This window comes from Argiope bruennichi, chromosome 9 (genome assembly GCF_947563725.1).
Source record: "Argiope bruennichi chromosome 9, qqArgBrue1.1, whole genome shotgun sequence".
Taxonomy (NCBI): domain Eukaryota; kingdom Metazoa; phylum Arthropoda; class Arachnida; order Araneae; family Araneidae; genus Argiope; species Argiope bruennichi.
Genome location: NC_079159.1, coordinates 100,074,026 through 100,320,232, shown reverse-complemented (window position 1 = coordinate 100,320,232; position 246,207 = coordinate 100,074,026). Strand labels below are relative to the sequence as shown.

Here is a 246,207-nt window from a genome sequence, read left to right as displayed (position 1 = left end):
CCACTTTCTGTTTGTTATCAAATTTTTTAGCTCGCTTTCTGTATGTATGTAGCAATAAACTTCTATGTCATACATTCACTGATCGTGGCAGACGATAGCTAGAGTGCATCAATGCCGTGGCGTGCCCATTGTGGCACTCTAACGTTGATAGCTTGATTCTAAAGATTTTGCAAAATGATGTCCTTTTTACATTCATTCCCTATTAGCACAAAATATAGTACATCTTCCCGATGTTGCTCAATTTTCTAAATGCCAACCAATATCGTGAAAATATCATAACAATGCTATTGGACATGTTATGTTAATAGGGTTAAGTCTTCAAAGAAGCACTAAATGTTTTATGAGCATCAGTATAGTCTAATTCAAGGAATTAAAGAAAATTAAAAGTATTCTTTGTAAACTCAAATACATGTTGTCATGCAAATAATATTTTAATAAAATCTGGGGGAAACTGATAAAATAGATTCTGTGCTTCTATGACTGTCAGAGTTGTTATCAATATCACTCATATCTAATTACAGATCATACAAATTATAAATCTTTTACAAACATTTCATAGTATTGGTACTTGGAATGCCCACAAAGTATTTGATTTTTCCTTTAATTCCATAAATTTAAAATCCTTTTCCGTTTGTTTGCATTTTAATTCATTTAATATGTGTATTTCCAAATACGCAGAATTTTTGCCATAATGATAAGTAATCCCATACGTATTGTATTGACTTAGTAAGGTCAACTAGAATCAAGTCTGATTAAATACAGCGAATATAATTTGCTAATAGAACTACACAATCGTTTATTATTTCATTAACTCCCGCGTGCTTCACGGATACTATGGTATTGTGGCGAATGGGTAGCATAACCATTGCTTTTGCATAAACCATTATGCAAAAGCAATTGCTCGTGCAGCGTAGTTGTTAACTGGCTTATATGCTATTCACCACAGACTCTCCCTCCAGTGAGGCGAACGATATGGCTATTGAGAGATGATGTATTTATTAGCTGTTGTCTAATGGGCCTATACCCAGTTGAGTAGCGCCAAGCATTATGGCGAGCGTTTGTGGGTAAGTGGTTGATGCGTCAAGTGAGTCTGATAACTTTGGTTGCGGGTAGATGGCGCCACAACAGCTGTACGAAGGTTGTAGGTTCATCGTCCGAGGACACCAATTTTAGGGATTAAGATGCGCGAGGATAGAACCTGGGACCTTGTGGTTAGCAGTTCAGTTACTAAACCTTTATGCAAAAGCAATTGCTCGTGCAGCTTAGTTGTTAACTGACTTATATACTATTCACCACAGTATCATCGTAAGCCTGTCTGATACAATTCTGAAAATTTATTCTATCCTTCACAATTTTTGATGGCAGATTTTTAGCTTCCAATATTTTCAACTGTTCAATATATTAAAGTGAACGCTCCTATCGTATAGACAGCGCACATATATCGATAAATGTTCCTTTTTATTAAAATCATGTTCTCGTCTGCAAGAATGACAAAGCATTAAGCTGTCTGCATCTCTTCAAATATTTTATTTCGCACTTTATCAATAATTATATCTAGTAGGGCATTTTACACAAATAGTGTGAGTATTTTACATTTCCAGATCTGTGTCTATTTTTTTTAATCAATAACTTCCTAATTATTTTCTATTAAGGCTAAAAACCACAATACCGTTTGCTCGTGGGTAATCAAATAAAAGAGACCTGATCTGTCTTTTTTCCATTTATTATACATAAAACAGCTACTGACGAAGACATCTAAAGCACATTAACATAACATCACAAAAGCACGCGCACACACAGCAACAGGAGACACATCCGTTACATCTCTAATTAGGCATTACAAAATTCTGAATCACAAAGTAAAAAAAGAAGCGTATCAAGATTCAACAGAAACTGCGCATGCGCCGGTTTCCTGATGATTACAGCTGGAATAGGGGAAAGGCGTCTCTAAGACGGAACACCGTTCTTAATCAATACTTTTACTTTCGACATATGTAAAAAGCAGAGCTTTCTCTTTCTCTAACACCAGTATTTTTTCGAGATATTATCAATAAGATTTTGAATAATGTAACCATATAGCACCAATTTTCTTTAATAGGCATTTCTTGCTCCTTATTTATTTGCAAAATGATGAAGTCCTTTCCGAGGGTTGAATTATTTGAGCCATAATTTTTTACTGCATTACAATGAGAAAGATCAATTGATGCTTCAAAAGATGATTATCCTTTTCGCTTTACTCGTAGCAATTTTTCTAGTACTTAAATTTTTTACAATAAAGGCATCATATTTATAATTTGCAACACTATTATTTTTCTAGATAGTAACGACACTAGCAGCAAAAAATGAATATTGGAAAACGAAATATTCTAATTTCTTGAAATTATAGAATTTGTTATTTAACGGGCAAAATCTATCGCCATGTTAGAATTTTCGACCGAACTAAGTTGAAATTCCATGAAACGATACATCTGTATCTGAAGAGATTGATATGCATCCGGTACTTACAGCATTTTTTAAAATTGTCATCAGTCCCAGTTCCTACCGTATTAGCACAAGGTACGATATCTCAAAGCTGTTGCTGGATATTTTAAATAAGGGACAATATTATGAAGATATTGTAACAATATCCAACATTTAATGCTAATAAAGTTTAGTTTAGTTTATTAACGTTCCGTTTTAAAGCAACACTAGGGCTATTTTGGGACGGACCTAGTAATTTTGAACCGCGGTCAGCTGACGTGGACGACACCTGAGCTGGCAATCCCCTCTCCACACCACGTCACACCAGCGGGAGGACATTTGGCCCGGAAGGATTAAACGTGCTCCAAACCCGCTTACACGACGGTTTTTCAATGGAATCGGATCATGAACCTGTAACCCTCCGATTCTGAAGTCGAGACCTTACCACCAGGCCACCACGGCCCCTAGTGCTAATAAAGTAGGATGTTTCCTAACTCCACTCCTCATTAATGCAATCATCATTATAATTATCACCATCGTCAATATTTACAGGTTCACTCTCATTAGATAAGGTGTTTGAATGAAAAAAAGCAGCCGAAAATCTGTTTTTATCATAATTTGTCTCTTTTTCTTTTTCGAAGTTTAAATGCTTCTTGGCTAATAAAATTTGTAGCAATATTTGAACAAGATGACAGTTTTTTACTATCCGTGAGCATTTATCTAATTTATATTCTTTCAGAAAGTAGTACACTTTATTTAAACTTTTAGGAGCCTGAGAAAAAATTTACAGCTTGAAGAATATTGCTAACAACATTAAATTTGTTCAGTATATTTTGTACATAAAACTATCATATATACAGAATTAAATTTGAGAGTTTTTCTCAAAGATGTGGCTTGAATTTTTTTTTTTTTTTTTTTTTTTTTTTTTGTGGTGCTATCAGATATTTCAGAGAGGGTATCAAGAACATTTTCTAATCGAAATTTTAAAGGATTGTTGCATCTATCTGCCTGAACGAAAGTGTCAGACAAAAATTTCAATATTAAATTTGAAAAGACAAACATTGCACAAATTATTGTGATTGCAACAATCAGAAGTAGATGTAAAATAAGAAATTTGTACACCACGTATGTCCTCATATACACAGTGGCATGATGATAGAAACGTTCGAAGATAAGAATACTTTTGTTCAGACAAGCAAAGAGATGGATTGCTTGCTTTAAATGAGTATTAAATTTCATTATCATCATAAATATAATGAAAAGTAAATTTTTTAGGTTAAATATTATTGTTATTTTTTTAAAGGGGTAGAGTCTGATGCTTTACTGATTCGACGCTGTCGTGAATTGCACCACCTTGCATGTACTGACAAAGCGGACTGCCGCATTATATATATTTAAAGAACTGATACTTTAGAAACTTCAGAATGAAGATTTGAATGTATTTGAATGTAATTTACTTATGTAATTTACTGAACCTTGCTTAGCAAGTTTCTTAAATAAATATATTTAAAAAATTGCAAATGGAAAGTTATTCAGTTGCACTTAATGAAGATAATAATAGTATAACTAAACAAATGTTCAAATCTAATAAATGTAAAGAAACTTCTCATATTGAAGGCAATTTTTGTACCTCTGTTTTATAATGAATAGAATCCTCCTGGTTTTTATGTAAAATTAATAACAATTTCATAAAAAATAATTCTCGTAACATATATTATCATGAAAGTTAATATAAGAAAATTATTTTTTTAAATTAAAAACTCGTTCAGATTTTTCAAGATTTCTTATATGTATACGTCGATGAATTTTATTTTGGGGAAAATTTAAATAATTACTTATTCTTTATTAAGTATGGGAAACAATTTCAGATAATTCATAGATGTTATCATAGATTTAAAAATATAAACACAATATGCAAAATAAGCTATAAAATTAAAACTGACTTTTTCTTTTTGTCGATCTAACTTCTTCCATTGTTGTAACTTTCTAAAATTCTGAATATGTCAAAAAAATGTAGCATTAATGATTTCTCCTTGAATCATCGCAAATAATAATAATAATAATAATAAAAATAACAGATTTATTTTAGCTGATAATAATTGCATTCTTAATTAGAAATGAAATTGCGCTTGTGTGTCGATATGATTCTTGCGAATTATAGAAACTGAGTCTTTTCAAAAATGAGTCAAAAATTGCTACTAATTTGCGAGAGCAAAATTTACTGCAATTTCATATACTTTATGTCTACATTAAATTTACTCAGAATTCTTCAGTATCATCCCTTTGATATAATACTGAAGGATGAAAGTCAATGGCACGCAATTTTCCCCGTATGTAAAAGCGGCAAATTTTAGCAATTGGGTGCCATTGATTTGCATGCGAATTTAAGAGCAAACAAATTACATTCGAAATTAAAATAATACTTAATTTTAATTTGAACAACTTCCTTTGTAGACTTTGTATGGGGCTAATTCATTAGATTAAAGGCCAACCTTTGCTATTTAAAGATAGTCCTGTTTAATACTTCGTCTGAACGTATGTTTTCTTTATGGCCAACAAATTAAGGAGTCGCTAATTGATCAAAATATTTCACAGAATCTAGAATAGAGCTTAAATTAGTTATCATAATAAATCGCCGAAAACAAAATACAATAAAAGCTTATAAGAAGGAAGGGGGGGGGGAGAGAAATAGAATTCAGTTACGAATCTACTTATATCAAACTAATAATGGTTTCAAAAAAGAAAATTATAATAAATTTCTGCACAAAGATTTAAAAATATTTTATATATTTCAAAAATAAATCAATACATATTTTTCACAAAATAATACGCATATAATAATTATTTGTACATACATCAATAAATTGACTAGGTAAGGACCCTGTATAAATAAAAAAAAGGATGTGCCCACCGCATTTCCAAGAGAGAAAATTCTTGACCTTGTCTTTTCAACGCATTTAATGCACTTCATTTTTTTTTTTTTTAAGTAAGCTAAAACCTACATTACTTTCAACTCAATTCTTACAGTTTCGTATAAAATAAGTTTCTCAAACTAAACAGGGAAAAAAAAAAAAAAAAAATCGCGACCATGATATAAAGGTCTCTGAACTGTGGCTCGCGAGTCACTTGAGGGTATCTTGGGTAATAATTTTAAAATAAAACTGAAAATGGCAAAGTTATTACTTTCCTTTATAAAACATAACAAAAAATTACCACAAAAGTGATTCCATTTAGCATATAGTAGTTGTGAAACTATAGAATACTAACTTCGATTTCCCACTTTGCATTTTTGGTTTAGTTCATTTATTTTTATGTGTCATTTTGAAGCAATATGAGAGCTATATGGGGATGGCTCTTATAATTCTGAACCACAATCAGATGACGAAGGTGGTTTCCAATCGGGTACCGCTTCTCTAAACTTTCACACCGTACCAATGAGAGGACATAACTCTGACTGCTTGAACGTGCACCAGATTTACTTACATGATAGTTCTTTGATGTAAGCTTTTTGGCCCTGAAGTTGAGATCTTAACACGCCAGATCACTGCGACCTTTGCAGTTTTGATATAGGCCTCAAAAACGTGTCATTGCACTAGCAAAGGACAGCGCGATAGAAAAAAACTTAATCATCTGCATTCGCTATTTTTCTTTTTGGAAAACCCACATATTCTATTCTCAATAAGTGCCTTTTTACATACTTCAACAAGTAAGGACTATTTTCTTACATGTAATTAATTAAAAGCAAGTTAAGAACTTAAATTACTCAATAAAAATTATTGTGCTTAAATTGAAATTAATTAGTTAGAAACCGGGCATATAGCAATTTTCAAAAGCAGCCAAGAAACCTCAGAATGATTTAAAACAAATTATTTTAAGTCATTTTTCTTATTTTAGAATTCACACATAAGATTGTTTTAATTGTTTTTCTTTGCAACTAAGCACTTGATTATCGAATAATTAAAAATTTTTCGAGGGACAAATTTGTCGTATTCTCGATATCTGCCCAAGAAAAGAAAATTCAGGACCACAATTTGAGTTTCATGAGCGGTAGACACCTCATAGAATAAGCTTTTGCAATTCCGATCCAGTATTCCTGATATTCTACTGCTCCAACAGGATGCTTAAGTTCTCTATAGGCAAATGACTCGAAATTTCGGGATTTAGTTTCGTGCACAAATTTAGCACACCGTTTGGCATAACATAGGCGACTCCATAGGTTGTCGTTGGAAGGAAGCTCTTGAATCTATGATCGATGCAAATGCTTTCGTTGAAAACAACTAAAAACAAATGACAATAGGCTTTTCTCCAGTCGGTACACTCAACGAACTCAAGCACTTCACGAAACGCTTTTTCTTCCTGAAATTTCTAAAGAAGGGAGAATTATGGTATTAAAAAACAGAATTTAATCTAGAGATACATACAATTGTTTTTTTTTTAAAGATACTAGCTGTATTTAAAATATGAATCAAAATTATTATTTAATCTTTGGTTTATTGGGGAAATTACTGCTACATATACATTTAACCCTCAATGCAAATAAGTGTCTTTTTTAAAAATGTAATTTATATTAAAAATGCTGTAGAAGAAAAAAAAAAAAATATTGTATGAGGTTTAAACTGGTAGTTGGCACTCCGCTGTTTCATGTCATTTATGCTTGTTATACACTAAATGATAAAGTATGTATATTCAAAGTACAAAATAAGAAATCAGTGAAATTCATATAACTTCTCCAGCTCGATAAAAATTCAGCTGGCATCCATTTAATAAGAGCGAATTTTTGAATTTAAGATAATGAAATGGCGCCATTGGCATTCTGTACCATGTCACAGGTTATACACACCTAGAACCAACCTGCTTATCAATACTGAGTGCATTTAGCATACAAACTGGGCCTCCGTGATGAAAATATATTGAATTTAAAAGCAAAAAGAGCTTAAAAATCCGATATAAGTGATAGGTTACGTTGCTCTGCAGTAGGAAACTAACTCAACACAGTAGAAAGCTGAACCATCGGTTATTCGCGAACCGTAATGGCGGATAAAGTCGGCGTTCCAGGCTCACAAATCGATTTTATTGCTTTCTCGGAGACCCCGACACCAAGCCTTGAAATTGTATGAATAATATTGACAATTTTTGTTACCTTTGTATAGAATCGTGGAGAAGTATTTAACGAATGTGCAAGTCCCACTGAAGATGAACTCGATTTCATTAATAGTTGGAGTTCGATATATCAATTATTTTTAGTGCCTTCCCTTATAAAAAACATCAAGTTTTTAAAAAAATTTAGTAATGAAGATATGAGAAATAATTCTCAAGTTTTAAATGGAACTACTTTTTAGTGAACTGGATATTGTTTTTTTAGAGTGATTTTCTGGAGAACTAGTGTCAATTAAAGAAAAGTGAGTACGATTTTTAAAAAATTCTCCGAGAGTGAAGAATCTAATTAAGTTATGTATTAATTACCGGATGCCCAACTTAAGCAAGTTTCATTTTTCAGATTCTATATGGTCGGTCTACTTGACCTAGAAGAATAATGACAAGTAAATCCGTAAAGGCCAGACACCAATCAAACGCTAAATTCAGTAATGATCTTCGAAGAATGACTCCATCTCGACGGCATAAGTAGTTTAAGTAGAGGAAGGGGAAGCATAAAATCTTACCCATATATGATTGCTGTCATGAAAATCATATAGAACTTTCTCAGAGATGATGACAATAAATTTCTTCTTGCTCGTACAATATGGTCCAGTTCCAGAACAATCACAACTCAACATCTCAGAAATATATCTATTGGGTCGCTTCAAGTATTCAGGCAGGACATCCCTTAAAGTAACGACATTGAACTGTGCGTCTTCCTGAAGAAACTGCTTTAACCATAAAACTTTATCCGCTACGGGATCATCATCGCCAGGATGAAAAAGGTAGACAGTATCCACGACCAGTGGCAACAAAGGTATGCTTTCTCTCTCTTCTACTAAAAATAAAGGGGAAAAAACTATCAAAACAAAAATCTAAATTGAAATACAAAGATCATATATACAAATTTCAGATTTCGTAGATCATAGCAATGTGATTATCTTCCCAAAAAATAACAAAACTCTGAGTGTGTGCCTATTGTGTTGACGTTAAACAGGTCACACTATTTGACCTGGAACTATCAAATATGGCAGATAGACAGATAATGGCAGATAACTATCAAATATGGCAGATATGACCTTGGAGTGTGCACTTCTTTTTAAAACAAAATTTCAATTAATAAAACATTAACCTGCATTTCGGCATTTTTTCACAATAACTTACTTTTATTTATTTATTTTTTACAAAAATATAATTTTCATTGTTTTAAAATTAGGAAAAATGTCTTTTTAAATATATCATTTTAACAGTCACGTAAATTATACATAATTTTTGGCAATTTCTTAAAAACATACTTTTCTCCCCCTGATTTCTAACAATAGATTATGCTGTTGCCCTGAATTTCAAATGTTTTCACTTTCCATCAAAAATTTACATGATTTCCTCCCATTGTTGAAAACTAAAGAAAAAGAATTCTGTTCAATATTTGAATAGTTTAAATAATAATAATAATAATAAAAAAGTGAAATTTCAATACCAGAAAATTTGGAAGATAGATGAACAATACATTTACGTTTTTAATAGCGCTATGATAACACGAGACTAACTTCCATTAGAAGGATTCACGTACGCATTGCACAAAACATATGTAAGACAATTAAAATAATGCGTTTTTAATCCTGACAATTTGACAGAATCATGGACATGAAGTTATCTTTAAGCGATTTAACTGCAATGAAATATAATCAATAGCTCTGGAACATTAACTGAAATCAGAGCGACTAGCTTTAAATAAATGCAAAATAAACTACACTGAAAAATTTTGAAAACACACCTTTATTAGTTTCATTAAATGCAGATTTAAAAAAAAAAAAGAAAAAACATTTTTAATTTTTAAGCCTTTAATTTATAGACTCTTGAAATCAATTCTTTCTCAAATTCACTACTATGTAGTGCCATCGTATGGAATAAAAATTAGATTAAATAAATCGATTGTTTAATAATTAAGATCAGAAAATATTAAAACTATATAATGTCATCGAAAGCACACGAATGTACAAAATTTCATAAATATAGCATACTATAAAGTGTGTGGAAAATATTTCCATTTTTATAAACATAGAAACGTGATAAATAAGCATGTTTAAAAACTGGTACATTTCCATGGCAAGAAAAAATAAATTAATACCCAAGCAATAATATCCTTTCCCTAAGCTACATTTCATTTTTCTTTAAAAAGCGAAATAAATGCGTTAATTATTTTTCCAAATATTGTGATCTTTTCGGTTTTGCTCCATCATTCAAGCACCATTCATTTGATTGTTGAGATGTATTTGTGTCAAAAGCAAACATCAACATTTCATCACCAGTAATAATGCTTTTTAAAAAGGAATCACTTTGAGAAAGCATCTCTCAGACTACTTCAGCAAGTTATTGTTCTTGGTGCAACTTGAGAAGTGGTACATCGCAACTCTAACTGATCTTTTAAAATTGTTTAACAGGAACCAAATAATGTATAATAATTCTTCAATAATGTGTCTTATTGTCAAACGGCGATCCCTAAGCACCAATTCTCTGCCCTTATTGATATCTTTCTCATCTATCGAAGAGGACGGTCTACCAGATCGCGGGTCATCATTTTTAAACTTTTAAACTAATTAAATACTCTTCTTTTTGAAAAACAGTCATTCTTAAAAGCTTCTTACAACATTTCAAATGCTTTTGTAGCAGAAATTTCATTGCGAAACAAAATTTAATGCATGTTTTTTACTCAATAACATTTCTGATTTCGGGAAATCAACACAGTTTAGTCTATATCATTAAAAATAAGTTTATTTTCAGACGATAAAAAAAAAAAAAAATCCTGAATGCTGCCAGATGTTTCTAGAATTCGTAAAAGTGTTTGATGAAAGTTTGCAGATGATATCTACTATAACTATATTTTAAATAAAGAATTCCAGAAAGTTTTTGTTCACAGTAATAGAGCAAAAAGCCATTTTATCATTTTTTTTTGTTTAGTAATAATGCTTAATTTATTACTAGTTAAAAGTTTCGAAAGCAAGAGTATTACAAAAATATTTTTACTTATAGATGAAATTATGAAATATTTTTATTTCTTAAATCCAATTGTGAGTGAACAAATGAAAATAAAAAAGAAATGTAAAAAAAAGTAGCTTGATCCATAAAGATACAAATAAAAGAAATATGGGAAATATCGAAGACAAAATAAAACTCACTTTCATTACTTTTCTCAGGAACTTTATCGGTTTTTATTTTAGATCCTGAAAAACATAACAGGGATTAAATTAATATATACATATATATATATAAATTTACAATTTCTTCAAAAATAATTACATTATATGAAGCAAAGCTTTTACTTCTGATATGCTCGGAACAGGACCATAATGCAAAAACAGTAAAAAACAACAGAAAAGCAATTGCTACAATCACTTTGGAGGGAAATTTTGGATCATTCTCTCTTTGATCCACTTTTGTGTTGTTACTCGCAACAGTTTCTGTAAAAGACAAATTTTACACTAAAAATAAAATAAAAAAATGTATGCCTATTTCACTACATTCAATATAAAATAATGCTTTTAACTCCTTCCTCAGTAACTTTTAGATAACTTTAAGGATAAAAACGTCAAACTGTATCGATATTGAATCAAAATGCATTTTATTACACATACAATGATCGGGCGTAAGCATATACAAGATGAAGTAAATTCAAAATCTTAAACTATACTAAAAAATCTGATTTAGATAGGGAATGAATGCTCATGAAATACATTGCTACAATATTAAATTCCAAATTCATTCAATGAAATATAAACATATATTATATACAGTGGTGGCCAAAAGTGTGGACATTTTTTGAAAGTTTCATGTTTTTCAAATTTGCGTGCTTGTAGAATATATTAATTTTCACTTAAATACAAATGTTTATATATCAAATTGAAGGTAATTTAAAGTAGAATTTAATAACAAAAACAGTATTACAATATCTGTATTACAAAAAAAGTTACGCTTATTTTAGTAGAACAAACAAACACAAATCGTTTTCAATAATGACATGTTTTGTAATAAAAGCGTACTAGCCAATCACAAAACTGTTCTGAGGACCAATCAAATGTCTGTAACTATAGTTTAGATTATTTGGATGGTAAAAGAGTTATTGTTGTGGAAATATTTTGCGGAATGATGCATACTAGTACAATTAAATAGAGTACTGCTGTTTTTTTAATATTTTAAGTCCTTTTTTTTAATTAAACTAATTTTAAACAATGTCACCAACAAGAAGAACTGATTGGACATCTACAAAAAGAAGCCGAATTGTCATATTGAGAGAAAATGGCCTCTATTATGCTGAAATTGCAAGACAAGTTGGTGGTTCAGTGACTTGTTCTGGTGTACGAAAGTTCTGTTTACGTTACGAAAAAACGAAATCAGTAGGAAATAAGGCCAAATCAGGCCGAAAAAAATGCACAAGTGCTACTGCCGATAGAAAAATTAAACGGCTATGCCTTCAAGATAGAAAAATTTCCTCAGGTGCCATTAGATGTGAAATGAGTGCAGCGGGTATTGCAGTAAGTTCAAGAACAATAAGAAGAAGGTTATCAGGATTTGGACTACAAGCTAGAATTCTAAGGAAAAAACCATATTTAAATCAAAAGCAAAGCGAAAAACGAGTTAAATGGGCAAAAGAACACATTAAATGGTCAAAAAATCAATGGAAGCAAGTAATCTGGAGCGATGAGACTAAAATATCGCTCTTTGGTAGCGATGGTAGAAAATACGTGAGACGTAGAGTAGGTGAAGCGCTTCATCCTCATTGCATTGAAGCAACTATGAAAACAACAACAAATGCCATGATTTGGGCATGTAAGTCTGCAAATGGTGTGGGCTGAATTCAAGTGGTTGATGGCATTCTGAATGCCAAAAAATACATCGAAACTGTCCTGGAACCAAAATTGATACCTTCCATCAGGGATTTCTTCCCCAACAAAGCACCATTTATTTTTCAGCAGGATTCAGCTCCATGCCACACAGCAAAAGTATGCAAAGCATGGTTTCAAAATAAAGGCATATATGTATTACCATGGCCAGGAAACAATCCTGATCTCAATCCAATTGAAAATTTGTGGCGACGTTTGAAAATTCTTGTACGACAAAAACGTCCATCCAATAAAAGACAACTTATTGAATCTATAATTGATTCTTGGCACCATGTTATTCCGAAAGATGAACTCCAAACACTCGTTCACTCGATGAAAATACGCTGTGAAGCTGTCTTAAAAAATAAGGGTTATCCTACTAAGTATTGATTGTGTAAGTATCACTTTAAAAAAATGCAAATCTAAGATACATCTTACTAAAATTAGCGCAACTTTGTTTGTAATACAGATATTGTAATACTGTTTTTGTTATTAAATCCTACATTTAATTACCTTCAATTTGATATATAAACATTTGTATTTAAGTGAAAATTAATATATTCTACAAGCACGCAAAGTTGAAAAACATGAAACTTTCAAAAAATGTCCACACTTTTGGCCACCACTGTACATAATCAGCAAGAGCGCTTTTCCCTTTATTCTCACATATAATTCGGTAATAAGACGTGCTATGCTATTAGATTCACTATATAATAAAAGATATCAGGAATGTGTTTTGGATCTCTTCTTTTTATCTATCTGTGCCCAAAATTTGATTTAGATTTACATCATTTAGACCACACAGTGAATTTCATTTATTTTAGGTGCATTTTATGTTCATTTATTTTTCGAGTTATCGCTTACATGCATACGAAAAGACAGACAAGTAACCAGTCATATGGTTTATGGTTTAAATAAAAAATATAATTATATGCCTTCGCGCCACCACATATAGATCCAACACGTCTACAGAAATATCCGAGAAACATGGTCTGTCAACTTCAGTACGAATTTGCCTCTGTTAAAGATGCTGTGCGAAATGACGTGAAAATAATGCATATTTTTCCAAAGTATTTGAAAGATGTTGAATGGAATTTAAGTCCAAGTTTATCGGTGACCATTTCAATGGAAAATTTCTTGAACCAAAGGTCAACCAGACTGATTCTATGACTATAAAGTTTTCTGCTACCACATTCCATTTCCATAAAGTGAAAAGATGTAGGTCGTTGTTAAGCAAAAGTACATCCTTTGATAGGGACAGACCTTAGGTTCATAGATCCAAACGAAATTGTTTAAAGATGACACCATTGAGCCACAATAACTTCGCATAGTTCCAAATTGGCAAGTTAAGTCATATCACTGACTCTCCGACTCGCCCGAAGGCACACGGATAATAAATATTGAATGACCGGGCCGCCGCCACAACAACACTGGCGGGAATTGTGGTTAAGACCCATCACCGGCCACGGTACAATTCGTTCCGTCATCGATGGGAGGAGCCAGAACCCCACCTTTTCGTGTGCCCTCCAGGGTAGCGTGATCCAACCACCATGCCGGAAGCATCTCATCCTCATTTCGAGGTGCCCCCCAGGGAGTAAACTGGCAAGTTGAATCCTTCGTTCATCAACATGAAGCATGATGCTGTTTTCATCAAAACACATCATAACTTCATGGAACTTGCTTCCAAAGATTTGTTGTATAATGGTGAAATTTTCGGCTCAAACAAAATATTAAACGCAATAGCATAGGCTGAGAAGAGGTATTCTAGCTTGCCTTCAATTCTCGATACCTATAAAGCATAGGTTCCCAAGTGGTCCAGGTGGACCCCCAGGGGTCCATAGGAGACCATACGGGGGTCCACGTAGACATGAAAAGAAAACAGGGGTTCACAAGTTGTAAGTGTTTGTAATAATAAATGTTTATAATTTTGTATAACCACAAGTATTATTTTAATAAATAGGACACAAGAAAATGTGCTACTTTTTTTTTTCTTCTTAACACCCCCAATTTAGGGTGATATTTTTTAGGAGTTTTGGGAATACAGTAGAAATGTAGCAGCAGGGGTCTACCGAAAATAGTAAAACTTTGAAAGTGGTCCACGAGAAAAAAAAGTTTGGGAACCTCTGCTATAGAGAAACCAATACAGACAGTATAACAATCCGATATTTAATAATTAAATCACCAAATCGGTTTGATGATTTAATTATTAAGTTAAAAGATTTCGATGGCCAAAATATTCAAGAACAGCTTGTATTTGACAGAATAATTATTTTTTCTCTACATTCTTCTTTATTCACCATATTTTTCACGATAAAAAAGAAAAAAGAGAAACCGAAACATTCAAATATTTTTTTTAAAAAATTTAATTGAATTTTTAAAATAATTTAACTGAAATTACGTTTCCCCTGCTTTCGTATTTGAAAGTTCATTGGAACTATCTAAATTCAATTTATTCTGGCAAATCATTCTCTCTTACAATTAAATCTAAATAAAGATTGTAGAATCAAACATTGAACACTACAAAAAGGTTTAACTGATGTTCTGCGTATTTGAACTGACGCAATTCACATGTTGTGATTTGCCAATTTATACTTAATATAAATTACCGACATTCCATGGGTCTGTTCCGCCACCTTTGCACAATCAGGACTGGCAGAACTGAATCAGGAAGTAATATTGAATTAAGGGCAGACAATATTATGCAAATATCTTAGTATTCCTGTTTCCTTTTTAACTGTGAGCGTATTTTGCTGTTAAAGAGATAATTTATAATAAATATATAATAAATAGTAATGCATAACTAGATGTGTAGCCTTCCCTAAATAATGGTTAAGAACTACATGGGTGAAATTTGTCAATTAGATATTCCCTAAAAAGAATAAAAAATACAAGTGTTCGATCTTAAGAGAATCATTTATCATATAATTACAATATTTTATGCATACTTTAAAGATAATTAAAAAACAACAACACCGCTTTTTATATGCATTTTTCTAAGTTCTTTTAGAAAGATATATTTTCAAACTATTGAGGCAAAATTTTTTAAAGCTAACAACCCATCAAAGAAGAAACTTAAAATCAAAATGACTTTGATAATATGCTTATGCCAATTTTGAAAAAGAAATAACCATAAGATCAGAGAAATATTTATAGACCTTTTAGATAGGTTACAGTTATTATTATCTTTATTATAAATTGGAAGGGAAAAAATAATCACCAGAAACATTAAATGAACCAGAATCTCTTGTCCACTCAAATACTGGAGATCTATTTAAAAATGGCACAACCTGAAAAGAATGGATATCAATATTTATTTTTCATGAAATCCAAGGGAAATTATTAGAATACAGAGAGAAAATGAAAAAAAAATTACCAATATACAGTAGAAACAGATGTCAACATTTTTGTAAACTTTTAAAATTTCCTGAAAAAAAAAAAAAAAAAAAAGAAAGAATATATATATATATACTATTTATTATTAAATATTCTGAATATAGAATTACGATTTGTTGTTTTATTGTTATATTTTTTACACACATCAACAGTCCGTTTTTTTTTAGAAACAAAAATGGGCTTAGAAATTTTCTAATGATAATAAATTTTATTTGAATATTTCACATTCTCAAATCAAATAATTGCAGGCAATCCTTACACAAGCCAGCAGAGATGTAAAAGAAATTATTGGAATAAAAGTAGATAGGTATGCAGTAGATAAGGAATGCATAACATAATGTAATGAATGATAAAAAAAAATGTAGACACTTTTTGGAGATACATATAATTTCCAAAATCTGATACATAGCAATATAAATTTTTTTGAAAAATTATAACCTACAACTGTATGCCATTGGATAAACAATTTAATTATGAGTGTAGAAAAATTGCTGATAAAATTCATAAGAACAGTAATTATTAAGAAATGAAACATACAGAAAATTAACATATAAAATTTCTCACTGTGCCAGGACTGTCTTATCTCATAATACAATTAGGTTGCAAACCAAGAGTGCTATTTCCAAGGGCACCTAAACTATATTGATTTTAATTTTGAACTAAAAAAAATATTTGATTATAAGTTTAAATATGTTAAAAGTAAAAATACAATTTGGAGCTTGACAGACAGTCACCAAATTCACAAATACAAACATGTGTCTCAATTAAAAAAAATAATATTTTTTTAAAGAAAATCAGTTATATATGTAATAGAAGTTATCAATCTTACCTGAATAAAAATATTTAGATTCATATTTCTATAATATCTAATACGACAGAAGTGCATTAGATTCAGTTCTTCAATCACACTATAAAAAAGTTTTTTTTTTTTGTGTGTGTGTGTGTGTGTGTGTGTGTGTTATAGCTGTACAAATTCCTAGTTACAACAGCTACTTTAACTCAGAAAGCTCTAATTTGTTAAGAAAGCCCTGGAATGTGACTGTTTATCTGAATACAAACAAAGTAATTAGGTTAATACAAACTAGGGAAGTAAAGAGATTAGGAGCTACAATTCATTCTGATGAATTAGAGTTAGTATCATTTTAATTCTGCATATGTTATAATATTCAGATTCAGTTATATTTTCTTCAAAATATAATTTATTGCAAATATTCACAGATTTCTTCAATTGGTACTATAGATTTTTTTTAATATATTAAATTCTGACCTTTTCTTGAATTTTTTCTAACATTAAAATATATATATATATATTACTCATTTGCAATAACTGATATGAATATTAATTCTGCTCGAGGAAAAATATTTCATTATTTTAAAAAGAAATCAGAATGAAAGATTTTAATTTAGACTGGCAAACATCATTCGTGTGTTTTTTAACATTTATATTCCTGTTAAACAAGCAAATTTTCATTTTAAATACATCTAAATCATAAAAGCAATTGAATATTTGATTGTAAATGTAATGTTGTCAAAATGCCAATTTTCATAAATTTTTTGCCCTTACTACCAAAGAAGAGATTGTATTCAAAATATCGGCGTCCACTTGCTTTGCAGCACTTTTAGTTTCACCCCTTTCACCTTTCTTTGAGGAATAAAAGTAGATAATTTGTAAAATTATGAAGCTTAAATAATTCCTGCAACATATAAGAAACACCTCTCACAACTTTACACTGTATTGCTTTATATTTTCTTGTATACACATGAATGTTTTTTTTTTCCTTATAATCTTTGAAAATACAAAATTTAATTTTTTATATATATGGATGATAGAAGACCTCGGTGATTCATTTTGCAGTGAAAATTATGAATAATAATAATAATGCATGTATAACAATTATTAAGAAAGCACTTAATTACAAAAATTTTTATCATTCACAATTGCTGACATAAAAGGTCAAATTTATGTAAAACGATAGCCTGAACAAATATCCAGATTGTGCCTCGGCTTTTTTTAACGAGTTTCATACTTCCGCTCCATTCCAGAAACCTAACACTGGAGAATGTAAAATTAGAAATCGCAATTAAAGTTAAATAATAATGCATAAAAAGATTTCTGAGCTAATATCATTAGCACATCATAGATAACTAAACAGTCGATATTATATATGGCAACTCTTTCATTGAAAAAGTATAATAGCGACATTTCACAAAAATGTTCACAAAATAAATATGTTAGCAGAAAAATTTCTAATGAACTTAATAAAAGTTGAGTTTTGAACTAAGACTCATTCACTTTTAACAATATAAAACTGAAGTTATCCAAATTATTATTTAGAATGTCCTAGATACTCATAAATGAAATTTTTAAAAAATATATATAAGGAACTTAATATCCATAGTTTAAATACAGAATAATGCCTTCAATTTTTTAGTCTTTTTCTCATTTTAAATGTTTTAAATTTAACATACTTGGAAAAAACTCAAATCAAGTGTTAAGCAAATTTCAACTTTCTCCACATCATTTTATTTGAAATCAAAATTAAATAATATTTTAATTCTAAAATATTTACGAATGTACTAAAAATAAGAATTATATGCAACAAAAAAACAACTGTCATATTTAAATAATTAATTTAAGCGCTTTCATAATTTGGTAGTACAGGTAAATTGTAATGTGCTTGTAAGATTCATTGATGGTAATACTATATTGAAAACCCTTCAGTATGTACTGTAATACTCCTACATATCGATAGGAGGATATCTATCTCTATATTTTTTTTTTTGGAAATGTTGGATTTTTAATAGAAAAACAGTTTATATAAATCGAAAAATTTCTATAAATCGAACCAAAATTTTACTATAGTTAAAATGCGACGATTGATTTCATTCATTAAAAATAATATAAATTAAGAAAACTGCAATCGAAATTTCAGGAAGACCGAAAGCTGTGTATAAAAAAAAAACAATAAATGGGTAATCATATATTATTCTAAGCTCTGTTTTATAAATTCGTCCCTAAACTAGAATAAGAATTTTAAGTCCAAATAGTTTTTGCTCCTAAGTTCTTATATTGAGTATGGCCCTAAATGAAAACCTTTGAAATCTGAAAGAGAAATTCAGTTTAATAAAAAAGAAAATTGAGGGAAAAAAAATAAAGATACAGCAATAAAAAATTATGAACTATCATTTTATTAAATATGGTATCAACATTTTTGAAAAATCTTTATTAATTATCACATTTTTTTTAATCAAATTTCTCTGATAATAAACTATTTTGAAATTAAAAATTAACTATGCAAAATTGGTGTTAGTCAGAAAAATTCTCTCTATATGTTCTGTATATTGAATTTTTTTCCAAGTGACCTTCATACTTGAAATATAAAGGTTCGAAACTGCATGCATTTTTGCTAATTATATGAGGAATTGCTGGCATTTATATTGCTTTTAATGTCAATATGGACTGACAAATTTTACCTGCATGTATTTGCAAAGCTTTCGGCGATCATTTCTATCTTTCTCGCTGTATTTTTTATTTTGCGTTAGGCAGAACCATTGCATTTGGTGTTTTCGCAAAAAAATCTAAAATAAACCACGATCGAACTTTCAGCATACAAATTAAGCTAATACAAAAAAATTATTTCAAAAATTTAAAAAAAGCAATTTGAAAACAGAGAAACAGATATTGTCGATTTATTTCTGTCAAAATTGACTGCCATTATGCTATACAAAATAAGCATACATATTATTTCCTTTTTCTTTCGAACAGGGCAATGGTACAATGCATTTTACGATTTAAGAAAGGAATAACACTTTTTTTTATTAATTATTTGTCATGAATGCCAGAGCAAATTCAATGTCCAATCAATATGAATATGGAGACTATCTGACTTAATCTTTATGTTAAACTGTGAAAAATCCTGCAACCCCCAGTGGAATTAATCAAGATATTAAAGATAATTTAGATCTGAATCCTCCCACATCTTAAAACCCAAATATTAGAAAGGAAATCAGAAACAAACTTCTTTATTCACAGATGAGGCTTTTAGTCATCAAATTTTTGAAATATAATATTATTATTTATTATTTTATTTTGAAAAACCGGCTTCAGAAAGGCCATTTCTTCTTCCTCTTTTTCTTTCCTTCTATTCTTGATTAAAACGTTTTAATTTTTTAAAATCTGGAATGTAAAAGTTGTAAAATTGCCTTTTAATAAAACTAATCGATTTTTCGATTTTCAATCCCCCAGTTACATCTTTGTTACAGTACTTCTTCCTTCATTCTTGTTGCATCATCGCAAATAACATAATTGGGAACAGAGATATGGTTATTTTGGTTCATACATAAATAAAAAAATTTAAAAAAATGTGCAAAATCCTACTTTAAAAAAAATTACAACATAACATGCAAAAAAAAAAAAAAATTATTTGTTACAGAAATTAATGAAACAAACGATAATCTTAAGAAATCATGAATGAATTAACTAAATTACATGCTTATGTTTAAATTACATAATTTGCTAAATAAGAAAAGAAGACATCGACAGACAAATATTATATATATATATATAAAGGAGAATTCAACGTAAAAAACAATGAGAAGTGAATCACAAGTGAATGATATTATAAGTTGGAGAACCAAGACATTATGACTACCCTTATTCTCGAATTTGCGGAGCAACTTTCTGATATAAACAATATGTGTCAGTAGTGAGAATGTAAATAGCACATGTGCAACTATCCATCAAAATGTTCTTTGTTCTTATCATAAGCAAATGCTTAGATAGAGGTAAATTTGACATCACTGGCCCACCAAGATTCTACTTCTGATTCATCATTTGCTTGCAGTGAGCAACAGATCATCATCACTAAACTCCTTTCATAGAGGGAAAGTATTGTCTGATCAGAAAAGAAATTATTTCTCTTGCATCAAGATGTGAATTCAGGCTAGAAATAGAATCAGGCTAGGAAGGGACAACTAATAAACCAGAGCAATTCCAGCTGATGACAACCCAGTTACACAGTAAGGAATATTCACATGGCTAATTCTAGGATCTGTAGAATACTAGAAAAGTTGTGAATTGTGCAAACAGATGTCACTGTCAACTAACTAATTCTATGCATAATGTCAGGCCAATTAACATCTTACAACATAGTGCTAGGCACATGTTTGAAATTAGTAGAAACTCAATTCAACCAAATACAGTCACACTAGGAGCAATATAATTTTTTGCTTAGTTAAAATATTAACATATAAGGATTAAAGTAAAGGAAGTAAGGATTAAAGTAAAATTCTGAAATCTTGTAAATTTATTATAGACTAAACATGTAATACTTGATTCAGTGCCTCTAAAAGAAATATTGTAGCAAATTTACAGAAATACAGAATACTTTTTCAAAAAATATAATTATAATGTCCAGAATTGTTTTCACATTATCTAGTTCAGAGGCAAATAGAGAAAGAAGTTTCTTCAAGTCAAAATTACTTAATAATTATTGCAGATAAACCGAATCACAAACTGTTTCTTCAAGAAAATATCGCATTCCACATGGTTTCAGGAGCATGTAAAAAATCCCACTACCTGTACTGAATGTTAAATTTCCCAGATTTCCAACTCAGTATTTATGAAATATTATGAGACATCTCTGAAGTCATGTTCCATCACCTCACAAGTTAGAAATCTGAGATAAGCAATTTGTAGGGTAAGTAGTTTGTAATCTGAGATAAGTAATTTCATGAGGTTTCTGAAAGCACAAACTGACAGACAAACTTGGATTTGACTCAAAATTTGCAGATGTCTACACTATTAATGTTAAATATGTATGCCGAATTTTATCTATTTAACTCTCTCCGTTTTGAAATTATCAGGTTAATTTATATTCGAACAGCCAGAACAGATTTCAGAATTTACTCAAAATTTGATAGCAATATGAAAATTTGTTGTAAAGATCGTATACCACATTTCAATCGTCTAGCTCAAAGTGTTTTTGAGTTATCTTTGTCACAGACAGACAGACATTTTCCAAAAATAGGTTTTTTTGTACTCAAGAAGGTCTAAAATGTGGTGATTCATCAAGATCTCGAGTTCGAAATTTTTGACAATACTATACATCCTCTATATTTCTTATATGTGAAAATAAAAAAAAAAAGAAAAGAAAGAATACGCAGAGGGAAAGAAACAAAATGAATGTTACCTTATTATTGGGTCCTGCCTCAAATTTAAATGTTTTACACGTTTGATGTCCACAATCTGGATCACAAGTTGGGGAAGAAAATTTGTACAAATACATATAATAAGAACTAAAACACAATTCATATTCGGGCCAGAGAAATACTGTTGCAATTATATTTTTTCTGAAATAATAAAAAAAATACATTTAAAAATTAATTTGTTATGCAAAACAATAAAATTAAATCTAAACTCAACAGAAATGATTATTGATTTCCTTTTAATTCAAAAGTAAGTAATAAATGACAAGGATAAATCTTAAATTCAAAATACTTTGTGTTATGTTAATGCTCTTGACTAACATCACTTAATAAGAAGAAAAGTTAAAGAATCCAAAAATCGTCTATGTTTCTAATATCACCAAATAAGTTTGCTAAGGTTAGTAGGTTTACAAATTCTGTTTTATAATCCTAATACTAGTCGCATTAGCTCTTCACTCAGATCTAAATATTTAAAATAATTGGCAAAACTAAAAAAATAGACTTCGTCACAAAAACTACACCGATTTCTCTAATTTTTGTTTCATACAAAAGCAATTAACATATACGTCATTGATTATTATATATTCTACACCTTTGAGAGAAATCGCAAAAATATTACTTCGATTTGCATTTTTTATGAGGGAAACGACGAGGATTCTGTCTGAACCATTGCACAGATTTCACCAATTTTTATTTCACATGAAAATTTATGATGCCTAGTTAAGTTAATAAGGGTCATCTCTCTTTCTACCTTAATTTCTCAATTATATTGCAAAATTATATTTAAAAAAAACGAACTTTTAACTCAAGAATTGAGCTAATTTGACAATTTTCGTAGCCAGTTAATTTCTCTACTTTGTAAGTACATCTAACTAATAAGGAAGCTCTATCATTATTAAGCAATTGTAATTTAAAATAATCCATTTTTTATACGATGCATTTTAATAAAGTCAGTCTACATAATAGTGCGAATGGCATTAATATAACACCAAAGACGACTAATTTTAATCAGCTTAATATAATACCGCTAATGAATATTGAACAACATCTTATCACAGAAAAGATTTATTTTAAATTATGCTTGCACAATTATGACAGAACATTCTGACAGTACAATGCCACAGTGGCGAAATTAATTGGCGAAGAAAACTGGAGAAACTGATCCAACTGAGATTTTCATTACATGAAATATCTAATATAGTATCTGCAACAGGAAATGAATCTTTCATCCAGTTTTAAATATTCTAAATCATGAAAATATAAATGAATCTTGTGACATCCTATGCAGCGTTTTTCTGTATCTTCAGTTAACTGTACAGTAAAATAAAAGAAAAAAAATGTTGAGCAAGGAGGGAGGAGACTATTTTACAACAATTCTGAATATTTTTTTGCAAAAAAATTATATAATTAAAAAAATGTATACTATATCATTATACATGCATGTATCATAGTTTGAAAAACCTTGAAATATATCTATATTATAGAATATTACTAACTACAGAAATTTCATTTATTACTAGCCACCTTTGGCGACACAATTGTTCACTAAGATTATAGAATGGAGAAAAAAAATTCGCTCCTTGATATATTATTATCTTACAAAGTATATTTGCACAAAATCTGAAACCACTAATTGTCTATTCTGTAAAGCTTCAACACACTCATTATTTTCTGATATTATTAAGAAAGATAATTTAACATAATGGAAAAATGCTTTATTTAAAAACTATCCATCATTTGAGGCGGCATTGGACTGGAGGAAATATTAATTGAATTTAATATTCAATTAATATCGTATGTATAACTTGATATTCATGATTATCTATATAAAGGAGGAATATGCATGACAAAGACGAGCCCGGTGGCATTATAGCACCATTGAAAACCTATGTATTTGTGTAATCTATTGAAAACTACAAGTTGTCTTTTATGGTATAAGTAATTTCATTTTCAGATTTTTTCATGCAAATCATGCACATAATAAAATCTTCCTTCTTTAGCTTTCAACAATGGAAGAAAGAATCTCCATTAAATATTTCATATAATTATAAAAGTGATTTGAATATATATATATATATATAATTTTCAATCTTAAATGCTTAATTTTCAAAAAGTCTTTCCGAGCTTCACATTCAAAATATAACTATGGTGAATTGGTAACTCATTTTTTTTAATCTCTAGGTAATCTGTTTTGTAGAGCATTAAAACATATGCATTCTTCTTTATTACTAGTAAGTATTTTTCTTCATTATTAATAGAATTCGGTATTAAAATTTAAAAGAAAGTCATATGAAAAAGAAGTTAGAAATTATTATCATAAATATGTAAATCAGATATGTTCAACATGTCAGCACATATTAAAAGAATGAAAAAGTTGCATGCTGTTAAAAGAATATATACAAAGTTTATATTTTTTTTTATTTTTTATAAAAACTTTGTTTTTATGCTTTAGGTTAAAACAAAACAAACAAAATATTTTTTTACTCAATAACTTTAACATCAATGGTAAAATTCCACTTTTCACAATCATGTTCAGGAATAACAGTGTGAAATTCATCAGTATCCACTGCCATTGAAGTAGAAATTGTAGAAGAAATTGTTGTTGGCACTGTATCAGAAACTGCAGTAGGTACTGTAGAAGAAGTCATAGTATCAGTAAATAATTATAATAAGCAATGCAGAAGAAATTCAAATATTAATAATTAACTTCATTTTAAAAATATTTATGTTATACTCAATATGATACTCAGTCTCATATAATATATTACCGATATAAATGCAAACCATCAAATGAGAAAAATTGCATTTTTCTATTCTGCCCTTTAGAGCTTTCATCAGAAATGATGTGTATAGTAACAATGCTTAGAATTACAATTCTATTCAAACTAATGGAATAATAATTGCAATATATCGAAAACATAACAGAGGAATACCTGTAGATAGAACTTTTATTAAGTCTCTACAATTTTCAATTAAAGGAATGCAGCTTCTGTATATTGAATAAGTAATTATTTTTATATAAAAAATATGCATACTTATTGAAATCAAAATGCCTCCACTGATTTTGTTTATTAGAAGTAATACAAATTAAATTTTAAAAAATGCTTCACTGATTCTTACTGCAACATAAATTCTCAGAAGTCGTTTACGACTTGGAAGTCTAATTAATATTTGTAGTTCACTTGTATGTGACAATTAGTATCTTTTTTACAAATTCTTCTCCTAATTTGGAATGAGAATTTTTTAAAATTTTTAATCAAGCCTAGCTTTAGATTTCTGGTAGTGACTGTAGCACTTAAATGGAAATCTTAAAATGTGAAGGAAAAGTTCAGCTTATTCAAAAATGCAGAAATGGAATAAAAATTAAAAACGAAGCAAAAAAAGTTGAAAATTTCGACAAATAAGGTATCTGCCATTTTGAAAAAGCTATGACTCAAATATTAAAAGTTTTGAAAGTGTTTAGTAGGAAAAATAATAATAAAAATAAATCTTCCGAATTTGATAAAGTCGACGAAGAAATATTGAATTGTGTAAAATATAATAAGTTTTAGTAATAAAATAATAAAAATTTTATATTTCTGCATAAAAAAGGAAATATTTAACTAATAACTATTTCAAGACTGTTATTATTCTAAGCATTTTTTCATAATGTGCATATTAAATAATAATTAAAAATATGTATTTGCACAAAGATACTGAAATAAAAAATTAAATTTAAATAAATTTATTGACATATTGAATAAGTAACATAATGATAATAAGCATTAAAATTTCTTTCATATGATATTAATCAATCAGTTTTGCAATTAACTAAAATGAAAACACAAAAACATAGAAAAAAAACTGTTAACACCAGATTTTATAACTTTATAGTGAAGGTTTTCACATACTGACCCACCAAGAGATTGAAAGAGTTATAATAAAAAATGGAATTTCAATCAGTAGTAATTGAATAGCATAATAACAAAAATCTATTACCTACATATAAACAAATAACAATTTATTGAAGCAAAATTAAATCATAAGCAATACTTAAAATATTATATGTATGATAAATGAATATCAGCAATTAAAATTTTGAATACTTAAAATTAATATTTGATTTTTTGAATTTAAGTAAGCAACCTTATACACAATTTAATTATGCTTAATATGGAATTATTTATAGTTCGATTTATTTTGTTCAAAAGTGTCAGATAATGAAAAAAAAAGAGCCAAGTATAAGTTTTTTTTTATATATTAAGATAATAAAAAACTACATTTTACTAAAAATAAATTAAAGTAAGTCATCAAATGTGAAATATTTCTTCCAAAATTTACTATACATTGGATGAAAGCAACATCAATGAAATATTTTGGATGCAATGCTCCACATTGCTGACTTTTACTGAAAATAACCTAGAAAAGAAAATTTACAATAAGAATAAAGTATATTAGTTTTCAACAATTTTGACTTTGAATAAAACATTTTACCAAATAAAAAAAAAATGCATTAAATTGATCATAGAACAATAATCTAAATATTCTACAAAATATTTGAAATTCTTTCTTCAACTCTATTAAATTCATTTTCAATCACTAAATGTATCTTTAAGCAGAAGTCTAAACTAGTGCCTTTAAAGTTAGATTTCCACAAGTTGAAGAAGTTAAGATTGCCATTATAAATATCTAAAACATTTTTATTCATAAAACATAACAAATAAATAAGATTTAAGCTTGATTATTCATAAAACATAACAAATAAATAAGATTTAAGCTTGATTATTCATATTTATTTTGTTTCATTGTACAGCAGTTATTTTTAACCATTAATAATACAATTTCCTTTATGTAACATTGGTTAAATTACTCAATTGTATAGAACAAAAATAAATCTCTATTTCATTTTTGATACACTGCTAGAAGGTTCCCTTAAATTCAAACACTAAAACCATTTAGTTTTAGTTTATTAATACAAAGATTTAACTCTTTGCATTCAAAAAACATCTTTCAAGCATCTTCTATGCAGGTATCATTTTGTCATAACTTGATTTCGTTAATAATAAAAAAATTATAGAAAAATAAAAAGATATAAAAGAATTTTCGGCAAAAAAAAAAAAAAAAAAAAAAATCAATTTATACAATATTTTTTGAGTCACAAATAACTAAAGATATTTGTGTATTAATCGCATGCCACTGTGCAAACTTTTAACTTAATTATATGAAATATTAGCAAACTTTAAGTTTAACTGCATAATATTAGTGACTTTAAGGTTTAAGAGCATATCATTGGTGAATATAATCAATAGAATGTGACATTTTCGATTTGTGAGTGTGAGATTAATCACTGGGAAGCAGTTGATGTTCAAACACTATTATATCTCTTATATTCATATGAATAATAAAGTGTTTAATTAATTTTTTCAGCATAAAGAGTTAAAAAAATGAAGAACTTTTTTATTTTAAGAAAATAAGTTTTCCACTTGTGCTTACAATAAGAAAATTTGTACTGATAAAGTAAATTAATTTCTTGAAATATAAACAAAATTTTTAAATACAGAATTTCTAATAATTATATCATAAAATAGAAATTTTTTTAAGTCATAAAAATATTTTTATTTCGTCTGAAATGCAATATTAAGACTTTTTATGAAATATAATTAAAATATAAACATTTTACAAATGCATATTAATGAAATGAGAATGAATTTAATAACAGCATGCTATCATTCATGCCCGGCAGTACAGCTCAAAATATAGCAACAATAAATATATTTAGAAATTTTTTTGGAAAATAATGATGAAGTTTAGTTTATTGATATAGGATTTGGAAATATTTCAATTCATGTTTATATATATTTTATTTAATTTTTGTAATCGTATAATTTTAAAATAAACTCTGAAGTTTCACAAATTGATAAATTTGAAATGTTATGCATTTGCAAAAAATAAAGCCAGACTTTTCTAAAAAGGCATAATGAAAGGAAAGGAAAATTTTACTTACGTAGATGCAATATTTTTGACAAAGTGACAGAACCTCTCGGCTAATATTTAATCTGCCATCAGGCTGAAAAAATATATAATAAAAAGTTCATATAAAACTTTAAATACAAAAAAGTAATAAATAAAACAATGATGCCAGGATTGAAATCTAATTTAGAGTGGACCTTCATTTCACCAAGGATGCCAATAATGCGAAGATGCCAATCAAGATTCTCGACCAGATAAATAATATTGTAAAATAGTTATTGTCATCATCTTAATTTTTGACTTTGGTGACCTGGTACAGTTGGAATCTTTGTCGAAATGAAGGGGCACTCTAAACTAGATTTCATGTGCTGTGTCATTAAATCTACATCTTAGGAGGGAAAAAAATTGCTAGTAATCTATGAGATCATTTTAACATCATGAAATCTGCTTAATTTAGCAGAGACCAACGTTCTTATATGAATAACAAAATTACTTCGCAAAAAAAAAAAAAAAAAAAAAAACCCGGATATGGTACAATTTTAAGAATGACAATAATGACATTGTAACATTAAACCTAATAGGAAATTTTAAAAACAAAGGAAAAATTCACATTAGACAAATTTTTATTTTTAATATGTTGTTTTCTTAACTTTAATTTATGCCTTTGCGATTTTGATTTTAATAATATTCATCATGTCATAGGCAGTAGCGAATTTCAGATTATGCAGCTGCCTAGGGTCACATTGCTGCAAGGTCAATAAAAAAATAAAGTTGCCAAATAAATTCGTAAAAATAAAAGAATTCTATGAAATAAAAAATATAGGATTAATTCTGTAACCAAGAAAATGACATTGAAAATATTTTCATGTATTGTTTGAAGTATTCTTTGAACAAATCTTTGGAGCAAGTTCACGATCAATCACCCAAAAACTTCGTCTCTTAACATGTTGATCTGAAAAAAATATTTTTCAAAAGTGGTATCTACAAATTTTTCTCATTCAATTTCAATTCTTCATTTTTGATATCAATTAACTGCGACTCTCTGACAGTAAGGGATTACCGCATTTTCTGCTAAAAATCCCAAATCATTTCAATAATAAAAATAACAAAGGATTAAATGAATAGTTTTCCAAGTGTAATTGGCCAAATTCCTATTTGTTTTATTAAATGTTATTTAGATATTAAAATATTTCGATTGTTGTTGTCAAATATTTCGTTGGTTGTTGTCATGGTTAATCACACACGATACATTTCCAAATCAACTTGAATTGTCAGCGTTTTGGGAAACACGTTTTATAATCCTTGGGATAAATTCATTTTCTTTTTATGTAATAATTCCACAATATTTTTAATATATCGAGCACTTTTTGAACGAATTCGTTCATTTTATTGCTCAATTTCATTTCTCAGTGTTTAATATTTAGTACAATTAATTATTTATGAAGATCAGACTTTTTTCCCCCAACCCTGTGTCAGTCTGATTAGCAGATGATAGAATGACATTGATTATGTTTCTGATGAATGCCAGTTTCATGAAAAATGTTCGTCTATTTAACCGTGTAACATATCATAAGATTTATTAAGTGATGTTACGAAAAATATTTATACAACGTTAGTGATGTGTGCAAAAGAAAATTGTAGGAGGAGGAAAAGAGAGCTTCCACAAATAGAATTAAATAAGTCAAATTTTATATCAGCTACAGCTACTAGTAAATCTGAAATAGATGAAAAAAAAAAAAAAATAGTCGCTAAGTAGAATTTAGAGTGATATCTGAAATTAACAATAACATGACAATAAATCTAAAGTTTTTTTTAAAAACTCATTTAGAGGTAAGTGAATTAAATGCTGATAAATTCTCTGAAGAATCTAATATTAAACTAACTTATGCCGAAAGATCCTGGAACTTGGAGTCTGATAAACACTGAGGCTGTAGGTTAAATTATAAAGAGTATACCACAATAAATTAAAAAAATAATTTTTTACAGTCAAAAGTATTTACTATATTTATCCTAAATTTGCATATAAGCATATATTTTTCTGAACAAAAAAAAAAAAAAAAAAAAAAAAAAGATGAAAAAATGAGAATGGATGATATATTCAAACTAAAAAGGATATGCTTATTGCTTATCATGCAAATCATTTTGTGTGAAATTTTTTTTTTTTTTTTACTGATGGTTTTAGTGACTGGAAAAACAATTGGGAAATTGCAAAGCATGAAAATAGCATTATATACAGAAACAATAAAAAGAATTTTTATATTAAGAGATTACTCTTCAGGAAAAATTGATTCTACAATAATTCAAATGGAAATAAAAGAAGCAAAATATTCCAAATTTGATGAAAATTTGGGATTTTTGTAAATTTCTAAACATGGAAGATGACTAAATACGAGAAAAAAAAGTGACTTGCTTGTCCGAACATATCAAAATGACTTAGATAAAATAGATTAGTGAAGAATGCATTAATTTCAAACAGTTTGCATATGCACTTGAACAATTCTTAAAGCAAAATATCTTGTCTCTTTCCCAACTCCTAATGCATCTGGTGAAAGGTCTTATGGTATCCTTAAAAGAATGAAAAATTGCTTAAGAAGTTCTTCAACCAGGAAAAACCAGTGAGAGTGGTCTCAAAACTTTCTCGCATACTCTCTAATAAACTTGTCATCCAGAGAACACCTTGCATCTCTCTGTAATAATTACTAAATATTAACTTTTGGCGTGGACTCAGCATTTTTACAAAATCTATCATGTCATCCTTAGCGATTATTCACTGGCCTGAGTTTAATAGTATCCGAAAATAGAATTTGTGCTTTCTTCTCAAATGACTGAAACAAAGATTTGACTTAAAACAGCACTTGTAGTCACACGACCACATACCTAATTTGATATATTTAAGTCATTGCGTTTTTGAATTATCGCATATACATGTTTCTGAAAGTACAACCGATAGACATTCAACCTGTTACTGGTTTTGATTCAAAATTTGACAGGTGTCTACGCTATGGATATTAAAACTGTGGGCCGAATCTTATTTATCTAGATCTCTTCATTTTTTTAGTAATCATGTTAACTTATATTCGAACAGCCGAACTTCTTCTGAACAGATTTTATTCAAAATTAGGAGTGAAGACCGTATACCAATTTCATCCATCTAGCGCAAAGCGTTTTTTAGTTATCTTTGTCTTAGACAGATAGACCGACGGACATTTTCCAAAAATGTGTTTTTCGGAATGCAGGGAAGTCTAAAACGTGGAGATTCGTGAAAATTTCGAGTTCGAATTTTTGACGATTATTATACTTTTTCTATACTACATATATGAAAAAGAAAAAAGAAGACTACACTTGAAAGTCAGATTGTTCAAAATCCTGAGTTAGTGATGAAATTAAATATTTTGCTGCTTTAAAAACACATCAAGAAGAATTGCAAGTCTATAATTATTCATTTATAATATATTGGATCTTATTAATTAGTCATTTAAATGGTTATGTTCGCTTTCAATATTCAGATGCATGCTAAATTTAAGCATGCATCTGAACATGCAACAGCATACTAAATTTAATACTTTTATAGTACTACATAATTTCTAAATAGAAAATTTTATACATATGCAAACTTTATGGTCTATTTTTGGGTTAGATATATTTCTGGTTTGCTACATAAGCACGAAATTAAATAGGAAAAATTGATATAGATAAAATAAGATTCCAAGTAATCTCTATTCAGCAAAATATTAATAGTTAATTATTATCATTATTATTATTATTATATATTTAACTAAAAATAAAATGATTACTTGCCAGAACTGCAGTTGCGCAAAGAAATATATTTAGAGTTTAAAATGTTATTTTAATTTTATTTTCTTTATATTATGATATTAAACTATTTGATAAGGATGAATTTTTATGAAGCCAGAGTTTTATGCTAAGTCATCACAAATGATTTTGAATTCTATTAAAAAATATCCAATAAATACTCTTTTATACAAAAATTAAAGTTTAAATTAAAAATTCTTTCCATTCTGCCTTAAAATAACATTGGTATTACAGCAGAGAAAGACAATATTTACCGGTAGTGTTTTACTGTATATTGGAGCTTGTTTAATACTGCAAACATCATCTGGATATGATTTGTAAATAGCAATGCTATTATTAAATGGACATTTTAAATCCTGAACAGTATTCAGACAGAAATAAATTAATTCATCATCAAAGTCATAAGTAGCTTTGAACACACTGCCTCCAAGCCACTGACCATCAGTAATATCTAGAATATTAAAAAGGAATTTGATATACACATAAAAAACAGCAATAGTAATACAAATAATTTAGCATATGTTTGCAAATTATTAATACAGATAGTATGTGCATATGTTTATGCATGAATAATTTAAAAACAGTAAATAAATTTTATTCACAATCTAGCACACAATAAGACAAAAAAAAAAAAAAAAAAAAAAAACATCTTACACACTCAAGATCCAAATAAAAATGAATTCTAAAACTGATTAAATTCACACTAACACAGGTTGTGTCAACACAAAAGGGATTATTCAAATGTTATCGAATTTCAAATTAAAAGAATTTCTCATATCATAATTAAAACTATAATAATGATAGTTTAGTCAAAATTGCTTTGAATGAAGTTTACTCTGTGGGCTTTTCAAAAGTGACAAAATAATAAAGAAAGATTATAATACTTTCTTCATACTTTAATTAACATTAAAAAATAACAATAAAATTAATTACAGAAATAATTGAAATTAATTGTAAAATTATGCTTCTTCTAGGTTATGTTATAAGCCAAGTCACACAAATATGCAAATGTATTCTATTGTACTTGAGTATTTTAAATATTTTATATACTAAACAAAAGAAATTTTCCATTCACAACCCTATTCTGGTAGGGAAACATTTTTTTACCTCAATGTAAATAAAAAAAGATTGTTATAATTTCTAATTAAGAATATAAATAGAAAAAAATGGATATGTTGATAAACAAGAAATATAAAGAAATTCAAAGTATAATAGTTACTTTAAAGAAGATTATTTTTGTACTTATTTTTGCATATAAATATTAAAGAATTTTGAAGTACGTTTACAACTTTAGTTCTTTAGCACAATCTACAGTTTAGGAAATTTGCTTTCATCTTTTTTTAATCTAATATATAAAAATGAATTTTTGTTTGTCAGTACCGAATGCAATGAAACTTGGTCAATTTATTGCTTACACTTGAGCGAAGGTTATAGGCATAGTACAGTTATCATAATATACAAAAATAAATTTTTGTTTGTTCGTACCTTATGCTTTTCTATACCGTTCAACCAAATGCAATGAAATTTGGTTAATTTATAGCCTGCACTTAAGCGAAGGCTATCATATATAATATGTAAAAATGATTTTTGCTTGTTAGTATCTTATGCGCTACCGTACCGTTCCAGCGATTTCGATGAAATTTTACCAACTTATTGCTTGCATTTGCGCGAAGGTTACATTTTAAAATTGACAAATAATAAACAGCAAACAGCACGTGTCATTCAGAGTGAATCGCACATATGTCAAATACAATAAAATTATTATGATTGATGCCACTCAATGTGAGTGAAATGAATGTAGTGCAAGGGGTAATTTTTTTTCTTCTTATCAATGAATAGCCATCTACACAGGATGTTGTCATTCAGCGTGCACAATATTTTGTTTGCGGCAAAACCGCACATATTATTCAGAGTTTATCTCACACATACAAAATAGAATTATTATTATTGTGAATGCCGATTAAGTTAAGTTATATATAATGGAAATTTTCCAGTGCAAACAGTAATTTTTCTATTTATTCAATAAATCGACAAACGATATATCGGTTATACAAGCGTATATCGTGTTGATTGCTTTCGATAAATAATTTGTCCCCAAATGTTCGTCCCTTAATAGATCTACCAGCGCAGCACATAGAAATATGCCAATTCGAGCTTCTCAAACAAATGAGGAACGACAAGCGAGCAATAAAGTAGATCGTTTAAGAATTCCAAATTCACTTGCTTCAGAATCTCAAGATCAACCCGAGGCTAGAATCGAAAGACAAATGTGCGGCAAGAAACTATTCAACTATTCTTAACGGAGAATCGATTGGAGAAGATGTGCTCATTCCCATTATTCCCGCCGACATGGCTTTTGATTTTAAATTACTGCAGTTCTCCATTCGAATTGCGTTCTCGATGATTATCAACAAGGCGGTAGGTCAATCACTTCAAGTATGCAGATTGAACCAAGAAAATCTGTTTTTTATTGGATGTTTACGAGTCGGACAACCAAGAAATTCATTTGATTTTGCTGAAGATGGAACAACAAAAAGCATTGTCTACCCTAAAGCACTTGAGTAATAAAATCAGAACAATAGAATAAAAATTGTTTGTACTTCTCCTTTATAAATCATTGAATTTCAATGAAAGTATTCATTGCCGATAGGGAAATAAATAACATTCTTTCTATCATTCCTAATTAAATAAGACGGTTAATTTAAACGATATTTCTAAAATTATTTCTTCTGCAGCAGCAACGCGCCGAGTACCAGCTAGTTATAATATAAACATTAATAACAGTATTAATCCACTGTCATTATTCATTTGAATATTTTTGACTTCAATAATTAAAAAAAGCAGTTATCTAATATTAAAGAAAAAGTAATAAGAAAAGGTAATAATGGGCACAAAACAGTCATTCTTCACAATACATCATTTTTTTTCTATATTTGTATTAATATATAATATTTATACAACAGAGCATCTAAATTTATTTTTTAGATAAAAACAAAACTATAACCCTGGAGTGATAATACCAACTGCGTATTCCTTTATTGGAAATATTCAGTTAATTTGACCACTATTCTAAAATTACTCCACTTAGTTATTGAATTTAATCAAACAAGGATTAATTACATTTATTGCAATGCAATAAAGTACAATGAAATCATTTAGTTAAATGCAATGCAAATCAATTTTAAAATGTTATAAAAGAATGACATTTTAAATTATAAAACTGCAGATAAGGCACAAACCAGATAAAATATGTATTTTAAAAATAAAAGCAAATATATAATATATATTTAAAACAAAATCTAATATTATTATTTTAAATGTAAGTTTACAATAATTAAATATTGTAATTTTATTAGTGACAAAATAAAATTCAAAAATATTACAAATTAAATAAATTATTAAGGCTTCAAAATTTATTTTTTAAAAAAAAAGACAAAAAGTTTTCTTTAAAAAGCAGTTTTCAAAAAGATCTAACGTAAGTTAAAAGGGCAGTGAAGATGAATTATGCAAGTATCTATAAAAGATAATTTATTAAAAAGATAGCATTTAAACCAATTGAAAAAAAAAAGTTAAGAGTAAAATTATTATCAGAATTTCACTTTTATCATACTCAACTACTAAATTACAAAGGTCTCTCTCTCTCTCTCTCTTTTTTTTAACATTTTTTTTGATGAGAGAATTAAAACTATTTATAATGTGCATTACATCATTTTCCTAAAAAAAAATATAATCAGAAAAACACATAATTCTAAACAAAATGATAGCAAAGATTCAAAGATCACAGAATGGAGATAAGAAATCAAACTGACTGATTCCTCTTATATAATGTTAGATAGAATAAAGCAGCCAAAATGATTAGACATCTCCTACTACTACCACCAACAAACATGGTATGAATTTTATTCATATAGCATTTTGAAAACTATCAACTGAACTGGAGATATCTAATAATAAACATCTAGTTCTATTCTTAGTCTCTAGATAGCATGGTCAGAAGATGGAAACATCTTGAATTCAGTCTTGTGTAATATCGCATTATTGTGTAGTTCAACAATAATTCTTCCCTTTTATTAAAAAAAAAATTGGGAACTAACTAAAATAAGTTTCAGATAAGGAACTTCAGAGAAGAAAGCAGAATAAAAAAATGTTCTCTTATGTCCCTTTTCATAAGGTTTTATTAAAATGAGTAATTCATTAAAAAAATTAACAAAACTTACTATTTAATGAGTATTTCATGGCTTGAATTGAAATTACTTCATCAGTTTCACGATGGACAGAGAGGAAAAGTCTCAAATAGTTTCTCTGTAGCATCTGTATTCGAAAGCAAGGAAGTAAGATGTCCTAGAGATGAATTATTAAGGCATAATTAGTAAAAAATCAAGCAAATTTTTAATAGAAAAAAATCAATCAGACCAATCATGTTATAATCTTTAATAAAATATTTCATGTTTATACAACATTATCTATCAACAATATTTTGAGAAACATACAAAAACATCTTTACTCAAAATTGATAGGGATGCTAAGATTTGTGGTAATTTAGTGAAATAAATTTTGAGTTCAGAATAATAATATAGGTAAAAACATTCCTTTTTTTGTGGTCAGTTTGTATTCTGGATTTGAATTTGCCTTCTATCATGAATTTATCTTTTGTCTATGGTTCAAGACATTATGCCTATAATTTAAATATAATATAAGATTTTCAATATTCTTTACAATTCATTTCCTTTATTTTTCATTTTTATGTTCCTTTGATTTTGCATTGTAATGCATTTTCAATAGGCATAAAAGGAAAATAGAATTTGCTCAATTATTTGATATAGAAATTTTATTCATTGATTTAACAATTTATTTTGACATGTATTATTTGATTCATATATTTGTCTCCACATGACTCTAGTAATATTATTTAAAGCAATTTAGCATCTCTCCCACCCCCTTCTTGGATCCCTAGATTCTGCAGAAAGAATCAGTGTTTTTCTAAAAATATGAAGAATGCTACATTATCTACTTGCATTAGCACAAATTTAAAATGAATTTTTATGGTTTATGAACAACTAATGAAATTTAATGAATTAGTGATTCTGTTGTGAGACAATTGATATCATTAAACAAACACCTATTGTGAGTGCATACTTTCATTTATGTGCAATTGATATTTATGTCCCCCCCCTCCCTGAATTATTATGATTCTACTAAAAGAATTATTGCCTCTATAGCAATATAAAGAATGCTATTTATTTATATTTATGTATATATGTGTAGCACTTTTATTACTTTTCTATTGTATGTTGTGTGTTATTGCATTGAATAAAAAATAAGTAAGATTCTATTAAATAGATATTCGATTAAATTAATTCCTTGTAATATAAAAAATAATTCGATGCATAATCATAAGTGTAAACCATCTTATAATTTTCAAACAATGTTTTATGAATTGATTTGACTTAATGTACTTTTTTCTTTTTCAATTCAATAAAGTTTTTTTTTTTTTTTTTTTTTTTTTTTAGTGAATTGATATAAGATTCAAAACTAAATAAAACTCTCTTGAATTATGAAAAGAAATAAAATAAAATAAAATACAAGCTTTAATACGGTTAAATTAGATACATGAAAAGTCATTCAAAAAATATAAATTCTTGAAAAATATACAAAGGAGCATTTATAAAAGTAGTTAAAATATTATGATAAAGATGAGTTGTTACAATTTATTATGTTGTTATTCACGAGTTTCATGGATTTCATAATAAAAAAAGAAAATTTTAAAAAGTTTTTGTAGAAATAAAAAAAGTAAAGAAATAAATAATTCTTAACTTACCTTTGAAGATGTAAAAAAGAATAATGGTATTGAAAATTGATAACAGGTATGGCCTTCTTCAAATGAAAATTTTACAAATAAAGACTGATTTCCTAAAATATTAAAATAATTTGAAAATTAAAAATAATGAACTATTTTAATTTTTTAAAAATATCTGCTAAAATATTTTAAATAAAAAGGGATAAATTTTTTACATAACTGAAGTGTAAAGAAATAATGCAAATAATAGCATATGTTTTAATTTCATAACTGAGAAAATGAAATAAATGGAAATTTTGGTAAAATTTTATAAATATAAAATAATTTTATAAATATAAAATTTTGTCAAAATTCAGAATTAACTGCCATTTAATCCCAGTTAATCTGTAGTCACTTATTCCCGATCATTCTATTGTATTTTTCAGATAAAAATATATTTGAAAACTTGATGCAATTATATTAAATTTCTCACTTGTTACATTGGTAGATATAAAAATTCACCATCATTTTCAATACACAAAATTTTGCTTTTTCTGAATATGTAATAACAACTTCATTCCTACATAAAGATAATATCTATTAATGAAATTGAATTTTGTGGGGGATTGGATATAAAATTGTGAAAATAAATTTATAAACATTGAAAATGAATGGATAATGAAATTGAATTCAACATAATAACTGGTTCATGTTATTTGAAATAACTAAATTGGCATAGTAATTAAAAATAAATTTTTTCAAAAGATAGCAAACTTTGAAAGTAAATGCAATAATTATTGCATTAATTTTTAAGTAAATAATTAATTAATTTTATATTAAGTTGAAAACTATTTCTTACTAAAGCTTTAAATAAGAATAATATTATGCAGTTCAAATAAGAATATTATTATGCTGTAGTAAGACATAGTAAATAAATTTTCAACATGGAACATTTTGCTTTTACTAAAAGTGATTAATTATATACCAGCACAAATGTCATGTTTCTAGGATCAACTCCAACAACTAGATGCATAATAGCTCAAAATGACTTCTAAAGCAAACAGATATAAGCACAATTATTTCTTTGAATTTATATTCATCAGAAGCAGAAACTTTTTTTTCTATTTTTGTTTACTTTGACATTCTTTTCTAATATAGCAAAAAAATGTCAATTAAAATGAAATAATTTTTACAATCATATAGAATGAATAAAGAGATTGAGAAAATGATATACTATTAAACAAATCATATATAAGAATTGCTCAACACTGTATTTATAATTTTTTTTAGCATTTAAAATGCTATCAAAATTTAAAAAGAAAATAAATCAACTTTTTTATGATGTTTTCAAAGTCTAAAAGCTATCTTTATTTTTAAATTTAAAAAAAAAATATTAAAAATTTCCTCCAAAACTGAAAAAAAAAAATTGTCAATAAAATCTTATTATTATTCACAGTATAAATATTAATATATAGGGTTCAAAGAAAATAGATAAAGTATTAACACCATTCATTAAATGATATTTGAAATTGTCTAAAATTTTTAAATTATATGAATCTTCAAAATATATAAACTCAATAAAATCTAAGTCCTACCTTGTTTAATTAAATCATCATATGAAGTCAATTTTACTTGGATCCAATAATCATTCTTTTTCTGCTTAATACGGATGTCTTTCAGATGAATCTGAATTTTGCGGACTTTATTAACAGCACATGATAAATTATCTGGAGAAACAATTACAAATAGATGTTTAAAAGGTAGATAATATGATTAAACAGAAATACATTTACTATCAGTTTTTCTTAGAAAAATATTACATAGTTTAAATGTTCAAAAATCATCTAAAAACATATGATTACTAACAATTTTTATTTATTTTGAGTAATTACATTTACACTTAGTTACTAAATATCATTGCTTCATTACAATTTCTCACAAAGTCAAATATAAGATATTTTAATACTAAATTATCAAGTTATAATGTACACAACAAAACACCAATTTAGTTTCTTAAAAAAAACAAAGATCATTTAATTGCATTTATTGAATTTGAGAAACATTTTGACTGCTGTGACATTAAAAAAGAATATCAGAGGTATGCGTAAAAAACAAAAATATACAAAATCATTGTACATAGCATATATCATTCTTATATACAATATTTTTACATATAATTTAAAATAAAAAAAACAGTACCTAAAACAGGACAAGAGGTTTTTTTAATACACTTCAGAGCTGCTAATCTTATCACCTAGCAAAAAAAAAAAAAAAAAAAAAAAAAATTAAGAGGTAAATGAAAAAAATATAAAATTATTATAATTATAATGAATAACAAGATAAAATTTCATTACATTTAAAATCCAATATAATATATATTTTGATGTGTTTAATAATCATTTAAAAGTATTAATTTAATTAAGGAACGAAAAATTAATTTATGTAAGAAAAAATGAATTAAGGAATAAAGAATTAAACAAATAAGGCATGTAACTTAATTACGAACTGTAAAATAATTTCAAACAGTCAGGAACTATTTCCTACCGGAACTGAGATACTGTCATTCATACAGCGCAGAGATAAATCACAGTGATTTTCTCCGATTGTATTTGAACCAGTTTTCATAATTAAGGCAGCAATTGATGAAACAAAGCATATTAACAACATATTGTGGAGTTCCGAAAGACATAATTATTTTTTCTCGCCATGCACTTTTCAATTAAAAAAAAAGAAACGATGAACAACTATATATTGCACTCATTGAGCAACATCAACTGTTGTTGACACTCATGACGAATATTTGCGATAAAGTTTATTTACTAAATGAATGATTGATTGCTTGAAGTTTTAGATTGAAACTGGACTTTTTTTTTTTTTTTTCTCCTGATGAGAGCAACATGTTTACAAATAAAAATAACTACAAAAGAATCAATTGTGCACTGTTGCGAATTTTGCTTATGATTCAAAACCTTCTTTTGAGCAAAATTTGCTCGAAATTTATTCGACACGTGTTCTAAGTAAATATCAGAATGCGCGCGTTTTGAGAAAACGAAATACGGCCCTTCCATTGGCTAAAGCAAGATTTCCAAAACTGTGAGTCGCGACGCCAAGAACGAACAGAAAACTATTACGGGAGTTTTGAGCTCGCTCAACATTTGAAACAATAATAGTTTGAAAAAATCACAAAAAATTTCACTAAATATTTCTAAATAATTACTTTTTATGGAATTCGCTTTAATTATTTAAGCATTAGTAACATAGCATATCTTCAGAGGCAACGTTAGCAGGGAGAAAATCACCCCCTGTCCGCTACCGCTTCTCCCTCCCCCAGTCGGTGAGAGTGAGAGTTTCGTCGGCAAAGCTCTTCACCACTTCAGTATGGATGTGGAGAGGTGCACATTCTCGAATATAATTTAAAACCCTCTCGATTCCAGCGGGGCGGTTTGAGAATTTACCCTATAACATCCACGTGGGGCGGCTGTAAGCCGTTTTAGGGGTGATGGGTATTAAAAGAGGCTACTCTACAGAACACTCCAGGAGGTCCTCGTTATCTTTGACAATCGCGGCTTTTTCACAGTAGTTTCCCCTGTGCCTTAGGGAGGTAGGGGGTTGAGGAGGAATTCACTAAATGGGTTGTTGGCGTACATTTTGTATTTTGAAAGGGTTTTAGTTTCTGTTTTCACGTGTTGTTAGCTCAAAATTGGAAAGATTTTATGGCCATTTATAAAAGAAATTTTCCACTGAAGTTCTCTGGTAACGATGAATGATATATAAGGATACCGACACGTTGTTTATTTTTCGGACAAGCATCAGAAGCCCTTTTCAGTAGTAAGACTATTGTAATGATATAAAGACAAACAATTGCATTGTCAATGCGGCCTATTCACATCGCAGTTTTCTCACAAAATGGGTAGCGACAGTTGTTACTATGGAAGGAAGTCGTTTTACACTCCAAGCATCTTATTCTTTCATCAAAGGACTGTCGGAAATTCTGAGGCCGTGTACAAACTACCGCTTTTAAAATAGAATTAAAAAAAAAAAAAAGATTGGATGTATCGCCCTCTTCAAAGAATGAGATAAGTTATATAAATACTGAGTTCCTTTTTAGAATGCCATTCTGAAAATTTTTCTTCAGTTGTGAATTTCTGAATCTTTATTTTATGTACTGTGAATCGGGTGTTTGGATTATCAGAGTAATTTTTCTACGCTTATTATTTCTTCATTATGAGTAAAAGAAATCGTGAACACACTGAAGAAGAAATTAAAGCAATTTTACTTGATTCTGATGAAAGTGACAGTGATCTATCAACGAAGATGATGGTTGGCCAAAAAATGATACTTTAGCTGATTTCTCGTTTATTCTAAGCAAAGAAGCAGGAGATGAAACTAACGAGGGTCAGATGAACAAGAGAGATAGAGATGAGGAGTCAAAAAATGCTATATAATGTACATATTATCAAAAATTTGCAAATGATTCCCTCGTGTGGAAATTTGTGGAAATTTAATATGAAGCTTTCGTTCAAAAATTTATCTTGTCTTAACAATACTATAGAAAACATCACATAACATTTTAAAATCAGAAATTCAGCTTGAAAAATTCAACATGATAGTTCATACTAAAAATGTAATATTTATGATTAATGTAATTTTAAATGTGTTAAATCTTCATATTTAGTTTATGAAGAATGTAATGTTTTAGTAAAATGTTCAGGCTGAAAACTGAAGGAATGTATTTTCGAAATATATTTCGCTGAGTAATTTTTCTCCCGAATTTTATTTCATTATTAAATGAAGTTTTAAAAATATGTTATCTCATCTATCGAAACAATTCGATAGATGAGATATATAACGTTTGACGTAATATATTCCCTTGGTTAGAAAAAAAATTTAATAGTTATATTTTAAAAGATTAGTAAAAATGAGTGGCAAAATAAAGATATTTTTGGAATTTATATTTACCCTACATTCTTTTTCGATTATTTAATGTAAAAGCAAGAATCCGGAAGGTTTTGGGGAAAAAAAATGTGAAAACTTCTTTAAAAATTTAATTAAAGTTCTAAAACTTTTCTCTTAGTATCACTATCGAAAATGCAAAGTAATATTTTATATTTAAAAATTCAATAAAGATAATCGTTTATATTAAAAAAAAATGCTAAAGACAATAAAAAAAAAATCTTAGCTGAGTGTTGAAAGAACATATTATTTTCGAAACATCTTTCAAAAAGAGCAATAACATTTTTTTTATCCAACGATTGTTTTTATTTCGGTATTAAATGAAGATTTAAAACATTATCTTGTTTATCACTGGAAAGCATTGACATCTATACTATGTAAAAAAATGTACTAATTGCATTGATATATGTATAATGTATGTTTTACATTACTATGTAAAAATTTTTTACATGGTAATATATGACATATTATTTAATTTTGGCAATAAAAAGAGTGTAAAAGCCTATTGAGAATTAAATGGAACATAAAGATGTTTTTGAAATTGCTAGTAAAGCCAGTTTTTATTTAAATGGTTTGGAAGCCTAACAGGAAACTTACAAAAAAAAAAAAATTAATTATAGAATAAATTTCAAATTTTTTGTAAAAAAATATACCCCACAAAGATGATGAGCGAAACACTTCACACTAAAAAATATAAATACATTAGAATAAAACTCTTAAACTGATGGAAAATGAATCTCGTTGTCGAAAACCGCAAGGCAATTATTCAAGGTAGAGCGTCGACAGTTTTATTACTTCAGAGTGTGGGGGGTAACTGCCCCTCAGCTAGGAAGAGTCCATGTCTTTCAGAGACACGTTGAGAAAGTCTGGATGTTAAAGGGAGTGCCACTTGAAAAGTGCTTGGATGTTAAAGAGTTAAAAACCACCTTAAAGTTAATATGTTGTAAACAATTGAAATATCCATGTAATGGTTTAAGTAGCTTGACTATATTTAGCAAAATAATCGATAGGGGGCAGGTCAATAAGATGTCGCATTTTGTGGGCAATTTTTGATCGGCCAGGCTAACGCAATGCATGTCGAAGCAGTTAAATCCACAGATTCGCGATCTTATTTTTAGTCTTTTGAATGAAATAACGTTGCCGACAATTTCTGGGCGGCTGACTATGAATTAAATGCGATGGAAGTCCACAGATTTTTTAGACATCTGATCCAAATATCGTTCATTCAGTTCATAATTTTATTATGTTTTGCAATATAACCGATATGGTAAAAGTTGAGATATCGCATTTTGCCAAATTTTTTTGATCGGTCGACTAAGAACTCAATGCGATGGATGCCGACGATGTTAAGTCCGCAGATTTTTAGACATCTGATTTAAATATCGTTTATTCAGTTTATAATGTTCACTATATTTAGCAGAATAATCAATAAACGGACTAGTGAATAAGATGTCTCGTTTTTGCCGACTAATCTTTGTCTTTCGGCTTAGATTATCATAGATTAGGAGAAAAAATGGTTTTCATCGAGTATTTCGATTACCTGCAAGTGGAGTTATTAGGGAAATACACTTTTATACTATACATGAATAGGGTGATAGAATTGTTTTCTCCCTAATTCAGAATTCAATGAATAATAGTTCTAAACGTAATTTTTTTTTTAACTAATTGTTGCTTCCTCGGTAACGAACTGGTAAATTTATTTTATTTATTTCACTGTGAGAATCCTCCGACTAAAATCTATTTAATGGTTAGATTAAATTTAGTAAAACACTTTTTTTTTTGGACACTTTTGTACAATATGCATGCTAACACGAGTTATTTTGCTGTAGCAAAATTATTTTAATTCATTATAACTCACCGGAAAAAGTAAATTCTGTAAGTATGAATTAGGTTTATTTAAAATTAAAATATCTTTTTTTACAATCTAATTTACAGGCTGCAATTATTATACTAAAGAAATGTTACAGACTTCATCTGACGACAAAAAAAATAAATAAATAAATAAATAAAATAAAATAAAATAAATATATGTGGTATGGTATCTTTTCAGCTTTACTGACAGAGCTCATTGATGTACGCTCTAAACTTATTAAAAAAATTACTGCCCAAAGTTTTCAGATTTTGCATTTAGTATTGCAACTATGTTATCGGGAAATGCATTTTAAAAAATTCTCTTCGTCATTTTTTCTTTCAATGACTCTTTGCGACAACATCTATATAATTTCAGATGCTTCTAGATTTTTAATAGACTTTGGATAAAAATGTCTTAATAAAAAGATGATTAAAACAGTTTTCATAGAATATTCATATATAGCACATTAACTGCTTCACATACTAATTTATTTAACTTCTTAATTAGATGGCATATCTTATTCGGGACAATTATTATTATTTTAATCCCTAGAATAATATAAAGATAATTGAGGTAATGGTACGTTTTCTAGTGATTTTTTGCATTTTAAATTTTTTAATATTTTCCTTTAATTGCAGTTTAAATAGTTAGTAATTCAATGCGCGATTCGGACTCATCATTGTATGCGAAGGGGTTAAGAAAAACGGATGCATGCAACTGAGAGGATAAAATTCATTTTTTGAGAATAGTAATTTGCAATAGTTTCGAGGGAAAAAAGTATTTAACCATGTCTAAAAATGAAGATCGCGGAGTTCATATTTTAAGATCTAATTGTTTTTTTTTTTTTTAATAAAATGCACTGATTTTCACTTTCTCGTATACATAGTATAGAGAAAATATAGTAATAGTCAAAAAATTTTGAACTCGAGATATTGACGAATCTCCACGTTTTGGACCTCTCGGAGTGCAAAAAACATATTTCCAGAAAACATCCGTCTGTGACAAAGAAAACTGAAAAAACAGTTATCTTTGTCACAGACATAAGCACAGTTCAGCTGAATCGCTTTGAGCTAAATTGCTGAAATTTGTTCAATCAAATATTCAGATCTCTGTCAAATTTTAAATAAAATCTACTCGGAGAATGTTCCGTCTGCCCTACTGTTCGAATGTAAGTTAACACGATAATCACAAAACGAAGGGAGCTAAATCGGTAAAATTCGGTACACAAATTCAACATCTCTAGTATAAATTCCTGTCAAATTTTGAGCTAAATCCAACCACGAATCGACTGTCTGTCGATCTGTACTTTAAGAAATATGCAAACTCGATAATTCGAAAACACAATGACTTAAATATTATAATAGATTAATATATCAAATTTTCTATGTGATTTTGTGACTACACATGCAATTTTGTTTCAATCGGTTGAGAAAAACGTGCCTAAAACAAAAATTCAATTTTTTTGATACTATTAACACATTTCCGAGATTAATCGCCAAATAACTCGCCAATGGTGACACGGCAGATTCAGAAAAAATGCTAAATTCACGGTAAAGGTTAATATTTCGTAACTATTGTACATGAAGGAAATGTAAGGCGCTTTCTTGCATGACAAGTTTATTAGATAATGTGAGAGAGTTTTCGCGAAACCACTGGTTTTAATCCTAAATGTACAGCAGTATGTTCATTAAACACTTAAATTTAAATTTTCCACTTCTACTTTAGACTGAACACTTGGCACTCGATTTTGCGATAAATGGGTCTTTAGGGGAGGGTTTTAAAATAAAGCTTCTAAAAGTTCCAATTCTAAGTCGCGGTAATAAGGTAAAACGTTGCGAGATTTCACGAACTCAGGACAAAATTATGAGCTTCTAGATATAAATTTTAATTTTACCCTTGAAAATACTATTTTTTTCCCCTTCTTCTTTAAACATGGTATATTGAAATATTTTTAAGATTGAAATTGGCTCAAGAATTTTAGCTTACGAGTTAAATTTAATTTGATTAATTTGTTAACAAGAAAAAAAATCAAGTCGCGCCAATTTGTGCGAGATAAGGAACTGAGGCATCTAGGTTTCTTTCCTATTTAAAAGTTTGTCAAAACTCATACCAACCTATATAACTTCGTGTAAATATTGAAGAATTTGATGTTTAGCATACTTCCCCATGATCCTAGAAAGGGTTTAAAATAAAAAGGTCCATTGATCGAGTGGTTATTGTTAGAAAAATATTGTTAGAAATTTCATAGCTTCAATGAAGATTTTAAGTTCAGTGATTCGAGTCTCACAATTGTATGCGACAGGAGTGAACAAGTCGGAAACATGCGCACTATACAAGTAATTCGAATTCTTAGATTACAAAATAAAATTAATTCTTTCGTTTTCCTATTAAAATTCAACAGTTACGTGAAATTTAATTAACCCTGACAATAAAAAATTAAATCAAACAATTAAAAGATATAAATGATTTAAAAAAGGATAAATCTTAATTTCAGCGCTGCAACTGAATTAAAAGTTTAGGAGATCGTTATAGTTCGCCCTAACACAAATGTATAAAAACGATTGAGATTGCAATTAAGATTAAAAAAAAAATCCGAGGTTCAGATCATGAATCTCTTTGTAAGTGAATGCATCAGACGCTACACGGTACATTTATAATTAAATAAATGGCAACTGAACTTACACTTTAATAATTAAACCTAACTGCAATTAAATCTGATCTTGCAATAGTAGGGTTTGCTTAATATTAAAATTAACGACGTTTTAAATCATTAATAAAAAGGATTGATAGCTGTTTAGTTAAATTTATAAACTTCTCCTAAATTAAGAATCTTTGCTAAAAAATGTAAAAGTTTTATAAGGAAATTTGACAGGAAACAATCCTTTCAATGGAGAAAAATATTTGATACGTTTTGCAAGAGTAGGTGGAAGCAGAAGATGTTTACAGGATACAATAGTAAATAACAGCGAGTCTCTAAGTAATGTTCGCGTATGTAATGGGGAATAAAAGAACACAAACAAAGAACCTACTCGCATTGAAACCACACAGCAGTCGCATGCCAGCTCATAAAAACGGCGTCCGGATGCGAGAGATGTGGGGTCACGGGAGCCTTTGATTGGCCGCCAAAATGTCTCCTTTTTCTTTTGCAGGAGACTAGCGAAGTGTTTTTTTTTTTCTTTCAAAATTTAAATACAATGAAAATCAGTCTGATTTTGATAACAAAGAAAAAAAATACAAACACTTTAAAAAGAGTAGGGAATATTCTATGAGGTCCAAGTGTGTCGAATAAAATTCTGATAATGAGTTCATAAAAAAAGTCCAAATTCTTCACAAAACGTCCACAACAGAAGCCGAGAAAAAAACACCGAGTTTGTTCATTGAAGAGTAATAAACGAAGCAATCTGTCCTTTCAAATTTCTGGATTACAGCAAAGGCCAGGTCAGACCAGTCCATAGTAGAATGTCAGTTTTCCTTCCTTAAAGTTTTATCAAGCGATAGCAAGACATTCTATACGTATCGCAGAGGCCAGTATTCACATCCGTGCGGTAGCATGCTGGGAGAAGAGCATCCACCTCGCGGCATATGGAAAAGAAAAAGAAAATACTTCTTCTGTGTTAAATTCTCAATAAGAAATTTTTCTAAACTTTAATCACAATTTCAATTAATTCGCTTTCAATTTCTTTTTTCCCCTCAAAACTTTCGATCGTGAGCAAAACTTTCGTGAATTTTAAAATAATGTAAAAATTACATTTTTGGAGAACTGAAATTTATTTCCGTACGATCTTACTCTCTAATTAAAAAAAAAAAAAAAAAAACTTAAGCGTATTATATAAAAAAATAAGAATTATTTTACGGACTATCGAGTTATATTCTCGAGTTCTTTCTCTGTGCTAAAAATTAACAGACAGTAGAAAGTTGATTTTTAAAAAATTGTTCCATTTTGATTCACAAAAGCATTTCTATACAGTGATAAAATAGCCGCACCCCATTTTTGCACTATTTTTCTATCGCGTAAAAAAAACAACAAACAAACACACCAGATTTCTTAATTTTCACTTACTCATTTCTACTAAGGTCACATTCCAAAGCATTCAGAAGATACTTCAAAAATGGATTCTGCCATTATCGATAAGATTTATTATTAAAATGAATTCAAACAAGTTTAAACGAATGAATATTTTCTAATTTACAGCGCTGCATTTTAAGGTTATACAATACAAAAACACACTCGGATAGCAATTTATGGCAGGAGTATCTTGCGCAGCTTTATAATCTTAATTTTATTCAGATTTTTTTTTTGGGGGGGGGGAATTTAACCTCTATAATCAAGATCTCAAGGTCACATATTACATTTCAACTATTTATCTGGATTGTTAATTATCGTTTCTGCGTGCCCACAATTAGATTGACCAAAAGAAGAGGTGGAATGTGACAAAATTCTAACACAGGTAAATAACCGAATAGTTTGTCGCAAGAAAGGCTTCATTCTGAGGGAGAAAAGGATTACTCATAAAACCCAGAATTATCCTAAACAAAGGAAAAAGCTATATCCAAACATTAATGAGAATTCCCATAAGATTCAAGGATGAATCCACCTACTTTTGTAATTATGTTCGCATTTCGATTTAATAATTCAAAATGAATTAAATTTTAAATGTGGCACTTACATTAATTACATTTAATAAAAAAGATTTCCATAAAATCTTTTTTAAAAATTCATCGGTCAATAAGGCAGCCATCTGTTCATTCGTGTGTTTGCGAATGGGAGACATGAAAAACTCAAACAGCAATTTATTATACATATACACGCACACATATATAAAAGTTTTATCAGTAGAAGTTCTGTATCAAATTTTGGGCTAAATTTGTGAGTTGGTTGATCATCCATTCTGTATGTACAATTATGTGCATGTGAAAAAGATAGTTAAAAAGCCGGAATGATTTTGATAAATAAAATAAGATCTTATTGAAAACTTTCCCTTATATGTTTAACGAGTAAATTAAATTCTGAAATCAAATAAACATCTTTATTTAATCTGCATCTTTGTTCCTCCGAATATGAATACATCTTTTGAGTAATCTCAAAGTTGTATCTTGTGAAATAACAGTCTCCAGCCCCTCCTCTTCTTTTTATTTGGTACGTCTTTACTTAGTTTCTATGCAGTCAATTCATGCGATGCTGGAATCTAATTTCTGTTACAATGTCAAGTGATAATTTTCAACCAATTAATTACTTAACCCATTTGAAGCTTTTCATTCTTGGACAGGTATCAAAATTGGCAGGAACAAAGTTCTCGATTGGTATCGTGGTATCATTAGTTCCATTTCAGTTACCGTATTCATATACGGACAGACGTCTCCCAGAAGAACTGAAAGATTTCGGCACAGATCTAAACATTGACAATATACCAAATTGCATTCACCTAGATCGTTGCACTTTTGTGATGTGCACATACACTCATGCAAGTTTAAAACGCAGAAATTCAAAATGTCGGGGGAAAACTTTTTAATGATAATAAATGAATTTTCTTTCTATTCTCCATAAATAAAAATATGTAAATGAAACTCGAATACTGAATCTTTTGTACCTCGTAAAATTCAAATGACTGATTTTTAATACGGTTTTGTCACGAATGCTATTGGAATATAAGAAAGGATTTAGGACAATTAATACTAGAACGTTCGTCCGTGTGTATTGGACACCAGAGCCTGTTTAGTTGGTTCTCCTTTCCGCATTTTAGCAGAGAATTAAAAAAAAATTTCGTGGTTTTTAATCATTTTCCATGGTGATTACACAGAAAAAAGTTTTATGGTTCTAGGTTATTAGGTGAGATTTAACTACTAAATATACCTAGAACGGCCGCTGGAGTCGTTTCGACACCAAGACAATTAATCAATATAAATAGCTGTCGTTCAACAAACGATAATTCTAAAACAAACTTCCGAAAGTACTATCGCACATTTATTTGACCTTGATTCAGTTCAATGGATTGCGGAAAAGAATCAGTTATTCTAAAATTATTGTGTCCAAGTGTTTCGTTACACAGCATTTGCTTATCTGTTCATAAAAAAATCATTCGATCTTCGATTCTAAATTCAAAAGTGTAATGGAAATGCAATTAAAGAAATATGCGTCTCTTGCAAGAAAATGGTGTGCGGAAAATGTACAAGAAAAATTGAATATCACTGTATCCATTGCAAATGAGGTTGCGTACTAAACATTATGCGTATGATTGAGGTACAAAACATATGTAAAAACGGATGATTAAAAAACTTACGTTCTCACAAAAATTATGATTTTGCTTATTATACTAATATTTATGAATATTATTTTTTATTTCATTTTACAAGATTCACTGAATTTGTTTTGTTACAGTTTTTATGATATTAAGTCATAATACATAATTACATGAAATAATATTAAAAAGTCTTTAAAACCTACTATTAAAATAATATTAAAACCCTACTGTACAGTAGCCCCGCAATTATTTCGTTATTACAATTATTTTATATCGCGATGTCGAAACGACCAAAGCGGACGTTTAAGGGTAATCGAAATTCCGGACGTTCTAGTGTTAATGAATTAGTTTTTAGTTTAAAAAATAAACTATTCTTTGTCAACGGATTTTAAATCCCTCTGCTCTTTTGCACATGCGTTAGAATGGGTTTCATTCGGCAAGATATGGGTGAAAGGAAAGTGGAAAGGAGACATTCTTCCGCGTTTCACCCCTTAGTGAGATAGAACCGTCGGAAAGTGGTCGCTTCAGAATACTGAAACGAAGATTACGTATATGTTGTTTCCCCCACAGTACTGACCAAGAGAACAACATGGCGACATCTATGACAAGTTTCGGATTTCTAATGAAAGCAGCGACTTCTATTCCTTCCTTCCACCGAGGAAAACAAAAATGATATATTTTCCCCTGAACTGTGCCGAGGTAGATAGGTAGAGGTTCCAGATATACAAAAATGTCTTTATGGATAAATGGACTTCATTCTACTGAATTGTTATAACAAACTACCATGTTCTACCCTAGAAACCGAAGTGCCCTTTGTAAATGCGTTTTGTACTTCATAATATACAGAAAGAAAATTGATTTCAGCATTTTTTTTACACATTTTCTCGACTGATTGAAATCAGAATTTGACTACATTTTTAGAAAGATCAACAACTAAATTCCATTGATCTAAATTGTTTTGTTTAATTTATCTCATTTACGTGCATACAAATGTGCAGACAAACAATCGGCGAGTCTGTTGACGGATATGATTCAAAATTTGTTACAGATTTATAGTGTAGATGCTAAACTGTATTCTAGGTTTTAACATCTAAAATCTTACGTTTTTTATCATATTCATTTGTTCTCAGACAGATGACAAATAAAGTATTGTGAATAAATTTCCTTTAAAATTTACAAAAATCTACAAATTTGGTATTAAGATCACACACCAAATTTCATACTTATAGCTCAAAGATCTTTTTGTTTAGCTGTATGTTCATTGACAAATGTAATTCCAAAAATGCGTTTTTCGGACTAGGAAAGGTTTTAAATGCGGAGATTCGTGAAAACCTTGTGGTCGAATCTTTTGACAGTTACAATTCTTTGTAAATTCTCTGTACGAGAAAATAAAAAAGTAATTTTTTTTATCATGATTTTAATACTAGTTAAAGCACGCGACTGTACGAATAGACTTAATAATAAAATTAGGAATTAAAGAAAATGTTAAAAATCTTGATCGTTATATTAAATGCATTTTTACAAACTGCATAAAAAATATTTTAAAAAAAATGATTGAATTAAAATTGTTTTATTAAGAGTAAATTAAATTATACGGAAATAAAATTAGAATAATTAAAGATATTTTTTGAATTTTCAAAAAAATTAAAATCATTTTTATAAAATATTTTCAGGAGATAAATATTTATACACTAAAAATTCAACAATGGCCTACCTTTTTATTTTGAAGAACATGTGAGCCAAGTTTCATTAAGATCGGATAAAATCTTTAGATTTGCATTTCAAAAAACGTTCAAAAATGTTTATTTTTATATACATAGATTTTTTAAAATATCTCCTTTCGAGTGTATGTAAAATTGTGAAATTTAAACGAAGAATAGGTTTAACTGCAACGCCTAGAGTCTCAATTTAATAATTAATCAACTAAATTATTGAAAATTTTTAAAAAGTTGTTACATTTAATTTTTGCCAGACAGCAAGAAAAAAAAAAGGAATCTGATAGAAGAAAATAAACTCTTGAGAAATTCGAACTACAAACGAATACAAATATTAAGAGTAATAATTCTAGTTCTTTTATTATACATAGAAAGCGAAAATTACAAGTCAGCTGAATTCAAAAAACTGCATTTTGTCTATTTCTTAGATTTTTACTTAATGAAACCAGGAAAAATAAACAATTCCAGCAAGTCAGATTTACTTGTAAAACGGTAATGTTCAGTTTAATTAAGCATACATTTCTCTCTTTTTAATCTGAAATCTGATATCCTATTCTCGGGTCATAAAATACATATATCCCATAATAATTTCATATTTTTCAAAATGATAATCAGGGGCAAGAGAAACTTTTCGTTTTGGTATTCCAATGACGTACAGTGTAAGGAAAACGACATTATTGATTAACATTTTAGAATAGCTATCAAATAGAAAAGAACATGTTTTAATCAAACCTTAGTCCGACCAAACATTGAATGCCTCATAACTCAGAAATACCCGTTTTACACCCTCTTTGATTGATATTCGGAGTGATTTGGGGGGATGAAGACAAATCATCTCCCCAGAACGAACCTAACTCAGATTTTCCTGCTGATGAGAAACCCAACCATTTTGACAGAACGATCTTTATGGTCTAGTTAAAGGTCTAAGCTTTTCTAAATTTAAAGTAATCGCCGAAACACTCACCAAAGTTCACACGATAGATTCAGTAAAAATGCTAAATCCAAACCAAAGACTAATAATAATTTCATAACTATTGTACTCCAATGCCATACAAGGCGTTCTTTTAGTTAACGCATTCATTACAGAGTGTGCAAGGAATTTTTGGGGAACCTTTCTCACTTGTCTGTTATGATGTTCTAATACTTTTGACAAATGAGTTATCAGAGACACCTGATCACAGGTTCGTTTGAAAAAAGCGTCAAAGCAATCTTGCAGCATAACGGTAATACTTTAGGACACTCGATGCAGGTAGGTAACGAGTATAATGTTTTGTATATGACTCTTCAGCCAATTAACTATCGCTGGATGTTTTATGGGTACTTTAAAATACTAACCATGTTGTAGGGTCAGCAGGCAGGTTACACAAAAAATATCTAAATGGGAGAAAGCCAAAAAATTTTTATTGGTCTAAAACTGACGACCATTTCAAGGTGTCTTAGCACCTGGAAAAAAAAGCCATAATTACAGCCTGGAAATTATTTATTATCACCTCTTTATTTAAAGTTAGGGCTCATTAAGCTGTTTACAAAATCATCGTCTAAAGATGGGGATTGCTTCAAATATCTGTACTCAAAGTGACAAACCTGACAGAAGCCATATTGAGAAAGGTTATTTTTACGGGCCCAGACAGAGAAAAATTTGTAAGATTCCCTCTTTTCAGAAACAATAGAAGACAAAGAAAAAGAAATTTGAAAATTTTAAGGATTCAGTGGACAGATTTTTGGGGTTTCTCTGTACAACATCTCTACAAAATTATTTTATCACAAACAAAACGAAGTAAAAACATTGTACGATCTCCAACAAAAATAATGGGATGCATCTGAATCTTTGTTATTTATTATCGCATTTTCACAAAACTGGCGTCATTGGAAATAGCTCAAAAAGACATCTTAGTTTAGACATTTTAACTAATTATGCGAATTTTTCCATTACGCCTGCCAATGTTCTTCATTCAATCGATTATTTGAAATGAAATTAGCCGTCAATAATTTTTTTTCTTCTTCTGAACTTCTGATGAAAATTTCGAGAGTTAAAAAGTTTTGAAAAATGGCACCTTCAATATATTTATCTATACTAATATAAAGCTCAATGTGTGTGTGTGTGTGTGTGTGTGTGTGTGTGTGTGTGTGTGTGTGTGTGTGTGTGTGTGTGTGTGTGTGTGTGTGTGTGTGTGTGTGTTGGCGCTCTACAGGCCAGACCGCTTGACCTACAGTTACCAAATTTGATACATGTATACCTTGGAGGTCGGGAATGTGCACCTCGGGTCCCTTTTTTTGAATTTTGAATTAGAATTTTAATTATTAATTAAAAACTAACTTTCCCGCCAAAAAAAAACTTTTCATTTTCCCACCACCAAATGAGTAAGGCTTCAGTTTTTTCCCCCACACTAATGAGGCTTAGGCTTAACATTTTTCGGTCGATTATTTCAAACGATTCTGTTTATTTTCTTAATGTTTGATGCATTTAAAATTAAACATTATTAATTAATCGATCTTTCAGATTCATTCTGAAGTACTTTTGAATTAAAATAAAACAGAATAACGGAAATTTAAAATTTCTAATCTGTATAACGTTACCCCAACTGGCGTAGAAAAATTCACGCATTTGTGTTACCGTAACTGGAGTTGAAAATTCACGCAGGCGCATTGTGTTCCGATTGTTGACAACGGATTCAACAGATTCGGACGATTTAAATTATTTTTAGGTTAGTTGTGTGCTTTTGTAAGTAAATTGTATTTATGTTAGTTATATATTTTTTGTATATGCTTATAGTTTTAAGTATATCGTTTTTTAAGTAGTTTAACCTGTTTTCGACCGATTATTTTAAACGATTCTGCTTATTTTCTTAGTATTTGATGCATTTAAAATTAAACATTGTTAATTAATCGATCTGCTCATGATTCCTCATCTGAGGAAATTTTGTTGACAAATTCTTGAGATATTACATAAATTAAGATATATATATTCTTTAGGGCCCATAAAGTTTAAACGCTCAGTGACTCCGTTTTCAGTAATCATATTATAAAAAAATACTTTGTTTCAGTAAAAAATATTATTATATTAATTGCTGATTCATCCTTTTCACTTTAATTTAAAGCATAAATTCTATGGGAGCTAACAGAAACTTAGAGAGATACATATTACGTTATGACTGAAGGCCTTTATAATATTATGAGTGAATTGAAATTTGAAGTTTTAAAAAATATTTCAATGAAGAAGCTATTAAAGTAGGAATTACGTAAAATATTTAATTATTAAAATTTTAACGAACATTAGGATTGGCGAACCGGCTGGTCGCCAAAGGCGGCTAGCACTTATAATAAAGCTTAACGTGTGTGTGTGTGTGTGTGTGTGTGTGTGTGTGTGTGTGTGTGTGTGTGTGTGTGTGTGTTGGTGCTCTACAGGCCAGACTGTTTGACCTACAGTTACCAAATTTGGCACATATATATATTGCAGGTCATGAATGTGCACCTCGGAGCTATTTCTTAAAATTTTTAATTAGAATTTTGATTAATTGAAAATTAAGCAAAATGTTGGTGTTTTTTCAAGAGAATTCCAAAATTATCCCACAAAAGCAATTTTTACATCAAATTAAAGTTCAAAAAATTATCTTTTTAATGATATGTTTTAACCAGAAATGGAGTTTTTATTGCTAATGTATTTAAAAAAATATGTTTTAACCATATTTTTCAACAATTTATTTCGCGCAAAATAAAAATAAAATTTTATCTGCTTGGTCGCGATCATTTTAATCTGCATGGGAAAAAATTAACTTTTATCACCGTGTTGCCGTCACATTAACAAAATTTAAATTAAAAAAGAAACTTTCTTGGTTTGATTTTCAGTAATACTATTTTCAACATGTGTCTGTATAAAATGGATTAAATGTGAAATGTGATATTTTCTAAAAGAAATGAATGGGTGAAAGTTTTTTGCGACGTGTTAAAATAGATATATTATGAATTAAATATTTCAGTTTTATTTAAGGCACACATAATTTAATATGTACAGGATATGTACTCCAATCAGAGCCTAACAGCTAATTTGTAAATATTTAGTAACAGACATACATACATATGCTAAAAATGGTTTAAATGAAATAAAATATATTATGCAGTTTGAATCAATAAATGCTCTAATGAATCACAAATTTTAAATTTAGAATCCCTGTTCTGGGTGTCATTTAATAAAATATTCACTAATAAAGACTAAAATTCACTAAATAGATACTAATATTTTAAAATAAAAGTTCACTTTTTCAATTAAAACCGACTGAGTTATGAAAATTTGATTGTCACAATTCTATTTCTATAAAAACGTGCGATTTTAGACCTCTCCATCGACCGTCATTAAGAAAATAACTAATCAGCGCTTGGACTTTCCCTGAGGCAGATTGTCTAAAATAATGATATTATTTATTGTCCTAAAATAATCATATCCAAAGCTTTATAACTCGGTAAGGATAGCTTGCAAAAGATAGAAATGTTAGATTGTCAAGATAACTTTATTGATTATGATTTACAGGATCTAAGGACTATATAAAACTTAGTCTTCATAATTGTTTTCAAAAGAATATTTATTGATTGAAATAAAATAAAATATTATTTACCACATTTAAATCCTTTACAAAATAAAAAAAAATTTATGATGAATCGGAGAAATTTTTATAGAATAATTCTTTGATATATTGCATAAATTATGTGCACCACAAAGCATTTTGTTATAAGATTACAATGCTGTATTTTCTGTAGTTATATATATAATGTTTTTATCCAGGACTATAGCTTTATTATTTAAGTTTTATCTCTTCCATTTCAAATTCAAATTTAAATCTTACGGCAGCTGAGAGCAAATTAGAGATATAGAGTAAAATGAACAAAATATAGCGAGGTTTTTTATAATAATACGAGTTATGTGACTATCGAAATTTGAAGCATAAAAATATTTTGCAGAAGCAGCTATTAAGAGACCCAGGTACATAGTTATTTTAATTGAAAATCTTAGAATACATTACTCCTGGTAAACCAGCTGGTCACCAAAGATGCCTAGTCTTAAATGAAATGAATGAACTTTTGGAGATGTATAATACATAACAAATTGCATCTTTCTAAACTCAATTTTTGAGTTAGCATGGCAGCAGAGGGATGGATGCCATTTCAAATGTGCTTTTTCGGGCTCAGAATGTTCTCAAATGTGAAGATTTGCTAAAATCTAGTAGTTCATCTATTTAAGCAAAACAGCTCTTTGCGCAGTATAGTTCGCACTAGAACAAAAAAAAAAAAAGTTTTTTCCAAATATTGTTTCATTGCCATAAATATTACCCTCATGCATTTCTATAACCAGATAAGTGGAATTTTATTCCTCTAACTTTTACTTCCATACTATTTTTGTAAATGGAAATTTTATTATTATTATAAGTTAAATCTTCAATATTCAGCATTTGCTTACAGCATTGAAATCCACTTACTGTCCACATTATCCACAACAATATTGTTGAATTACGTAAAAAATTAATATTTTTGTAATAAAATAACCTTATTGCATTTAATAAATATTAACATTAATCCCATTAACAATCGCTTCTCTTGAAAATAAAATTCCCTGTTTTTAATTAACACAGATTAATGGTTAGAGTAACGCATTTCATTAGGCATAAAAATTAAGTTGCAGTAAATTTTTCATCGAGGTGTTAACTAAAAAAAAGGCAGAATGAATCACTAATTTAAAAAGTAATGGTAATACTTCAATTTCTACTTATAATAAAAAAAAATTCCTCTCGACAAGCTGATTTAACCAAAGGTAGATAGATCCCTTTTCATCCAAGTTAATATTTCATAAATTTAATTTCAAGCAAAATGAGGGCTAGAAAGTCACTCTTTAGCCCCCAACTTCTAAGAAATTGCAGTTATTAAAAAATCCTTAAACACAGAAGTTGTTCGTCTTAATGAGGCACTAATTTGGTTAATTAGATTTATTTTTCTATCATCAATAACAAGGTAACAATTACTTCAGTTAATCAGTTTATCTAAGTAAAGTACTAAAGAAGTACCTAGAATTAGTAATTAATTACTAAAGAAAACCTGCTCCTTTAAAACATTTTCAATGATAGCAATTTTGTGAAGATGCGATATTAAGTAACTAAGTTCCAGAAATGTTCATTTTTTTGACGCCAGTACTTGATCTAGAAGCTAAAAAATATAATTAAAAATATAATAATGCTAATGAGGAACCAATGCGGAATAATGAATAATATATTAATATTAATGAATAGAAAATTACTCCTGAAAACGCTTGCCAATTTTCGAGTTATGGAAAAATTTGACTTAACAAAATAGTCATTTGCCTTGCTGGGCTCTTTTGCACTTGTAAAGTTATTCCGAAGAAAGAAGAACTGGAATAGATACTAACACTTTCGAAAATTGGAACATTTTTTTTTTTTATCTCGGACCATGTAAAATAAAAGAAGCCTCTTGATGCAAGTGATCATTTTTATAAATGAGCTGTCCAAAATTAAAACCATCGACGAATTGACAAAATCGACGTTCCTGTGACTTGCCTATGTGTGAATTAACCTGCGATTTGCAATTACTAAAAAGGAATTAAATAGAACATTCGAAGTGGAAGCCGTTTGCTAAAAGATAAAACCACATCAATTATGTTCAAATAAATGATTTCGAACAAGATATAACTTTGCCTTTAAAATGAAAATAAATTATGAATGTTGCAGCGTAATTCAAAAGGGCACAAGGGCACAAAGAGTATGTTTATAAGAAAGAGCACCAAGAGCATTCAAAATGCTCTACATTCGGACGAGGCTAAATTGTGACCAAGAAGAATGAAATCAACCCTTTACTAGGACCAATAATTGTAATTGGTAGTTATTCACTGCATTAAAATAAGCGCTTTATTAGATGCTGTTTAAGATTCTAAATTGTCAAAGATATGTTATGAATTATATATTTATGAAAATCAGCTCTTTTCGGTTATAAAAGTTATAAAGCTATCATCAGATCGATGTCATTAAGAAATTTATTTCGTTACATAAATACTTTTCAATGTCAATTCTTACCAGCGGGAGTGGTCCCTCCAAAACTTTCTTGTATAAATAAATTGCTCATAAATTTGTCGTGCAAGATAGCGTTTTACACATTTGTGTGCAAGAGTTTATGTAATATTAACTTTCGGCATGAATTCAGCCTTTTTACTGGCTCTATCATGGGATAGTTGGTAAGTTTTTTCGCGATTAATCCCTGGCATTCGGTTAGACTCCAAAAAAAATTGAATTTGCGGTTTAGAGGCGTTCTTCCACACTGATTGAAACACAAGTTAAACACAAAACAACGATTGTACTCACCAAATCACATACTAAATTTGTTATATTTAAATCAGGGCATTCTTCAATCACCATGTTTACATGTTTCTAAAAGTACAGACCAACAGACGGTAAAGCCTTTTTGGATTCTGCTCAACATTTCACACATGTCTACACTATTGATGTTACCTCTCTGTACCGAATTTTATTCATCCAATTCTCTTCGTTTTGTAATTATCGTATTAACTTATATTCGAACAGCCGGACAGACAGTCCGGATCTTGCTAAAAATGTGATAAAAAATTTGGTGTAAAGATCGCATATCAAATTTCATTTTTATGGTATTGCTCCTTTGAATTACAGCGTTCACACGCACGCAGAAGTACAACCCCACGTCGGATTTGGTTCACAATTGGATGCGGATATTCACCTCAGATGCAAAAATTGCATACCAAATTTTATTCAGCTAGCTGTCTACATTTGCTAGTTAGAGAGTTCAGTTGTATTTAGATAACCAGACAGAGATAATTCCCTAAATTTGATGTCGGATTCAGAGGGGTCTGAAACGAAGATATTGATAAACGTCGAATACGATTTTTTTAACAATAAGAATATTTTCTCTCTCGATACTTAGTATATAACAAAGTAAAACAACTTTTTTTCGGGTGAAAATCGAAATCCAACGCCATGAATATACAGAATTTATTACCTGCAACGGGCAGTAAGAATGAGTAATTTTTTAACTCATTTATTAACTTCTTCGAATGTATTTAGACGACTCATTTACGCTATGCTAGAACTAATTTATGAGAATACGATCTCGTCAGAAAGTAAAAAGGGAGGACTCGAGAAAATGAAACGTTCATGTTGAAAACGGGTAATGATCTAAATTATAAAAACAGAATTGTCTGATAAGTATCGGTAAAAAAAAAAGATAAAATCCAAACTTCCCTTTATAAAACTTGAATTTCTCCCCAAAGATATATAAAACAAATTCAACCATTTTTAAGGCTCACGGAATAATTTCAATATACATCTCAGAATACGTAATCACTAAAATCGTAAGTGTTAGCGTATTATACTAGGTACAGAAATTTGGCTCGGATTAACAAGAAATACCAACTTTTTAAAGAAAATTGTCATAAAAATCTCTACAACATTTTAAAAATTAGAATTTATATTGGTGCAAAAGCCCGAGATTCAGATTCCTTTTGTTCATGAAATGCAATGACAAATATTTACATCTTATTAAGTACGTGATCAAAAGGACCCCCCCCCCCCCCTCCCTCTAGAAGACGTTGTAGTTATACTGCAAGTATTAACAATCGAATCTTAAAAAACTGAAAATTGTTAAGCTCAAAATTTAATATCACATTTTAGAGCGAGATTTTCCAAACCCAGAGAAACTGGTCTCCCCAAATGTTTCTTGCATATTTCATTATAAAGTCATTCCAGAAAACCCCTTTCATGGCACTGCCGTACAATAAATACTAAATATTGACCTTTGGCGTAAATTTAGCACTTTTACTGAATCGATCGTGTGATCTTTTGGCGAGTTTTTTTTCGCAGTCAATTCCTGGCATATGGTAAATAGCATTCGAAATCGAATTTGTTATATACGATCTTCAAAAAAGATTGAAACAAAAAAAACTGATTCAGAACAACACTTGTAGTCACAAAATCCTAAACCAAATTTGATATATTTAAGTCATTGCGTTTTTCTGTCCCCCACGCTTAGATGTTTCTGAAAGCACAGATTGACGACCCATTACAAATTGTACAGACTTCCTCTGGATGGAGTTTGCCCACAATTCGATAAATATATAAATTGTGTTTTTATTGCATATACCAAATTTCATGCATCTAGCTTGTAGCAGTTTTGAATTATCTTTGTCACAGACGACAAATGGAGAGACACCTATAATGCCAAAAATGAGTTTTTCGAAGTCATGGAAGTCCAATATTGAAACAAGACTTTGAAAACGACTGAAACAAGCACGTGACAACTATATTTGAAGCCACGAAATAAGATTTAACAATTAAATAGTTGCATAAATAGAATATTTGAAAATTAAATAGCTTATTTCTGAAACTAGTTTTCATTTTCGTGTTGACGTAAATTTCATTCCGAACAACGTTGGTATTTCAGTTTATTCTACGTACGAGTTGAGGAGTAGGTAACTAGATAAAAATGCAGGAATGTTCCACGTCTTGTTTATCGTCGTTTTGTTCCTTACTGATTTTCAGCTCATATAACAATTACTTCGAATTGGACTGATAACATTTCAAATGGCATTTCCACTTGACAATTGATGCACTCGAGAATTTATCCATTTAGAATTAGAAAGTTTTCCTGATCAAATTGTGATTTTAAAATTTTAAAGGATTATAATTCCAATAAGAGAAAACAAGTTTTACGAAATGATATATATAAATATTTTCAAACATTTCCGGTATAGGGGTTTCAGTCCCGGTAATGGAAACGCTACGAAATTGACCGCACTTTCGCTGTGTATTCGTAAACACCAATTAAGGAATGATCTGTTCCTAACTAAAAGGTTGCAAAGCATCAGCATATCGAAATTATTTTGAAAAATTATATCTATGTATTATAATTGAATTCCAACTTGCTTCGTTTCTTATTCACATTGAGAATTGGATAAACAACGTAAAATACCAACTGGAGTGGTCCCTCCAAAACTTCTTCGCATACCCTCTACAAAAAATTTTATCCCAGAGAGCGATAATATTTGCATGGCATTGGGGTATGATACTTACGGTGTGAATTATCATTATGTTTACTAAATCTATCCTGTAATCCTATAGTATCGTTGGCGAATTTTTTTGGCGATTATTACAACCCGAAAACCGAATTTGTGTTTTAAACCAGTTTTTCTCAACCGACTGAAACAAAATTTTGACACAGAATTACATTTGTAGTCACAAATTGAGTTCCAATTTGATATATTTGATTGCGTTCAGTGTCGCAGAATTTACATGTTTCTAGAATTACAGAATGACAGGCGGTTAACTGCTTGTTGAATTTGGCCCAAAACCTCTGTACCAAAATTCATTCATCTAGCTCTATTCGTTTCGCAGTTATCGTTTATATTAAAGCAACCGGATAGACAGACCTTTTGAACGGATTTTGTTTAACATTTGATAAAAATCAAAGAATTTGGTTGTAACGATCGTATGTCAAATTTCAACCGTCCAGCTCTACGCGTTTCCGAATTATCTTTGTCACAAACAATCGGATATAAGGCCAAAAATGTGTTTTCCGAACTCAGAAAAGTTAAAAATGTGGAGTTTCGTGAAAATGACGGGTTCCAATTTTTCGATGGTTACAATATTTTCTGTATTCTTAAAAAAAAAAAAAAAAACAATAACGATGACGCTTGCTAGAACTGCACTGTAACGGGCCAATAGCAACAAAATTTATTTCCCGCATTATAACGTAAAATTTATTTACTGCGCAGTAACAGACAGATTCCATCCATTGAGTTTAGCGTGGCTGAACTATTTTGATCCAAGTTTACCGTACGGACAACTGCATGAAGCCCCTTTTTTTACCCCCCCCCCTCTACATAAAAGGCTCGCTTTTGCTTTCCTTTTATTTTTTCGCTCTGTCATATGGTCTCGGTTTTTCAAATTGCTCCAATAGAAATTGATTCAATCAAATATGCATTCGTGTTTTGTTAAGAGGCGCTCAGCGTAGAAAGATACGGTAACTATTTTCTAAATTACAATTTAAAATCTTGGACTTTTTAGCGTTAAAGCTCTTTTTTTTTGAGAACTATATTAGATTTCTATTCTTGTGAAATATTTTTTGCAGTACTGCTCGTTTCTTAACGAAGTGCCACCCTTGATCGAATATTTCCACAGACAATCCACTTATTTTAAGTCAACAGCTATATGTGTTGCTTAGTAGCTAATTTCTAAAACAAATCGAAGTAATCATGCGTTCTATTGGAAGAAATTCTCCAATAATTTAGAGGATTATAGTACGAGAATTCAATAATGATATCACAGAAAAAATAAAATATTTGTTCTTTATGCGGTCCTATCAGCCACATTCAATAAATTATAATAGAGAAGCTAACAGTTTGAAAAAAAAATTTATTCGGTCAGTTTTATCAGAAGAGTAATTTTTGAATTTCATTATTTTAATCCTATTAACGGTTGTCTTGAGTTCTCCTTCAGGGGCCTTTAAATTCTTCCCCTAGGCAGCCGTTAAAATGGTAGCTTCATAAATTGATTGGTTCTCAGGTAGAATGAAATCATTTTCTTTAAAATATTACAGTATCACTAAGTATATATATTTTACAATTTTTAATGTAACAAGATTATTTTACAAAATATGACGAATCAAGCAAAGACTGTATAATATATATATATATATTTCAGCTGAACATTTGATTCGAAAATTATAAAAATAATTTATGTCATTTAGAATTTTTTCATTGGAAGTATATGATTGTCTAGTGATTTAGAAATGAACAATTTGGCTCGATAAGACTGGACACTCATTTTGCTCGGTCATCTATCTATTCGAAGCATCCTAACAAACTGAGAAGTAGTTTCAAACTTTTGTGACGAAATATCCGTTTCCCCATACAGATTTCAAAATTTTGATGTATTAAGAATTAAACGGAATTTAAGATCGCAAGAGCAAGAATTATTGGAGAATGATATTGTCAAACAAATGATGCAATCAGTATTTTAAAAAATACCTGTGTGCTTCTAAAGTATATTACTTACACAAGCTTCCAAATAAAACGGCATACATTGAAATGAACAGCATCTGTTATTAGTAACGACTGTACGAACACATGCCGATTTTGTAAAGAGTACAACCCATTAGTGAAATCTGCATTGAGACAAAGTATACAAAAGGACATTATTTAACTACCAAAAATTCAATTTCAAAATTTTGTTGATGAACTTCACATTTTCGATCTTTGCGATTTTGAAAGAAATAATTAAGAAATTATTATCCATCTGAATATGATGCTCATAAATGGAAACTTGGCATGTGTTTTTCATAGGCAAAATTTGATGTAAATTGAGATTACATCAAATTTTGAGCCTAATTAGTTTAAAGCACACTTTGGATATTCATAATACGATGACAAAAGATTAAAAAAAAAGCATTGATAGAATGAGAGTGTTAAAAGCGTGTAAAGGATTTAAAAACGCTTTTAATTTATGTTTACAAGATACACGTAGACATACGCATCCATTCAAAAATATTGTATATCCAGCAGTTATTGTTCATGTAGATGAAAACAATTCTTTTGAAAACTGAAATTGTTTAACTTTACTTAAGATATATATTGTTCTTTTAAAACTTGTTTTTTTTCAAAAGTTAATTTTTAAATCGTTAAAAATGAACACATAATTAGGGTGGGGTATGGATTTTCTAAATAATGCGATTGTATTTTTTGTTTTTGAATATATGTATTGCAGAAAATTACGAAATCTGAAATTTTAGAACAATCCCAATCCTTTTTGGTAACATATTCTTAACACACTAACGTTCCATTGTTTCCCAGGTAGAAACTGATCGAGTTTCGAAAGCTGGAATTTTTCTTTCTACTTCAGAATCTTTTAGATAATTGTTACAGTCAGCTCGATGAAAATTTACCAATCACTTTATTCGCTTGTTTCTCAGAAAGAGCAGATTATTTACATTCATAAACTAAGCAATGAAGTATTATGAACTATTTTTGCATCAAAACATTCAACATTACGAATCTAGTTTATTAAATTCTACGAAATGAAAACTTCTGCTGATTTCCTTTCGTGTTACAATAATAAATCTCGTCGGCCGCACTATTCTTTATTATACAGGGTGTCTCTAAAACCTTGACCGTGGCTTTTATTCCTTGAATATTGATCGTATACATATACTGTAAATTACAAAGTTGCGTAAAAAAAGGTATAAAATATTATGAAATCGATTAAAATTTTCAAGTGATTAAACTTTAAAAAATACAAAATTTAAATTTTTTTATTACGACTCCGTACAAAAAAAAATTCCCACTGAGTAAAATGTGCCCCATCTTCTAATAAGGTCATGTACAAAATTTCAGAATTTTATCATGAAAATTCTCAAAGATATGTTAAAACAAAGTTGGAGAAAGATCAATCACAAATTAAAATGCAAATGTTTACAGCTTCAATGCAGATGACGCGACGCAGGAATGCATCACAAGAAAATTAAATATGCTTCATATTTTTAGTTTTAAATGCAAATTTTAAAATCTCTGCTTCCTGAAAAATACTTTAAAATTTTATATCATGAATTACAGAATATAACTTAAAAATAGTACAGTCAGTAACTTGTAAAAAATCGTATGTAATCTTCCTTTAAAGTAATCTTTCCTTTAAGTTATTATTTCTATACATTTTTAATACTTTTGAACCAATAAATAGTAAAATTATTATTTATTCAATCATTATTTTCTTTGTTAATTTGTGTACTATCCCTAAGACACGAACATCCGACATGAGTTTTTCTCTTTGCTAATTCATATCCAGGCATCCAAAAGTGGTTTAAGTCAGCATTTATGTAGTTTCATATCTTTGAGACTTTTTGGGATAAAATGCTGAAATTTTGTACTTGACCTTATTAGAGGATGGGGCACATTTTACTCACTGGGAATTTTTTTGTACGGGGTCAGTATAAAAATTTAAATTTTGTATTTTTTAAAGTTAATCCCCTGAAAACTTTAATTGATTTCATAACAATTTGCGCCCTTTTTTACGCAACTTTTTTTATATACAGTATATGTCTACGATCAATATTTCAGAAAAAAGCCGCGGTCAAGGTTTTTGAGACACCTTGTATATATTCTATTACTACTGGAGATGCATGGAAAGATTTAAAATTTATGTCAAATCTGTTTAAAAGAAGGTAATGATATTATTAGAAATTAGTATAATAATGGTTTACATACAAAGGGTTAATTATTTCAAAATCGCAGAACCTGTTCAGTGTGCTTTTCATTGCTAATTATCCGTAAGAAATAATGCTAACTTCATCTCGACTTTGAAAGAACAATATTTTAAATCTATACTTATAATAAAGCTCAGCGCGCGCGCGCGCGCGCGTGTGTGTGTGTGTGTGTGTGTGTGTGTGTGTGTGTGTGTGTGTGTGTGTGTGTGTGTGTGTGTGTGTTGGCACTCTACTGGCCAGACTGTTAGTCTTACAACCTCTACCAAATTTGGCCCATATACACCTTGGAGGTCGAAAATGTGCACCAGCGAGTGATTTTTTAAAAAATGTTTAGTTAAAATTTTAATTAATTAAAAATTGGACAAAATTTCGACGTTTTTACGCGATAACTTCCGAAATTATGACAGCACAAAATTGATTCAATTACATCAAATTGAAGTTCAAAAAATAATCTTCTCAATATTACTAATGTTTTAGCGAACAAATTAAATTTCTGTTTTTAATGAATTTTTAAAAAATAATTTAATCTTGTTTTTTAACAATTTATTTCGTGCAAAATTAAAATAAAATTTATGCTGCACCAGCACGTTAATGGAAAAAAAATTAATTTTTATCAACGTGACAGAAGTTTAAATCAAAAGATAAGTTGACTATCATTGCAAATTAAACGTATAAAAGTAATTTTCAGCACGTGTCTGTATGAAATGAAATAAATATGAAGCATGATATTTTTTAAAAGCAAGTGATTTCTATTATCTTTTACAATACGTATATTATTAATTTGTTTAAACAGTTTTATTTAAGGCAAATATGGTTTATTATGTACAAGTTATCTATTCTAACCGGAGCAGAATTGCTAATTTGTAAACCTTTAGTAATCTGCTAACAAAATGATCTAAATAAAATTATATTTTATATAAATTAGTTCAATAAATGCTGATGAATTACGCCTTTTAAATATTTACATATATCATCTGCCCTGTGAATCATATTTAACAAAATATTCTTAAGACGCAAATAAAAAACCTTGCACTCCAATCAACGAAATCAATCACTAAAGCTGATCGATTTATGACAATTCAATATCACTATACTTTAAAAACGGGTGGTTTTAGATCACTTCATCAACCGCCTCAAAGAAGCCAATCATCTCCCAGAGTTTCTTAAGAGTGATTGGCCTAGATTATGAAAATGTTGATTGTTCTAATATTTTAATATTCAGAACTTAATAAATCGGTCAGATTTGAACGCAGCAGATAGAAAAGAATTTATTTATCAATTTAAAAGTTAAAATATCAAGAATATTTTGCTCTATATGATTCTCTAGGATAAAAAGGAATGTCTGAAATTTAAACTTCATAATTTTTTGAAGTATATTTATGAATAAAAAGAAATATTATTACAGACAGCATTTATATCCTTTTGAAAATAAAACTAAAAACTGAATGTTTCGTTGAATCAGTGAAATTCTTGTTTAATAATTCTTTGAGATATAAATTATAAAAATTATTCTGCAGTGCACATAAGACTTCAATGCTGAACGATTCTACTTTCAGTTCTCGTTTTTTTTTTAATAAGAAAGACGTGCTCGGATTTACTAAAATACGTTTTTATATTAATTGCAGTTTCATCATTTCCACTTTAATTTAAAATTGAACTTTACGGAAGCTAATAGAAAATTAGATGCGTAATAGAATGAACAGAACGGATTAAGGCCTACATAATAGTATTAGTGAATTACATGACTATCAAAATTTGAAGCTTAAGAATATTTTGCTGAAATATATATTATGAAAACAAATTACATAAAATATTTAATCGAACATTTTAGCGAATATTAATAGTGGAAACCGGCTGGTCGCCAAACGTGGCTAGTACTACGTCAAGAAGAAACCAAGTTTAAAATATTTTAATGAATTTGTTTTAAAATGCTTTCAGCGTATTTGTACATCATATCCGAAAAACTTGATCTCTTTTGTATTAAATATAATAAGTTCTTACATCGATCGCTCCTCCTTTTGAAATGAACTATAAAAGATTCGAGCAATTTATATAAAAAAATTTTGATAAGTTTATTCTCAAAAATTTGACGATACCCTTTGAAAATGCATAAAGAACGTAATACTTACTTAAAAAATTAAATCATGATAAAAAACATCAGCGACTTCTATACGAACATCACTTACCTTCAAAAGCAAAAACTTCAGCGTATTTGCTGAATTTCAATGCTGTAGTACAAAGGAAATTGAAATACACATATAGTTAAAAAGGAAATCTGAAATATACATGCGCAAATGCGAATTTTTAATGTAGTTACCGAACTGCACATGTGTAAGCATAAGGAATTCTCCCTCTAATCAATGTTCACGATCCTACTTGTGTGGCTCCAACGTTCTTCTCGTTTCATTGGAGGGACTCCCTCGAGGCGGCATTCTTCGGAAAGGGGCATGACGATCGCGCATTGTTGGCCAGGCAAGGATTCCTCTTTCTGCGACACTATTTACCGGGTGGGAAGGGATGAAAATATGATATTGCCCATAGACAGAAAAATTATATGCAGTATCTTTAATATGTGGCATATTTGTGATTTTTCGTCAGACAAACAGCTTGCTTTAGTGATCGACATTTATATATAAAAAAAAAAGTTACTGAACACCCATTAGCAACGTAGCCAAAATGATGGCAAGGTATAGAGGCATCTTCAAGGCCAGACACATTAAGCCCCGTTCCGACGGCCCGTGAGCATCTTCAGACAGATACAATTTGCCCTCTTTTCCCTCTCTTGTTTATTTCCCGGGTTCTTTGACGTATGTTCATTTTAGTGGGAGGCTCCCGGCCGACGTCCACAGACGGGAATAGTCTTACAATGAGTCATTTAGCAGATTTAACGCCCATATTCGTAAATGCATCAGGCCGTCGGAAAGGCTCTAGATATTCGCCCAGACATCATGCAACGTTTCGTCGCATTTCCCCTCCAGATATTAGCAATACGGAAGAGGAGGGGGGCATTTGGTTTCATTCGCCTCTGAGGAGTTAAAATCTTCATGGATGTCGATGCTTTTAACCACTTGCGGAGACAAGAAATTCACAAGTGCACGTACCAAAAGAGTCCACTGTAACTCTCAAAGTATCCGATACATTTATAGAGCTCGGGAAAAAAAAAAAAAAAAAAAAAAAATGTCTAAATGAAAAAATTTTAGACCCAAGACTGTGCTCCTATAAACTGTGTTCCGGCGAACAATCTCAGTCGAACGGTGGCGTGGAACATTTTTACTTCTGTGAAAGTTAATTACATGTTAACTTGTGCAACACGATTTTGTGCCAAAGGCATCTTCAAGTGTTTGGCATATCTATCCACCGCAAGTGGTTAAGTTGTGGGGGGGGGGAAGAAAGTAAAAAAAAACAACTTTTTTTTTTAAAATTTATTCTTTTAATTTTGTGGTAAAAAGATTTTCATGAAGATTAGCCACGCTGCTAATAGGTCTACGTTTGAACTTATCCGGAGGGGAAGAACTGATAGAAAAAATTCAAGGCAATATCGATAAAGTCACGGAGTTTAAATATAGTGACTTATTGCGATTGTTTTATCTAGGTTTTTATCAGTTCCTTTATTAAGCCCAAAAATATAATTTCTCGCATCCGTTCCGCTGTATTCCTGTCTATTTAAAAATGGGCTTGACCGCAAATAGTCAAAACCAACTGTGATTAGAAACAGACGAATTCAGCGACGGTGATCAGTTTATTGAAAATTACATTTTAAAGTATAAAGGGGTATAAAGGGGTATATATCAAAATTTTCGAAACTCCAGAAATATTAAACAAACGATATAAAAAGCATTATCCAGAGCTCACTTCTCTCAGTTTTGGCTCCCAATTCAAAATGATTTGAATAAAATAGTCATACCGATGTCAAAATGGAAGGTGACTAGAAAAGATTCTATGCACATTCAGTACATGGTGCGTGATGTTCTATGAATATTAACTGGAATGAAAGGTACCCGGACATCTGAAAGTTGGATAGTAATAATTGAATGTTATTGGTGTTGGTATAAATCCAAGACAATAAAAGAAACCAGGGTAATATTTTTCTTTCATAAACCAAGCTTTGTAAAAAATATTTTTCCCCTCAAAATTTTCATTTTATTTTCATGTCAGTAGAATAATTCTGAATTAATATAAAAAATTATTACTTTCAGCAAAAGAAATACTACATCATGTTAATGAAGAAATAGATAAATCTCTTCAGAAATTTTTTCACATTTCCAACGTTTACCGTATTTTCTTTGTTTTACAAAAAGATACTAATATTTCCTTTGTAACATTAGAAACCTGAATCTGAGCGTTAAACTGTTTTTGTGTTTATAAAGCAGCATTTCCGCTTACCTTTCAAACAAGTTTGTTTCTGAGCATAGAAATTTGAAAACACTTTCAATGCTCACTACAGAACTTTTTTGTATTATATAGATGCATTTACATTTTGAAATCGGACAGAATTTAATCTCTTTCTACTGGTAAAAGTGCCTGACATATAACATTTAAATCAACCAAGTAAATTTGCCGACACATCTAGAAGAGAAATGAAATACTGCTTTCGTTCGAATTTCAGGAATAAACAAGAGATTATTCCACAGGCTTTAAATAGAATAGATAGATTTATACCTATTCAATATGCCATAAAGTTCAGTTTTGAGAATACTACCAGAAAACTGAACAAATTTTGGTGAGTTGTCATACATCGTAACGGACTAGTGGTAATTCTTAAATGATATTGCTTGTTTCTAGAGTTTCAATTAAATTAGAACTAAAAGAAACAAAATAAATTTATAATTGTTTTTAAGTTTAAATTTAATTATTACAATAACTTGTTTGAAGAATTTAATTTCCACGAAAAGCTTTTATATTTTTGAAAGAAAAAAAAATGTAAACGTGACTGATATAGTATTCATTGGCCAGGAAAAGTTTAATCCTTTTGACGTGGAAAGTTAATTCCTTACATTAGAAGAAAAAGTATTATTTATGATGGAATTGTTGAAATTTACTTTAGTATGCTCCGAGTTCGGAATATGAGAACGCCAATATGGAAACTTGAACACACAGGCAGACTAGTTTTTCTTGCAAACCTGTTGCTGATTTCTTCACAAATGTTGGACGTCGTTGTGTTGCATTCCCACTACTTTTAAGCGTTTGATATTTTTGGCATCCTTGGCGACATGAAATGCCATATTAGATTTCAACTGATAGAGTAAAAATTCTCTCATTCAGAGATCTACATATGTAAATAATTAATTACTTCCTGAAGCAAGAAATATTTATTTAAAATGCTTTATAGTTTTGCGTAACTGAACATAGTGACACACAGAAACAAAAGAATCGCAAGGATTGCAAAATAAGAAAGCCTGTAGCTTTTTTCAAACCTCCATGAAAGTCAATGTACAATGATGAACTTAAAAGCGAAAAAAGAAACTCGAGAAAGTTTGTAATAAAAAGTGGTAAATTTTAATAATATATATATTCAAATTTAAATAACATTGCAGAAAAACTAAGAAACAAATCTTGAGCTCAAAAGAGTTTACTAACAGTCTCTATTCCACAAAATATCATTGAATAATGTTTTTTAAACCAATGGAATATTCTGAGCTTTACCCTCCCCTCCAACATTGAGACTTTATTTTTCAAAGTTCCAATAAAATCAATCAAATAAGCTGCCATAAAAATAGTAATATCTAAAAAAAATATGAGAGCTGTTGAAGATGGAAGAAGTTGTGTAATTTTCTCCACATTGGTGGAGACGTCACGATTGCCGAATGTCCAATGAGGCATGACATCTCAATGTGCAACGAAATTTAATAAAGGCATTAAGTGAGTGAAGAGAAATGAAAACATTATTCAATACAATATGAAGGGGATTACATTTTAATTAAATGCTACAAACGCTTTTCAATATTTCCAAATGTGCAAATATTTTCTTATGAAAAGCATGTTTTCTTTTAAATAAATTATTTAAAGCAAGGTAACAATGTTCTTTTAAAGTTTATAATTATAATTTTTATTTTTTATAATTGGAATTGATGTCTTTTTTTTCACGTTTTTATTTCTTCTATTTTTCTTAATAAGAAAGTTTTCCTGTTGAAAGACGAGATTATATTAAATAAAACCTAGACAGATAATGATTATAATGAAATGAATTTGCATAAACGCCTTCCTATGCATGGAAGTTTGCAATTCCGAACTTAACATTCGCCCTTTTTCATGCCAAAGATCTAATCAGCTCTTATACTCCACCAAATGAGTAATAATCTTTACAATATCTGAACTCGTGAAGATAAATGGAACTTATTTCGAAGAGCCTCAGCACCAAACGGAAGCCTCAGAATCGTTTTTCCTCGCTTAGCTGCAAGTTCATATGAAATTGAATATATATTTACGATTTTCTAAACCTTTTTTCTCCCATTTCTTGGAGGAATTGACCATAACTTCCAGAAGTAACAGCCTGTCTACAAATGAATTTGATGAATTTAATTAACGTTTTCTCGCAACAACTTTATGAAACGAGGTTCTAAAAATTGATAGTTTTACTATGTCCTTGAAATATCTTTTGCTTTTTAATGCTTTTATGACTAAATGTTTACAACTGTTGAGTTCTTAAAATTTGTGCCAAACAGTACTTTAATCAAAGTTTTTGTTGTGTGGAGTTTCTTAAATGCAGACTCTAAAAATAAATAAGCAATTTTCGTCCGAATACGATATGAGTACTGAAATGTAGTTTTATCTCGAATAGAATAATAATGACAAATCGAATAATAATAAGGTCTATTATTCTATTCTTCAAATAATAAGAGTAAATAATTGAAACAGCAAAGTTTACTTTGCTTTTAATGCAAAAATAAAAAGTTGCGTTAGAAATATTGCATAAAGGTATAATTTGTAAAAAGATCAAAAGAATCCATTAAAAATAAGAAACTGACTTGACAAATGTAAGTTATTTTGAAAAAAGAAATTATTTGGAAAGAATCCGGATCATTGAATTCAGATTAGTTTATGATTTTATGACCGTTTTCGTTCCGTTGTAGAAATTTAATGTTTTTTTTTTTTTCAAAATGTATTCGAATATCGTACTCATAGAACAAGAAATTTCTCTCAAAATGTTCTTCTGGGCCACATTTTGTGCAAATTTTTTAAATCTCCAAGAATGAAGAAGAGGAAGAATAAATAAAGGGGGAAAAATGCTAACAGTACACTTATAAAACTGAAAACGAATACGCCTTACTCACATTCACGGAGCTCTTAGTACAAAAACTATCCGCTTTCAGAATTTATGTTTTAACTAATTGTTCGAGTACCATTTTATTTTCAGGTCAAGAGCAAACAGTTTATTAGATTAGAAAATATTCATGTTACATATGTAACGGTTGGATGAAATCCTGCAGTACAAACTTATTTAGCTTCAGAGCAACCTGTCTTTCTGTTCTCGGGATTGAAATGAAAATGGGTAGTTCTTTTCGAGTAGTGGAATTTTCTTAAATCTACTAACACAAAAAAGTCATTTGGGTCGGCATAATTTCAAATTTAACGAAAAGCTTCTATATTTCCATGATTCTCTCAATTTTAATTATGGAAGAGATGATTGCTCCTTTGTTAAAACTCAAAGTTAGATTTGCTGTGGCAAAGCGAATAAAACTACAATGTGACATGTCCTTATCTTTTTTCCGTCTTTCTAAAAATTGATATGGATTTACTTTTAATATCACTGCATTTACGAATGATATTTCATTATGACCGGAAGCCAAACAGAATACGACTGCGAAAGAATGTAATTATTTACTTACTAGGACTTAACTAACTTGTTTTAAATATCTTCAAATAATTTTGGAAAATCCATTTAGTTGCCAAAAAATACTGCATTGTTAAACATTTAAACTAAATGAAATCTAATTCTCATTTTAATCCTGAGGTAAACAAGGTAATGATATGAAATGTTGCTAGATGCACGCGATTTGACAGATGATTACCGTTTCTGTCATAGAGAAACAAACATCTATTTCAATAGTCTCACAAATAGAGTCATTTATCAATAGGAAAAATTATTTTTCTGTCTCTCTCCCTATAAGGTAGGGCTTGTGGCCTAAGTGAAGATTAGTGTGCACCAGCCGATTGTCGCCAATATTGCAACCCATCGGATCCCTCTTATAGCAATCGTACTGATGTTTTGTTTATTACTTTTTTCAATGGTTGAATTGTACATAAACTACAATTACATTATGAAAAATGTTAAATTAAAAATATTAAAAAAAATATCGATTAAAGATTTTAATTTTGTTCTTTATTATAATTAAAATTTATTAAATAAAGAAATTTAAGCTTATAATTAAAAGTTATTCTTTTTTTAATGTGAATACGAACAGAAAATATTTATTCTTTTGCAATTTTTAATTGTCAGTGTGCGCTTTAAAAAAACCGTCTGCATTCTCACTTTCAAAGTCAGCTGCAAATGGAATTCTTCGCAGTTCTCGTAATTCTTTTGTGATTCAATGTGTATATTCAATGCGTAATTCAATGTGTTATAACGGTTGGTTCCATTCATAATTTGTTATGTCGGGATTATTTCGAACCTGTAGAATGGATGAAGGGCGAGTTAAATATGCATACATATATATTTTACGAGTTAATGAAATTAGGAAAGGATGCTTGTTTGAAATTTTGTATTGAGAATGGTTTGATATCGAACCGGCAGAATGGATGGAGGGTGAGTGGAATATATTTTTTTACAAGTTGATGAAGGTGGGGAAAGTATGTTTGTTTGAAATTTTGTACGGAGAATGTTCCGATTGCTTATTTCTCCGTTTTTTCTTTTCTCTTGGTTATGTACTGTTTCTGTTTTCCACACAGTCTTTATGTTCAATGTGCTAGCGAAGCTACTAGGTTCCCGCTCCCGCTGCTAGCGAAGCCGTAGGATGTTTTTTTTTTAAGTTAAAAAATTCTGCCCGGTGCCTTCGGCATCTGTAGAAGAGAATTTTTCTCTGAATTTTTAACTTAAACGAATAACATCTCAGAATTTTTAACTTAAAAAAACATCTGTAAAGGCATCTGTAGAAGGCACCGGGCAGTATGAAAAAAAATGCTTATCAGTAAAAAGTTCTAATTAGATGGCGGGAAATAGTAACCGTAACTGTTCCGTGGAAGTATTTGTTTATTTTGTCCGCCATCTTTATTGGCGACTTGGCATTGTTGGCGCAGCTGGGTGCACACTAAAATTCACTTTTACCGGGCTTGTCTATAAAACAGACATCTATATTTCTAATTCAAGCAATCTGCAATTAAAAATGCATAGAAGATAAATTTTCATAATTACGGCACGATTTAGACGAAATAAATTTGCGGCGCTTCAATCACAACCATCACATCCGACACTTTGAATATGAATTACACTATGTTAAATCAAGCGTTTATAATTGCACCGCGCCCATCTCTTCTTCCTTTTTGGATATCACAAGTATATATTCTCATCGCTGCTTCTAGATATGTTGAGTAGAATTTTTTTAAAAAATTATTTTTTAAAAATTCGATTACATGAATAACTTACCGATGTGTTACTTTGCAAAAAATTTTAACCTTAAAACAAAAACTGCATGAAAACTTTATATAAGATAAAAAAAATACTTTTAAAATGTACATGGTATATAGGATAAATAGTAGAAAAAAAATTTCCTTGACGCATTTGTAGTCTTAATTGCAGATATCTATAAAGTAAAATTCACCTACTTATTTTTAAAATAATAAGGAAGTTTTATTCCAAAGTTAGAGAAAAAGAACTTCACATTCAGAATTATTTTTAATCTGATTTAAATACATTCAATTTTATTATTGCTATAAAATATTAAAATAAATTTTCACTCTGACCAGAACATATGCTCAGATGTTTCAAATTCCTTTGTAAGAATTTCAAGCAGCTTTAAAGCGTATTATAAGAAACCACGAGATTTTCCGAAACCTAATGGCAGCGTAAAAGCTATCGTATACAACCCGTTCTTTATACAAAAGAAATCATTTTAAATCTCATTTAAAAAAAACTATCGCTTAGTCAAAATGACTCTAGAAATATAATTAATATTTGAGGGTACTCAGCATTTTCTTTCGGATTATGTCATTTCATCATTGGCCAACATACACACAAAATTTTTAATATGAAATTTAATTTGTTGAAAATAAAAATAATATATCAATAAATTATTCAATTAGAAACAGACTGAAAATTTTACATAAAAATTAATCAAAATTTCAATCCAATTAACGTAATGTTAGAATCATCTGCCAATAAATCGTGAAATTGTTTAACATAGTTTACAAGTAATTAATATTTAATACCAAGTTCGTTTTCATTGGTATAAAAGCAGGTCATTCTCGCGAAACTGTTTACGCAATAACTCTGAACAAGCTTTATATTGAAGACATAAAAAGTCTGAAACAGAAGCAATAAAATCGGACTCTATCAATATACAAAAGACATCTGACAATAAAAATGGATGAAATTACAACAGAACATTTCATTTTGTTAGCCATATGAATGGGGAAATATAAACAGCGCTATAAATAGACACAGCAAAATATCAAATTCGCAACAGATGAGCTTTCAAACGAAAAACTCAACAGTTCATTTTATCAAATTGTTTGTATGGAATGGAACTCTAATCAATTCTTTGAAAAAAATTCAAGATTTAATCAAAAACATTGAGCAATTATAACAAATGCATTCTTCTCCCTTTTTTTTGTGACTGGCCATAATTAATCTTTACTTCAGCTCAGTTTAAAATGGGATGAACAGAACTCATTGCTGTAAAGAACTGAAATTTTACACAACAAGCCAGTTTTGAATGCTGATTTAGTTTGGATAAATTATTATTGTGTTTAAAAACAGAATGTGAAAAGTACAAAAAGGCGAGGAGGTTATAGATATAAATTGTCTTTCCTTTACGTTGCATTTAACACTGAAAAATTTCGAATCAGATTTCTATAAAATTTTCTTGTTATTCCACGATCCTTCGTTGATAGAGATCCTTTAATTTTGACAAGATTCAGTTTTAAGATTTGACCAATCTTGTAGTGAACTGTATTTGAAATAGGAAGGAATCAAAGGATTTGGGAGAATATGATTTGTAAATGTTAATTAACAAGTCTACATTCATAGGATGTCTGATGTTTCTACATAAAAAAAGTTGTCAAAGTAAATTAAAAGATGAGAAAATCGTTCAAATTTCGGAAAGGTTTCTGTCATTATCACTACTTATCGATTCCAGATATTTTTCATTCGGAAAAGTTAAAGTTATGACTATAGCATTTTAGAAAATATGATATGATTTCAGCAAATGCTTCTTGTTCACAATTATTGGATGAAGAGCATACACAAAAATTAAACTAATTTAGAAAAAGATGAGGTTGCTCAAGTAGTCAGTTCTGACATTTAAAACTATAGATTATAATTATGAAGTAAATAAGTATTTTAGAAAATTTAATAATAGTTTAGTGTTACTAAATAATTCTTTTGTCCACTTAAATATAATATTCATAGTAAAAGAAATCATTTTTCGATTCAATCATTTCATTTTTTTTTAGAAATACTATAAATTTTATTTCATTCAACTTCATGTAACAAGCAATTGCATCTTTATTAATATAAAATAGCATTGAAAACTTTGTTTCTATTTTGTTGTTTAGAGAAAACTTTTTAAAATTTTTGATTGCATTAAATTTTTTAATGCAATCAAATAAGAATAGTATAATGACTATTTAAAATTTATCGTTATTTTCTTATTAATGAACTTTTAAATAAATATATTTTTTAAGTAAAAGTAAATGAAGATTCCAAAATTTTTTTTCAAAAGAAAAAAAAAATCGTCTGCCATTATACTAAAATCTAAGGGTGATGACATTTTGAAAATTATTAATTTCTTCAAGATATAGTGATAGTACATATCAGTATATTAAAATAGACACATTAAAAAAACTATAAATATAAGAACGTATATATTTATAGTTTCATCAATAAATAATATTGATGAATATAATTTGAGCCACATTTTTAATATGCAGCAGAAAAATATTACCCAACTATAGCAATGTATTCGTAATTTTTAACAAGGTTAGAAATGCAGTTTTTTTTTTTTTTTTTTTTTTTTTTTTTTCCTTTTAGCCATTATTTAGCTTGCTTGACTAGAAATTAAGGTAACTTAATACTTATTATGTTGTATCTTCGGGCATTTTGAAAATTTTTATGGCAGGCAATTTTTTTCTTTAACCTGTTAACCGGGTAATTAACTTATGTTCAATTCGTTTTGCATTGAAATATTTCGTCATACCCAGTTAACAAGTTAAGGAGTTTATGTATTTACATATATATTTAATAAAACATGTACATACACTTTTCTTTTTCTAATATAACACATCTCAACTATACAATTCAAAAATCACAAAGTTGATAAAGCATATCAATATTTACAAAAAATATATCACTTAAAGGGAGTACTTTAATTTTTTTTCCTTTTTTTTTCTTTTGTATTTTTTTTCTTTTTTTTCTGTTTCTTTTTTTTTATTTCTTTTTTTTATTTTTTTTTCTTTATTCTCTTTTTCTTTCTTTTTTTTTATTTTTCTTTATTTATTTTTTATATTTTTTTCTCCCATTATAGCAGACAAAACAATGACACTCTGAAGACAAAGCTTTAAAACAAAAATTTCTTTATATTTCTTTCTTTATATTATACTATGCTTATAGTAAATCAAATCACATAAAGACAGTTAATATCTTAATTTAAAATCACAACGAAAATACTTTAAACAGTTCAACAAGCAAAAATTAAAATTCTTACTAGAACTGCATGGGTTTCAGTTTTTAATTTGTCACATGCACAAAATGAGAATTCTATGTACAGTCGACAAATTTTACAATACCAAAAATATTTAAAATGAAATGTGAATTTAAGAATTTAAAATATACAATATTATAATCAAGATTATAAAGGTTGATAGACATAAGACATTCTATTAATTACTTTTATACAGAATGTTTCTTGATTGAGAGATTGTAGAATTTCGAAATGATATCCGAGCATGCCCAGAAGTTACTTTCAGAGCAGCTCGGCCCATGTATTCATATCACAGATTAAATTCAGGAATTCTTTTATTTATTAAGAATTCGAAAATATAATTACAGAACTGGGATACCAAAATGAAAAGCATTTCATTTAAACAAATTTGTAAACGTTTTAGTAAAAAAGTATCCTTAAATTTAAAAAAAGAAATAAGCTTTTTTTTTTTTTTTTTTTGAAATCAGAAATGCTTATTTTTTCTACTTTAGAATCGAATTACAAATTCAATTTAAAAAAAAAACGCTTTGATCTCTTGTGAGAGTAAATAAAATTTCAGTATTTCTATAGTTTTACAAAATAAAAATCAATATTAACATTTGAAACCGCTCACAAAAATTACACGAGTTCGTTTAAAAGTATACATATTATTAAATGAATTTTTTTGCGCCAATGTATGTTACAGTATTCAAATAGAAATGTTTACTACACATATGACTAAACCTGGAAAAGACGTTCCATGTTTAGGATAAACATTTTTGAATATTTTTTTCTTCCGCTCATTAGTTTATAAAAGTTAATATGTTACTAGATGGTAAACACTATATTCTGACAATCCAATTATTAATACTACCATTTTTGAAAACTGCATCACCAAAGTCTGTACAAAGAGAATATGTACACTGAAAATCTTTATGTATTCATATTGATAATTTCAGTATCTTCAAAACAATTTCCAATGTCAGTTGTTGGTCCTAACAGCAGGAGCCTGAAGGTTATTGATGCGTTTAAATAATAGCTTGTCATTATATGAAATGAATGGATATCTATGTGAAAGTTCCGATAAAAGTTTGTTTACATTAGTTGTAACATGGACTGAGAGGTGGTTGGTAAATAATTTGCAGACGAATGCACTGAAATATGAAGTATTTGTTGAGGTGGCAACAAGAAGTGTCACAGAAGGGTTTTTTTTTATTTTTTTTTTTAATATTATTTTGTTTCAAGAGTCTTGACGTGGCAAATATCTCTCTCTGCTGTCCATCATTTCGTACGTCATAAGTTCGAATGCTACTACATTCTACCCCCTCCTCCTTAGCCCACAGACACAAAGGGTGGGAGGAGGGGGTTCACTCGTTAATAGACCAAGTGCACCGTCAAAGATCAATGGTCTATCATAATCAAGCTAAGCACGTGACTTATTTATATCCAGCTAAATACATAAAAGCAGTCACAATGACCTCATCTCTATTTCCAACGACTATCAGAACTGCCTTTGCTATGCTCTCAAAGACAGGTAATAAAAGTCAGTGCTGAGTAGGTTACAGCTTGAAGAGACCATTCATTTCGATTGGCAGCATTGATTTTATTGGTTTATGAGTAGATCCGATATATTGAATGCAGATTGCTGGATAATACGGTCTTAACGCAGAAAGTGTCTTTGGCACAATATCTCTTTGTATATAAGGTTGAAGAGGTTCTGTGAGGACAGCAGAGTTTTGTTAAGGTGCAAATCCATGGTACATAGGTAGACAGATACCTTTATCCGAAATCGTCTCGTACTTTCCAGCAGCTTTTGCAACCATTGATGTTTCAGTTCAAGTATCATTAAAGCATTAAAGCTTCTTACATGTCTCACACATTTTCCAAGAAAGGTTGCTATTTGACACAAGCTACGCCATCATCAGAAAGAAGCATGTTGGCTTCATAGTCTGTCAATCGGTTGAGGCACGGTTTTTTTTTTTTTTTTTTCCCCCTCCCGTATCTAAAACACGAATCTTGGACTAAGGTATTACAAGGACATGTAGATAACCGGCAATAGGTTCTTTACACAGAAAAATGTCTTTGGCATAACATGTTGCTCTCTGTATTATGTTCAAAGAGGTCCTGTGAGAACAGGAGAGATTCTCCATGGCACACCTCCATAGATTCATTGGTAGGCAGATCTCTTTATAAAAGGCTTCAGCAATATATGCGACAGCCGAAGCCTCAGTTCAGAAAGTCTAAGAAACAGATCTATAGATATCCTTCTATATTCTGCAACCTTTCCGTGAAAGAGTGCTGCTTGATATTAGTAGCTATGCCGTCATTAGAAAGATGCCTATTGGTTTTATAGAACTTCACAGTTGGTTCAGGATTTTTTTTTTCCGTTTCCTGAACACGAATCTTGGACATAATATTCGTCACTAATGGGTTACGAAGGGCATTTTTTAGTCCAGGGCCTTATCTGCCAGTTGTTTCAGTTCGATTAGCACACCAAGTAAATCTCGATAAAAGGTTCTAGTAAAAAGTTTGAAGTGACAGTGTACACAGTATTAAGTCTTTTTAGTTCTTGAGCAGCAGGCATTCAGTTTTCAAATAGTTCCGACACTAATTACAAAGTATTTTAATACAGTGCATGGACTACATCAGCAGTCACTGTCCAGTGTATTTTGTAACATTTTTCAAGCCATCAAATAATTTATGATGTTGCAGTTTTCGAAAAAAAGTAGTATTCATATTTTAAATGCATCAAATTTTAAAATTATTGAAGATATATTTTGACAAACGCTAGTGTCAGCTAATGCAGATTTATTGCATTAATATATATATAATTTGTACTAAAAATTTTAAACAACAATTCAAAAGCTTTTAAAATTCAAAAAATATTTTAAAAATCATTTTTTAACATATTTACGTTTGTAATTGAAATGTATAATTAACATTTCAAATACTCTTAAAATATCTAAAGTATGTAAATGCGATACAAATGGAATATAGAAAGAAAATAGTCTTTAAACACAATGCATATCGTTCAATTTTAAAACATGATTTTGAGCGCAATGCTTTTTTTGAAGTAACACTTTAAAAATATTACAAAATGAATGCTTGCAGTAAATTTGAACGTTTCTGAAATATTTTAATGCAAATACTAAGCACAGCTTTTTTTTTTTTTAATTTCGAGCTCTCTAGCATTTTTTTTTTTAATTTCGAGCTCTCCAGCATTTTTTTTTTTTTTTTTAATTTCGAGCTCTCCAGCATTTTTTTTTTTAATTTCGAGCTCTCCAGCATTTTTTTTTTAATTTCGAGCTCTCCAGCATTTTTTTTTTTAATTTCGAGCTCTCCAGCATTTTTTTTTTTTAATTTCGAGCTTTCCAGCATTTTTTTTTTAATTTCGAGCTCTCTAGCATTTTTTTTTTAATTTCGAGCTCTCTAGCATTTTTTTTTTTAATTTCGAGCTCTCTAGCATTTTTTTTTTTAATTTCGAGCTTTCTAGCATTTTTTTTTTAATTTCGAGCTCTCTAGCATTTTTTTTTTTAATTTCGAGCTCTCTAGCATTTTTTTTTTTTAATTTCGAACTCTCTAGCATTTTTTTTTTTAATTTCGAGCTCTCTAGCATTTTTTTTTTTAATTTCGAGCTCTCTAGCATTTTTTTTTAATTTCGAGCTCTCCAGCATTTTTTTTTTTTTTTAATTTCAAGTTCTCTAGCATTTTTTTTTAATTTCGAGCTCTCCAGCATTTTTTTTTTTTTTTTAATTTCAAGTTCTCTAGCATTTTTTTTTTAATTTCGAGCTCTCTAGCATTTTTTTTAAATTTCGAGCTCTCTAGCATTTTTTTTAAATTTCGAGCTCTGCAGCTTTTTTAATTTTAAGCTTTTAACTACAAAGCTTGTTTTATTTTGTAAACGCCAAGCTTACCTTTCTATTTTAAAGAGTTTTTTTTAAGTTTAAATTCTTCAAATATATAATGCTATTTTTATAATTTCACAGAAACACTCAATTCACTGGCACAAAAGTTATACAAATGTAATAAGAAAATTTAAAAGATACATCGGGGCAAAAAATCAGATTCATTTTAAAAAATTCTATGTCTTACGTTTTGGTATCCCAACCTTTTTATGTAAATAATTACAATCGCATTATATTAATAACAATTTTTATAAAATTTTGGAATCACAACATCATAATTTTAAAATTTTGGAACATTTAAAAAAATTTTAAAACATTGTTTTGAGTTTCAATAAGTTTTATAAAATCTACTTAACTTTTTAATCTAGAATTTTAAATGATAAAGATGCAAAATAAATTATGCTTATTACACAAACATTTTCTTATTTGCTATTAAAAAAAGTCTAATTCTTAAAATGATAAAAATATAAAGTTAAGAAGGAAAAAAATAATGAAATTAAACACAAAACTATCTTTAGAATTATCAAAATGAACCTTATTAGCAGATTTGAAAATTTAAATGAACTTTTGCGAACTGATGCAAATGCGTAAATCTGAAGCAATGACCCACCATTTGCTTCACCTACGCCGTTGCAAAACTAAATGAGCAACCTAGTTGTGCATTTATTGTACAAAGTCGATCTTAATAATGATAATAGACGGTATAATTATGCCATTCGTGTTGTCACATGTTATGCAGTCCAATTTTCCAGTACTTTGCTAATACAGCCAGTCGCTTTTGAAAATGAAAGAATTCTTGCGTATTAGAATTCCGTTCCTATGACACTTGAATTACCAGTTCATAGACAACTACATCTTTTTAATAGATTCCATATATAAGAATAGGGAAGAGATATATTTTCATACAAATTTTTCAAAGTTTTATACAGGAAAAAGAAATTGCTATTTTTGAATTCAGCGATGTTATATCACTACATGATATATTGACATAATGATTAGCAATTTTAAAACCTAAAATTTGAAGTAAGGTTTTAATGCAATTAAAAAGTATTCTCTTGGTATTTGTTTGTTAATATTAATGAAGACATTTTTCTCCGAAAACAAAAGAATTAAAAAAGCAGTATCGCATTGAAGGAGTTTAAAAGAATAGATGTTCCCGGACAGGTGGAATATTAAGTGGATCTTCGTCCTGGGAAAAGTTTAGAATTTTCTTTAAAATATGGTTAAATTTAATTTTGAATCAAATACAGTTCACTGTAAAATTGTTGGAAGTATTATACAACATAAACAACGTAATTATTATTAAATTATCACGATATCGGTAAATCATATCTTTAGAACATAATAAAAATAAAAATTGTGTTCCAAGAAATTTTAAAATTTTTGAAAAACTGAAGTTTCAGTAATTTTTCAGAACAAGTTTAGTAACAACAGTTAAAGTTATTCCTAATTATCAACTTCATGATTCGTCCAATTGTGAAAATATGAATTCCTTTTGAATGAAGGGTTATATAAGGTTTAGATTCAAAAACTCGAATCTTAATGCAAAAAGCTTTATCTCAATTTCGATGTTGCCAGTGAATTAAAATTTTAATCTTTAACCATTTCCCCAGCAAACAAACAAAGTACTCATCATTTAGGTACATTCTGAATTGTGATCAAACAAAGCATCAAGAATTAATAGAAAATGCCCGCGTATTCTTGAAACAAGAATACGTGCTAATGACAGTCAATTACAATCTTTTTAATGCAGCAGATGCGACTTACAAAGTCATCAGATAAAGATCCGCCACAGCCGAATAATTCGAAAGAGAAGAATGCATCATTATCTGAAGATACCATTAATAATTTTTAAAATGTTTAATATCTTCTTTACATCAATGTAAAATAATTAGAACATCCTAAATGCATTGCAATAAACTTAAATTTGAGCTAAAAAATCAGAAATTTTAAAAAATCTTTTTTGATGAAATGTAATAACTGCTGATTCCCTTTCTTATTGGGTTATTAATGACAAACATTCTTCCGAGATTTCATTGTTGGAAGTCGCCGAAAATTAGGCAGCTTCTCTTTAAAGTCACACTAATAAATCTTGACTTTGCTTAAAAGGAAGTCCTAACTAAAATTTACAGAAATAAAAGCCTTTTCTTTTAAAATACAAAAGCAGTGAAAAGAAACTCCAATAATACCTTAAAAAATTAAGGCTTTTAAAATAATTAAAATCCATTGGCAGATGATTGATGGTTCCAAATTAACGCCATTTTTCCGATACTTGGGAGATAGTTTTATTGCATTTACAGATAAGAGATGTGTTAAGTCTTCTTTTAAATAAACTGTACAATATAAAAACTGTGCAGTTTTCTTAAAATTCAATTCTTATCGAATGCTTCAGGGGGAAAAAAACTCAAGAATTCCGAGAAAAGTAAAATAAAGTTTTAAGTATTGTAGTTATGATGGTAAATTGGACATTTCTATTATGTTCTGAATGTGAAGTATCCAAAAGGCATTACTTAAAAAAGGAAGACATATAGTTGATCAAAGGAATTTGAAACAGTTTTTATCCTATCTTATCTTCGCTAGATCAGAAGATGCTTCGTGCATTTGCTTTGATGAGTTAAAAAGTTGATGTTCTTTTATCTCTGCACTAAATTTCAAATTTAGATCAAGAATATTTTTTTCGAGTTGGAATGGGCATCGAAATTCCTCGCCAAAATGCAATATTTTCACATTACTTTTGTTGACGCATTTTTATTGCAAAAAATATGCTTATTATTAATTTTTGTTTTGTTTAAAAGATCCGAGTGCGTCAGCATTCTTGCATAGCTTTTAAATGCAAGATAAAACGCATTTGAATCTACAAATTCAAACATTCTTATCAAAACATAAGCAACACTCTTTTCTTAAGGATCACTTTTATTTAAATGGGTACAGGGTTTAACATTTTTTTTAAATTTTATTTCGAATATTAAAGCTCTACATTAAATTAAGATAAACTTGAATAGAAAATCCTAATCCGCTATTTTAGATTAATTTTCTTTAAAAAAAATTAAACTTTTATAGCTTTTCCATTATACTGTTAATTCTTGTGAACATTCATTATGAATACTTTTGTTTTAAATTTTACTAGCAGATTTAGAAAAATATAACAAAGCTGTGCCTGAACTTGTATTTAAATTTTTTTTACTCTGATTTACAATGAAGAAGGAAAATTTAGAAATAAAAATTGAGGTATATCGCTGTATCTAGAAAAATAAGCTAGAAGTCTTATTTAAGTGATAGTAATAATCATTTTATCATATACAAAGCAATAAATGCGTATAAAAATTTGAAAGCCGTATCTTGAATAAAAAAACTTCAGCAGTTGTAAAATAAATATGTAAAAAGGAAAAAAATTTAAATGGAGAGAAAAAAATTCCATTTCAGGTATCATTTGTAAATACCTTTCATTTATCATTATAAATAAAAATCTAACTTTTGAAATATTAAAAAGACATGTGTTTAAACATGAATAGAAATATGTAAAAAAAAAAAATCGTTATTTCAGAGTTTTCTTTTTCCTTCCAATATTGCGTTCCTTTAAATCTTTAACAGATGGTTTGAAGCTTATATTTAGGACAGTAATTGAGGGAGGCAATTTTTATAATTTTTTGGAAGCGCAATACAGCATAATGCAATGAAAAGGATCATGCAATATTTCAATGGAATATATGAATTTAAATTGGCAGAATACCAAACAGTTTACAAAGTCCCATATCAGAGAAATAAGAAAGAGCATCAGTATTTTATAAGAATTAAAACAGACGGATCTTTCAAAATTCGAGATTTAAAGTTCGCTGGCAGTCTTGCTTATTGCTACGCAAAACAAGGCTTTATATATATAAAAAAAAAAATCTGCATATTTTTACATCCAAATTTTCGGGTTCTCAGTTATTGTCTTATTTTCCTGTTTAAGTAAAAAGCTATTTTAGCAAATAAGTACATAATCTTAATTTCCTAGTTTTCATTAAGTATTCAAGATATCAAAATATGTTTTTGTTGAATGTTAAAAATTTAAAAAGAATCCCGTTGAATATACATTGCGGAACGTTTCACAAAAATCTATGATAACTATTAGATTACATCCATGACGCTTTTTAGATTAAAACTCAAGAAAGCTGAGCCGAATTCGAATCTCGTTGATTTCGGATAAAATATTCCACAATTTCGAGTATCGTACAGAAATGTGCGTATTGTTTATTCTGAACTTACTGAGGGCTGTATTAAATCAATAAATTGATTCTAACCCAAATCAAGATTCAATCGCGCTTTCATGTTAGTTTTAACAACATTTATTCAGTAGATTCAAAACTAATTTCAATAAAATATTCCACTACCCGAGAAGAAACATATCAATAGAAAAAAATTGCTTCGAATTGCTTTTTTTTTTTTTAATGTAATGAAAGACGCTTATTTTAGAAATCTATAAATCAGATAGTTGGATGTTGAGATAACATTTGGTAGACATACTTTTCAGTGGCAAAATATTTCATGGGGAACTTTGCGGAAAGAATACAAATACTATCTTGCCTATTCGCAAAATGCACCTTCTCTTAGTAGGAAGCAATATACACATAGGACATTTATTTTTTCATTTAAAAAATTTAATACAGATAAATTTTGCATAGATTTAACAAAAGATAGCAAAAGAATTTAGAGATATCACCCCGAACCTACCTTTCAACCTAAATCATTCGAGTCACTTTAATAGGTACTAAAGAATTCATTTTGGGAAGATCTGAAAGAAGTCTTTACTTTTAAGATAAACTTTCAATGTCACAAGGTTATTGCTTCAAGTTTAACATGCCATAATTTGCATAAAATATGATTTGCATCCGCTGAAATAAGATTCTTACTGCTATCAGAAAAGCAAAAAGTTCCTTTTGATTGATTGATTGGTTTTGGTCCTTCTTCTGAATACACAATCTTTCGTTAGTACGAACAAGGATTTTTGTGTGCCATGTAAACGTTTTACATATAGATTTTTATTCGATAAAGAGATTCCCCATTTTTATTTTTAAGCGACATATTTAAAAACAGTAAACGATTCTAGACAGTTAACATCCTCGATTAAAGGTAAAATAGAAAGAAATCTACTTTAGAGCTCAAGATTACACTTCTTGCAAAGCAATTAACAGCAAATGGAATAATAACAAATAAAAGCAAACAATAGCTAAATAAAACCATTTACGAATGACGATGCGTAAAAGTGATGCAAAAATGTAAAATGATAATCTATCGAATATCATACAGGAAACTTAGAAAAGATTAGTTTTCCTAGACTCCAAAAAAGTTGAATAAAATGGCAAAAGAAAGATTGAAAAAAAAAAAAAAAGTATAATCCAAAACATAAGATTTTAGAAACAAAACACCTAAAAGACAAAGCATGATTGACTATTCGATACTGATTGGATGTAGTACAGATAAAATTAGTTTAATTTCTACACATTCGACGGATAGTTTTAAAATATTTTCCATTTTGAATAAAATAATTGTGACTGTCAAAACCAATATATTGTGAATAAATCTATAGGTGTTATTAAATAAAGGCGAAACGTCTTTTCGCTCCTTCCATGTTGGTGGTTTGGCAATAGCCAAATATTGCTGGTTCACAAAAGAAAATACATTTCCCTATTGAGCTTCTAAATTTCATATATTATCAAATCAAACCAAATTTGCAAATCATCTGAAAAAATACATTAGAAGTTTTACCATATCATTAATGCAAATTGAATTATCGAAACAGATTAAGTGATCCGAAATAATTTTCCTGTTTTCAACTCGTTGTGTAAGTATTTCAATGTACCATGGACTTTTACAGTCCCTTATTTCTACCCTTCGACATCGACCTTCTACGAAAAACATTGGTAATAAATATTTTCTATAAATGTGGAAAAATACAGAATCTCAGGAAATATTTTCTATAGATGTTCAAGAATACAGTAGCCTAGAAAATAAATATTTTTCTAGTTATTTTCTTGAGTGTTTTAATATCGAAGCCATTTTAAACGGTAATACCAATTATTGTTAATCATTTGCCAACATGCATTTATTGTTGATACTAGATTTCGTCTTTCCTAATTTTTTTTTTTTTACAATTCAGTATTTGATGATTATAAATTCCATAATTTACCACAAATATTTTGTTTATATCTTAATCCGTTAAATTTTTCCAGGGCTTCTAATTGTCTATTAGATGAGAAGGGTATAATTAGATCTTGATCGGATAGTAGAAAAAGAGGAAACAAAATGTTTCCTGTTTCTGATCACTTTCTTACCCGTTTTCTTTTTCTTAAAAATAATTTAGTACTCCTTTTACATTCGAAATGTGAAAAAAGAAAAGTTAATTATGGATATTTTATGCATTTTTTTTTTTTTTTGTCACGAAATTTGAAAATTTAGACTTGTGCACTATTTGTTTGATCTTCAAAGACAAAAACCTTTAACTACCAAAATATTTTAGAAAATATGCAACCTTCTATAAAATTCGCAAAATTCCAAAGATTTTTCGGTCTAAAATTTCTGGAGCAGTTCACAATTCCGAGCATCATTTATTAGAGTAGCAAATAAATGCAAGGAATTAAGAACTTTTGGTGCGAAATTCCTGTGTGCGAAACAAAGTCAAAAAGGACAACTATACAATCACTAAAGCAAGCAGTATATGTGAACTACAGTCATGATCAGAATACAACTTTTATTATTGGTTCAAATAAATATTAAGCCTTCTAAAATTCTGGAAGAACGATAGGGCCAAAATTCGACATATTCCATTTATAGGGAATTCCAGAACCCCTTGGTCGAAACTTTATCAAAGTATTAAATATTGTTTATATAATTTTAAAATTATTACTAATTATTTTGACAGAGCGTCGTTATAATGCTCACTTATTTCTACTCTCACTTTCATAGTAAAAACAGCATTTTATTGAAGTCTTTTAATTTGCTAACTCTCTTTCTCTATAAAAAATACCAAGATTCATTTAAGCTCACAATAATATTAAGCGTTCCGAGACAATGATTGGTACAGATTCAGACAGAATTGTATGGTGTTATCTTAAGTGTTTAAAATTTCACATACAATGTGCCAGATATTTTCATAATTTGGAAAAGCGTCCATTTTGAATCTACGTTCACATGAAATTCACCAATTTAACAATTGCTACATTTTATGTGTGCTAAATTTGAGCTGGGTGATTAAATTACGCCGCAAGCGTGGATTCGAGAAGCTGAACTTTAATAACTAAAATAATATGTTTATTATTTTAATTTCTAAATGTGAAAAATTTGAGTTAGCGATTTTAATTTATTCTAAACCAAACATACATCTATAGACATTTGAATTAATTTCAAATTTAGTCGTATTCAATTCGTAGAATAACAGAAGAAAAATGCAAAGTTTCTAATATTTGAAAAATCAAGCAGCATTTAATTCTTGCTGCTAAATTGTTTGCAAAATGTACCGCTCTCCTGGTATAAAATGATTATGTTGACTCTCTAAACTGCTCGAGTTTGTGATAAGATAACAGCCATTACAGAGAGCTGCAGTCGAATTCAATTTTCGCTGAAGTACCAAACGTTCTATGTATCTTTAGTTTGCAATATAATCTTCGGAATGGGTGCTTTTGATTTTTAAACCAAAAGTATGCAGAATATGCTTTCAACCAGAAATAGAACAATTAAAAGTTTTTATAAATGAACAATATAATGACCATACCATTTTAATCAAACATGTATACGAAAAAAATTCAAATTTAACTCAACAACTGCCAATTATAAAAAAACAGAATTTTGTTATATTTTCACTTCTGTATTCCACGGCATTAGTGCGCAATTGTACAAGGCAATAATTAGACAAAAGGGCCATAGAACAAATGCTTTCGAAAAATAAATCTTATAATTTTATCATTAAAGTAGTCACTCAGCTTTACAATCTTTGTGTGGTGTGTTTCAATTTTTCAGAAAGAATTGCACGCCAAGATGAAATTCGTTATTAGATGGTTATTCCAAACTTAAAATGAAGTTCATATATTTTAATATATGTAGCTCTTAGAACCGGATACTTAACATAGTTTTCAATAGATGAGCATGCTGTAATAAGAAAGAAAATATTTTATTTCGAAAGGGGGGGGGGTAAAAAGATTTTCACTGTGATTACAGGTGCACTTGTCACGTCATTCACTTCCAGTTTATCTATGGTTTCTCACCTATGTGAGATTTCAAAGAAATAAGATAGGATTGAGAGCCGACTTCCTGATTTTATTCTAAGGCATGGTCCTGATTTCATTAAAATTTGCTGTTTGATATTGAAAAAAACAGACACCATATTTTCAATTAATAAATTTTTTTAAAGTTTCTAGTTTTTCAATAATAAATTTTATGTTGATTCCTCCAAATATGTAAATTTCCAGATGTAAGTTGCATTTCGCAGATACTGATAACAGCAGAAGCCATGCAAGCAAAAACTTCTCTCGCGAATATGAAATCTAATTCTGTATTTGGTTATATCAGTTGCTCATGGCTTAACTCTATGAAACTATATTCATTATTTAACCTTAAAATGAATTAGAAACGTCAAACATTGGTAATAACTTAAAAAAAGATTTGCATTTGCGTTGGAAAAATATAGTGCGTCTCTTATAAACTATAACCACCTCTAGCTCTTCTTTAATTATATTAAAGAGCATACTATTTTTTGTATAATAACTTTAATAAAATTTTTATATTTTAATATTTGTTATAAAATCTAAAAAGAACTAGCATTTTTGAGTTTTATTTTCAACAAATTTTAAATCAAGTTACGGCATTTATACTTTTTCCCTTCAAATTAATGTTTTTAAAGAAAATCTGCGGAGGAGCTTGAGCTATGTCTTAAATGAGGGACGTTTTGAATCCAAATTTTTTTTTAGATAAACTATTCATTTTAAACGAGGAACAGATTAACATATAAAATAAATAAGTTATAAGGAAATTACACTTTAACATGCCATTTTTTTTCAATAGGAAATTGAATTTATTGAAATCTATTGTAATAACTCATAATTATCTCCAATCCCACAAATGTTCACATTTTCAAGGCTGCGTATGCAAATCCGACTTTGGCAAAATTCAAGTTATACAAAAGGTACGCAGAACCCGTGACTTTCGAAATTTCACTTATGGTTTTTAAGCTGGAACGCAGTTATCATCGCTGGCAAATATTGAGTTAAAATTGATTTAACCTTTCGACTATGGATCTTAAGGAATGGGGGCACATATGCCCCATTTTTTTAGTTAAAATTCTGATCTAGGACTGTAGTTCAACGTCACTGTAAAGATATGCCTTTAAAATTTTCCCATCTTGTGAAATACCAAATTTTCATCCCCTCCCATCCGATAAACCGGGTTGCAAAAAGACGAATCCATACTTGGCCAACAATGCGCCATCGTCGTGCCCCTTTCCGAAGAATGTCGCGCCGAGGGTGTCCCCCCAACGAAACGAGAAGAACGGTGGAGAGACACAGGTAGGATGGTGACACTGACGAGAGGGAGAATTTCTTTATACTTACTCATGTGCAGTTAAGGAACTGCATTAAAATATTCGTATTTGTAATTTATACATTTTTTAATATATTATAGCAAATGTATATACACTTAATTACAATTGCATTATACACTTAATTACATTTACACATTAACCCTTTGCTTTCTGACGGCCACTTGATATAACGCGAATTGTTTAAAAGAGGTGCAAAGTTAAATGATTACCTTCTATTAAGAAAATTCTATACTTTTGGTCTTCGATGTAATGTGACTGATTTACAGTCACTCGATTGTTTCCATTCTTTTGTTACATTCGTTTTTTTTTTTTTTTTTTTAACCGAATCTGTCTTCTGAGTGTTATCTATTTTAATATTATTCAATTAATTTCTGAGTAGATTGTGTGTGTGTGTGTGTGTGTGTGTGTGTGTGTGTGTGTGTGTGTGTGTGTGTGTGTGTGGACATATTTTTTTAACTCTTTATTGCGCAATTGTTTTTATTTCCGATATAGCATTTACTTCTTGCCATATTACCTCATATTTTGAGTTTTACGGTGATGGTACACTTTCCTAGCGTTGACCGATGATTGTACCGATTTTTCCACTATTGTTACTTTTTCACCATAGCTAACCATACACGATATCACTTATATAAACTGGCTTCAGCCTTTAATTATGAAACAAACTCCTAGACTGAATCGTTTTGATGCGATAGCTAATTATTCTTTCATTTAAGCGATAAATATTTTAGGGATTACCATACTTTTTATGGGTTACACTGTTTTTTCTTAACGAAATTGTATGACCAAATTTTATCCTTGGTATAACGGACGTATCATTAAGTCATTTACTTCTTCTCTTTTTTCCCCTTAGCTAATTAGGGGAGATTTTTATTGCCTTCCAAGAATTTATTCTGAGTTACTAAACTGCTAGATAAGGGATTACTATATTTCAACAAATACAGGGTATCCTTGTATTCAAGAGCTAAACTTTTAAGAGTAGATAAAAGAGTAGTAAAAGAGATAAGAGTAGAAGCATTTTCTGTACATCAATATGGGGGATTAGGAATGAAAAGTTTAGGCGGAAAAAACAAGAAATGCTAAGGACTTAGCGGCCAGTATTCGGTTTCTTGACATGAAATGAGTCCCTCTGACAAAGCTGGTGTTGTAAATGCAGAAAAATTCTGTGATCCGGTACTGCCCTGTTGGGGAGATGTTCATGGTACAAACGTCAGTCTTCCGTTACAATTCTCAGCCCCGTACGTAAGAATGTTTATTTTCTCAGAGAATGTAAATAGAGTCAATTACATAAAAATATTCTTTAACAGCAAAGAATCGTTTGAAACTCGTGCGATGCCATTCAAACTCACTAAAATTAAATTGCACACATTCTGATAACGCAAACTAAATAAATCATAATTATTCATTTTTCTTCCCAAAATTTCATCTTTATTTGTTGGGTCACTAAATTTGTATGTCGTCTCCTCTAAAAAGATTATGTAAATAAAGAGTATTTTTTTTCGCCGTTTCCACAACATTTCTTGTTCACTAAAGCAATTCGAATCGTTAAAACTAATTAAAGAAAGTTTATTTGTAAAAAGTGAATATTTTATAATCGCAGAAGAATGCCTGTGGTAATTATAAAAAATAACTTATTCTAAATCATGAACATTCATTGATAAAAGAACTCTAGTAAACTGTATTAAGACGAATATTCATAAAATTTTCTAAAAAGAAAAAGTACATTGTGTTGTTGTCACTTATGGCACTTGCCACGGACAAGTCCGCTGTTCGAAGACAGCCGATTTAAGCCTAAGGGCCTCTTGTTTTTATCGTAGTGCCCAGAAGGGCCAAGAGTACGGCTTAACTACACACACGTCACAACCCTTTTTTACGGGGCGGACTTCATTCTCGCATTTCATTCACTCATCCACAGATCGTAATTTAGACCTGAATCAAGAGAACCATCACGCTTGATCCAGTACCCACAGTGGTATTACTCTCGACATGGAAGACTCGAAAAGACTTTGTGACCACGACAGATTTATACGCGCGTCAGCCACCAAGCACGCGGGGAATCTTCGGCCGATGGGGTTCGAACTCGCAACCAAAGGGACGCGAATCCAACGCTCTACCAACCAGGCTATCGCGGACATTACTTAATGCAGTTTATGCCAAAATATTTCAAAAAATTAAAGAAATATAGAATTTTAAAAAATTATTTTCAGAGAAACAAAGTGTTTATGATTTTTTTAAAAAAAATTTCACACTGTAGAGTATAAAAGCGTTGGATGTGGCACGACAGCTCAAAAATTTGTTCTCTTTATTCATTATTTCATTGCGTAAATCTTCATGATTTGCCTTGATATTCATGATTAATAAGTCGATTTGCCCAGGATTTCCTTTATATAGTTACGAAATTTTCGTTTGGATAGTGGGGGTTATATGGTGTGAAGAACGCTCAATCACCAGGCGGCAGTAGAAAATAAAACCACGACGTTTATTTACACGAAGACACACAGGACAGTACAAAGACGACAACTACATACAGCACAGAAGACGATTATCTTCAGCCGAGACGTGCAGCATACAACAGCATACACAGCAGCATACAACAGACTCTACTGCAGACAGTAGCACACAGCTTAGTTCATCACTAGCTTTACTCCGTCGCTGCTCCGCTTGCTCTGGAAGGCCAGTTCTTTACCGTCGGTTCCGACGACGACGACTCCTCCGGTCTACGACTCAATTCACCGACGATCCTCTTCTCTGTCGCTTCCGACTACTCAATTCACCACCACTCCCCGGCAGCTGCAGCTCCTTTTATAGGTCTCAGGAGGCGGGGCTAGAAACCTCTCAACCAATCAGGAACGTTCGAGGCGTAACTCGGTTCCTACTGGACGGATCGGGAAAATTCTCGATGTTTCGGGTATAATCTATTTTGGCGCTACGTCGCAAAGCTCCGGGAGCTCCTATGGAACCCACTATGCTGGGAAGTCGCATCACAGATTCGTAACAATATTATAAATAAAATAATACATATTAAGAAACTATAAAATAATTTTTAAAGGAAGTAGTGTCAGTAAATCCTCTTTTTACCTAACGAGATTTCTGATCATCTTATGTAGATCAAGGAAAAGGAAACAAAGAGAAGAAAACGTAAGATTTTTTTAAGATCGAACCAATTCATTATTATTGATCTGTTTTTTTTAACAAATTCATTTTGGATTTTCTTTAACAGCCTTTATCTGGAATCTCAATTACAGCCATGGATAACCCGATTGCATTAATATGATGTTATTTCTATCTTCTCTTTACACGTAACAGAATATTTAAATTTAAATTTTTAAGTCTCAAATTATTTTTAAGATCAAGTACTGGAAAAACTCTTGCAATGGAAGCTATAACTCGCGAATAGCTGAAATGTTTTCCAGAATTCGAGGGCTCAAACAAAGAAAAATGGTCCTTTTTTAGAAATCGCTCAACATTTAAACAAATTTATCAAGCTATTATCAAGTTTATGAGTGTTTTTGAATGAAACGAGGCAAAAACTCGAAATAGGATTTAAAGCAGATGAAAAGGGAAGGAAAAACGAATAGTCCTAAATGTAACTTTATAAAAATGCCATATCTTAATTCACTGTTCGAATCTAAATGGAAATTCAGCTCACGGCCTAAAATTATACTGAATACCCAGCATATATACCATGACAGAAAAAAGCGAATATAAGTTATAAGCCCTTTTCGATGAAGAGTAAGCAAATTCAATGTAGATGTTTCTCATTTGATTGCAAAACAAGAAAAAGATAATTCGGGAACTCCGAAACATAAGAATAAAAAATAATATTTTAATAAATTAAATTTAGTTTTAGCAAGCGATATTTCAATCAATCATTTAAATAAGAAAATCAGTGTAGTGTGTTATACCCCATCATCACAGTGACCATAGGAAAGCAAAGGGTCATAAAAATGCATTACATACACATATCTAATGAAGCAATTCAAAGTACTTACCTTACAACAAATATTTCAGGTAATTTGGGTCAGGAGCATATTATCAATACTTACCACCTTCAACATACATCAATAAAATACAATTTTTATGAATTTTAATTCTGAAATTTCTTAAATGGTTTGTTTACAAAAAAAATCCAACTAATATTAAAATCATATCAGACAAATTCTAGATGTTCTACTGCATTTAGGTTTCCCTTCAAAAATGTTATTCTATCAGAATTCAAAATTTTCTGAACTAAACATATTGATAAGTATTAAACAAAACATATACAAAAGATTCTATTTTTATTTATTAAATTAATACCACGGTTCGCGAAGATACTAGAAAGCTAAATACAACAGACATTGTCATTTGGAATTGTGAGAAAATAGACTTTTGTCATCCCCACCGTATAAATAACTAATTTTAAAATTATAAAAACTGAATATGTCACGCTAAAAACAAATATTAAAACATATGAAAAAGCAATTAAAATTTCCACACATATCGGATAAAAAAAATGAAAGTGTGTGCTTACACTTTCCTGACTATAAACGGATTGCATCATTTGAGATATAATAATCAATTCGTCTTTATATTCAAAATATACTGATAGTTCCTACCTGGAAATTAACTTTAAAAAAAATTAAAAGAATTTACAGTATACGATATATAAATTCCTTTCTTTTCAGACAAATCGTTCGTTTAAATTTGAAAGTGTGAAAAAAATGTACACAGATTTCCACTGCTTTATGTCTGTGTAGCTAATCTACAAGCAGCTTCACTAATCCCATCAAAATATCAAATTTCTTACTCATTGCATCCCAAAATAATGATCCACCCCCCCTCTTTTCTAAGTCACAACTGGTTTTGGCGGCCTTTTACCGATTTGGCGTCAACTAGTGATCCAGAGAATTTCGCGCCGAATAGTCATAGATTCAAAATTTTTAATCCGCTGCCTTTCGATCTTTAAAAACCTATTCAAATTTATGGAAACGCGTTCGCGCTTTGCAAAGCAAAGTTACAGGCACATTTGCTGTGGCAGCTTCATCGTCGGTGAGATTTGACGAACTTTTTCAAATTAACGAATTCGCATTTTTCTTCTTCTTTATAATAAATACATTTATGTAGCATATTCAGTAAAAATATTTTGTCAAAAAATTCGACATCGAAATTCTTGTCTCAGAGTTCAAAAAATACATTTTTAGAATTACTTTTCAACCTGTGCACGCTAATTCGAAAACGCATTGAACAAAATGGCTAAACTTTGGTACATGGCCAAACAAATTTGTAGATTTACTAAATTTTAAACGAAATATATCAAATATAAATCCATCTCGTGACGTGATCCATAGAATAATTTTTAAAAAGATAATAAAATTATTTACCAAAAAAAGATTCATGCAATTGAACGAAAAGAAAACAACCATGATTCATATTCGTTTTGCAAATTTCACTACGAAATACAAAATGTGGTATATTTTGTCGTTACATACGGATGTCGTTTTCATTCCTGCTTACTGGCTTTGCCATGATCTTCGAAGTCCCGCAGCCGCCCTCCCTAACTTTCGTCTACGTTTGGAAGATGCAGACTCTTATGAAGAAAACTGAAAAGACTGTTTTATATTGTCTGTACGAAGGAAACACTGGCTTATTTACTGCATTCCGAATTATGATTCAAATTCAAAGGATTATAGCTGAGAGAGCGCATCATTATGAAAAGTAGTCAATGGAAATTGTTATACTCCATGTTAACAAGTCAGTTCAAAACTGTGCATGGTATATTCACAGAACAATTTAATTGATGACTAGATTTGACTAACGAGGCCACACAGAAAAGTGATATTTCAAAACAATAACGAATTTCGGATCAAGAAGCTGCTACCCTTCCATCCAAAAAAATTTATCCAACCAATAAACTATCGAAACTTAATATTAATTACTTCTGGTCTCGCATAAAAAACCTACCGGAAAAAAAGCCAATAGCCTAAACTTCCTCTTGATAAATTAATTATTTCAGTACCCTGCTTTAAAACAATTCTCTTCTTGCTGAACCATAGCGGACAACATTGTTTTATTAAATAACCAAATATATTTGAAAAATTGCGTTTCGTTAAGAAAACAGAAATTGCATTTGACCAAATTCTTCAAGAAAAATTTTCTTTGCAAAAAATAAAACTGGAATAACACTTACATTTGCGAAGAGATGAACTTGTAACTGTGCGATGATGAGCGAACGGAAAATGGGCCAACTTGAAATTTTCCATGCCTGAAATGACGAATTATATCAGTACAAATGCATTTGATTTTGGGTAAATATTTTTAAATGCGAATTCTTATGCATAATTTACATGAAACAAAGACAGCAAATAAAAGTTCTGAATACAAAATAACATTAAATATGAAAAAATCAAAAATCATGCATGAAACTCGGACGATCACGAGCCGTTTGTACACATTTATATCTACTCCAAATGGATTTCGCTGTATCAAATTTTACGCAATATATATATATATATATACAATTTCATATTTAGAAGCAACAGTGTAGGTTGCCGTTTTACAAAAGACACCAGAATATAAGATTGAAAAAGATGACAGCAGAAAACTTCTTGAAATGCGAGCTGCCCGACATTACTGATATCGCAAAATTTAATATTCTTATTCAAGTTCTTTACGTTTCGCATAAAAACGATGCTTCAAATTTTCAAGGAAAAGCTCCCAAAACAATAAATTTGCTATTTTGATTAAAGAACTTATAATTTTTTTTTAAACTTTTGTGAATAAAGTATAATAATCGACAAAAATATCTACCTTTTCTTCCACTTTCTGCGAGAAAACAGAGCGGAGATATTGGATTTGCCTTTGAGGATTAAACAGGTATTAATTGTACTTATAATAAAGGTGTGTGTGTGTGTGTGTGTGTGTGTGTGTGTGTGTGTGTGTGTGTGTGTGTGTGTGTGTGTGTGTGTGTGTGTGTGTGTGTGTGTGTGTGTGTGTGTGTGTTAACGTTCTATAGGCTAAACCATTCTGGCAAAAAAAAAAAAACCTGGAGGGTGGAAATGTGCAAAAAAAATACATAAAATTATTTTTAATGTATTTTCAACCTAAAAATTAACCTTATTTTTTAGCAATTCTTAACAAATATTTTAAGCATATTTTTCAACAATTTATTTCGCATTACATAAAAATAAGCTGCACGTTAAGCATGCATAGGAAGAATTAGTTTTTATAAACGTGTTGCCATCACATTGACAAAAGCAGAAAATTAAAATATTAACTCTTGCCACAAACTAAACCGAGAAAAATAAGTTTCAGCACGAGTTTGTAAGAAATAAAATAAACTTGAAACATGTATTCGAGAAAATGCAAGACAAATCTTCTGTAAACTATTAGTTTAGTAATATATAGTATACAAGGCAAACATAGTTTATATTATGTGTGCATATCACACACACATGCGCATGTTGCCCAATCTAATTGAGACCCCCAATAGCTAAATTCTAAACTGTTAGTAAGAAGCATATACAGAGCGGTTATAATTAAAGTTACATTTTGAAGTGGCCATAAAAGAGAAACTACTGGACCAAATGTTATCAAACTTGGTAATAGTTTAAAAAGAAGGTCATGGAAATTTCTTTTCCGCCCAAAAAAAAGTTCAATAACTCTCCACCAGGGGAGGAAATGGTGGTGTATTCACTATCGTTCAACAAAATAGGATATGAAGACATCGGTTTGAAATGTATTTTATAATTTCTGAAACGTTTTACAAAGCATGTTGAATGTGACGTCAATCATTTTCTGAAAGCACGTTAAGTCGTAATACTGCATTTTTAATAGCAGCTCTTAACATTTTAGGAGGAATGTTACGGTCGATGTATCGCATCTCTGCATACAGCGCCATTTCCCCCCTGATGGCAAGTTTGTTTATTTTTCTGCAAAAAATTCCTCTGGCTTCCTTTAAACTATTATCAAATTTGATAACATTCGGTACAGTAGTTTTCCTTTTATGACCATTTCAAAGAGGAACTTTAATTATAACCACCTTGTATATACAATAGGAAACAGTATAAATGATGTAAAACATACCATTTTATGCAGTTAAATCAATAAAGGGTCAGAAAAATTCAGTTTATATATATTATATATATATATTGTCGGTGCTATCAGTCATATTTAGTAAAATATTCTTCGGACACTAATCTTTTAAATGAAAAGATAAGTCCACACAATTGGGACTAACCTTGACTGAGTTATGAAAATTCAAACATTACAATTTATAAGAAACGCACGATTTTAGAACGCATCATTGATCGTATCAAAGAAATAAGACAATCGGTGTCCGGAATTTCTACAAGACGGATTGGTCTAAAATTTTTAAATTGCTGATTGTCCAAAATTAGTGATATTCAAAATTTTATAATTCGGATAGATTAGGCATCATAAATTTGTATAAATGGATTTTTTTGAGGGGGGAGGGGGGTATTTAAATTTCAGAAGTAATAACCAAATATAAAAAATATAAAATAACATTGCTAATATATTTATTTCATGAAGAAGCGATCATTTTCAGAAAAATGTTGCATAATATATCTTTGTGCTAGAATAGAGCGAAGGCCACAAGAAAAAATGTGAAAAGCAAAAGCAAATTATTTGTTACATTGCATCTTGCTTTAATGAAATTTAAAAAAAATTAAATATTTGTCGAAATTGCCTATATTTTCATATATTTTGGACTATGTCCAATAATACCACAGTTCTAGAATTTTTAGAATGGAATCAGGGAAACTTGATCATTTAACTTATTTCTAAAAATATTTTGAGTATGCAAAATATTATTATTATGCTCTTCTTATACTTGAATCTAATTTCAAACACCAATTTTTATTTATCAGATATACATAGACTACATATGAATGTGAGTGCTCGCAACATGAAAGCAGTCTATCCAGTTGTTAAATACAAATGAATCTCTAACCGATAGATTAACCGCATTTTCCCCTCAAAAATGAAAGAATGTAGCCGCAATTCGAGAAAATGCAAAGTTGGAGTGTGCCGCTTCGTTTGGATTTCATTTGCAGATAAAAGCACGCAACTAGACTGAACTAATTGGAATGGTCTCCCAAAACCTTTCTCGTGTACTCTCTAATAAAAGTGAATTTATGCTTTACATCCAACCGACGGAAAGCAAAATTTGCCAAACTGCAATGGAAGTCACAAAATTACATACCAAATTTCATTCAATGGTGCTGAGTTATTGCCTTTATATATTTCCGAAATTATAGATAGATGATCAACCTCTTGTTAAATTCGCTTCAAAATTTGATAAGCGGCTACACCATCGAATTTTATCCATCGAGCTCTCTTCATTATGTAAATATCGTTAAAGTATATTCGAATAACCGGATAGACAGATTTCCTCTGAATAGATTTTTCTCTAAACTTGATAGAAATCTTCATAAATGGTGTAAAGTTCAAATATCAAATTTCATCCGTATAGCTCGAAGCGTTTAAACCGTCTTTGTCATAGACCAAAAGACATCCGAGACATATTAAAGGTAAAGATTCGTCAAAATCTCGAGATCGAATTTTTTGACGATTACATCTACAACTTCGCTAACAAGGAAGTATAAACTGATAAAATAGAATAGACTCGGCGTGTTACTTGTATGCTTTCGCTGACGAACGCAAAGTTCTTTCCAACAAAGCTGAAATGAAGAGTTTTACTTGGGCAGCATAATCCATACGCATTCTCAAGTTGTTTAAACATTTTTTTTAAAATACAACTCAATTAAAAAAATAATTCATGCATAGCTCCGTCATATTTCAAAAGGTTTATTCATAAAGAATCTTCTCCCTTACTTTCTACTTGTACGTTAAAAGTATGCATATTTTTTTTTTTTTTTTTTTTTTTTGCTCAGCATGAAAGACGAATTAGACTTTCCGGCATGAATTGTTATTTTATAAACTATAGACTTCAACTAACAGCTGAACAAAAGTTTATTGGATATTCATATTAAAGACTAAATAAAACCACTTCTGTGATTTCTAAATGAACGCAAGATAACAATGAAGGGCTGAAATTGCTGAGATCTGTTCAAGCACACATGGAAATTTCCGAGTTCAAAATATACATGTCATTCTAATTTCTTTTCCAAAGAAGAAAAAGATGACATCTGCTTTTTGATGCAGCAATTTAAACAGGTCTAAATCATAATCAGTTATACGTATAAACAGAGCAACCATATTCTGTGCATAAAAAAAAAAAAAAAAAAAAAAAAAAAAAAAATGGAAGTATTCTTTTGGTGATTTTAATTTTAAAATTTTTACTGCTGATCTATACGTAACAAATACGTAAATCTAGGGCAAAGACAAAACAGTACACTAAGTTCAACATACTCGACATTCTGAAATTAAGCAGTGGATTCTTTTCATAAATCACAATCGACTGAAATCATAATAGAACCGTTTTCTTTTCTTATCTACTATTTTATATAGTGCTGTTAAATATCAAAATGTTTCCATGCATTGCTCATTAAAATGAGATTATGAAAGATGTACAATATATTTAATAAATTAGTATATCCCTGTTCTTAAAAAAAAATTTATAATCAAATTATTTTCAGAATAATTGAATTGTACTCAAACGTTAGAAAATAAAATTGGCGGAGTTTTAGCTTTCCCAGGCACCTCGAGGAGGGGGGGGGGTCTCGCTTTGCATGAATATTGCTAAAATAAATGCTTGATCAGATAAATTTAAAGCAAATACATTTTTTTGACGATATTTGATGCTACGGGACCAGCTTTTCCTATTTTGCAAACTCCGAGTGCTTCTCTCCCTACTCAGGGATTTAACAACGATTTTAAAAGAGGCTAAAAATTGAATATTGCTTAATCAAAAAAAAAAATCGCTGTCTTTCAATGAAAACTTCTCGCTCATATAATAGAAATTGTATTGCATATATTTTTACATAAATAATAATTTAAAGAAATAAAACGGAATGACATTCTAGGTAGTAAAATTTACAATACTATTAAAGAAAATGAAAAATTTTTAAATGTCATTGGTATACAATTAAAAAGTGCTCAAATCAAAAGAAAGGGAAAAATTAGCGTTTGCTTTAAAATGCCATCCATTCAATATGAAGAAATAACATCCAATATATCGTCAGCATACAATATATATTGTACATATAACGAAATGCATATTTTTCACCGTTTCTGAGATATTTCAAAATACATAAATAATTTTTCTACTTCTTTTGATCCGGTCACTTAACTATGCGTCGATGATACATGGTATAATGTTTGTGCCTGATACATGCGGACAATTTACTTACTTATTACATACAAGATTGTCTTTTTAGAATTACAAGAAATTACAATTAATATTACAAGAAACTGATTTTGAAATCGAAACCAGTTTGAATATTACACCTGATCTATGAATTTAAATTTTTAATTATACGCTACATTTTATTTTGGAACTTTATTTCCTATTATATTTATATAAAAGCGAAAATGACACCTGTAATAATTTTATGTCCCTATATAATATTTTTCAAAATGAACTGCTACTTTCAGATTTAAATATCAAATATTTTGCGATTTAATCCACAATTTAGGTTATTTCAATGCAAAAGATAAAAGGACTAATTCATGAGTATTTTTTAAAATTTCATCCTTTCTAAAATAATAATTCTCCCTTGAGCGTAATCAATTCAAATCTTTTCGATCATGCATAGAATTTATACATAATGCAAATCCAACATTATGTACTTAAATCATTCAGAAGTGCAATTTCTTGACTCAAGTACAATAGAAATTACACTTTATATATAGTCAGGAAGTTCAAATGTCATATTATAATTATTAAAAGGATCGATTGTCTTCGTTTAACAAAATAGAATTTAAGATGAATAAAAATTCATTCAACTTTGAAATAAATCAATTTCATATTTCTTTTAATTCTTGATTCATTTAAGAATTCCATCGAACTATACACTTTTCCATTCAACAGACATATATCAATCTCATTAAATTATACAAAGGGCGTTTATACTTGAATCGAAAATTTAAATGATGTAAAGAATGACAATTTTATGACGTTTGAATCAATCAATGTAATGGTAGGGGAAAAAAAGGTGACAAATTTTTTTTAGTTCCTGTTCCAACATCCATCATATTTAGAAAAATATTCTTAATATTTACATTATACTTGAAAATACATTTCACTCCTCAACGGCTAAAACAAAATGAATTACAAACTTTGAATTTAATTATTATTACCTGAATCAAAAATGGCCTCTATCAAGAATCCTCCAATTATTGAAGGATCTTACACACAGAGACCGTTTAAGTAAACAAAAGACAATCTAATATAGAAATATATAATAATCTATTGTATAATTAAGTAATTAAAAGACTACTACTTTTCCACGATTCTATCTCATTAAGGGGTGAGACGCGGAAGGATGAGAATGCACGAAGGATTTGATGAATTCTTCGTCATGCTTAGATCTTGATTTCCGCCCTATGAAATATTTTTTCGTTCAAATTTCCTTCACGTGTTTCGTTTCTGACGACATTATTTTATTCTAATTCAAAATTGCGTATTGATTGTTTATGTGGCTAATTCAAGCACTGGTTCAAATTCCGCTGATTGCTTCATATAATATATTTATAATAATAATATTTTGAAGTAAGAAAATCATTATTAATAATATTTTTAAACAAACCATTTAAAAAGAATATTTATAATCTTCTCAAGACGTTCCATATTTACAGCAACTCCATAAATGAAATAAAAATGTTTTAAATACAGCAAAATCTCGATTACCTCAAAATATTGTCAAAAAGTTCAATAACATGTCCAAAAAGAAGCATTTTAAGATAAAAATCATTATCTTCCAAAAAAAGTAAGTTACCAAATTTTAATTTAATCTTATGATGAAATCTTCCATTTATTCATAATTTAATGGTTATGCCCCTTATAGTAAATAAAAAATGCTCTAAAATACTTTATTAGTATCTTTTTCCGATATAGAGTTCCTTTATAGTAGCGAATTAGTATCTTTTTCCGATAGTATTGCGAATTATCTGCAATATTTACGCTTCATCCTTGAAAATCCAAGTTTACTTTTTATTAAATGAAAACACTTTCTTTCATCTATCCTCTCACCCCTTTCTTGACGAATTAAACCCATTCTGACACACACGAAAAAGAGCGGAAGGTTTTAGAATCCACTGGCAAATATTATATAAAACATTCAGATTTCATCATTTTTGCAGCAAAACACTTCATGACTAACATCATAGAATATATTTCTTTGTTATTTAAATCATTTTAGAGAAGAATTCAATTAGAAGTATATGCATATTATAACCGCTTGGAAATTAAGAATTTGATTATAAAATAGAATACATATAGCTGACATTTTAGCTGATAAAACTATCGTCGGTTATATACCAGTACAATTGGAATGAGCCTAATTCATTAAAATGCATTTGACATCTTTGAATACAATTGACATCTTTGAAAAGTATACTTAAAATTATACGCACTCAAATTTAAACATTGAATCTGGACATTTTGTGCATTAGATTCATCCAACCTCAAAAGTGGGCATACTTCAAATAATTTATGGTAAAAGTGAATTTAGTGTGCACCTAGCTGCGCCAACAATGCCAAGTCGTCAATAAAGGGCAGAATTTTTTAACTTAAAAACATCCTACGGCTTCGCTAGCAGCGGGAGCGGGAACCAAATAACTTCGCTAACACATTGAACATAAAGACTGTGTGGATAACAGAAACAGTACATAACCAAAAGAAAAAAACGGAGAAATAAGCAATCGGAACATTCTCCATACAAAATTTCAAACAAACATCCTTTTCCCAACTTCATCAACTCGTAAAATTATATTATATATATATATATATATATATATATATATATATATATATATATATATATATATATATATATATAAAACTCACCCTTCATCCATTCTACAGGTTCGAAATACTCCCGACATAAATTATGAAGGGAACCAACCATTATAACACCAAAAGAATTACGAGAATTGCGAAGAATTCCTTTGCAGCTGTCTTTTAAAGTGAGAATGCAGACGATTTTTTTAAAGCGCACACTGACAATTAAAGATTGCAAAAGAATAAATATTTTCTGTTCGTATTCACATTAAAAAAAAGAAAGAAGAAAATAACTTTTAATTATAAGCTTAACTTTCTTTATTTAATAAATTTTAATTATAATAAAGAACAAAATTAAAATCTTTAATCGATATTTTTTTAATATTTTTAATTTAACATTTTTCATAATGTAATTGTAGTTTATGTACAACTCAACCATTGGAAAAAGTAATAAACAAAACATCAGTACGATTGCTATAAGAGGGATCCGATGGGTTGCAATATTGGTGACAAACAGCTGGTGCACACTTATCTTCACTTAGGCCTAATTTATATACAAAAAAAAAAAAAGAAAAAAAAAGAAAATTACAATTTAATTTTTGCGACTTTTACACACTACTTATCGACTTCGTGTACAAATATTTCCTTTACAAGTTTCATACGGGGTTCGGTTTGGTTGTTTCGGTTTTTCTGGCGCAAAAGCCATGTAGTTTCATATGGGGAGGGGAGGGGAGGGGGAAACCAAATGCAAGTTTCATACGAAAAGAAAAAACGCCAACAAAATTAAAAATCCTTGATTTTTTTTTTTTTTTTTTTTTTTTTTTTTCATTTTAGATTTGGACAGATGGTCAGAATTTTCAAATAAGATCTCCTATGATTTTTTTTTACGATACAAAAAAAAAAAGAAAAGAAAATCGCAACGAATTCAAATACTCATCGTTCCGAAATTATAGCACTACACAAAAACCAATTATATTTTTCTGAAACTAATTTAGTTTTGCTTAACAAAATGCACATCGCTCAAGATAGTTTACAAACAATTAAAATCCAAAGGAGTGATGATTGGTTTCTGTTAGTTCGAGTTCTTTAATATGAACTCGAACTATATAAACTAAAGAATACGACAAAATTGCCAAACTTAATTTTTTTTTAAGTGAAATTGATTTGTATTCTTTTGCAGATTGTTGGCAAGTTTTAATTAATTGAAACGTTGACTAATGGTAGCAAGAAAATCACATTCCAAAATAATTAAAATATAGAGATAATTCACAAATAAGAAATTATTAGTTTGCTTTATATTTAATCTTTATCAAGACACGAAAATTAAAACTTTACTAGTGCCATTGAATGATAAATCAGTCTTAAATTTAAAAAATTACAAATCTAATTATTTCAACAAACTCTGATGAAATAGTTTTTTAACATGCAGTACGTAAATGAGTTTCTATTAAAATTACGGTAAAGCACCATTTATACGTTTTCATGCTGCTTTCATTTATAAATTATTTCATCACATGGTAGCAAGAAACCGCTTCATTCGTAATCACTGTAAGGAATAAGTATTTCTTTGATAACCTAAAATGGACGAAACGCTTTGATTATATCTACTTCGGTTTTGAAGACTCGACTTTTCAAAAGCAGAGATTACATTTGAGGAGTATGGCAACTGTAATAACGATATGACGGCATCGGAATTATTCACAACTTATTAATTAAATGGGAAATTTATCTAGTATTAGTAATACACCCAATGCTTAAGAATTTTATTATCACTTTTCTTTAAAAATGAAGTAGAACTCGAAAAGCTTCGAGTACTTTGTCAGAATGTTCAAAGAATTGAAATAGTTTCATGCTGCTTTTAATACTTATAGACAATCAGCAATACAGAAGACGATTAAAGAATTTTCCAATTAGATGTCTATTTACATGCATATAAAAATCATATAAAATAAGTACTAAAAGGATAAGCAATGATGGAACGACTTTTTTTGTACTTTTGTGATAAATGTTTAAGAATATAATTACTGTTTTTAATACCACACTAACTTAAAATTTTTTAAATTCTTTATAAATGAAATCACATTATCAGCATAACACAATAAAATAAGTTTATTAAAATTTCGATTGCACACCATTTCATTTAAAAATATTTCAGTTCCTTGAGAAAGGATAATAAACAGTGCTTTATCGTATTATTCAAATTAATTATCTTTCTTTAATGTCGATTCCTTATTACATACAAAAGTTTTTCGTCTCTAAAATACATACTAACAATGCTCAAATAATTGCATGCATAAATAAAATACTTTCATCATAAAATCAAGCTTATTACTGCAATAATCGGAGAACTTCAGCAATAAAAATATTACAGTAAATATCAACTTACCATAGCTTATAGAATTCGTAGATGACATTCAAACAGATTTATTCCATATTCATCAACTTTTCTTGTTTATTTGTATAAGTTATGGTTATTTCTATCTTCTTTTAAATAAACTTTTTTCTTATGTTTTAAAGATGATCCAAAAATCAAAGTTGTACTCGTTAAAGTCTTCCAGTATGGCTCATACGAAAGCTATCGATAAACTTGAAAAAAGTTGGAGGTAGGGATTTATAACAACAATGGCTGTTAACCCTTGTTATCTATTTCATTTGCAAACACAAGAACGCGCACAAAAACAAAGTAAAGTTTTAGCCAATTATCAATTACAAAGCAGTTTCGCTGATGCGATTCAGTCCATGTTTAGGGTTCTAAGGTTCAACTGAAGAGGTACAACAAAGAGGAGAGTTCAAGCAATACGGAGTGATGATTAGGTATAAGATCCATAGATAAAATTGCACTCGCCAAAGTTCACTTTCAAATGCCAGCATATTAAAATTTAACACAAATAAGCCAAACACCTGCTCCGGTTTAAGGACAAAATCAAACTGAGAAAAGCGTGAAAGTTCGGGAAGAAACGAGAATGCGCGAGCACACACGAAGACAAAACACAAATTAGCATAATTTATTCGAAAAATTAACAAATGGCCTTGGAGAAAGATGAAAACATAGTTAAAGTTTTCAATCGAATCGGGATGATTGGTGTTTTCGGGGAATAATTTCCATTTAGGACAAGCTGCATTCATTTATTTATCGTTGTTTTATTTTTTTAGTTAAGTGAATATTTATTGCCTATTTACATGTGAAACAGATTTTAGTATGAAAATCGGATCGGTTTGGAAAAACTCGTTTTGAAAACAAAATTGTCAGAACTTTATAGTAAATTAAATGAAAATGTTTTACATTTAAAGAAAAACGTATTTTTTAGCTCACGAGATTTAAAACTTATTAATGTATTTAATGGGGTACAATAATTATTAAGACACCCACAACACAAAGAATCTTAATTCTGATCATATTTATACACAGGAAAAAAGGAAAATCGTTACATTTATCATTAAATAATAGAATTATTATAACACAATGCGGAAATTCCAATATTACACATTAAATTGGTTATTATTAATTAACGGGCCATTTTTTGGTTATTATTAATTCTACATTGCTCAAAATTGATTGAAATTTTAAAATTGAATGTATATAACTTTAAAAAAATCTTGATAATGAATTTGTATCAGAAAAAGTATGCAAGTTAGAATTGTTATTTAAATTTCAGAGAGGTTGAAAGTAAGCTATTTTATTTATTTATTTATTTGGATTGCAGAAGTAGATGAATTAAGTTTCAAATATATATTAAATTTACAACTTCAAAATTTAATTCTTCTAGAAGACTAATTGCATAGAAAATTTATTTACAAGATTAACATCAGATTTTAAACTATGTGATAGCTTTAGGATATGGTAATTAATTTTTCGTATACGAAATACACTGAGAGTAATCTTCAAACGTTCAGACCTTATTAAGTCTGAAAAACATTTTTTTTGGAATGGAATCCGTCTGTTTGTATATATGTAAATTCAATTACGTTGCCTGGATAAAGTTTGATATATAATCTTATACCATACGATATCATCTTTATACCATATATGTAAATTTCGATCAAATTTTGATTGAAATCCATTCAGAAAAATTTTTAGTCTGTCTAGTAAGTGACCACGGTAATTAAAAAACTTAAAACGCTGGATGGATTAACTTTGGCCTACACATTTACCATGTAAAGTAGTATGGTACGGAAATATGAACGAATGCGGGGGGGGGGATCTGACCCAAGTCATCATTGCTGTCTAACCACGGTTCAAAATTACGAAATATGTTTCAAAATGAGACTTAAACTATTCTCCTTTCGACAAAGCGTTGGTTAACGTTTGGAACTCAAGATGCTAATAGAACTCTGCAATCGTCTATTTATATTTCAACGATGCGAGCGACCGTTGACGTAAATTTTTGCTACATCTTCTTTTCTTTTTATTTTATTAAGTGTTTTATAATGTGGCTGCAATCAACAACTATTTATTCGATAAATAATAAAGAAAAACTACTTCGAAGAAAATATCTACAAAACTAGAAATAAAAGAATGCGTTGAGAGATGAAGCCAATCTGTTTACAAAGCAAATTAAAACTAAAATTATTGGACAAACAAAACAAAACAAAAATTATTTTTTGAAGACAGGAAGACATGCCGTCATCAGGAGAAAAAGAGGCAAACCACCGAATATGAAAAACACTCTACAAATATAGAGTTTGGTTGTGAAAGTTGTAAAAATGTCAGAATTCCATTTTTTTTAATTCCCTTATTGTTCCTACAGTTTTGTATTATAAATGTAAATAATACGTTTGGAATACTGACAATTTCAGTTCTTTTATTTTTCCAATTTGTTTGTTCATTTTATTTTGACCTTATGTTTTAAGTTCCATTTTTAAAAAATAATAGCTCTTTCAAAATAATTTTATTTATTGACCTCTGAGCCTCTACCCAATTGCAATCTACTTTTCATAATTGAACTCTTAAACACAACCTAAGCGAGCGATCCCTTGCCAAACTCTCTCCATTTACCAGATGATTTGTTTTTTTCTTGGGGGGGGGCAATTGGAGCACAAAATTATTTTGGAACAATAGCCAAAATTGTTTGGCTTTTGAAATAATTCGATAATTTGTATCAAAGGATTATTATCATATCTTTTATTAAAAATAAACATAAATCGAGTTTAATCGTTCCTCACTTAAGATGCGTTAAAAATTTATATTTTACAATAGTGTATCCTGGAAATATGCGCAACTTTTCTTGTTGGTAAAGAGAACATGCCCACTGGAAGATTAAACAGCGGGAGTGGTCTTTTCAAAACTTTCTCGCATACTCTCTAATAAAGGTATGTTTTCAGAGAATGTCTTGCATGGCATTGGCGTACTATAGTTATGAAATATTGACCTTTGGCGAAAATTCAATGTTTTTTTTTTTTGTTGTTGTTGTTGTCGTTGGCGCCAATAAGTCAGCAGAATGCCCCGTCTACTAATTTTGTAGCGCCATCAAACGGCCAAAGGATACAACCCTTTAGTGTGTTCCAGAGAGTTTTCAAAATAAAACAATGGTAATACAGTCCAAAATTTTGTGTTTGATTTCTATGTGATTATGCTTTTTTTTAATGAGCCATCATGGGCCAAAACACTTTTAATCGGTCCTATGCTCCTTGGCGGAGATTTTGGCGATTGATCCCTAACATGCAGTTAATAACATCCGAAATTAGACTGTGCGTTTTACAATCGATTGAAAAAACAATTTGACGCAGAACTACACTTATACTCCGAAAGAAACATACTAAATTTGATACATTTATATCAGTGTATTTTTGAGTTATCAGGTTTATGGTCAATGCCTCATTGGATTTGGCTTAGAATTTGTAGGTGTTTACACTTTGTGCGATAAATATGTGCACTGAATTTAATGCATCTAATTGTCTCCATTTCGAATAATCGAACAGACAGACTCCTTTGGACAGATTTTGCTCAAAATTTCGTAGAAATCTACAATATTTGGTCCAAAACCCATATGACAAATTACATCCATTTAACTCAAAGCGTTTTATAGTTATCTTTGTGACAGATTGACGAACATTTTTTAAATGTGTTTTCCGAACTCAAGGAGCTCTAAAACAGAAAGATTCGTCAAAATTGCGAGTTCGAATTTTTTCGACCATTGCAATACAATTTTTATACCTCATATACGAGAAAGTAAGAAAGAATGTAAATATAACTAAGTTAACTAAAATCTTTTGTAATAATTTTGTTGGCACATGGCATAAAAGTGGCGAAGTTTTGATTGTTAAGAATACAATAAAAGCTAGCTTTCGAAAGATATGGATCTATTTAAGCTAATTTGCAATATATTGATAAAAGTAATCTAGCTTCTTTTGCCTTCCTTTTCAGCCGTCCATCACAGTAGCTATCGTTATTAAGAGCCAATGTCGAATTAGATAAGCTAAGAAGGGTCTCAAGCAGATCGATTAAAAATCGCTACTTTCTTATCAATAAATCAATAAATTTCTATAAACTAAATTCTCTCCATTATAAGATATCAGAATCATTTTAACAATGTATTAAGTAAAAAAATGTTTAATTCCAACAAATTTTCTTACTTTCATTTAATTGCTAAAGTATGGACACCGAACTTCTTCAAGAATATTTTGTACAAATTTGAATGCCGTACAATCTTGTTCTTTTCAATTATTTATTTGGTGTATATTTCTTTTAACCGTTTCACCTTTATAGTCAATCAACTTCTTGCTTACTTCACATTATTTAATTAGTTCCTTTTTTTATAAACAATTATTCAAATTTAAAAATTGCTCGCCAGAGGAAAAAATATGCTTTGTCGTGCATTTTTGCACTTAATTTCCTCTGTTCAATAAGACAAAGCATACACGCAGACAATAAAAATCTGCTCATTTAATATTATTCAGATTCCGAAAATTTTGAAATCTGACAAGGAATTTGAAAATCTTCGGATAATAATTGATAAAAAATTTGTTTAAATATTATAAGACGACCAGCTGGTAGTAGGTAATACTGGTTATATTTGATTTTAGAAAAAGCGTATTTTATATTTTCATGTTTTTGATTTCTCCAAATTATCTGACATTAAAGCCGTGTATTTTAATTGTCTTACTTGAATTCTGTTTATTGTGTACAGGAACCTTACAAATGGAGGTACTCTCATGACATCATAGCGCTATTAAAACATAAATATTTAATTCATTTTTAGTCTAAATTTTGTGATATTGTAACTTCACTTTTTTATCTTGTAAACTTCACAGATATTAAACAGAATCTTTTTTCTTTCGTTTTCAACAGTGGAAGAAAATTAAGTGATCAAATATTTGATGAAACATTGAAAACAGTTTAAATTTGGGGACAACAATGTAAAAAAATCGATCAAAAATTTAAAAAAATGACAAAATTCAACAAAAATTTGCAAGATTATTAAATAAGTATCATTAAAAAATAATTTTTTTATATTATACAATGATGCAGAATTCGTTTCATTTTTGTGCAATACTATTACCGGAAGATATTGTGGAAAAAAGGCAAAAATCAGCAAATCAATTTTTTAATTAATTTAAATTTTTAAAAAATCTAACATTGCAAAGAAAGGTGCACATTCATTAATTGTCGTGTTCACGTGCACTGGAAAACCCAAGAGAATAAATCTCTTGCAACATATGGTGGAAATCTAAACATTTTATGTAAAGATTTCAAATTGGATTTTGTCCGTCTAACTCAAAGTGCTTTTGAGTTATCGTGTTCACATACAGACAGACATAATTTGAAAAATATTTCTGGACTCGAAAAGGTCTAAAACGTAGAGATTCGTCAAAATTTCGAGTTCAAATTATTTAGCGATTTCAATATACTGTCTTTGTATACTTCTGTACTGTTTACTTAGCATAGGGAATGGTAAAAAGTTAGAAGAAATAAAAAAGGAAAAGAAAATATTTTTCCATTAATTTTACAATATTTCTTTCACGCAATCTATCCACATTGTACATTTAAAGAGACTGATTGTAAAATTCGAGCAGAAAGCTGCGTCTGAGGTTGACTTTTAGAAAACTAGATCTCGTTATTTGATTAATATGAACTATTAATTAATGAAATATAAACGGAATAATCCAAGTTCTTTAAAAATATAAAGCTACTTCTCACTCTGAAAGCATTTTTCTGGACGAGGCAAAAATAAATAAATAAATAAAGTTTAATTTTTAATACGATGTGCAATCATATTCTATATTTTAAATAAAAGTTGCAAAGAATAATTTTCTTTTATTCTATTTTTTTTTTTTTTTTTTACTATATGCATCACAAATTAAAAATAGTTTATCTTTTTTATGTCAGTTATTTAATTTAAAATAAAACTGCAGATATCTTTTTCATTAAGAGACAAAGCACTGGAATTTTTTAACTTTAATTAATGACATGAATTTTTTTTTTTTTTTTTTTGGCATTTTGACCAACAGAGAACGAGCAATGATCATCATATGAATGGCCTAACAGCTTTTTGCTCTTTGACTGTCGTGGAAATCATCTCCTTGTTTAACTTATTTTATGTAATTCAATTCTCAACAAAGGTTAGGATTTGTCTTTATTATGGAACTATGATTTTCCGCATTTCCAAAAAAGTATAAAAAAACATTTTGAGAGATAATAAAATGATTTAACATAAACAAGGCATAATGCAAGAATGGAACTTATCGTAGTTTTTTTAACATTCATTGAAATAATTTTTATTCCAGTCATTATAATCAATTTGTTTTTAATGATTCTCTCTGTATTTCAGAATTTTCATGTTTCGTTTTCAAAGCCCAATCATTAATTTAATTATCCTTTCCTTTTATTCCCCCCCCTTTCCTTATACATCATCATATTATCATTCAGATGATGGGGGGGGGGGGGGAATGGCCATCAACTGATCATTCATTGATTATCTGAACCGAATCTAAGACTACGCATTTACACATGAAAATTCAATTGCTGTTCTATTAATGAAATGTTTCACTGTTACAGACCACATTGCTGTACGTAATTTTAAAAATTAGAAAAGAATGTTAATTATAATTCAAGCCCCTGAAAATATAAATAATATTTCGAAAATTTGTACAAGTATTCGATAAGAATTTATAACATTTTGTATGACTGATGTTAAGGATTATGTCTGCTGTTAACTACAGCATGGATTGTAATTATGAAAGGTATCGAAGGAAATTATAAGAGAAAATAAATATAAATTTATGTTATATGCTTTGATTATTCTTCTCTCAGTTCTTTCTTATAAACACACCAGGTCATTATTATAAAACCAGAATTGATTCTACCAATTTTATGAAAAAAGTTGAATGTTTTAGCTTTACACAGTTAATAACCATTATAACAAATACTTTAAATTAAGAATAATAGGGTTGAATCAGATACACACATGAGCTTGTTTAAATTAAGGTGTATGTACACACTTGAAACTTCGAAAATCGTTCAAAATATCGATTTTTTTTTATTGCTTAATAATGTTCTCTGATCCTTTAGCTTTCAAACGATACCAAGATGTTGTCAATATTCGAAATATTTCTCGAGTTATAATTATTTTTCTTGAGGAGCTTTCATTAAAAACTCTAGTTACGATTTTTTTAAAACAACTCATTTTATTAAAAATGATATTTTCCCACTATGTTGCTTCATTCAAACAATCATAACGCAACAATAAATTAACAAAATACAATTATTTATATATCAAAATAATCTGTATGAAATAGCGGATGTTTTGTGCTTCAATCAAAGTTATATTCATAGAAATAAATTTTTGATAGCTATTTAAAAGTTAAAATTACACAAAAAATCTCGCTTTTTCTATTCATCGGTGATGAAAAAATCGTTAAAAAAAACTATGTATTTTTATAACTTGATTGAGGCAGACAACATGAAGACTAATATTAGGCATAATTTCCAACTAGAATTGTGTGTCTGTACAAATTAGAATTTAAAATATCATGTTTCAAAAAATATGCTAATTAGCTCATTAAATATTATTTAATTAATGAATAATTAGTGTAATATGGTTTTTTCTCACTAAAATGAGTTTAAACATATATTAATGACCTACTGTGAAAAAAAAGGGATTTTTAAAGTTAAAATTTAAAAAAAAATTCTTCTAGTGTGTACGTACACCTTAAAAACAATGATACATATCCCTTGTAGTCCCCAAGTATCAGTTGGAAGTTTAGAATTGCAATTGTAAACCTAATGGTGGTTTTAATTTTTCTCAAATTAAGTGTTATAGTTTTTTCTTAAATTCATATTCATTTTCAGGTGCTTTACGGGGTATAGAAAAAGGTTGTAATGTTTTTAAATTATTATTATTATTATTATTATTATTTTCATTCCTAAGGTCTTCGTTGTACACTGAATGAGCACTTCGCACCTTGCTCAGCACGCTGCCAAAGAAACTGCGGCGACCTCAACAAGTCGGTCGTCTGCCCTTTTTCTGTGTTCCTGGGTGCGTCTGCGACAGCGGATTCGTCCGGGGGCACAATACCAAATGCATAAAAAAGAAAAACTGCCATGGTTCGGAAAATAAAATTTCAATTCCAAGTATGGAAGAAATTCGAAGAATGAGGGGATTTTAATGGAAATTTTAAATATTATATTGCAGATAAAGGGTTTTGCAATTAGGAACAAATATTTTATTAAAAATAATTATAACTAATATTTTAATGAATAAGAATAGAAGATGATTATAAAGTTATTATCTATTTCGTGCATCAACAGATTTAATACCTCATTGTACCTTATTGCAATAATGTATATCATTTATAAATCATAAAATTAGCATATTTTTTTCAACTATTTTCAATTATCTATCCATTTTCCCCAGCGTTAATTGTAGACTTAAACTCTCTAGTCAACTTGATGTCGAAACCTAATCCAGCAAAATTATTATTTTTTAATTATTCAATCAGCAAATTGAAACAAAATGCATCTCAAATTTGTCATGATCAGATATGATGTGTAATTTCATCGTTGAACACTACGTTCAACATCAAATCATTATTTTGCACAATACGCATTATATCATTAAACATTGCATGCTGCATTGCAGAAAAAAATTTAATGGATACAAATATATTAACATTCGCTCTTTATTTCGAGACAGCGAATACAGATTGCCCGGCCGGTGAAGAGATGAGCGAATGCCATGCTCACTGTCTAAGAAATTGCTCCAATTACAAAGATACTGTCATGCTATGCTCAAAAATCTGCGTCTTCGGTTGTGTCTGTAGAAAAGGGAAGGTCAGAGGACCCGAAAACAACTGCATTTCGCCGCAAAAATATTCATTAAAAAGATCTTCGGGAACAGGTCTATCCAATAGCGAGTTCATTCATCTCCATCTACAAAACATTCGAGGTACCGAGAAAAACAAATTTTAACCAGAAAGAGAAAATATTTTTTCGTTTCGAATTCTTGCTTTTCTTCCAAACTATTGAATGCACAAAACTATTCGACGTGTTCTGACAAGCATTAATTTTTAGATATGCAATATTAAGTCCGTTTTATACCGGCGTGAAAGTCGAGAATTCGCGGTCGACCACGCAATTTTAAATATCGTTAATTGGATAATTAGTGCTGCAATTGCAGTCGAAGATAATGCAATGGAGATTAAGATATCGTCGGCAGATATTTAAGTCATGGAGCAGCTAATGGAAATGAATGAACAACTGCGCATTAGTGTGAATTTTTAGGACTTGTAGTAGTTCTTCAAAAGTCCATTTTTTCCCTTCCTTTTTTTTCACCAGTAGAAATGGTTTCCCCAAAACTTTCTCGCATATTCTCTAATAAAAATGTTATCCCAGAGAATGCCTTGCATGACATAAATGTACAATAGTTATGAAATATTAACCTTTGGCATGAATTTAGCATTTTTACTGAATCTATCGTGTAATAATTGGAAAGTTTTGTTGATTAATCCCTTGCATGCCAATTAAGAGTATCCGAAAACCAAATTTGTGTTTTAGACTCATTTTTCCCAACCGATTGAAACGAAAATGTGATATAGAACTATATTTGTAGTCACAAAATCGCATGTTATATAGCTCAGTCAGCGTTTTTGAATTATTGCGTCTACATGTAAAGTATGGACCAACAGACGGTCACCCACCTAATTGGATTTAGCTCGAAGTTTGTTAAGTTTCTACAATACAGATGTTAAATATGCGTGCCAAATTTTATCCATCTAGTTCTCTTCGTTTTGTAGTTATCGTGTCAACTTATATTGAAGAGCTGAACGGACAAACTCCCTCAGGATGGATTTTACTCAAAACTTGATAGAAATCTACAAATTTAGCGTAAAGACCAAATTCCATCCATCTAGCTCAAAGCGTGTGTGAGTTATTTCTTGGAACGAAGACAAATGCATAATTCCAAAAATGTGTTCTTCGAACCTAGGGTGGTAAAAAATGTGGAGATTCGCCAAAATCTCGTGTTCGATTTCTTTTTTTTTTTTTTTTTTTTTGACTATTACAGTACTTTCTATACACTCCGTATACGAGAAAGAGAAAATTGTTTTTCCCCTTGATTAAAAAGAATTACAAATTCAAATTCTATATTACATTTTAAAGTATAATGTGCGACGCGTATTAAAATTGACGATTTTTTTTTTTTTTTTTTTCAGTTGATCAAGCGGGATGTCCACCCAAAGAACGTTTCGACCCCTGTAGAGCGAGCGCACTATCAGAAAAACTGCACCAATTGGATGAAACCTTTGCCTTGCACCCGGATTTGTGTTCCAGGTTGCGTGTGCGAAGAGGGACTCGTCAGGGGACTTGATGAAAAGTGCATCGATCCCAAAGAATATTTTGACACAGATACAAAGGAGGATGCTTTAATGAAGTAGCAAATTAAACGTTAGAAAAATGATTTTGTGATGAACGGAATTCCTCGAAAAGGGAGAGTAGTCATTGGATAACAAAGCCAAGAGTGCATCACTGATAATTTCTGAAATTTGGAATACTGTTTAATTGCATTATATATATATATATATATATATATATATATATATATATATATATATATATATATATATATATATATATATATATATATATATATATATATATATATATATATATATATATATATATATATATATATATTAGCTTGTTATTATGTTTAATAAAACTATTTGCGCAACAATTCAAACTATTTTGCATTCAGCATTTGTAGATTTATTTCATTTTAATCACACATTATTTAACCAGCTGTAATTACTTTATGCTCCCTTTAGAGAATATAACTCGCCTTTTGTTTTCTGCATACTGTAATAACTTGTAAGTCTAATTTAGAAGCATTCAGTAAAATAAAATAAATATTTCTATTGATATAAAAAATAACCTATATAAGAAAAAAAAAAGAAATTCTGGAAGAACTTTGTTAAAATAAAACCCTTAGTAAATACCAAATAAAGATAAATTTAGTAAAGTCTTTAATAAATACTAAAGAAATTATAAATATCCTTTAAAATGCCAACTACATATATGAGAGGAATATAAAAGTTTTCTACCATCATTCACCTTATTATTTATTATCTTCTGAATTTATTTTTAATATTTTTTTTAACTAAACACCGCATTTTATTGTGGCATTTATTGTTTCCAAGCGCACAAGAATGCAAATGACTCCTCAGATTTTTATGTGCGTTTAAATGATATTTGCGTTTTAAATTAATTGGTATTTTGACTACTTTATTATAAAGTTGAATATCGGAAATCATGAAAACCCAGTCAGAGAGTCGGATACATTATAAGGAAAGAAATCTTTATGTTAAAAAAATCGTTTTTCAGAAGAAAGTGATCGAAAAAATTATTGTTATTTTCATTCCAGAAGAAATTTTTTTTTCTATGTGCTTACAGAAATTTATTGACAAATAAATCAATAACTAACAATCTCCAATATCATTTCTTTTCTCAATTGTGAATTAAATTTAAAAAATAACTCTTATTAAATATAACAGTGGAAGAAAATATTTTAAAATAAATAAAATTATTGTGAATGTTTTCAGCATTCTGAATAAGTGCATAACATATTTATTTGAAATGATAAAAATTCTGTCCCCCTCCCTATTTTTAAGATTATGTGAAAAAGAAATTTTTGGATTCTGGTGATCTTTCTATATATTATTTGGTCTCTCTTTGTTTCATTTATTTAAAAGACTTATTGCCAACAAATTAAATTGGTTGAAGGACAATATTTCTGTTGGGATTGAAAGCCTTAATTTGAAATGGTAAATTTTCAGTATTATTTCATAAGTTTTCTGAGATGAAATGATAACGTTTTTTATTTTTTCAATGTCTTAAAGATTGATAAAAAATATCCTAGTTTGCCATTATTATCTGTTTCACTATTAAAATTATTCAGTTTTTTCCATTTGAAAATTATCTATTCATATTCTTTTAGTTTTGATCTCAGTGCTCATGTTGCTGTAGAGTTGAATTCCATGGTAGCGGAAGTTGGTTCCATGGTAGCGGTAGTAGATTCCATGGTAGGGGTAGTAGATTCCATGGAAGTGTTAGTTGGTTCCATTGTGGAATTCGTCGATGTTATTGTTGAAACAGTCGCAGGAGCCACTAGAAAAATTCATAACAAATATAATAAAATTGTAATAAAAATTGAAGAACATCGTTAGTTTGAAAAATATAATAATAAACAATACAAACATTAATTCAGTACAGACGTGATTATGAAGAAAAATATTAGTTCTAATCAAATGAGACGCAATTAAGACACAGATCATAAACTTGCCTTGCCTATTATTTAGCAGCTATTGCTAAAAGTAGCAGTAAGTTAACGAAACTGTATGAGAATAACTAAATTTAAATATTTTTTTTTTTTAATCTAGAAAGAAAAGAAGCATAATTCAAAAACTATTTAATTGAAATGTTACATCATTCTAAAGTTTCAAAACCAAATCAATACTAAGTTAAAACAATCACTTCAAAAAATTATTATTATTATTATTATTTCATTTTGTATTCCAAACAAAGCAGTGCCGAAATTTCACCCTTAGCAAAATACCAAATCTAGTTTCATCGTATAGATGAACTTTACACCCAAGGATAACATGCATTAAAGTTAAAAATAACCACTTATTTGGAATAAATACAGAAAGCAGGTCAATACATAAGTTTAGTTTACTTTAGTTATATTCACGTCTCGTTTTACAGCAACACGGGGGCTATTTGGGGACGGAGCTCGTACATTTGAACCCCGGTCAGATGACGAGGACGACACCTGAGCCAGCACCCCCTCTCTCCACACCACACCAGCGGGAGGACATTTGGCCCGGACGATTTAGCGTGCACCAGACCCACTTACACGACGGTTCTTCGGTGGAATTGGGTCTCGAACCTGACACCCTCCAGTTCCGAAGGCGAGACCTTACCATCAGGTCACCGTGGCCTCAGATGAACACATAAATGCATGTATTTGAAACACAGTTAAAAATTTAATGAACCCTAGCTGTACCCGGTCATGTGTTGTTTTGTCTCAGGTTGGCTAAATGGAAAAGAAAGAAAAGATAAAGTGCATATTTCTAATATGTTTTATTTTACAATGCTTATGAGTATACTATATTTTTGTTGTCCCATTGTCTTTGCAAATTTTGAGATTGTCTGGTTACCCGACTTAAGAACATGGAAATCTGGAATTGTGTATATGAAAAGCATATATAAACCGCACAATTTTAAAGATTGGCCCTGAGTTTTGTTAATGTCAATTACAAACTCCAATCGAAAGAAAATTGCGATCTCGTAAACTGAAATGGCATATTTGTTAGAATCATAGGAATGCGAGGAGAACTTCACTTTTGCAAGGTCCTGTCAAAATTATTGTTTCTACTATATTGCTCATCATCATTTCTACGACAAACCGTGTGGTTTTGCAAAGCTTTGCTTTATAGATATTTCGTAACATGATAATTTGCACGCCGATTTTCAATTGTAGCATGTGCGGCAGCCTCCCTGGCAGATCGAGGGAATTCAAAACACTTGTTGGTTAATGAACTACTTCATCTGCTCCCATAACAGTGTCGACGGACTTGTAGGTGACTGTCTCATTTTGAAAGTTAGACTAAATAATATTGTTCAGTTTGTAGATGTCTTTCTCCTTGGTCGCAAGAATAGCTCATTCATTCAGCCAATCCTGTTTCTTATAACTGCTTTGTATATTGGAAAATGCTTTTTCAACTAATATTTCCTTTGACGTCTCCGAATTGCAGAAGTTATGAAACAATGAAATCATTCCTGAGATTGGATCAACCAACGCCTTTCCGTTCCTAATTTCCAGCAATTGATGTAAGAATAACTCAGCTGATCTATCGTTTTGTAGCTGGTAATTTTAATATCTTTATGTGTCGCCATCCAGGAGAATATTTCAGGCAAACATTTATTTCGTCCGTTGGTGTCGATGAGGAATTAGAGGCAATTTTTTGCCTGAAATTTCCTGCAAGTAATATTAATGTTTATAGCAATATAATGCAGTACAATATTAAGCTAAATGCCTTATGTTTCCACACAAATCTTACAATGATCTATCAAAAACGTCGAGTGATTTTTTGTACTCCATTCTAAAATCATCTCAAACTATATGTTTGCATTTCTTCAATACTTTTCAGATGTTGGATGCTTTGAAAATGTTGCACGTGGAAGTTTCAATGAATTGCATGCTCAATGGCAATTTCAAAGCGGAATGAGAACTTCTTCCAAAATATCAAAGTAGCATCTATTCTGGAAGACGCGAGAGATAATGCTATGTAATTTTGGAATCGAATGGCTGGAAGAATCAATCTAATATATAAAATTCTCGTGTCACAGTTTTCGTTGCCATACTCCTCCGAAACGGCTTGACCGATTTTGATGAAATTTTTTGTGCTTATCCGGTATCTATGAGAATCGGCCAACATCTATTTTTCATCCCCCTAAATGTTAGGGGTAGTCCACCCCTAATTTTTTTTTATTTTTTTTTAGACAAAATTTTTAATTTCTATTTTTTTATGATACAACATACAAAAATACATACAATCCTCAATTTTCCCCCTTCTACGATCAGCCCTTATTTTTTAATAGCCATTTTAGTAATTTAATCATTTTTCCTCTCCGGTCGAAAACTGATCAATCGTCATTTAATTAGTTATCCCCGCCAGATGTCTACAGGTGTCACTTCTGACCCAGTAAACAGCACGGAGTAGGGATGAGAACGAAGCCGGTCTCCTTTCTTTCTCACTCCCTACACAGTTGTCGGCCATCATTATTGTTTATGCATCAAGTGTAGTAGTAACGTTGACAATTATTATTTTGCTATCTCAGTGTAACTCTCATATTAACTTTTAATCATTCCTATTTTATCAATAATAATTAAATTATCAATTTTGAGTGTATTTTGCACGATTAGTTAATCAAGTGATTTTATAACCTCAAAAGTACTCAACACGTGACACGAGCTTCCAATAACAACGGATTTTGTGTTGTAAGTATACTTTTTTTTATTTATATCGAAAATGTTGTTGATCTTATAAAAATGTAATTTTAATTTAATTTTATTAAAAAAATGTAATTGAACAATTAAGATTTTCATAGTTTCAATTTTTACAGTGAGCAATGCCAAGAAAACGCAAAGGGGCTGATTTGAGCCGCAGTACAAGTAAAGCTCGAAACTTGCGAAATAGCAGATCCGAAAGAACAGAAGAACAAATCCAGCAACAAAATACTGATGCACGTGTCAGAATGGCGCAATTGCATCAAGAAGAGCCAGAAGATACACGAGCTGAACGCAATGAAGGCAGAAGATTAGAACAACGACAATCACGCCGTTTCACAGTCAATAGACGAAGAACAAATGACCAACAACGACAGCAGGTACATCGAGCATTTATATCTGATTCATTCCTGCGTCTAGCATTCCAGTATGAGCCCGATATTGAATATTATGCTCATTCAAAAGTGGTAATTGGTGCTATGGACAAGGAATGTCCGCATTGTCATGCTCTGAAATTCAAAAATGAGCCAGCTGGGATGTGTTGCGCGTCAGGAAAAGTGCAACTACCTGAAATTGAAACACCACCTGAACCATTGAACGGCTTACTTATCGGCACGGATCCAGATTCTAACGTGTTCCTGAAGTCAATTCGAAGATTCAATTCATGCTTTCAAATGACATCGTTCGGAGCAACAGAAATAGTTCGAAATACTAATGCAAATGGTCAACAATTCAATTCTACATTCAAAATCAGAAGCCAAGTTTATCATAAAATGGGCTCACTGCTGCCAATGCCAAACGAACCACATAAATTCTTACAAATCTACTTTATGGGCGGCGAGGATTCCGGAAGCGCACTTGCCAATCGCGTGAATGCACGTTGTGATTATAATAACCTTGATTCACTTTATGCCAGGCGCATCGTCAGCGAGCTAGATGCTCTTTTGAACGAGCACAACGAGTTGTTGAAAATATTCAAATCACATATGCACCAATTACAAAGCGATAATCACGCTATCGTCATTAATCCTGATAAAACACCAGCTGGAGAGCATATTCGTAGATTCAATGCACCCGTTGTTGATGATGTTGCTGGAATCATGGTTGGCGATTGTACAGCTGCACGAGAAATTCTGATTCGTAGAAGAAATAATAATCTTCAGTTCATTGCTGACACACATCGTTCATATGACGCTCTCCAATATCCGCTAATATTCTGGAAAGGACAAGACGGATATTGCATAAACATAAAACAACGAGATCCCGTATCAGGTACTTCATTCATTATTAATTTGATCATTAATCATTTAACAAAACAATTAAATTATTGAACGTAATAAATTTAAATTAATTTTTATGAACAAATATTACAGGAGCTGAAACAAACAAGAACGTTAGCTCAAAGGATTATTATGCGTACCGATTAATGATTAGACGTGGCCTGGACAACGTCATTTTACGATGTCGTGAGCTTTGTCAACAATTCATGGTCGACATGTACGCGAAGATTGAGAGCGAACGACTACGATACTTACGATATAATCAACAAAAGCTGCGCGCGGAAGAGTACATTCATTTGCGAGACGCTACCAACAACAACGCCGACGTCGCCGAAATTGGTAACCATGTCATTTTACCATCATCGTACGTAGGCAGTCCACGTCATATGCAAGAATATATACAGGATGCTCTGACTTTCGTGCGCGAATATGGACGACCATGTTTATTTATCACGTTCACATGTAATCCAAAATGGCCAGAGATTACATAAAGAGATAGTTAATAACTTTTTTTTAGAGCTCTGGTTATGGCAAACTAATGATAAACTACTTACGTGGACAAAGAGCTCTCGAAATGCAGAATCCAGTGAAGATCTCTCTTGTGTATCCGCTTCTGCAGTTACAGCCAAATTCTTGTCTTGTTTCACAAAACGGTTCTGGTAAGCATGTATTGCAGCCATCGACAGGATACGACCATACTTCATTCGAGGGACACCGCGTTTGTTGAGCTAAAAAAAGAATCTATTTTATAATTTTTCCACAGCATATTCAGCTCTCTCTCTCTCTCACTCAAAAAAAAAAAAACGATGCTTAGAAGTAGATACATTTCAACATTTCTTCTTTTAACGCAAAATACGAGTTGCTGATGGGAATTTCAATCGAAGAATTCGCACAAAAATATAATACACTCGGCTTTTACATTATGTAAGAAAAGATCTGAAAATAAACTTTCGAAATGAGGATTTTAAGGGAAAGAAAATCTTCTTCATATCATTAAAAGGCTAAATTTGGGATCTTTTGTTTTCCTTCATTAGTAATAAATTTATTTTACTGAAAACGTTTATTATAAGACAGGCAAACATTTTCAATAGAAGAGTAAAGGACAGAGTGACGAATTCCTCGAGATTGAGGCTGTATTGTCTAATAGTTTAACACTGTAACAACTACATCAGCTGTTAACAAATACAAAGTAAATATTCTGTTAATATGCCTATAAAGAAATGGATTTATTACTTTCCTAAGATAAAGCATTAAAAAGTCGAAAAAGGATTTTGTTGTCAAAAGTAAATGAATAAATATATATACAGGGTGTCCCAAAAAAAAGTATACACACTTTAAATAATTGTAAATTTGGGGTTTATTATAATTCGAATAATTTTCAGCATGTAAAAGATTCTACAAATATCATTCTATTGTCTTGTTATCGCATGTTCTCAAACTGATGTCCGCTCTGCTCCAGACACTGCTGACAACGCGAAGCGATGGAATAGCACACATGATGGAACAATTCCCTTGGGATATTCGTACATTCATGTTCAATGGTTGCCCTCAATTGAACAACTGTTGCAGGTTTATGGACGTCCTGAACAGTTCCATCAGCTTCAAACTTAGCTCTAATTCGAGTGATAGTAACTCGTGTAGGTGGTTCTTTGTTAAACTCCCTCTTAAATTGTCTTTGCACTTCTACTGCATTTTCATACTTCCAGTAGCATTTTAGAATAAATTTCCTTTCTTCAAATTCAAGTCTGTCTGCCATCACTCGGTTCAATGGGTTCAGTCAGTAAAGAAAGAAGAAATAACTTAGTTATCAGCTGCTAAAATGTGTATAAATTTTTTTGGGACACCCTGTATATTTATTATACCTGTTTAAGAGATAAATATGGGTGGTAATTTAGAGAAAGTTCATTGTTTTTTATTAAAATTATACATTGAGTCCCCAAAAATTGGAACAAGCCTTTATTATCCAAAATATAGCACCTAGACAAATATTTCCAATAACAAAATTTCTTTATATAAAAGTAGGCAATTGTATAAAAACACTGTAAAGGTTGATATTAAAAAATTTTTTAATTAATTTTTTATGTACCCCATAATATAAAAGTGTCTGTTAGTAAAATTTTTCTTTTACATTCTTCAATATACACTCAAAGTTTCACATTCTTATCAACAAAATTTTCAGAGGTATACTTATTTAAAATTCAATCACAAATTTAACTGAAAGCTTTTTCTTCAGAAATGTACACTTATTCAATACAGAAAATTTGTCATATGTAAATATTTGTCGAATATTATACATCATCCAGTCATCATGACTTCAAAAAATTTAGTAATCAGCAAAATAATTTCTAATCATACTAATCAAGCATTTTAATTGGTTAATGAAAGAGAAGAGAGACTTGAGAAGGTGAACAATCAAGATATCTTATCAAGATAATACATTACAGCAAAAGATATTACGAGATGATATAAAATGTCGAACAAGAAAAACAAATTTTTTGTTTGCACTTGTGCGCTTTCTAAAAGAATTTTAGAAACAAGGAATATTGTATATGACGCGATTTATGCTTATGTAATCATAATGCTGGCTTAGTTATAGAAGAATACAAACATCGTTTTCCGAATTCTCGGCATCTTCCTAGGATGTGTATTAATAGAATTGTTTAGTAATTAAAAACTGCAAGATCTTCAATTTCATGGAAAGTAATGGAGAGGAGGACAGGAGGAAGATGCTGTAATGTTATGCATGTGATGTAGAAATTGACGTTTCGGCTTATTTTTCAAATTACCATCATGCTAAGTCCAGAACTCAACATTCCTAAATCGATAGTATAGAGAACATTTCTACTTAATAACTGGCATATATACAGGGTGTCTCAAAAACCTTGACCGCGGCTTTTATTCGTTAAATATTGATCATAGACATACGTATACTGCAAATTACAAGTTGCGTAAAAAAAAGGTGCAAAATGTTATGAAATTGAATAAAATTTTCAAGGGATTAAACTTAAAAAAATACGAAATTTAAATTTTTATACGGATACCGTACAAAAAAGTGTCCAGTGTGTAAAATATGCCCCATCCTCTAATAAGGTCATGTATAAAATTTCAGCATTTTATCGCAAAATTTTTCAAAGATATGAAACTACATAAATGCTGACTTAAACCACTTTTGGATGCCTGGATAAGATTTCGCAAAGGAGAAAAATCATGTCGGATATTCGTGTTTTAGGGGTCGTACACAAATTAATAAAGAAAGTAATGAGTGAATAAATAAATAATAATTTTGCTATTTATTGGTTCAAAAGTATTAAAAATTTGTAAAAATAATAACTTAAAGAAAAGATTACATAACTTGTTCAAATTGTTTTCCTTCGATGCCAATACAGAGATGCATTCGTCTGATGATACTTCTGTCAAGTTCTTGTTCGGTGATGTCACGACAACCCTCTAAAATGCGTTATTGCAATTCTGTTTTATTTAAGGGAGGTGACAAATAAACCGTTGTACTTAAACGACTCCACCAAAAAAAAAAAAAGAAAAGAAAAGAAAAGAAAGAAAGAAAGAAAATTCATAAGCGTTAAATCATGCGATCTAGTTGGAAATTCTATTGGACCATGCAAGCCAATCCACTTATCTGGAAACTCGTTATTTAACCAGTGTTTCACAACTATAGCATGGTGAGCTGGAGATCCATCATGTTGGAATCAAACACGTGGAAGCACTGTTAGAGGAAATTCCTGCGTAAAATCAGGAATAACCACATTCAGAATCGCATTCACATATCTGTCTCCCGTCAACGTACCATACAGTATGGGTCCATGAAAGCGGTTTTTGGAAATACCTCACCATGTATTCATAGAAAAATGCCTCTGATGATAAATAGCAAAAAAAAAAAGTGACCAAAAGTGTTCATTTTGAGGATTTTTGCATTCATCTTGTTTAAAACAGAATTCGACTGTCCAAATTATGTTTTTCAAGAAAGAGGGATTAGCATCTTCTTGATTAAGAGCCTAATTACAAAATTCTAGATGACGTAGAAAATCTGTTGGCTCCTGTTCCTGCACACCATGAATGCTAAAGGGATGCCACCTATTCCGTCTCAGTATTCTCCACACTGCTGCTCTTGATAGGTTCATTTCTGAAGCAGCAATACGAACACTACTATGTGGATGACAGCAAAAGTAAGCCAAAATATTAATTTCTTCATCAGTTGAGTGAAGTATGCGCCTACCAGGTTCACCTACAGGATGTACGCTTCACACATTCGTTGTACTAATCTGGAAATAAGGATCCCAGAAGGATGTCGGGAATTGATATTTACGCCGAAATTTCCTTGCAGTTTCGCTAGCATTGCGATTGCATAAACTGTAAAGCACTAGGATATCAAAAAGTTCTTCATTGCTGTATTGTGACATAATGTTTGTACAGGCTAATTGCATTCTCAAAATGTAGCAGAAGTGCGAAATATTGATGTGCGAGTTATCCTTACGTAAGCTATGCGATTGATCAATGACAGAGCAGAAATAACATAATATAATGATGCGTCTGTTGAGATTATGGGACCCACCAATTAGAGGCATATATTTGCATATGCAAACATTTCTAAGTTTTTTTACAAGTTCATTGACTTTGCTATTTTTAAGTTATATTCTTTAATTCATGATACAAAATTTTAAAGTATTTTTCAGGAAGCATAGATTTTAAAATTTATATTTAAAACTAAAGATATGAAGCATATTTTTATTTCCTTATGAGGCATTCCTGCGTCGCTTCATCTGCGCTGAAGATGTAAACATTTGCATTTTAATTTGTGATTGACCCTCCACCAACATTGTTTTAACGTATCTTTGAGAGTTTTCATGATAAAATTATTAAATTTTGTACATGACTTATTAGAGGATGGGGCACATTTTACTTATTGGGATTATTTTATACGGGGTCCGTATAAAAATTTAAATTTTGTATTTTTTTTAGGTTTAATCCGCTGAAAATTTCAATCGATTTCATTACATTTTGCACCTTTTTTTACACAACTTGTATTTTTACACAACAGTATATGTCTCTGAACAATATTTAAGAAATAAAAGCCGCGATCAAGATTTTTGAGACACCTGTATAGTATTCATGCATTCCATGGACTGATACAATAGCGACATGGACAACACGTCCAGAACCTTGCAATTTGGTCTCACTTTTGACAATCTCAAATCCTTTTTTCTGAAAAAAGCTGTTTAGACAGACGAATGGTGCTTTATTTAATAGAGAAGCATTGATCTTTGAAACTACCGCTTCTGGCATAGTAAAAATCAATTCTTCGAAAAGGAGGTTTATCATCGGTGGATATTTTCTATAAATATGGGATGTGGCTTTTTTAGAATCTTTTTGTTCGGTTCCATTTTGAACAATATTACATTGAATGGTGACCGACACATTCAGTTAGTTTTGATTGGCATTATGCCTGAACTAAGGGAGGAATTGGTTTTAGCAGTATATCCCCCGTAGATATTTGACTGCGAATTCAAAAAACCTGTCATTAAGTAACAAATGATAAGTTCAATCGGATATCCTCTAGTATTTTAAAAGAATGCAACTTTATATAGATGACAAAGGTGGCTCATTTTTTAATTTTAATAAAATTTAGTAAAGGAGTTATAATTTTTTGATTCTGTCTTTTAATAATCTTTTGTGGTATGTTGAAATTGAAAAAGTCTCGCTCAGGCACTGGTTAGAGGTATGAAAAAGTCAATAAATTTCACTATTAATTATCTCAGCAAACTTTATAGACAGAAGCATGAAACCTTATTTTCTTATAGATAAATGAGGAAAAACATTTTATTCAAACTTTTTAGGTAAAGAAGCTTTATAAAAAATTTAATTTTACTATACCCGCGCTAGGAAGTCTAATATTTTCACAAAAGTGGCTACCTTATTTAATAAAACTTTGTTATTAAAAGTACATGTTTAATTGCAATAGTGAAGGGAAAAGACGCTCATTCCACTTTTATGGAACACCCTGTATAGTTTATATCCATTGAAATATCAATAATTATTTATCTGTAATAGGAATTAATTATCAATCAATAATTATTGGAGAAATCAAGTCCAATTAAGCTAATAAATTAGATTAAAGTATAAAAATTTTAAAAATTTGGAGGCAGTACATCTATATGAAAATGTTTAATTGCGCATGCCAGTAAATGTTGAGTATGTAGTAGAAATTTAGCAAATTCTTTTAACATACTCATATCGTAAAAAGAGGTCGCAATGCACGTAAGCAAAAAACATGTCCGTGTTAAATCTGGAGGAATGCTCATATAATTAATAAAAAGTATGTTAAACCTATTTCACATTGTATCAGATATATAATGAAATCTGGTATTATAAATCAAACTTTTCATATATATTGGCGCTATACTGTTTGCTCATATGGAGACTATCTACTTCCGTAGTGATATTATATGCACATTGGAAAATTAAGATATATTTACCTGATGCAAGAAGTAGGGACAAACCCAAAGAAATTATACCACTCAAGAACAACATTTTCTACTCCAATATTTGAAGAGAAGACCAGAAAAAGGGTCCTTTTATACAATAGAAATCAAGCAATACTTTTGCTGTCAAGCATTCGTAGTAGATCTCTTTCGTCTACGTGTATAATTAAATTTGATGTCAGTATAAAAAAAAGTTATTGAAACAGCACTCGGCAATGACAGTGACAATGAAATGCATGAGATGTGGAAAGCCTGTGCCATTCCATCAGTTATTTTAATCTTAATTACTTCAAAAAGTATAAATGATGCATCATTCCGTCCAATTAAATCTTTCATGTCTGCAAGCTGTTTAGATATCGTACTTCATATAGTATAGAAATATTACAATTATGTATGTAACAATAATTTTGTTTCTCCCCAGAAGTTGCAAAAAAAAAAGTATTCCGAATTGGTTGGAGTAAAGCTTCTTAAATTATGTTTTCACCACTAGGGATGGAACTTCCTAGCATAATTTTGTGATTTTAAAAACACACACATCTATTAATTTAATCCATGCTTACAAACCTCAATATTTTCGAAAATAACTCTTAACTATAAACTCTCAAACAAACTTACTAAAAGGATATGTGTCCTAAAAACCTGAGAGTTAAGGAGATATGAGAAAAAAAATCGAGTTCGAATTTCACTGTCGGATTTTGAATTTTATTGGCGCCACGTTTTGGCTGAGCTGAATTTGACAGTCGGATTTAATATTTTCCTGCTGTCTTTTGTATTATAAATTATTATATTATTTGTAACACTTACTGTAAATTTCATGATACGCTATTGATCAAAAGTTGTGATTTACATTATGCGGTCACTACACAACTTTCGTTGTACTGAGAACTGAACGAAATCATACGCCATAGCAGCTGCCGAAAAAAAAATGGACATCTATCTTAAATATTACATTTTCAGTGTAATAGGAAATTCATAAATTGTAAAATTAATCAGATGAAAAACTGATCGTTGCTAATTTTTAATGAATCTAGCTTCTATGGTCCAGTCATTAATTATGTACGAGTGGAACAGTTTTAATTACTGTAAATTTCGCCAATTTTTGAAAACAACAACAAAAAAAATGTTTCATTCCCTTATAGGAACCTGAACAAAGCAATAAAAGTGACAATCATGTTATTGCAGATAGAAGGCATCGAATGATCGTCTTTTTGCTCGTTTTTATCTTTATACGTTGTTTACAATTTTTAATTGGCGCTATTATTCTCAACTTGTTGAACAATCACCAATCAACATTAAAATCAACTTGTTGTTTTTAATCACCAATTTAAATAATTCGAAAGATCTATTCATTCAAACTACAGTTAAAGCTACTAGTTTTATTTAAATCAATATATAACTTCATCTCGGAATACCTTTTAGATTTAAAATTTTTGTTACATTTCGATTTAAAGTATAATTTGGCGATGTTACACCAGGAACAGGTAAAAATAAAACAATTGTGCCTTTATCTCAAAACTTTTCTAGTCGTGTAATTTCTATGCTTACTTTATGAGTACCTTAATAATTCGAGGAGCAATATGACTTGGAGAGGCTATAACACATTTGAAATTTTCTGATTTTAACCCTCATCGTGGCAAGATTGCTTTTTTGAAGAAAAGAAAAAAAAATGGTATGTATATATAAAAATGTGTAAGAACAAACATTTAGGCATGTGTATTTTATAATAAACATACATATTTAGGGGTACAAACATAAAAATAAAATAAAACTTACCTTAGATAAACCTGAGAGGCGCATGTTGACGGTTATTTTTCACAACTGATTTAAAATTATGACAGATAAACTACTATTTTTATTTTTGAAGTATAAATAAACGTCTAGAAATGTCATGTGTTTAATAAAACTAAGTTAAAAATCATTTTATAGTGGTAGTATATTTTTATAAAGTTTGTATGGTATACTATACAAAATGAACATAAGGGTTAATATGATTAATAAGAAAGTAATCAGTGTAGAGGCATTTGAACGAATTGTAATATCTGTCGAAGAATCACTGAGGATAAACGTCAAGTGTGTCCGTTCCAAGAAATCCAGACGCCAGACTTTATTGGGCAAATTTGAGATCCTCAAACAAGTCTTTACTTCTGCAATTTTGGAGAATGCCCCCTGATGCACTGTGCGAAAGATTTCTTAGATTTTTTGGAGGAGGGAGATTCCACAATTTTATAGCTCATGAGAAATGACCAACCCCTTCCAAATATTTCTAAAATAAATCAAATTGGGAATGGGGCCGCTCGTCAATGGGAAAATTATCAGAGGAAGAACAGATATGAATATGGTTAAACTTTTTCTTAGCATGACACATCTGATGAATATACGATGAAATGTTGAACCAAGATATTGAGTCAAATTAAAGCTTGAAATGTTTGTTGCGGTAAAGTTTTTTGGGGAAAATGGTCAAGCATTTTGTTGATAAACTTATTCAATTGTATTAAGTAAAATCATTTGAGGTATCATATCGTCTTGCAAACGGCAAAAGAAAAACCTTTTTCTTTTAAAATGTGCCTGAAGTTTTACTCAAAGTACAAAATATCCTGCATAAAATTGACCCTGCTTACAATAAAAAATTTACCGCTTCTGAAGAAATTTCAAAAATCTTTCTTATTTATTTGAAGTTTGTGGATTTTAAATATTCCAATGATTTGAATATATTTACATATTTTTTTCATTCTAAAGAGTTTATACCTATGTGTAAATATAAATTGATAAGACCAGAGAAACACAAAAAAAGGTTTTATAGTAAAGCAAAAATCATTTATTTGCATTTATTCAAAAAAATTTTTACAGTCTATAATAATGATATTCTTTGAATTATTGAAGGAATTCGTTGTCATGTCCAGAAGCAAGACTAGGAATAATGAGAAAAAAAAAATCTAGTAAAAGGGGATGCACACCGAAATTAAATTTGTGCAGAAATAAAAGAGGATAATTGACGAGGCCTCAAGGCATTTTCAAATAAAGAAGTCCATTGTAATCTTGGATTTAAATTAAATAAAATAATTGCGTATGCTGAATTTGCAATAACCCCATTGTTCAGCTAATTAATGAAGGCAATCGTTGAGGATGAGGAACTCACGTTAGCAGACTATTTAATCATAGCTGCTGAATGCATTTCGGTTTTAAAAATTTCAAAGCAATGCGTTTAGCTTATGAATTTATCATTGCCAATAAAAAAAAGTAAGATCCATCATGAATTGCGAATAAAAGATCAGGGAAACAGTGGTTACAAGACATTTGGAAAATGCACAATAATAATTCTTAGTAAGAAAATCACAAGGAACAAGCTTAACTAAGCTACAAACCTTCAATAAAGAGATTGTCTTTGCAATTTTTCTCTAAATTAAAAAAAAAAAATCTTCAATGTCATTCATTTCAACTTCCTGACATATGAAATGAAGATAGTTACGGTTCATAGATCTTCTTAAGTTTTAGCACTGAAAGAAAAAATCCAAATCAGTTGAGGATTTCTGCTTAAAGAGGGACATTGATAGAAATAATAGTTTCAGTAAGTGCTTGAAATAAAATCCCCTTCTATTTTTGTTCCCTTGAGAGAACTTCAAACTATTCATGCTAAATGAAGTTCCACTTGGTGCAACTGCTGCAGACAACTTGGATCATCGAATGCGACATTTTAATTCAAGAATTTTATCAATCATATCTAACCTAGCCCTAAGGCTTTGTTATTTATTGATAACTATAAAATTCACGTGACATTCCTAATACTGAGACGGTCAAAAACAATGATGTGATTATCATGCCTTTTCATCCATACCAAAGATCGAATAGAGATAAAGGTGTATTTGTTTCATTCAAAACTAATTACAACTAGGCAATGAGCAACTAAATCCCAAGTATCAGAGGTAAACATGTTGTCATACATGATGCAACTAAACTGGCTGTATTTATTTTTACCAAATCCACGACCAAATAAAATCATGAAAGGATTCAATATTAACCTTTATTCCCTATAGTGGGAATCTTTTTGCTGACAATGAGTTTCTACCTTCATCTGTAATTTAAATTTCACCAATATAAGTCTAATATATCATCAACTTCTACAGTTATATCCCCTGAAAATTTGAGGTCTATTCCAAAACTCAGCAAAGGAAAGGAAGATCAAAATTTTAAACAATGATTATCACGAACAGTTCTGAATGGTTAACCTTATAAACTTTGAAATCAAAGAATGTCTCCCAAACTAACATGGAAAGGAACTCAAAAGAAAATCTACTGCTTTGACAGAAAAAAAGGCACATAAAAATGCTTTCTTGAAAGATTAATTCTGAAAACGATGTCAGATTTTTTTTTTTTTTTCAAAAACTGAAAACGATATCGGATTTATTTATTTATTTTCAAACTATAAAATTCAGTAAATATTTTCCTCATTTTTTTTATGTAATAGTATGATCAATATTTAAAAAGAAACGAATCAATTTAAAACAACTAAATTTTGTACATAGTATTTCTTATGTATAAAAACTTGGATTTTACTCAAGAATTATTGTTTTATATTTATACTGTTTTATTACCTTATTGTTTTATGTAATTAAAAATCATTTTCCCATTTAGGTTTGTTTCCGTAATAAATCCAGTCAAAGGAACAACAATTCCTGTAGAAGGTGGTAAATAGTATGTTATGCCACTGAAAATAGTACGCAAAGTACAATTTTTACACTTCTTTTACCAAACTGAACACTAAAAATCAAATTAAATGCATTTGTGTTTTGTCTTCGCGGTGACTCCCAAAACGGATAACCAGGATCTATGCTTTCGTTACTACAGCATCAGAACTACTTTACTAACCAACAATCTTATTTTCACATAAAAAATAAGACATTTCATCTCGAGCACATTTTTATATATTGATACCTTCTTTGAATAATATTTCAAAGAATGTGTAGAAACATGACATCAGCGAATTCAAGGAGAAATATTTTGATTACTTTCAAAATGCAGTGACCTTCATCTATGAATTCAAAATATTTCAGATTTTAGTGTAATTCTGGAAAATCCGGTTTACTTATCACTTCAGATTGGTTTTTCTATACTCCTGACAATGTGTTTTTAAATTTTGCTTCGTACATAAATGACGATGTAAATACAGCATGACGAGTGTATAATTGCAGTCATCGTAAATTTTACTCGGATGTGCTAAAATAATTACTACAAATAGAAAGAGATTTAAAAAATAAAATAAAAGCAGACTAAAAAAAATCGCAGCATAATTTTGTTTCCTGTATTTTATACTATGTTAATATACGAGGTAATCGAGGAGAGAAAACTGAAGAGGTATTTTAATTATAAAAACGTCTAATTAGATTTGGTTTAGTTACATTAATAACGCGTTTTAAAGCAGCACTAGGGCTATTTTGAGACAGACCTCGTAATTCTGAATCGCGGTCAGATAACGAGGGCGACATCCGAGTTGACACCCTCTTTTCAAACTTCCGCACCTCATCAGAGGGAGGATGTTTGGCCCCAACGGATTTAGCGTGCACCAGGCCCGCTTACTCTACGGTTCTTCGGTGGAATCGGGTCTCGAACCTGAAACACTCCGGTTTCGAAGCCAAGACCTTACCACCAGGCCACCGCAGCCCTACGTTTAATTAGAAGAAGAAATGTATAAACGACTGATGAAAACTGTTAGATTTATCGTAATTAGAATTGCGTGTAATTGTTGCGACTCCAATCATTGGGACGTTTTAGAACAATAATTTTATTTACATTTAACTAAAGAAATTAAACATTTGATTTTTACTACGAGCTTTACCGAGGCAGTGCGCGAGAGAGTTCCGAAGAGAATAGCTTCTTTAGAAGCATACCCGGATGATGAAAGGCGCGCCAATTACGTTCACACACAGCCTCGACAGAGCCTGTAGATATTTGATATGATTTCTGATAGATATATATGATTTATAATATGTATATATGATTTATGACAGGCATTCACTACAGATTAATGCCTCGTTCTGAAGTACGAGGACTATTCCGGAATCAATTTCATAATTTTGAACCATGACAGTATGGTCATGGTAATTCAGTTCAAAATGGTGAATACATTGCGTCCTTCAGTTGAAGAGGATTTGATCCTTGAAATCAGATTTAACATGCGCCTGAAACACATTCATGGCAGTAATTCCCTATATAATTGGTTAATTTATTTCTAGTTGGAAATAGAAATAAAATGCTTTAGGAAAGAGTAATTCTGAACGCTCTGATACTAATTTATTGTTATAAAAGATTCTAAAAGCAAGACGATCATTTTTACTTTCTTTATTTCATGTTGAATCGGCATGATTTGAATCAAAAACAATCCAAGCGTGTTGTAGAATGGTATTCGAACATTGATTGCGGTAGGAAATCCGTTTCAATGGATTCATTACACTTCGGTTGGAATCTTCGTAATGAAACTAAAGTGCATCGAAAGCAAGGTTTTGTAAAACCTGAGCAAAATCATGTTTCAAAATGTAAAATTTTGTTAATTCCATAAATATTTGAAGAGTATGTAAATGGTCTAAGAAACAAAAAATTCCAGCAATGTTTTTAAGTGTCAAATAAGTAATCTTTATAACTTTTAGTATCATATAAATATTGTATAATATTATTAAACAATATTCGTAATTTTGTATAATACTGACTGATATAAAAGAATAATGAAAACGTTAAATATTGATGATATTATACAATATTGCGTGACAGGTTGTGCTATCCGGTATATACTAACCATGAAAAAATTCTTTTAGTCCTATAAATTGTTTAACTTTTTGTGACATAGTGAAGAATTCAGCCAGGGCGGATTTCCAATTAAACAGATTAAATAGTTGCTAGGGTCGCAAGCAAATCGATTAAAAAACTTTATTTTCGCAGTTACCAAATATATAATTGTAAAAAATACAATTTTCAGAATGATAAAATATTAGGATAAGATTATTATTAAATCATGTATAATTGGCGGGATTCCTATATAAGTTACATTATGTTTATTTCGTTATTAGAATATTCCTAAAAACGCCTAACTCAAAATCCCATCCAGATCTGTAAATGTACTTCCTCAAATTTGACTTGATACTGCGAAGTCCAAGGAGATATCCGGTTGAAAAAATTATTCACGTATGTGTAGAAAGAAAGAAAGAAAAAAAAAAACTTTTTCAAAATTTGTTTCTGTTGTTCAGTCTAAGTAGAAAAGTAATTTGAAAAAAACTATTATGTTGACTATAATTAACCTTTCTCTATTTATACTGACTATATAAAATAACCTTTCAGAAGGATACATGAAAAATTTGTTTTCTTGTAAATTTAGTTATTGTTTAATAAGTTAATATCATTCCTGTAAAAGAGAATGTCTTTGAAGCCTTAAATAACAATAAATCACTTTTTACCTTCTATATTTTATGTAGTATTGTGCAGAATTGCTATGAAGTATTGGATTAATAGGAACAATCCTGAATTGGAATCAAATACCCCTATTTGAGCCAGATTTTGCACATAAGCATAAAACCATATTAATGAATAACTAGATTCAATTTAAAAATATGTTAAATAGTGCATCCAAATTAATAAAAGTAGCAGAATAGTTTTATGCTATCAGGGGTGTTTGTGGGACCCCAAAAAATCCCCTGAAACTTTTACGGACTTACTACCGGCATTTTGGAGTTTCGAGAAGGGGGGGGGGAGAAATGAAAAATTACAATTATGAAATATTGAATGACCTAATTATAAAAGTTCAATGAATTACTTTTTTTGCAAAATTAATAACCATAAATTTTCAAACATATAAACTACTACATTTTATGCAAATATTTTAAATTACCTGAATTAATTCTTTTAAAAAATTATCTAATTTCTGCTGCTTTTTTTTATTTTCTGATGTTTGTGGGCTTGTCTTTCTTTTGTGGTGAACTTCATAATTGCAGGAAGATTGACTTTTATTTTCCTCATTTACAGTTGAAGAAATTTCCTCGAGAACTGCACATGCAGAGGTAGAAGCAGTTTGCTTTTCTGCTAATGTAAAAGGTTTTTCAGAGACTTTTATAGGTGACTCATCTGAAATACATGTTTTTAAGTCCTCTTGATATGTTTTCCAACTTCTGTTCATATTCAGTTAGAGATCTTTGTGAATTGGATTTTTTGAGCCATATTTTTCACATGAGGTTTCTTTAGAAGCCATTAAATCATATTTAATAGTCTGCACTGCATCTAGGGAATCAATCTTAAGAGAGGTTCTATAGTCAGTGACAAGTGTATCCATTAAGTTGAATGCACTTTCCACTAATGGGCCATGGAAGCAGCTAAGGCAGGCTTTGACCAATTTAGCCAATGTAGGATACTTATAATCATTTGTGAAATCATCTTTTAAATTAAAAACTTTAGACCAATATTTATCAATTGTACACTTGACTTGATTTCCACTTTCATCAGATGTGTAGAGCATTTCTTTGGTGATATCAATATCACTCTGGTATAACCTTATTTCAGCTTCTACTTTTGACTTTTCATTATCACTAAAAATATGGGACATGATAATTTTTCAAAAGCTAATATTGTACTGGTTTTACCTCTTAGCTCTGGATCTAATGCTGTAAAACTAATTAGATATGAATTTTTAAGGGGTAATTTCTGTTTCATATGCTGAAATTTCAAAGTGAAATTCTCTTGCGTACATAAATAAAAAAATATTTCAATAAGAGAAACGAAAAATTTACACGTGCATCAATAAATGAAACAAAAATTTTACACAGCGGAGAAAAAAAAGTTGCGAAGCGATCAATGACAAATAGCTAATAAGGCGAAAAATCCCCCTTCTCTACTTATTGGCGCCACGCCAGGAGAGATAAGACCTTTGAACCCAGAGTCACGTGATCGCACATCTGGTCGCGAAGTCTCTCCCTTTTTTTTTCTGCCGTGCCTACTTGCCGAAAAGAATCCAGAAGAGAATGTCCGAGAAACGGGGGAATGAGTCATAACTCGCAATAAGGAAAGAACAAAAAAGAAGTTTTTTCCCCCTTTTCACGCATTATCACTGCCTTTGGAGAAAGAAAGGAAAAGTTTTCACCACACACGCTGACCTTGCGTTTTCTGCTTTCAAAGCAAACAAAATCGCCCAGATCAAAATAAATAATTCATTATTATTCCTACTTCCTTTTGAACGACGATCCCCGGAATTTCCGGGTATCGAAGTTCAAAATCCCCGGAGCACAAACACCCCTGTGCTATACTATTGAATCTACTTTCTTTATTTTTATGAAAAATAAAGAAGTATAATGAATATTTTGTGTCAATTTATTAAAAAGCTCTTTCATAAATTAAAAAGTTTTCCATCCATAGAAATGATATATATATAATCTCTACTATTAATAAAGGCAAATGTGTATTTATTGCACTCTACTAGCCAGACCGTTTTACCTACAGCTACCAAATTTGGCGCCAATAAATTTTGCAGAATGGGCAAATATTTAAAAAAATTTATTTCATTAAAAAATTAAGCAAGATAGAAGCATATTTCCACAAGAATCTCAAACATTCTTATTTAATTTTAGAACATATGAAATTCTAACGAATTTTCTTTAACTATACTGATCTATATTGATGCAATTTTTTCCTGAATTTTGACAATTTTTTTCGTGGCATAATTTCTAACAGATTTTATTGTTGAACTAATGTTCAAACCATCTTCATTGCTTCATCAAATATTTAATCGCATGATTTTCTTCCAATGTTGAAAGCTAAGGAAGGATTTTGCTTAATATCTGTGTACTTTATATAGAAATAAAAAAATTAAAAGATAGTCATAAAAGTTACATTTTTAAAAGCACTATGTCATGGGACTTGATAACTTTAGGTTGTTCCATTTACACAATGTACATAACAAATATGAGGCTATTTTTTAAATTAAAATTTGATACTTGACAATATTTTCTTGCAGGAATCATGAACATTAAGTTATGCAGAGTTAATTAGAAATAACACAAACTGTATTCTCTGCGATTCAACTGTTAACCAAATTTAATTAGTATTAAACATATTATTACTTTCTAATATAATGCATTTACACTATAAAATCTGCTTTGATGTGCAATAGCTATAATCTTTACTATAGGTATAACGAATTTTGTTTGCAAACATTGATTTTTAAAACTGCAGTGGAACAAATATAAGGAAAATTTTTGTGAAGGTAATTTATAGTTAGACTATATATTAGAGAATTCAGATTATGTTTTATACTTATATCCATCATCTAATCATTATGTTCAAAAGATTACAAGAGAAGGTTAAATAAGGGTTTTGAATGGTCTTTATTAATTGCATTGAATTGTAATTAACGTTTTCAATGTTTTTTATAAAGAATTGAATAGTTTCATTCTAAGAAATTTTACTGTTTTGATTCTTTTCTGATGAAATAAAGAATTTGTTATAATGAATTTCCTTAAATATAGAGAAAACATTGAATTCTAGTACAATGTGGATGATATTTTCAGTGTAATTGAAAATTGCAGCATCCAAAACATTCATTAAAGTATAAATTACGATTATTCTTTCTTAACATTTTAAATCTTACATCAAATATCAATATCATTTATTACTGCAAAAGATGCTTACACGTTTTAGAATGAATTTTGACAAAAAAAATTTAAATTAAATTAAAATTTAAAAAAGTGAATGTTTTAGAACAAAATGTTCTGCGACAACTCATTATTTGGAATAAGAAATATTGTATTACTTTTAAATTCATTTTTCTTTCAAAATGGCATATTGTAAATAAGCTGTGGATTGAAGGATATGTTTTTGCACTTTCCGAAGAGAAATATTCCTATTCCATAATTTCAAAATATTATAAATGCAAGGCATTTAAATTTCTAAGGGCAAAATAAGCAACATCATTACTCGGAAATGGGGGGAAAAAAAGTATCAATCATTGTTTCTAAATGACCAGTAAGGCCTTTTAGTAACCAGTAATTTCTAAGAGTAGTGCAATATAAATGGGTAGAAGACTCAAAACGAATACTGGAAAAAAGGTATGTATTGTTTCAAATAATCATTCATGAATGCTCTGGTGGAAAAGAAAATCTGCCGATGCAGAAATAAATTGGCGAGTTTTTAAATCCTGTCAGTAACTGCAGAGCAAAGTCTAGTATATTTGGAAAAAATTAATTCTTGATCTATTGAAAATTTTTGAAGTGAAAGCAGTTTCAAAGGTCATTTCAAGCAGTAAATCCTTTATGAACATTCTGAGCCATTTCGTTAAATTTGTATAATTGAAAATTCATCAACTAAGACACTCAAGAAATTTCTTGGGATTTTTTTTATTTTATTTAAGAATTTGATACAAACTGATGCATTTATATAATTCCAATCTGTAAAGAGAAAAGAAAACAAAATTAGTACAGCATACATCACTAAAATAAAATACCTCAAGATTTTTTTAAAACAAAATCAAAAGAAAAAAATGCTCGAAAAAGAAAATTTGAGAATAAAAATCACAGATTTAAGAATTAAAATATTACATAAAAGTTCCTTTTATTAGATACTATAATTGATATAAAAATGGGTCAGTAAAAGCATATTTTAGTGACAAGATAGTAGCTTCCATAGATAAACATATCATACATGAAAGGGGATTGATACATTTAAATCTCTTAGCTCAACTACATTTTGATTCAAACAATTTATGCATGATCAAAAGGAACTATTCTAGAAAGATGAAATAAATATCAATTTAATTAAAGATTAAATGTTAGCATTTTGACAAGAAGAACCTATGTGTAATGTAGCAATTTAATATATGAAGAAATAAAAAAGGCATATAGAAAAGAAGACTTACTTTGTTGGCAACATCCAATGCATCATAATCTGGAGCTAGTTTCACGTATGCCTTCTTTTGCCCATCAGGTCTGAAAAAGCGAAAAATTATATCTTATGTGGTCAATTCCCAATTATTTGCTTACAGTGATGCATTAACTGTAAGAAATTCAAATAATCTTCAAAGTGAGAAGAAAGCACAGATCATCAAGGAAAAGCTTTAGAACAATTTTTATTTACAACCGGAATCTTGCATCTGCAATTGTGAATTTAAAAAGATTTCCGTATTCACATTTAAAAAAAGACATATTGTAAAGACCATTCTTATATTTGAAACTTTTTGTTCTTGTAACATTTTACGAGTAACAGGTATAGATAATAGAGAATTCTATCAAGTTATATCAATTATAGAACAAAACTACCCTTATATTAAAAAAAGAAGTTAAATAAAATAAATAAAATAATCATCATACTGTAATATTTAATATTCTAAGAGAATTACTTTGGTTTGTTAGAAGCTCAATAAATGAAAGCTAAAGAAATCACCAAACTATGAATATAAACTATTCAAAGTTAATTAATCATGCAAATTACTTCATCTTTCAAATAAACTTTTAACTCTATAATCTGACAATTTCATACAATTAAGAAATTCCATGATTTTTTTTCTATAAAAATTATTTCCAAAACTAAACTATTTGCTCATAAAAACAAACCATGAAAGAATTCCATTATTCAATAAAGGGCAACTTAGCATATTTACTATTTGTTACATTTACGCAGATTTTAAATTTTTCTTTCAAAACTGAAAATAAAAAATTTAATGATGACCTTTATACTGTAGTTTGACAACATAAGTAACATTCTTCTAAAAATATAATATCAAATGCATATTTTACCTGATAAGAGTATTCACTTTTTGAACATCGATGTTATACAACTTCTTAACAGCATTTCTAATTTGAGGCTTGTTTGCTCTCTTGTGGACAATGAATACCAATGTATTATTGTCTTCAATTTTCTTCATAGCAGATTCAGTAGTAAGAGGATGCTTGATGGTAGACCATTGATCAAATCTGTAAAAGATAAACATTTTTCAAATAAATAGTACTTTAAAAAATTCTGAAAAAAATCAAAAATATTTTTAAAAATGTATAAAAAATACAGAATACTTGATAAAACAAGTATAAAAATCTATAGGTTATACGTAATCAAATTCGATGACTTTGAATCAATTTAAGAATTTTTTGTAAACAACTTTTGTTTCACTTAAAAATTATAAAGATTTCCACTTTGATTTAAAAAAAAAATATGCTTATAATAACCATATTAAAGATATTCTTAAATACTCTAATCAGTGTCCAATAAAAAAATTACAAGCAATTCAATATATACAATTTCTATACAAAAGAGATGCCTTTACAAAGCAAAATCAAAGTATACTCAAGTTTTAAAGATGAGAAAAATTCCATATAAGAATCAGCTCACCAATAATTCAGCGCTTAAACAAAAAAAATATTATATATTATTTGGTCTTTTTTAATATCAATTTCTTACAATATCTTTTCATTCTGACCCTATGAGAAACAAACAACATGTTGCATTAAAATATTCCACATATTCTTAATTCTGTTCATCTAATGCTTATTTTATAAATTGATAAGAAACCATAATGAAACTGCACAGAAGACTGACCATAAATGAGAATTGGGTACATGCAACAAATAGTTGCAATCTTTTAAAGATAAATCACTAAACTATCTAAATCTGTTCCCTAAATTGTTTTATTACATATATAATTTAGTTAGTCATAATAAAGTTTGGCTTGAATATTTTTTTTTACCTTGGTAAGAACATAGTTAGCAACTCTCCTATTTCATCTAAAAGATTTAAGGCATTCAAAAAATAACCAAACGCAACTTAAAGTACTTACGAAATATTAAATTAATTGGAAAAAACATATGGAATTAGAAATATGAAAATTAATCTATTAAAAAAATGTACAGATGTAATAAATTGTATCAATTGGTCAAAACTGATGAAATAATAATTGAAGTCATAATCATACTTACCGAGGTCTCCTGGGACAGCTTTTCCTAGGATATTTAGGATTTCTCATCAATGTAAGAGTTCTTGGGCGTCTAAACTGAACAGTAGTTCTAATTTTCCTTACTCTGGTTCCATGGGCCCCTTTTACTACCTTCTTCTTAGCTGCTAGAGCTTTTGCTTTAGCTTGGGCAGTGCTCAATTTACCTTTACCTTTAGGTGCCACCTTTTCAGCTTTGCCTGCTGGTGTTGCTGCAGCTTTAGCGGGAGGAGGCACATTTTCTTTTTTCGTTTCTTTTGGTTTTTCTGTTTTTGCTGGCTTTGCAGCAGCAGCTGCTGCTGCTTTCGCTGTAGATTTAAAAAAAAGTATTTGGTAAGAGAAGGATGGGGATTATATAACAATTAATATGCTGATAAAACTTATAATCCGACAATAAAAACCAGGAATTTCGAATGAAATAAAGCATAAATAAAACTGAAAATGCAAAAAAAAATTTCAAATTGCAAATTCAATTTGAATGGCCATCAGCTCAGAAGATCGCCATCCTCCAATGACATTTACTAAGAATGCTCAGAGCAGCATACATTAAACATCTGCTATGATATCGGATGAATAAACAACATTAAAAAGGAATCCAAATTATTCGAAAAACTTATATTCCCAATATGCATCTTTTGGGCGAATTTCTTCCTACCTTGAGGAGGTATGAAAATTAAAAAATACTTCCACTTTTAAAAATAAGAGGAGCGGCAATTAAAATTTGCCTTAAAAATAAAACAATCGCTAATTATGAAAATGATAAATATTCAACACATAGTTGAAATATCAGCTATAAGAAGGATCTAACCACGAGTCGAATTTCAACATTACTCCTCAACATAGTTACTTTACATTATTTTTCTTTACAATACGATATAAATTAAAATGTATAAATGAAAATTGGAACAATGAAAGAGCAATTCAGAAATATAAATTTAAAAAAAAAAAATCCGCCTTTTAAAAAACAGGACCACACTTGCCAAAATTTAGGCTTAAGAATGTTGAAGAGCTTAAGACAAAAGTTGTTTTATCAATTGCAAATTAAAAGCATAATATTTATATTTGAAGAACAAAAAGGGTCAATCATAAAGTAAGCAAATTCGTAAAATTTTAATAACTAAAAAACTTAGAATATAATCACGAGGATACATGTAGAAATCGCCATATTAAAACTTCTCCAACATGAAAAGAAACTTTACAAATTATAAAATTAAAACAGCAAAATATGTACAAAACAACATTTAAAATATAACAGAAATAAAATTACGCTTCTCAGATGCGCCTTTCTTTGATTTGGGACCCATTTTTAATAAATATAGTTCCTACACCGCTCCTGACAAAAACACGTTTTCAATTTCCAAATCCACAGTCGGTCACGGAGAAAGAGTTGTGTTGTCAAGCTCCTTCTGATAATTAAAACAAATTATTTAAAAAAGCATTTTTTTTTTTTTCGCTGATTCTTATGCAACATATTCAGGGATTGTATTTGTTAAATTTCTCATAAAGAGTGTACAAATAAAAACAAGATAAATATTTTCAGAATTTCTTAAGAGACGTTTTCGAATTGATTCTTATGCAGGGTATTCTTTCTTCCTTTCTTTTTGTTTTTCTTGTTGTTGTTTCTGGGTTTTATTTTTGAAGGATAGAAGTGACATCAATCTGTTTTTCCTTTCTCAGATATTAAGTATTGATAAATTATTGTAATCATATAAAAAAATCGAATTCAAGATTTTCGAATCTAAATGTATTCTCAATGACTGCTTATCTGTCCGTCGATCTGTCTCAACAGGATAACTCAAAAACGCACTGAGTTAGGCAGAAAAAAATTTGATGTATAGACTTTAGACCAAATTAACAAATTTCTATTAAATTCTGAACGAAATCCATTTAAATTAAGTTTATTTGTCTGGCCGTTCAAATAGAAGTGAACTTGACAATATCAAGTCGTTAAGAGCTAGATAAATAAAATTTGGTACACAATTTTTGCATCTAAAATGTTGATTCTTATCAAATTTTGAATCAAATACGTCAAATGATTGGCCGTTTGTCGATCCATATTTTCGTATGCACACAAGTGCAATAACTAAAATCAATTATATCGATATGTTAAATTATGACTACTATTGCAATTCCGTATAAAATTTTGTAACAATCAGTTGGAAAAAAAAGCATCCAAAAAACGTATTCACACGATAGATTCAGTAAAACTGTTAGATTTATAACAAAGATATATATTTCGTAATTAATTTCCGCCAATGCTGTGCAAGATCCAGAATTTTGTGCGATGCAAGAGGATTAAGATCCTTATAAAAGATTATGCGAGAAAATTTTGGTGTGACAACTCCTACGGGTCCTTTTTTTTCCCCCTTAACGATCAAATTTTTGACCAGACTGAATCCCACAACTATGACTGTAAAAGATGCCTTTAGTAATTATTCTCACTGAATTCAATAATAGACAAAAATTAAAAATGTAACCACACGTAGCGGAAAAGTTTTTCAAAAGCGATGAACCCACAAACGAACATTTTTTATGATTGAATCAAAAACAATATGAGGAAATAAGTATTATTGTATCAAATTTAAATCAAAGTCTAAGATTTTCCAAATGAGTACTTTATGCCTCAATCTTACATTAAGGAAAAGTCCAACCGGCATTCAAATACCAAATTCAGCAACCAAAGGGAGGTTTTGTTGTTTTTATGCAGGATCCAGTATATACTGCACAAATTTTTAAGCTTAGTTAACATATTTATAAGCCTTCTCTAAAGACACAATATGGAAGGACGTAACTTCTTTCTTCCTTTCGTTTGACATTCCCTTCAAAATGAAGAAATTGCCGAAATGCATCGTTTCTTTCTATTTTTTTTTTTTTAAATACAAAATGATTTCTACGATTTCTTGTCACTGTTCTTGGTAGCATCCGGCAAAATTCGATGAAAATCTGGTTCATGGACCAAAAACTTCAAGCTTCGCTCTACTGTCCAAGATAAAGTCAAAAGTTTCAATTTTGTCTCATCTAGCAAGAATTTGTGCAGAAGCAAATGCCATTTATGGCATGAATAAATGTATCAAGATCAAAGGGAAAGTTGCTCTTTACATGTCTTCGTTATTACACAAGATATTATACGATATCTTCATGATGTTGCTCGATATTCCGAATCATGCACAATATCACGAAAATACAGTCACGATTTGTGCTAATAAGGAAGGAACAGCTCAAATTGAAATTTTAATATCGAACCCATATGACAAATGGAAAGTTTGATTTATTTTTAATCAATAGACCTCAAAATATTAAGTGGCCTTTAAAGCAGATATAGTACCTATAGATATTGAACACTCAATAAAATCTATGGCCACTTTTAATGAAAAGAAAAAAAGGCCAATCAAGAACACTCCCGATGTTTGAAAAAGCAATACAGAATATTTTATAAAATTTTTTTAAATCTTTAATCAAGATGGGGAAAAAAATAGATCCCAAAAGAAAAAGTACTCAATTTCTGATCAAATCTTCATTTACATGATGCAAGTATCTATGATGAGACATCTAGAACTTAATGTTCTTTGAGAAATATTTTTCCCTCCCCACATGCTTGTTTAGAACTTGTTTCCTAAAGCATGCAGCTTAATCATTATTTTCTCTATCGTTCTATTTTGCAAAATTTCTCTTCCATTTTTATTTGCGTGTCTTTTTTTTCCCATTATATAACATTAATTCAATACCTTAAAAATAGATAAATATTTGGCACAATATTTTACTTTTTGTCATATCAGAATTTTCTGGGTGGAAGGAAACATTCTTCAGTCAATGGAAAAAGCTTTTTACATCAACGAAAACTTTCTTTTACTCCGATAGGCAAGATCGGTTTGAAGAAAGGAGAGATCGGAAAAGTCTGACTACAAGCCCTCCTATGACAGTGAAGTGATAGGCGATGCGCGAAGGATAGAACCTGGGACATTATGGTTAGCAGTCCTGTAACTAACCGATTATACCAAAACAGCAGCTCGGGTAGATGCGCTGTTACTGGCTTATATGCTATTCACCACAACAGCATCTCGTAAAACTATTCCGAGAAGAATCCCTCAGAACACTTACATAGAAATACATCAACATAGAATTAGTAATAATATAAGCTTTTTACAATGACTTAAAATTATTATTGTTAATTTGTATGCTCATTAAAGCCTCAATTAACAATAATTAAGCAAGAAAGCTTTGGCCGATTCATTTCTCGATGTTGCGCGCATTTTTAGCGATTTTAATCACCTTTCATGAGGTTCAAATAGAACTATTTAACATAGGAAAAATCTCACTGAATAGCATAACTCCATTTTTATTCATTATTCATTGAATCTTATTTATATAACTTATCCCGGAATGATTTTTTTTTTTTTTTGTTCGATCTACTTATTATCAATTTCCATCAAATTCAATGCTATGTTTCGGATTCGAATATTGAAAGCGATCACATTGCAGTAATTACCACATGTCAAAGCTGGAGAAAATATCCAGAAGGATATTCTCTCCAGCTTTGAAATGAAATTGCTCAATGAAATAATTTTAAAGTATTATATCAACCAAAAACAATCTAAACACATTAATGTGGAAAATTTCAGAAGCTATCGAGTATAACACAAATCTGTCACATATCGAAACAGAGAAAGTAATTTCTTTAAAACTTTATTGCAAAGTTAATTATTCGCAAAAAATGGTGAACATGGGAAAGGCCGTAAATGCCATGAGTGAGCAGAATTTTGTTTTCAATTTTCCGCACATGAGCGCTTTCTGCTTCATAGAAAATCGGAACATATATATTAATTACAAGGCAATGACGAATAATAGTAACAAAATAGCAATCCTTGACACGAATCTAGCATTTTTATATAACTAGCAGGAAATAGTTGCCTCTTTCAGAGGAATTAATCTTTAGCATGCGGTTATTACACAAGTATCAGCAAGTCAAATATATAATTTGGAACGTTTTCTTTTCGACCTACTGAAAACAAAATTTGACTCCGAACTACAATTGTAATTATAAGATCACACCCAAAATTTCATTTATTTAAATCACCGCGTTTTTGAGTTTTCATATTTACATGCATGCTCAAGTGTAGACTGACAGGTGGTCAACTGTTTGACAAATCTTGTTCCAAATCTGATACGGATGTACATTTTTAACGCTAACCCTATTCCCCATATTTTTTTTTTTATCTATCTATCTATTTATGTTTCCTCGTTATCGTGTTCACCTGTATACAGACAGATAGATAGTCTTTCTCGATGTGGATTTTGTTCAAATATTTTTAAAAATCTGCAAATTTGGCGCAAGGTAGAAAAGCATATCGAAATTATTAGGACAGAAATGTGTAAAATATTTCAAAACTCTCAAATGTTTTATTCATTATTCAATAAAGTATATATTCATTCTAACAAAGAAATATATATTTTTAGCCGCACTTTCAATAAAAATAAGCATATTTTGAATCCTCTTAAACCAAGCAATTACTTCATCATTTTTTATATATATATATAGTGGATAATATCACAGCGAAATTATCAATACCTATTCTTGCCTATTCATCTTCAGAAGTTAGAAGGACAACTCAAGAAATTTAATACTAGGAGCGAGTGGCTTCCTAGCGAATTGGTATAAAATTAAATATCACTGATCTGATGAAAATCTCCTCTATTTTTTAAGATGTATTTTCAGTTTATATGTCTCAGATCATTGGAAACATTTGATAATCATTCCTGTTCCAAAAACTATATTTTAAAATAAAACAAAAGCAAATTAATTCCAATAATTCCTTCAGATCCATTGCCTATACAATTGTCTTTTTAAAAAATCTTCGAAAGGATAATGCTACGGCTTATTGCCCAAAATTTAACTAATCAATAGGAAAATTCTGCCCTTTATGAATGTTTTCCTTTAAAGACAATAAACTCTCTACGTATAACTGTCATTACAAAAACACAACATTAAATTACTTTATTGATATAACGTTGGATATCAGAATTCATTCTGATTCTACGTATGTTTATAAGCTTGTATTAAAATGCCTTCAGCTGGTTATTACTGGAAAAAAAGCTTAAATTCATCGCAAATTTTTTTTTCAAATTCGAATATCAAGTTTGTGCGAGTAAGATACATTCTACTACCTCAAATCAATGTTTCATTCTCACTACTATTCATTGAGTACACGGCAAATCTTTAGCAGAAAAAAAACTGTATGGTTAAATATTCCTTATAACAGAAAATATTTGGTTAAATATTCCTTATAACAGAAAAAATTCTTGGTTTTGCAACTTTTTGGGGGAAAGTGGCCCAAAAGATCCGAAAATGTTATATCAGAATGTTCGCTTTTTCTTTCATTTAATATGTCGGTGGATAGAAGAAAGATCAGAAATAAAATGTTTTCAAAAGCAGTGGTAGGGGTGTCCCCGAAAATTTCTTGCATATGCTTTAATAATAAATCTCGCATACTTTCTCTCTTAATTCCAGAAAACGCCTGTCATAGAATTGACATACATTAATTATGAAATATTAACTTTGGTGTGAACTTAGCATTTTTATTTCATCGATCGTGTCACTTTTGGTTTATCGAGTTTTTTGGCGATTAATCCCTGACATGCGGTTAAATCTAATTTTTGTTTTAAACGCGTTTATCTCAACCGACCGAAATAAAATTTTGACACAAAACTGCACTTGCAATCATAAAATCCAGTGCGAAATTTAATAAATTTAAGTCACTGCGTCTTTGAGTGATCACGTTTACATGTTTCTGAAAGTACAGATCAATATACGATCAACTCCTTTTTGGATTTGACTCAAACTTAGACAGATATCTACAATATAGATAACAAATGTGTATATTGAATTTTATTCATCTGGCTCTTTTCGTTTTATAGTCATTGTTTTAATTTATATTCGAACAGCCGGACAAGCAGACTTCCTCTGAGCAGATAAATTTCAAAATCTGATGAAAATCCAAACATTTGATATAAAGAACGCAAACCAAATTTCATCTATCTAGCTCAAAGCATTTTTGAGTTATCTTTGTTCCATACAGACGGATAGTTTTAGAATTCAGGGAGGTGTAAAATGTGGAGATTCGATAAAATCTCCCGAAACATACTGCTGGTTTTTGCAAGTGATGGGTCCTCTACCACTGTACTAGTATTATTAAAATTCTTCCAAAGTCCAAACTTTAATCTCATTGAGTATTTGTGGAATTATTTGCAACAAACACAATATGAGCATCAAATTTCTAACAAGCAGGATTTAAGAAAACATTTGATAGAAAAGTCAGCCAAAATCGATGGATGATTTTGAAAAAAAATTGGACCAATCCAAACCAAATAGACCAGGAAAGGTCATAAGCAAGGAAGGCCCAACAAGATATTAACTTTTAAGTTTGCATTGTTTTCCTTAATTTATCGAAAAGTGTCCCAATACTTTTTTGAGCATTTTTTTTACTTGCTTTCTTTTATTTTCAATTATAACCATAATTGCATTAATATGAGAGTTTTGTTTGAATTATTATGATTTATATATATCAAAATAATATTTACTTCTTTGTTTTGGTCTCATTTGTATATTTAAGTAAAATATGTGTCCTAGTAGTGTGTCCAAATACTTTTTTATGACAGACTGTATGTATACGAGAAAATAAAAAGTAAGGGTATATTGAACTGAATGGGAAATAATACGGCTCACAAATTTAATTATAGAATTAATGTCATTTTGCATCATAACAAAAACGAAAGCTGCAGCTTTGTTCACTTCAGTGAACGTATTGAGAGAACTAAAAACAAATGTGGATTTAAGATTTGAGACCTCCTGAAGTTGGCATATTTTCAGAGTACCAGTTGTAAGATTGGAAGATTGATTCCATCACATTTCTCGTATCTATGAGTACGAATGCTAAATCTACTGCTATGGAGAAACTTTCCTTTTGCAGCCAAGAAATTTAGAGAGTAATTGTCTTTTCAGAAGTAGTCATTTTTGGAAAAGGGTTCAAAAACTGTGAAATTCATCCATTAGAAGTTTCCGTTATTAGAATTGTTTTAATGAAGGAATACTGTTTGAATTTTTATAAGACATATTGACCTCCAAAAGTTAAGGTACAACCAGTTTTTTTTTTTTTTTTTTTTTTTTTTTTGAATTTCACCATTAAAGAAATGTGTATTATTACGGTAACAAATATGATTTATATGAAGGACATTGTGTAGTATTTATTAAAATAACGAAAGAAGTGCATCTATTACCTTTTTCAAGGAATCTATTATTTATATGTAACCCAAAGAAAAATATGAATATATTGTTTTTTTATAATTTGTGAAAATTTTGAGTTCTTATTGCTTTTATCTGCAAAGATATTCTTGGCACTGTCTCCGGGAAGTCTCTTATTAAGATGGCAGGTGATCGGGTCAACGGAAATGGATTTGAACAAGTTGCTGCTGTTGCTACTAGCGATAGGCGAGGATCGAACTCGCAACCTTTGGGTTCGTAGCCGAGTAACAAGACCACTAGACAAAAGAAATTTCTCATGTCTCGTAGCTGTTATCTGGCTTATAAAGCGTCACCACATTACTCCCCCTTCAGTTCGTCGGAGGTGAGACGAACGATTTTTTGTCCTGTTTTTGCTGTTATTAGTGGTGATATATTGGCTGTTGCGCCTTATCCATTTTTTTTTTTTTTATTGGCTGATTATTTATCAGCTTCATTTTTTTTTATTTATTTATTGGCCGATTTTTTATCAGCTTATTGATTTTTATTTATTTCTGGTAGAGGGCGCCACAACAGTTGTATGAAGGTTGTGTATTTTCGTCATCGGGTCACCAATGTTGCTACTGGCGATAAGCGAGGATCGAACTCGCAACCTTTGGGTTCGTAGCCGAGTAACAAGACCACTAGACAAATGAAATTTCTCATGTCTCGTAGCTGTTATCTGGCTTATAAAGCGTCACCACACTGCTGCTAGAATGCTTAATATGTCTCACAGTGTGGCCCTGGCATTAGTTACAATCCAAAAAATTCAGTTTTGAGAAGATGATCCGAGTCGACCACGAGCTACAACTGCGGGAGATCATTTTCGGTAGCGAGAAACAAGACCATTATTATGCCTGAATTTGTAACACAAATTCAACAGGCACAATATTAGAGGCTACTAAGATACGAAGACATTATCGCAATCAGGGATTGTATACAAGCTCATTTATGTCCCATTTAATATTTCCAAAACGAAATTCTCGCTGCTTCGAGAAATAGTGATGAGATCCTTGCTTCAGCTACATGCTTATGCTACTGATGAGGGATTCATTCTATTAGATGATTCAATGCTCAATCTTATCGAATTAAGCTTGTCGAGAATAAAGATTTAGAGCGAATGGACTGTTTAAGCTCTATTCGGGACCTTATGTCATTGTACCATCTTTGGGATTATCTTAGAAGATAAAGTTTCAAATACGCTTTCAAAATCGTTTATTGAACTAGAATGAGCTTTGCGAAATGAATGATCTTCACTTTCCATTCTCATAACTTGGTTGGAAAGTTGATATCAATACATTTACTACTAGGGAAGAATGTATTCTTTAATAAATTTTTTTTAATAGATACCTTCCATTTATCTTTTTTCTCCAATAATGAACTTTTGTTTAAAAAAACATAATTTAATTATAAATTAAACTTGTTAATTATAAAATAATACAAAATAAAAATATAAAAATAAATAATGAATTATAAATTAAAATTAAATAAATAACTGTTTGACACACAATTATTCCAATTATCGATTTCATTTGTTTGCAAATTAAACACAAAAAAAAAACGCTTACCAAATTTTTGAAAGCAAACGTAATTTACAAATTTAATCATACTTTTGATATAAAATATTTACAGTTGACAGATATATGTAAAGACTTCCATCAAAATCACTCCAGGATACGTCATGCTAATTTAGTGTAGTGATTGGATTTTAAAGCGTTAGGAAATAAACGTTCATAGATGGCGCTAGACAACTAGCGCGAGTGTAATTAAAAGAGTGATGTCATTCGAGTGTTTGCTCTTGGAGGAGAAGGAGTTACTGAGCAGAGTAACTCGAACGAATCTGCAATAAATTTGTTAAGTTTTCTACTTGCCTATTTTTTCAAAGCACTCACGAACCAGCCACGACATTTGGATGGACTCGAAATCCATTGGGGTTTCCCCGCACAGGTTCGAATCCTGTCGACTGCGCCAAATGTCGTGGCTGGTTCGTGAGTGCTTTGAAAAAATAGGCAAATAGAAAACTTAACAAATTTATTGCAGATTCGTTCGAGTTACTCTGCTCAGTAACTCCTTCTCCTCCAAGAGCAAACACTCGAATGACATCACTCTTTTAATTACACTCGCGCTAGTTGTCTAGCGCCATCTATGAACGTTTATTTCCTAACGCTTCAAAATCCACTCGCTACATTCAGTTTCTTCTAACCAGTTTGTAAATTATTCCATTTATTTCAGCAGTCTTCCTTGTCTTATCCAGAAGGAAGTGTACCAAAATTGATTTAACCCTACAGTATTTTAGTCGAATAATAATTCACCTCTTTCATCAGACTCAATTCATCTGTTTGAACACACATCTTTATACACCTCAAAAACAATTAATCATCCACAGAGCTTATTAAAGTAAAATTAATAATTAAAAATCAAACTCTATAGCATTTCTAGTGTGATAGACTGAATCACACTTTTATAATATGTCAATCAACTGTTACTTGTAACAATACAGTAGTCAGAAGGGATTAGATTTATCTCAGACATTTTATACTCAATACTTTTAATTAGTCAATAAAGAACATGTGTTCAACCAAAAGTAAACAAGCCACATGAAGTGACATAGAACAAAATACATATTTATGTTTTATTTTATGTACAGAGAAGTTACCATTTTTTAAAAATACAAGCTACCCATAAGTATAAGAATAAAAAATCCTTCGTAATATAATTCTCACTTGTTCTTTGTACTAGGATATTTTTGTAATTCTCTATTTTGCAAAACCGTTTTCTATACTCACTAGTGTAATCATAATTTAATCAGTATCAGAATGCTCTAATGCATAGGACAAGAGGGAAAATGTAAGGAAAACATGGAGTGTTTAATGGTAAGGGTAAAAAAAGGATCATTTCGAAATAAAATTCCTTTTTTTATCACTTATATGATTATTTTATTTTAGAATTAAACATGTGGAAAAATCAGTGCATAATTTGATATTTTATTTTTGATCAAATATAATTCCAAATTTGTAAACAATGCAAATGTTTAAAATATATGTGGATTTCAAGGTATACTAGAATTAAGTAATTTCAACATAAAATTTTGATATAAAAATATTAAGATTTTTCTGATCAAATACATTTAAATGTTTATCCTTTTTAAATACTTTTCATCACCAATTGTCAGCGACAGTACTTATCTTAATTTGAGATATTAGTCATATTTTTCAAGAATAAATATTTGATAAAAATTCACTTCATATTTAAGGAGGTTCTTACACTTTCTTCCTCATTAAACTTTTTATTAAAAAAATAATCAGGACCAAAAATGTATTCATGCTCCTCAACACTCCAGATCACAATGCTATAAATATTCAAAGATGATCACTACTAATAAAACATAAAAAGGCGACTTCAGCCAGAGATCTTGGTCAGCTGTGCACAAAAATATTTTGCATAGCATAATCCCGTTCCTTCGCAATTGCTTAAATCAATCTCATTTTTTTTATATGCACTTTAGTAAATATTTTACGGCATCCCTTTTGCAAATAATTTTATATTCCCGCATACATTACTAGACTGCAGATTAGTTTTAAAATTCAGACATTTGACTGTCTGCGAGGTAAATACAGTAAACTTATATTTATGGATTACTAATAACCATAAGATATGTTGATTAAAAAGAATTTAGTTTTATGTCTGCTAATGTTGTTCATGTAGTGGTTGCCAGCATAATAATGATTAATCCTTTTAGATTATTGTAAATAAACACAAACTGAACTAATCATCAAATAAATTAAAGACATAATAATGATCTCAAGGAAAGAGAAGATAAGATAACTATACAGTATCTTGATTGTGCTACACTCGTTTTATTTTCTTTAATGAAATTCTTGTGGTAATGTTTTCGTTATTATCTCTTATTACTATTAGCATTATTCATTGTTCTTAGTAATACCCCAAATATTCTTTTACACAGTATACACAGTAGATGATTTTTTCTTTTTTTAAAATTAAACATAGTTGTAATAAAATTATATATAACTAGGGAGCCTTGCTCCCTGCTTGCTTTCATTTGCCAGCCTCGATGCTGTCCTGGAATCATGCATGTTCTCAGGTTAGTAGAGTTGGAATTGATTCCATCCTTTTAGACAAAAAAAAAAAAAAAAAAAAAAAAAAAGGGGGTGAATGGGTGACAAACTGTCTTGAAAATATCATGAGCAAAACGGCTCAATTCAACAGCTCTTTCCAAATAAAAAAATAAATTTTAGCATTAATTAAAATTTAGAAAAAAAAATTGCAACACAATTTTAACTTTTTCAGTAGAATAAAGTATGAAATTTTAAACAAATTAAATAAAAGTTTTCTTAAAACAGTTATGTCTTTATTTGCATTTTTTCTTCATCTGATATTGCTGCACGCCCCATCACAATTTTAAAAAATGCAAGATTAACGCATGTATTGCTAAGATATTCCGACGATTGCCAGCCGAGAGATGAAAAATTTTTGTTACTCGAAAAATGTGCGCAAACATGAAAGCTATTCATTATTTTTGTAACAAACGATGTGCCTAAAAGTAGAATTTACAAATAATATTGTTTTAAATTCATTTGCTGTTAAAGCATTACTTTTCCTTTTTTGTGCCAGAATACCACCACAAAGAATATAAATATTTAATATGATATAAAAAATTTCATTAAATATTTTGGAAATGGCAATATTGGCAAAATAAACCTCATCTAGTCAGGTGACTCATTATTTAACAATCGCAAAATGAATAAAATGTAATGTTTACATAAATTTTTTTACTATAGTAGATAAAAAAAATATCTGTTATTTTTTTAACCATTGTAAAAGATCTAAAACGAAAATAGCTTTGCCTTTCCATAACCAATATTTGGCCACATCTGCCAGTATGTTAAAACAAAGAGCCAGTAAATTAATCCTGTTACTTCCACTAAATGAAAAGTCCCAAATTTTATAAAGCACATTATTATTTTTTGGTACATTAAATAACTCCAGGCATTATGGAAAAATGAGGGACTAGGATAGCTCAATTTAATACCTCTACAATTTGTTATTTTATTTCACTGCATTAAAAATATATATATATATATGTCTGTATAAAATATAAAAATATATATGCTATTGTTTTTTTAATAGAAAACTCAATAAAACTTCTATATAGCAATTTTACACCACAATATTTATAATTTTAATTATATATAACATTTAATATATACATGAATTATATTTAATCAAAATAACAAGCTTCATATCAAAAATAAACTATTAAACAAATATTTATAATTAGCAACAATGAATTTTATAAGAATAGCAAAAAATATTTCCATTTTAGAAAGCACATTTTATAAATCTTTGCTCGATATTTCATTAAAAGATAGATTAATTTATTACTGTATAAAGATTAGATAAAATATGTCACTACTTAACCAATTGTATCTAGAATGAATTCATAAATGTAATAAATATATTTTTCAAAATCAATAAATTCATATTATATCAACTGAAGCATTTGATATAAAAGATGGTAACAGATGAATAAAAAATATGACCTAAAAATAAATTTCATTTCTAAAAAAATCTTGAAATTTTTTTTTGTATATATAAAGCACATAAATGGTTGTATTTAATTGGTTAACAGATAACAAATTTTTTAGCAATATTCACCAATATTCAGTTGAAAATTTTAAGAATAAAAAACTATAGCTATAACTGGGCTATAACACAGAAAAAAAAAATATTAAAAATATAACAAAAAAAAAAAAAAAACCTTCTCTATTTCCCCAGTGTTTTTAATGACAATATATTGTTGCACAAATTGTTATGAATGTGAACAAAACTCAGAAAATAGGAAGAATAAGTGAAGTAATAGGTAATTTTTGATCCATAAATATTTTTAATATATTTGTAACAAATTTATAATAAATTCAAATATATTTTCTGACTAGTGCACGAATTTCAAATGTGGCGTGCTATGCTTTGGAACCAAACATATAAGGCACTTCTAAAAATTAATATCACAAAGCTAAATATCAAAGCAAAAACAACAAATTATAACAGTATACAATAACAGCATAAATTCATTAGTTTTAATAAGTAGATAAAAATATTTCAAATACCTAATTAGCATTTATATAGCCAATATCAAGATAAAATCACAACAATATTGTTAACAGTATATATACATAAATTAGAACTTCTTAAACTATGATTGCTAATCTGGAATGAAATATTAAATTCTTTGATATTTTTTAAACTTTAGTCAAATTATTTAAGCAAGGATACATAATTCAGAAAGCTATAAGTGGACTTATTTCATGGAACATTTTTAAAAGTAAATGTTAATTACCAAACTGTTTACATATTTGGAGATCTTAAATGGCAAATGTTTAAGAAGCTCTTTCTACTGTATATCAATAAGTACATCACAATGTTCCTGACAATAACTTTATCTGGCACTTTCCAAGAATTTATAAAAGGCACTATACAAATACTATAAAGTTATTTTTAAAAAATCTAGGAATAACAAAAATAAAAAATGCATGAAAATCAACAAACTTTAAGATGTACCTGTTTACATGATTAGATAAGAAAAAGCTTTATAAGCTTCAATACGAAAAAATTAATAATTAAAATTAGGAACGATGATTTCAAGCACCAAACGTAATTAAGCTTATTTAAGACAATATATGTTAACAAGATGAACTTTAAGGAGAAAATCCAGTTTCTCCTTTCTTTTGATTGTATTCATACACATATTAAGAATATTATATATATATATATGATGCAGCCAAAACTAAAAATTTTTTATAAATAATTTTTTAAAAAGAACACTGTGGCTTTATTTAGATACCTTGCCAGATGCTGTTAAGATTGCAGCCAGTAAAACAAAAAGCAGCTTATTTCAAAATAAAAGTACTCTGAACAAAACGTGAGATTTTTCAATATCTGTTTAAGATAGTCAACTTAAGATTCAAATTAATTGCACCTTCATTTACATTGAACAAACTCTTTCATTCAATTAATACTGATTTTGAAAAACCTTGTGAATACTGAAATGCACTAACACATAATAATCACAAGGAATATTATAAAACATTTAAAGCTTCTAATCAAAAATTAATTCTTGCGCAGATGAGACAAGCCTCAACCATGCTTATTGTTATAAAATAGGGTGCAATATGCATAAAGAAAATTATGAGAATCATCTTTGCTTTCAAAAAGGGACTTCTTATGATTCATCACTATCCTTTCTCTGTCTCTTAGAAGGTGGCATCAATGCACCACCAAGAAAGCCTTGTGCAGTGTTGAAAAGATTAATAGGGGTATTGCCATCAGTGATCAATGCAGATTGAATTCCAAGACCTTGGAGAAGTTTAACCTAAAGCAAATAAATTAGAATTAGAAAAACACCTTATAGTAATAAATTTTATTTCTAATAAAACAAAATATTATTATAAAATACTAATAGAAAATTATTTTTACTCAATTTGTTCATTCTAAAATTTTTATTTCTCCTTTTTTTTACACTATCGCTTGAATACACCAATTTTCTATATTCAGACCAAAATTTACTTTGTTATTCAAATGAAATATTAAATTTTCTGATTTAAAGACTATATAATGGAAATTCACACATTTCTATATAAAAGGGGGAAAATTAAAATATTTTCTTAACTGATCAAACTGTTTTATAATCAACAAGTTTGAAAGTTTGTTAAATTTTAAAAAGAAACATTAAAATTTAAAATCAATTAGATTTAAGACTTACATAATTTATGCCATCTTTTATCTGTTATTTGATAATTCTGAAACTTTCAGTCCCCTCCCCCATAAAATATTAGGTTAGTAGTTAGTAGATTCAAAGATTTGTTAACAATGGACTTCCTTCCATTATGATTTCAGACCTATATTGATGTAGATTTTCCAGGGTTTCAGCCATTCTTAAAAATTGCTTTAGTAGCCAGTTGTTTATAGGGAAGAAGGTTACTTTAGAAACAGAAGTTTTAATAGGTTGTCATGTTCTCAAAAAAAATTTCAACAGAGATAATCATCTTATGCAAAATTTTACATATAACCCCCCCCCCCCAAATTATGAATTGAAAGGGGATGAGAAAGGATCTTCTGACAAGTCGGGAGAGCCAGCAACTTCTTTTGTCTTAATTAATGCTATATACACATCAGAATTAGTTTTAGCAACACTTAAAATGCAATAGAATCTGATATTTAGAATTTTTTTTAATTTAACTCACATGGATAAAATTGTTTATAAAATTTATTTGTATTTTTTAAAGTAAAAAATAATAATCTTTTTTTTTTCCAGCTCTAGATCTAATAATCAGCCCTAATAAGCATTTGTTTATTTCATCTCTTTCTCATATAATAATTTATTACATAAAAATGAGTTGGGAAGAAATGGAATTTTATAAATCCCAAGCCTGTAATGTATGCAAAATGAAAAAATATAATGTGCATTCACAGAAATATTTGTTTAAAACTTATCATTTAATAATATTTAATATATGACTTTGTTATTTCATATGATTTAAGGATAAAATTTATATTAAAGATCACACATATATTGAAAATGGAAAAATCAAACATACCTGGAACTCCTGCCCAGCAGAAGCCACAGATTGAATGGTTTCTCTACCAAGACTCTCTACAAGGTTCTTAAATTTACTGACTTCAATTTCAGCAACTTGTTTCAATTTTTCAACCTCCAAAGCATTTTGTTCTTTAAAATAGCGCAATTCCTCGTTTCTAGCTTTGTGAAGACGTTCCAACTCAGTTTCCTAACAAAAATATTTTCAGATGAAATATATAAATATTTTATATGAGTATACATAGAGAAAGTAAAATCATCTAAAGAGTGGATTATCATAATTATATAATAGACAATGATACTGAAGTATTTGTAATAATAAATAAAAGTAAAATATAAAATGAGGGAAAATAAAAACTTCTTTGCAAATATTTAATCTATAATTATTTTGTGATTTTATCTTCAAATATGTCTAAAGAAAATAATTATAAAAAACTTTTTTTTAGGAGAAAACAGAAGACAATATTATAGTTTGGTTTCTTTAAATAAGATGTTATGCAAAAATTTGTTTCAGTTATTATAAAAATCTGCTATTTGCCTTAATTTATTAATCTGGTATTAGATCCAGCATTAGTATAAATAAAATTAGGTTTTAGATGTGGATTTAAAAGTTTAAAAACAAAAAAGAGAAGAACCAATTTAAATATTAACTGTTTAGAATACAATTTTAATATTAACTGTTTAAAAATTGAAAATACAAATATGAAAAACTTTCTTTTTTTTCTTCTTTAATCAACATCTCATTCATAAAATGTAACTGCATGATAAAAACTGAATAAAATACAAATTTTCTAAAATATGAAAGACTTTTAGAACAAATTTGACAAACATTATATCAAAGTATAGTTATCACCAATCAGCAAGCTTTTTTAATATGAAATTATAGTAAATAAACGGGCAACATACAGCTTCAATCTTCATAGCTTCTGCTTTAGACCTTGCTTGTTCAACAGCAGCTTCAGCTTCAATTCTTTGGGCCTCAGCCCGACTTAATGCTTCTGCTTTAGCTTGGCCACAGTTCTCTATTGCCATACTACTCACTTTCAACTCAAGCAAACTCTTTCTTTCTTTCTCTGCTTCAACTTCATCAGATATTTTCTGGCGCTCCAGTCGTCCACGAGCTTCCTGTTCCCTCCTTTCAGCTTCATGTCTACATATATAAATAAAATTTGTAGTTTTTAAAATCTCTAATGTATCTTAACAAATGCCATTTAAAAGGTTAACTAGAAAGTATTTATTTTAACCTCCTAAATGACATTCATTAATAGATAGGATATATGCTGCAGATTATTAGTGGACATTATTAGTGGATTTTTAGTGGAACTGTGTAGTAATGAGCAAGCCATATGTTGCTGATAGAGATTTAAATAACTTTTATAACATACTATAATTGTCACTTTTCAATTGTTATCTTACTAAGATTGGAAATATCACTGTTTATTCTTTAACCTACAGAATGTAAAGACAGATTTGTGATAAAATGTATGAAATATGACCATCAAGAAAAAATAGTTTTTAGATTTAATTTTTCAAAGGTTTAAAAAAATATCAATGACATTACATTAAACAATCATCTCTTGTTAACTGAATGATGCAGAATTGATAAGAATATAATAAAAACCAATATTAGGTGATTGGGAGAAACTAATATTTTCCTCCAGTATTCTAAACCTTGCTATTTGAATTACTTTGAACAGCTGTTTTACAAACTGTGCATAAAGTGAATGTCATACAGAAAAATCTAATAGATAATTTCTATTACAACGGACAACTTCTATGACATAGTGGTGCAAAAGTTGATCATGTTATATGAATTTAAATTTCAAAACATGAAACTGATGAAAAGTAGCTCAATAATTATTATATTTACTTCAAAAAAATGTCACCTGTACCTATATTAACTTAATATTTAAAGCTCAAGGAAACACTTTCTATATAAAAAAGAAATCAAATGCCTCTCATACTTCACAAATTAAAACAGCACATATATTACTCACCTAGCAGTAGCTTCCTGACTTTGAGTGGTGATCTCTATTGCAAGCTGAACTGACTTCTGCAATGAATCTCTAGTACGCTGATCCACTGGCTCAACACTCTGAATATCAACACTGGTGATGTTTAAATTATTTTGTGGGAAATTGAAGGTTTTTCTAACCTTCTTGTTTTCATCTAGACCAAAAACTGCTGTGCGGATAATTTTTGCAGAGTTCTGAAACAGACAAGATGAGTTACACATATAAACACTAAAAAAAAAAAATCTTAGTATATTATTCATTAACATATCTTATATAATTATATAAAAAAATTCAAACATGCATTCATTTGACATTCTCTAGGATAGGAAATATTAATCCAAACTTTCAAAAACAAGTAATTGCTAATAAGTAGAATTTATTTTAATTATTTTCTACTTATGAATCTCTAATAATAAATTATTAGAGATATTAAGGAATCATAAAATCAATTCCTTCTCTAATTCACTACTGACATAAAATCAAAATTGAATTAAATTAATTGGTTAACTGAATAAGTTTTAAAGAATTGCCAATAGAGATTTTAATTTTAATTAAAATCTAATATTAGAAATGAAAGAAAATTGAATTACAAAATTTGTCTTTGCAAACATAAAAACAAATCAAGTTAAATGCAAGTATATAAAAAGCCTTTTAAATTTCATATAATTATGCATGAAAGAATAGTTGAGAAATTCAATTGAGGATTAAAGGTCGAGAGAGAGAGAGAGAGAGAAACTTGTGCATTTAATATACAGCTTGAAAATATTTTCAAAAAATTATGTATAAAAGAGTCAATTAATCTTATCTATTACAACAGATATTTTGTAAAATAAAACTGATTATCAATAAATCAAAAATGTAAAATAAATCTTTTAGAAAGAATTTAGCTCATAACACTGTTTATGATAGGGGAAAAAAATAGTATTTTATGAAATTAAGTAATACAATTTTTGACACTAAATAATATTTTCCTCAATTAACTTAAATTGCATATAAAGGCACATTATAAAAATTTGTCTATTGAAATACAGATGATTTAACATTCCAATAACCAATATTTAATAAAAATCCTTTTTCAAAAGAAAACCTTAAAATCTAGTACCAAAAAAATTCTGATAATGAATATACAAAATTTATAAAAAAAATGAAAAATTAAATCATGATGCTATCATTTTATAAATATTTTCTCTTTTCAATTATTTTCCACAATGCAATAATCAGTTATCCTCAAATAAGAAGCAAATTTTATAATCTTTAAAAATTTCCATTAAATAAATAATCTTTTTTTTTTTTTTTTTTTTTGTAATTGCCAATTTATAAAATCAATAACAAGAAAGAATTTACCTTATGAAAATCATCAAAATTTGTTCCAGCTACAGTACCACGAATTCTGGAAGCTACTGCTTTACACAGATCTCCAATGAAATCAGGGACACTGAATAATTTAGCAGCTGCCTCAGGGCTTTTGTCACCAACATCAAAGTACCTTCAAATGAAGTAAAATATAAAGATAAATAAAAATAAAATGAATGAATACATAAATGGGAATACTATTCAATATGATAGGAATAATATCTGAAAAGGACCATAAACAAGATATTTTGCTATTAGTTGATGGCATTTTATGTTTAATGACGTCTTGTCTTTTGTGCAGGGTCCTCAAAAACTGCTGCTAAAATTAAGTACTTTTGTATACGTATGCATACACAAACTGCGTATTTTCTAAGCATATTTTCTTATGTTTCATAAAAATGCATAGTTTTTATTGAAAAAAATTCTATAAAGAATAATTTTAAATACTTATTTTTTAAATTTTAATATTTCTGTATTTGTACATCTATTGTAAAATTATGCCCTTTTGGATTTGACAATAGTATAGAAAAGATCATAAAAATAATAAAATCTTTGTTAAAAACTGTGTCCAAAACTAATTTTTTAGAATTTCTTTTAAAATTACATTCAACCAAACAAGATTTTTATTATTCAAAAGCTATTCTTTAACATTTAAAATAGTGTTAAGAAATTTTTTATGCGATAATAGGCTAATGATAAAAACACATTAAAATTCTAGTTTTTAACTAAATTTCAAACAAAAAGTTTGGGAAATCCGTTCTTAGTATGCCTCTACTTCTTCCCCCCCCCAAAAAAAACTTCCTGAATTTCATCCTCTGAAATTCAATGGTCTTATGCTAGGTGTTGCTCAAAACAAAACTTTATATATAAAGTGAGATTTCATTAGGCAATTTTTTTTATGAGAGATATAAAAAGAAAAAACATCCTTGTAAAATTATAGAAACTAAGTTCTGAAAAGAAAAATTTAAAAAACTTTTTATTATTTCTTTAAAAATATTTAAGCACCAGATCCAGCAGTCATCCTCAGGACAAGACTTTATATATACAGAAAGATTGCATTGCGGGAAAAGTTAAGTGCTAGACACAGCAATTCCTTTTTTTTTTTTAATCAAAATAAATTTGGCATAATTAATCTAACAAATATAAATCTTCAAATTGATGGGGACATGCAAAAAATACCGCAAAAGATATCGCGATCATTGAAAATTTAAGGCTTCAAATTAAATTTCATTAAGCCAGATTTTACGAGATTGACTAACATAATCATGTACCGCAATTAATTACAATTCAATATAGTACAGTTGAATATCTGCAGTAGATCATTCAAGCGATTGCTAAAAAATGACATATTAATGAGAATGATAATAGAATATGCTTGTGTTTTTATGCAGCTTTTTCCAAGTACGATACATTGTTTTGGTGCATCAAATTCATGCTGCTATTTTCATATTTTCCGTTGATGCAACCATATTGCATATTCTTCTAAACACATAAAAGTGTAAATATATACTTACCAGGCATAACTTAAATTCTTCAACATCTAAAACATTAAAAATTGAAATGATTTTCGATTCACAATAAATATGGCATTGTATGTATTTAGGACTGCACCTTCCAGATATTTATTCCAGTATTCTAATAAATAGCAATGCACATTGCTGGAAAAAAAGGGGATAAAAAAAAGAGGGGATATTAAACATTATCTTAATATTAGCTGGAATCCCCGGAATACTTCTTCGAATTCTTCCCTTTTGTTGGTTTTCTTTTTTGATACATCTGGTAAACAAGCCTTTACGACCATAATTTTTAATTATCATATTTAACTTGAGGGGAAACAAAACAATATTAAAAGCTTTCTTCATCTTCACAAGAAAACTGGGCAATTTTTAAAGATCTTTTCTGAAAATTAAGCACTTTAAAGGTGCTTAAAAATGGCTTTCAAATTTAAGCACTTTTCATGATGCTATGCACTCTGTTGTATAAGTAGTAGCATATATGAGCATATTTTGTAAAATAAAGGTGAAGCCTCACAACACACATTCTAGAAAACAGTGAAATTTTACTTCAATTAAGATTAATAAATATGCATCACAAGACAAAAAAAAAAAGTTAATTTGTTAAAAATGTCTATTTGCATCTATGCAATAAATGAAGAATGAATGAACGTGACAAGTTTTCTCATGCTATAAAACATAGAAAGAAAAAAAAATTCAGAAAATAATAAGAAATGTTCTTTAAGAAACAAACTACTCATTTCTCACTTTAATCAGGCAACAAAATTTAAATTTTTCATGTTCTATGCTAATAATTAATAGTTTTAGAAATTCCCTTTATCCTTCTGATGATATATTATAACACAAATTCTTTTTTTTTTCTTACTATACTTAACTAATTCATAGCAATTCTAACCAGAAGGCAAGCCCATTTTATAAGATTTGGTATCCATACAAAATTCACTGCTTGTTTTAGAGTATTTATATTTCAGACAAGAAAATAATTCAGATTCATATATGTAAAGAAGTTTGAAAAAAAAATTATGAATTAAGATTTTTTTTATTTGGTGTACAAATCCATTATTTTGAAATTCAGACAGACTTATTACAATAAAGCATCTCATTATTAACAAAACTGTTGGTAAGTTTATCAAAATAAGTCTTTACCAATGGAATATAAGTAATAGAAAAAGTAATATAGCTACATAGTATATATGAATATATTATTAGCTGTATGAATATACTATAATAATTTCTTTTATGCAGTTATATAGCTTTAACAATGAATTAAAAAAAATATTGTATCTAGAGAATATTATATCATATTCAGCTGTTTATATGTTGCAAGAAAAAAAATAATAATGGGCTCTAATACTTGATTAATATTGTTTTGCTAATCAAATAGCATTAATTAGTATCTTCTCAATTACTGAAAAGTTTAAAAAGTATTTATATCAATGAACTTTCATTGAGAAAATAATAATAATAAAAAAAAGGGTTTCAGGTTTCCTATTATTCCTTACTTTTGTCATTTTAAAATATTTTCACAAAATGGGAACAATTCATTTTTAGTTAAATATCAACCTAAAACAAAATTCATTTATCGAAATGTTAAAAAACAGCACGACAAATATTAACCTTAATTATAAATGTCTTCCATAAAAAAAATGTAAAATCTGTCATTAAGTTTTTAAACTTTCTTTCAGAATAGCATTAAAAGAAATAAAAGCATTGAATTAGTATCAAAATACACTTATGATACATTCAAGAAGTATTTGTATAAAATAATAAAAATATTATCATACCAATTATAGGACAACTGCAGGGAAAGTCGAGCATGGTCTGCAGTCTCAACTGTTATGATATCTGTACAAAAATCAGGTCCCAGAAGCAAGCAAAGAGTTTTGATAACATTGGGTCTCTTTGGTTTATCCCCAGATAAGCTTAGTTGAGTGAATTGTTCATCAGGAGCTAGCATTACAAGGTCAGGACCGAATATAACTCTATTTAAAGGAAAATAAATAAAATATTTTTATATTATATCATCCATCTTTGGAAATTAGTGAGTCAAAATTAATGATTTGCCAAAACTTTCAATATTAAATATTTTGTGAAGCTTTGTTTTGATGGCTTTTTTTAACATAATACATATTATTTGATAAGACTTACAGTATTTTTTTCATTATGCTATTCATGTTCCTATTTCTGTCTCTATGCATCAAATATATAATTGGAAATAGCAGAAGTGATTAAAAATTTGAAATTAACATTTAAAATGCTGGTAGCAAGAATGAAAACAGTTTGAGTTTCATATCAACAATGAAATATATTGTCAAAAAAGATACTTAAAATATGTTCCTAGGTTAAGAAGGGTAACCAGAGGAAAGAACTAAATGCGATTTCTAACAAATTCAGCATAGAGGGTACAAATTTACCAATTTTAAAAAGTAAATTCTCATAATTTTATTATCTTAATCAGTAATTCTTTAAAAGTAGAATGATTAAATGCAAATATTAAGATACATAAAAAAACAAACCAAATAACCCTTTAACTGAATTTGGTTTCTATTTATATATCTATGCCACCCTCTTCTATAATTTGTTTTTAGCTATTAACTATGACTACTACTTTTGAATGAAATAAATTACCCTGCATTGTGATCTGCCTATGTCTCAGAAAAGACAAGAGAGAAACTACTTTAAGAGTGAGAATTTAGGTCCATCAGATGGCATGGAGAGTGAATCACATAGGATTTAATTGAAAAGGGGGAATTAATATTACTCGTCAAGTATATATCCTTTCTCTTTCAAACAGATAAAATATTAAAAGATTTTGATGAGAGAAATAAACAAAGAAAAAAAAATGGTTTCAGTAATATGAGATGTCAGTAGAGAACAAAGATCATTTCAAGAAATTTAAAAATCAAATCACTGGTATATCATAAAAGGAAAGTTAATTAAACATGATTATTTGAAATAAATATGTCATTTTGTGGAGATATAGAGAAAGGCAATCCTCAGTTTGCCTTGATAAATAGACATTTTAACACAAAAGAATATGCAACCAGTTATCACAGTTTATGACTGCAATACATAAATACAGATTTTTTGATTAGCAGAATCTTATTATAAAAGTACCACTATTAGGTCAAAAAAATAAAATTTGCTCTAAGATTTTTAATGAATTATTAACAAATACTTAATTCAAAGCTCATACATACAATATTTATATAAATCTACAGGAGATGATACTCATAGGAATATCCTATTTTAAACTAAATAACATTATTAGTTTGCAATTCCAAAAAAATTAAATACAATTAAATGAATTAACAAGAAGATGTTATAGTTGTATTAACTTTGCCAAATACATTGAAATTTTTGCATGTGTTGAGGATGAAATATGGTTGAAAGCAAATCAGAATGGTGAAAATTCAATATCATTATGGTTTTGCCCTATAAATCTGATAACAAATATACAATGAATATATTTTGAAAATTCAATAATAAATGAATTTGATAAAAGTACTCATAAAAAACTGGTACTTTGCTAGTAAAATTAAATATAAAAATATATTTTGGCTACTTTGATAATTACTCAATGTTTACCTAGATCTCTTTTGCTTATAATCATATATCTGCACAGCAGCATTATGAGGAACTCTCAGAGTAATTGCCTTAGCACCATCTTCTTCTGACCTAGTTTTCTGCTTTACTTGTGCAGCAGCAACACCTCTTGCCATTCTCCAAGAGCCTCGATCACTTAAAGGGTCATGCCCCTGATTTAAAAGCTCTTCTACTTGTTGTGGAAGCTCCTTAACCCACAATTCTTCATCCTGATTAAGCATGTATGTTGAACCAGATATAAGCCGTATCTATTAAAAGAATACTGAAGATCAATTCATGTGGTTCAAAATAAAAGAATTACAGTAAAAAGCATTTCCATATGTGATATATTATTTTAAGCCAAATGTAGAAATTTATTCCTTATTTTCTGATCCATATCTATTCATATCCATTTTAGAAAGTTATAAATCTTCTCTCATGCTTCTAAATGAGTATCTTTGCAAACTTTGCAGCTCTCTCTCCTTCTAGATATTGCATAGAAATGGCATGCCCCTTGGTCAAAAACAGAGTTGTTCTTTAAATTAAATTTTAATTTCAGAAATGAGAAATGCTTGTAATGATGATTATATGATGGCAAAATAAAGAAGTTGCTTAAAAAAGGGATTAATGAATGGATTAACTTAATTAATTTTAAATTTGTTTCTAATATTTTTAACAAAAACTATCAATAATGCTTTGTATATGATAAAATGAAATAATCAAAAATACTGAACACTGTTTCAATTAGGAAAAATATTAAGTTATGAATATTAATAAAAGAACATTTTAAATAATAAAACTGGAGGTTTGTAAGTTAAATAACATCTAAAAGTTTTTTACTTTTGCAAGATCATACAATTACAGTCAATAAGTGCTTCAGAAATATATTAAATAAATAATGAGCAAAAAATGTATTTGAAATAACTTTGAGTGCAACACTAAAAAATAATAATTTTTTTTAAAAAAATCTGTAATCATAGTTGTATGTTTAAGTTGAGTTATATATACCATTACATCTAAATAATTAAAACTTTAAAAAAAATGTTTGAAAAGTTGAAAAATCTAAGTACATCATAATAAAAATAAACAAAAAGAAATAGAATGCATTGACCTACTTACATGACCAGACTTAATATTTCTCACATATATCCCTTCATTATCATCTAAAGCAATAGCATATCGTTTAATAATTATTTCTACTTCAGTAGGTGGAATGTATTCAGTAGGCCCTTTGATCATCCAGCGATCTCCAGGATTGCGAGTAACTGGCTGTATAAATAAGAGTACAAATGATTTTTTAAAAAATTTCCAAATAAATCCCTAATTTTAATATAAAATAATTAATAAAACTAAATATTAGTTTATTAGAAATCAGAACTTTTTTTAAAAACTATTCAATGAATAATCCAAGATAATTGCCCAAAAATATAATATGTATCAAATATACTCAATCTCCACTTTGAACCTATAATTTGCAATTCAGATGAATTGCACCACAAGTATTAAGTAGGAGGAGAAGGATTTGGTATCATGATTTCAAATGAACTTGTTAAAATGGATACTAATTCTATACCCAATGAATACAAGACGTATTGTGATGAAAGAATTCCAACTCTTACTTTAATAATGGCAGAAAAGGTTTTTTCAAATGTTAATGAACTATAACTTTTTTTGGAGCAATCTAAATATAAAAGTAAAGTAAAATTTGAAAATAATTACTTAATATTAAATAAGAAAAATCTATAAGGATTTAAAAAAGCTTATAAATAACTTTTTATAAAGATTCTGATTCCAGACATTTTTGCTATATGTACAGCAAAAATAAGGCAGAAAAATCTTGAACAGATGAGAAATAGTGGATAGCATGCTTTTAAGTATAGTTCCCCAAAGTAAATATTTCAATAATAATAATAAATGTATAATTGTTTTATTACATGAAGATGATAAAAGAATAAAGTATTTAAATTGTTTCTGTTTTTATGAATTATGCTATGTATATTATTTGCTTTCTTTCAGTCTTTCAATCGTGGCAAAATACATCTGCAATGAAGAATTAATCATAGAACACTGCTTTAATAACATAATAGGCCAAATTTAAAAGAAAAACAAGATTCAAGTTTTATATTTACTAAGGTAGAATAATTGATGAACATCAGTTTAAAAATTCTACAACTAAGGAAAAAATTTTGTTCACAATGGATATGTTAAATTTATCATACCTATTTTCAAAATGAATTAAAATACTTTCAATTTAGAGAAGATATTAAAAAATTCAATTTACCACATATATCAGAACTCATTTTTAATGTAGTAACTAGATATATATATGAATCCTAAGGAAATATCATTAATTTTTCAGACCCATTAAATTAATATGCAATAGATAATTTTGTTATCGTTATCTTCAATATGCATTAGAATGATTAAAAGTAAAACTTATTTTTAATGTAGTGACCAGAAATTTAAAATAATGTGCAAATAAATTCAAAAATTTAAAGAACATTTTATTAGATTCCCTACTGAATGTTGTACTACCATAAAGGAGCAACTTAAGATGAATTGTATATACAATGATTACAAAAATTATTATTTATAAAGCTTCAGTAATGGTCAAGAAAAGTTGCTTTGTTGTTCCAGAAAGGACAAAAATAAATTATATTAAAAAAGCACTCATATATATTGTCCTCCCACCCTGCTAAATCTAAAGATAGAAAACAGGCTACTATTCCCAATCAGATTTCATTTTTTCCCCCTTGGTGATATGAAAAAAAAATCTGCAGAAAGACATTTTGGAATATAAAAGAAGTTACTGCTACTCAACAATTTGCAGCTTTCACCATGCAAAAAAAGTATTTATATAATACATATTAAAGCACATGAGTTCAAAAGATGATTCTTAGATCTTGCTAATAGCAGTTCTGTATCTTAAAAATGCTCATTACTCTAAGGCTTAAATAATATTCAGGTCAATTAGAACTAGAAATTTTATTTAAATTAAATTAAGTAAAATGGATTTATGAATATGCAAGAAGACTCCCCTAGGAGTCTTCTTGCATCAAAAAATCCTATTTTTCACACATTAATTTTAAGACTTTAACAAAATTTAAAACAGAATTATTCATGTAATGATAAAATGAGTCCAAAATATTCAGAACTTTATTCAATTAAGTGTATTTGACATCTTCAAAATCTTCATTTTGTTGCGGTTGATGTGCAATTTTTTATCTAACGGAAATGAAATCTTATGATTTTTTGCAAAATTTACTATGCAAGCATTCATATTGTGTTCGACTTGTATATATTCCATTTACGTCATGAGTTGACTTTTAAAAGGGGGATTTGAGGGACTTTAAAAAAATAAATTCTTTAAAAATTGAAACTTAACACCTGGTTTGAGTAAGTTTCTATTTCATTTAGGTTTAATGACAATACTTAAAAAAATTAATATAAATTATGGGAATATATGTTAAATATGCTTTCAAATAAAAGTAAAATTTTAGAATTAAATAGTAGTAGTAAAACAATCTACTCACAGGTGTTTCACTAGTATCTTGGAATTGCTCTCTTGCTTTTAAAATGAGACCTTCAGTTTCACTTAAAACATATACATCTTGGATTCCTGCTTCTAGCTTTTCACCAGGTTGCAAGAAAAATGATTTCTCACCCTAATCATAAAAAGAAATAAAAATATAGTTTTAACAGTGATAAAGTAATGCAAGGATATCAAACAAATCATATTTAAATTGTTAAGAAATAATTTTAAGTGATCTACCAAAAACTTCTTCACTTAAAATATTCTGCAGATTCTACATCAAGATATTACTGAAGATAAAAGATATCATAATAGAGTACAGAGAAATAATAAAACTGAAATAATAAGTTGAACGTTTAAAGAGAATAAGAAATGCAACATTTTATCCTAAAAATAATTTATAAAAATCCATTTGAAATGTAATAACTAGCAATATTCTTTCATTGTAAAAATAAAGCTCTAAAAAATTACACTTGAACAATTTCTTTCTTTTCTTTTCTTTCTTTCTTTCTTTCTTTTTTTTTTTTTTTTTTACATTACCAAAATAACTCAATACAATACAATGTAAAATATAGACATTCTGCATTCTAATTTTGATTTCATACAGAAACTGCATTTGAATTTTAATCACATCAATAAATAATTTCAGATATGTTATAGTGCAAAAACTAGTTAGCAATAGTACTAGTTAGAATAATTTACATTTGTTCCCGCAACATTTTTTTATTTTGACTTATTTTTCAAATTGCTATGTTTCATGAGAAATGGAAGAGAAAAAATTTAGTTATCATTCAAATAGCAAAATTTAGTTTGGAAATCAAAAATTACATGCTTTTTTTATAATTTTTAAATGTAATTTAAATTTAATTCATATTATTGTATAACACTTGCAGATATTAAAATTGTGGGGGGGGGAGCCCACATTTCTTCGTAAATGTTTAAAATTACAAATTCCAAGTAGCAAGTTAAAGTAAAATTTCAAACTATATTAATGGAACTTGAATGTAATGAGACTTAATTTTTTTCTGCCACTCTTTTGACAGTATTGCAATACATTTTCTATTTAATAAATAAAAAATTTCATAAAAAGTATTTAAATATCAAAGGGTTTAATTTTAATTACAAACCTTGATTAACTTCTTCCTTCCAAGCTGAGGTTTGCCATCTTCTCCCACAGGATCCAGAATAACACAATACTGACGATTTGAAAGGGTTGTAATTTTTATGATTCCTAAAACATCTTCATAAACCCCTGGAATGTAAGTTTCAGTATCATTTAAGGTTATTAGCCATTCTTCTCCATTTTTTCTTGTCTTGCCAAATTCATCAACAAATGTTTTCTTTGCTTTAACATGAACAGCTTCCTATAAAGAAAAATAATCCATGATTTATATATTAAATAAACAGTTTTGATTATGGTATTAAATTTTAAATAATGTTTCATTTGAAGTTTATATGAATCTTGGAAGACAAGTATAAGGAGGAACTTGAATAATATATCATGACTTAAAGCACAATTCAGTTAGATTGAAGATTTAAAAACATTATACATATTTAATATATATATATATATATATATATATATATATATATATATATATATATATATATATATATATATATATATATATATATATATATATATATATATATATATATATATATATATATATGTAATACTATCATCCATAACATCATAACTATTAAAATTTAAATCTGTTATATTACATACTATACACTTTAAAGCAAACTATATACAGATTAAAAGATCAATGATAGGTGATGAAATGCAAATGCATTAGATTTGTTTCATGAAAGAAAATAGCAATAAATTATCTGTATAAAACAGTAAGAATAAAAGCAAATAAATTTGATAATCAAGGCAGGAGTAAATCTTTGATTATGAAAATACATACAACAAAGTAGAATTAAATTTATTTCTACATTTAAGATACAATACAATCAATAAGCAAATTCAAACAATGCATACAATTTATAATTTTAATGCAATATTTAAATTTGATATGTTAGACAATATTAAGTATCATTGGAATAGCTTAGGTTATTGAAAATGACCTATGCAAATAAAGAAAGAACTTGTGTATGTATGTGCAAGTCAATGCTCTACAGAAAAGGCCATCAGATCTAAAACTACCAATTTGGTACAGATATTCTTTGAAAGATGAGAAAAAAATTTTTGTTTTGAAATTTTTATTAATAACTAAGCTAGCATTTTCCCCCGAGATAACTTCTGAAAATATTACAGCACAAAACTGATCTTTACACCATTTTAATTTTGATTACATCATGTAAACAAAATTCTACAAAAAGTTGGACAATTTTTTATTATTATTTTCAATAATAGATTTCATAGTCACAATCAAATTAAAAGAATTATCATTTTCACTCCAATATTTAATAGCATAATCTTCTTCCACAGGTGGGAGATCAAGAATAAAGATTTTACTAATCATCCAAGCAGTTTACAGTAGGTATCAGAAAGGCAAATTACATTATCACAATAAAACATTATGCAATTCGAAACCGATTACTCAGTTAAGTTTTTAATGGCACTATGACATCATGGGACTTGACTTAATAGACAAACTCTTCTTTTGATGAGAGAATACTGGATTTTAAATTATTCTTAAGATATTTAATTTAAATTAAACATGGCCAACATTTCTAAAAACCAATTATCCACAAAGGTAGATAGTATTTTCATAAAACAAGACACAAATAATTTAAGATAAAATGCTAAATCTTAAAACTTACTTTTTCAGTTAAAACATGGGCATTGACAACATCAACTATTTCTTCATAAGCTCCAGGCAAATAAGCTCCAGTTTTCTTGACTATCCACTCTTCTCCAGTTACTCTTTCTTTACCATCTCTGTCTTTGGTTTCAGCTTTTGCACGCAATCTAAGGGCTTGATTAGGATTAATCACAGTAGCAAAAATAGTTTCTAAAACCTCAACTTCTTTACGAGGAATAAAGGTGGCTAAAAAAGGAAAAAGTCATTTAAAAAAATATTAGTTACATTTAATCAAAAAATTAAATTTATAGTGATGCAACATTCAAATACCAAAAATATAACTAATTTAAAAATTCCTTTATTATCTGTGATACAAAACAATTAACAAAACTTGCATAAATAATGAATGATTCATTATGTAAGCTTTGTTAATTGTTTTGTATCACAGATAATAAAGGAATTTGAAGGAATAATGAATGATCCAGAAGCAAAAAATAAAATACACAAAAGAGTCACATAAAAAATTTTTCTAATGAAGATGCATTTAAAATAATTAAAAGAGTGATAATGAATAATTAGGTTAATTTAAATGATTTACACTTATTTGAACAAAATCAAATGGTTTTCCATCATTTTTACTGCAGAGATATTTATTACTTGCTACTTTTTTTAGTCGTATAAGTGAAAGCAACATTCATGAAAATTATTAATCTTGGCATCATTAAGAAATTGACAACCTTAGATGATATCTCATTAGTTATATGGTAAGATAATGAGAAAGAATTTCAAATGATATCTTTACAGTCTGAGAAGTTGGGAATTATGTACACCTTTAATTCAAATCAGGAACTTAGAAATAGATAAGATCAACAATAAACTGAAATGCATAGGCAAATTGAGAAAGTAAAAAGACAAAGTCACTTATTTTGAATTGTTGAAATATGTTTTGTTATGTGTGACCAGGCTGGCATCATCATAATATTAGAAAAAAATTCTTTCAAAGTCTTCTTTTATGCTAACACTTTTTGGGAATAAATCAATCTCAACATTTTTTTATTTAATTTCTGCTTGGACCAAATTAAACTTTCGGACTAATTATCAAGCACAAACAAAAATGTTGCATCAATATCAAAAGGAATATTTTGTTCTTAGCAAAAATAAAATCAAAAAGTAAAACATTAATCAAAAGTCTTTAAACATGCATATGATAAAGAAAAAGTCCTTAAAATTAAGCCATCATGTTCCATCATTATAAATTATAAGTATTTGACAAAATATCAATATATAATATTCAGATATGTACATTTAAATCATTTTACCTGGGCCTTCAAATAACCATTCATCTCCAGCAGTTCTATTGATATCTCCATCTTCAAAATCTCGAATTGCGGTTAACCTTAAAGCACTGTTAGCTGATACAACAGTCAAAGGAGTTACTGGCTGAAATACAAATTAAATACACTTTCACACCATATGCAGCCATTCCAGAAATAAAATATTTGAGCACTTTTTATATTCAATAACTAATTTCATACTTAAATCACTACATGAGAGACATACACTATTTAGTTGCAATAAAATAAAATATCAACAAAATAAAACCTTTATGAAGCATAAGTAATGATATATCTGAATGCAAATTTGATCACTACATACTGAAAATTGAACATAAACATGATTTAACATAAACTACTATTTCTTTTGATTGATTAATTTATTTTTGGATTAGAAATTGAATTTATAAAAATTTAAAAAATAATGGATAAATGATTCCACCTGATTTACAATAAATCTTTCTTAAAAAGATGATAGATTACCTTCAACAGAAATGATATTCTCACATGCTATTAATTCCTTATGATTTAATATACAGATGATTAAGCTTTCTGAAAATGTTCTTTTTATAATCTTTTAACATCTTACAAAAACCCAAATATGTTCAAGTAAGGTACATGAACTGGCTTATTCATGTTTACAAACCATCTTTTCTTAAATATTTTAATAGGGATGTTAAATGCTGGAGAAATTTGTCATTCATAAATAAATATCTTGCAAAATGACACTTCTAAATATTCTAACATGGTATTCCAAGATTTCGATCACATATTTGTGGTAAGTTACTGAACCACAATCAAAGAGATGCAGTTCGATAGAATTATGTTTAATGATTTCATTCTAAACTAGAAAGTTTATTTTTTGAAAACTGGATCTCTCATGAAAAGGAGAAGCAACACATTTTTCATTGTCTCTGAATAAAGAGGCATCAACATGCACAGTTTAGGCTATATGCATAGTAAAAAAAAAAAGCACAATCAAATTCCTAATTACTTGACATGATGACAACATTCTCTCAGGCAGATAAAAGATTGAAACAAAAATTATTAAACTTCTTGCATAAAACTGAAACTTGTAAATCACTCATGGTGTATTAAATGAGAAATTTGAATTTCTGTAGTGTTATAAATATTTAAAACATTTTTTTTTGAAGTAATACTGTTATTTTTTTGAGCAATCGAGTAATGAGAGAAAAATTCAATTAAGTTGTAACCTTTGAAATTCCTAAATCAAGCCATATACTAATTCCCATTTGAAAAAGTGGTTCTAAATTCTGTATATGATATTTTAAAAGATATTCATACCTTAGCCATTTTTTTTTTATTTGCATGTGATCTTTTGAGTCTGTCAAATCACTATTGTCTTTCATTTAAATAATCTATTTGAACATGCTTGATGAATTCTTGGTAGTAATATTAATTATAAGTAGTAGAACTCATTAGATATTAACTGTGCAACAGAATGTCAGTTGTGCAATTTAAATATCTCACGAAAAAAAATGTCAATATTTTTATATGGTTGCAGTTTGTTTAACTGCGTCAATCAATATTGATGAATTCAAAAATTAATTTATATATATATATATATTTTAAATTACCATTTATTTTAACAAGTAATTATATATTTAAGCCAGAATATTAAGGAAAATCTAGAGAAACTTGCAGTAAATTGTTCAAAATAAATTTTACATACAGAATATTAAAATCTAAAATAAAGATTGTGTAAATTCAATTACAATTAAAACAAATTCTTTAAAACATAATTGCCTAAGCATACCATATCAATAATTTCTCCAGGATATAGTGGAAATGGTTCTTGCTCTAATCTCACTTCCAAATCTCCATGTTTCAATTTTATCTGGCCAACTTTATCATATACCAAGGCATTTTCTGCATTTCTAACAACAGGATTACGAATAGTACAATAATGACATGGAGGAATAATTATCATATCATCTGGTCCAAGCAGAACTCTGAAATAAACAATTAAAAATGAAACTATATATCACCCAAGTCAATTATAGGTAAAATTATCCATCTTATTAAAAATCTGCATAAAGAAAAGAACATACCGCTCATTTTCTTGTCGAATATAAGTCTTTGGTCCAATTTCAACTCTGGTAATGTTTGTTGTTTGGTCTAACACATGCATATACTTGTAAGGAGCAATTCTAAAAATACTCTTTTCTCCTTTAGAGCTGACATCTGATTCTTTGTGAGGAGCCATACCTTCAAGAAGATTTGACAATTAAGCTTTATTAGTACTTTTTATATAAAAATAAAAATGTTTTACATAAAAATTATTACTGAAACTGCATTTTCTGCTTCATTACTTCTTTAGATAAATAGGAAAGTATCCTAAATTGAAAAAATAAATACATAAAAAACATATAAATGCTCTTAAAGATTAAAATGTAACAATATAAAATTAAACATCAATACTAATTTAGTAAAACAATCAAATTATTTCACAACATCACAATTTTCAATCATAAAAAAATATAATAAAATAATTCCAAAATAAAATAATAATTTTAGACTTAAATAACAAATCTCAAATTTACAAAAGGTTCCTCTTTTGATCTATTTAAGGTAAAGAGTTTTTCCCTCACTATGCATGCACATTTTTTACTCTTTGTATTTAAGTCAAATGAAATAATCTTAATAATTTTACATTATGAAAGCAAAGAATTTCAAACACAAGAAATACACAGATATCAAATAGAAATTATAAAAATATTCAATTAGGAAGAAAGGATAACTAACGGATGTTGAATTACTGAAATAGACCAATGAATTAATTATACTGAATAACTATTACAAATTAATTATTATATATTAAACATAATAATAATTTTAACTTGAAGTAGATTCATTTAGTAACCATACTCGCCCCCCCCCTTAACAGATACCAATTTCAAAACGATTACATAACAAATGAAAAAAATATTATCTAGCAATTATTTTTTTTAAGCATGTTTCCTCAAATTCCCCAAAATTAACATATGATTGCTAAAAGTAAAATTTAGTCCAAATAAGAACTGGAAATATCTTTAAATAAAATTTCTATTTTCAGTTCAATTTTAAGATATTTCAAATTTTAAAGTATGGAAACAGCAGTATTTCTTGTATACACAAGAATATAGGAAGGGATATATAATTCAAGTTGGTGATAATTGATAAATCATACAACAATGCTCAGACCTTATTCAACACTATAAGAACCTAAATCCAAAAAATTTTTCAATTGAAAATCTTTCCAACTTTTAAACTTGCTACCTAATACATTAATATACAAAACTATGGCTACAAACACAAAAATGGAATCCAGAACAATACTTAATTTTTTTACAATTAAATTTTTTTCAGATGCTCTAATACTATGAGACAATAAAAGGAAATAAAAAACTGGTCAGGAGGCATTTTTTTTCTAATAAACAAGTAAAAAAAATGATCAAACATGATACTTCATATCCTAAGAATTGTCAGGCTGAAAAAGAAATTATACAAGTATACTGGCTAGTATATAGCACAGCTTTACAAAAAATCACTTAATGAGCTTTCATACCAAAAAACAGGAAGCTAGTCACAGCTAACAAATGAATTTCATAATGCTACCAATAATTATTTCAGTACCTACAGAACTTTTAAAAAAAAGCTGATTATAAAAGTTTTTTTTTTTTTTTTTTTTTTTTTTAGAATCTTATACACATGCTAAGAAATTGTTACTTCAGATGTAACAAGACAACTCTAATATTTAATAGTACATATTTGGGAAAATATAATTATTCTCATGCTTTTTGCTGAACCAACAAGACACACTTTTCTTCTTCATTTGGAACTTATATCATAACCTTCATACTGTCAATTTAAGATACATATATAATTATTCAGCAAACTTTGCTAACAATTGATCATCCTCAAATCAGCCAACATATCATCACAATCAATATGCTACATAATTACAGCAATCATTCATCTAATTACTTTTCTGAGAAATAATGAAATGCATAAGCTTTGTAAAATCAATCTCTTTCATGCTTTCTTTTCCCTGCCAAATTTAATCAATTGTTTAACAAGCATTGCATGCTAAAACTGCATTTAAAATTCCACAAATATAAAAGATCAATCCATTTAAATATAATAAATAGATATTTTGAATTTCAAAAAAAGAGGTGTTTGTAGCTTTAATTAGAACTCAAGCATAAAATGCTCACTCAAATCCTGAGAACTCCTTTTTTTCCTCTGCGAAGATCTTTCAGGAGGCATAAAGACTCTGAAAATAAAAGTAAATAGTAGAAAAAAACCCCTAATAAACCATTTAGTTTTCTTTCAAAAACCATTTTTCTTGAAATTCAAAGTTTTTTATTGAAAAATTAAGGAATTTTCAATTTGTAACCAACCAGTCAAAATATAATTCAAGACTGATGGTCAGCCAAAGTGAGCAAAGTTTAATAAGAATGAATTATAAAACAGATATACACAAAGACAGTAAGTTACAAAACCTAAAAGACAAGAAAGTAAACAAGGAAGAGGCAATTGAAAGTAACCTGAGTTTTATGAGGGGAAAAAACATATATATGGTTCAATGAGGTTTAATTTTATGATGTAGCCTACCGCCAAATGAAATCAGAATGAAACATTTCAAAGAAGCATTTATAACAAGATTTCAATGCAAAAAACCTATAAAAGCCAAGCAAAAAAAAAAAAAAAAAAAAAAAAAAAGATGGGGATGGATAACCAGAAATGTGACATTGGTATGTTTTTTTTTTTTTTTTTTTTTGCACAGAAAGAACAAATGGGGAGGGGGGGGGGCATTATCACTAAAACAGCATTACATGCAAACTAAGTTTTATACATCAAGAATATACTAATTGCATATTTCTAAAATATTTTATGAATATTTTTCAGAAACTAAAAGGAACCTTTAAAGGAAAAAAAAAAAAAAAATCTTGGATATTAATATCAGATTAATTATAATAACAGCCATGTAAGATTGCAGTTTTGAAATATCAGTTGAAATTTATAATAATTAAGTAGAAACTAATTTTACTACTAAAAATACGTAAAACAAAATTTAATTTTAAATTTCTTTTCCAGATTTTTTTTTATAATTTTAAATATTTCAAGTATACATAGTATAGAAAATGCATTTTTTAAAAACATGATTAGTACATTGCTGCTTTTTTAAGGCTCTTTACTGGGCATATGTCCTCAACCTCATGAAGAGTAAACATTATACTAAATAGAGAATATGTTACCAAATCATTAAATTTAGTCTCAAAAAATAAATTTAAAAAATGATATTCTTTAGCTTTTAAAAATGGTATTTTTTTTAATGGCATGGACTACAGAATACCATTTTGATTAAAGCACACAAGATTCCTGAATTAATGATCCCGAAATAAACTTTCATTGAGAGTTACTTTTTATAAACAGCAGATCACATCCTTATTTCAGCATAAGACATATTCAAACCATAAACATGTAAAACCACTAATTTGATTTATTAATTTAAAGTATAAACTTAAAATAATAAATTATTTAATCTGTCAATTCCCAATATCTTATTTATAGGATTGCTGTATTTAATTTATATAGTTAAAACCCAAACACATTCTGCTATTTCTTTGCTGTATTGTCTAAAATGTTAACATGAAAAAAATCTAAAAATAATTTCAACAAACATATGTCACCCATTAGATAGATTCTGAAATCAAAGTATCACATTTTGAATTCTTGCCTTTATTTACTTTCGAGATATAAAGAATTTGAAAATAATCTTCCATTTTTTTATATATTAATATACTTAAAAATCTATTAATATATATCTATTAAAAACTGTTAAATACTTTCCTATGAATTTTTCTATAATTTCTAGGAGAAAAAAAGCTCCATCCTCCAAAAATATTTTTGCTGTAGTGTTATCCTAATTATAGAGATTTTAATATAATTTTTAAAAAAATTATTGAAACTCATTCTTAATGTTGGAGTATTAATGTATAAAGATTATAGTGGCTTAAGAATATCCATTTAATCAAACATAATTTTACTAAAAAGAATTATGACTGTAATTCTCCCCCCCCCCTTCTTTCATATTAAAATAAAGTATTCCTAAATGAATAATATTGTATATTCTTCCCCTGCACAAAAATTTGTAGATATTCATTCATTTATTTCTTTCATATTAGCCTTCACTCTTTCTCTATTCTCAAGTTTTCAAAACCCAAAAGGATAATGCTGTTGAAACAGAATATATTATGTACCTAATAAGTGTTACAAAGCCATTATAATTTCAACACAATTTTAATGAAAAAAATTAATGAATGAAAAATATTCCATTGTCTTTTTCTGCAGTAACAAGCCAATTCAGAAATGAATAGGAGTGAGGAATTTCAACTTAATTCAGTCAGATTCACATCCTTATTATTACTTATCTTAGGACAAACTTCTTTATCACATACCAGACTTGCATAATAATCTTGCACCTCTCCTCCCATTTCAAATTTCCTCACCCACCAATGAAATTTTTTTCTTTCAATTTATTCATTCTTAATTTTAATATATATTTTCAAGTTGCTGAAATTATAAAGTTACCCATTAATTAAATGAAAAATTACTTATTGACCATTTTTTAAAAGTGATCCTCTTATAAACATATATCAAATTTAGATATTTTTTTTTTTTTTAAATTTTAAACTTCTCTGTTGCTAACAATATCTTGAATTATTTGTTAAACACTGATACACTTTTTCATACACAGTGAAAAAGAAAAACAGTAGCACAGTTTGCAGTTTAAAAAATGTTTATTGTTAAAACAGTAAACTCATAAAATACAAATTTTAATAAAAATGAATTATCTATTGCAAAAGACATTCTGAAATGTGATTGGACTTAGTGGGGAAAACATATGCATCACATTCACTCAACAAATAAATAAAAAATTTAATACATGTTGTCTACACATATATAATATATGAACATAGAGTTAAGCGATTAATCTTGTGCTTCAAAATACCAGTAGATGCATAATTACCCACATGCATGCTTAAAGGCTCTATTAATAGATAACTGATGTAATTCTAGGAACTTAAATTTGCAATTTTGTAGCTTTTATAAACATTATCTATTCAAGGTGATACACAATTTAGAATGTTGAGCAGACTCAACACTGCAAAGGGCTACAAAATATTCATATAAAATTTTCCCATCTCAAATAGGCATTTTCTTCATGGGTACAATACCAACCAATAAAAAATGTGTGTGTTTTTTCTTCCCTTCTTCAAGAGCAAATTATATATATTATTTATTATAGTCTATAGAGAGTTCTACACATAATTTACTATATTTTCTCATTCATGTTCCTTTTTATCAGATTACTAAAACTCATTAGCTGACATAAGTAAACTAAATAATAATTTTAGCAGTATTGTAGAAATGTAACATTTAAAGGTTATTACAATTGATAATGAAAATAACTTTCCATGTTATCAGTATGTAATCTGAAGAGCCTAAGTAATTTGAAACGATAGCTTTTCAGAAGAATGGTTTTTTTCTTATCACTTCCACACAAACCTTTTCAAAATTCTTATCTATTTCATTTTAAGAATTATCAATTCTGAGCAAGATAAAAAGAAATTATTGAATAACATTTATATCAACTAAAAGATCCTTTTAATGAAATCTTTTCTTTAGAATTTTTTTAAAGATTATGATGTAACAAAAGATTATTCACAATAGAAAAAAATACAAAGATCTACAATAATTCATTTATGCAAAAGAAAAGAAAAAAAAAAAAAAAAGGAAGGAAGGGGGGGGGGAGTTCTAGAAACATATTAAAAGTTCATGTTTGAAATTATGAATATTTTTATTTATTAAATAAATGAAACAGAACTGAAAAATTTGCAATGCTACTTTTCAAAATAATATATATTTCCAAAAATAATGATTAAATGATAATGATAAATAGTAATTGGAATGTCAATCTCAGATCCCAGATCTAATTGTAATGTATTTATTATTTAAATGCCAACTCATGGTTACAATGGAATTCAAAAACAAAAATTTTACATAGTGATAGCCTATCAATTTCAAAATAAATGTTACTAAAAAAAACTTTATGAAAATACATTCAAAATATAAGTATCTTGAAACAGCATGAGAATTTGCATCGCAATTATTTTACTTGTCTGTTAGAATGAATATTCATGAACATATTTTTTTTTATTAAATGATATTTAATAAAAAATATCTTTATTGATAAATAAATGATTTTTAACAAAAGAAAATAGAAGAACATTAAAACAAATGAGTTTTTATTAGGTGATAAAAATCAAGTAACAGAAAACAGGGAATGGCAAATCAATAAATAAAGAGCAAAGAAGTGCCTTGGGAGGGGGGGGGATATCAGTTGGTGAGGCAGCAATCTTAAGCTACAGCTTGAATAACCAGGTCACTGATGATTTCAGAATGACAATGCAAGTTTTCCTCTTTGACTTAAGCATTGTTTAAAAAATAAATTTTGATACTTTTGAGTTCCAACTTCTATATCTCCTATATATTGATTCAATCTCTATATCTCTTTTTTTTTCTTCTTTATTTTAATTATTATTAATTTTTTATTTTCATTTTTCCTCAAATTCTCAATGATAGAAACTAATCAAATATGATTAAAAATAAGAAGAAAAATACACACACACATTCTACAAATAACTTCAGAGGGGTGTTGCAGCTCTGCTACACTACTGGACAAACCATCATGGATTTTATTTCTTTTACATTTAATCATTCTTTTAATTAAAGACTGCTTTCATCAACTTCGAAACATATAGTGCCTTTTCATTTAAAATAAAATCATCTTAATTACCATCACTGATGCTTAATTTTCTTATTCGATTAAATTTTAAAGATAGCTGAAGAAGTATTCTAAAATATATATACTTTCAGAAGCATAATTATTAATAATTTAAAAAATAACCCTTAAATTAACTCAATTGAGGTAATTTGACAAAATGAAAATTTCATATCTTAACAGAATTATTTTCTTTAGTTAAAAAGTACAAGAGTAATAATGTTTTGAAGAAAAAAAAACAGCAGATTGCTTTATCTCTCTCTTTATTGATGATTTTTAAACTAAGATATAAATTCCTTTTACAAAAATTAATTTATACACAGCACATATATATCTTTATTTAGAGTTTATTATATTTTAACAGTCATAAGTTCTATAATATAGCAAATGCAACACATGCAGGAATGAAAACATGCTAGCCTTTTAGGAGAGGTCAAGTTTAAGCATATAGTCTTGGATAAAATATATTTTCTATTGAGCTTTAGAGATCAATAAAAAGCACAAAATCAGTCAGGAATAAGGCATCTAGAACTAAACTATGTCATTATATGCTTTATGACTTTATTTTACTAGCAAAATTAGAACTTTTAGAAACTTTATTTTGAATGACATAGTTTTTGAGAATTTCCATGACTGCCAACAATAACTTTACCCCGAGCTTTGACTAGATAATACTCTATATAAATAACATATATAATGTATTATAATTTCCTTGATAAAAAGTAACATATAGTATTCACTTATACGCACACCATCTTAAGTTGACTGTATAGAATTGGCTGTATATATTACATCTAGAGTTCATAACAGTGATTTTATACAAGACTGTTCATCAATGAAGAAGATGGTAACAAAAATTAAGCAAATTTATTTAATTCTTTATTTATTCTTTAATTCTTTCTAACCAATTTCGATCAAAATATTTTTAAATAAAACAAATATATACAGCTTAATCAAACTGCTCATATGCGGTTAACCTAATGGTAGAATTTTTACAAACTACAAAATATTGTCTAAAATTTGAGGGGGGATCCTCCTTTTGTATATATATTTATTATGGCAGCTACCTATCTCTTTCTAAAAGCATAAGAAATTTAAAATTTGAAAACATGTGATGAATTATGATTACTCTTGACATAATTAATATGAAAATCTTAGTCAACTACAGATAAAATGGAGGCAAAATACATTACACAATTTCGCAAAATATATAACATTCGATGAAATGGTAATATAATCTAAGGAAAATTTACGGACATTTCAAAAACTATATAATCTAAGAACTAACATATATTTTTAAAAATTATCAATTTTATTTTACCAGTTTCAGTAACTCAACAAAAATAATTTTACCAATTTCAGTAACTATCAACAAAAATAATTTTACTATTACTGTCTAATTAATGTGTACAGAGTAAATAATGTAAAAATACTTAAATATTTTATTGGCCATATACATTAAAGTCTGAAAAAGGATGTAAAATATCAAGTGGACACCATTACCTGTAGATTGGGACAGTGGTGGATAATTGAAACTGTTGAAATCCAGATCTGAAGGTGATGATCAAAGTATCTTTAATTAAGAAATGGAAATACGGGTTCAATGCAGTAGATGTGAATATCTAATAGTGCAATAGAAATTTTAAACCTGCTTTTCCGATTGCACAAAACTACCGGCAATAGAGTTACCGGCAACAGATGCAATCGACACAAAACGCCCGTCCGGTTTGTTTTGTTTACACAGAATTATGACGTAACCATATAAACTAAAATTAGGAACTTGTGCTATAATATGGCCATTTTCCTTATATAATGACAAATATTTTTGCCTTTGTTATTTTTAAATATTTATTCCAAATATCTACTTTTCAATCACATTTTATTAAAAACTATTAATTATATCAATAAAAATTTATTAATTATGACTAATACTTAATTAATTTATTTAAGGCTTAATTAATTTTGACTTAATTTATCTATTTAAGCTTAATTTTAAATCTATTTAAAGCCATCAATTTAATTTATTTATTTAAGTTATGTATTATCAAAAAAAAAAAAAATTCTTTAACGATTTCACTTTAGTTCTATATTCTGTCAATAGATGGATTCAATAGATTTGTCTTGATTACATCAGTCGTTGCATCGTAGAAACAACGTCCATCACTAACATTTCATAATTAATGTCCATCAACTAAAAAGACTATGAGAATACGACTTAGCTATTTCATGCGTCACATTCGCTTGCACAATCCCTTTTTGTAGGGGAGGGGGGCACATTCACACACCTCACAGATAGAGCAACATTGCTCGAACCGGGACGCCCAGATTACGGGAAGACGCGCTACCCCTATGCCAGGACGCCGGCTTATGTTCTTTTAAATAGAAAAACAGAGTGGCTAGCATTTTTGCCATTTGAAATTCCCTAAATTGTAGCTTGACGTTTTCTTTTTAATTATTGTACAATACGTTCTTAATTGTATTGTAAAATTGTTCTACTCTTTAACTAAAATCAATGTAAAATAGAATTTCATTCTCAGAACAAAACAAAAGTGATTTTCATTTATTGAATTTCAGACAAACTTAAATTATGTAAAATCCCCTCCCCTCCACCTTTTTTTTTTTTTGAAAATGTATTAACGAACACTAGAAGACACATCCCCATCTAGACCGCCCCTTAGCCAACCAGTCATATCTCAAAACTGTTTGTCAAATATACTCGCAAAAAATGTAGTACTAAAATAATAATTTATTTCCTTCTATTGGTTTCACCCCTATTCATATTGTTTACTAATATATCAATCAGAACTGAACAATAATCTTACTATCAGAAAAAAAAAATTCATTTATAAATACAAAATTTAATATCTTCATCAAAATAAGAAAAATTCTTCAATGAAATCAAAACTTCATTGACTTTTAGCTCATCAACTATATTAAAAAAAAAAAAATCTCTTACATACTGGCTCAATGCTTAAAACAGAGAAAAAAGAGGATAATTGGTCCTTATCAAGTTTCTTCTTTATTGTATTAAAAGAAATAAATTTCAAAAAGACAAGTTTGAATGAATTTTGTAAATTTTTGTGCCACACAGTTTTACATACATCAAACCCTATAAGAAAAAAGCTGCCCTTCTCCTTTATAAATATTAAAAAAAAAAAAAAAAATTCAAGAAGCATGTGTACTTATTATGTATCAAAAAATTAATTTCTCATGTTAAATATTATTTTAATGTTGAATGTATGGAAAATTTTAAACAAACAAAAAATTAAAAAAAAATTATCAATAATGTCCATTTTATGTCATCCATTCATACAAAGAATTTAGTTAACCATGTTCATAACATTTAAAAAAAAATTTGGTTTATGGAAATAATAGCAATAACGTACGATATTTCATAATTCAACAAAAAGATCTCCAAGAGGGATAAAAAAAATTTGTAAAATATTTACTTACTTAAAATAAATTGTTTTAGAATTATAATAATGGATCGATATTTTACAACTAATTTTGAATATAAATATTCAGAATTCATACTTTATCTCTCATAACACATGATATGATCAATTTGACATTCAAAGAAAAAAGGAAGGGGGCAATAGTTCCATATATATATCTTTTTAAGTAGAAGAGACCCATTAAAGCGCAAGCTCATAACAGCAACAGGAAATGAGCTTTAGTTAGACTGCTATTTTCGCTAATTATGTAGATGTCATTAAGAAAAAAAGCAAACAAAAACTTTTGGCAAAAATATTATATATTTATACATATATGAAGTAAATTAAATGGTGGTTAATCTTTCTTTTACAGACCATTCTAAACTATCAATTAAAATTTTATTTGCATTAGTTGCCAACAATATTTCATTCTACTTATGGAAAATTACAACTTTATAAAGAAATGTCAAGTTTTATAACAAATTTCCCTGATTTTACCAGACCCTTCTCAGTTTCCTGGACATCTGGCTACCCTGAAAAAATCTAGTGGAAATGCACGTGACAGCCTACTTAAGGACTCATTTCAATTTTTATCAACTTATTTACTTAGGGAAAAATTTTCACATAACTATGAAGGAAACAATTATGAGAAAAATGTCATTCTTATGAATTCTCAAACATGCTCTTAAAACAGAGACTTTACAAGAGCATATCAGGAATAGGTTAAAAATATGAGACATCTCTTTTCAATAATGCATTCAAAGGATAAAAAATTTTTATAGCATTATAAAAGAGGCAGAAGAACTGTACTACATAATTACCTATAGATTATTGATACATCTATACCAACCCATAATCTAAGAAATAAAAATCTGGTACTGATCTGAAATTTTTAAAAATTTTAAAGATAGTTATTTTTTGTATTAATATTCTGAAACATTTTACAAATATTAGCAGGGTGTTGCGTAAATATTCATATATGGTTTGATTGCATATAAATAAATATATTATGATTTTGCATAAGATAAAATTTGAGAAAAAAAATCTTTGTTTTCTTAATCTATTTCATTTTATACATAAAACTACTTTTAAAAAAGATCAGAAATAACAATATACTTATTTTGCCGAATATAAATTAAAAAATAATAAAGGATAAAACACATGAAGTGTCACAAGGAATATAAATAGATATTTGATTGCATTAACTATGTTAATTTTCCCTGCATAATGCAATTTAAACAAGTTTACACAATATATATATATATATATCCAAAATCATATTTTAAATAAGGATTGAAAGTGAAAAATTCATCATAAACCTTCAAGTAATAAACTAAGTTTTAAATTTTATTAAAATCTAATATTAAATTTCCACTTACTTTTATTATTTATATCAAACCAAATTATCTGAATTTGTGTATTACTTGTTTTCTATAATGTCCACAGTTAATTCTTTAAAGTTAATACTCTCTTTCCTTTGCAACAATTTTAGTAACTTGCAAAATTATTTTTTTTAAAAATACAATAAGGATCACCATCAATTCATTCTAATCACAATAAGTATTCAAAAAAGATTATTCAATGAATCATATATTGAAGGACCTTGCTCAAACTTATATAAAAATAAAATAATTAGTAAAAAATATTTATTAAAAAATTGATTTTTAAACTTTAAATTCTTTTACACGTTAATGTTACAATTTAATAACAATACAAGATTTTTTACATGCTTCTTTTACATTTATCTACAGATATCTTGCTTGTGGATATTCAAACTAAGCAATTCTTTAAAATATTAAAAAAAAAAAACCCTTGACTTCATTGTAAATTTAAAATTATAACTTGCCATATTAAATAAATCTCTTTATAACTATCTCAAGATGAAAAAAAACTTTAAAAAAACGAATATTTGATGCAACTAATATATAACTTTAAAGAGACAGTTGATAAGGAAACCCAATAGTAATCTTTTAGTTTTGATGTTTATCAGTAATTTCTAATATTTTTGTAAATTTTAACAATTAAAAAGTATAACGCATAAAGTGCTCTTATCATTGCACATTACTTTCATAGAGGATAAAAAACTTAATAGTATTATAAGACAATCTATAAAAAGAAAAACTAAAGCAAAACTAATTAGTTAGGTTTAGATGTAAAAACTCACTTTCGTTCATAGAAATAATACTCTCTACATTGCTAAATTTCATCAAATATTCAGACTGCCCAAAAAACTTACTATAATACTATTTCATTCACCCAATAACAATTCAACACAGTTTTTGTTAGTCTAATTAAATATTTAAAAAATAAATTTTCTAATTCACAATATAGTAATTATTTATCATGAATAATACTTCAAACAAAAATTTAAACAAGTGTAGTGTAGAATACTTTTATTGAATTATAAGGACAAGAACAATTTAACTAGAACAACTGAATACAACGCTGGACTGCATTTGGAGTTAATTAATGTCCAAAATTTAAAAGAAATCTTGTGTATATGGTTTTGGATTACACTCTGAACTTATCCGTTTTTACATAGTCAATTCCATAATGGCATTAACAATATCATTATTGTTATTTCGAAGAGCTTTGATCGCTTTACTGCGAGAAACATTTGCTTGGGACATGACAAGCTCAATATCCTTGCCTTCCACACCAGTATCGTCAATTTCACCCTCTTCTTCAGATTCTTCTTCTATAGGCTGAGATGCTATGGTTTGAGAAGGACCATCTCCGCCAAGGCCAGCCGATTCCGGTGCTTTGAATTTTTCAGCAGCAGCCATCTGAGCTTGTTGACTCAAATCTTCGATTTTAGCTTCTCCGAAAACGATATAAGTATCTCCAGCCGGGCTTTTGTAGACATCAGGCTTAGTGATCACGAACAAAATGTTTTTGGACTTACGGATGGTAACTCGGGTGACACCTTGGACTTGCTTCAATCCCAATTTGGACATCAATTTTCTCGCCTTCTTTTCTCCTCGACTTTGTTTCGCTTTGCTCACCAATTCTTCACTTAAACCCGCCATCTGAGCCATTTGGCTTGTGGCGGCACTTTGGGCAGCATCGCCTTCATCAGCTTCTGGAGAAGAATCATCACTATCAGATTCAGTGTCTGATTGCTTACGATCAATTTCGGTTTTTTCGACTTCGTCGACGGCTAATACTTCAGACACACTCATTTGAGGCATGATTTCTTTAATCTATTGTAAACACGAAATTGGATTCCCCGTAAGTTAAGAAAAACGTGCAATTCTTGAAATGGAGAAAAACAGGAAATGTGCACTGTTGCCACTCACTTTTATTTTCCTAACCAGAATACTAAAATAGTGATTTATACAGTTACATCTACCATGAATATTCATGCTATGCAATTTTTTCGAAGAGCTCTGAAACAAAAAATATGCAGTCAAAAAATAATATTAAAAAGTGTTTTTAAAATGATATTTTATTGTTTAATAACTATGATGATAGAACCACAATGCATTTCAAAATTATGCAAGTACACTGCTATAGAATAAAAAAACTAAATTAAATTTTTATAATTCAAACATAGAAAATAATGTTCTTCATCAATCACAGATTTACAGAATATTGCATATTTTATTTAAGTTTTGCTTTTATGATATTTTATTTAACTGTGACCGTAGTTCAACATAATATAGTACAGGAACAGAATCGGCAAGTTGAAAATTAGGTATAATCAATTAAGTATTATCCAGATATATTTGGATTATGATTTTTTGAAACAGAGTATTTTGCATGGTTTACTTAAATGCTATATTTTGTTAAAATTCTTAGTGTATTACAAAGAATCACGTTGAAATCCCAACTATGACATTATCTGGTAATTTTAGTTTCTTCATTAACTTGACTATTATTTTCATATTAATTGCAATTGTTAGTTCTCTTTATGAAGATCAAGTTGGAAAATTTGATTGGAGGCAGCAATATATTGGTAAAGTGAAATTTGCCTATATTGATCCTGCCATAGGTGGTTCACAGAAATTTATAGTTGCAACAGAGGAAAATGTTTTGGCCTGTTTAAGCGTACGCACGGGTAGTATTATATGGCGACAAGTTTTAGAAAATGGAGACGCGGGTGTAATTGATGCTGTCTCTGAGAACGGTGATTTGGTAACAGTTAGTGGTGGAGGACAATTTATTAGAAGTTGGGATGCAAATACAGGCGTTTTATTATGGGAAACTTCTTTTCCTAATACACCCAATAATGCTGCTTTACTTTACTTTCAAGTTAACTCTTCAACTAAAGAAATAATTAGAATTGAAATGTTACCTATGCAGCACACCAAAGTTTCTGTATATAGTTACACACGAGGATCCTTAAAAACATCGAATATAATCTCTTCACCATGGTATGATAAATCTTCTAATTGTAGTTTTATTTCCAGTAACTATTTTGTCTGCATTGAGAGCAATAAGAAGAGTTTACAGCTACTTTCTATTAAAGATAGTGGTGCCTTTATACCTGTTACATTAGGAAATCTAGGTATTGAAATAACTCAAAATCTAAAAGAAATGAAAGCAGTGGCTTTGCCATATCAAGGATCATCAGACAAACCATTAATGGCTCTACAGCTTGAAGATAGTGGAATACTGTTACAAATTCATCCTCCAGGGATAAAACTTGTTAAACTTTTACCTAGCATAAGTAAAATTACATCAACTATTATAGAAGATAAGTTAGTGATGTTTACTTTGGTACAATCTAGCAATACTTACAAAATAAAAGCTTTAGATATTGAATCTAAAAAAGAATTAGAAAATTTAGATGGAACATTTTCTTTGTCAGAAGAGCATGGGGACTTGGAACTATTCTTTATCCTTCCATATATTAAAAAAGATCATGGTGTTAGCTATAAGATGTTGCTGTTATTTGAAGACCATTCAGTTCTTGTGATTCATCAACAGGGAAGATTGGTGTGGACTCGTGAAGAGGCTTTATCTAGTATTGTATCATCGGAAATATTAGATTTACCACTGTCAGATACAGATGCAAACATTGAACAAGAATTTGGACAACCTGATGCCAATCCTCTTACCATGTTTTTGAACAGATTAAAGTCCCAAGTTTATTTATTACAGTCATATTTATTAAGTGTCCTTGTTGGTTTTAAAGGTGATAGTGATCATGTTGGTATAGATAAGAAAAGTCTAACTCGTGATACATTTGGATTGCACAAGATAATCGTTGTTATTACCAAACCAGGAAAAGCATTTGGAATTGATAACCTGTCTGGACTAATTATTTGGAGCCATTTTGAAAAAAATTTATCTCCTTTTAGCTTGAAAGAGAAACTTTATTTTCCATTATTTGTCCAAAGAACAACAGCTCATTTTCCTTATCCTCCTGTTTGCACTGCTGTGGGAAGGCATGCTCATTCTCAGCAAAGTCGCATATATTCTTTTGATCCTATTACAGGTATTACTATAGAATCAAAAGTTTTACCATATACTGTAATACAGGTAATGCCTGTTGGAACACTCAGCTATTATTTGAGAGAAATTCTTTTATTAGATTCAGATCTAAGAGTTCATGTTTATCCAGAATCTCATGATATATCGAGACATAAAAATTCACATTTTATGTTCACAGCTGAACCTGAATCTGGTACCTTGATAGGTTACTCCCTTACTGCAGATCAAACTAATAGTCTGAAAGCTGTTGAAGCATGGAAAATGAAATTACCCCAGCCAATTATTAATGTAGCTACTAAGAGGCCTTCAGAGCATGTGCATTCGCAAGGAAGAGTCATGGGTGATAGAAGTGTTTTGTATAAATATTTAAATCCAAATTTGGCTGCTGTTTTTACTGAAGGCAATGACTCAATTCAAAAGACTTTCTGCAACCTTTATCTCATTGATATTGTTACTGGTCTTGTTGTTTACTCGGCATCACACAAAAGATGCAAGAGTCCTATACATGTTGTTCATTCAGAAAACTGGATTATTTACAGTTATCACAATGATAAGTCTAGAAGAATTGAAATCTCATCAATTGAATTATTTGAAGGAAAATATCAAAGTAATACGACAGCATTCTCTTCATTTGCACCACCTCCTTTACCTCTTGTAGAGCATCAAACATTTATATTCCCATCAACTATTGTGACAATGGCAGATACAGTTACAGAAAGAGGGATGACCAACAAGCATCTTTTAATGGCATTACCTTCTGGTGGAATTTTGGAACTGCCTAAAACTTTCTTGGATCCAAGACGTCCTATTACACCTTTGCCAGAACATCGAGAAGAAGGTCTCATTCCTTACATTCCAGAACTTCCTATCTTGACTGAAGGTATCATAAATTATAATCAAAGTGTTTCAAGAGTTCGAGACATAGTCACTGCACCTTCTGGCCTAGAATCAACTTGTTTAGTTTTTGTTCATGGACTTGATTTATTTTATACTCGAGTGACTCCATCAAAAACATTTGACATTCTTAAAGATGACTTTGATCATTATTTAATTAGTGTAGTGCTATTAGGATTGGTAGCCTTGTCATATACTACAAAAAGATTAGCAGCTCGCAAAACACTCAGAGCTGCATGGAAATAATGAAATACTGGACAGATACATCATATACTATGCAAAGAAAAACTGTAATATAAATGCTGGAAATATTACCATAGCATGTTTATAAAAATCATTGTTATATTATTTATTTTGAAATTGCATCTGATGTAAATTGATATTTATCCTAAATTATGATTTTTTTTTTAAATTTTGTATTTATACTTTTGGTTGTGTTTTTTTAATCATTGTTTTCTTGTATGTATTTTATCTATTAGCAAAAGAGTGCATGCAGTATTGATAATTTAGTGATTTTACATTGTCTTTCAATGATACTTTGAACAAAGTAACTTCATAAAGTATTTTGAATTTTTTCAAAGAGTGTATCTTTTTCTCTTAAAATATAACAAATATTAATTCCGTTATTTTCTGTCTATTATCCATAATTCTAAAAAAATTACATTGAACTGTGATAATATTTTTCATATAAGATTAATTTATTGAAAGTTTATAAAATAGCATTTAATATTTTATTTATCAAATTATAAATCTGGTTAATATTTCACTTCTCTATTTTAAATTTTAAAAATTGTTTTCAGAAAAGTATTAGATATAATATTTACTTATTACTTTTAAATGGCATGCTCTTGCTTCAAATATAAATTAAAAAGAATACATCTTTTAAAAATATTCATCTTTATTTCATAAAAGTGTATGAATATATTTAGATATTATTTTCTGTCATTGAAATGAACAAGTCATCACTTAAAATTATTTTAGGTATACTGTTTTATATGTATATGCAATTATATGAAGGAATGTTTTTTTTCTCTCCCTCAAGTTTTCTGGCATAATTATATTTTGAAATGTAATGTGTTTAGTTACTTCAAATACACTGCTTTGAAAAAAATATATATATGTATATATATAAGATAGTGGTCTCTTTCAGGGAAATATCTATCTCTATTTTTCTTGTGAAGAATGTAGATGAATAATTGCTAATGTTTTAAGATGAAAATTAAGAATTTTTCAAATGAATATCGTGATATTCTTAAGATATCTATGAATTTATTTCAATGATATAAATATTAATAAAATGGTAGTTAGATTCATAACTGTATTTTTTTTTTTTTTTTTTTACCAATATTATCTGAAAAATAAAGCAAATTGAAAATGTTTGTTTATAATATATACTATTTTCAAAGCAGAATATTTATTGAAATTATTTTTTTATTTTATGAATTATTTAAACATTATAAATCTTGTATTTTGAATTAAGAATGTGAAGTGCCTATACTTACAAGATATAAAACTTTTTTGTTCATTATAATGAAAAAGTTTACGGCTCCAGGAAAGAAATTTAAAGCTCTATACTCTTGTCACTATAATGAAAGAGTTAATTTCTGCAGAAAGGATTTTTTTTAATAATAATTATTTTCTACATACACTGAATAATATCTATAATTAATTTTGTATGGCTAATAACCTGTTTCAGATATTGTTGGATATAGAAACATGATTTCAAAGTCAGATCAGATGGGAAAGGGGGGGGGGGGGGGAATTTAAACTGATACTGATTTTTCATCTTCTAAACTACATTAACATGAGTAAACTTGCACCATGGCAAAATCAATATGTAACAATTACTATATTTGCTTACTTATGATAGATTAGAGGAAATTACAGTTGAAATTTTCAAATTGTATTGCCAAGATATAATAATTTAATCACTTTCAATAAGATTATTTCATTCTGCTTTATTCATTAATCACTGTGTAAATTTTTATATGTGCATTTAACAGGAATTATTCATACTTCATTAACATAGACAAAATTTTAATCTGTTTTAACCTTTTGAGCAGCATAACTGGGTTTTTTGTTTGTTTGTTGTGTTCTGTTCAAAAAGGAGGTAATTCATATAAGAATGACTCTTAAACATCTATGAATAAAATATTCTTAAAATTTTAGCTATGTAACTAAATATAAAAAGTTTCATTCCCTTTAAAACTCCCCCCCCCCTCTTTAAATTTGATTACCACAAGATTGTAATAATAGGGTGCTTGCAGGATTAAAATTAGAGAATATTATATTTAGATTTCATGACAAATGAATCACAAATTTATAAGAAGGAAACTTAATGTATTAAGCCATGTTCAGTGAACATTCAGGAACAAGCAATAATTATAATGTTAACATTCATGTTGACTCATTTATTTATTGTTTAAATACTTGTTTTAGTACTTTTATTCTAGATGAAGTATAAAAATTCTTGAATTTTCTGTTGTAGTTAAATTAAAAGAAAAGAAAGAAAGAAAACCCTAACATATATTTTTATATCACCTAAATAATGTATTATTAAATGTGAATACAATCTGTTATTTCCTAAGTAAATGGGTAAATAACAGATTAAATTAAATCTTCATGTATAAATCTAAAGAATACATTTTTTAAAGTATGAACTCAGACATAATAAATTCTTCATTATATATATATATATATATATATATATATATAAGAAATAATTTTTTTTATGTTGCATAACTTGTAAAATAAAATAAATTTTAAATAAGTTATTTAATTACAATGAAAGCAGCTCTTTGATTCCTAGATATTAGATCATGCATAGCTACACACCTTGTGAGTTAGTTTCTTGAGTAAATATTATGAAATTGAAAATGATATAGTAGAATGCAAATTTTATGATTTTGTTTTTTTTGAAATGCTGAGAGTTTTTATATTTACATAAAAAGTTACTGAATAAAATTTGAAATTCTGTAAAAAGTATTAGATTTATAAATTGAAGAAAGTAAGGACAAAAAAGTATAATTGTGAAAGTTAAAAATAACACTAAAAATGGAATGTGTATGTGTGTGTATATATATATATTTAAATAGGGCCTCTTTCTGAAGCTTAGAAATGTTTATTCATTATTTTTTGATAATATAAGAACTGTTCTGTTTACTATCATCCTTCTCTGAATCATTTTGCATTGTATCACACATGAAACTAACACTGTTAACTACAAACATTCCCTTTGTAGGAAACATATAATGCTTTTAATATTGCATTCAAGAACAATATGAACTGTAAAATATTTAATGATGGATATTTGCTATATACATGTATACATGTCTAGTTGAAATATTGCCTTATAGATCCTTAAGTGAGATATTTATTAACTAGAAACTATTTTATTGCAGCCTATATTGTTAAGTGTTTGAACTTTAAAGAATTGTTAGAAAATGCACATTTCAAAGGCTAAATGTCACATAAAGCCCTGTGTTTAACTTTTACAGTCTTGTTAAAGAATATTTATTGACTTTGTTTGTGATTGTTGTTTTTTAGCAAGCTAAAACTTTCAGAAATCATACTCTCTTTTATAATAAATCTGCACGCAACTTATATTAAAATAAAACAACTTGTTCAGTATAAATTGGTATTTTATCCATTCTTTCATTTTTAAAAAAATTTTCTTTATGTTTACTGAGCTCTATTTTTCAAATAAATCTCAATTTCTATTTTTAGATCAACTTATATTCTTGCACAATTTTTCTACAGGAAATGTGACAATACTATCATGTGAAACATCTTATTTGTTAACTATTTAGCCCAAATCATCATTTCATGAAAGAATGTAATTTCTTTATTATGTAATATTTTAATGAATTTAGATTTCCAGAATATAATACTTAAGCAAACATTGAATTGCTTAAAAAATTCACAAAAAACTCTTTATATGCCAACACTTGAAATACAAAACTTCAGATGGAAAATTCAGTAAATAGTGGAAGAAAGTTTTAAATTAGAAGAGGAGGCATACACATTTTTTAAAAATGATTTATCCCCAAACAAAGATAAAAATGAATTTCATGTTATAGCAGTTTTTCTTTTGGGTTACTAATTATTAAATTTGTTTCTAGAGCTCATTTAATAAATAATCCTCAAATGCATGATGTAAGAAATTCTCACCAATAGGAAAACAAAAACAAAGGTCAATAAATAGATGATATATTGAAGCATAGGTTTCAAGTAGGTTTTAAAGTTCAGTTAGAAATTGAGCTAGCTTAAAATTATGAATGCAGTCATCCTTTAAAAGTCAAAATGAATCCCTCCCCCTTTTTTTAGTTGAACTTAGGTTTTTATTTCTTGCAAAAATAATCTGTTGCAAGAAAACATTCTGCAAATGGATTTTAAGATAATTATCAAAATCAAACTAATTTTTTTACTTCTTTTGTTAGTCAATCAATATTTTCATTACTTTATAACTTTCATTAAAAGAAAAAAATAATATTACACTTGTCTGTTAAAGAAAAATCATTATTTCAATGTTAATAATGTCATGTAGATGAATGAGATTTAAAATGTATGAAGAAGAAAAAAGGACTAACAATAGATTTTCATTGTTTAGGATCGAAGCAATGTTATAAGCAATTCACGAAATTCAACCAGGAAAAGACTTTATTAATCATCAGTTGTAAATTGGCATGCTTCAATATGATCTATGATAACTACAATGCAAGGCTTATCTTATTCTCATCACTTGAAAGTTTCTTCAACATTTTTATGAAAGCTAATCGTCTTAAGAGAAGATTTTTCAGAAGGAAGGAGTTAATTGAAATTTGGGAGAAAGAATGATAGCCATGTTCATTTTTAGTAAGAATAAATGGTTTCTTTGGTTGTAGTATTATATATCACTAATTCCTGTATATCTTATTTTAACATTATGACAGCAAGATAACTACTAATTAATTATTTCCTTTGCACTGTTTAAATATTGCATTCCTAGATATTTAGAATATACTTTATGGTTAATTTCACAATTATCATATTTCTGTAATTATGAACAAATCACTTAAAATCGAGTGTTTATTAATATCAATTATAGTTCTTTTATTAAATATTAATACAACTTATATTTATAGAGACATTGTTAGTTCAATTAATTTGTCTTCTTTAATAAATCTAAATTTTTCAGTTTGTATATTTAGATATTTGAAATATAGCAGAATGAAACATGAAAAATAAATGGTTAGAACAGGGTTTGCGAACCTTTATGGATCAACATGCCATTTTTTCTAAAGAAATGTCTAATGAGATATAGACGTGCTGTCAAATAATTTTGGCCTGTGATTTTTTGGAAGATAATAAAACTAAATACTCAAAACTCTTTATTTACTACTGAAAAATACATTTTGCACTGTATAGTAGTAAACGTTTTAGTTATACATGTAATTCAAATTAAAGTAGCATTAATGTGACTTCTGTTGTTGCAGATTAGATGGCAAATAATTTATATTAGGATTGTAAGATGTTCAGAATGCAGGCTGAATTGAAGTCAACTGGCAAACAGTTTCTAAGTGAGTCTTTAATGGTATTCCTCTCTGAAAATGACTCACAGGCAAAGATGAAAATATGTTTAAAATAGAATGAGCCAGCTTCTTCAAACAGTTAAATGCTAGAATCGAATTCCATGTTTCCAAAATTTTGTTACTGGAATTTTTACTTATGTTGCTTATTAACCTTTCTGTTTCAATCAATTTTTGAATCCACATTGAACTAGACTGGAAATCAGTCAGTTGCATTTCAAATTCTTCGATTTCTAACCAATCGAATTGGGAAAAATTCAGTTTATCAAATGAAGTCACATGCAAGCCATTTTACAAACTGTTTTGATCAGCTGCATGCCCAAAATATTGTGTTGCGTACCTCTGGTTTGCCATCCCTGGGTTAGAATCATCGAACATATTGATTTTTTTTTTCTTAAATATTTTCGAGGGAAAAAATTCTAATCTCAATTTAAATTTGTACAGAAGTGGGGTTAGAATAAATACTAATATATATATTCAGAAAATATTCTTAGATGTCTCTATCTATTTGAGCTCTTTATGACCAATTACATTAATATTTCCCTTTGGAAAACAGAAATAAAACTAATTCTTTTCTAATGAAAATAGTTAATCTCTTTAAGTATATATTCACAACTTTATGTAAACTCAACAGAGTTACAACTCTAGATCGCATTCAATGTGCTTTTATATAGCAAAAATAAATCTGGTAAAAATATTATTTTTCTTCCTCCCCTGTCATATTTACTTTAAAAAGAAAAGTAAACGTGCTTAATAGTATCTCAATGCCGGACTATTTAAAACTACAATCTATCTTTTCCAGCTTCTATAGCCCTCTCCTTATGATTCGATTGCTACAGGACTGTTCCTGTAACTATTAAGTTAAGAAAAATGGCAGAGTAACTATGTGAGAGGTAAGTAAATAGAATTCTTGCAGGAGGATTCAAACATATGCTAAAATATATATTATATCTGTATTGTTCTAAAATATATACAGTTATTCATAAGTTTAGCTCCTTTAAATGTGAATGTGAGAGTCAATGTAAATGATAGCTGATGTATAATTTAGTTTTTCATTCTCACTTCCATTAGCCATAGAGATTCTGTGTTTTTTCACTACCTTATAATATTTGGTTTAAAAATCTTATGAACACATTAGTTTTGTCACTATGGTGTCTTCTATGATTGGTGCCTAAGGCATACTACTCTATATCATTAGGCCTGTGAAATTTTGTAATGGATTTTGGTCAAGGGTAAATGATAATTATTTAAAAAAAGATTGGAATTTTTTTTTTATTATTCCGTAATTCATTTATTTATAATTGTTCCATCTTTTGATTTCCTTCATAAAAAAAGTAATGATATTTAAAATATTTATTTTCAATTTCAACACAGATTTTTGGCAGTGGGTATTTTGATTTAAATAACAACCTCTAAATATATATGTCAAATATACTTAAAGCAATCTTCAGTTTGTGTCAGAAAAAAAAAATATTGACAGTTTGCTAAACTAATTGTTAAGGAGAATGATATGATGTTTAAGAGTAATAGAATAAAATAATGTAAACACAATAATTCTGGCTTTTGATGAATTTCAGATTTATAGAATACATAATTTATAATGTGCTAATGGGGGGGAAATATAACTTCAGAAGCATTTTTTTTAATCAAAAATAATATTTGCAGAAAAATGTTTTATAAATATACTCAAAACAAGTAGTTATGACAATTAAAGAGAAGATAAATGGTAACAATATACAAAATTATCTCGACAACCAACAATCAAAAATTCATTCAATACAACTGGAGAAGAAAATATTTCTCCAAGACATTTTAAAGTATATTTAATTTCACCATTACTTTGACTTAGAATATATATCATACCTGCTGTAGTTGCAATAGCAACATAATTATCTTCTTTCCACTGAAAGGCAAATGGAGTTGTATAAACCGGAGAGTCACTATTAAATTTCCATACATTTTCCCCTTTAACATTAACACAGTATACAGCAGAATCATGACAACCAAATATAATACGATCATTATCTGGTGGTAGAGCAGTAGTGGCGGATGAAAACACAGGACCATTAGTACAAAACTCAAATCCCTAAGAAAATTACATAATAGATGTTTATCATTGCAAAATATTTTTTTTTATTTGCACATCTTTAAACTTTGTTATATGCTCATGTCCAAAATTAAGGTCACAAACATGTTTTTCAAAATAATTCTAAATTACTACAAACAAAATTGATAGAATTTGTATTTTATATGTTTTGAATAATCGGTAACAATTTTAAATTTTATTTTAGAAAAAAAAGTCATTTAGTGTTAATTTTTTTAGAAACACTGGAATTAGATCATTTAAGCATCTAGAATTTTTGCTTTCAATTTTGTGAATATTGCATTAAAATAAACAAGTTAGCCTGTTTGCAGTGAGAATTCTTATAATCATTTCAATGATTTCTTGAAAGGGATACCATCGGCAGTCTTGAAGCAGGCTAATTACAAGCAGAGGTGGTTCGATGGTTCCAAGTGGTATCCAGGCTCTAGAATCAATTCTAAATAAGTGGTCTGTCACCAGAAGGTTGACCAAAGCCACCACAGAGCAACAACGTCTGCACTGGATCGCTACTTGGCTTCAGCGCATGTCAACGGCTGACAACGGTTTTTCAGTTTGCTAGTAATTTTATTGCTGCATCTGAAATAAGAATTTCCTGGCAAATAGTATATAGATGTCTAGGTGAAAGGGCTTTCAACGCCCGGCATCCAGTCTTGTGCATCCCTTTGTTTGCATCCAACAGGAATGCACGATTGTTGTGGAGTCAAATACATCAGTCTAAGACACAATAAGAATAAGGTGGGTTCTTTTCAGTGGTGAGCCAAGATTCACCATACAGAGTGATCTTCATCAAATCTTTATCTGGGTAGAACAAGGAGATCGCTATTATCCTCCCTACATAAAATACATCAACAGATTTGGTGGTAAAGAAATCCTTGTCAGGAGTGGAATAATGATGGGCAGTTGTATACCATTACATGTCTTCAATACGAGTACTGTTACCGAGCATCGCTATAGAGATGAGATACTTGAAGCCTATGTGAAATTGTTCCGGGGGCTCTGTCCCGGACTTCATTTTTATAAACGATAATGCGCGTCCACACAGATACCAGGCTACTGATGATTTTCTTGAAGAAGAGGACATTCGCCATATGGAATGGCTCTCGAAGATTCTGGATCGCAACCCTATTGAATATGTATGGGATAGCCTAGGAAGAGTCATCACACAGCGTAACCGCACTCTCAAAACCTTCCAGAAGTTAAAAACCACTTTTTTGGAAGAATCGGCTTTGTTGTGACAAACATTTATTGATACCCTTACAAACAGTATGAGAGCTCATTGTGAGGTTTGTATAACAGGATATGGTAGTCACACTCCATATTAGACAGACTTTTTCTGAGAGAAATGCTTTATCTCTGATTCATGATTTAACACTTTTTCATATATCCTGTTTCTTAATTCACAATTAAAATCTTTTTCATATTATTATGTTGCTATATTCTTTCTCCCATTGTAATATATCTCTGTGCCAGATTTTGTGACAGTACAGTGAATAGTTCCATCAGTTTTTACAGATTTTATGTTTGGGCCCTTAATTTTGGAAATGAAAGTATATTTAAAAAGATCAGTCACAAATATAATGCAAAAAATGTGGAGCTCCAAATAAATTGTGATTATAGTTACATTGTTTAAAGTTAAAAAATTAGTTTTAAAAATGCAATAATGTAAAATGAAATGACCAGAAACACTTTTTTTTAAGACTAGAAAAGCATATAACATAACGTATAAAAGTTCAAATAATTTAGAATCATATTTTTAGGTGAATAAATTTATAATGAATTTTAAATCTCATCTCTTTTTAAAATCTAAGATGCTTACATTTTAAAAATTAAATATAATGTTTCAAAAAAGGAAAAAGAGTTTTCACTTTTATAAAGTAGGGATGAATAACAACAAAAATGAAAAAGTAGTGATGATTTCAATTCTTGCTCAGTAACATTAAAGCTATATAAATTCAATATTAGATCCATATTTTAGTAAGCTATATTATGAGATTTATTATACAGATAAAACATGTTAACAAATTAAATTTTTGAAATTTACTATTATCACATTAAAAAATTTTTGGAAAACATAAAGTACTATATTAGTGTTAATTCCTTCTGATATAATCGTTACAAAAAAAGAAGGGGAAAAAATCATCAATTTTCAAAAAAAGAAAGAAAAAATTAAAAAAGATTGAGAGATTAATTAAAAAAATAGTACAAAAAATATAATTTCTTCATGGGACTAATTTTAGACTTAAAATATCACAATTTTTGGTCTTCAATATGGTAATTTTTTAATTTCTTAAGAATTAAAATTCTAAAAAAAATCAATAGATTTTACTTCTACAATATCCTTGAGACATAAATTCATAATTTTGTATAAGATTCAACTTCCTTTCAGAAGGCATAAAAATTTATTTCAAAGATATCCTCACATGGGGACACTTGAGCTTAACAAAATCTTTCATTTCTATGTTTGAAAAGTATAATTTTGTATAGAAAATATATTCAATATGCAAAACTTTGATCATTTTATCTGTGAAGCAAATAGATATTACCACCCTCTTTAAACATTTCATATGAAATAATGAGACTTTCAATTTTTATCATTTTTTATTTAATATTTTTAAAGTTTCATAAATATTTTGAATTTTAATAGTTCAAATACAATAAATGATAATTTTTTGCAAATCTTATTTTGTAGATTTTAATTTTTTTGTTAATATGTGTATTAAACTGAAATAAATATTTTACTCAATTTACATATATTAGATTGAATTAGAATAATTTTTATAGAAAATATATACGATTGTGTATTTTTAATATTTTAAATTTCTTAGAGTATAAATAAAGTATTTAAGAACCAAAGATATCATAACTCTATTAAGAAATTTAAGGAATTCAACTGTGAAGATTTTCTTACAAATCGATTGCTTTAGATGAGCAGTATCCTTAAAAGAGATCTACCTCACCCCCGAGGAGGGAACATAATGTTTAAAGAAAAAAATTTACATTAAAATCTATGTTTAGATCAACAAATACTCTATTCATTGAGCTTTTTCATTATTGTTCAAAAATTTTGATAACTTATGCCGAAAAAGATTAATGTCCAGACCCCCCAGGGCCTTTTCTAACATGCAGCTTATTTGAAGCGAGGAACTTATTAATTACTCTCTACTTCACCCTCATTCTATACTAATCATAAAAAATTAAGGCAAAGATATAATTCATTTTAAAAAAACTGCATTCTTCATGGTTAAAAATAGTATTTTTAATTAAATAAAAAAAGAAAAATATATGGTTTTTTTTTTTTTTTTTTTTTTTTTTCAAAATTAATAGGCCCAAGGCCAGGAATTGTTGACATCCTGAATGAAAATTATGTCTTTAAATTTATTATCTATAAAGAAGTAGTGAAGCTCTCAATGAACCTTTAACATAATTTCTGTCATTATAAACTGATTTATGAAAATACATTTTTCTAAAGCATCAATGTATTTGTATCTTTTAGATATAAAAATTTTTTTAACTTTTATAAATACATTTACCACCACACAATTATTAAGATTAGATAGCTCAATGATATAATTAGATTTACCATCTCAAATTTGGTCACCTGATGATTAAAAAAAAAAAAAGAAAGAAAAGAAAGTCTAAAAATGATAAAAGCAAACAGTACAAAAAGATTAATTCATGCATTTTTTTATTTTTTTTTGAAAAAAAAATGGATTTCTTTAAAACATATTATATCTTAGGATTACTACTTAATCAATAAAATTTAGAAGCATTTAAAAAGTTCTTTATAATATTTCTTGAAATTACTTACATAAAACATTTTTTTCTGACATTACATAGCAGAATGTCATAAGCAAGGTTAACTGAAACAGTGGGATTATTTTTCTATTGCAAATTATATTAACTATTCTCAAGTAAACAAGAAAATATAGTTAAATATGGACTCAATTTAAATGATGCTCTCAATTTCTTATATTGCATTTATTAAAAGAAGTGCCAACTAATAAATAACGCAAAGGGATAAAATATAAGTGTAAATATAGAATTCCAAAATTATTAAGAAATATTAGATTTATTATTCTATGAAGTTATCAAAAATGCCACAGAAATTTATTTTGAAAACAAAGTTTTGAGATTCTTTAATAAATTCTTTAATATTTAAGTTAATTTTCTTTTCAGCTTGATTGTTTATATTTTGAAATGTATTTCCTTTTTCATAACTTTCATTTGATTTATTTCAATGCTTGACGATTTTTTTATTATTTTTTCTAATTTATAAGTATATTGAAATTCAATATACTTAGTAACAAGAATGGCAATTCAGAATAATTATTTTAAAAAAATGCTTTTAATGCATTTTAATTTATTGTGAAAATTTTGTGCATCATTAGAAATTGGATATAACCTATTGCAACACGAATGTTTATAAAATATTGCACAAAGTAACAGCAAATTTCTAAACATATTTAAATATATATTTAAGTCTTGAATAAACAAATTCATCTGTATGTAATAGTTATTTTTTGCCACTAATTATATCCCATATTTATAAATCGAAAGGTTGACATGGTATAAAATAGAAAATGCAAAATATTATATAGTTAATTTATTAGCAAATTAACTCATAAATTTGAAATATCAATGAAAATTAAGGTAAATAAGATTAGCATACAGAAAATAAATAAATATGGAAATTGTGTAAAATAAACTTTTTCTTTAAAATTTATTCTGCAAATACAAGTATGCATACCAGCTGGTATTAATATATGCAATCATTTCAATTCATAAATTGTAAAAAAATAATAAAAAAAAAAGCTATACACATATTTACATTTAGGGTACAGCATATTTATGTATTTATGTTAATAAAAGAAATATTAATAATAAGAAATTAATAATACAAAATCAGTTTTAAAAAAATTGGAACAAGATATAAAATATTTTAAAAAATAATTTACTTACCAATATACCAGATAAATTAAAATGCAAAAAACAATTATTTGTGGCACCAATAAAAATTCCTGAAGTAGTAAATAATGGAGAGGAAAATAATGGTTTTCCATAACTGTAGGTCCAAACAGTAGTACCAGTATCCTTAATACACATACAAAAAAGAAAGGAAAAATATTATATTTGAGAATATAATATGCAATTAAAACTGAATATGATACAAACATGAATGCAACAATTAAATATAATAATACATGCATGTATGAGAATATGAAGCTATGAAATTCTTTATCTCCCTTTCTTGCTTCAAATACTTTTTCATTTTAGAATATGATACAAATAATAATAATAATAATAATTGTCCATTTTGTTTAAAAGAATGAGCCTGAAAAATGATCAAGCTGCCTGTTTTGTCAAATTTAGAAATTGATGTCCTTGATGATAACAAGCTAGTGGTTTACAAAGCAAAGAATCAATAGTTAATAAGCATATAAAAATGCTTAAACAAAATCTCTACTTTAGAACAAGATCAACCAAAAAAGTAAATAATTATTGCAAACTTGGAAAAATGCCAAGCCCCAGTTCAATTGAAAAAGGATTAATATTAAAAGAGTTAACAAAACTAATTCTAATAATATAGTTCAGCTGCAAGGTAAAGGACAGTAAAAAAAAGTTATGGAGAAATTTAGCAGAAGAAAAAAAGTTATTGAGATGTTTAAGGCATTTATAGGATTTTATGAAGTTACTGGTATTGAAATAGTTCTATTTTGTGAAAGAATATTATTTAAATATGCACTGTTTTGTATTAATATGTATGAAAATGGCATTCTTCATTACATACTTCTTCCAAAAATAGCTATTTTCTTAACTTTGCTTCCCATTAATTAAAATTTGCATACAGTTATTTGCAAAGTTAATCCCAACTTAAATCTTACTTTGTTCTGTTTTTTATAAATGATAAGATTTGATAAGCTTTGTTCTGCAAGGATATGTTTTTCACAAAGGGAAAATTTTTCTTCAAATATATTTGATAATGTTAAAGGCTTTTTCAATTTCATATTTAAGAATGTGGAAAGTAATACATTTTTTTTTAAAAGATGAGTTATATTAAAAAGTTCCATTAAATATTTGATGAAAAAAATACAATTTAGAAATGAAAGTCTCATATTTTAGATTCCATTAGATAACAACAAATACACAACAATAATTCTAAATTAAAATCTAAAATGTAGCTATATTTTTTTTTCTTAAAAATGAATTTCATGATAAAAAAAATAATAAAATTTAAAGTAAAGAATTTTTGTAAACAATAGAGTTTACAATAGAAATAACAGAAGAATTTTTGTACTAGTAGTCCATAAAGTGTCTTAATCACTTTAACCTTAGATTAAGCACTTTTAATTTTGATTAAACACTTAATATAATACAAATATAATTCATACAAAATTTATGTTAAATATTTCCTAGAAAACTATCAGCAAAAGTATCACAAAAACAGAAGATCAAATCCTTCCTTCCCCACAAAAAAATAAGCACCTTACCCATTCTCACAATTAATTCTATACATCTGTGGTAGTTTCAAAAACATTATTCACTGCAGTGTTATATTATAAACAATAAATTTTAAAAATAAATGACACAATATATTTTTAAAAATTACAAAAGACTTCCCTGAATAAACTAATTTTGCTGCTTCATATTTAAGAAAAAAATGAATTTACTTTTATGAAGTTAACAAAATACATTAATTAGTATTTATTGAAAGAAAAATAAACATAAATGTAGGAAGGAAAGTAGACATATTTTTGTCTACAAGTATACAAACCATTTTTAAAATAGAAAGAATGCCATCTAAAGTTGCAACTGAAAGAATTCCAGATTCTTCAAGCAGAGCTGGAGAAGAAAAAATACTTCCTTTGCCAATTGTCTTTTTCCAAATAAGTTTTCCATTCTGTAAAAGTGATACATTTAATTTTGTACACAGTATTTTTTTTCCGTTTGACACATTAAATTGATAGGTAAAAATAATTTCAAGTATTAAATATAACAAAAAAAATATGCAATCAGTTTAGAATATGTTTTTCTTTTTAAGCATCATTTAATATATATATCAAAATTCATTATGTTTCAAAGCAAAATATTTCCATACATTAATTATAATAAATTATCATTGATGAATGATTTAATATGTAATTATTAAACTAGATAAAATAATATTTAGCTTTAGTATAAAATTACAATTAACAAGTTTTAATCACAATTAAAAATATAATGTTAAGCACAAATCAATAGCACAGTGAAGCCATCCTCATGCATTCATTTTGGACATCAAATTTGTCTTATTAGTCTCAAACGAATGTTATAATGTAGCAGATGTTGCAGTAGTTATGGACAATTAGTTTGTAACTGACAAACTAAGCAATGAAGAAACATTAGAGTCTTATTTAACTTTTGAATGCTAAATGTGATAGAAGAAATGAAAAAATTACATTCTCACTACGCACCATTTATACTTGCTATACCACCGCAAAAAAAAATATGTTTCATGTAAATATTATTGAAGCATTTTTAATATAAAAGGAAAATAATTAACAAAAATAGAAATTATGTGAGGCTTGGTGGTTTAGTGGTTAGTGCTTCACCAAAATTCAATGAAATCTTCATAAAATTTTTATTTTTATTTTCATACTCTTATTTTTCTTTGTTCCCAGTTCTTGATAAAAAAAAAAATCCACTTATTATCTAATACACTTTTTTTCACTGCAAGAAAAAATTATTTGCATGTCATCCATTTTATTATTTGCAACAACAACAGTATTAAAGAAACTTTTTCAGATTATTTGGACTTCACATTTTGCATAACTGCAATACACTGCTCACACTTATATGAATTAATTACAATGAATTAATAAAGTTTTATAATTTTATTTCCATACATTTTAGTAATGTTAATGGGACCACAAACTGATATCTAGAGATACTCACATGTTTGGTACATACAGCAGCCTACTGGCTGCAAAGGGACAAGATGCTGGAAAGTTGTCACAAGGTTATTGAGCTATACTGACTCTAAAGCAATTGAAACATATGGAGAGTGTGTGTAAGTGGGAGGGGAAGAGTTTGAACTAAAGATCAAACATTATGATCATGGTGATCTCATTCAAGACCAGTGATTGTCAGATGGATTTTAATCAGGGAATTGGGAGGCTAGAGCAATATTATGAATTCATCTCAGTGTTCTTTTTGCCACTCATATACTGTTTTAGTTGTGTGAAACATTATATTTGAAGACGCCATGTATGCCAGTGACACTACTTGCATATGAAAGTATATAAGGTCAGCAAGAAACAATGCAAATTTAATTTGGTCTCCAGTGTTGAATAGCGCCACATAAAGCCACAAAGTCTTTGCAAATTAGGAAAATAATTTCATGTGTTTGTATTTATTCATAAGTGGTTTCAGAAAGTTTTATCTTCCATGTTTCTTGTGATATGCACTACTATCCACTTACTTGTTAGATGAAATTATTCAACAGAGAATGCAATCATTTGCTTATCACTGGAGGTTCATTTCTGGCATTTTTGGACAAATATTAGGCTTTTCAGCAGAAAAGTTCTTAGCAGAGGACTGTCTATTCATCCCTCATCCATATGTTTAAACTTAAAATTAAGGGAATGAAAATATAAATTTAAAAATATACTAAATATAGCAGAATATATACTTTCTCATGAGATTAATGTCCAATTATTATAAACACCAAGCCAAGAATTCTTTTAAATGAATCGAACACTGAACCATAAACATTTTACTTCATATCTTTGCTTATTATTTAGGATAATTTAACAGCTAATAATCCTATATTTATAGAATCTAATGAATCTCATATATGATCTTATATAAATTACAATACAATTTTTTTAAACATACTTACTTCCCCATTTATTGCATATAGATGTTTATCATGAGAGCCTACAAACACAGTATTTTGGGATGAAACAACGGGTGAACTTTTAATTTCAGCAGTTGAACTGAATAGCCACAAAATACTCCCATCTTTAACATTTAGACAATACAGATGATGATCATAGCATCCTAAAATGTAAGAAATTATAAATTTGATGGTTTATTTATTTAGAGACTAATATATCAACTAAAATAATTTCAAAGAGATGTTCAATAACCCTGTTTTAATTTATCAGAAAATTTGATGTTTTATGCAAGATAGTTTTCACAATGTCTCATCATCAATAATAGATTATAATAGTTCAAATTTATAGTTTGTAGCTGATGTGTAATTAAACTGTGGGCCTGGTAAGTAATTTTTTGAAAATCATTACACATTTCAAAATAAATTCAATTTGAAGCTTTATCTAGGTAAATCAAAACAAGAAGAAAAAAAGAAAAAAAAATGCAAATACCAATTATGAATATTTAATATTTTCTTTATTTCTCTGGTTACAGTTATGCAATTAGAAACCAATCACAGATTTATAAATTTTTGGTTCACAACTACAAATTGCCCTAATGTGTCAGTAAACTGCTTTACAAATTTAAATTAACTTTAATCCATTGCAAAGACTATTTACAAAACAATTTTTTTGAAAATGCAGGCTTTTATATAATATTTAACAAAATCAGTTGTATCTTCAAATGTGTATTTTGGAATTGATTTTATATAGCAAAATTGTATCCATTTGCTACTCTCTTTCTATCAAGATAATTTACCAGTAAGTGCCTTACTCTATAAAATAAAGAAGATACATAAAGAATACTATATGCTGAATTATACATCTTGCAGGAATATAAACAGATGCCCCTCAATTATAACATAAGTAATATCAAGTACCCTCAATTATAATATAAGCAAAATCACATACATGTATATAAGTTATAGTAATTATGTATTATTATAGTATTATAGTATTCTATTATATTAATAATAATTATAATAATTATTCTACAATTAATAATAATTATTCTATAATTTTTATAGTATTCTATTTTGCTGTAACTTTTTTGAAAACTTATTGTTAACAAAATCACACATAAGATCTTTAAATAATCTTTAATAGATGGAATATAGATGCATAAACAGCTGAAATAATGTAATCAAGAACTAATCACTATTTTGTTGATTTCAGAATTACTAAAGAAAATTGCTTTTAAAAGTGCATGCACGCACACACACACACATACACACAAATATATATAAACCACATGTAAGTCATTGCATACCAGACAATAAGTAATAATATAATAGGTAATTTTAGTAAATATAAAATTAGAATTTTTTATTAATGTTCCACAAAAACACATATATAAAAACATAGATTTTTAAAGTTAGCCCCTTATTGCATAATTCTACTACCTGAAATTTACAAAAAGTAAATAAAATAAATGTTTCCATTTTTAATAAAATCTGTTTAGAATCAAAATGAACTTTAACAAACACTACCTCATCACAGAAAAACTTACCAACATAAACATACTTTCCACAAAATGATAAACATGATGAAGATTCAATTCTATCTGGAAGTTTAACAGTCCACTTAAGAGAGGAATCCAATACATTAAAACAACAAAATATACCTGCATGTGAACCAATAAAACCCAATAGTTCATTACTCCTAAAAATAATAACATTTATACATATAACAAAAATTGAGAAAGCAATACAAAAAATATAATAAAAAATTAAGTAATCAAATACAAAACAAAATTAAAAATAATAACTCTAGAAAATATTTTATAGGTTATTACTATCAAGAGGAATCGGTCTTTTACAGCTCCCTCCCCCTCAAAACCAGAAAAAAATTAAATCAAAACAAAGGAACAAAAACACAAAGGTATATCACAAGGAACTATGCAGATTATATAATAAATACCTCTTAGATTTGGAAAAAAAATATTTCAAACTTCTTAGCATCAAAAGTAGAGAAGCAAGTTTGAAATGAATCCCATTAAAAATGTAATGATTGAGCATCAGAACAAAAGCAAAGAAAATAACAGAATATTTTGGAGAGAGGGAGTAAATATATTTTTGAGGAAATTTTGCAGTAATATTTAATTTTTTTAAAACTGATATTTAAAAATATTAACTAATTTAAATTAAATGCTTTTGTAAGAGCATTTGGTATTTATATACATGAATAAATATAGCAATTAAACTGAAAATATTGAAAGAAAAATTCAAATTGTTTTTTTTTAATCATTTATGGTGATCTATAAGTTATCAATTATTCTTATGTCTAAATTAAAAAATTTGGCTTCATAATGGTTTTTGATGGGTTTTTTTTTAATTGCTTCAAATTTTTGTTGAATTTTTTTAAAAATTCTTCAATGGTATGAGATAAACTTTATGCCAACTGCAACTGAATATACTATAATTGAAAATAATTAAATTCTCACTATACTTGGAGGGTTAAAATTATATAAATAAATCATTTTTAAAGTACTGAAAAAGTAAAAGAGCAGTAATTGCAAAACAGGATGTGCTTCATGGAATAAGCAATATTCTATGAAGCACTGATAGATGAACTGACATATTTGAAGAAAAAAAAATTCAATTTAATTCTAATCCAAAGCAAAGTTTGCCATAGAACTTGAGAGAAACGAAATGTATTTATAATCTCAGTTATAGAAATTCCTAAACACAATCAAAAGAAATGTTTGCAGAGATTTCTAAAATCATTGGTTTCTATAAGTATCAGACTGTTTTTATTATTTTGAAGGAGATTTTTGATAGATTTGTTAAGTATGTTTTAGATTTAAATAAAGTTTTGATACTGCTTATATAATTTATTTTTATTATTACACATTATTGTTTAAGTTACATTTTTTTCAAAGTATTTTTGTTTTTTATTCTGAGTGGAAGACGCCACACTAATACTCATCTACACGGACAATAATGCAAATATATATGAAAAATAGAGCAGACTTACTCAAAAAAATATGCAACACATGGTGATGCATCTATACATTTCTTCAGGTCAAATTTACAGGTCATTTTTAAAGACAATTCTTTACTGCTGAATAAATCATTATTGATTGTTTTGGAGTAACAAGACTTCACCTTGTCATGTTGGCATATTAAGGAATAACCTCTTCTAGTTACAACTTCAAAACACACGGAACTAATAAGGCGTGTTTTCTTTGGAGCAGATTCATTTGACAGTTCATTACAGGGAACAAGTGCATTCTGAGATTCAACATTTATTTCTTGTGTGTCTTGCATATGAGATTTTATAAGTTCATACACATCTCTAAATGAATAATTTAAAAGTTTATCTGTAATTTCAGGTAGTTGCATCTGAAATTCCCATTCAATATCTGATGTCAGTTGTAAAGCCATGAAAGAATCACCACCACTCAGAATAAAATTATCTGTTTGTGTTACTGTTTCTTGAGAAGTATAATTCTGTAATAAAGGAAAATAATATTAGTGAAAGCAGAAATTTATAAATTAATACTTATTTATATACTAATTTTTTTAATGAAATTTGCAATCCAATTTTATTTTGCTTCTAGGAGTAAAAAACATCAAATTAATTTAAAATTACATTATATAAATACATTATATGAGCTATATGAAAAAAAGTAATTGCAGCATATTATTTTCAATAATAATACTGGGAAAGAGAGTTTATCTTAATAGAATAAAACAATAACAAAAATCAATTATTATAATTTTATGCAATTAAAATACAAGGAAATAATAAGTAGTAAGAAAAGTTAAAATTTTAAAACATTTAAATAACTGATTTTTTAAAATTTATTTAATAAATAGAAACAGAGGAAAATATTGATTATGATTAATCACACATATGAATCAAGTTAAAAATCAATAACATGGGAAATATATAAATCATGATAATGAAAAGGTAATAATGTAACATCAAAAGAAAGAAAGAAATGCTATATAATACATTTATTTCCTGCAAATATGAAAACCAAACTGTGGAAACCAAAACACATGCTATATATCACACTAGCACAAGTGACATCCTATGGATGTTTAGTTAAAAGTACTAATATAAGCAAACTGTCATGGGATATGCTTAGTTAGAAGTACACATGATAACTAATGTATGACATGGTAATTAATATGTTTTACATAAGCAGGAAGATATCACATTAAATTTTTCATCTTCTTTATTAATACAGTATGCATATAACATGGTGAACTTTTTGCTGAATTATAAGAATTTCAAAAGATGAAAATTTTTGACTTACAGATAATTTTAAAAAGTTTCCAAAATTTAAAGTGCTTTATAAATGTTTCAGATACAATATAATCTGATTATTTTATTAAATTTCTAAATAAAAAATTATCAAAATAAACAAAATCATAGTGCAATACTTAGCCCACTTGTATTTGGTACTTAATTTACATGAAATGCATATATTTAAACACATTTCATAGTTTGTATATTATGAAAGTGCAATATATTTTTAAAACTATTTTATGCTTTGTTCATTATAAAATTTATTACGTGGACCTTTTTCAACATTGAATAAAAAGGAAAATGAATATTTGTTCATATGTTGTTTTGGGGGGTTCTCAAATTTCTTAAACTCTTTCAAAATTTGTTAAAAACTGTTAAATGAAATCACATGAAGAAAAACTGCCAAATGACAAACTATAAGTTAAAATTACTTTAAGAATGGATAATTCAACAAATGAAAGGTTCAATATTCTAAAATGGATAGAATTCAAAAATACTCTACTTACAGTAAAGCAATTTATTTTTCAAGCAAAAATTAATGAAGAAGAAAATGACAAAATTAAAAAAATAATAATTCACTGAAGAAATTATAACAACATTAAAAATGTACCTCAAATCTATTAAAAACAATGAATACAATTAAATAATTAAAGTTAAAAATTAAATAATAGAGAAAAATAAACTGCAAGTATCTGGCAGGGCATTAAAGATCCCATTGATAAAAGTCTTTTCAAAAGAGCTTCAAAAATTGTCTCCAATCAGTATTCAATATCAAAGCCGACTAAATATAATAAAAGAACTTACATTTGATAATAGAAATTTATTTACAAAAAAAATCAATATATTTCCATTATTAATTTTCACATGCACAAAATCAATCTATTCAAACACTGAAAAATTAGGAAATTAGAAGCAGACCTGCACTGTTTTAAAATAAGCCATCCTCAGCATCCTGTAACAAAATACAGATTGAAGCAGCAACAACAACTAAAAAAACTAATGAAATTGCAACAGGAACAAGTAAAGAATAAAATTTCTCTTTGTCATACATCAAAAATTATCACTTGCAATCAAGTACTTAAAAATACAAAGGGCTCAGGAATTGATGAGGGAAAAAAAACATAATAAAAAAAATCCATATTTAATCAAATATTATACTCAACAAAATTAGAAACTCTAACCTGAAGCTGCAACAGAATGTAAAACAATAATAGTCAGTCACATCTCAAACTCAGCACAATTACAGAATAAAATATCCTTAAAAGACTCAATATTGAAGATTAAATATAACCATAACAATCTGGTTTAAAAAAAAATGTTTCAATTATAAGACAACTCCTTGGAATGACCAAAACCTTCAGACAATAAATGCTGGAATGAATACTGGAGCAAACTTTTTAGAGCTTTTGAATACATTTGGATCGATGACCCAATGTATTCAAGAGACTAAAAATTAAAATCTCTGATGATTAGTCAAACTTCTTACATCTTACCTCCTCATTAAGAAATTTAGGTTAAAAATCAAAAGTTCCCTATTTACACCAAAAGACATCAAAGCAGGAATACTTCATTATTCCTAATTCAATCTGACTTGCTTTAACATATATATAAATGGTCTCGTTCAGCATGATGATATTATGCAAAGCCTTTTCACTAATAACACTGTAATAATCGATCCAACATATTGTCAAGCAAGCAGTTATTCATTTTTTTCCAAGAATGAAAAAGGAATAATCCATTAGAATATACTGTCAGCAAATATAAAGCTGCATTTTCAAGGGAAAAGAAATGTTGCTACCAACATTTTTCAAAACACCCATTGCATAGCAAATTGAAACTATCAATGTACTTTGGTGCAATCTTGGGTAAGCACTTTACCTACCTAAAATATATTTAAAAATTATAAGAAATTTCAAAAAATTATTAGTTCTGAATCAAAACTCTTAAGAAAAAAAATCGCAAACAATGTTTTGATTTCTAATCAGCTATACAGCTTTCATCTGTTCCACTGCAGAAAAGACATATACCAGAAAACAATAAACAATTCAAATCAGTGAAGTGTCATTTTTGTCTGAATATTCAAAAAGGTTTTTAGTTAATATGAATTAATGAATTTCACAACTTTTTTAAACCAGATAATAATGACAACTAAAACCTTAATAAAATAAAAACTACAATATCAAACACCTCCCCTCCCCCCCCAAAAGAAAGCCTCAAAGATTAATTAGCAGCTGTTTTCAACATTAAAAGGCAAATCACAATGGCAGAAATGAACTACCGACATATAAATGCAATGCAAAAATTATACAAATCAATCTAATATTATCTCACTTCTCATTTATTCTTTTTTTCATTATTACTATTAATTGAATTGATGGATGATGATGTATTACTGTGAAGATCACAATCATTAATCAGATTTATAAAGTAACTGCAACTGAAATTCCATCTTATTTACATCAATAATAATATTTGAAATTAAGAATTTTTGAGTTGAAGAACTCTGACAACCCATTGCATATGAAAATGTAGAAAATTGTTGACAGAACATAGATTGCAATAATAAGTTTTGTAAAAAACATATCAATTAAAGTAGATGTCAGTTAAATATTTTATCAATTAAATATCAAAAGCCAAAATCTAATACCAATGTAAAAATAACTAATCTTGCTTTACATACCAAATTAGTTTTATAATTAATTTTGAGATTTATTAAAACAAATATTTAAAAAAATTATTAATTTTTATCAGCAATACCATATATGAATTTAATTTTAAAACTAAAAAATGATTATTATAAATAATTATAAATAAATGATATATATCATATTATAAATAAATGATAACCAGTTTCTAACCTTCCACAAGTTAGATAGAGTATTCAAAACATCCAAATTAGAAGTGAACTGGTACAATTTTCTCAGCTGATTTCTTGAATTTTTCAGTGCAATCAATTTATTGTAATCGGCTTTTCCTGAAAATAATATATATAGAAGCTTATTTAAATGAAAATTTAAAAAAAAGAGCAAATTCATTACATTACACAATTATAAAGACAAAAACAATCTGGAGAAACATATTAAATTAAAAATTTGCACTAATTGCTTTATAATCACTTTTTCTTGTAATAAAATTTAATCTATTTATTTATTCCCTTTTTTTTAAATATAAGATTGAAGTGCAATACTTAAATATTTTAAATAAAATTCTGAAAAGATAAATGGAAACACAATTTTTTCAGCAATTATGAATAAATAAATCCAAAAAATGAAAATCTAAATTAAAGGGCTTTAATTTTGTCAAAATTTCCAACTCCTTCTGAATCAAGAATTCCACAAGAAGTCTCAAATTAATCAATACTCAGTCAATAAAATCCTTAATTTGGATAAACTGATCATATATTTATTAAATACCACAACATGGATAATCAATGTAATCGATTATTTGGATTGTAAATACTTTCACACGTGATCGATATATTTGCAACAAATGTATAATGTAACTCAAATACTACAGAATGCTAATGTTATACTACAGAAAAATAGTAATACAAAAAAACTTTGAAAAATGTAGAAAACAAAATTTTCAAATATTTTCTTTTTGAAAGAGGTTCTAAGAGAAAAAGTAAATTATAATTATTGAACATAGGAAAAAAGTATTAAAGTTTTAAACAATTAAGAATTTTACTCTTATTATTCATTATTTGTAATAAAACTTTAGAGAAAGTTTATGTAATTTTTTTCTTTCCACCTTTTCCTTCATAAAAATGAATTTCATATTTTTGAAAATTCATTAATAATTAGTTTTGCAATAGTTTGCATTATCAAGAAAAAAACATTATCACTATGAATCAGGATTTTACTTACAAAAAAAAGCTTTTAAATTTAGACTTCTTTTTTTTTTTTCTCATATATATATATATTTTTAAAAAAATCTTAACAGAGAAAAGTTATTAAAATTTTAATGATACTACTATTGGTCAATACAATCTGAAGTTTAAGAAACCATGTTCTAAATTATTTCAAGAGTAATAAGAAAAATATCAGAAAAACAAAATAGAAAATTCAAATATTGCATAACATCTATGAGATGAAAAATTTTGCATTTAGATGATACAATCATATACTACTGAAAAGATTTTTACAAGATTTTTGTAAGATTATACTGATGTGCTTTTGGAAAATATGCAACAAAAAGCTAAAAAAAAAAAATAATAATAATAATAAATAAATAAACTTTTAAAAATCCTTCTTAAAAACACTGTAATGGCAGCAAATTTTCCTATAATCTAAAATGAAAAATCAGATTATTCTAATGGAATAAACACAATCATGTATAAAATCAGATAAATCAGATTACAAAAGTAAAAGAATAAAGAATTATCATAACTTTTATCTTAAGAATCTTAAATTCTGTTCACATTTTTCAAATGTAAAGAAATTTTGTACCACTATATTATTTCAGATTAAAAAAATGAAAACTATGATGAAATAATAGAAAGTAATAATGTAAGGTAGTGGCTTTAAACTTTTCTTTTCACTTATTTATTATGCATATGCCTATCTCTAACTGTTTACAAATTAGCTATTATGCAACTATTATCATAAACATTTTATAACATATATGTTAAAATTTTTAAAAATGATCAAAGTAGTGCTTGAAATATAGGTATCATCTACACATTTTTAGATACACAACACATAAGTCATTGAATCATAACATTTGTGATTCTATAAATAAATAAATATGTGATAATTTAATTTCTAAAATCCTCATCATTTCTCTAGATATATGTAATTTGTTATCTCAGAAAATTAAAAAGAAATGACAAAGAACATGATAGAGAACTATGTTAATTTCTTTGGAAAAGTAATAAAATTAAGAACAAAAATAATACCATGCTTTGTTAAAGGAATGCAAGGCACAATTATCACTTCAATTATAGGAAGATTGGAAGTAGACTGTTGGAGAGTTTTCAATACTTCATATCTTATATCTTCTTTGCAACTGCTTTTTTCATTCAGAACAACAAATAGTAGAAGCTTTGAAGATTCAGCATCAAAATTCAAGAAATGATTTGTGATTCTAGGAATACTCTCAAGAATAGTATTTATCCTAAATAATGATAATTTTTGTCCTTTGAACTTCAAAATATTATCTTTTCGACTTTCAAAATATAATAAACTCTCAGAATTTTGAATAACATAATCTCCTGTTTTACGCATAATTTTATGTTTATGATTTGGCCATTCTTCATCATTGATCACACACCATCTCTTTTCTCCTCCTAAAAAAAAAAAAAACATAAAGCTGCAATATGCATTAATATATATATCTGTAATATTATATGTATTGTATATATATTATAACAGAATTGAATATATTTCATCCATTTACTTCATCATACAAATATTTAGTTTTTTCACTCAACTATTCCTAATATTATTATTTTTCTTTGCTTAAACAAAATACTGAATTACCAAAGTATTATCACCGCCATTATTTTTAAACCTTAGGAGCAGTTTTATGGTGTAAAAAAATATAAACTTTTTAAATGCGAAGATCAATTTAAGGAAATCACCGCAATTAACTGAAACATTTTTCTCTTCTCATCATCAGTATATGCTGAGATTTTAGCAAGTTTGATAAAAAGATGCTTTATAATTGGTGAAGTTGCCCAGCTGTTTTCATGCTAGGATTGTTAATATCTATAGAAAATATCTTGATAGAAGTGTTTATGATGAAAAAAAAGTAAGCAAAAGTATTGCATTAAATTCCACAAGATATAATTTTTTGTAAAGTCATTTACTGATATTCTGTCACTTGACTTAATATGAATTTTAATACAAAGAAATGCAGATATGTCTTAAACATATTGCAGCTTTCACAGTCAGTGAATGCTGTTAAATATGAATTCCACTACTGTTAACAAACCAAAATCCATTGTGGACTTGACATTGTTTATATTAACAATATGCACATGAGCATTGTTATCAGAGCCCTGAACAATAGAAAAGTATTGCCTAGCTTGATTAAACCATTTTTGGTATCAATGGTAGTAACAAAATTCATTGTTGGCCACAAAACATCTATTGAATTGATGAACAGCAAATACAATTCAGTTGGTAGTAATTTAATTACAGTGTGGAAAATGGTTCATATGATTATTTTATAGAATGAATTGAAAGCTGAGGACAATCTGAACATCACTAACATCTAGTCAACTATATCTGTCCATTGAGTGTGTATGTTTTTTTCCCAAATTGTAAAAAATTCCAGCATGACAAGGTCTTCCTACCATAAAATAATGATTAAATCCCCTCAGAGTTCAGATGTATGATCTACAATTGCTCTATTGTCTTGGCAACTCTATTTTGTAGGACATCATGGGTTATCTTGTTCAAGCTTATGACTAGCTCCAATGCAATTCATGCAAACCTTTCTTGGACATTTGAATAGGATATATGGTGGTCATAATAATTTGTCATAGTGTATTAAATAAATTGATTGCTTTAAAACAGCTTTCAATATGAAATTAGCAGTAATATATATATATATATAAGACCTCTGCTTTACTTTTTAAGAAAATTCTATACTTAATTCATGCGAAACAAAGTATGAAAAATAAGATTCATTTATACACAAAAACTACATTTAAGAATTTAAGTAGTAAAATTTTTACTAAAAAAGAAAAATAGATTGTATTTTCATGAAAATTTAATATTGGAAACAGCAAGTAAACATTTAAAAAATAATTGTAATAAAAAATAGTGACTTTAAATAAATAAAACAAATGTTTCAGTAAAAATTTGGCAAATTAATTAATATTAGATTAGTTAGAATGCTTACCCACAGAAAGTTCACCATCAATGATTTCAATAACTGTATCCAAAAGAGGTTCACCCAAAGGAATAGATGGCAAATGGTACCTTTAATTTTATAACAAATAAGTTCTTTAAAATTAATTTATAACTATTATATTCAGTTATAGTCGTTTATATATATATATAATTTTAAAATTCAAAAGTTCCATTTTTAATTATACCATTTTTTGTGTGTATGGAATCTAAAAATATAGCACACTATAACATCAAATTTACCACAAAATAAAATTGCTATGCTGAATGGTTATATTTATTGTTCTTTAATTTTTTGATTAGATTGCGCAAATAAAGTTCTACTGAATATGCTCACATAATATATCTAAATTATGCCCTACCAATTTGAAGAGAAATGAGAAAATGAAGATACAATACTAGATCAGGTTAAGTTGAACTAAATGATGGACCATGCAGACATTTACAATTTTCATAAGATTTGGACATGTGATTTAACTTTATTAGGTAGGTTCATGCACACAAACAGCTGGGTAGATGCAAGCACCTAAAATAAAGCTAATTAAACAATTATCTTAAAATAAAAATACTCTACTGAACTGAATACTCTGTAATTTGATACTGAATAGTAATTTATGCATCAGAGATTTACATAAAATCAAGTACAGTCTATATTTTAGTCAAACCAACTGGTCACCACAGGCAGTTAGTACTTAAATATATTAAAAACAATATCATTACTTTAATGTAAATGGCATGTGCAACAAAGAAAAAAATTACTTCATATGTGAAACTGTACTTGAGATCAAATCATTACAAGCATTTTACAAACTTATAATTTAATCCTTATAAATATTTGACATCATACAATTAATTATTCTGAGCACAAATTCCTCCACATAAAATTCATTATATGTGAACACTTTTCAGTTGCAATAAGATTTAATAAAAAGAGTCGAGGAAAAGATGTTGAATATCATTTAAATTAACTATATCCAAAGTACAAATAAGATAATATTTGTTTGTGTAAATTTATTTATACTTTAATTTCAGAAGGGTCTTAGGCCAGCATCACTAAGACATACTACTTCTTGATATATTATTTTAAAATTTCAACTAAATTTGAAAGTAGGTTAGTTAGTTTTTTTTTCCCTTCAAAAAGAAAATTTAGGGTCTTCACTTTATAGAATATACATATCATATATCAAGAATATTTTAATTACAGTTTGAAATGTAGAAAAGTTTTGAAAATTATCATGAAATTTTTGAAGGGCATAATAAAAACGTTATAGATTTCTTACACATTCTTAACTAAAATTTCCATTTAATACAACTAAACACGATATGCTCAATGGCAAACGATGGCATTTAGTAAACTCCGGATTTTGCAAAGAGAGGATCTCTTTTCAAAGGACCATACAGAATTCTTACCAAGTTTAACTTTTTCTTTCAATTTAAGAATATAATATTTTATTTTCTAAAACAAACTTGAAACAGACCATAAACAGATCCATAAGAATCCCATATTCAAATGAATCACAGAAAAATTCTGAATATGAAAAACAAAAGAGTAGCTAAAATTTAACTAAATTAAATTAGGAATATATATTTTAACCACAATCTAATTTAAGCCATAAACATAACTTTTTAGTTTTTCATATAACAAGTATAGAGAAAGTACTGTAATCATCAAAAAAATTCAAACTCAAGATTTTGATGAATCTCAACATTTCAGATTTTTCTGAGTTCAAAAAATACATTTTTGGTGTCATACTTGTCTGTTTGTTTGTCTGTCACAAAGATAACTCAAAAACACTTTGAGGAATATGGATGAAATTTTGCACATGGTTTTTACACCTAATTTATAGATTTCTATCAAATTTTGTGTAAAATCCATTCAGGCAAAACCTGTCTGTCCAGCTGTTCAAATATAAGTTAATAGAATGACTACAAATCAAAGAAAGAAGACAAAATTCGGTACACAAATTTAACATTTTTAGTACAGACACCTACCAAATTTTGAGCCAAATCCAACAAATGGTTGACCATCTGTCAGACTGTAATTTTAAAAAAATGTAAATAAGATAATTCAAAAACAAAACTTGGTATGGAATTTTATGACCACAACTCTAGTAGTGTGTTAAATTTTTGTTTCAATTTATTAGGAAAAACCCATCAAAAACAAAAATTTGATTTTCGAATACTATTAACTGCATGCAAAGGATTCTTTACCAAAAAACCCATGAAAGATAGCTCAGATTTAAAAAAAATGCTAAAGCCATGTCAAATTTTTATTATTTCATAACTATTATATGCAAATACCATTCAAGATGTTCTCTGAGATATCATCTTTATTATAAAATTTACAAGAAAGTTTTGAAGAATGCACTTTCACAGGTTTAATTCAAAGAAGGCAAAGGAACACAAATGAGTCAATAATTAATGTGAGGTTTACAAATCATTTCTGGTACCAACATCAACAAAATGCACAATAGCAGTTATTTTGTTTCATTATAGTCTCAAAATTCCTAAGATTATTAATTGCCATTCAAATAAAAAAAATAAAGGCAAATTCTTTATATGAAATTGAATAAAATATGCAGCTACAATTACTTCATTACATAACACAGTAACTTGTAATCAAATTTTCAAAAAGTTTACAATTGCTCCATTACAACTAAGCAAAATTAATCAATCATATTTTATTCATATACAAGGAATATGTCAAATCATTTTAAAAAGTTCAATTATTTCAAGTAAGTTTTAACTATATTACCTGCAAAATATATAGACAATCATGAAAAATACTTAACATAAAGATAAATTTAAATTCAAGCATCTCTATTATTTGGAAAGTAACTTGATTTAAGTGTGTTAAGGTTGGTCAGAGTAACTAGGAATTGGAAAGGGGCTTATAAATATTTAATAATAATTGTAGAAATTGGTAGAATCAGTATACTAATTAGCTGATTTGGAAAATCCCCTAATTATTATATTAATTCTTCTACTTTTTCCAATTATTAAAGTTGAAAAGTATTTTTTTAATAATTTTCACATCAATCCTATATTAATTAAAACTGAACAATGGATAATCTTGTTATTTCACTTACTTTTTTTCTAAGTTTATTTCAAAACATGTTGCCCAACAAGAAACTTCTGTTAATCCATAAAGGTTAAAAATTTTTGTTTTATTATTTTTAGCTTTCCACCTTTTTATTTTATCTATGGAAGGACAAGGTTCACCACCAAAAGCCAAAATTCGTAAATTAGAATTCTCCGATAAAAGAACACCTTTTATAAAATCATCTCCAAGACTCTGAATAAGAGTTGGAGTAGCCTAGAAATTAAAAAAAAGGGTAAAATAAATAAATACAAATTTTAAAAAATGAAAGAGAAAACCCAAACAAAATAACAAAGAAATATTTTAAGGAGGAAAAAAAAGCCATTTACAAAAATCATAAAAGATATTTAAAAATAATCTACATTTTTCTCAGAAAAATCTGGTACATGGAGCTATTAAGAAAATAAAATGTTTTTTAAATCTTTTTTCTTAACTATTATATAAGAAAATTTTGTTACTTTACAAAACAGCAGTCAAATTATAGTTTTAGTTGTATTTTTTGAATTGTTATCTACCTGAAGTACAGTAACTTTGCTATTAATGATGACTTCACTGAGTTTTCTTGGGATACTTTTCAACTGATTAGGTATGATTATCAAAGTACAGCCAGCTGAAACAGCAAGGAAGATTTCAATAATGCTAGGATCAAACGTTAATGGTGAGCATAACATCACTCTATCTTCTGAAGTAATATTGAATTTTCGTCTAAAAGAGAAATAGGTTAAATAAAAATATGGTTAATTATAAAGTATGATAACACATACATATATACATAGATAACTTGCACATATATATTTAAAGGTAAATTAATATACATTTTAAAATGCATTATAGGTATATTTCTTCAAAAAATGCAAAAATAATCTTGGCCTTTACTAAACCTACTTACTGGCCTTTTTTTTTCAAAGATAAATAAGGAAGAAATAAAATGATTGATTATTAATAAAATCTTTGATTAAAAAATATTAAATATATCATATATTTTCTAATATAATCTTATTCATATATACATTAAGAAAATTTTTTTCTTCAAAAATTTACCTAAATTCAAAACCCATATATAAGACGAAATTAAATTTTAAAAAGTAATCCTGTGACTTTCAAGTATGTCACCATGAGGGTGAAAATATTGCTCGGTATGTAAAACAGGTGGAACATTTTCCAATCATGATGCTATAAAATAAATCAGAAATGATACCAATGATGATAATTTTAACTTTTTTCCCATTCATTACAATCTTGCTTATAATCTACGCTAGTTTTATTTTCTATGCCATTTATTTTTTATTTGAAAGATAAGTGAGAAGAAAAATTCTTATATGGTGAATTTCAAACTATAGTAATAGTCTTTGTAGTCTAATAGCAGCATGGATCCTCATTCTTTCTTTATAAGCTCTCTATCCACCACAATAAAACAGAAATCATAATTTAAAAAGTAAAAAAATTCATTTTCAAAGGCACAATAACTCATTTAATTTAAAATGAATTTTTCTTAAGAAATATAAACAATAGAAATAAAATAAACTATATTTTACGATTTTCAGCAATTCATCACTTAGGCCCAGCTAATTAAAATGTATCAATGTTTTTGTGAGATTACCAGATACATATATAAGCCCTCCCCATAGAAATTCCAAAAACTCTTCTATTATACATGGAAATATACTGGATATATATATCAAAATCATTTTTCACAGGTTAATGTTTGAAAAACAAATGAATTTTAAATTTAACAGTCTATGGATCACATTGTCTTGAGGTCATCAATTTAATGTTGCTTGAAATATCAAATAACTAAATCCATAATATAATAAAAATACATAAAAATTATCACCAGTCGGTGCTCATGGCCATTATTAAACTATTGTAATCTTATTTGAAGATATTCATTATTTTATGAAAGATATTTATTAGGGATTTATTAATTTTCTGAATTTTGGCAAATGATTTCAATTTATAATTATATGTTATAAATATTCAAACTACAGAATTACTTTTATATCACAATTAATTTCTTTAAAAAATAAATTTTTGAGAGACTTTATAACATCAAGATTATCAGATTTTTTTAAATTAAATTTTGAAGCCCTTAATTCCCATATGAAATTTAAGGTCGCATGATTTAATGTTACATAAATAGGAATACTGATTTTTTAAAATAAACTCTAGATATATTTCAACAGTATTATCTTTATTTGTACAAAGCTATTAAATAAAAAAAACCATAATAATAGTTATGCATGACATAGTTACAAAAATGAAATACTTACTTCAGATCTAAAACATTTGGTACAATACAGTTGTGAGGCACTTGTATAATCTTTGGTTCTCCAGTTGTACCAGATGTCTGAATTACATAAGCCAATTCAGAAACATTTTTCAAAAAATTTGAATAGATTTTCTTTGAATTAGAACACAAGTCATTGAAGCAATTTGATGACTGGAGAATAATTATTGAAAAGTTATCTAACAGAATTTTATTTTCTTCATGCCAGCAAGTACACAGGTCTTTCTTTACTATCTACAAAGAAATATTCATCCTTATAATAATAATATAAAATCAAAACATTTGAATTTAACCATATATTATTTGAAATTATTATCTTTAGAAAATGCAGAACATATTAATGATCAAACAGATTAAAAAGAGCATATGTAATATAATCTTATCCTTGGGTGATATCTGATATTTATAGAGTATCATAAATTGGAGAATTTTATATAATAAGATACTATTATTTAACAGGAAAAAAATTATAAAATCTAATATGGATGATAAATAAATCAAAAGATAAAATTTTCTACATCAACATCTTAATTTACACTTCCAAAAAGCAATGACATTTTCTTTTCATGTTATTTTAAATATTGAATTCATGAAAGCAATATACTATATTATTATTTATTATGTCAAATTTAAAGTATAAAGGTACATAAATTGAAAAAAAAAATTTAATAAATAAAAAAACAGACAATATATTAATTTGTAGATAAGTCTAATAAGTAAAAATAACATCCCTTAAAACCTCATATCATATTTTGACATTCATATTTCAAAGAGAAAAAAAAATTAGTTACTAACAAAGAAATTAATAAAATCAGTTTCAAAATAAATTTAATATTATAAATTGACAGAAACATCATATTTGGAAATTGATAATGTGGAACTTAGAGCAAGTTTTTCAAAATTTTAATTAGTTAGAAATTAGCAATTTTTAATTATTTTAGCATTTTTCTGTGAAAACTCCCACGAGTATTGTTATAATTTATTTTATTTTTTAAATTTTGTACTAATTTTTATTTTTAATTTAAAATTTTGGTTTTTTAACAGAAATGTTGTGCAGTTTTTTTTTATTTGATAACTTTAAAAAAATATTTTTTACAACAACCAACAATAAATTTTGTTATTGTTTTGAAATTAAAACGATTTTCATTATTGCACCAAATATTTAATTGCCTGATTTTCTTCCATTTTGCTAAGGAAAAAAGATTCTGTTTAATATCTATGTAGTTTATATGAGTATAAGGAACTTAAGTTATAGTAAAAGGAAATTAAATGATAGATTATTCAGACAGTATTTAATAGTATTATGATATCATGAGACTTGATTCTTTAGGAATTGCATACATAATAAAAGATATAAGGTACAGCTTTAATATTTGTCACAAATTAATGCTTAAAAATATGTTATCGGCAGAATCATGAACATTAAATTATGCATAAGAAACTTAATTGAAAGTAAACACAACCAATTTCCCCAGAGAACTAACTGTTTGACAAGGGTAGCTAATAATGAAAATAGTTAAAAGTCACTAAATAGTTAAATAAGTAATAAATCTACCAATTGCATAAATTTTTGGCTCAGTATTGTCAAATGCTATAAATTTTCAATACACTTCAAGATGTTAAGTTAAATTTTCAAATAAAATTTTTCTATGATGTACAATACATATATGACAATATTTTATAAATTTTCAACATATAAGATATTTTACAAAAAAGTGATAAATATGCAGTTTTGTATAATATTAGAAATAATTATAATTAAGAAAATGCAATTACTAAATTAAATGCAATTAAGAGAAGTTTGCAGACATGCATAAAAATATTTAATGTTTTAAAAATGCAAGCATATCCTTATATTTTTTTTAAAAAAAAGATAAATAATCATTTGAAATTCATAAAAATGGAATAAACAAATTACCTCAAAAAATGATCCTTCAACTAATATAATTTTAATAGGAACATAATTTTGAATATTGTTCAAGGAAGCACAGGGTTTCTGTACATTCAAAAATACAAAAGCAGATTGGACCTTTAAAATTCTGTAAAGAAAAATTGAGCCTGGATTAATATTTTGATAGCTCAGTAAAACTAAAAATCAGCCTTTACTTCTTAATACAAAGATAAACTTATAAATTACTAGTTACAGATGGTTATTCAAACTCTTACTAGTCATAGATAGTCTACCTTTGCTAGATCATCTCTATAAATTCATAAATTGCCAAAATCATGGAGTCAGAAAAGAACATTTTCAAATGGTTAAAACATAGGGCATCAAGGAAGAAGACTGACTTAGCTCCAAGTGTCAGCTCTCTTTAACTGGGTAAAGTGGAATGGCTTTCACACCTTGAGCAATCCTCAACAAATATTCCTTCTGCCAAGACGAGGCAGCACAACAGAACTTGAGGCTTTGGCAATTACAACATTAAACAAACCAAATTACTCAACACTGAGTACAGTCTAATTTCTTTACAAACAAGTTCTATTTATCTTTCTTTCTTACTAATTTTTATCTATGCTTTTGTGATAATCTTGATCAATTAAAAAAACACTTAAATTATATAGTTCAAATAACTATTTTCTTTCAAGGAATAAAAATAGAGATACCTAATTAAATACAGAAGCTGAATAACAAGTACAATTACATTGTGAATGATGAGGTCTGTAATGAAAAGAGGTAAAATCTAGTGTTTGATAATTAATAAATACTAAAAGAAAATTCACTAATTATATATTATAGTCTGTACAAATAAAATAGCATTTCAAGGTCACAGAATTTTCCCACTCCCCTTCTCCGTTAACATGGTTTCGACAAATCTTACTTTTTCCCCATATCAGTATATTTCAATTAGAAGTTGGAATAGAAAAAAAAAATGGATATTCTAGCTACTATTTGAAAACTTATATGTTACAAAAATATACTATACTAATATCATAATGAGTTTTTATGATATTTTAAAAAGGGCTTTATAAATATTTTAGCATAAATATTTTTGTCATTAAAATTGGAAATGGCAATGTAAACAAATAATTTCATTCATTTTTTTTTTTTTTATCTTTTGAGATATATTTTTCAGTAAATTAAAAAAATAATGAAAATTTTACTTTTAAATCTTGTAGAACAATTATAAATGCTGGGCATTATATATTAAGCCAATTGTTCTTACACTTTTTCAAAAAAAAAAAAAGAAGTTTTGCAATTAAAAAATCTACATATTATCATTACAAATATTAATTATTTACAAAACTATCTAAACATGAAAAATTAGGTTCAATATATGCAGGAATAATTACTCTATTATGCAAAAATAAGATCTTGAATTTTAAAAAAAGTTCAATAAAGATATATTTTAGTTTAATAAACATATACTTTTAATAGCACATATATTTAATAAATTCATATATTTAAAAAATAAGTGCATATACATTCAAATATAGTTATCATCATCAGGGTAAATTATTACATGTTTCATTCTGAAAGAAATAAAAGGAGTATCAGCATAAAAATCACTAATTTAGAAGTTCTCAGCTTAAAGCATTTTATCTTTCTTTAATCTTTTTCTAAAACTGCTTTCACTGTAATCTTGTAAAATGATAATAATCCTTTTAATTGCATCCTCTCCAGCACTAGATTTAACAAAGTCATCTTCTTATAATTTCATTGCATGCATTACACATTTTTTTTCAGTCACTGCCCAATCTTCTTAGTAAATTGAGAAATCACTTTTTTTAAAACTTCATTATTCATCACTTCATGATAGTCAACTGTAATTTTTAATTGAAATACAAGTTGTGTGGACATAATAAAGTCTTGATCAGTAGATCTGGCATGACAAATGATCAATCTAGACTCCTTCCCCAATACAACTTTTAAGTCTCCTTAGCTAGTGGAACTTTGCCAAATAAATTTAGATGAATGGTTAGCATTTACCTAAGTTTCATTAAGATATATCACTGGCCTGGATAATGAATCATTTCTCACATTGTTCATTTTTCTCAAAAATATGAGAAACAAAAATGTTATTTCTTTCATTAAAAATTTGCACATTTTGTAAGAAAATCCTAAATTTTTCAATCATCTACAATGATTCTATGCATCCAGAAAAGTTAATTTTTTCTATTAAGCAAGCTCTTAATTTTACCAATGCTGATTATTCACCTCTGTTATAAAACTCTAGTACAGTTTGGTATTCAATGCTTTTATGTAAATCATTCAAGTCTGTAATAGATTTTGTTTGTGGGTTTCTTTACTTGGGTGATTTGAAAATTGAAATACTATTTATAACTTTAACAGCTATTGTCATAATTGCCTCTGTTGAAATTTGCTGCATTGTTCAGTAGGAAACACTAAACATTTTGATAATTACTTTTTGCATCTGTAAAAACAATACTTTTACCATTTTCTTAGATGACTCCCAACTCTCTTAAATAACTGTATGCATTGTAGATACCATCTTTGATTGTCTCCTGACATCAGAGCAATTCATGAGCAGAGCTTAAAAAACAAACTCTTTAGCACTATTTCGTAAAAATGAACAAACGATCAAGAACAAATGGCAAGAGATCAAACAGTAATACATGCGCCAAGAGGGATTATGCAAAAAACTACTGTAACACCTTAACAGCTATGACAAATAGAAAATGTGACCTTGAGATGCCTGTTATATTTACACAGATTATAAAATCGTCTGCATCATAGAAACAATGTACTAGTAGATAAATTGTTTACAATTTTGTTCCACGAAGCTTTCCAGGAGGATGGGATGTAAAGGGACCAGCATATATATATATTTAAGGAACTATTAATTTATAAATTATCAGTAAATCGATTTGCTATTCATACAGTAGAATTTTTATGAAAAAAAATAGGTACATGATTACAGGTTGTTAGTTTAACTGCATGTCATTGGCAAACTTCAGTCTTAAACACATGTCAGTGGCAAATATAGTGCATAGACTAGCATATCACTAATGACTTTTTTGCATTTAATCACTGTTGACAGTAAATATAACATCTTAGATTATTCTTTTTTGGAGATAAATCACTGATATGTGATTAATAGACAAGTATTAAAGATAATGAAGATTTTTCAAATGAATTTTGTAATAATTCAATTCAGGCCCGCTATTTTATCTTATTTTGATATATTGCAGGCAAATAATGATATCACTCAGAATTTAGCTTGTTTTTTTACTAAATAAATGTAAAAATAGAATAAAATACATTTCCCTTATATAATTTATTCTGCAATATAAATATATATAAATATGTAATGGAAGCTAAGTAACAAGATGATCACAATTACAAAAAAAGTTAAAATCCTTTCTCGTAATAGAAAGCTTAATTACTGTTTTCTGGTCACTGATTTAAACAATTCAAAAAAAGCAACTATTTATGAATTTACAATTCAAAAATTCAATCAATCAACAAGCGCAATAAGTTTGGAAAAAATTGATATTATTCAAAAAATAAACTGCTTGTCAATTGAAAGTACCATAAAATATTTTTGAATAATCAATACTCAAAATTAAAAATGTGATAACAACAGAATTTTTACCAATTTATTTAGCAGACAATTTATGATTTCTAATAAAATTGCAATTGATGAAAAAAATCCTGTATAAATTCTATGTAAAAGGAGCATAACTAATATAAGGTATAAAATTTTGTTAATTTTTTTTTTAATCTACAAAATCTCAGAAAAGGCAAAATACAATTATCTTTATAATATGTCAATGTAAAATAATTGATAAACAATTCGTACCCAAGAATAATACATGATAAATATAATCCTGGGCTAATAAAGCACCCAATAACTGATTGTGCTGCAGATGTAGAGTTCAACAGCTTGGAAACTTTACCAATGTATGACTGACTTTGTTCAAAATTTAATATATGCTTACTTTTAAAATCATAAAATATAACTCTGAATGATTGCTCCTTATTGATTGTATACAAATCCCATAATGTCAGCAACATTGTTATTTTCTAATAGTAAATAATAAGTCAAAAGATATATCCCCAAAAGTTAGAAAATCCTGAAAAGGTATTTTCTACAATTCTGAAACTGTATTTTTGTTATTCAGGAAAAACTGAAATAAAACACATTTTTAAGAAATTGTGACATTTAGTAAATATTTTATCTTCTTTCTTTTGTACATTCATTAAACTTGTTGTTTTGTGATTTTTTCACTTGTTTAACAGTTTAAACACAATTATGTACAGAAAAAGAGTGTCACTTAAGAAATGAATGTTTTCACATTAAAATGATACACCATTTAAATGATAAATGGGATTTATTATATCAATGCAGTATTTCAATTTCCCTTATTTTGGTTGATTGTTTGATTGAAAATAGTGAACTTAATATAGCTGTCACTTCGAAATGGAAACTGAATTTACTATATATTTTATATTCAGTTCAGTTTATTATAAACCATCTAAGCCGTCACTATTGGAGATGATGACTGAGCTCGATAATTATATCCAACTTTGTTTGTCCTTTGATAACTATGGAACTTATTTGATGTATTATCATATCAAAAACATTAAATCTGTCCAGAGATTTAAAAAAAATAGGAAAAAGCAACGACACTAAAACATTTCCATACCAATAGAGTCACACTAGAGGAAAAGGATTTCAACTTTTAACAACAGTTCAAATGAAAAAACATATTTTTCCATTATTTACATTATGTCTTTACTAATTTCTCATGCCGATTGTTTTATATATATTCATTCTAATATAAATTGACATGAGAAGGATTTGAGATTTGTATCATTGCCATATGGATTTAGTTCGCTTTCAAATCTGGCAATAACAATCGTATTTTCATATTTTATCAGGAAAACCGTAGCCCGGGATTTCAAATTTGAATTTGATTTCAATTTAAATAATTGTGAAATGTTAGTTTGATTTATCATTAAAACAAGTTCTTCTTATTTTTTTCATCTTGTTATAGTGACATTCTAAAGGTAAGTCATGTTCGTCTTCTTTTGAAAAAAATTTGTAATCGTTGAATATCAGTTCCACTAACAGACTCAATTTGAATTTTTTTTTATGCCTTTACTTTTCCACTTCAAGCAAACAGTGGAATTAGAGTTATTTTCCCTACCTTTTAATATCCTTTATTTATTTTGTAATGGTAAATTAGTAATTTAAAACACATTTTTTATACAGTTTTTTTTTATTTAATAAAAAATTAATATTGATTCCGTTTTAATTAGTGACACCTTTTAAAAGAATACTTAATTTTATTAAGTATTTTGTATGACGAAATTTACGTTTCTCCCTGCTGAATGAATATTTTCAAAATTAACACCTCATTCACAAATTTTTATTGAAATCAATATTTTATCATCAGTGTTACTTTACTGAAATCAGAATGTTCATACTGAAATTTGCTTGAGTAAGAAAATTTTTTTAATTTTATTAAATTATTTGTAAAAAAATATTTAAGGGCGGTTTTGTGTTTGTGTGTTTCAAATTAAGTTTTTGTTTAAAAAACTTAAATTGATAAATAATTTTATAATTTATTCTAAATTTTTTTCATGTGATTGGGGAAAAAAAAAGTTATTACTGAACACTTTCATTTTTAACACTTAAGTTTAATGTTAGTTTAAAAACTTACTTTTGTTTCTGTAATTTCAAGCCATGTCATGTTTTCTGTTCAACCAAATTATTTGATCTATTGCTACTAAATTTGGCACACATTGTATTTCTTGGAGGGTGGAAATGTGCACCTTCGATCAATTTTGTTAAAAAATTTTTAATTAGAAATTAAGTTGGATTTTGATATTTTACCATAATAAGATCCAAAATAATTGTGCAAAAATGAACTTTGTAAACATTCAACATTTCAAAATTTAATAAATATCTTTTTAATGATACTCATTTAATAGTTATGAAAATTTTTGAAATTTTTAAAAATATATTTATTTTTTCTAATTTCTAACTATAGATTACATTATTGTCATGAAATTCAAATTGTTTTCATTGTTTCATCAAATATTTAATTGCACGATTTTCCTCTCATGAAAACTAAAAAAGAGCAATTGCATTTAATATATATGTAGTTTTTTCATGAGAAAAATTAATAAATAAAATTATAATATTATGGAAGTTGGATAAATCAAACATTTACGTTTTTAGTAATATCATGACGTCATGGATTAGTCTTCTTTGAAAGGTTCATGTACACAATAAACAGAAGACTGAAAATGGTATGGTTTTAATGTCTGATTATTCAATAGAATCATGGACATGAAATTTTATTTAATTGATTGAACTGAAATTAAATGTAACCACTATCCCAGGCAAACCAGCTGGTTGCTAAAAGCATTTTAAAACAATTGGCTAAACTAAATAATCAGTTGTTCCCCAATCATAATCACTGTGATAATTTTGCTGATCCCCCACCCATATTGAAGTTTATGATTGCTAGATACATCATTAAAAGCTCTCTGCTTTCCTCCGATATTAATTCCTGAAAGAAATTGCAAAAACATTCTTTTATTACAATCTCTATGTGGATGTGGGAATCTTGGCAAAATTTCTCAGTTACAATTATTAAATAACATATTTGTCAGTTTTTATTCCATATAGCTCATAAATGTAAATAAGTCATCTGCAATCATTCTCAAGAGATATTGCAAAATAAAATTTGGATAGGACCCTAACCTCAACAACAGGATAAATTTCATTGATTAATTTCACAATTTTTGAATCATTTCTGATCATTATTATTCAGCAAACATAGATTAAAACAACAAATGTAAATTAAACATAAGATGCATTTCATAAATTGGCTGACATGTTATTATTAATATCATTAACATAATTAGATTAGAGAGTAATTTTTCCAGTTGGCTTTGATGAACAATATTTTATCAAGAGAAAGAAATCATTATTTTAAATTATGCTTGCATAATAATAACAAAGCATTTTTATTGGTTATCTATAATTTAAAATGTTATGGAAAATTTGTGAAGTCAGTCCTGTTGTTGAGACTGAAAGTTCCATCAGAGATATGTTGAAAGCAAGCAACCAGTACGTTTGTACCAGTGTAAGCTTTTATATGAAGTTAAAATTTTTGAAATCATTTCATTGGTTATAACTAGAATTCTGTTGCAGATTTTATCTGTAAAGAATATGCAACGAAGTAATGTTTAAACTTTTGTTGTAAAGGGAAGACGACAAGGTTCAGATATCATTAAGAACATATTTAGAGGTATGAGCTTTTGTATGAAACAAAAACTAGTTAAATGAAACCAGTGGTTGGGATAAGTGACTGGTGTATTGGTTTTCCTTGTTGTTTTGAATATATAAATATCGAAGCTAAAATAAACAATGAAATAATATGCCATTTTAAATAAATTTCCTGACACATTCAGAGTGCAAGAGATAAGTACCGGCTTATTTATTTATTTATTTTGTCAAATATTTCCTCCCCCCCCTAGAAAACATGTCTTTGTCACATTTTTACTACATTTCTGATCAAGTAATTGATAAATAGTCTCTGAAATGAAGTTACCTTTGTTTTAAAATGCATACTTGGTTTTTTTTTTTTTAATCCTTATATATTATTAAACTACTTTCTAAACTAATAAATATGTTACCTTACAATATTAATAAAGTAAAAAAATTTTTGTTGGATGTATTTATCCATTTTATAGTTTTCTGTATTTTCTCAACTCAAAATGTAATTTAATCTTTAAAAGAGTCGTTAATCTGATTGCTTTTCCTATTCAGCATATTATGAAAAAACGATAAATGAAAGCATTTTCGGTCTTTTGAAGCACATTTACATGAAGGCAAAACTAGGATAAGAAAAGAGTTTACATTAGTAATATTATCTTACATTGTAGAGACACTTCTCATCCATTGATTAGGTATTTAAATTTTTAATTAAATAGTTAAAATCTTGAAACATTTGGTAAATCTGTGTTTTTAAATAGTGATTTTACAAAGATTATAAAACAATTTTTTAAAAATTACAATTGATCTGACTTTATTATACTTAAAATTTGCTGTGTTAAAAAAATAGTTTTGTTTGAATAAAATAGTTTAAAAAATGTTAGCAATATTAGGGCATTGTATTCATTATTTGTTGAATTATGCTGGGCAAAAAAAGTAATATCTTCCTAATTTTCTGGTATCACTTTCCACAATATGCCATTGTATATATTATGTTTTGTCATATGCATTATATATATATATATATATATATATATATATATATATATATATATATATAATATAGTAGGAGAGAGTATATTTATTTTGGAATAGTGCCATTCTTTTGATTAATTTTGGTACAAAATTGACTATTAAAATGAGGCAAGATTTAAAATACAATCTTTAAATACAGATAATTGAAAAATACCTCCCAAAATTCTTCCGACTCAAATAGTCACAAGAAATCAGGATTACCACATTTCATATGAAATAGCATTATAAAATCTGCTTTCCTGACTGTACCATAATCTTGTCTGACCCTAAACTACAGTTGAGTGTCTAAAGATTCATGATTCATTAATCTAGTTTGGTATAGATTTGAATTATTGCATTCACATAGACAAGCTGATAAAGAATCTTTCTATTTATGAAATTCTTTTAAAATTTGATTCTAGCTTACAGTTTTGATATAAAAATTACATGCCAAATTTCATTAGTCTATCTTTTTATATTTACTAAAAATAAATTCTAAGGAATATTTGAGTAAAAACTTTTATTATAAAATATGCATTATGACTGCTTATAACATTTTTTATTATAATCTCATTTGATTAAGTGGCTAATTAATTATAAAAGTTGTTAAAATTAGGTTTTAATATGATCAAAATAAAATTAAATGAATTTTCTTCCGTTAAATCTTCTTTACTGAAAATATGTATAAGTACTCAGTTGCTAAAATAATTACAACAAAAGAAAGGATTTATTGTGAAAAAGTAACCTTTTACTCTTTCCTTTGTAACCACTGTAACCTTTTTACTTTCCTCAGAAATTTCTTTCAATTGTGAATTAGATATCTGAACAATAATTAGAGAAGGCTTAGAGTGTTTAACTTTCTCTCAGAAAAAATTATAAAGACTTTCAAGGAAAAGTAGGAGGAAAAATAGTGTAGAATCATCTTTTTTTAAAAAATATTAATTCTCAATTGAATATAAAACCAATATTATTTTATAGTTCTATATAAATTCATTTTGGTTACTTAAGTAGGGAAATAGTGATTTTTGGAAACAAACTTTTCTAGATTTAGCAACTTGTGGACACAAACACACATCTGCTCATATGTAATCAATAACAGTTTACTATTAAGGAAAGAAGTATTAATGTCCTCCTATATAAAAAAATAAATGTAATCTGCTGATATAACTAGTCTAAACATATTTCTTCTGAGCGTCAGTAAGAAAATAAAAACTAAAAATGTGTAATCAAACAGTCTGTTGTTTTAAAGTTTCTTTTATTTATTTCTTAATAGTTTTTTTTAAATCTAAAATATTCTTTCTAAAGTTTTTTCTTTATATTTTTACTACATACAGAATGACTTATTTTTTTAACAAAAGATATTAAATTTTTTAAATATTCAATAATAATTATATTAATATTTAAATTATTATTTAGTTAATTTAAGGGGACTAATATTTTAAATATTAATCAGATGAAAATATAAGGTATTAGCCAGCCTGAGAGCAATTAATATTATGAATACAGTTGTCAAAATAACTAAGAAATTAAGTTGTTCTAACGTTCTCATTTTTTATTTATTGATTGATTTTTAGTTAAAAGGTTGTCTTTTTAAAAATGAAATGACTATCATTGTTTAATGTGGATTTGCAATTGTTTTATTTAACAGCCAAAATCTGAAATTATTCCATTTTTTTAATAGGTATTACACAGATTCCTGGACATATGTTTTAGTGCATCATTATGGATGCTGATAACCAACAACCAAATGATGATGAAATAATTTTGGAGGAAATAGCAAATACAGAAATTATGAATGTAAAAGAAGCTTTAAGAAAATTATATGATGTTTGGCAAATTTTTGGTATTGACAGCAACCAAAAAGCACAAAGAGCAAGAGCTGTATGGGTTCATATAAAAAATCTTTTAAATGATATTTTTGATGAGGAGACCACTTTTTGTAATGACACCAAAGAGCGTATTGAAAATTTTAAGGTCAAAATACAAGAATTGTCAAAGGCTCTATCAATATCACCCAAAGAAATTAATGACAAATCACTGATTAAGCAAGAAGAAATGTTGCGTCAAGAATTAGATAGCTTATCTAAATTGAAACACAAGAGATTAAAATCATATAGAGATTTAAAGAATGTTGAATTGCAGCTTTGTCGAATTTTAAATATGCCTGAGCACCAGCTTCCTTCTAACACTGGAGTTCCATCGGAAAATGATTTGGATGAGCTTCAACAACATATTGACATGCTTAAAAAAGAAAAGGAAATGCGTCATAAGAAATTGTGCAAGGTCAAAAAGGAACTGACTACAATTTGGGAAACAACTGAATTGACTCCAGAAACACCTCTTGAAAAAGAAATTTTGTCAGAGAAGGAAAATTTTTCTCTTTCTAATGAAACATTTAAAGCTTTAGAAGAAATCATCAACAAAGCAAAGAAGAAGAAAATAGAGTTGGAGACTGAAAAGAAAACATTGATGAATAAGCTGAATGTCTTGTGGGAAAGGCTTAAAATAGATGAGAGCAAACGTGTGACTTTTTTATCAAATCATGTAGATTATCGTCTCTCAACCATAAAATCTATTCAGGAGGAGATTGAAAGATGTGAAAAAATTAAAAAAGATAACATTAAAATGTTTATTAGGTCCCTTCGTCAGGAATTGCATAATCTTTGGGATAAATGTTACGTTTCAGAAACTCTAAGACAGCAATTTGAATACTTTTCATGTTCTGAAGCAACAGATGAAATTCTGGAAGCTCACGAGGCTGAAGTTGAAAAATGGAAAAGTTATTATGAAGATGTTCAGCATATTATTAAAAAAATAGAGAAGAGGAAAGAACTGTGGGAGCTGATGATTGTTTTTGAAAATAAAGCAGCAGATCCAAATAGATTTAAAAATCGCAAAGGGAATTTGTTGCAGGAAGAAAAAGAAAGGAAGAGGCTACAAAAAGAGCTTCCTGCTTTAGAAAACAGTATTTTCCAAGATATTGAAGTATACGAAAGGGAAAAAGGCTCACCATTTTTATACTATGGTGAAGATTATAGGCAAGTTGTAACCAAACAATGGGTGGAACGAATTAACCAAAAGGAAAATGAGAAACAAGAACGACACAAGCAACATTTATTGCAACTGGGAAATGTCACAGGAACACCGGGAAAACGACCTCTTATGACAACTCCCAAATCAGCTCCAAGCAAGATGCTTAAATCCAGTACTGGCGTATCCATGTTTCAGACTCCTGCAGCTCATAGCTCCAGAATGGTACCAAGTACTACTGGGAAGTCAACGTCTAAAGTCACTAGGTTGTTTACTAGTCGTCCTAATGCTATTCAAAGAAAAGATCAGAAAATGGTTTTGAGGGAGAGGAACCAACAAAATTTAATTCAGTCCAGAACATCTCCAAATGGTACAACTTATACAGATTTTGCCAGTGAATTGAATCGCACATCAAGGTGGAATTTACGAAGTTCTGTACTTGCAACTCGCAAACCAGGAGGAACCAGGATATCCTTGAATAATAATAAAAATAAGAAATCCCTGAATTGCAGTCAGAATAAGAAATCTTTGAGTACTAGTAGAAGCAAAAGGAGTAGGAAGTCCATTAAAAATATTTCTGGTACCATGCCGGGTTTAACTCCAGCTAGAGGGAAGTTAGGCTTGCCATTTTTAATATAAAGTTTTTTATGAAGTCTATAGCTTTGGCAAGAATATACCTAGAATTTTCTTTTTTAGTTTTATATTATTTGGGTAGATAGTTTAAGCATCTTGTTTTTTATTCTTTTTCTAGCTAGCTGATGCTTCTTAAAAACCACTTAAACTGTCTTTATGTGAAAGATGACTTATCATATTGTGATGTATTAACTTTTTTTAATTTTCACTCTTTCAATTTAGCCAAGTTGACTTCAAATGTTTAGAAAAGTAAATATATAATGGGCTTGTTTATTTTTAATATGCTTATTAATAAGTCATACCAATAAAGATATTTATCTTGCTGATGTCATTTGATTTAATATAGTTATAAAATACAGTTTGTATTGTAATAATTAAAAATGTATTACTTTGATCTACATAAACCATTCTAAAAAAACAAACTTGTAAATAGAATATTTTTTGACATATTTTGTTAATTTTGCTGTTTTCAGATTACTTAAACTGTATTTTCAAAAAATAATCTAAAAGTAGTCTTCATACAAGTTTTGGAATTTTACATTGTAAATGCCTTATGAAATGTTATATATGATTTTTATTAGTGACTGATATCAAATGTTTATTTCTTTGTAAATATTCTTAAAACTAATTGTACAATTGTCACTATTTTTTTTCTCCCAAATTTATATAGTTTTTATAGAAAATTGTTGCAGAATTTTTTTTTTTTTTTTTTTTTTTTGAAAGAATGTTTTATTGAATTCTATGCTTGTAAATATATCATACTGATCTTCAAAAGCTTGTATATATTTATGTATGTAACACTGGGTAGCTGTAGAATTATATGAACTTTCTGTTCATCAATAATATTCAAATGAAATAATACTGTAAATGGTGTTGGAAAAAAATAAATTATTCTTTTGATTAATTATTTTTTATTATATAATGCCTGATTTTTCTGATGGTTTTAATTGTCTTCTTTCTCTGCTTGTAAGATTCATCTGTATCATATTTGAAACTGCATTAGAATTATTTTTACTTGTAACTAAAAAAGTATAATTTTTACTAAAAAAGAAATTATATAAGATTTTTTTTTTTTTTTTTTTTTTTTTGAAAAATTTTATTGTTGCTGATGCATGTGGGGAGAAAATTTGTGCTGGTGATATAGATATTTAACAATTGAAATGAGAAATCAAATTTAGCCATATAAATTCTGTCAAAAGCCAAAAAAATAAAATCAAAATATTACAATACTTAATATAAAAATTAGTTATGTACTATGAATAGAATTATAATTTATAAAAGATTGTAAACTCTTATAAATGGTACGGACCATTATTTCTATCTTAGGCCAAGACAATTATTGAATATGCAGACATTTAAAAATATATTTCTAGCAGAAAATAACTAAATATTTAATGTGAATAATCTCAAATAGCTTTTGGAAATTATACTAAGTGTAAAAACTTTTAAAAATTATTTAGATTAATTACATGTGAAATTTTTGTCTTAAGATATATGATTATTATTTTATAAACAATTTATCTTAACAATATATTATATAACAATATTAAACAATATAAAACCAATTTAGACTGTGC

At 28.4% G+C, this 246,207-nt stretch overlaps 8 protein-coding genes and 1 long non-coding RNA gene across 14 annotated transcripts; 4 read left to right on the top strand and 5 right to left on the bottom strand.

Moving 5' to 3' along the window:
- Positions 1-5,226: 5,226 nt before the first annotated feature.
- Positions 5,227-109,736, bottom strand: LOC129983773 (uncharacterized). Of its 4 annotated transcripts, XM_056093400.1 has the most exons (17): positions 109,246-109,736; positions 99,123-99,197; positions 39,811-39,865; positions 39,207-39,338; positions 37,654-37,745; positions 36,053-36,176; positions 32,090-32,286; positions 28,057-28,119; positions 26,399-26,471; positions 24,558-24,705; positions 22,058-22,217; positions 15,847-15,897; positions 15,691-15,760; positions 10,917-11,054; positions 10,773-10,817; positions 8,121-8,434; positions 5,227-6,825 (listed from the first exon to the last, which is right to left on the bottom strand). In XM_056093400.1, exons 1-17 carry the CDS (start codon positions 109,246-109,248, stop codon positions 6,562-6,564), a joined length of 2,004 nt encoding a protein of 667 aa, XP_055949375.1. In that variant the 5' UTR covers positions 109,249-109,736; the 3' UTR covers positions 5,227-6,561. The 4 variants fall into 4 exon arrangements, with proteins under 4 accessions (XP_055949375.1, XP_055949373.1, XP_055949374.1 ...); XM_056093398.1 differs by lacking the exons at positions 99,123-99,197; positions 109,246-109,736 and adding an exon at positions 40,156-40,408; XM_056093399.1 differs by lacking the exons at positions 99,123-99,197; positions 109,246-109,736 and adding an exon at positions 40,156-40,408 and having other exon boundaries at positions 8,121-8,431.
- A 14,212-nt stretch (positions 109,737-123,948) lies between these two features.
- LOC129985029 (uncharacterized) lies at positions 123,949-126,134 on the top strand. Its single transcript, XM_056094957.1, has 3 exons — positions 123,949-124,354; positions 124,480-125,635; positions 125,737-126,134. Exons 2-3 carry the CDS (start codon positions 124,486-124,488, stop codon positions 126,132-126,134), a joined length of 1,548 nt encoding a protein of 515 aa, XP_055950932.1. The 5' UTR covers positions 123,949-124,354; positions 124,480-124,485.
- Positions 126,135-143,481: 17,347 nt separating this feature from the next.
- Positions 143,482-147,506, bottom strand: LOC129985254 (60S ribosomal protein L23a-like). Its single transcript, XM_056095212.1, has 5 exons — positions 147,347-147,506; positions 146,066-146,387; positions 144,893-145,069; positions 144,016-144,085; positions 143,482-143,548 (listed from the first exon to the last, which is right to left on the bottom strand). Exons 1-5 carry the CDS (start codon positions 147,381-147,383, stop codon positions 143,534-143,536), a joined length of 621 nt encoding a protein of 206 aa, XP_055951187.1. The 5' UTR covers positions 147,384-147,506; the 3' UTR covers positions 143,482-143,533.
- Positions 147,507-159,715: 12,209 nt separating this feature from the next.
- Positions 159,716-189,631, bottom strand: LOC129984114 (major vault protein-like). Of its 2 annotated transcripts, XM_056093897.1 has the most exons (16): positions 189,409-189,507; positions 183,272-183,330; positions 181,127-181,283; positions 180,832-181,027; positions 179,040-179,160; positions 177,740-177,966; positions 176,092-176,328; positions 174,966-175,097; positions 172,552-172,701; positions 171,436-171,701; positions 169,632-169,829; positions 166,325-166,466; positions 164,963-165,174; positions 163,872-164,115; positions 162,967-163,155; positions 159,716-161,741 (listed from the first exon to the last, which is right to left on the bottom strand). In XM_056093897.1, the coding sequence occupies exons 2-16, from the start codon at positions 183,321-183,323 to the stop codon at positions 161,592-161,594; spliced, it is 2,673 nt and encodes an 890-aa protein (XP_055949872.1). In that variant the 5' UTR covers positions 183,324-183,330; positions 189,409-189,507; the 3' UTR covers positions 159,716-161,591. The 2 variants fall into 2 exon arrangements, with proteins under 2 accessions (XP_055949872.1, XP_055949871.1); XM_056093896.1 differs by lacking the exon at positions 183,272-183,330 and having other exon boundaries at positions 159,718-161,741; positions 189,409-189,631.
- Positions 189,632-193,717: 4,086 nt separating this feature from the next.
- LOC129983584 (nascent polypeptide-associated complex subunit alpha-like) lies at positions 193,718-194,630 on the bottom strand. Its single transcript, XM_056093113.1, has one exon. The coding sequence runs from the start codon at positions 194,528-194,530 to the stop codon at positions 193,874-193,876; it is 657 nt and encodes a 218-aa protein (XP_055949088.1). The 5' UTR covers positions 194,531-194,630; the 3' UTR covers positions 193,718-193,873.
- Positions 194,574-237,124, bottom strand: LOC129983581 (beta-alanine-activating enzyme-like). 2 transcript variants are annotated; one of them, XM_056093111.1, is made up of 15 exons: positions 236,522-237,124; positions 232,678-232,798; positions 230,743-230,993; positions 228,988-229,177; positions 228,462-228,688; positions 225,365-225,444; positions 223,413-223,802; positions 221,374-221,489; positions 217,232-217,707; positions 215,766-215,917; positions 214,222-214,382; positions 212,116-212,241; positions 210,303-210,434; positions 205,103-205,325; positions 194,574-194,728 (listed from the first exon to the last, which is right to left on the bottom strand). In XM_056093111.1, exons 1-15 carry the CDS (start codon positions 236,734-236,736, stop codon positions 194,706-194,708), a joined length of 2,883 nt encoding a protein of 960 aa, XP_055949086.1. In that variant the 5' UTR covers positions 236,737-237,124; the 3' UTR covers positions 194,574-194,705. The 2 variants fall into 2 exon arrangements, with proteins under 2 accessions (XP_055949086.1, XP_055949085.1); XM_056093110.1 differs by lacking the exon at positions 194,574-194,728 and having other exon boundaries at positions 204,639-205,325.
- On the top strand, positions 195,013-198,316 carry LOC129983583 (ER membrane protein complex subunit 1-like). The gene has a single exon (XM_056093112.1). It carries the CDS (start codon positions 195,174-195,176, stop codon positions 197,916-197,918), a length of 2,745 nt encoding a protein of 914 aa, XP_055949087.1. The 5' UTR covers positions 195,013-195,173; the 3' UTR covers positions 197,919-198,316.
- On the top strand, positions 202,295-206,863 carry LOC129983585 (uncharacterized). The gene is made up of 3 exons (XR_008785424.1): positions 202,295-202,526; positions 204,042-204,132; positions 205,693-206,863. It is a non-coding gene; the product is annotated as an uncharacterized LOC129983585 (long non-coding RNA).
- Positions 237,125-237,595: 471 nt separating the features above from the next.
- On the top strand, positions 237,596-245,011 carry LOC129983592 (protein regulator of cytokinesis 1-like). Its single transcript, XM_056093121.1, has 2 exons — positions 237,596-237,732; positions 242,649-245,011. Exon 2 carries the CDS (start codon positions 242,690-242,692, stop codon positions 244,634-244,636), a length of 1,947 nt encoding a protein of 648 aa, XP_055949096.1. The 5' UTR covers positions 237,596-237,732; positions 242,649-242,689; the 3' UTR covers positions 244,637-245,011.
- The last annotated feature ends 1,196 nt before the right edge of the window (positions 245,012-246,207 follow it).

Excerpts from the sequence above, each read along its gene's own strand:
- LOC129983773 (XM_056093398.1), bottom strand. The coding sequence starts at position 40,278 with ATGTTGTTAATATGCTTTGTTTCATCAATTGCTGCCTTAATTATGAAA. Across the intron at positions 32,287-36,052 it reads CATGAAATACTCATTAAATA|ATATTACTGATGGTCAGTGG; the intron begins GTAAGTTTTGTT and ends TTAATATTCTAG. Across the intron at positions 6,826-8,120 it reads ATGACAGCAATCATATATGG|AAATTTCAGGAAGAAAAAGC; the intron begins GTAAGATTTTAT and ends TCCCTTCTTTAG.
- LOC129985029 (XM_056094957.1), top strand. The coding sequence starts at position 124,486 with ATGCCAAGAAAACGCAAAGGGGCTGATTTGAGCCGCAGTACAAGTAAA. Across the intron at positions 125,636-125,736 it reads ACAACGAGATCCCGTATCAG|GAGCTGAAACAAACAAGAAC; the intron begins GTACTTCATTCA and ends CAAATATTACAG.
- LOC129985254 (XM_056095212.1), bottom strand. The coding sequence starts at position 147,383 with ATGGGTCCCAAATCAAAGAAAGGCGCATCTGAGAAGC. Across the intron at positions 146,388-147,346 it reads GAAAGGCGCATCTGAGAAGC|CGAAAGCAGCAGCAGCTGCT; the intron begins GTAATTTTATTT and ends TTAAATCTACAG. Across the intron at positions 144,086-144,892 it reads AAAGTGAATACTCTTATCAG|ACCTGATGGGCAAAAGAAGG; the intron begins GTAAAATATGCA and ends TCGCTTTTTCAG.
- LOC129984114 (XM_056093897.1), bottom strand. The coding sequence starts at position 183,323 with ATGCCTCCTGAAAGATCTTCGCAGAGGAAAAAAAGGAGTTCTCAGGAT. Across the intron at positions 164,116-164,962 it reads AGTCAGGAAGCTACTGCTAG|ACATGAAGCTGAAAGGAGGG; the intron begins GTGAGTAATATA and ends TTATATATGTAG. Across the intron at positions 161,742-162,966 it reads CTGCTGGGCAGGAGTTCCAG|GTTAAACTTCTCCAAGGTCT; the intron begins GTATGTTTGATT and ends TATTTGCTTTAG.
- LOC129983584 (XM_056093113.1), bottom strand. The coding sequence starts at position 194,530 with ATGCCTCAAATGAGTGTGTCTGAAGTATTAGCCGTCGACGAAGTCGAA.
- LOC129983583 (XM_056093112.1), top strand. The coding sequence starts at position 195,174 with ATGACATTATCTGGTAATTTTAGTTTCTTCATTAACTTGACTATTATT.
- LOC129983581 (XM_056093110.1), bottom strand. The coding sequence starts at position 236,736 with ATGTTGCTGACATTATGGGATTTGTATACAATCAATAAGGAGCAATCA. Across the intron at positions 232,799-236,521 it reads TTATCATGTATTATTCTTGG|AATTTTAAAGGTCCAATCTG; the intron begins GTACGAATTGTT and ends TTTTCTTTACAG. Across the intron at positions 205,326-210,302 it reads TTAATTTATCTGGTATATTG|GGATTTGAGTTTTGTACTAA; the intron begins GTAAGTAAATTA and ends TAATTTTCTTAG.
- LOC129983592 (XM_056093121.1), top strand. The coding sequence starts at position 242,690 with ATGGATGCTGATAACCAACAACCAAATGATGATGAAATAATTTTGGAG.